The following is a 243159-nucleotide window of genomic DNA, read 5'->3' as shown; positions in this document are numbered from 1 at the left end:
TCAAGTAGTGTAGTGTAGATTTGTATTGTTTCTGGTAGTCTAGTTTAGTTTTGTGTTGCTTCAGGTAGTCTAGAGTAGTTTTGTCTCATTTCACGTAGTCTGGTGTAGTTTTCTGTCATTTGACATAGTGTAGGTTAGTTTTCTGATGTTCAGGTAGTCTAGTGTAGTTTTGTGGTGTTTCACGTAGTCTTCTTTTTTTGTTGTGTCATTTTAGCTGGTCAAGTATAGCTTTGTATTGTTTCACGTGATCTAGTCTACTTTTTGTGGTCATTTCACGTAGTCAAGTGTAGTTTTGTGTCATTTTACGTAGTCTAGTGTACTTTTGTCTCGTTTCAGCTGGTCTACTGTAGTTTTGTATTGTTTCACGTGGTCTAGTGTAGTTTTGTGTTGTTTCAGGTAGTCTGCTGTAGTTTTGTGTTGTTTCAGGTAGTCTGGTGTAGTTTTGTATCGTTTCAGGTAGTCTAGTGTAGTTTTGTGTCATTTAACGTAGCGTAGAGTTGTTTTCTGGTGTTTCAGTTAGTACAGTGTAGTTTTGTCGTGTTTCACCTAGTCTAGTGTACTTTTGTGTTGTTTCAGCTGGTCTAGTATAGTTTTGTATTGTTTCAGATGATCTAGTGTAGTTTTGTGTTGATTCTGGTAGTCTCATTTTGTTTTGTGTTGTTTCAGGTAGTCTAGTGTAGTTTTGTGTTGTTTCAGGTAGTCTAGTGTAGTTTTGTGTTTTTTCAGGTAGTCTAGTATACTTTTGTGTTGTTTCAGGTAGTCTTGTGTAGTTTTGTGTTGTTTCAGGTAGTCTAGTGCAGTTTTGTGTCATTTCACGTAGTCTGGTGTAGTTTTGTGTCATTTGACATAGTGTAGAGTAGTTTTCTGTTGTTCAGGTAGTCTAGTGTAGTTTTGTGTTGTTTCACATAGTCTAGTGTAGTTTTTTGTCGTTTAAGGTAGTCTAGTGTTATTTAATTTCATTTCACGTAGTCTAGTGCAGTTTTGTGTCATTTCACGTAGTCTAGTGTAGTTTTGTGTCATTTGACATAGTGTCGAGTAGTTTTCTGTTGTTCAGGTGGTCTAGTGTAGGTTTGTGTTGTTTTCACGTAGTGTAGTGTAGTTTTGTGTCATTTCACGTAGTCTAGTGTAGTTTTTTGTCGTTTCAGGTAGTCTAGTAGTCTAGTGTTATTTTGTGTCATTTCATGTAGTCTTGTGTAGTTTTGTGTTATTTCTGGTAGTCCTAAAGTACATTTGTGTCATTTCACGTAGTCTTGAGTAGTTTTGTGTCATTTTACGTAGTCTAATGTAGTTTTGTGTTGTTTCTGGTAGTCTAGTGTAGTTTTGTGTTGTTTCAGGTAGTCCAGTGTAGTTTTGCGTCATTTCACGTACTCTCGTGTTGTTATGTGTTGTTTCGGTTAGTCTAGTGTTGTTTTGTGTCCTTTCACGTAGTCTAGTGTACTTTTGTCTCATTTCAGCTGGTCTAGTTTAGTTTTGTATTGTTTCACGTGGTCTACTGTAGTTTTGTGTTGTTTCTGATAGTCTGCTGTAGTTTTGTGTTGTTTCAGTAGTCTGGTGTAGTTTTGTATCGTTTCAGGTAGTCTAGTGTAGTTTTGTGTCATTTCAAGTAGTGTAGTGTAGATTTGTATTGTTTCTGGTAGTCTAGTTTAGTTTTGTGTTGCTTCAGGTAGTCTAGAGTAGTTTTGTGTCATTTCACGTAGTCTGGTGTAGTTTTCTGTCATTTGACATAGTGTAGGTTAGTTTTCTGATGTTCAGGTAGTCTAGTGTAGTTTTGTGGTGTTTCACGTAGTCTTCTTTTTTTGTTGTGTCATTTTAGCTGGACAAGTATAGTTTTGTATTGTTTCACGTGATCTAGTCTACTTTTGTGTCATTTCACGTAGTCAAGTGTAGTTTTGTGTCATTTTACGTAGTCTAGTGTACTTTTGTCTCGTTTCAGCTGGTCTACTGTAGTTTTGTATTGTTTCACGTGGTCTAGTGTAGTTTTGTGTTGTTTCAGGTAGTCTGCTGTAGTTTTGTGTTGTTTCAGGTAGTCTGGTGTAGTTTTGTATCGTTTCAGGTAGTCTAGTGTAGTTTTGTGTCATTTCACATAGTCTGGTGTAGTTTTGTGTCATTTGACAAAGTGTAGAGTAGTTTTCTGTCGTTTAGGTAGTCTAGTGTTATTTAATGTCATTTCACGTAGTCTAGTGCAGTTTTGTGTCATTTCACGTAGTCTAGTGTAGTTTTGTGTCATTTGACATAGTGTCGAGTAGTTTTCTGTTGTTCAGGTAGTCTAGTGTAGTTTTGTGTTGTTTCACGTAGTGTAGTGTAGTTTTGTGTCATTTCACGTAGTGTAGTGTAGTTTTTTGTCGTTTCAGGTAGTCTAGTAGTCTAGTGTTATTTTGTGTCATTTCACGTAGTCTTGTGTAGTTTTGTGTTGTTTCTGGTAGTCTAATGTACATTTGTGTCATTTCAGGTAGTCTAGTGTAGTTTTGTGTCGTTTCACTTAGTCTAGTGCATTTTTGTGTCATTTCACGTAGTCCTTGAGTAGATTTGTGTCATTTCACATAGTCTAATTTACTTTTGTGTTGTTTCTGGTAGTCTAGAGTAGTTTTGTGGTTTTTCACGTTATCTAGTGTAGTTTTGTGTCTTTCCAGGTTCTCTAATGTAGTTTTCTGTTGTTCAGGTAGTCTAGTGTAGTTTTGTGTCATTTCACGTTGTCTTGTGTAGTTTTTTGTCATTTCAGGTAGTCTAGTGTTATTTTGTGTCATTTCATGTAGTCTTGTGTAGTTTTGTGATGCTTCTGGTAGTCTAATGTACATTTGTGTCATTTCAGGTAGTCCAGAGTAGTTTTGTGTCATTTCACGTAGTCTGGTGTAGTTTTGCGTCATTTGACATAGTGTCGAGTAGTTTTCTGTTGTTCAGGTAGTCTAGTGTAGTTTTGTGTTGTTTTCACGTAGTGTAGTGTAGTTTTCTATCATTTCACGTAGTCTTGTGTAGCTTTGTGTTGTTTCTGGTAGTCTAATGTACATTTGTGTCATTTCAGGTAGTCTAGTGTAGTTTTGTGTTGTTTCACGTGATCTAGTCTACTTTTGTGTCATTTCACGTAGTCAAGTGTAGTTTTGTGTCATTTTACGTAGTCTAGTGTACTTTTGTCTCGTTTCAGCTGGGTCTACTGTAGTTTTGTATTGTTTCACGTGGTCTAGTGTAGTTTTGTGTTGTTTCAGGTAGTCTGCTGTAGTTTTGTGTTGTTTCAGGTAGTCTGGTGTAGTTTTGTATCGTTTCAGGTAGTCTAGTGTAGTTTTGTGTCATTTAACGTAGCGTAGAGTTGTTTTCTGGTGTTTCAGTTAGTACAGTGTAGTTTTGTCGTGTTTCACCTAGTCTAGTGTACTTTTGTGTTGTTTCAGCTGGTCTAGTATAGTTTTGTATTGTTTCAGATGATCTAGTGTAGTTTTGTGTTGATTCTGGTAGTCTAGTGTGGTATTGTGTTGTTTCACGTAGTCTAGTGTAGTTTTGTGTCGTTTGCAGGTAATCTAGTGTAGTTTTGTGTCATTTCACGTAGTCTAGTGTACTTATGTGTCGTTTCACCTGGTCTAGTGTAGTTTTGTGTTGTTTCAGGTAGTCTCATTTTGTTTTGTGTTGTTTCAGGTAGTCTAGTGTAGTTTTGTGTTGTTTCAGGTAGTCTAGTGTAGTTTTGTGTTTTTTCAGGTAGTCTAGTATACTTTTGTGTTGTTTCAGGTAGTCTTGTGTAGTTTTGTGTTGTTTCAGGTAGTCTAGTGCAGTTTTGTGTCATTTCACGTAGTCTGGTGTAGTTTTGTGTCATTTGACATAGTGTAGAGTAGTTTTCTGTTGTTCAGGTAGTCTAGTGTAGTTTTGTGTTGTTTCACATAGTCTAGTGTAGTTTTTTGTCGTTTAAGGTAGTCTAGTGTTATTTAATTTCATTTCACGTAGTCTAGTGCAGTTTTGTGTCATTTCACGTAGTCTAGTGTAGTTTTGTGTCATTTGACATAGTGTCGAGTAGTTTTCTGTTGTTCAGGTAGTCTAGTGTAGTTTTGTGTTGTTTCACGTAGTGTAGTGTAGTTTTGTGTCATTTCACGTAGTCTAGTGTAGTTTTTTGTTATTTCTGGTAGTCTAAAGTACATTTGTGTCATTTCACGTAGTCTTGAGTAGTTTTGTGTCATTTTACGTAGTCTAATGTAGTTTTGTGTTGTTTCTGGTAGTCTAGAGTAGTTTTGTGGTTTTTCACGTTATCTAGTGTAGTTTTGTGTCTTTCCAGGTTCTCTAATGTAGTTTTCTGTTGTTCAGGTAGTCTAGTGTAGTTTTGTGTCATTTCACGTTGTCTTGTGTAGTTTTTTGTCATTTCAGGTAGTCTAGTGTTATTTTGTGTCATTTCATGTAGTCTTGTGTAGTTTTGTGATGCTTCTGGTAGTCTAATGTACATTTGTGTCATTTCAGGTAGTCCAGAGTAGTTTTGTGTCATTTCACGTAGTCTGGTGTAGTTTTGCGTCATTTGACATAGTGTCGAGTAGTTTTCTGTTGTTCAGGTAGTCTAGTGTAGTTTTGTGTTGTTTCACGTAGTGTAGTGTAGTTTTTCTATCATTTCACGTAGTCTTGTGTAGCTTTGTGTTGTTTCTGGTAGTCTAATGTACATTTGTGTCATTTCAGGTAGTCTAGTGTAGTTTTGTGTTGTTTCACGTGATCTAGTCTACTTTTGTGTCATTTCACGTAGTCAAGTGTAGTTTTGTGTCATTTTACGTAGTCTAGTGTACTTTTGTCTCGTTTCAGCTGGTCTACTGTAGTTTTGTATTGTTTCACGTGGTCTAGTGTAGTTTTGTGTTGTTTCAGGTAGTCTGCTGTAGTTTTGTGTTGTTTCAGGTAGTCTGGTGTAGTTTTGTATCGTTTCAGGTAGTCTAGTGTAGTTTTGCTGTCATTTAACGTAGCGTAGAGTTGTTTTCTGGTGTTTCAGTTAGTACAGTGTAGTTTTGTCGTGTTTCACCTAGTCTAGTGTACTTTTGTGTTGTTTCAGCTGGTCTAGTATAGTTTTGTATTGTTTCAGATGATCTAGTGTAGTTTTGTGTTGATTCTGGTAGTCTAGTGTGGTATTGTGTTGTTTCACGTAGTCTAGTGTAGTTTTGTGTCGTTGCAGGTAATCTAGTGTAGTTTTGTGTCATTTCACGTAGTCTAGTGTACTTATGTGTCGTTTCACCTGGTCTAGTGTAGTTTTGTGTTGTTTCAGGTAGTCTCATTTTGTTTTGTGTTGTTTCAGGTAGTCTAGTGTAGTTTTGTGTTGTTTCAGGTAGTCTAGTGTAGTTTTGTGTTTTTTTCAGGTAGTCTAGTATACTTTTGTGTTGTTTCAGGTAGTCTTGTGTAGTTTTGTGTTGTTTCAGGTAGTCTAGTGCAGTTTTGTGTCATTTCACGTAGTCTGGTGTAGTTTTTGTGTCATTTGACATAGTGTAGAGTAGTTTTCTGTTGTTCAGGTAGTCTAGTGTAGTTTTGTGTTGTTTCACATAGTCTAGTGTAGTTTTTTGTCGTTTAAGGTAGTCTAGTGTTATTTAATTTCATTTCACGTAGTCTAGTGCAGTTTTGTGTCATTTCACGTAGTCTAGTGTAGTTTTGTGTCATTTGACATAGTGTCGAGTAGTTTTCTGTTGTTCAGGTAGTCTAGTGTAGTTTTGTGTTGTTTCACGTAGTGTAGTGTAGTTTTGTGTCATTTCACGTAGTCTAGTGTAGTTTTTTGTTATTTCTGGTAGTCTAAAGTACATTTGTGTCATTTCACGTAGTCTTGAGTAGTTTTGTGTCATTTTACGTAGTCTAATGTAGTTTTGTGTTGTTCTGGTAGTCTAGTGTAGTTTTGTGTTGTTTCAGGTAGTCCAGTGTAGTTTTGCGTCATTTCACGTACTCTCGTGTTGTTATGTGTTGTTTCGGTTAGTCTAGTGTTGTTTTGTGTCCTTTCACGTAGTCTAGTGTACTTTTGTCTCATTTCAGCTGGTCTAGTTTAGTTTTGTATTGTTTCACGTGGTCTAGTGTAGTTTTGTGTTGTTTCTGATAGTCTGCTGTAGTTTTGAGTTGTTTCAGTAGTCTTCTGTAGTTTTGTATCGTTTCAGGTAGTCTAGTGTAGTTTTGTGTCATTTCAAGTAGTGTAGTGTAGATTTGTATTGTTTCTGGTAGTCTAGTTTAGTTTTGTGTTGCTTCAGGTAGTCTAGAGTAGTTTTGTCTCATTTCACGTAGTCTGGTGTAGTTTTCTGTCATTTGACATAGTGTAGGTTAGTTTTCTGATGTTCAGGTAGTCTAGTGTAGTTTTGTGGTGTTTCACGTAGTCTTCTTTTTTTTGTTGTGTCATTTTAGCTGGACAAGTATAGTTTTGTATTGTTTCACGTGATCTAGTCTACTTTTGTGTCATTTCACGTAGTCAAGTGTAGTTTTGTGTCATTTTACGTAGTCTAGTGTACTTTTGTCTCGTTTCAGCTGGTCTACTGTAGTTTGTATTGTTTCACGTGGTCTAGTGTAGTTTTGTGTTGTTTCAGGTAGTCTGCTGTAGTTTTGTGTTGTTTCAGTAGTCTGGTGTAGTTTTGTATCGTTTCAGGTAGTCTAGTGTAGTTTGTGTCATTTCACATAGTCTGGTGTAGTTTTGTGTCATTTGACATAGTGTAGAGTAGTTTTCTGTTGTTCAGGTAGTCTAGTGTAGTTTTGTGTTGTTTCACATAGTCTAGTGTAGTTTTTTGTCGTTTAAGGTAGTCTAGTGTTATTTAATGTCATTTCACGTAGTCTAGTGCAGTTTTGTGTCATTTCACGTAGTCTAGTGTAGTTTTGTGTCATTTGACATAGTGTCGAGTAGTTTTCTGTTGTTCAGGGAGTCTAGTGTAGTTTTGTGTTGTTTCACGTAGTGTAGTGTAGTTTTGTGTCATTTCACGTAGTGTAGTGTAGTTTTTTGTCGTTTCAAGGTAGTCTAGTAGTCTAGTGTTATTTTGTGTCATTTCACGTAGTCTTGTGTAGTTTTGTGTTGTTTCTGGTAGTCTAATGTACATTTGTGTCATTTCAGGTAGTCTAGTGTAGTTTTGTGTCGTTTCACTTAGTCTAGTGCATTTTTGTGTCATTTCACGTAGTCTTGAGTAGATTTGTGTCATTTCACATAGTCTAATTTACTTTTGTGTTGTTTCTGGTAGTCTAGAGTAGTTTTGTGGTTTTCACGTTATCTAGTGTAGTTTTGTGTCTTTCCAGGTTCTCTAATGTAGTTTTCTGTTGTTCAGGTAGTCTAGTGTAGTTTTGTGTCATTTCACGTTGTCTTGTGTAGTTTTTTGTCATTTCAGGTAGTCTAGTGTTATTTTGTGTCATTTCATGTAGTCTTGTGTAGTTTTGTGATGCTTCTGGTAGTCTAATGTACATTTGTGTCATTTCAGGTAGTCCAGAGTAGTTTTGTGTCATTTCACGTAGTCTGGTGTAGTTTTGCGTCATTTGACATAGTGTCGAGTAGTTTTCTGTTGTTCAGGTAGTCTAGTGTAGTTTTGTGTTGTTTCACGTAGTGTAGTGTAGTTTTCTGTCATTTCACGTAGTCTTGTGTAGCTTTGTGTTGTTTCTGGTAGTCTAATGTACATTTGTGTCATTTCAGGTAGTCTAGTGTAGTTTTGTGTTGTTTCACGTAGTCTAGTGTAGTTTTGTGTCATTTCACGTAGTCTAGTGTAGTTTTGTGTTGTTTCTGGTAGTCTAAAGTACATTTGTGTCATTTCAACGTAGTCTTGAGTAGTTTTGTGTCATTTTACGTAGTCTAATGTAGTTTTGTGTTGTTTCTGGTAGTCTAGTGTAGTTTTTGTGTTGTTTCAGGTAGTCCAGTGTAGTCTTGCGTCATTTCACGTACTCTCGTGTTGTTATGTGTTGTTTCGGTTAGTCAAGTGTTGTTTTGTGTCCTTTCACGTAGTCTAGTGTACTTTTGTCTCGTTTCAGCTGGTCTAGTGTAGTTTTGTATTGTTTCACGTGGTCTCCTGTAGTTTTGTGTTGTTTCTGAAATTCTGCTGTAGTTTTGTGTTGTTTCAGTAGTCTGGTGTAGTTTTTGTATCGTTTCAGGTAGTCTAGTGTAGTTTTGTGTCATTTCAAGTAGTGTAGTGTAGATTTGTATTGTTTCTGGTAGTCTAGTATAGTTTTGTGTTGCTTCAGGTAGTCTAGAGTAGTTTTGTGTCATTTCACGTAGTCTGGTGTAGTTTTCTGTCATTTGACATAGTGTAGGTTACTTTTCTGATGTTCAGGTAGTCTAGTGTAGTTTTGTGTTGTTTCACATAGTCTAGTGTAGTTTTTGTGTCATTTGACATAGTGTAGAGTAGTTTTCTGTTGTTCAGGTAGTCTAGTGTAGTTTTCTATTGTTTCACATAGTCTAGTGTAGTTTTGTGTCATTTCACGTAGTCTATTGTAGTTTTTTGTCATTTCAAGGCAAGTCTAGTGTTATTTTGCGTCATTTCACGTAGTCTTGTGTAGTTTTGTGATGTTTCTGGTAGTCTAATGTACATTTGTGTCATTTCAGGTAGTCTAGAGTAGTTTTGTGTCATTTCACGTAGTATGGTGTAGTTTTGTGTCATTTGACATAGTGTAGAGTAGTTTTCTGTTGTTCAGGTAGTCTAGTGTAGTTTTGTGTTGTTTCACATAGTCTAGTGTAGTTTTTTGTCGTTTAAGGTAGTCTAGTGTTATTTAATTTCATTTCACGTAGTCTAGTGCAGTTTTGTGTCATTTCACGTAGTCTAGTGTAGTTTTGTGTCATTTGACATAGTGTCGAGTAGTTTTCTGTTGTTCAGGTAGTCTAGTGTAGTTTTGTGTTGTTTTCACGTAGTGTAGTGTAGTTTTGTGTCATTTCACGTAGTCTAGTGTAGTTTTTTGTCGTTTCAGGTAGTCTAGTAGTCTAGTGTTATTTTGTGTCATTTCATGTAGTCTTGTGTAGTTTTGTGTTATTTCTGGTAGTCTAAAGTAGATTTGTGTCATTTCACGTATTCTTGAGTAGTTTTGTGTCATTTTACGTAGTCTAATGTAGTTTTGTGTTGTTTCTGGTAGTCTAGTGTAGTTTTGTGTTGTTTCAGGTAGTCCAGTGTAGTTTTTCGTCATTTCACGTACTCTCGTGTTGTTATGTGTTGTTTCGGTTAGTCTAGTGTTGTTTTGTGTCCTTTCACGTAGTCTAGTGTACTTTTGTCTCGTTTCAGCTGGTCTAGTGTAGTTTTTGTATTGTTTCACATGGTCTACTGTAGTTTTGTGTTGTTTCTGATAGTCTGCTGTAGTTTTGTGTTGTTTCAGTAGTCTGGTGTAGTTTTGTATCGTTTCAGGTAGTCTAGTGTAGTTTTGTGTCATTTCAAGTAGTGTAGTGTAGATTTGTATTGTTTCTGGTAGTCTAGTTTAGTTTTGTGTTGCTTCAGGTAGTCTAGAGTAGTTTTGTCTCATTTCACGTACTCTGGTGTAGTTTTCTGTCATTTGACATAGTGTAGGTTAGTTTTCTGATGTTCAGGTAGTCTAGTGTAGTTTTGTGGTGTTTCACGTAGTCTTCTTTTTTTGTTGTGTCATTTTAGCTGGACAAGTATAGTTTTGTATTGTTTCACGTGATCTAGTCTACTTTTGTGTCATTTCACGTAGTCAAGTGTAGTTTTGTGTCATTTTACGTAGTCTAGTGTACTTTTGTCTCGTTTCAGCTGGTCTACTGTAGTTTTGTATTGTTTCACGTGGTCTAGTGTAGTTTTGTGTTGTTTCAGGTAGTCTGCTGTAGTTTTGTGTTGTTTCAGGTAGTCTGGTGTAGTTTTGTATCGTTTCAGGTAGTCTAGTGTAGTTTTGTGTCATTTAACGTAGCGTAGAGTTGTTTTCTGGTGTTTCAGTTAGTACAGTGTAGTTTTGTCGTGTTTCACCTAGTCTAGTGTACTTTTGTGTTGTTTCAGCTGGTCTAGTATAGTTTTGTATTGTTTCAGATGATCTAGTGTAGTTTTGTGTTGATTCTGGTAGTCTAGTGTGGTATTGTGTTGTTTCACGTAGTCTAGTGTAGTTTTGTGTCGTTGCAGGTAATCTAGTGTAGTTTTGTGTCATTTCACGTAGTCTAGTGTACTTATGTGTCGTTTCACCTGGTCTAGTGTAGTTTTGTGTTGTTTCAGGTAGTCTCATTTTGTTTTGTGTTGTTTCAGGTAGTCTAGTGTAGTTTTGTGTTGTTTCAGGTAGTCTAGTGTAGTTTTGTGTTTTTTCAGGTAGTCTAGTATACTTTTGTGTTGTTTCAGGTAGTCTTGTGTAGTTTTGTGTTGTTTCAGGTAGTCTAGTGCAGTTTTGGTGTCATTTCACGTAGTCTGGTGTAGTTTTGTGTCATTTGACATAGTGTAGAGTAGTTTTCTGTTGTTCAGGTAGTCTAGTGTAGTTTTGTGTTGTTTCACATAGTCTAGTGTAGTTTTGTGTCATTTGACATAGTGTCGAGTAGTTTTCTGTTGTTCAGGGAGTCTAGTGTAGTTTTGTGTTGTTTCACGTAGTGTAGTGTAGTTTTGTGTCATTTCACGTAGTGTAGTGTAGTTTTTTTGTCGTTTCAGGTAGTCTAGTAGTCTAGTGTTATTTTGTGTCATTTCACGTAGTCTTGTGTAGTTTTGTGTTGTTTCTGGTAGTCTAATGTACATTTGTGTCATTTCAGGTATTCTAGTGTAGTTTTGTGTCGTTTCACTTAGTCTAGTGCATTTTTTGTGTCATTTCACGTAGTCTTGAGTAGATTTGTGTCATTTCACATAGTCTAAATTACTTTTGTGTTGTTTCTGGTAGTCTAGAGTAGTTTTGTGGTTTTTCACGTTATCTAGTGTAGTTTTGTGTCTTTCCAGGTTCTCTAATGTAGTTTTTCTGTTGTTCAGGTAGTCTAGTGTAGTTTTGTGTCATTTCACGTTGTCTTGTGTAGTTTTTTGTCATTTCAGGTAGTCTAGTGTTATTTTGTGTCATTTCATGTAGTCTTGTGTAGTTTTGTGATGCTTCTGGTAGTCTAATGTACATTTGTGTCATTTCAGGTAGTCCAGAGTAGTTTTGTGTCATTTCACGTAGTCTGGTGTAGTTTTGCGTCATTTGACATAGTGTCGAGTAGTTTTCTGTTGTTCAGGTAGTCTAGTGTAGTTTTGTGTTGTTTCACGTAGTGTAGTGTAGTTTTCTGTCATTTCACGTAGTCTTGTGTAGCTTTGTGTTGTTTCTGGTAGTCTAATGTACATTTGTGTCATTTCAGGTAGTCTAGTGTAGTTTTGTGTTGTTTCACGTAGTCTAGTGTAGTTTTGTGTCATTTCACGTAGTCTAGTGTAGTTTTGTGTTGTTTCTGGTAGTCTAAAGTACATTTGTGTCATTTCACGTAGTCTTGAGTAGTTTTGTGTCATTTTACGTAGTCTAATGTAGTTTTGTGTTGTTTCTGGTAGTCTAGTGTAGTTTTGTGTTGTTTCAGGTAGTCCAGTGTAGTCTTGCGTCATTTCACGTACTCTCGTGTTGTTATGTGTTGTTTCGGTTAGTCAAGTGTTGTTTTGTGTCCTTTCACGTAGTCTAGTGTACTTTTGTCTCGTTTCAGCTGGTCTAGTGTAGTTTTGTATTGTTTCACGTGGTCTCCTGTAGTTTTGTGTTGTTTCTGAAATTCTGCTGTAGTTTTGTGTTGTTTCAGTAGTCTGGTGTAGTTTTGTATCGTTTCAGGTAGTCTAGTGTAGTTTTGTGTCATTTCAAGTAGTGTAGTGTAGATTTGTATTGTTTCTGGTAGTCTAGTATAGTTTTGTGTTGCTTCAGGTAGTCTAGAGTAGTTTTGTGTCATTTCACGTAGTCTGGTGTAGTTTTCTGTCATTTGACATAGTGTAGGTTACTTTTCTGATGTTCAGGTAGTCTAGTGTAGTTTTGTGTTGTTTCACATAGTCTAGTGTAGTTTTGTGTCATTTGACATAGTGTAGAGTAGTTTTCTGTTGTTCAGGTAGTCTAGTGTAGTTTTTCTATTGTTTCACATAGTCTAGTGTAGTTTTGTGTCATTTCACGTAGTCTATTGTAGTTTTTGTCATTTCAAGGCAGTCTAGTGTTATTTTGCGTCATTTCACGTAGTCTTGTGTAGTTTTGTGATGTTTCTGGTAGTCTAATGTACATTTGTGTCATTTCAGGTAGTCTAGAGTAGTTTTGTGTCATTTCACGTAGTATGGTGTAGTTTTGTGTCATTTGACATAGTGTTAGAGTAGTTTTCTGTTGTTCAGGTAGTCTAGTGTAGTTTTGTGTTGTTTCACATAGTCTAGTGTAGTTTTTTGTCGTTTAAGGTAGTCTAGTGTTATTTAATTTCATTTCACGTAGTCTAGTGCAGTTTTGTGTCATTTCACGTAGTCTAGTGTAGTTTTGTGTCATTTGACATAGTGTCGAGTAGTTTTCTGTTGTTCAGGTAGTCTAGTGTAGTTTTGTGTTGTTTCACGTAGTGTAGTGTAGTTTTGTGTCATTTCACGTAGTCTAGTGTAGTTTTTTGTCGTTTCAGGTAGTCTAGTAGTCTAGTGTTATTTTGTGTCATTTCATGTAGTCTTGTGTAGTTTTGTGTTATTTCTGGTAGTCTAAAGTAGATTTGTGTCATTTCACGTATTCTTGAGTAGTTTTGTGTCATTTTACGTAGTCTAATGTAGTTTTGTGTTGTTTCTGGTAGTCTAGTGTAGTTTTGTGTTGTTTCAGGTAGTCCAGTGTAGTTTTTCGTCATTTCACGTACTCTCGTGTTGTTATGTGTTGTTTCGGTTAGTCTAGTGTTGTTTTGTGTCCTTTCACGTAGTCTAGTGTACTTTTGTCTCGTTTCAGCTGGTCTAGTGTAGTTTTGTATTGTTTTCACATGGTCTACTGTAGTTTTGTGTTGTTTCTGATAGTCTGCTGTAGTTTTGTGTTGTTTCAGTAGTCTGGTGTAGTTTTGTATCGTTTCAGGTAGTCTAGTGTAGTTTTGTGTCATTTCAAGTAGTGTAGTGTAGATTTGTATTGTTTCTGGTAGTCTAGTTTAGTTTTGTGTTGCTTCAGGTAGTCTAGAGTAGTTTTGTCTCATTTCACGTACTCTGGTGTAGTTTTCTGTCATTTGACATAGTGTAGGTTAGTTTTCTGATGTTCAGGTAGTCTAGTGTAGTTTTGTGGTGTTTCACGTAGTCTTCTTTTTTTGTTGTGTCATTTTAGCTGGACAAGTATAGTTTTGTATTGTTTCACGTGATCTAGTCTACTTTTGTGTCATTTCACGTAGTCAAGTGTAGTTTTGTGTCATTTTACGTAGTCTAGTGTACTTTTGTCTCGTTTCAGCTGGTCTACTGTAGTTTTGTATTGTTTCACGTGGTCTAGTGTAGTTTTGTGTTGTTTCAGGTAGTCTGCTGTAGTTTTGTGTTGTTTCAGGTAGTCTGGTGTAGTTTTGTATCGTTTCAGGTAGTCTAGTGTAGTTTTGTGTCATTTAACGTAGCGTAGAGTTGTTTTCTGGTGTTTCAGTTAGTACAGTGTAGTTTTGTCGTGTTTCACCTAGTCTAGTGTACTTTTGTGTTGTTTCAGCTGGTCTAGTATAGTTTTGTATTGTTTCAGATGATCTAGTGTAGTTTTGTGTTGATTCTGTAGTCTAGTGTGGTATTGTGTTGTTTCACGTAGTCTAGTGTAGTTTTGTGTCGTTGCAGGTAATCTAGTGTAGTTTTGTGTCATTTCACGTAGTCTAGTGTACTTATGTGTCGTTTCACCTGGGTCTAGTGTAGTTTTGTGTTGTTTCAGGTAGTCTCATTTTGTTTTGTGTTGTTTCAGGTAGTCTAGTGTAGTTTTGTGTTGTTTCAGGTAGTCTAGTGTAGTTTTGTGTTTTTTCAGGTAGTCTAGTATACTTTTGTGTTGTTTCAGGTAGTCTTGTGTAGTTTTGTGTTGTTTCAGGTAGTCTAGTGCAGTTTTGTGTCATTTCACGTAGTCTGGTGTAGTTTTGTGTCATTTGACATAGTGTAGAGTAGTTTTCTGTTGTTCAGGTAGTCTAGTGTAGTTTTGTGTTGTTTCACATAGTCTAGTGTAGTTTTTTGTCGTTTAAGGTAGTCTAGTGTTATTTAATTTCATTTCACGTAGTCTAGTGCAGTTTTGTGTCATTTCACGTAGTCTAGTGTAGTTTTGTGTCATTTGACATAGTGTCGAGTAGGTTTTCTGTTGTTCAGGTAGTCTAGTGTAGTTTTGTGTTGTTTCACGTAGTGTAGTGTAGTTTTGTGTCATTTCACGTAGTCTAGTGTAGTTTTTTTGTCGTTTCAGGTAGTCTAGTAGTCTAGTGTTATTTTGTGTCATTTCATGTAGTCTTGTGTAGTTTTGTGTTATTTCTGGTAGTCTAAAGTACATTTGTGTCATTTCACGTAGTCTTGAGTAGTTTTGTGTCATTTTACGTAGTCTAATGTAGTTTTGTGTTGTTTCTGGTAGTCTAGTGTAGTTTTGTGTTGTTTCAGGTAGTCCAGTGTAGTTTTTGCGTCATTTCACGTACTCTCGTGTTGTTATGTGTTGTTTCGGTTAGTCTAGTGTTGTTTTGTGTCCTTTCACGTAGTCTAGTGTACTTTTGTCTCATTTCAGCTGGTCTAGTTTAGTTTTGAATTGTTTCACGTGGTCTAGTGTAGTTTTGTGTTGTTTCTGATAGTCTGCTGTAGTTTTGAGTTGTTTCAGTAGTCTTCTGTAGTTTTGTATCGTTTCAGGTAGTCTAGTGTAGTTTTGTGTCATTTCAAGTAGTGTAGTGTAGATTTGTATTGTTTCTGGTAGTCTAGTTTAGTTTTGTGTTGCTTCAGGTAGTCTAGAGTAGTTTTGTCTCATTTCACGTAGTCTGGTGTAGTTTTCTGTCATTTGACATAGTGTAGGTTAGTTTTCTGATGTTCAGGTAGTCTTGTGTAGTTTTTGTGGTGTTTCACGTAGTCTTTTTTTGTTGTGTCATTTTAGCTGGACAAGTATAGTTTTGTATTGTTTCACGTGATCTAGTCTACTTTTGTGTCATTTCACGTAGTCAAGTGTAGTTTTGTGTCATTTTACGTAGTCTAGTGTACTTTTGTCTCGTTTCAGCTGGTCTACTGTAGTTTTGTATTGGTTCACGTGGTCTAGTGTAGTTTTGTGTTGTTTCAGGTAGTCTGCTGTAGTTTTGTGTTGTTTCAGGTAGTCTGGTGTAGTTTTGTATCGTTTCAGGTAGTCTAGTGTAGTTTTGTGTCATTTCACATAGTCTGGTGTAGTTTTGTGTCATTTGACATAGTGTAGAGTAGTTTTCTGTTGTTCAGGTAGTCTAGTGTAGTTTTGTGTTGTTTCACATAGTCTAGTGTAGTTTTTTGTCGTTTAAGGTAGTCTACTGTTATTTAATGTCATTTCACGTAGTCTAGTGCAGTTTTGTGTCATTTCACGTAGTCTAGTGTAGTTTTGTGTCATTTGACATAGTGTCGAGTAGTTTTCTGTTGTTCAGGTAGTCTAGTGTAGTTTTGTGTTGTTTCACGTAGTGTAGTGTAGTTTTGTGTCATTTCACGTAGTGTAGTGTAGTTTTTTGTCGTTTCAGGTAGTCTAGTAGTCTAGTGTTATTTTGTGTCATTTCACGTAGTCTTGTGTAGTTTTGTGTTGTTTCTGGTAGTCTAATGTACATTTGTGTCATTTCAGGTAGTCTAGTGTAGTTTTGTGTCGTTTCACTTAGTCTAGTGCATTTTTGTGTCATTTCACGTAGTCTTGAGTAGATTTGTGTCATTTCACATAGTCTAATTTACTTTTGTGTTGTTTCTGGTAGTCTAGAGTAGTTTTGTGGTTTTTCACGTTATCTAGTGTAGTTTTGTGTCTTTTCCAGGTTCTCTAATGTAGTTTTCTGTTGTTCAGGTAGTCTAGTGTAGTTTTGTGTCATTTCACGTTGTCTTGTGTAGTTTTTTGTCATTTCAGGTAGTCTAGTGTTATTTTGTGTCATTTCATGTAGTCTTGTGTAGTTTTGTGATGCTTCTGGTAGTCTAATGTACATTTGTGTCATTTCAGGTAGTCCAGAGTAGTTTTGTGTCATTTCACGTAGTCTGGTGTAGTTTTGCGTCATTTGACATAGTGTCGAGTAGTTTTCTGTTGTTCAGGTAGTCTAGTGTAGTTTTGTGTTGTTTCACGTAGTGTAGTGTAGTTTTCTGTCATTTCACGTAGTCTTGTGTAGCTTTGTGTTGTTTCTGGTAGTCTAATGTACATTTGTGTCATTTCAGGTAGTCTAGTGTAGTTTTGTGTTGTTTCACGTGATCTAGTCTACTTTTGTGTCATTTCACGTAGTCAAGTGTAGTTTTGTGTCATTTTACGTAGTCTAGTGTACTTTTGTCTCGTTTCAGCTGGTCTACTGTAGTTTTGTATTGTTTCACGTGGTCTAGTGTAGTTTTGTGTTGTTTCAGGTAGTCTGCTGTAGTTTTGTGTTGTTTCAGGTAGTCTGGTGTAGTTTTGTATCGTTTCAGGTAGTCTAGTGTAGTTTTGTGTCATTTAACGTAGCGTAGAGTTGTTTTTCTGGTGTTTCAGTTAGTACAGTGTAGTTTTGGTCGTGTTTCACCTAGTCTAGTGTACTTTTATGTTGTTTCAGCTGGTCTAGTATAGTTTTGTATTGTTTCAGATGATCTAGTGTAGTTTGTGTTGATTCTGGTAGTCTAGTGTGGTATTGTGTTGTTTCACGTAGTCTAGTGTAGTTTTGTGTCGTTGCAGGTAATCTAGTGTAGTTTTGTGTCATTTCACGTAGTCTAGTGTACTTATGTGTCGTTTCACCTGGTCTAGTGTAGTTTTGTGTTGTTTCAGGTAGTCTCATTTTGTTTTGTGTTGTTTCAGGTAGTCTAGTGTAGTTTTGTGTTGTTTCAGGTAGTCTAGTGTAGTTTTGTGTTTTTTCAGGTAGTCTAGTATACTTTTGTGTTGTTTCAGGTAGTCTTGTGTAGTTTTGTGTTGTTTCAGGTAGTCTAGTGCAGTTTTTGTGTCATTTCACGTAGTCTGGTGTAGTTTTGTGTCATTTGACATAGTGTAGAGTAGTTTTCTGTTGTTCAGGTAGTCTAGTGTAGTTTTGTGTTGTTTCACATAGTCTAGTGTAGTTTTTTGTCGTTTAAGGTAGTCTAGTGTTATTTAATTTCATTTCACGTAGTCTAGTGCAGTTTTGTGTCATTTCACGTAGTCTAGTGTAGTTTTGTGTCATTTGACATAGTGTCGAGTAGTTTTCTGTTGTTCAGGTAGTCTAGTGTAGTTTTGTGTTGTTTCACGTAGTGTAGTGTAGTTTTGTGTCATTTCACGTAGTCTAGTGTAGTTTTTTGTTATTTCTGGTAGTCTAAAGTACATTTGTGTCATTTCACGTAGTCTTGAGTAGTTTTGTGTCATTTTACGTAGTCTAATGTAGTTTTGTGTTGTTTCTGGTAGTCTAGTGTAGTTTTGTGTTGTTTTCAGGGTAAGTCCAGTGTAGTTTTGCGTCATTTCACGTACTCTCGTGTTGTTATGTGTTGTTTCGGTTAGTCTAGTGTTGTTTTGTGTCCTTTCACGTAGTCTAGTGTACTTTTGTCTCATTTCAGCTGGTCTAGTTTAGTTTTGTATTGTTTTCACGTGGTCTAGTGTAGTTTTGTGTTGTTTCTGATAGTCTGCTGTAAGTTTGAGTTGTTTCAGTAGTCTTCTGTAGTTTTGTATCGTTTCAGGTAGTCTAGTGTAGTTTTGTGTCATTTCAAGTAGTGTAGTGTAGATTTGTATTGTTTCTGGTAGTCTAGTTTAGTTTGTGTTGCTTCAGGTAGGTCTAGAGTAGTTTTGTCTCATTTCACGTAGTCTGGTGTAGTTTTCTGTCATTTGACATAGTGTAGGTTAGTTTTTCTGATGTTCAGGTAGTCTAGTGTAGTTTTGTGGTGTTTCACGTAGTCTTCTTTTTTTGTTGTGTCATTTTAGCTGGACAAGTATAGTTTTGTATTGTTTCACGTGATCTAGTCTACTTTTGTGTCATTTCACGTAGTCAAGTGTAGTTTTGTGTCATTTTACGTAGTCTAGTGTACTTTTGTCTCGTTTCAGCTGGTCTACTGTAGTTTTGTATTGTTTCACGTGGTCTAGTGTAGTTTTGTGTTGTTTCAGGTAGTCTGCTGTAGTTTTGTGTTGTTTCAGGTAGTCTGGTGTAGTTTTGTATCGTTTCAGGTAGTCTAGTGTAGTTTTGTGTCATTTCACATAGTCTGGTGTAGTTTTGTGTCATTTGACATAGTGTAGAGTAGTTTTCTGTTGTTCAGGTAGTCTAGTGTAGTTTTGTGTTGTTTCACATAGTCTAGTGTAGTTTTTTGTCGTTTAAGGTAGTCTACTGTTATTTAATGTCATTTCACGTAGTCTAGTGCAGTTTTGTGTCATTTCACGTAGTCTAGTGTAGTTTTGTGTCATTTGACATAGTGTCGAGTAGTTTTCTGTTGTTCAGGTAGTCTAGTGTAGTTTTGTGTTGTTTCACGTAGTGTAGTGTAGTTTTGTGTCATTTCACGTAGTGTAGTGTAGTTTTTTGTCGTTTCAGGTAGTCTAGTAGTCTAGTGTTATTTTGTGTCATTTCACGTAGTCTTGTGTAGTTTTGTGTTGTTTCTGTAGTCTAATGTACATTTGTGTCATTTCAGGTAGTCTAGTGTAGTTTTGTGTCGTTTCACTTAGTCTAGTGCATTTTTGTGTCATTTCACGTAGTCTTGAGTAGATTTGTGTCATTTCACATAGTCTAATTTACTTTTGTGTTGTTTCTGGTAGTCTAGAGTAGTTTTGTGTTTTTTCACGTTATCTAGTGTAGTTTTGTGTCTTTCCAGGTTCTCTAATGTAGTTTTCTGTTGTTCAGGTAGTCTAGTGTAGTTTGTGTCATTTCACGTTGTCTTGTGTAGTTTTTTGTCATTTCAGGTAGTCTAGTGTTATTTTGTGTCATTTCATGTAGTCTTGTGTAGTTTTGTGATGCTTCTGGTAGTCTAATGTACATTTGTGTCATTTCAGGTAGTCCAGAGTAGTTTTGTGTCATTTCACGTAGTCTGGTGTAGTTTTGCGTCATTTGACATAGTGTCGAGTAGTTTTCTGTTGTTCAGGTAGTCTAGTGTAGTTTTGTGTTGTTTCACGTAGTGTAGTGTAGTTTTCTGTCATTTCACGTAGTCTTGTGTAGCTTTGTGTTGTTTCTGGTAGTCTAATGTACATTTGTGTCATTTCAGGTAGTCTAGTGTAGTTTTGTGTTGTTTCACGTAGTCTAGTGTAGTTTTGTGTCATTTCACGTAGTCTAGTGTGTTTTGTGTTGTTTCTGGTAGTCTAAAGTACATTTGTGTCATTTCACGTAGTCTTGAGTAGTTTTGTGTCATTTTACGTAGTCTAATGTAGTTTTGTGTTGTTTCTGGTAGTCTAGTGTAGTTTTGTGTTGTTTCAGGTAGTCCAGTGTAGTCTTGCGTCATTTCACCGTACTCTCGTGTTGTTATGTGTTGTTTCGGTTAGTCAAGTGTTGTTTTGTGTCCTTTCACGTAGTCTAGTGTACTTTTGTCTCGTTTCAGCTGGTCTAGTGTAGTTTTGTATTGTTTCACGTGGTCTCCTGTAGTTTTGTGTTGTTTCTGAAATTCTGCTGTAGTTTTGTGTTGTTTCAGTAGTCTGGTGTAGTTTTGTATCGTTTCAGGTAGTCTAGTGTAGTTTTGTGTCATTTCAAGTAGTGTAGTGTAGATTTGTATTGTTTCTGGTAGTCTAGTATAGTTGTTGTGTTGCTTCAGGTAGTCTAGAGTAGTTTTGTGTCATTTCACGTAGTCTGGTGTAGTTTTCTGTCATTTGACATAGTGTAGGTTAGTTTTTCTGATGTTCAGGTAGTCTAGTGTAGTTTTGTGGTGTTTCACGTAGTCTTCTTTTTTTGTTGTGTCATTTTAGCTGGACAAGTATAGTTTTGTATTGTTTCACGTGATCTAGTCTACTTTGTGTCATTTCACGTAGTCTAGTGTAGTTTTGTGGTGTTTCACGTAGTCTTTCTTTTTTTGTTGTGTCATTTTAGCTGGACAAGTATAGTTTTGTATTGTTTCACGTGATCTAGTCTACTTTTGTGTCATTTCACGTAGTCAAGTGTAGTTTTGTGTCATTTCAGGTAGTCTAGTGTAGTTTTGTGGTGTTTCACGTAGTCTTCTTTTTTTGTTGTGTCATTTTAGCTGGACAAGTATAGTTTTGTATTGTTTCACGTGATCTAGTCTACTTTTGTGTCATTTCACGTAGTCAAGTGTAGTTTTGTGTCGTTCCAGGTTCTCTAATGTAGTTTTCTGTTGTTCAGGTAGTCTAGTGTAGTTTGTGTCATTTCACGTTGTCTAGTGTAGTTTTTTGTCATTTCAGGTAGTCTAGTGTTATTCTGTGTCATTTCATGTAGTCTTGTGTAGTTTTGTGATGCTTCTGGTAGTCTAATGTACATTTGTGTCATTTCAGGTAGTCCAGAGTAGTTTTGTGTCATTTCACGTAGTCTGGTGTAGTTTTGTGTCATTTGACATAGTGTAGAGTATTTTTCTGTTGTTCAGGTAGTCTAGTGTAGTTTTGTGTTGTTTCACATAGTCTAGTGTAGTTTTGTGTCATTTGACATAGTGTAGAGTAGTTTTCTGTTGTTCAGGTAGTCTAGTGTAGTTTTCTATTGTTTCACATAGTCTAGTGTAGTTTTGTGTCATTTCACGTAGTCTATTGTAGTTTTTTGTCATTTCAAGGCAAGTCTAGTGTTATTTTGCGTCATTTCACGTAGTCTTGTGTAGTTTTGTGATGTTTCTGGTAGTCTAATGTACATTTGTGTCATTTCAGGTAGTCTAGAGTAGTTTTGTGTCATTTCACGTAGTATGGTGTAGTTTTGTGTCATTTGACATAGTGTAGAGTAGTTTTCTGTTGTTCAGGTAGTCTAATGTAGTTTTGTGTTGTTTCATGTAGTCTAGTGTAGTTTGTGTTGTTTCAGATAGTCTAGTGTAGTTTTGTGTCATTTCCCATAGCGTAGAGTAGTTTTGTCTTGTTTCAGTTAGTCTAGTGTAGTTTTGTGTTGTTTCTAGTATTCTAATGTAGATTTGTGTTATTTCAGGTAGTCTAGTGTAGTTTTGTGCTGTTTCTGGTAGTGTACTCTAGTTTTATGTTGTTTCAGATATTCTACTGTTGTGTTTTTTCACATAGTCTAGTGTAGTTTTGTGTTGTTTCACGTAGCCTTGTGTAGTTTTATGTCGCTTCAGGTAGTCTAGTGTGTAGTTTTGTGTCATTTCAGTTGGTCTAGTGTAGTTTTGTATTGTTTCACGTGATCTAGTCTAGTTTTGTCTCGTTTCAGCTGGCCTAGTTTAATTTTGTGTCGTTTCACGTCGTCTAGTGTAGTTTTGTGCTGTTTCTGGTTGTGTACTCTAGTTTTATGTTGTTTCAGATATTCTACTGTTGTGTTTTTTCACATAGTCTAGTGTAGTTTTGTGTTGTTTCACGTAGCCTTGTGTAGTTTTATGTCGCTTCAGGTAGTCTAGTGTGTAGTTTTGTGTCATTTCAGTTGGTCTAGTGTAGTTTTGTATTGTTTCACGTGATCTAGTCTAGTTTTGTCTCGTTTCAGCTGGCCTAGTTTAATTTTGTGTCGTTTCACGTCGTCTAGTGTAGTTTTGTGCTGTTTCTGGTTGTGTACTCTAGTTTTATGTTGTTTCAGATATTCTATTGTTGTGTTGTTTCACATTGTCTAGTGTAGATTTGTGTTGTTTCTGGTAGTCTAGTGTAGTTTTGTGTTGTTTCACATAGTCTAGTGTAGTTTTGTGTCATTTGACATAGTGTAGAGTAGTTTTCTGTTGTTCAGGTAGTCTAGTGTAGTTTTCTATTGTTTCACATAGTCTAGTGTAGTTTTGTGTCATTTCACGTAGTCTATTGTAGTTTTTTGTCGTTTCAAGGCAGTCTAGTGTTATTTTGCGTCATTTCACGTAGTCTTGTGTAGTTTTGTGATGTTTCTGGTAGTCTAATGTACATTTGTGTCATTTCAGGTAGTCTAGAGTAGTTTTGTGTCATTTCACGTAGTATGGTGTAGTTTTGTGTCATTTGACATAGTGTAGAGTAGTTTTCTGTTGTTCAGGTAGTCTAATGTAGTTTTGTGTTGTTTCATGTAGTCTAGTGTAGTTTGTGTTGTTTCAGATAGTCTAGTGTAGTTTTGTGTCATTTCCCATAGCGTAGAGTAGTTTTGTCTTGTTTCAGTTAGTCTAGTGTAGTTTTGTGTTGTTTCTAGTAGTCTAATGTAGATTTGTGTTATTTCAGGTAGTCTAGTGTAGTTTTGTGCTGTTTCTGGTAGTGTACTCTAGTTTTATGTTGTTTCAGATATTCTACTGTTGTGTTTTTTTCACATAGTCTAGTGTAGTTTTGTGTTGTTTCAGGTAGTCTAGTGTAGTTTTGTGTTGTTTCAGGTAATCTAGTGTAGTTTTGTGTTGTTTCACGTAGCCTTGTGTAGTTTTATGTCGCTTCAGGTAGTCTAGTGTGTAGTTTTGTGTCATTTCAGCTGGTCTAGTGTAGTTTTGTATTGTTTCACGTGATCTAGTCTAGTTTTGTCTCGTTTCAGCTGGCCTAGTTTAATTTTGTGTCGTTTCACGTCGTCTAGTGTAGTTTTGTGCTGTTTCTGGTTGTGTACTCTAGTTTTATGTTGTTTCAGATATTCTATTGTTGTGTTGTTTCACATTGTCTAGTGTAGATTTGTGTTGTTTCAGGTAGTCTAGTGTAGTTTTGTGTTGTTTCAGGTAATCTAGAGTAGTTTTGTGTCATTTCACGTAGTCTAGTGTAGTATTGTGTTGTTTCTGGTAGTCTAGAGTAGTTTTGTGTTGTTTCACATAGTCTACTGCAGTTTTGTGTCATTTCACATAGTCTCGTGTAGTTTTGTGTTGTTTCAGGTAATCTAGAGTAGTTTTGTGTCATTTCACGTAGTCTAATGTAGTTTTGTGCTGTTTCTGGTAGTCTAGAGTAGTTTTGTGTTGTTTCACATAGTCTACTGCAGTTTTGTGTCATTTCACATAGTCTAGTGTAGTTTTGTGTCGTTTTAGGTAGTGTAGTGTTATTTTGTGTCATTTCACGTAGTCTTGTGTAGTTTTGTGTTGTTTCTGATAGTCTAATGTAGTTTTGTGTCATTTCAGGTAGTCTAGTGTACTTTTCTGTAGTTTCTGCTGGTCTAGTGTATTTTTGTATTGTTTTACATGATCTAGTGTAAATTTGTGTTATTTCAGGTAGTCTAATTTTGTGTTGATTCACGCAGTCTGAGGTAGTTTTGTGTCGTTTCAGTTAGTCTAATGTAGTATTGTGTTGTTTCAGGTATTCTAGTGTAGTTTTGTGTTTTTTCAGGTAGTCTAATGTACTTTTGTATCACTTCTGGTAGTCTAGTGTTGTTTTGTGTCGTTTCATGTAGTGTAATGTAGTTTTGTGTTGTTTCAGATTGTCTGGTGTAGTTTTGTGTCGTTCCAGGTTCTCTAATTTAGTTTTGTGTCGTTTCAGGTAGTCTTGTGCAGTTTTGTATCATTTCACATAATCTTGTGTAGTTTTATGTTCTTTCTCGTAGTCTAATGTCATTTTGTGTTCTTTCAGGTAGTCTAATGTAGTTTTGTATCGTTTCTGGTAGTCTAATGTAGTTTTGTGTCATTTCACGTAGTCTAGTGTACTTTTGTGTCATTTCAGCTGGTCTAGTGTAGTTTTGTATTGTTTCACGTCATCTACTGTAGTTTTGTGTTGTTTCACCTAGTCTTATGTAGTTTTGTGTTGTTTCACCTAGTCTTGTGTAGTTTTGTGTTGTTTCACGTACTCTAGTGTACTTTTCTGTCGATTCCTGATGTTCCTGTACCTCCTTCCTGATGGTTGAGGGGTAATAACTGTTCCTGAACCTGGTGGTGTGGGGCCTGAGGCTCCTGTACCACATTCCTGATGGTTGAGTGGTAATAACTGTTCCTGAACCTAGTGGTGTGGGACCTGAGGCTCCTGTACCTCCTTCCTGAATGTTGAGGGGTAATAACTGTTCCTGAACCTGGGTTTGTGGGTCTGGGGGCTCCTGTACCTCCTTCCTGATGGTTGAGGGTTGATAACTGTTCCTGAACCTGGTGGTGTGGGTCCTGAGGCTCCTGTAATTCCTTCCTGATGGTTGAGGGGTGATAACTGTTCCTGAACCTGGGGGTGTTGGACCTGAGGCTCCTGTACCTTCTTCCTGATGGTTGAGGGGTGATAACTGTTCCTGTACCTGGTGGTGTGGGTCCTGAGGCTGCTGTACCTCCTTCCTGATGGTTGAGGGGTGATAACTGTTCCTGAACCTGGTGGTGTGGGACCTGAGGCTCCTGTACCTCCTTCCTGATGGTTGAGGGGTAATAACTGTTCCTGAACCTGGTGGTGTGGGTCCTGAGGCTGCTGTACCTCCTTCCTGATGGTTGAGGGGTGATAACTGTTCCTGAACCTGGTGGTGTGGGACCTGAGGTTCCTGTACTTCCTTCCTGATGGTTGAGGGGTAATATCTGTTCCTGAACCTGGTGGTGTGGGACCTGAGGCTCCTGTACCTCCTTCCTGATGGTTGAGGGGTAATAACTGTTCCTGAACCTGGTGGTGTGGGTCCTGAGGCTCCTGTACCTCCTTCCTGATGGTTGAGGGGTAATATCTGTTCCTGAACCTGGTGGTGTGGGACCTGAGGCTCCTGTGCCTCCTTCCTGATGGTTGTGGTGTAATAACTGTTCCTGAACCTGGTGGTGTGGGACCTGAGGCTCCTGTACCTGCTTCCCGATGGAAACTCTGCTGTCTTGGCCTTCATCGGCTCCTGGTCCTGCTGTACCGCCTCTGGGACGCAGACGATGCAACCCTCACTCTAAGTACACCCAGTCACCATGAGGTAACGTCTGCCGAGAAAAGCTGGTAGATGCGGCTCCTCGGGAGAAGGGAGGGGCGGGAAGGACAAACCTGCCAGAGTGATGAAACAAAACGGGTGAAGAGGATTCGACAGGGGTTGGGGGGGGGGGGTGTGTGGTGGGGGGAACGTAGTGAAGAAGCTTCTGCCGGTGAGGAGTTAAAAGCCGGGCTGATGAAACGAGCCTGTCAAGAAGCTGAACCTGAGGGGAGTGTGTGGTGACGTGGAACAGAGATCAAAGAACAGAAACAGGCCCTTCGGCCCACACTGCTGTGCTGGAAAAATTAACGCAGTGATTAAATGGACATTTTATCGAATCCCCACTGCCTGCAATGTCCACATCCAATTTTCCTCACGCTCATGTAACTATCTAAATATCTCCTTAAAGTCTCTGACGTTCCTGCCTTACCACTACCCCAGGCAACCATGTGTAAAAAGACCACCTCTCTTGCCCCCTTCAAAATCATCTGAAATGCATGCCCTCAAGTATTAGACAGTTCAACTGTGGGAACGGGGAATAAAACAGACTTTGTCTGTCTACTATGCCTCTCATAATCTTATAAACCCTGTCAGATGCCCCCACTCCAGGTTTTTATAAGAGCCCATACAGTTCTTGACCACGTTCCATGCAAGGGATTTTCGGACGATAAGATCTCTGCACTCAAAAAAAAACTTTTCTCATGTTCTTGAACTTTCTGATAATGCCCCCACTTCACTATTCCCCTTTTCCCTCTCACCTTATCTCCTTGCCCGCCCATCGCCTCCCTCTGGTGCTCCTCCCCCACCCCCTTTTATCTTTCTTACATTACTCCTGTCGGACTCCCCCTTCTCCAGCCCCGTGTCTCTTTCACCGATCAAGTTCCTGTCTCTTTACTTCATCCCTCCCCCTGCCTGGTTTCATCTCTCACCTTCTGTTTCTCTCCCCGCCTCCACCTTTCAAATCCACTCCTCCTCTTTTTTCCCCCAGTCCTGCCAAAGGTGATTTTTTTGCCGGTGATATTAAAGCCAATTCTGATCCATTTCCATAGATACTGTCGGGGCCTGCTGATTTCCTGTGTGTGTGCGCGCGTGTGTGTGTGTGTGTGTGCATGCGTGCGTGTGTGTGTGTGTGCGTGTGTGTGTGCGTGTGTTTGTGCGTGTGTGTGTGTGTGTGTGTGTGTGTGTGTGTGTGTGTGTGTGTGTGTGTGTGTGTGTGTGTGTGTGTGTGTGTGTTTTCAAGATTTCCAGCATCTGCAGAATCTCTTGCTGTTAACATCCAGGCCTCATTACTGTGTCTGTCCCGTTGGTCTCAGCAGCTGCCATCGGTGTCTCGGCCCCCACCCCCAGCTCCCAAAACCTCCCCCCCCTCCAGCACTGCACCACTGTCCTGAGCCAGTGTTACCATCGGTCCTTAGTCCTGTCACCTGGTATAAATTGCTTAAGAAATCTTTTCTTTCTCAATCTCTTTATTATTGTTATTAATATCAACAAAATAAAATTGATACATAGATAATGGGATTACAAACATACACAATTCAACTGAACATGAAAGAATTCATAAGCAATGATTACAGTATAAATGAGTATTTCCAATTCATGGACGATACAATATACAAATAAACAAGGCAAACCTAGGTATATTATAATATATAATTAAAAAAAACAGAAAAAAGAAAAAATAATAATTATGCAAAAAAACTAATCTAATAATCTAATAACTAATAAGAAAAAAACAAAGAGAAAAAGAAAAAATGGAAAAAGAAAAAAAAAGGGCTGTTTATAATATCTCACAAAAATACAAAATCATCAGTGTCGTCAACTCCGATCCTCTCAACATATATAAAATCGAAACTGGAAAATCAAATAGGCTTGGAACAGGGTCATGTTACATCATATGAAAATATTGAATAAATAGTCTCCATATCTTTTCAAATTTAATAGAGGTATCAAATACACCACTTCTAATTTTTTCTAAACTTAGACATAACATAGTTTGAGAAAACCAATGAAATACAGTAGGAGGATTAATTTCTTTCCAATTCAACAAAATAGATCTTCTAGCCATTAGTGTAAGAAATGCAATCATTCGACAAGCGGAAGAGGATAAATGGAGTGAGTCCATCATTGGTAAACCAAAAATTGCAGTAATAGGATGTGGTTGTAAATCAATGTTCAATACCGCAGAAATAATATCAAAAATATCTTTCCAATATTTTTTCAAAAGCGGACACGACCAGAACATATGAGTTAAAGACGCTATCTCAGAATGACATCTGTCACAAATAGGATTTATATAGGAATAAAAATGAGCCAATTTATCCTTGGACATATGAGCCCTGTGCACAACTTTAAACTGTATTAATGAATGTTTAGCACATATAGATGATGTATTAACTAATTGAAGAATTTTATCCCAATTCTCAATAGGGATAATAAGGTTAAGTTCTCTTTCCCAATCATTTTTAGTCTTATAAAAGGGCTCTGAATGTATCTTCATAATTATATTGTAAAGTTTTGATATTAGCCCTTTCTGAAAAGGGTTTAGATCAAACAAATTCTCCAAAATACCTGAAGACACAAAATTTGGAAAAGTAGGAAGTACAGTATTTAAGAAATTCCTAATCTGTAAATATCTAAAAAAATGAAATCTAGGCAAATTATATTTATTAGATAATTGCTCAAAAGACATAAAACAATTATCCAAAAATAAATCGGAAAATCGTAGTAATCCTTTAGTCTTCCAAGCTAAATAAGCTTGGTCTATAATAGAAGGATAAAAAAAGCAATTGGATACAATAGGAATATTTAAAACAAACTGAGTCAACCCAAAAAATTTCCGAAATTGAAACCATATACGTAAAGTATGTTTAACTATCGGGTTGTCAATTCGTTTCGGCAATTTAGAAAGAGCAAAGGGAAGAGAAGTCCCTAAAATAGAACCCAATGCAAATCCTTGTACAGATTTAATTTCCGGTTCACCCAATGAGGGCTAAAAGATATATCCCAATCCTTTAACCAACATATCAAATATCGGATATTAACTGCCCAATAATAAAATCTAAAATTAGGCAATGCCAATCCACCTTCCTTCCTTGCCTTCTGTAAATATATTTTACCTAACCTAGGATTTTTATTCTGCCATATATATGAGGAAATTTTTGAATCAACATTAGCAAAAAAAGATTTCGGAATAAAAATTGGTACCGCTTGAAATATATATAAAAACTTGGGTAAAATAACCATTTTAATAGCATTAATCCGACCTATCAGAGATAAAGATAGTGGTGACCACTTAGTAAACAAACATTTAATCTGATCGATTAAGGGTAAAAAATTAACCTTAAATAAGTCTTTATAGTTTTTTGTGATTTTAATCCCTAAGTAAGTAAAAGAGTCATTAACTAATTTAAAAGGTAAATTTCCATAAATTGGAACCTGTCTATTTAAGGGAAACAATTCACTCTTATTAAGATTTAATTTATACCCAGAAAAATCACTAAATTGAGCCAACAATGATAAAACTGCAGGAATGGATTTCTCAGGATCAGAAATAAATAATAATAAATCATCTGCATATAATGATAACTTATGTATATCTGTCCCACGATTAATGCCAAAAATATTCTGTGATTCTCTGATAGCAATTGCTAAGGGTTCTAAAGCAATATCAAATAATAATGGACTAAGAGGACAGCCTTGTCTAGTGCCCCGAAATAAATGAAAAAAGGGAGATCTTTGATTGTTAGTAAGCACCGAGGCTACTGGAGTATGATATATCAGTTTAATCCAGGAAATGAATGTTGAACTAAAATTAAACTTCTCCAGCACATTAAATAAGTATGGCCATTCAACTCTATCAAATGCTTTCTCCACATCTAATGAAATCACACATTCTGAAGTGCTATGTGAAGGAGTATAAACAATATTCAATAATCTCCTAACATTGAAAAAAGAATAGCGATTTTTAATAAAACCAGTTTGATCTTCCGAAATAATTTGGGGTAATACCTTCTCCAACCTAGATGCCAGTAACTTGGAAAAGATCTTGGAATCTACATTCAATAAAGATATTGGTCTATAGGATGCACAGTCAGTAGGGTCTTTATCTTTCTTCAGTATTAAAGAAATGGAAGCTCTATAAAAAGATTGTGACAAATTGCCCAATCTAATTGCTTCTTCAAAAACCCTACATAACCAAGGAGAAAGAGTAGCAGAAAAACATTTAAAAAATTCTACTGTATACCCATCTGGACCTGGTGCTTTCCTAGAATTCATGGAGGAAATAACCCCTTTAATTTCTGCATCCGTAATAGGAGTTTCTAATATTGAAAGATCATCTGATGATAATTTTGGAAAATTCAATTTCCCCAAGAAAATCACACATGGTATTACGATCATGAGGGAATTCAGAATGATACAGGGAGATATAAAAATCTTGAAATGATTTATTTATCTCATCATGGTTAACTGTCAAATCCCCATTCTGCTGACGGATCTTAGTAACTTGACGTTTAACCAAAGCATTCTTCAATTGACTAGCTAAACAGTTTACCCGATTTATCACTATGTATATAAAAATCAGATCTGGTTTTCATTAATTGATTTTCAATCGAAGATGTAAGTAATAAACTATGTTCCGTTTGAAGTTCAACCCTTTGTTTGTAAAGCTCCTTACTAGGAGTGATCGAATATTTCTTGTCAATCGTTTTAATTTTATCAACCAATAAAAGAGTTTCCTTCTTAATGCGTTTTCTCAGACCAACAGAGTAAGAGATAATCTGTCCACGTATATATGCTTTAAAAGTGTCCCAAAGTGTTCCACAAGAAATATCATCCGTGGAATTAGTTGAAAAGAAGAAATCGATCTGTTCCTTCATAAATTTAATAAAATCCGGATCTTGCAGTAAGGTAGAATCAAATCGCCATTGTCTTGCATTAGAAGCTGTATCCGTAAATTAATAGAAAGTTTTAATGGAGCATGGTCAGAGATGGCTATAATATCATAATTACAACCAATTACTGATGGAATAAAACAAGAGTCAATAAAAAAATAATCAATTCTCGAGTAGGAATGATGAACATGTGAGAAAAAAGAAAACTCTTTGTCCTTAGAATGCCGAAATCTCCAAATATCAAAAATTCCATTATCAGTCAAAAAAGAGTTAATACAAGTGGCCGACTTATTGGGTAGAGTCTGAGTAGATATAGATTTGTCCATCAAAGGATAAATTGCTTAAGAAATCATGAATATTAAGTGAAATAAAGACCACACGATAGAGGAGCTGAGTTAGGCTAATCGCCCCGTGGAATTTGCACCACTATTCCATCATGGCTGATCAGCTTTTGCCCATTCTCCTGCCTGCTCCCCGTAAACCTCTGCCGCCCTGGCTAATCAGGAACCGATCTACCTCCACTTTAGGTACAGCCAGCGACTCGCCTGTGACAATGAGTTCCACAGATTCACCACCCTCTGGGAAAATAAATTCCTCCACGTTTCTGTCCGAAAGGGGGCGTCCTTCTATTCTGAGGCGTTGGACTCACCCACACTTCGTCTGCAGAGGAGGAAGTGGCCCAGGGACTTACTACGTAGGCATGGGGGGCATCTGGGTGGATTCCGAGGTCTCCATTGAGGTCAGTGACCTTACTGGTGAATACAGGTATCTGTCGCTTAACCTCCGCAATACATTCTGTGAAATCGGACGTTATCTGATTTGGGCATTGTACAAACACCGTATCATATACTTAGCAAACCTATATGGAGTACTGTAGTGCACCTGTATTGACTAAATAGCCAAGAACTTTACTATATGCAACACTACACTTTTTTATTTCATTTTGAACTTTTTAATCTTTTTCATTTTTTAAACTTTTATGTAAACACATGCCTAAATCCCGAGCAATAGCATTGACTGGTTTTCCCCCTTCATATTGATTAATAACCTTTTGTTTCACTTCCAAATCAATATTTATCCTTTGTATCTTGCTGCTACTACCACGAGGTATGCTTTTGCTGTGTTTGGAAGCCATGATGCACTGTATGGTCATATTTTCGGAAGAAAGTTACACAGAGAGGTAACGCTACGACACTCAAGAGACGCGCGATACAGGAGATTGGTTACGTCCGCCCGTGGTGGGTCTCATCAGCAAGAATGACGAGTCAGCTTACAGAGAGGAGGTGCAGCGGCTAACAGACTGGTGCAGAGCCAACTACCTGTCTCTGAATGTGAACAAAACAAAAGAGATCGTGTTGACTTCAGGAGGTCACGGAGCGACCACTCCCCGCTGAACATCGACGGCTCCTCGGTAGAGATCGTTAAGAGCACCAAATTTCTTGGTGTTCACCTGGCGGAGAATCTCACCTGGTCCCTCAACACCAGCTCCGTAGCAAAGAAAGCCCAGCAGCGTCTCTACTTTCTGCGAAGGCTGAGGAAAGTCCGTCTCCCCCTCCCCCCCATCCTGTTGTATTGAGAGCATCCTGAGCAGCTGCATCACTGCCTGGTTCGGAAATTGCACCATCTCGGATCGCAAGACCCTGCAGCGGATAGTGAGGTCAGCTGAGAAGATCATCGGGGTCTCTCTTCCCACCATCACAGACATTTACACTACACGCTGCATCCGCAAAGCAGACAGCATTATGAAGGACCCCACGCACCCTTCACACAAACTCTTCTCCCTCCTGCTGTCTGGGAAAAGGCTCCGAAGCATTCGGGCTCTCACGGCCAGACTATATAACAGTTTCTTCCCCCAAGCTATCAGACTCCTCAATACCCAGAGTCTGGACTGACACCTTACTGCCCTATTGTCCTGTTTCTTATTTATTGTAATGCCTGCACTGTCTTGTACACCTTATGAAGTCCTAGGTAGGTGTGTAGTCTAGTGTAGTTTTTTTCTGTGTTGTTTTAACATAGTTCAGTGTAGTTTTTGTACTGTTTCATGTAACACTATGGTCCTGAAAAACATTGTCTCATTTTTACTGTGTACTGTACCAGCAGTTATGGTCGAAATGACAATAAAAGTGACTTGACTTGACTTGATTGTGTGTCCATAAAGTGACGCTGGGCACAGGAGTGTCCGTACAGAAGGTGAATCTGTCAGGAAATTATAAAGTAGTGGTGGTTGGGGGGTGTGGAGAGGTGGGTCAGTGGGTGATTGGGGATGTGTGGAGTGGTGGGTCAGTGGGTGATTGGGGGTGTGTGGAGGGGTGGGTCAGTGGGTGATTGGGGGTGTGGAGGGGTGGGTCAGTGGGTGATTGGGGGTGTGGAGGGGTGGGTCAGTGGGTGGTTGGGGGTGTGGAGGGGTGGGTCAGTGGGTGATTGGGGGTGTGGAGGGGTGGGTCAGTGGGTGATTGGGTGTGTGTGGAGGGGTGGGTCAGTGGGTGACTGGGTGTGTGTGGAGGGGTGGGTCAGTGGGTGGTTGGGGGTGTGGAGGGGTGGGTCAGTGGGTGGTTGGGGGATGTGGAGGGGTGGGTCAGTGGGTGATTGGGGGTGTGGAGGGGTGGGTCAGTGGGTGATTGTGAGTGTGTGGAGGGGTGGGTCAGTGGGTGATTGGGGATGTGTGGAGTGGTGGATCAGTGGGTGGTTGGGGGATGTGGAGGGGTGGGTCAGTGGGTGATTGGGGGTGTGGAGGGGTGAGTCAGTGGGTGGTTGGGGGTGTGTGGAGAGGTGGGTCAGTGGGTGATTGGGTGTGTGGAGGGGTGTCAGTGGGTGATTCGGTGTGCGGAGGGGTGGGTCGGTGGGTGGTTGGGGGTGTGGAGAGGTGGGTCAGTGGGTGATTGGGGGTGTGGAGGGGTGGGTCAGTGGGTGAATGGGGGTGTGGAGGGGTGGGTCAGTGGGTGATTGGGGGAGTGTGGAGGGGTGGGTCAGTGGGTGATTGGGGGTGTGGAGGGGCGGGTCAGTGTATTGATTGGGGGTGTGGAGCGGGTGGGTCAGTGGGTGATTGGGGGTGTGTGGAGGGGTGGGTCAGTGGGTGATTGGGGGTGTGGAGGGGTGGGTCAGTGGGTGATTGGGTGTGTGGAGGGGTGGAACAGTGGGTGATTGGGTGTGTGGAGAGGTGGGTCAGTGGGTGGTTGGGGGTGTGCGGAGGGGTGGGTCAGTGGGTGATTGGGTGTGTGTGGAGGGGTGGGTCAGTGGGTGATTGGGGGTGTGGAGGGGTGGGTCAGTGGGTGGTTGGGGGTGTGGAGGGGTGGGTCAGTGTGTGATTGGGGGTGTGGAGGGGTGGGTCAGTGGGTGGTTGGGTGGGTCAGTGGGTGATTGGGGGTGTGGAGGGTGTGGGTCAGTGGGTGATTGGGGGTGTGGATGGTGTGGGTCAGTGGGTGGTTGGGTGGGTCAGTGGGTGATTGGGTGTGTGGAGGGGGTGGGTGGAGGTGTTGATCAGCCTCACTGCTTACTGTTACTGTTAAAGTTACTGTTTTTGAGTCTGATGGTCGAAATGACAGTAAAAAGTGACTTGACTTGACGTCATGCTCTCTGATCGTACATGCGATCGGGCGTTCTCCGAAAGGGCGTTAGGCGGCCCTCACCTGTGGAGGCAACGCTGAGCGTGTAACGTTGAGAGGTCAAAATACAGCCAAACATTTCAGATCGGGTTCTTCGACCCTGAGCAGTCTGGATGGTCATTCCCAGCAGCTGCCCTGCCCCTGGCTGTTACAGGGGGACACCCACCCGGACAGGCGTCAAGTGATACTGAAAGGTTATCATCTCGGTGAAGGACGCCCTTTGGTTTGCCCCCCCCCGAAACCTATTGGTCTTCCGACGCCCGCAGTGAGATGCCCATAAAGGACCACTGCTGACCGACACAAGTGCTTGTCACAACCTGGGGGTCGTTTTCAAAACAAAGAGAGAAAAAGAACAGACATTCCCCCCCCCCCCCCCAGTTAGTAGGTGGATTGCGTTTTGTCGTTGTAACCTCGTGGCTATGCTCTGTTCCTGGGATTAGGAACACCACACCCCTCCACACACCCCCAACCACCCACTGACCCACCCCTCCACACACCCAATCACCCACTGACCCACCTCTCCACACACCCCCAATCACCCACTGACTCACCCCTCCACATCCCTAACCACCCACTGACCCACCCCTCCACACCCCGAATCACCTACTGACCCACCCCTCCACACACCCAATCACCCACTGACCCACCCCTCCACACCCCCCCACACACTGACCCACCCCTCCACACCCCCAATCACCCACTGACCCACCCCTCCACACCCCCAACCACCCACTGACCCACCCTCCACACACCCAATCACCCACTGACCCACCCCTCCACACCCCCAACCACCCACTGACCCACCGCTCCACACCCCCAATCACCCACTGACCCACCCCTCCACACACCCAATCACCCACTGACCCACCCCTCCACACACCCCCAATCACCCACTGACCCACCCCTCCACACCCCCCCAATCACCCACTGACTCACCGCTCCACACACCCCCAATCACCCACTGACTCACCCCTCCACACACCCCCAACCACCCACTGACTCACCCCTCCACACACCCAATCTCCCACTGACCCACCCCTCCACACACCTCCAACCACCCACTGACCCACCCCTCCACACCCCCAATCACCCACTGACCCACCCCTCCTCACTCCCAATCACCCACTGACCCACCCCTCCTCACCCCCAATCACCCACTGACCCACCCCCCCACACCCCCAATCACCCACTGACCCACCCCTCCACATCCCCCAACCACCCACTGACCCACTCCTCCACACCCCCAATCACCCACTGACCCACCCCTCCATACACCTCCAACCACCCACTGACCCACCCCTCCACACACCTCCAACCACCCACTGACCCACCCCTCCACACCCCCAATCACCCACTGACCCACCCCTCCATACACCTCCAACCACCCACTGACCCACCCCTCCACACACCCCCAACCACCCACTGACCCACCCCTCCACACACCCCCAATCACCCACTGACCCACCCCTCCACACCCCCCAATCACCCACTGACCCACCCCTCCACACACCCAATCACCCACTGACCCAGCCTTTCACTCCCCCAATCACCCACTGACCCACCCCTCCACACACCCCCAATCACCCACTGACCCACCCCTCCACACCCCCCAATCACCCACTGACCCACCCTTCCACTCCCCCAATCACCCACTGACCCACACCGTCTGATCGTATTGCCTTCGGACGAGCTCTGCTGTTACATTTGGTGTTGCAGATTGTGGGGACTGCTAAGCTCTCTGTGCTTCCGCCACTTGTATTCAATCCGGGGAAACTGAATGAGCCCAGGATTTCCAGTGTCTTGTGCTAGCTTCGGAAGTTATCGCTTCGACTGGACACCGGGGCTGTCTGACTGGCCCCGAATTCCTACGTTGTCTGGGGGTGTACCTCAAACCAGCACGCCAACTCCGCTTCGCTCGGATCCTCGTCTGGTAAGAGGCTGACCGATTTCTTCACAAGAACATAAGAAATAGGAGCAGGAGTAGGCCACCCGGCCAATCGAGACTGCCCCGCCATTCGATAAGATCATGGCTGATCTGTCAGCTCCATCTACCTGCCCTTTCCCCATAACCCTTAATTCCCCTACTATGTAAAAATCTATCTAACTGAATCTTAAATATATTTAGTGAAGAAGCCTCGACTGCTTCCCTGGGCAGAGAATTCCACAGATCCACCACTCTCTGGGAAAAACAGTTTCTCCTCATCTCCCTCCTAAATCTTCTCCCCTGAATCTTGACGCAATGTCCCCTAGTTCTAGTCTCACCTACCAATGGAAACAACTTTCCTACTGCTATCTTATCTATCCCTTTCAAAATTTTGTATGTTTCTATAAGATCCCCTCTCATTCTTCTGAATCCCACAGAGTATAGTCCCAGGTGACTCAATCTCTCTGTCTGGTGAACCTCCTCTGCACTGCCTCCAAAACCAGTATATTCTTCCTCAAGTGTGGAGACCAGAACTGCACACAGTACTCCAGGTGTGGCCTCACCGGTACCCTGTATAATTGCATCATGACCTCCCTGCTCTTGAATTCAATTCCTCTGGCAATGAAGGCCAACATTCCGTTTGCCTTCTTAATAACCTGCTGTACCTGCAAGCCAGCCTTTTGCTATTCATGCACAAGCACTCCTGTGGTGAACTACATATACCTGTCTGGACAGCTCCTGTGGCTCCTCCCACAGACCCCTGTATAAAGGCGACTGAGGCCTGTGCCCGGCTTCATTCTCCAGGATGTAGTGTTGTTCATTCTTCCAGTCAATAAAAGCCGATATCTCGCTTCTTACGTCTCAGAGTGAGTTATTGATGGTGCATCAGCTCCCAAGTCCCTCTGCACAACAGCATGCTGCAAAGTGTACCCCGAAGCTGTTCAGGACCCTGTCTGAGTTCTTGCTGGACAATTTCCGTAACAAATCTTTTCCTCTTTTTGCTTTGGGCTGCTGAAGTTGCTGTGATCCCTGCACTGGGGTTTGCGGGAGACCCTGGCCGCGCGGAGGGCGGACCGAAGCTCAGCGTGGTCCCGTGCGGAGGCTCTGTGGGGGAGGACCGGTCCACTACACCACACGGAGGGCCCGAGCTGGGTGCAGAAGCCCACTGGACAGTGAGGTGTGTCACTTCTGTAGGCCGCCTGTGTGCCAGTGGTGCTACCCCTGTTTAACTGTCTCTTTAAGTTTATGTCGTCATGGGTAGATGGGATCGTAGAGGGAGCTCTTGGCACATTGGCCTTCATGGATCCAAGGATTGGGATGTGATGTTGGAGTTGGTGAGGCCTCACTTGGAGTTTGTGTGCAGTTTCGGTCACCTACCTACAGGAAAGACGTACTGTAAGATTGAAAGAGTACAGAGAAACTTTGCAAGGATATTACCGGGACTGAAGGACCTGAGTTATAAGAAAAGGGTTGATAGGTGAGAACTTCATTCCCTAGAAGAATGAGCGGAGAATTGATAGAGGTATACAAAGTTATGAGGGGTATATTCATCATCATTATGTGCCATGTTGTTATGACATCATCATTGTGCGCCATGGCATTTGATGCATGGTGATCATAATTGTTCTTGGCAAATTTTATCTACAGAAGTGGTTTGCCATCGTCTTCTTCTGGGCAGTGTCTTTACCAGACGGGTGACCCCCAGCCATTATCAATACTCTTCAGAGATTGTCTGCCTGGCGTCAGTGGTCGCATCACCAGGACTTGTGATCTGCACCGGCTGCTCATACGACCATCCACCATCTGCCCTCATGGTTTCACCTGACCCTGATCGGGGGCTGAGCAGGTGCTACACCTCGCCCAAGGGTGACCTGTTCTTTACTGTTACCTATTGCACTGTACTGTTGCTGCAAAGTCAACAAATTTCATGACGTATGCCCAAAGACGAGAAAATCTGCAGACGCCAGGAGTCCGAGCAATACGGACAAAATGGTGAAAGGACTCAGCAGGTCAAGGCAGCGTCTGTGGAAAAGAGCGAACAGTCGACGTTTCGGGGCCGAAACCCTTCAGCAGGACCTTTCCTGAGTCCTGATGAAGGGCCTCAGTCCGAAACTTCGACTGTCAACTCTTTTCCATAGACGCTGCCGGACCTGCTGAGTTCCTCCACCATCTTGTATGTGTTGCTCGACATGTGCCGGTGATATTAAACCCGATTCTGATCCTCATTTCGTTGCTTTCCGGCAAAAGCCTGCAAGAAAACAAATTTCTAGGTCGTATATCGTAACCTTTATGCACCTTGATAATAAATCTCCTTGGAACTTCAAAACTTTGATGTAATAGAGATAGGAAAGTGGTCCCAAGCCTCATTGACCACAACCAACATGGTTCAAAGTTCAAAGTATCCTTACAGGCAGCCACAGAACAGAGGAAACTTCCCATTGAAAAGGAAGATCATCAAATACTCAAAGAGCAGGGAAAAACAAATCGTGCAAACAATAAAAGTAAGCAAATAGATTTCAGAAGGGAAGTTCACAAAAGTGAATCCAGGGCCACGAAGCCAGTCACAGGCCATCCAGGAGCTTGTTAGTCCTAGACCGCAGCCTCAGTTCAGCGCAGAGACAAGAAAACCTCGCTGAGCGGCGAGCTGACCACCAGCCTGTCCCTCTCCTCCGGCCCCACACACCCTGACCTCTCTCAATCTGGCCCAAGTGTTTAAGTCGGCCGAACCGCGGATCACTCCTCACTCTCGGGTCCGGGCCTCGCTGCTACGATACGCTCTCGGTCCTGGGCACCGCCACCTCGATTCGGCCCGAATCTGACCTTTCCTGTCGGGCCTGGCGATTCGGACGGCCAAACCTCCGGTTGCTCCCTGGGTACGGGCCCTGCCGCTTAGATACGCTCCCAGGCCAGGGCCCTGTAGGCCTCTCGGTCTCCAACACTGATATCCCCTTTCAAGTCTCTGAATCCGGAGATGAATTCCAAACCTGCTGAGCTCTATCGACAGGAGCACAGCTGGGTGGAGGATGGTAAGGGGGGGGGGGGGGAAATAAATTACCTTCAGGTAACTGGATATTCGAGCTGTGCATGTTATGTAGCATACGGGGCCTCGTGTTATATCTAATCCAGCTCTGACGTTAAACTACGAAATAAATTTTAAAGAACCGTTTGAAATCAAGAGTCTCGCGGTTTCCTAAATTCCCCGATCCCAAAGCCCATTCGCATGGCACACCTGCATCTAATTAAAGTGATTTACCAGCAGTGTAGGTTTAAAAAAAAAGGAAATGATGTCGTTATATATCATAGTTAGCGTCAGTCTTTATTTTACCGTATTTCCTTTGTATGAGAACACAAGAGGGTCTGTTAATCAGCAGTGTGTGCAGCAATAGGTTAGGAATGAACGGCGGGGGGGTGGGGGGGAGGTGGCAGGTATTTGCGATCTGGAAATTGCGTTCAGTGTTCGGACCACAGGGGTGAGTGCAGGCACATTGCGGCTGATAATCTTTCGACGGAGCTGTGTTTCCAGCATCTGCTCACCAGCCGCACGTCGACACCACAGTTCCATGATTTAGGGTAACGTTAGGCCTACGTTCCGGCTCTTGTTTTTTAAAAAATACACATATACTCCCTGCCTTCCGCAAAACACGCTCAGAGCTGGGGGAGCTCAGCAGGCCAGACAACGTCTATTGGGGTGGAAGCAACGGCCTCGACATTTCTTTCACCCCACCCCCCAGCTTCCCCCCTCAAGCCTCACCCTATCACCTTGTCCTCCTTCCCCTTCCCCCTCACATCCTTAACCTCCCCTCCCCTTCCCAGACCCGGTGAAGGGTCTCGGCTCAAAACATTGACTCGTTTATTTCCCTCGATAAGGTGGCGCCTGATTGGCTGAGTTCTGCCAGCATGTTGTCTGGGTTGTTTCACGTATCTTTAAACAAATTAGATTTGTAGATATAGAAAATAAATGCAAGGATAAACCGTGTAATGCTTTTCCATTCTCTAGGGCTCCTTAAGGTTGCGATAGCTGGGAGGTGGTCCTGGGATAAGCTCTTCAAAGCTCCCAATGACATTCGCCTCAGATAGCCTCTCACAACCGAGTCCAGCTCTCGGCCTTCACGTGAGGCTTAGCTACGAGGCCCAGTGGAGCCATTTCTACTGACAGGAGAAGGGGCAAAGGTGGGTTACCGGCACCTTAAAACCAGTCGCTCCCCCGGGAAGATGGGGCTCATCAGCCGGGCTTGGCAGCTCATCTGGGAGGAGGAGAACCCTGATCTCAAACCTCCGCTGCCTTGTGGGCATACCCGCTCATGGGGAAGGCTTCGGGAGTGAACCCCGAGGGAAAATTCTGGTGCTGGAGTCCCTGAGGCGGTCCCTACGTTGAGTTCAACGCTGACCGGCAACTCCCGGTGCCAAACTGTATCGGTCTCTGCCGTTCCTTTGGGTTCGTCAGCTGCGTGGAGAGGGGGAGCCCGCTACACGGGCAACAGCTTTGCTCTCCGTATCGTTCTGCCCTGGCTTGCGTATCGTGTAGACAGCTGGGTTGCAACCCCAACCAACGGAGAGCCTCAATGATCATAAATCGAAGCCTTCCCTCCTACAAAGCCAGTGTCCTCCATTTTTCTTTCATCCGTCTGCCTATCTTGATCCAAGATGGCGGCGCGACGCAGCTTGCAGCGGCCACTCCTGAGCTGATTATCTGTTATTTGTGAAGTGGGGTGCCGTGCGCAATCATAATCGATTGAAAACGGATGTGGAAGCACGGAGAAACATCGGGAAATCTCCAGGAAGACCTTCTTCATTGCTGCTGCTGCTGTGCGGTCCGGGTCTCTGCTGGGAAGAACAGGGCCCCAGTCCTCGGGGTTGTGTTGCCGATGGCCGTTGGCAGGGGCATCGTAGTGCTCTCGGCAGAGGATGGTGCTCGGAGAAGCTGTGCCGGAGGGGATTGTCATCGGCTCGGAGGTTCGACGGACTCGGAGTCCGCTGCGGTCAGGTCGCTTTCAGTGTGTGCTGTGTCTGCGAGGCTGAGTCAGGCGGCGCCGTGGAAGTCCATAGCGGGGGTATTCCCTTCTGCCGCCGGCGTGGGATGGCGAGTCTGTCGGGACCCTGGGGACTTGTGGAAACTGGTGATTTTTTTTGAATATCTTGGACTATTTTTACTGTGCCCATAGTCTGCTTTTTATCAATTATGCCATTGTTTGCACTGTTGTAACTATATGTTGTATCTATGTGGTGTTGTGCAGGTCTTGTAGCTTTAGTTTTTGGTCTTGTTTTTGTCTGGTGGATTTGGAGCTCCTTTCTGGGAGAATGCGCTAAGACGGTAGCGCGATATTAATACGCAGCAGCCTCTCCGGACTCTGGATTGGGGATTGCCAAACATTACGTGGATTTTCTGGTGTAGTCTGTTTTGTCATATGCTTTTGTGATATCATTCTGGGGGAATGTTCTCTCATTTTTTAACTGCATTGCATTTGTGGTTTCTAAATGACAATAAACTGAATCTGAATCTTGAAGTTGTGTAAGATGCTGCTGAATTTGGAGTATTGTGTCCAGTTTGGGTCACCTACCTGGAGAAGAGATGTAAGTAAGATTGAAGGAGCGCAGATAAACTCCACAGGGACACAAGGACCAGAGTTACAGGGAAAAGTTGAATTAATACTTTATTCCCTGGAAAGTAGGAGAATTGGGGGAGATTTGATAGGGGTATATTTGGAGTATTGTGTGCAGTTCTGGTCACCGAATTATAGGAAAGATGTCAACAAAATAGAGAGAGTACAGAGAAGATTTACTAGAATGTAACCTGGGTTTCAGCACCTAAATTACAGAGAAAGGTTGAACAAGTTAGGTCTTTATTCTTTGGAGCGTAGAAGGTTGAGGGGGGACTTGATAGAGGTATTTAAAATTATGAGGGGGATAGATAGAGTTGACGTGGATAGGCTATTTCTACTGAGAGTAGGGGAGATTCAAACAAGAGGACGTGAGTTGAGAGGGGGCTAAAATTTAGGGGTAACACGAGGGGAAACTTCTTTACTCAGAGAGTGGTAGCTGTGTGGAATGAGCTTCCAGTAGAAGTGGTAAAGGCAGGTTCGATGTTGTCATTTAAAGTAAAATTGGATAGGTATATGGACAGGAAAGGAATGGAGGGTTATGGGCTGAGTGCAGGTCGGTGGGACTAGGTGAGAGTAAGTGTTCGGCACAGACTAGAAGGGCCGAGATGGCCTGTTTCCGTGCTGTAATTGTTATATGGTATACAAAATCATGAGGGGTATAGATTGGATAAATGCAAGCAGGCCTTATTCCACTGAGGTTGGGTGAGACTAGAACTAGAGGGCATAGGTTAAAGGTGAAAGGTGAAATGTTTGAGGGGAGCCTGAGGGGGGGGGGGGTTTCGACACCTAGAGGGTTGTGTGCATGTGGAACAAACTGCCTTGCTCTGAGTACAGAAAGCTCTTTGAGCTGTGCTGCCCAGCGACCCACCAGTTTAATAATAACCACTTTATTGATCCTGAGTGGGAAGTTATTCTGTTACAACAGCAACATTTAAAAACACACTTAGCAATAATAATAAGTGTATTTTAGTAAAAAGAACAATAGTGTGGACTATTATCTAAACGGGGAGACGGTTCAAACATCAGAGGTGAAGAGGGACTTTGGAGTCCTCGTGCAAGACTCCCAAAAGGTTAATTTACAGGTTGAGTCTGTGGTAAAGAAGGCAAATGCCCTTGTTGGCATTTATCTCAAGGAGAATGGAATATAAAAAAGGAGATAATGCTGAACCTTTATAAGACACTAGTCAGGCTGCACTTGGGGCATTGTCAACAGTTTTGGGCCCCATATCTCAGAAAGGATGTGTCGTCATTGGAGAGAGTCCAGAGGGGGTTCACGAAGATTACTCTGGGAATGAAGGAGTTAACATATGAGGCGCGTTTGGCAGTTTTGGGCCTGTACTCACTGGAACCTAGAAGAGCGGGGAGGGGGAGGGATCTCACTGAATCCTACGGAATGTTGAAAGGACGAGATCGGGTGGATGTGGAGAGGATGTATGTACAGACATGACTGGGATCAGCCACGATGGAGTGGCAGAGCAGACTCGATGGGCTGAATGGCCTAATTCTGCTATGTCTTATGGTCTAAATGTAATAATATAATGAAGTACAGAATAATTAAATACACAATAATTTACCAGTGTGCAATAGTAATGTACGAAGTAATGAAGCAGAGACTATTGTACTATGATGTGTGTTCTGTCAACACAGAGATGAACTGTTGTATATGCTCATTGCATTTAGTAGGAAAGATTTCCTGTAACAATCCTAATCTCAAATAATAACAAGGCAGCCTACAGGGAAGTCATCACCCTGACACAGTGGTGTCGAGAAAACAATCTCTCCCTCAATGTCACAACAACAAAGGAGCTGGTTGTGGATTACAGGAGGAATGGAGACAGGCTAACCCCAATTGACATCAATGGATCTGGGGTTGAGAGGGTGAACAGTTTTAAGTTCTTCGGCATAAACATCACTGAGGATCTCACGTGGTCTGTACTGTGTGGTGAAAAAGGCACATCTCGGACGGTTGAGGAAGTTTGGTATGGGCCCCCCCACTAAATCCTAAGAACTTTCTACAGGGGCACAATTGAGAGCATCCTGACTGGCTGCATCACTGCCTGGTACGGGAACTGAACCTCCCTCAACCGCAGGACTCTGCAGAGAGTGGTGCGGACAGCCCAGCGCATCTGTAGATGTGAACTTCCCACTATTCAGGACATTTACAGAGACAGGTATGTAAAAAGGGCCCGAAGGATCACCATAACCACAAACTGTTCCTGCGGCTACCGTCCAGGAAACGGTCCCCACAGCATAAATTTCTATTTCTGTGCTATATTGACTGTCCTGTTGTACATACTATTTATTATAAATTGCACATTTAGACGGAGACGTAACGTAAAGATTTTTACTCACGTACGTGGGGGATGTAAATAACAAAGTCAATTCAATCCTTGCGACAGCAGGACTGAATGAGCCTGCTCGATAGGGAGTTATTCAGCTGGTCACAGAGAGCATGTTTTTGATTGCCCATAATGGATACCATTTAACCCATAGTGGGTTGTGTCAGGAATGGACAGGAGGAGGAGTATAGGAAACTGATACAGGACTTTGTGATATGGTGCAACTCAAACTACCTGCGTCTCAATATCACCAAGACCAAGGAGATGGTGGTGGACTTTAGGAGATCTAGGCCTCATATGGAGCCAGTGATCATTAATGGAGAATGTGTGGAGCAGGTTAAGACCTACAAGTATCTGGGAGTACAGTTAGACGAGAAGCTAGACTGGACTGCCAACACAGATGCCTTGTGCAGGAAGGCACAGAGTCGACTGTACTTCCTTAGAAGGTTGGCGTCATTCAATGTCTGTAGTGAGATGCTGAAGATGTTCTATAGGTCAGTTGTGGAGAGCGCCCTCTTCTTTGTGGTGGCGTGTTGGGGAGGCAGCATTAAGAAGAGGGACGCCTCACGTCTTAATAAGCTGGTAAGGAAGGCGGGCTCTGTCGTGGGCAAAGTACTGGAGAGTATAACATCGGTAGCTGAGCGAAGGGCGCTGAGTAGGCTACGGTCAATTATGGAAAACCCTGAACATCCTCTACATAGCACCATCCAGAGACAGAGAAGCAGTTTCAGCGACAGGTTGCTATCGATGCAATGCTCCTCAGACAGGATGAAGAGGTCAATACTCCCCAATGCCATTAGGCTTTACAATTCAACCGCCAGGAGTAAGATATGTTAAAGTGCCGGGGCTGATTGTATTTAATGTATTTAAGTAAACTACTTAAGAACTTTTTAAAAGCTATTATTAATGCTTTTTGAGAGAGTGATTTAGATGCATATCATATTTTTACTGAGTTAAGTATTGTATGTAATTAGTTTTGCTACAAGTGTATGGGACATTGGAAAAAATGTTGAATTTCCCCATGGGGATGAATAAAGTATCTATCTATCTATCTATCTAACCCACGGGACAATTTGCAATGACCAATTAACCTATCGGCTAGTGCGTCTTCAGGCTGTGGGGATGAAACCGGAGCACCCGGAGGAAACCCACGCGGTCACGGGGAGATCGTGCAAACTCCTTCCTGACATCTTGAGGGGGCGGTGGGGGAAGGTGCTGGCTATCTACTCCGGCCAGCCTCTGGTCACTCAGAAAAGCCTCAGATCGCTCCAATCTGGAGCACTGTTTTGTGCACTTTAGGTGGTCTGTAGTCTAGTGTAGTTGTTGTGTTGTTTTATGTAGCACCGTGGTCCTGGAGGGACGCTGTTTCGTTGTTACTGTGTACTGTACCAGCAGTTTATGGCCGAAATGACAATTAAAAAGCGACTTGGCATTATCTTGTGCTTTTTCCCCCTCCCCCCCCTCTCTCTTTCAAGGAAATCTTTCCAGCAGAGCCTGCTTGCTTATTTTAGAGTCCGGTGTCCGCCAAGGGTTCCTCTTCAACAGATTTACAAATGAACGCGCCGAGCAGCCCCCCCGACTCCCGCGGCCGGACGCCTCCCGGCTTTGCCCCCGAGAGGAGGGCGGGGGAGAGCGCGGGGCCCGCCGGGAGTTGTAGTCCGCCCGACCTGCGACTGCGCGCCCCGGGGGGGGAGGGGGGCGGGCAACTACAACTCCCGGCGTGCTCTGCGAGGCGACACGGCTTCCTCAGCCCGGCAGGTGGGTTTGTGACGCAGTCTGCGTTGGACAGGGGGGGGGAGGGGGAGGGGGAGGGGCTTGTGTCTTGATGCTTTTAAAAAAACATCCTGGGCCCTCGCAGAAAAGTTTGTCTCTTAATGTTCCCCCCCCCCCTTATCTCCCTGTGGAATTTCAGCTCCGTTACTGTCGTGCGCAATTGCGTATTAAAACCAATGTGTGTTTTCACTTTCAGTTCTGATCCCGGTGCCGCTCCAGTCCTCGCTCACAGCTGAATTCGGTAAGGTTCAAGATCCATTCAGTGCTTCTTCTCTCTCTCTCTCTCTCTCTCTCACTACTGTTGTGAAGTGACGTGGCTGCTGATTTTAGGGGTGTTGGAGGAAGGGGGGGGTACATGGGAGTGGGGGTAATCAGGTCGAAGTTTATTTTGCCACTGACTTGCAGTCAGCGGCCACTTTTGTTGGGGGGGGGAACGTGCCTGCGCCGAAGTGAAGTGGGTTCGCCCGGGCTCCTCTGCTTGCTGTGTAAGCCCGTCCACTTCGAGCTGTTGTCAATCCGGTTTACTGTCGCCTCCCTGTCAGCTGGAACCGGCCCTGGCCACTCTCCTCTGACCCACAGAACTGCCCGCTGGCTGGGTTTTGTTTATTGTTGATTCGCCCAAAGAACTCTGCGTAAACTCTAGAGACTGGTGTGTGTGTGTGTGTGAGTGTGTGTGAGTGAGTGTGTGTGTGTGTGTCTGTGTGTGAGTGTGTGTGTGTGTGTGTGTGTGTGTGTGTGTGTGAGTGTGTGTGTGTGAGTGTGTGTGTGAGAGTGTGTGAGTGAGTGTGTCTGTGTGTGAGTGTGTGTGTGTGTGAGTGTGTGTGTGTGTGTGTGAGTGTGTGTGTGTGTGTGTGAGAGTGTGTGAGAGTGTGTGAGAGTGTGTGAGTGAGTGTGTGTGTGAGTGAGAGTGTGTTTGTGTGTGTGAGAGTGTGTGTGTGTGTGTGTGAGTGAGTGTGTGTGTGTGTGTGTGTGTGTGTGAGAGTGTGTGAGTGAGTGTGTGTGTGTGTGAGTGTGTGAGTGTGTGTGTGAGTGTGTGTGTGAAAATCCCAGCAGTTTCTGAGATACTCAAACCACCCTACCTGGCACCAGCAATCATTCCACCGTCAACGTGACTTAGATGCCCTTCTCACCCCATTCTGATGTTTGGTCTGACCAACAACCGAACCCAACCCCCCCCCCCCCCCCCCAAACACACCACTGGGAAACCTTCCTCTGAGGATATTAGTGTGTGTCTCCCCCCCCCCCCCCACTCCTCTGTCCCACCTTCCCTGGAAGAGAGCCCAATGATCCAGAACTCTGAAGCCCTCCCACCTACGCCAGCGCTCCTTAGCCACGCGTTAAAACTCTTGACCTGGTCCGCGCGCTTCGCTGCCACGTGATTGGCTGATCGGACGCTTGCCGTAAGCGGCAGGCACACCTCGCAAAGTTGCTTTAGTGCAGTACGGATATGTCTCTACCAAAGGAGGTGTGAGGTGCTCCTTCCCTCCGCTAGCCTGCAGATCACCATTGGGCAAGGTGTAGCCCCTGCTTAACCTCCCGATCAGGGTCACATGAAGCCATAGGAGCAGGTGGTGGACGGTCGTATGAGCAGCCGGTGCAGATCACAAGTCCTGGTGATGCGACCACTAACGCCAGGCAGACAATCTCTGAAGAGTGTTGATAATGGCTGGGGGTCACCCGTCTTGTAAAGACACTGCCCAGAAGAAGGCGATGGCAAACCACTTCTGTAGTTAAAATTTGCCAAGAACAATCATGGTCATGAGATTGGCCATGTCGTACGACTCGTCACATGATGATGATGTCATAAGTCACGGCGCATAGTGATGATGAATGAAACGCGTATGAAATATTCTTCCAGTCACTTAAAAATCATAAGCATTTCTTCTAATCTTAGGTTTAAAAATAACTTACAGCTCTTTCCAGGTCTTATCGTTACTCACTTCTGCGAACCCCAAACCTTTGCTGTTGTTTATTTTGGTGCTATTTTTACAGACTTCCCTTTTTCTCTGCCCCTGCACTGCAATGAACTTTTTCCAGTTGAAAGTAATTATTTTTTTTTTAGCAAAGTACGTGCACGTCACCCTTCTCCAACCCTGAGATTTGTTTTCCTGCGGGCGTTCACAGTCGGGGCAAAGAGACACTCGGATCAGTGAAACCACACGCAAGGGCGGGCAAACAATCAAAAGAGGGCAGTCTGTACAGATACTAATAATGACAACCAAATGCGGAGTAAGATAACACTGAGAACCTGAGATGTTGAGACCTTGAAAGTGGGTCCATAAATTGTGGGGTCCCTTCAGAGTTCAGGTGATGACCGTGCTGGCTCGGTACCTTGAGAGCTGAAGTTTGGAAGGAAGCTGATGGTGAGGATGATAGGGTCATAACACACTACAGCACCAGTCCGTGCCAAACCATTAACCTGCCTCGTCCCAATGACCTGTAGCCGGACTCCAGACCCCTCCCACCCATGTACCTATTCCAAGCCTCTCTTAAGTGTTGAAGTGGACCCCTATCCACCTCGTTCCGCACTCTCACTGCCGGATGAGTGAAGAAGTTCCTCCACCCCCCCCCCCCCCCATGTTACTCTTAAACATTTCACCTTTCACCCATCACTTCTAAGTTCTAGTCTCACCCAGCCTCGGTGGAAAAAGCCAGCTTTGCACTCACCCTGTCACTACGCCTCGTGATTCTGTACACCTCTGTAATCTCCCTCTCAGTCTTCTACATCGTAGGCAATAAAGTCCCAAGACCGCTCCCTGAACACGTTTGACAAACTCTGTCCCACCCAGCCTCTGTGCTCCCAGTTTACCCCCGTTCACCTAGGGTGAACCGCCATCGTCCCACCAATAGTGCAATACTTCAGTGTAAATACGGAGTAATCCCCCCCCCCGTACACGCTCGCATTACAAATACCAGACAATACACCAAAGGGGAGTCAATAATTGCAACTTTATAGTCATCTCTTAGAAATAAGGGTTAGTAAAAACAGATCATCTAAAGGCACCAAGTCAGTAAGCTCATCAGTTTGTGCACGTAATATTTTAATACGTTGGAGCTCACGCCTCCAGTTCCATCCACGACGACCTTCCGAGCCTTCGGCCACCGTCCGAGCCGCCCACGTCCAGTATCCATCGCTTTGGAGCCACTGTCCGCCCCTCACACGTCCGTCCTCCTCGCTCTCCTCCCCAAAAAGACCGCAAACTCCCGCTCAGCTCGCACATACAAGATAGCATAACAATTCTCCATTGGCTAGTTCTCCCCCCCCCACCCCCCCCATCTGCAGTTATAATCCAGACATTCCAGATACAGAAACCCATTACAGCATTACAGAGCAAACACGAGGAAATCTACAGATGCTGGAAATTCAAACAACAACACACACAAAGTGCTGGTGCAACACAACATTACAGAGAAGCCATTTCATTATAACAATACAGAGAAACCATTTTGTTAGCCTGAGCAGTTAACACCACTGTAACTGGTACTGAGAGTCCTACACGGCATAGGATTCCCAATCAATATTTGGAAGAGTTAAAATCACCTACTATCACGACCTTGTGTTTCTGGCAAGAGTCAGCCATACAACTACAAATTTGCTGCTCTTAAATCCCGCGGACAGTCGGGTGGTCTGTAACATAATCCCATTACCTTTCTAATTCCTCAGTTCCGCCCATAGCGTTCTCCAGCCTGCCCTGATTGAGTACTACTGTGACATCTTCCTTGACTCATAATGCCACCCTCCCCCCTTTAACCCCTCCTGTTCCATCACACCTGAAGCAACGGAACCCTGGAACACTGAGCTGCCAGTCTTGCCCTCACCAGTGGCCCCAGTGCCCTAATTCCATGGGCTGATCCGTGTCTTAAGCTCATCCGTCTTTCCAGTCATTCCTAATGCATTGAGGGTTATGTGGCTCAGAGCTGTAGACGCGCCGTGCTCGACCTTTTGATTGGCAGAGCAGAGTTTGTGCGGCTTCAGAGCTGTGTATCAGATGTGGCTTTAAGCAGCACTGGGGCCTCGCTTCCTGTATACTTTGGACTTCACAACACTGAGTCATGTCATCTGCAGAAATTCTCTGATGACTCAACAGTAGCTGGGTGTGTGACGGGAGGGTGAATACAGGGCCCTGGTGGAGAACTTTGTCAAACGGTGCGAGCTGAGTCATCCGCAGCTCAACATCAGTAAGACAGAGGAGATGGCGATGGACTTTAGCAAGACTGCTCCCTGTTACTATTGATGGTGAGGTCGTGGATGTGGTGAGGACCTACAGGTACCTGGGGGGGGGGGCACCTGGATGACAGACTTGAGTGGAGCCCCAACACAGAGGCCGTGTACAAGAAGGGCCAGAGTCGCCTCGACTCCCCGAGGAGACGGAGGTCCTTTGGAGTGTGCAGGCCTCTCCCTCACATGTTCTACCGGTCTGTTGTCACCAGGACAATCTCCTATGCGGTGATGAGCTGGGGCAATGGCATCAACACGGGTGATGCCAACAGGCTCAATAAACTGATTAGAGAGGCCGGCTCTGTTACGGGAGTCAAACTGGACACACTGGGGGCTGTGGTAGAACAAAGGACCCTCCGGAAAACCCTGGCAATTCCGGACAATGTTTCTCACCCTCTGCGTGCCACCTTGGCTGAACGGAGGAGCACTTTCAGTAACAGACTGAGACAACGGCGCTGCTCCAAAGAGCGTGAAATGAGGTCATTCTTACCCTCTGGTCACCGAATTATAGGAAAGATGTCAACAAAATAGAGAGAGTACAGACGAGATTTACTAGAATGTTACCTGGGTTACAGGGAAAGGTTGAACAAATTAGGTCTTTATTCTTTGGAGAGTAGAAGGTTGAGTGGGGATAGATAGAGTTGACATGGATAGGCTTTTTCCATTGAGAGTAGGGGAGATTCAAACAAAAGGACATGAGTTGAGAGTTGGGGGGAGCTAAAGTTTAAGGGTAACACGAGGGGGAATTTCTTTACTCGGAGAGTGGTAGCTGTGTGGAACGAGCTTCTAGTAGAAGTGGTAGAGGCAGGTTCGGTAGTGCCATTTAAAGTAAAATTGGATAGGTATGTGGACAGGACGGGAATGGAGGGTTAAGGGGTGAGTGCAGGTCGGTGGGACTAGGTGAGAGTAAGTGTTTGGCACGGACTAGAAGGGCCGAGATGACCTGTTTCTGTGCTGTAATTGTTATATGGTTATATAAGAAGGTCCCTCTTCACCCTGGTACTTTTCCGTGCACTCGGTACCTGCCTCTGCTGGATGACCTTGCCCTCCCTTGAATCAGTTCCCACAGGCGGAATCACATTTAACTCTTTCCTTACAGCTGCTTTTAAACTCCCTCCAAGCAATACCGTGTCGCACAAAATACGGCGTGGTCCGAACCTCCTTCGGCCACTTTGAGGTACACGCTCAAGGCGGTGAGGTCTTCAGCTGCTGTAGCCCGTCCACACCGAGTCTCGGCGTGTTGTGCATTCAGAGACGGTCTTCTGCGCGCCGCTGTTGTGACGCCTGGTTTTCTGAGTTGCTGTCACCTTCCTCATATCTTGAACCAGTCTGGCCATTCTCCTCTGATCTTTCCTTGCAAGCGGAACAAGTGCTACACCTGCCCTTACACTTCCTCCCTCACCACCATTCAGAGCCCCAGACAGTCCTTCCAGGTGAGGCGACACTTCACCTGTGAGTCGGCTGGTGTGGTATACTGCGTCCAGTGCTCCCGGTGTGGCCTTTTATATATTGGTGAGACCCGACGCAGACTGGGAGACCGTTTCGCTGAACACCTACGCTCGGTCCGCCAGAGAAAGCAGGATCTCCCAGTGGCCACACATTTTAATTCCACGTCCCATTCCCATTCTGATATGTCTATCCATGGCCTCCTCTACTGTCAAGATGAAGCCACACTCAGGTTGGAGGAACAACACCTTATATACCGACCGGCTGGGTAGCCTCAAACCTGATGGCATGAAAATTGACTTCTCTAACTTCTGTTAATGCCCCTCCTCCCCTTCTTACCCCATCTCTGATATATTTAATTTTTCCCCCCTCCTTTTTTTTTCTCTCTGCCCATCACTCTGCCTATTCTCCATCTCCCTCTGGTGCTCCCCTCCCCCTTTCTTTCTCCCGAGGCCTCCCGTCCCATGATCCTTTCCCTTCTCCAGCTCTGTATCACTTTCGCCAATCACCTTTCCAGCTCTTAGCTTCATCCCACCCCCTCCTGTCTTCTCCTATCATTTCACATTTCCCCCTCCCCCTCCTACTTTCAAATCTCTTACTATCTTTCCTTTCAGTTAGTCCTGACGAAGGGTTCTGGCCCGAAACGTCAACACTGCTTCTCCCTACAGATACTGCCTAGCCTGCTGTGTTCCACCGGGAATTTTGTGTGTGTTGTTTGAATTTCCAGCATCTGCAGATTTCCTCATGTTTGCTCCTCTGTCCTCCCTCATCAATGAGGTGTTTCTGCCCACGGAACTGCAGCTCACTGAATGTATTTCTTGTTTGTTTCCCACACCATTATCTGTAAACTCTGGAGTGGGGGGGAGTTCCCACACCTTCTTTATACCATGGGGCAATTTTTTTTAACTTTTTTTATTTTTTATTGAACACAAACAAAAACAGAAACACTAAACATTTGCTAACGAAGCCGGGGAATCACACATAAGCAGCAACAAACATATAACTATCAACTTTAAATATACAAATAAACAAGAAAATCCACTCTAAATACTGTTGGACAGTAGGAACTACAGTCGGCTCTCCTTATCCGCGAATTCCGCATCCGCCAATTTAACCAACCGCGAATCACGAAAACCCGGAAGTGCTCTTCCGGCACTTGTTGTTCGAGCATGTACAGACTTTTTTCCTTGTCGTTATTCCCTAAACAATGCAGTATAACAACCATTTTACACAGCATTTACATTGTATTAGGTATTATAAGTAACCTAGAGATGATTTAAAGTGTACAAGAGGATGTGCGTGGGTTGTCATGTATCGGAATCGAAAGAAATGGGAAGTTCTCTGACTCGAGTCAGTCGGAACAAGTACATCTGGTATTATTTAGCGTCAGTTAGTCAAACGTTTGTCTTAGTATATAGTATATATTTTACCTTTCTATGCATATAAAACACTTAAGAACGTATGTTTCAGCGCCGGGCTCGGGAACGGAAGTTCTCAGGACAGATCGCTCCCTAGTGCACTCTCCACCGTGCCGGGTTGATGTGGAGGATCTAAAACCCAAAACCCAATAATTAAACCACTGCGTTGCTTAGTAATAATTGTAGCTTTCATCAAGGCAGGGCCTTTTTCACTTTATCCTTTAAAATTGTTCCGATCATTGACCGACTGTAGTCTAACGCTTTTCCAATGACCGATGGCGTTTCACCTCTTTCCAATCGCTTTATTATTTCCACTTTATTTTCTATCGTGATCATTTTCGTGAACAGAAACACTGCGCATTCAGAGCTCTGACGCCGGGTCCTAAGATCCACCGCACTGTGACAGGTTAAATAAGGTCTGGGGTTCCGCTGGGTCCTAATGTCCACCACACTGAGACAGGTTAAATAAGGTCTGGGGTTCCGCTAGGTTCTAATGGCCACCGGATTGAGACAGGTTGAATAAGGGAGCATCTGCGAATTTTGGTATCCGCGAGGGGTCCCGGAACCAATCCCCCGCGGATAAGGAGGGCCGACTGAATATCTAAAAGGAGTCACAAAACAGAAACATTTACAGAGATAACCGGAGACGTTGACAGATTTGTACAACGCTTTCTGATTATGGGAAGTTTTCAGAGTATTAGCATACAGTTTGAAGTCTGACACAAAAAATATAAACGAAGGTTTCTCATTGCTGTATTTGCATTGATGGATATAAAATTTGCTGTAAATTACAAAAGATTGATGATAAAGAAATGATCCCTATGAGATTTGGTATTATTAGTAAACCTTTAGTCTATTAGTAAATGTTTGTTTTATAAAGATTGGTTTGATGATTATATTTTGTTAGTTAAACAGTGATTTAATTCGAGCGGTACTTTATTGAGTTTTTATCCACCTTTAATTTCCTGTCACTCCAAAAGAATTTGCTTTTGTTATGGATGCAGTTCCCTCTGGTGTAATTATGTTGTTTAGAAATACATCATCTTCGTTAGTTGAATTACCCAACTTGGATCCATCCAGTACAGCTGTAGGAAAGATTTGTTTTCCTCCGTCTTTTAAAAAAACATAATAAAGGTATTAGAAGTTTGTTTCAAAAAGACATTACTTCTATTCCTACGGCTGTTAGTTTTTGGAATAACCGTGGAGCAATATCATCGATCAAGGTGCCGATGGACCCCAGACTGGAGAATGTGAAAATCTTTTATGCACCAAGATACTGCCATCTAATCAATTGCTGAATAGTTATTAGCATTAATGTATAGGTGTACTGCATGTAACAGAGTCTCGAGCTACTGGTAATTCTTCTCACTATTTCCCATTCTGCCTCCCACCTCTTCTCCTCAGTTGGCCATCACCTCCCCCGGTGCCTTCCCTTCCTCCCACGGGCCACACTCCTCTCCCAACAGATTCCTCCTTCTTCAGCCTTCTACCTTTTCCACCTATCGCCACCCAGCTTCTCACCTCATTCCCCTCCCACACCCACCCGATCATCTTCGAGTGTGTACTGCCTCCACTCCCTCTAACTTGTCCAGGAAATACAGAAAAACGATGAAGTTGTTGAAAGACACAATATCAACCCCCGCCCCACCACCCACCCAACCTCCCTGCACAAACAGGAAAAGGCAAAAAAAAACTCCCCCTCCACCCCTCAATCCCCTCCCTCACACAAAAACTAACGGATCGTCCAAAGAAAAAACAACAGATTAAACATCGTAACCCCCCCAATCCCCTCCCTCACACAAAAACTAACAGATCATCCACACAGACACATCAGATTAAACATCAAATCCCAAACCCCCCCCAATCCCCACCCACACACAAAAACTAACAGATCGTTCACGCGGAAACGTCAGATTAAACGTCAAACCCCAATCCCCACCCACACACAAAAGCTAACAGATTGTCCAAAGAAAAAACAACAGATTAAACATCATAACCACCCCAAACCCCTCCCTCACGCAAAAACTAACAGATCGTCCACACGGAAACGTCAGATTAAACATCCAAGCCCCAAACGCCCCCCAATCCCCTCCCTCATGCAAAAACTAACAGATTGTCCACACGGAAACGTCAGATTAAACATCAAGCCCCAAACGCCCCCCAATCCCCTCCCTCATGCAAAAACTAACAGATTGTCCACACGGAAACGTCAGATTAAACATCAAGCCCCAAACGCCCCCCAATCCCCTCCCTCATGCAAAAACTAACAGATTGTCCACACGGAAATGTCAGATTAAACATCAAGCCCCAAACGCCCCCCAATCCCCTCCCTCACACAACAGCTAACAGATCGTCCACACGGAAACGTCAGATTAAACATCAAGCCCCAAACGCCCCCCAATCCCCTCCCTCACGCAAAAACTAACAGATTGTCCACACGGAAACGTCAGATTAAACATCAAGCCCCAAACGCCCCCCAATCCCCTCCCTCACACAACAGTTAACCGATCGTCCACACGGAAACGTCAGATTAAACATCAAGCCCCAAACGCCCCCCAATCCCCTCCCTCACACAAAAACTAACAGATCGTCCACACAGAAACGTCAGATTAAACATCAAGCCCCAAACGCCCCCCAATCCCCTCCCTCACACAACAGCTAACAGATTGTCCACACGGAAACGTCAGATTAAACATCAAGCCCCAAACGCCCCCCAATCCCCTCCCTCACACAAAAACTAACAGATTGTCCACACGGAAACGTCAGATTAAACATCAAGCCCCAAACGCCCCCCAATCCCCTCCCTCACACAAAAACTAACAGATCGTCCACACGGAAACGTCAGATTAAACATCAAGCCCCAAATGCCCTCCAATCCCCTCCCTCACACAAAAACCGTAGTAGAAGTGATTTGACATTTAATTTATTCTCTTTTGTTAATGTGTTGTTAAAGGTTGCTAGGATATAACTTTGCTGCTAACAGATTTTACTGCCCCACCCTGGTGGATTTTCCGTTCATGGGAGTTATATGATTTTTCCATCTGTGTTCCAGAAAGTTGGGCACACTGTCAAATGTCCACCCTTTTGTTGTATCACAGCATGAACACTGACCATGTCCCTGCTCAACTGTACCCCTGTTCTCTCTCCTCTTCTGGAGCAGACTAGATGGGCTGAATGGCCTAATTCTGCTGTTTGCAGTCTATGCAAAGGTCTCGGGCACCTGCATGTAGCTGGGGTGCCTAGGACTTCTGCACGCAGTACTGTGTTTGTCAACGTGGAGCGGAGAGCATGCTTTTAAATCCGGTGGGAGCAAAGGGATGTTGGGAATTTTGCGTGTGGAATACCGCTGTAGAGGTGTGGGGACAGGTGGCAGAGAAGGTCTGTCGGGCAAGGTCATTTGATTCCAAACAATTGGTTTATCGATCATTACAGAATGTCCCTCTGGTCTTCTCTCTCCCTTCCCCTTTTCCCAAGCATGATTCCCCTCTCCCTGTACCCCTCTTCCCACTCTCAGTCCACAATAGAGACCCAGATCAGAATCAGGTTTATCATCACTCACATATGCCATGAGATTTGTTTTATTTCATGTGGCTACAGTGCTATGCAAAAGTTTTAAGCTCCCCTAGCTTTATTTATATTTAGATGTACACACACTACACACCTTGTGTGTTGTAAGATCTGTTGTTCTCAATGTTAGAAACTGTGTCTGACTCCTAGTCCAAACTTTTTGACTGAATAGATGCCGAATGGTTTATGTCAGGAGAAGGTCAGGTTTTTATGAGATCCTGTCTGTCACCATTGTCCATCGTAAATACCGGTCTGCTACAGTATTTCTGGCTGTTTTTAAACAGTTTGATCCCTGCAATTTTTCTTTTTCATTCCCTTTCATGTCCCTTGTGTGTAAATTTCTTTCTTTGCACAGACTGATCCAAGTTGGTCTCATTTTCTTAACGTGATAAATGAGGGTCAGGTTTGATAGATACTTTTTTTTTTAAAGCAATCCCTCCCTCACCTCCCCAGCTCTCATCCCCGGATGACGGAATTGCTGGCTTTGTGGACGATACGAAGGCAGGTGGTGGGGGCCTGTGGTGTTGAGGAAGCAAGAAGTCTGCGGGAGGACTTGGACGGACTAGGAGAAGTGGCAGATGGAATGCAGTGTCGGGAAGTGTACAGACGTGCAATTTGTACAAGGAGTAAAGGCATGGGCTGTTTTCGAAACAGGGAGAAAATTTAAAAAGCCCGAGGTAAACAGAGGGACTTGGGAGTCCTCGTGCAGGATTCCCTAAAGATTAAGCTGCTGGATAAGTCAGCGGGGAGGAAGGCAAATGCGATGTTGGCATTCATCTCGAGAGGACGAGAATACAAGAGCAGGGATGTGATGCTGAGGCTTTATAGGGCACTGGTGAGGCCTCACTTGGAGTATTGTGAGCAGTTTTGGGAGTCCTTACCTGAGCAAGGATGTGCTGACATTGCAGAGGAGGTTCTCGAGGATGATCCCAGGGATGAAAGGGTTAATGTGTGAGGAGTGTTGGAATTGCTCCGGGCCTGTGGAGGTGAGACGGGAGGATCTCACTGAAACACGTCAGATTTTGAAAGGCCGAGATAGAGTGAACATGGTGGCCACAGCCTCAGAATAGAAGGGCTTCCCTTTAGAACAGAGATAAGAAGGAATTCCTTTAGGCAGAGATTGATGAATCTGTGGAATTCGTTTCACACAGAATCACGGTCTTTGACCGTGATTGTTCTTGGCGTATTTTTCCACAGAAGTAATTTGCCACTGCTGCCTTCTGGGTGTCAGGGTGGAGATATATCTCTACCAAAGGAGGTGTGAGGTGCTCCTTCCCTCCGCTAGCCTGCAGGTCACCCTTGGGCAAGGTGTAGCACCTGCTCAGCCCCCCGATCAGGGTCACGTGAAGCCACGGGAGCAGGTGGTGGACGGTCGTATGAGCAGCCGGTGCAGATCACAAGTCCTGGTTATGCGACCACTGACGCTAGGCAGACAATGGCTGGGGTCACCCATCTTGTAAATAGCAAGGGTATCAAAAGATACAAGGAGGAGGCAGGGGAAAGGGGTTGATGGGGGTATTACGTTTTGAGGAGAGATTGAGTCGACTGGGACGGGAATTCAGAAGAATGAGAGGAGATCTTACAGAAACATATACAATTATGAAAGGGGTAGATAAGATAGAGGCAGGAAAGTTGTTTCCACGGGTAAGTGAGACTAGAACTAGGGGACGCAGCCTCAAGATTCGGGGGAGTAGATTTAGGAGGGAGATGAGGAGGAACTGCTTTTCCCAGAGAGTGGTGAATCTGTGGAATTCTCTGCCCAGTGAAGCAGTGGAGGCTACCCCAGTAAATATATTAAAGACAAGGTTGATAGATTTTTGCAGAGTTGGGGAATTAAGGGTTCTGGGGGAAAGGCAGGTAGGTGGAGATGAGTCCATGACCAGATCAGCCATGATCGTATTGAATGGCGGAGCAGGCTCGACGGGCCGAATGGTCTACTCCTGCTCCTGTTTCTTATGTTCTTATCAGCTTGGATGGCATGTTGGAGGAGACTTGAATTTGAATTTAATTTGTGTTTATTTAAATCTTGCATCCATCCCACAACGTGAGGGAGTAACAATCTTTGTGTTGACTCTGTCGCAGTGTACAGACATGTGAATTTATGTCTAATAGCTCGTAGAGAGAAGCTGTCCCGTAGCCCGTTGGTCCTGGCTTTAATGCTGCGGTACTGTTTGCCAGACGGAAGCAGCTGAAACAGTTTATGGTTGGGGGGTGGGGGGTGACTGGTGTCCCCGATGATCTCCCAGGCCTTCTTCCTGCCCCTGCTGCTGTAAATGTCCTCAATGGAGGGAAGTTCACATCCACAAATGCGCTGGGCTGTCCGTGCCACTCTCTGCAGTGCCCAGCGATCAGGGTCGGTGCAGTTCCTGTACCAGGCGGTGATACAGCCAGTCAGGATGCTGTCAGTGGGGCCCCTGTAGAAAGTCTGGAGGATTTGGGGGGCCCGTGTCGAACCCCTTCAGTCGCCTGAGGGGGAGGAGACGCTGTTGTGCTTTGTTTTTGCCACCCAGCCGGTGTGTACGGTCCAGGTGAGATCTCCGGTGATGTGAATACCGAGGAGCTTGAAATTACTCACCCCCCCGACTGCTCTCCCAAAAGGCCCGATCCTGTTCCTACGTCCTGTCGTCTTGCATCTTAAAGGTTTTTTTTCCCCCTCTTTTTTTTTAAATGAAGGAGATCTCAGACTCTGTGGCTGAATACATTTTGTTTCTCTCTTTGATGCTCAGTCTGGACACCATGAACGAAGAGTCACTGGCCGGCACCTCTTCGCTGTATTCCAGCACCTTTGCCCAAGTCATCTTTGTCAACATAGAAAAGCAGTACACGACAGACGTTGCTGTGAAATGCAATTACATCCTGACCCCCAGGATCACGCCCCATAAGAACGACTGGATTGGAATTTTCAAGGTAAGAATCCCCCCCACCACCATACAAAAACAGTAATCGGTTTATCAATTTAGAGATACAGCACGGGATAGGCCCTTCGAGCTGCCCCCACCGATTTTAAACCCAGCCTAAACACAGGACAATTTACAATGACCAATTAACCTCTCAACGCAAGCAACCTGCTGGAGGCACGGCAGCAGGTTAGGCAGCATCAACAGAAAGGAGTAAAACTGGCGATGCTTTGGGCCGAGAGTCATCTTCAGGACTGAGAAGGAAGGGGGACGATGCCTGAATAAAGTGGTGGGGGGAGGGTGGGATGGGGTTAGGAGGGAGAGGGGAGAGGCTAACTGGGAGGTGCTGGGTGAAGCCAGGTGGGTGGGAGAAGGTCAGAGGGGTTGGAGAAGGATGAGTCTGACTGGAGTTGGAGAGTGGACCATTGGAGAAAGGGAAGGCAGGTGAGAAGAGGTGAAAGGTCAGAGCTGGGGGTGGGGGGGGGATTTTGTTCACCGGAAGAAGAATTCCATATTCATACCATCAGGTTGGAGGCTATCCAGACAGAGAATATGTGAGTTGGGGCTCCTGCACTCTGAGGGTGGCCTCATCTTGGCAGGAGAGGAGGCTGTGGATCGATATGCAGGAATGAGAGTTAACTTATTAACCTACCTGTCTTTGTTCTGTGTGAGGGATCTGGAGCACCACGTGCACACAGGAAGACAGTACAAACTTGATGACTGAGGAGACCGGATTTTAACACCAAACCCCGATGCCCCAAGCTGTAATAGCCTCACGCTAACCACTAGGGTACCGTGGAGTCCCACCCCTTACTATTGTCACATGTACTGAGGTACATGTGGGTGGTGGGGTGGAGATATGTCTCTACCAAAGGAGGTGTAAAGTGCTCCTTCTCTCCACTAGCCTGCAGGTCACCCTTGGGCAGGGTGTAGCACCTGCTTAGCCCCCGATCAGGGTCAGGTGAACCCATGGGAGCAGGTGGTGGACAGTCGTACGAGCAGCCGGTGCAGATCACAAGTCCCGGTGATGCGACCACTGACGCCAGACAGACGATCTCTGAAGAGTATTGACAATGGCTGGGGTCACCCGTCTGGTAAAGACACTGCCCAGAAGAAGACGATGGCAAACCACTTCTGTAGTTAAAATTTGCCAAGAACAATCATGGTCGTGGAAAGACTGTGATCGCCCACATCGTACGATACAGCACATAATGATGATGTCATATGACATGGCGCATAATGATGTCATGTGACGCGGCACATGATGAATGAACTAAGAGACGGTGAAAAGCTTTGCTCCCGTGTGCCCTCCGTAGAGATGATTTCATTTCAACACGACATTGAAGGAAGACAAAAATGGAATGCAGAGAATATTACAGTTACAATGAGAATATTACAGTTACTACAGTTATCTTGTGAGTTTAAGAGTCTACGTTATCCTGTTAAGGGATTGTTCAGTAGTCCCATAACAGCACATTAGAAACTGTCCTGGAACCTGGTGGCATTTTTTCCATCTGTCTGATGGGAAGGGAGACGATGAAATAATCTAGATTTACTTGAGTTTCTTTTTACAAATGCTGCTTACCTACAGTACAGTTCAAAAGTCTTGAGCACATATATGGAACTAGGGTGTCTTAAGACTTTTGCACACACTACTGTATTTGTCAACGTGGAGCGGAGAGCGAGTTTGTAAACTGACGGGAGCAAAGGATGTTGGGAATGGTGAGGGTGGAGCGCCGCGGGAGGGGTGTGGGACAGGGGGCAGAGAAGGAGTGCCAGGGTGGGGGTGCAGGAACAGCCAGTCCTGAGACACCAGGCAAGGTCATCTGATTCCAATCAATCGGTTTATTGATCATTACAGAATGTCTCTCTGGTGCTTCCCGCTCCCTCCCCTCTCCCTTCCCCTTTTCCCCAACCGTGATTCCCCTCTCCCTGTCTCCCCCCCCCCCCTTCCCACTCTCAGTCCACAATAGAGACCCAGATCAGAATCAGGTTTATCATTACTCACATCTGTCGTGAAATTTTATTTTCATGGCAGCAGTACAGAATTGAGAGCTACGGAGCGGGAGTTTGAAGAGATTTGGTATGTTAACAAATACTCTCAAAAACATCCGTGGAGAGCATTCTGACAGGCTGTATCACTGTCTGGTATGCGGGGAGGGGGGCTACTGCACACGACCGAAAGAAGCTGCAGAGGGTTGTAAATCTAGTCGGCTCCATCTTGGGTACTAGCCTAGAAAGCACCCAAGGCATTTTTAAGGAGCGGTGTCTCAGAAAGGCGGCATCTGTTACTAAGGACCTCCAGCACCCAGGGCATGCCCTTTTCTCACTGTTACCACCAGGGAGGAGGTACAGGAGCCTGAAGACACACACTCAGTGATTCAGGAACAGCTTCTTCCCCTCTGCCATCAGGGAGGAGGTACAGGAGCCTGAAGACACACACTCAGCGATTCAGGAACAGCTTCTTCCCCTCTGCCATCAGGGAGGAGGTACAGGAGCCTGAAGACACACACTCAACGATTCAGGAACAGCTTCTTCCCCTCTGCCATCAGGGAGGAGGTACAGGAGCCTAAAGACACACACTCAACGATTCAGGAACAGCTTCTTCCCCTCTGCCATCAGGGAGGAGGTACAGGAGCCTGAAGACACACACTCAATGATTCAGGAACAGCTTCTTCCCCTCTGCCACCAGGGAGGAGGTACAGGAGCCTAAAGACACACACTCAATGATTCAGGAACAGCTTCTTCCCCTCTGCCATCAGGGAGGAGGTACAGGAGCCTGAAGACACACAGTCAACGATTCAGGAACAGCTTCTTCCCCTCTGCCATCAGGGAGGAGGTACAGGAGCCTGAAGACACACACTCAGCGATTCAGGAACAGCTTCTTCCCCTCTACCATCAGGGAGGAGGTACAGGAGCCTGAAGACACACACTCAACGATTCAGGAACAGCTTCTTCCCCTCCGCCATCTGATTCCTAAATGGTCATTGATTCTGTGAACACTACCTCGTTTTTTTAATATATATATTTCTGTTTCTGCTCAATTTTTAATCTATTCAACATGCATATACTGTAATTGATTTACTTATTTTTTTACTTTTTTCCTTCTACATTATGTGTTGCATTGAACCGGCATTGCCAAGTTGACAAATTTCACGACACATGCCGGTGATGATAAACCTGATTCTGAGTAATACATTAGATTACTTCAGTACTGCATAAAAGTATTGGGCACCCCATTATATACCTGAGACTTCTGCACCGTGCTCTTTATGTCTCGTATTTTTGTGAGCTGACCGCACAGCTCTTTGGCTTACGGCTGTTGTCCCGTTGCGCCACAGGTTGGATGGAGTACTGCTCGAGATTACCATACGTTTGTCTGGGCCCCTCTCCCGAAGGAGGCCGGTCAGGTGGAACGTCAGCAGCAAGTAACGTTCGAAGGTAAGGGGAGTTTGAGAGTTTCCTTTCTTTTTCAATCATTATTATTATTATTATTATTATTATTATTATTATTATTATTATTATTATTATCATAAGATTAATACATAGTGGGATAGTGGGATTACAAACTTACAAATTTAAACTGAACATGAAAGGATACACAAGCAATAAGTACAATATAGTTAAGTCTTCCCAAATCATGAATGATACAAATATCATATAAACAAAGCAAAACTTGGTATATCATATTATATGTTTAAAAAAAACAGAAAAGAGAAAAAGAAAAAAAAATTAACCCTAAGGAAAACTAATCTAACAACCTAATAACTAATAAAGAGAAAAAAAAAGAAGAAAAAAAAGAAAAGAAAATGAATAATGGGCTGTTTATAGTATCTATATAAAAAAAAAACAAAATCATCAGTGTCACCAACTCCGATCCTCTCAACATATGTATAATCAAAACCGGAAAAACGAATAGGTTTGGAACAGGGTCAAATTACATCATGTGAAAATATTGAATAAATGGTCTCCATGTCTTTTCAAATTTAATAGAAGGGTCAAATACAACACTTCTAATTTTCTCCAAATTTAGAAATAACATAGTTTGAGAAAGCCAATGAAATACGGTAGGGGGATTAATTTCTTTCCAATTCAACAAAATAGATCTTCTAGCCATTAATGTAAGAAATGCAATCATTCGACAAACAGAAGAAGATAAATGGATTGAGAGCTTCCGATGGACCCAGCTTGCTCGTAGAGAGTTGCCCAAAAGAGGGACCTGGGATGCTGCAAGTTGACTCAGTTCCTCGGTGAAGTTACTGATTGGTTCTCAGAACGCAGGAGAAGCCCACGATTGATTGATGTCATTTCCAGTACACAAGTGTAAAGGAGGACAAAGTAATTGTCACTCCAGATCCGATACAAGGCAAAAAAAAACACAAGATAAAGAACGCAATAATAAAAACACAATAAGATAAAGAATACTATAATTTAAAAAAGAGCACAATGAATATAAGTACATAAGATTAGCTTATATACACAGATTGATTGTACAATCGGAGCACAGGAGTGTCTGTTACTCTGACAGGAAATGATAAGGTAGTGGTGGTGGTGGTGGGTTAGTGGGTGGAGGTGTTGATCAGCCTCACTGCTCGGGGAACGTAACTATTTTTGAGTCCGGTGGTCCTGGCGTGGATGCTACACAGCCTCCTCCCCTGACTGGATGGGACAGACAGTCCATGAGCAGGGTGGGTGGGATCCTTCATGATGATACTGGCCCTTGCCCGGCACCTTTCTGTGTACATGTCCTTGATGTCGGGCAGGCTGGTGCCGGTGATGAGTTGGTCAGTTTTGACCGCCCGTTGTCCGCCTCAGTGCAGTTTCGCTACCGGGCAGTGATGCAGCTGGTCAGGATGCCCCCTGCTGGGCATCTGTAGCATGATGTGAATATGGATGTGCCTAGTCCAGCTCTCTTCAGCTTCCTCAGAAAGCAGAGTCGTTGGTGAGCATCCTCAAATGTGTAGGATGTGTTCTGTGTCCATGAGAGGTTGTGTAGGATGAGTTCTGGGACCATGAGAGGTCCTGTAGGATGTGTTCTGGGACCGAGAGGTCGTGTAGGATGCGTTCTGTGTCCATGAGAGGTCGTGTAGGATGTGTTCTGGGACCATGAGAGGTCGTGTAGGATGGGTTCTGGGACCATGAGAGGTCGTGTAGGATGGGTTCTGTGACCATGAGAGGTCGTGTAGGATGGGTTCTGTGACCATGAGAGGTCGTGTAGGATGAGTTCTGGGACCATGAGAGGTCGTGTAGGATGTGTTCTGTGTCCATGAGAGGTCGTGTAGGATGTGTTCTGTGTCCATGAGAGGTCGTGTAGGATGTGTTCTGTGTCCATGAGAGGTCGTGTAGGATGTGTTCTGTGTCCATGAGAGGTCGTGTAGGATGTGTTCTGTGTCCATGAGAGGTCGTGTAGGATGTGTTCTGTGTCCATGAGAGGTCGTGTAGGATGTGTTCTGTGTCCATGAGAGGTCGTGTAGGATGTGTTCTGTGTCCATGAGAGGTCCTGTAGGATGTGTTCTGGGACCGAGAGGTCGTGTAGGATGCGTTCTGTGTCCATGAGAGGTCATGTAGGATGTGTTCTGGGACCATGAGAGGTCGTGTAGGATGGGTTCTGGGACCATGAGAGGTCGTGTAGGATGGGTTCTGTGACCATGAGAGGTCGTGTAGGATGGGTTCTGTGACCATGAGAGGTCGTGTAGGATGAGTTCTGGGACCATGAGAGGTCGTGTAGGATGAGTTCTGGGACCATGAGAGGTCGTGTAGGATGTGTTCTGTGTCCATGAGAGGTCGTGTAGGATGTGTTCTGTGTCCATGAGAGGTCGTGTAGGATGTGTTCTGTGTCCATGAGAGGTCGTGTAGGATGTGTTCTGTGTCCATGAGAGGTCGTGTAGGATGTGTTCTGTGTCCATGAGAGGTCGTGTAGGATGTGTTCTGTGTCCATGAGAGGTCGTGTAGGATGTGTTCTGTGTCCATGAGAGGTCGTGTAGGATGTGTTCTGTGTCCATGAGAGGTCCTGTAGGATGTGTTCTGGGACCGAGAGGTCGTGTAGGATGCGTTCTGTGTCCATGAGAGGTCGTGTAGGATGTGTTCTGGGACCATGAGAGGTCGTGTAGGATGGGTTCTGGGACCATGAGAGGTCGTGTAGGATGGGTTCTGGGACCATGAGAGGTCGTGTAGGATGGGTTCTGGGACCATGAGAGGTCGTGTAGGATGGGTTCTGTGACCATGAGAGGTCGTGTAGGATGGGTCCTGTGACCATGAGAGGTCGTGTAGGATGAGTTCTGGGACCATGAGAGGTCGTGTAGGATGTGTTCTGTGTCCATGAGAGGTCGTGTAGGATGTGTTCTGTGTCCATGAGAGGTCGTGTAGGATGTGTTCTGTGTCCATGAGAGGTTGTGTAGGATTTGTTCTGTGTCCATGAGAGGTTGTGTAGGATGTGTTCTGTGTCCATGAGAGGTCGTGTAGGATGTGTTCTGTGTCCATGAGAGGTCGTGTAGGATGTGTTCTGTGTCCATGAGAGGTCGTGTAGGATGTGTTCTGTGTCCATGAGAGGTTGTGTAGGATGAGTTCTGGGACCATGAGAGGTTGTATAGGATGTGTTCTGGGACCATGAGAGGTTGTGTAGGATGTGTTCTGGGACCATGAGAGGTTGTGTAGGATGAGTTCTGGGACCATGAGAGGTCGTGTAGGATGTGTTCTGTGTCCATGAGAGGCTGTGTAGGATGTGTTCTGTGTCCATGAGAGGTTGTGTAGGATGTGTTCTGTGTCCATGAGAGGTTGTGTAGGATGTGTTCTGTGTCCATGAGAAGTTGTGTAGGATGTGTTCTGTGTCCATGAGAAGTTGTGTAGGATGTGTTCTGGGACCATGAGAGGTTGTGTATGATGTTTTATGGGATCATGAGAGGTTGTGTAGGATGTGTTCTGGGACCACGAGAGGTCGTGAAGGATGTGTTCTGGGACCATGAGAGGTTGTGTAGGATGTGTTCTGGGACCATGAGAGGTCGTGTAGGATGAGTTCTGGGACCATGAGAGGTTGTGTAGGATGTGTTCTGTGTCCATGAGAGGTCGTGTAGGATGTGTTCTGTGTCCATGAGAGGTCGTGTAGGATGAGTTCTGGGACTATGAGAGGTTGTGTAGGATGTGTTCTGGGACCATGAGAGGTTGTGTAGGATGAGTTCTGGGACCATGAGAGGTCGTGTAGGATGTGTTCTGAGACTATATTGGAATATATTTTAATATATTAGAGTACAATACAAGGTTTGTATTACAGTAAGAAATATTTATATAACGGAAGGACAAAAGAGAGTTGTAAAATTAGTCAGCTCCATCATGGCTACTGGCCTCCGTAGTAGCCGAGACATCTTCAACGAGCGGTGCCTCCCAAAGGTGTCGTCCATTATTATTAAGGACCACCCCCCCCCCCCATACCAGACCAGTGATGCAGCCTGTTAGAATGCTTTCCATGGTAGATCTGCAGAAATCTGTGTAATATTGATCTCCATATTTACATCATGATGCAACGTTCAGACCAGAAGATATCGGAGCGGAGTTAAGTGAAGTCTGTCCACCATTCCGTCATGGCTGACTTGTCACCCCTCTCAACCCCATTCCCCTGTCTTCGCCCCGTAACCTGTGACAGGATTATTACAATGCTTGAATTGTAAAGTTAATGGAGAAATTTATTAACATAGAAACATAGGAAGTCTACAGCACAATACAGGCCCTTCAGCCCACAAAGTTGTGCTGAATGTGTCCGTACCGTAGAAGTTACTAGGCTTACCTATAGCCTTCTATTTTACATTAGTGATAAAGATGAAGGTTAAAGATCAGCTTTGCTTTGTCACACGTACATCGGAATGTCAAAGCAGTGACGTGCATCATTAGTGAGGGCTGGGCCAGGGTCACCACGCTTCTAATGCCAACTTAGCGCGCCCACAAAGGTAAACCCACGCATAGCTGCGGAGACAGACAACCTACCTGGTCAGGAGCTGAGGGATTGAGACCCAAAATATTGTTTTGAAACACTCCACTGCCCCTGTAGGACCTCAAGACAGCTGTCGTCATTTCAGGGCCCAAGTGAGCCTACAGCCTGCCTGGCCTAAACCATTATACTTCAGTGACGCTGACACTAACAATCACCAGGTGCTTTGAGTGGCTGGTAAACCCATCTTCCAGCTATATTGGCCCCTCTCTCGTTCCTCTATCGCTTAGACCAGTCCACCGAGCCCTCCACTCCTTCCTGTCCCATCTAGAAAATGGTGCCTCATAGGCCAGAATGTTCATTGACTTCAGCTCCGCATTTAGCATGATCGTCCCTCAGAGGCTGGTGTGTAAACTGCCCTTTTTGAGTCTGTCTGTCTCTATCGCGTGTGTGTGTCTCTCTCTCTCTCTCATGTCTCTCTCTCCCTCGTGTGTGTCTTGTATATGTGTGTCTCACTTGTGTACGTGTGTGTGTCTCTCGTGTGTCTGTCTCGTATATGTGTGTCTCACTTGTGTACATGTGTGTCTCGTGTCTCTCGTGTGTCTGTCTCGTATATGTGTGTCTCACTTGTGTACGTGTCTCTCGTGTGTGTGTGTGTGTGTCTCTCGTGTGTTTGTCTCGTGTGTGTCTCTCTCCCCCTCGTGTGTCTCGTGTGTGTGTCTCTCGTATGTGTGTGTCTGTGGTATGTGTGTGTCTCTTTCTCTCTTGTGTCTCCCTCACTCGTGTGTGTCTGTCTCTCTCGCGTGTATGTGTCTCTCTGTCATGTGTCTCTCTTGTGTGTGTGTGTGTGTGTCTCGGTCTCTCACTGTCTGTGTGTGTGTGTGTATCTCTGAGTCTCTCTCTCTGTCTCACTGTGTGTGTGTGTCTCTGTCTCTCATTGTGTGTGTGTGTGTATCTCTGAGTCTCTCTGTCTCTCACTGTGTGTGTGTGTATCTCTGAGTCTCTCTCTCTGTCTCTCACTGTGTGTGTGTCTCTGTCTCTCACTGTGTGTGTGTCTCTGTCTCTCACTGTGTGTGTGTATCTCTGAGTCTCTCTGTCTCTCACTGTGTGTGTGTGTCTCTGTCTCACTGTCTGTGTGTGTGTGTATCTCTGAGTCTCTCTCTCTGACTCTCTCGTGTGTGTGTGTCTCTGTCTCTCATTGTGTGTGTGTGTGTATCTCTGAGTCTCTCTCTCTCTCTCACTGTGTGTGTGTGTATCTCTGAGTCTCTCTCTCTGTCTCTCACTGTGTGTGTGTATCTCTGAGTCTCTCTGTCTCTCACTGTGTGTGTGTGTCTCTGTCTCACTGTCTGTGTGTGTGTGTATCTCTGAGTCTCTCTCTCTGTCTCACTGTGTGTGTGTGTCTCTGTCTCTCATTGTGTGTGTGTGTGTATCTCTGAGTCTCTCTCTCTCTCTCACTGTGTGTGTGTGTATCTCTGAGTCTCTCTCTCTGTCTCTCACTGTGTGTGTGTTTCTGTCTCTCACTGTGTGTGTGTATCTCTGAGTCTCTCTGTCTCTCACTGTGTGTGTGTGTCTCTGTCTCACTGTCTGTGTGTGTGTGTATCTCTGAGTCTCTCTCTCTGACTCTCTCGTGTGTGTGTGTCTCTGTCTCTCACTGTGTGTGTATCTCTGTGTCTCACTGTCTCTCTCACTGGAAAGACCCCAGTCAGCTGAGTTGGCAGCAACATCTCAAGCTCCTTCACGCTGAGCGCTGGTGCCCCCCCCCCCCCCCCCCAGCCGGTCGCTGTTCACGCTGCTGACTCACGACTGCACTGCCAGATCCATCTCAAACCACATTCATCAAGTTCGCCGATGCCAAGTTGTCCTCGTCGGGGACAGTGGTGAGTCGCCAGACAGACAGGGGGGAGAGAGGCTCGTCAGATGGTGCCAAGCGTCTCAACGCGGACGAGACAAAAGTGGTGACTGTGGGCTGCAGGAAGGCTCAAGTCGCCCACACCTTATTGCGCACCAGTGGATCTGCCGTGGAGAGAGCGGAGAGCACGAGGTCCCTCGATGTCACGTCACAGACGATCTCCTCGCTAGCCGAGAATGCACAGCGGCGTCTACCCTTCCTGAGGAGTTCAGGCTCTCCAACCCCGTTCGCCAAACTTTCTACAGGAGCACCCTGCTGCGTCAGTGTGTGGTAGGGAGGCTGCAGTGCCACGAGACCCTGCAGAGGACAGTCAAAACTGCCCAGAGGATCAGCAGGGTCTCCCCCCTTCTCCCACGTTTACCGGGAGCTTCGTTGGGGATCCCTGACCCCTTGCTTAATGGTATTGGTCCGTTTCAGCGAATCCAGGAACTGGATCCCTGGAAACTGGATGAGGAAGACGGACCGCTAAGCTAGACAAGGCAGGCAAGAGTCATGGGAAAGAGGCAGGGATTCGGGATTAGCCAAGATCCCATCAGGAGGTGATGTAGCAAACTCTGGCGACCATCTGACCCATTCCTGTTTCTGGGAATCGGGTTCGATTTCACTGGCATGCGTCGTGAACCGGCTGGTGGCGCAGTGACGTCAGCGCTGGACTCGGGAGCGAAGGTTCCCGAGTTCGAATCCAGTCGGGCCGACCAGGCTTCCCATCCGTGCCGGGTCGAGCTTGTTTTTAAAAAAAAACACACAACTGTGCTGTGAGAAGGATGTGAGGTCCACTCACAGAATCTTTCCTCCAAGACAACCACTTTGGGAAAATAAAAGTGGTCGCCGAGGCAGACGATACCTAGTGAAATTTGTTGCCTTGCAGCAGGAGAACATTGCAATACATAGTAATGATATAAAACTATAAATTACAATAAGCACCTGTTTAAAAGAAACTTAACCTTAAGTAGAGCAAAAAAAAATGGAGGAACTGTTCATGGGTTCAATTGTTCATTCAGAAATCTGATGGCAAAGCAGAAGAAGTTATTCCTACAGCACTGAGTGTGTGCCTTCAGGCTCCTGTCCCACCTTCTAGATGCTAGCAATGAGGAGAGGGCATGTCCCGAGTGATGGGGTTCCCAAATGATGGATGCCGCCTTTCTGAAGCATTGTCTTTTGAAGATGTCCTTGATGCTGGGGAGAATAGTGCCCGCCATGGAGCTGGCCGAGTTTGCAACTCTCTGCTTCGTTTCTGTTGCGACTCAACTTTCCAAATTTCCAATGTGATGCTTTGAGGATGGTGGGTGCATATTTTCCACCAGATGATATTCAAGTTGTGTCACTGACATCGCTTGTCCAACTTCCATTTAAACCAAGTGTTCTCAACCTTTCTTTTAATGCCTTAGACCAATACCATTAAGCAAGGGGGTTCCTTGGACCCCAGGTTGGAGAACCCTCTGTATCATCTTTGATGACACAAAGGTCGGGGGTGTTGTGGATAGTGTGGAGGGCTGTCAGAGGTTACAGCGGGACATCGATAGGACGCAAAATTGGGCTGAGAAGTGGCAGATGCAGATCAACCCAGATAAGTGTGAGGTGGTTCATTTTGGTAGGTCAAATATGATGGCAGAATATTGAATTAATGGTAAGGCTCTTGGCAGTGTGGAGGATCAGAGGGATCTTGGGGTCGGAGTCCATAGGACACTCAAAGCAGCTGCGCAGGTTGACTCAATGGTTAAGAAGGCGTACGGTGTATTGGCCTTCATCAATCATGAAATCGAATTTAGGAGCCGAGAGGTAATGTTACAGCTCTATAGGACCCTGGTCAGACCCCACTTGGAGTACTGTGCTCAGTTCTGGGCGCCTCACCACAGGAAGGGTGTGGAAACCATAGAAAGGGTGATGAGGAGATTTACAAGGATGTTGCCTGGATTGGGGAGCATGCCTTATGAGAGTAGTTTGAGTGAACTTGGCCTTTTCTCCTCGGAGCGACGGAGGATGAGAGGTGACCTGATAGAGGTGTACAAGATGATGAGAGGCATTGATCGTGTGGATAGTCAGAGGCTTTTTCCCAGGGTTGAAATGGCTAGCATGAGAGAACACAGGTTTAAGGTGCTTGGAAGTAGGTACAGAGGAGATGTCGGGTAAGTTTCTTACACAGAGAGTGGTGAGAGCGTGGAATGGGCTGCCGGCGATGGTGGTGGAGGCAGATTCGATAGGGTCTTTTAAGAGACTCCTGGATAGGTACATGGAGCTTAGAAAAATAGAGGGCTATGGGTAACCCTGGGTAATTTCTAAAGTAAGTACATGTTCGGCACAGCTTTGTGAGATGAAGGGCCTGTATCGTGCTGTAGGTTTTCTATGTTTGGAACTTTAATGAAAGGTATAACCATTGAAGACTTTGTCATGCAAAGGTGTGTGTGTGTTTTGTTTTTATCTTGGCAGCTTATTATCTTCCTAAGGACGACAATGACTTTTACCAGTTCTGCTACGTCACTCAGAAGGGAGAGATTCGAGGAGCCAGCACGCCCTTCGGGTTCCGGCTTGCAAATGGCGGAACGCCTGACCGTCTGGACAGCGATTCCAGTCAAGAGATGCTCGTCATCACCACGCAGGTGAGTTGTCTCTTTTCGCAGGTCCCCCCCCGCCCCCTGTTGTCGTGCAGTGCACTCTGAGTCGTCGTCAGAGTGCACTGCAGCGCACCAGCAGGCCTTTCGGCCCGTCTAGTCCTTGCCCGACCAGTCCTTGCCCGACCATTAATCTGCCTGGTCCCATCGACCCGCACCCAGACCGTTCCCCTCCCGGTTCAGGTGCTGACCCAAACTCCTCTTAAATCAGGGGGCTCCCAACCTCGCGGTGGGGTGGGGTCTGCTACGTTTGCGGCAGCAAGAATGGCAATGGAGGGGGTGCAGCTGAACGTTGTTCATTGATGGTGGCATCAGCGCTGGACTTCGGGGCGAGAGGTCCCGAGTTCGAATCCGGCCGGCTCCCTTGCACGCTCTCCATCCGTGCTGGGCGTCGCGACCTCGTTTAAAAAAAACAACAACAACCAACCTGGAGAGGGAGGGGCTCCGCCAGGTTTCAGATGCCCAAGACATACCCGTACGACGAGCGATCACCAGAAAGATCGGTGCAAAAACATGACGGCGCCCTGATGACTCCGCCAGGGGTTAAGGGCGCGCGCGCACACACTGGGCAACCTGTCAGTGTGGGTGCCAGTTCAGTTGCCATGAATACTCATGGAAGCGAGACAGCGATACTCCGGGGCCAAGGTGCAGAGACACCGTACCAGCCGTCACAACAAAACAACCCCCCCCCCCCCCCCCACACACACACACTCCCGCAGGCTCGAGGCGCGCTGCTCCCACCTCCAGGACAACAAGCCCGCGTGGACTATCAGTAAAATACAAAATGTAATGTGCATATTATATTACGGTGGGGGGAGAGAAATTATGGACTCCTCCCAGACAGCAGCTGATGGCTGGCCTGGTAAAGTGATTACGCTGACCGCGCCCAGTCGGTAGACGTAAACAAGATACCAACAGCACACCTTCATCGCCCATTGCGGCTCGTGGTGAGATTTGGTCCTGTCGGATTTGGTCGGAACGCCAGTGTCTCGCACTTTCCAGGGCGGGTGGTGATCCAGCAAATAATTGTTCGATTAATTCGGGGGACAGAGGGAACTGATTCCATATAGTGCTTTTGTGTACAAGGCCATCACGTAGGGGCAGAAACAAGAGAAACCCTGCAGATGCAGGAAATCCAGAGCAATGCAGACAAATTGCTGGAGGAACTCGGCAGGCCAGACAGCGTCTATGGGAAAGAGTAAACGGTCGAGGTTTCAGGCCGAGACCCCTCATCAGAATTGAGGTACAGGAGCAGAGTTGGGTTATTCAGCCCAACTAATCTGCTCTGCCTTTCCATTCCCCTCTCAACCCCAGTCTCCTGCCTTCTCACCCCCCCCCCCCCATCCCCATTGCCCTCCATGCCGGTACCGACCAGTCAGGAACCTCTGCCTTAAATATATCCGATGAATCGGCCTCCACAGCCGCCTGTGGCAACGATTTCCACAGATTCACCCACCCTCTGGCTGAAGAAATGCCCCCTCATCTCCCTTCTGAGTGCGTGTCCCTCTGTTCTGAGGTTGTGCCATCCTCTCCACATCCACTCTACCGAGGCCTTCCAACATTTGACAGGTTTCAGTGATTTCCCCGCCCCGCGTGCTTGTGAATTCCAGTGAGTACGGGCCCAGAGCCATCGAATGCTCCTCGTATACAAGGCTTTCGATCCGGGAATCATTTCCCTGAATCTCGTTTGACCCTCTCCGTTGTCAGCACATCCTCTCTTCCGTGAGGGGCCCAAAACTCCCAGTGAGGCCTCACCAGTGCCTTGTAAGGCCCCAGCATTACTTTTATATTTTAGTCCTCTCAAACTGACTGCTAACGTCACACTTGCCTTCCTCGCCACTGACTCGAGCTGCAAGTTAACCCTCAGGGAATCCCTCACGAGGGCTCCCAAGTCCCTTTGCACCTCCGATTATTTTTTTTTTAATTCTCTCTCCGTTTAAAAAACAGTCTGTGCTTTTATTCCTTCTACCAATGTGTATGGCGATACACTTCCCGACACCATATTCCATTTGCCACTTCTTTGCCCGTTCTCCTAATCTGTCCAAGTCCTTCTGCAACCTCAACACCACCTGCCTCTTCCCCTCCCCTCACCTTCCTGTCGTCGGCAAGCTCAGCCACAACGCACTGCCGTTTTAAAGTGTATTCCCTCGCCTTGTCCTGTGGCAAGGGGGCGCAGCACTGTCAGCGGTGCGATCTGAGCCCTCGCGCGGATGTTAAAGAAGGACTAGTTCGAAGGAAAGCCAGGGGTCGTGCCTATTGCCCCACTGCCGTGTGTAAATCCTCAGGAGAGATCCTGGAGGACAAAGGGGCGACGAGGTGGCACGGCACGAAAGTGCGGCGCTCTACCGCGACCTGCGGTGATTAATCGGGCCTTCCGTTCCAGCCGCTGAGTTTGTACGATCTCCCCGAGAGCGCGTGGGTTTCCTCTGGGTGCTCCGGGTTCCTCCCACGTCCCAAAGGCGAACGGGTTGGGGTCGGCGCCGGAGGTGCAGCAGACTCCCGCGCATCCTCGCTGATCAGATTTGACGCAGGTGACGCGTTCCGCTGCCCTTCGGTGTACGTGTGGCGGGTAAATACAGCGCAGGGGCTGGATTTCGCAAGCATTTCCGTGTCTGTAATGATCTAAGAAATGGACACAAAAGGTGCTTGCTAAAAGGCTTCTTATTGTTCCCGTCCTGGAGTCACTTTGTGGACCACGCGGGATAAAGATGGCACAGCCTTTTCAATCCATCCTAGGGTGCCGAATAGCCCCTTCTGGTAATCTGAGCCACCCCTCGATTTAACCCTCGCCTAATCACAGCCCAACCGGTGTGTCTTTGGACTGTGGGAGGGGACCGGAGGAAACCCATGTGGTCACAGAGAGAACGTACAGACTCCTCACAGACAGTAATACCATTGGATCTTGTTTAGCAGCCTTGTGAAAAGCCGTCTGAAAATTCAAGTGACGACATCCGCCCACTTTCCTTTGGCTATCTCGCCGGCTATTTAACCATATAACAATTACAGCACGGAAACAGGCCACCTCGGCCCTTCTAGTCCGTACTGAACTCTTACTCTCACCTAGTCCCACTGGCCCACACTCAGCCCATAACCCTCCATTCCTTTCCTGTCCATATACCTATCCAATTTTCCTTTAAATGACACTATTGAACCTGCCTCTACCACTTCTACTGGAAGCTCATTCCACACAGCTACCACTCTCTGAGTAAAGAAATTCCCCTCGTGTTACCCTTAAACTTTTGCCCCCTGACTCTCAACTCACGTCCTCTTGTTTGAATCTCCCCTACTCTCAATGGAAAAAGGCTATCCACGTCAACTCTGTCTATCCCCCTCATAATTTTAAATACCTCTATCAAGTCCCCCCTCAACCTTCTACGCTCCAAAGAATTAAGACCTAACTTGTTCAACCTTTCCCTGTAACTCAGGTGCTGAAACCCAAGTAACATTCTAGTAAATCTTCTCTGTACTCTCTCTATTTTGTTGACATCTTTCCTATAATTCAGTGACCAGAACTGTACACAATACTCCAAATTCAGCCTTACCAATGCCTTGTACAATTTTAACATTACATCCCAACTCCTATACTCAGTGCTCTGATTTATAAAGGCCAGCATACCAAAAGCTTTCTTCATCACCCTATCCACATGAGATTGCACCTTCAGGGAACTCTGCACCATTATTCCTAGACCACTCTATTTCCTGGAAGAATTCCTCAGGGAAGACTTCCCCTTAAGGAAGCTGTGCTAACTTCAGCTTACTTTTATCATGTGCCTCCAAGTCCCTCAAAATCTCATTCTGAACAGTGGACTCCTAACATCTTGCCAAATGGCCCATAATTTCCTTTCTTCTGCCTCCCCCCTTGTGAGTGACGTCGGCAGTTTTCAGCCCTCCGGAACCGTTCCAGAATCTAGCGATGCTCGAGAGATCGTTACTAATGCCTCCGCCATCTCTTCAGCCACCCCTTTCAGCACCCTGGGGGTGTAGTCCAGCTGCTCCCAGCTCACTCTCCAATCCCCCCCGCCCTGCGGTAGGTCCGGCGTAGTTAGGGGGACCACTTTACGGAGCACGTCTGCCCCGTCCGCGAGAGCGGAACCTCCTGGTGCCCGACGCTGTGATTCCCGATCCGCGCGGAAATCCTCTGCCACGGTGAAGTCATTCTGAGGTAGAGGAGCAGCGCCTTGTATTCCATCCAGGTAGCCTCCAACCTGATTCCTCCAATTAATGTCCCCCTCCCCGTTCTTTAATTTCCTACTCCTGCCCTGCCTCCTTCCCTTTCTCCCACGGTCCACTCTCCTCTCCTCTAAGATTTGTTCTCCAGCCCTTTGCCTTTTCCACCTGTCATCTCCCAGCTTCCTACTTAATCCCACTCCCCCCCCCCCCACCTGATTTCACCTATCACCTTCTGGCTTGGCCTCCTTCCCCTCCCTCCCCCCCCAACTTCTTATTCCGGCCTTTTTCCCCTTCCTTTCCAGTCCTGAAGAAGGGTCTCAGCCCGAAACGTCGGCTGTTTGTTTATCTGCATTGACACTGCCTGACCGACTGAGTTCCTCCAACATTTTGTGTGCGTCTATGCAGACTGTAGGCTTCCAGTGTCTGCAGAATCTCTGGTGGCCCCTTTATTAGGCACACCTGTACACCTGCTCGTACGTGCAAATATCTAATCAGCCAGTCATGTGGCAGCAACTCAGGTGCACCTGTACACCTGCTCGTTCATGCAAATGTCTCATCAGCCAATCATGTGGCAGCAACTGAGGTGCACCTGTTCACCTGCTCGTTCATGCAAATATCTCGTCAGCCAACCATGTGCCTGCAACGCAGTGCATAAGAGCACGTGGACACGGTCAAGAGGTTCGGTTGTTGTTCAGACCGCCCATCAGAATGGGGAGGAAATGTGATGTAAAAAGTGACTTTGACTGTGGAATGATCGTTGGTGCCAGACGGGGTGGTCCGAGTATCTCAGAAACTGCTGATCTCCTGGGATTTTCTCACGCGCAACAATTTCTAGGGTTTACGGAGAATGGTGTGGAAAAACCAATTTTTATTGGGAGCATTTTACTGCTTCCCTCTGTGTGGTCACTTTTCCCCCGGTTGTTTTGCGATCACGTTTAGTGCTTGTATCTCTCAGGGATGAGAGCAGCAGTTCACTGGGTGTTGCGGGTACAAAGGGCTTGTTCACTCGTAACCTTGGTGTTCCAGTTGTGTTCAACGTTCACTCCTTGCCTTCAGCCAGACCGGCCGTTCTCACCTCTGCAAACCCTCTATGCACCCGGCGGCCACTTCATGAGGTGACCCCTTGTACAACAGTCTCCAGAGCTTGCAGAGAATGGTGCACGGATGGTTCCAGTCGGTGCCAGATGTGTGGGCAAAAACGCCTTGTTAATGAGAGAGGTTAGGGGAGGATGGGTCAAGCTGACAGGAATGCGACAGCAACTCGAGTAGAAACAGCAGTGTGCAGAGAGGCGTCTCTGAACGGACGACACGTCGAACCTTGAAGTGGACGGGCTGCAGCAGCAGGAGACGACAGGCGTGCAGGAGTACACCCAGTGGCCACTTTGTTAGGTACAGGAGTGGAGCCTGGCCTGGTCTTCTGTTGCCGCTCCCAATCCTCTTCAGGGTTCGATGTGCTGTGTGTAATTGGAGCTACTGTCACCTTCCTATCAACTTGAACTGACCTCACTCGTTAACTGGGTTGCTTTTTTTTGTTTTTCGCACCATTCCCTGTAAATTCCAGAGATTGTGGTACGTGAAAATCCCCAGGAGATCAGCAGTTTCTGAGATACTCAAACCTCCCCATCTGGCACCAGCAACCATTCCACGGTCAAAGTCACGTTCCTTCCCCATTCTGATGTCTGGTCTGAACAACAACCGAACCTCTTGACCGTGCCTGCATGCTCTTATGCATTGAGTTGCTGCCACATAATTGGCTGATTAGATATTTTCATTCATAAGTAGTGTACCTAATAAAATAGTCACAGAGTGTACATATTTTTTAAAAAAGTATTGCAAAAGAGAGCAAAAATAGTGAGGTACTCATGTGATATTGAGAAAGGAGCCGGTCAGGATATCAGGAGCCTGCGGGGATGTCGGAGGAACCGGTTTAAGTTCTGAGGAGCTGATCTGGCTGCAGACAAGTGTGGCTGCCGCTACTGGGAAGCGTGGAAGTTAGTGCAGTATTACTGTAGGAGATTGTCTCGGACATCCCTTTCGCGATTGCAAGGCTCTGTTCAACAGAGATAATGTAAGTTGCCGCAGGCTTATTATCCTTGTCTGGTGGTGGGACCGGCGACGTGGGAGCTGTGTAGCGAGAACTAGGCCTCAAGCCTGGGGCTTGCCTGCTGCTGCAGACCCGTCAGTGCTGCCCTCCTGTGTTCGAGTGCTGGAATGAGTGTGCCAGTGTGGACTCGTACCTCTGCCAGGAGACAGTACCGTCGATTGCCAGGCATTGTTGCTGAGAATCGCGGACGATATATGTTGTTCTTTTTTGAGTGAATGTTTCTTTGCTTGCTATTTTGAATGTTGGCTCCTCTGCCCCAGAGGAATGCTGACTCACCCAGCTGGATCTGTGTACAGTTTGAATGATTTTAAACGATTTGACTTTCTGATTTGATGGTTTGGCAGTGGCAGCATCAAATAATCCCATTATCAACAGAGCGCAAACTGCCAACGTGTAGGCTGTAACCAGACTCTTGCAGTGAGTCAATTTGGTCTTCATCGTGAGATTGTTTATAAGCCCATAAGACACAGGAGCAGAATTAGGCCATTCGGCCCATCAAGTCTGCTCCGCCATTCCATCATGGCTGATTTGTTATCCCTCTCAACCCCACTCTCCTGCCTTCTGCCCGTTATCTTTGATGCCTTGACCAATAAAGAGAGTATCGAGCTCCGCTTTAAATACACCCCATGACTTGGCCTCCACAGCCGTCTGTGGCAATGAATTCCACAGATTCACCTCCCTCCTGCTAAAGACATTCCTCTTCGTGTGTGTTCTAAACGGGAGTCCCTCTAGTTTGAGTCTGTTCCCTTTGGTCCTAGACTCGCCGGCTTTTCACAATCATTACGTCTCCCCCCCCCCCCCCCCCCCCACAAACACTGCTGAAGCTTGGCGGGTGGACTTTAAGAGCCGGTTGGAGGGGGGGTCTGGTTTATACTTTGATGTCTTCCAAGAGTTAGGTTAGAGTGCGGGGGTGCTGTTCTACCTGTACCTGGGAATGAATCAACGTTTGAAGTGGTTTAAATCAGTAATGCTGGTAACAGGAAGAGCTGTGGCCTGCTTTTCCTCTATCTGTGACCCTGCGTACACTTTCTGTTGCTGCGTGTTAACGGGCCTCCATTCAACGTGCAGCTCTCTCTGCAGTTCATCGCTGTTGCTTTTTTCCTCCACCCCACGTCGTGGTTTCTCGTGCCCCACAAACGACCAGGAGACGCAGAAGATTCTTCAAGAAGTGTTAAACTTTAATTTGCAAATCAAAGCTGAGACAGTCATTGAGCTAGTCACTGATTGCCCACCGATCCTTGTACATAGCATTTTTTATAGCAATCTCCTGGTTTAGTTGCATTAGCATATCCAATCGGTCTACAGTTGCATATCTCCAGTACATCAGCTCCTGACTTCCCACTATTGTTTCTACCCATTGACTTAATCATGTTCTAATCTACATCTCTTAGTTAGCCTCTCATTAACACACCATTATCTTCTTATTTGGCTACATTCTTAAGTTACTGATGTGTTCAATAGTACAGAGACAAAACAGAGATTTCAGTCTCCTACTAAATTGGATACATGCATAGCAAATAGCAAACACAAAGCTGACTACATAGTTTTGGTTACACAGCAAACAATGCAACTTTATACTCCAATACCCACCCCCTCTATTCCAATAGAAAAAGACCTGGCAGTGTCGGAATGTCATTGGGAGGCATTCCCTCCCTCCAATTCCCATGCCGCAAACAAAAAAAACGGCCCCTTTCAGATGGTGTGACGTTGAGCGGTGAGGGGAGGCAGCTGGACATTCCCTGTGCACCCGGGCCCAGCTGTCCATCATCAATATCGGGGTGCAGATAGGGAGGTAAAGGGGCAGGGGTGGGTGGTCTTCGGCCCGGCCCACTGCTCAGCGTAACCATGGCTCGTCTGCCCCACGTCTCATCAGCTTTGCTCTCTGAGTCCCCCAAAACTCCCGGTTTCCTCTCTCTCAGTTCCCCAAAACTCCCGGTTTCCCCTCTCTCTCTCTCAGTTCCCCAAAACTCCCGGTTTCCCCTCTCTCTCTCTCAGTTCCCCAAAACTCCCGGTTTCCCCTCTCTCTCTCTCTCTCTCTCTCTCTCAGTTCCCCAAAACTCCCGGTTTCCCCTCTCTCTCTCTCTCTCTCAGTTCCCCAAAACTCCCGGTTTCCCCTCTCTCTCTCTCTCTCTCAGTTCCCCAAAACTCCCGGTTTCCCCTCTCTTTCAGTTCCCCGGAGTTTCCCCTCTCTCTCAGTTCCCCAAAACTCCCGGTTTCCCCTCTCTCAGTTCCCCAAAACTCCCGGTTTCCCCTCTCTCTCTCAGTTCCCCAAAACTCCCGGTTTCCCCTCTCTCTCTCAGTTCCCCAGAACTCCCGGTTTCCCCTCTCTCTCTCAGTTCCCCAAAACTCCCGATTTCCCCTCTCTCTCTCAGTTCCCCAAAACTCCCGGTTTCCCCTCTCTCTCTCAGTTCCCCAAAACTCCCGGTTTCCCTTCTCTCAGTTCCCCAAAATTCCCGGTTTCCCCCCTCTCTCTCTCTCGCAGTTCCCCAAACCTCCCGGTTTCATCTCTCTCTCAGTTCTCCAGAACTTTTAAGAGAGGCTTTTAAAAGACCCTATTGTATCCACCTCTACCAACTTCGCTGGCGGTGCATTCCATGTACCCATCACTGTCTGTGTGGAAAAACTTACCCCTGACATCCCCCTTGTACCTACTTCCAAGCACCTTAAAACTATGCCCCCTTGTGTTAGCCGTTTCAGCCCTAGGAAAAAGTCTCTGACTATCCACACGATCAATGCTTCTCATCTCTATCAGGTCACCTCTCATCCTCCGTCGCTCCAAGGAGAAAAGGCAGAGTTCACTCAACCTATTCTCATATTCTCCCCAATCCAGGCAACGTCCTTGTAAATCTCCTCTGCACTCTCTCTATAGCATCCACATCCTTCCTGTAGGGAGGTGACCAAAACTGAACACAGTACTCCAAGTGGGGGTTGACTGAGGTCTGGTATAGCTGTAACATTACCTCACGGCACTTGATCTCAATCCCACGGCTGATGAAGGCCAACACACCATACACCTTCTTAACAACACTGTCAACCTGTGCAGCAGCTTTGAGTGTCCTGTGGACACGGACCCCAAGATCCCTCTGATCCTCCACACTGCCGAGACTGAGGACCTAAGTTATGGGGAAAGATTAAATGGGTTAAGACTTTATTCCCTGTGATAGGAGAGTGAGAGGAGATGTGATAGCGGTATAACCATATAACAATTACAGCACGGAAACAGGCCATCACGGCCCTTGTAGTCTGTGCCAAATGCTTACACTCACCTAGTCCCACTGACTTGCACACAGCCCATAACCCTCCATTCCTTTCCTGTCCTTATACCTATCCAATTTTACTTTAAATGACAATACCGAACCTGCCTCTACCACTTCTACTGGAAGCTCGTTCCACACAGCTACCACTCTCTGAGTAAAGAAATTACCCCTCGTGTTACCCTTAAACTTTTGCCTCCTAACTCTCAACTTATGTCCTCTTGTCTGAGTCTCCCCTACTCTCAATGGAAAAAGCCTATCCACGTCAACTCTATCTAGCCCCCTCATAATTTTAAATTCTTCTATCAAGTCCCCCCTCAACCTTCTACTCTCCAAAGAATAAAGAGCTAACTTGTTCAACCTTTCTCTGTAACAGGTGCTGAAACCCAGGTAACATTCTAGTAAATCTCCTCTGTACTCTCTCTATTTCGTTGACATCTTTCCTATAATTCGGTGACCAGAACTGTACACAATACTCCAAGTTCAGCCTTACCAATGCCTTGTACAATTTTAACATTACATCCCAACTCCTATACTCGATGCTCTGATTTATAAAGGCCAGCATACCAAAAGCTTTCTTCACCACCCTATCCACATGAGATTCCACCTTCAGGGAACTATGCACCATTATTCCTAGATCACTCTGTTCTACTGCATTCCTCAGTGCCCTACCATTTACCATGCATGTCCTATTTGGATTATTCCTACCAAAATGTAGCACCTCACACTTATCAGCATTAAACTCCCATCTGCCATCTTTCAGCTAACTTGCAACTTGCAAAATTACGAGGGGTAAATGCAACCACTGAGGTTGGGAGGGACTACAACCGCAGGCCATGGGTTAAGGGTGAAAGGTGAAATGTTTAAGGGGAACATGAGGGGAAGAGTCTTCACTCGGAGGGTGATGAGGACGTTTTCATATAGGGTCAGGAATACTCCAGATCAGAGGGCACAGACTCCGAATAGAAGGACTTCCATTTAGAAGAGGGATGAGGAGGAATTCCTTCGGCCAGAAGGTGGTGAATCTGTGATGGCCTTGGAGGCCGAGTCATTGGGTATTCTTCACAGAAGCAAGATCAGCTGGTTGATTGGTGTCTTGGCAAAAACCAGGACGATATGGCTTGCCTTCTGCCCGGTGAACACTGGGTGGAGGGAAGGGCAGCACCGATTCCAGCTCGATGCCACGCCACACTGCCTCAGACGCTGCACACGGACTCTGACGGTCTCTCTCCTGGTCGGCTGCAAACAGGCTTGAGGCCTGGTCCTTGCTACGACCAAGGCCACGCAGCTCCCCCCCCCCCCAGCTGTTCAACCCTGTCGTCCACCTTTAAATCAGTGAATAGGGCCTGCAGCGTTCCACACTAACGGGGTCTCGCCATCACAAGAAAAGCGACTAAGGCGATCACTCGCTGTCGGACCGTGCACTGCCTCCGCGCACCTCCGACGCAGGCATCATCACGACCCGAAGCAAGCCCAGCTCCTTCGGCTTCTCCGCCAGCGAGCAGCTCGCTGACGGGGTGGGTACTTTTAAGTTCTTAACGACCTGCAGGGTCTTGCGGTCGTAAAAAAAAATGCGCTCAAAAATGACAATAACACCTCCAGTTGACCTCGTAGAAGCTGCTGCGATCAAGCGTGCCGTCATCTTGCCAGAAGATGGCGTGCAAAACACAGTTTTTCACTGTAACTTCGCAATAAAACGATAAAAATGGACGGTGAGAACAGCTGAGGGATCATAGGGGTCTCCCGACCATCCATCAGGGACATTTATCATGAGCCGTTAGTCTTATGGAGGATCTGTCCAGCATCCTCTTTGACTTTCTACCATCAGGCAGGAGACTGCGGTGTATAAAAACAGGAATGGTCAGGATGAGAAACAGGTTCTTCCCTCAGGGCACCGGGCTTCTGAACGCCCGGCTGCGTCATATTTGAAGTGTCACTGGTTAATCTGTTTGGTAGCTGGCGATATTTAATATTAATGCACTTTAGTTTGTTATGTATGTGTGATTCATCTGCAGATTTTTATTCTTGCCTTCATGTGTTACGTGTACTACTGTGCTTTACACCCCAGTCCGGAGAAATGGTGTTTATGTTGTTTAACTATGTATATAGTTAAATGGCAGTAGACTTGGCTTGCACACACAAAATACTGGAGGAACTCAGCAGGCCAGGCAGCATCTATGGAAAAGAGTACAGTCGACATTTCGGGCCGAGATCCTTCAGCAGGACTGGGGAGGGGAAAAAAGCGGAGGAGTAGATTCGAAAGGTGTGCGGAGGGAAGGGAGAGTCACCAGGTGATGGGTGAAACTTGGAGGAGGAGGAGGGATGAGGTAAAGAGCTGGGAGGTCGATTGGTGAAAGAGGCAGAAGGCCACGGGGGTGGGGAGGGGAAGAAAAGGGTTTCAGCCCAAACTGTGCTTTTTTCCCCTAGATGCTGCCTGTCCTGCTGAGCTCCTCCAGCATTTTGTGTGTGTTGCTCGGATTTCCAGCAGCTGCAGATTTTCTCTTGTTTGCAGACTTGACTTGAACGTCAGTTTTCACAGAGGGTGGCGGCCGTTACATGCTGGTTACATAGAAAGAAAACCTGCAGCACAATACAGGCCCTTCGGCCCACAAAGTTGTGCCGAACACGTCCCTACCTCAGAAATTACTAGGCTTACCCATAGCCCTCTATTTTACTAAGCTCCATGTACCTATCCAAATGTCTTCTAAAAGACCCTATCGTATCCACCTCCACCACTGTTGCCGGCAGCCCATTCCATGCACCCACCACTCTCTGAATAAAAAAACTTACCCCTGACATCTCCTCTGTACCTACTCCCCAGCACCTTGAACCTGTGTCCTCTTGTGGCAGCCATTTCAGCCTCTGACTATCCCCGCGATCGAGGCAGGCACGGTAGGGATGTTTAAGAAACTCTTGGATAGGCACAGGGGCGATAGGAAAATGGAGGGCAATGAGGGAGGGAAGGGTTAGATCGAGCTCAGACCAGATATTAAGGTCAGCACAGCATCGTGGGCCGAAGGGCCTGTGCTGTGGTTTTCTGCGAGCTGAGATGACATGGCTGACAATGCGACAAGGCAAGGTGAGGGAATCGACTCTAGATGGGAGGATATTGCCTGCCGGCGAGGGACCAGGGAACCTTGGTGTGCATCCACTGATTATTAAATGTGGCCGGGCAGGAGATGAGGGAGTTTACCCGGCAGATGGACACTTCACCGTGCTCCTGGAGGGTGTGGCTTACTCTATTTGAACACCGCCCCCCCCCCCCCGGTGCGTTTAACGTCTGCCGTGCTCTTTTCCCGTCGGCTGGCTTGTGCGCCACGGCGCCCATTTCCAGTGACAGGCACCCTGCTGGTGGTGGTGGGGGGTGATGGCACATGGGAAGGGTTTGCTCCCTTTCTTCCCTGCCACCCACAGAGCCCGACTTCAGGCCGAATCGGTGACCGGTCCTGCAGGACCGCTGGGAGAGAGCACTGCAGACGGTTTGTTTAGTTAAGCATCCCTTCATAGCGTACTTACTTGAGTTTTGAATTATATTGACTTTATTACTTACATCCTTCACGTACATGTGGAGTAAAAATCTTCACGTTACATCTCTGTTCAAATGTGTAATTTATAGTAATTTGTAATAAATATTATGTACAACAGGATGGTCAGTATAACATAGAAGTACAGTTGTATCAGCATGAATTAATCAGTCTGACGGCCTGGTGGAAGAAGCTGTCCCAGAGCCTGTTGGTCCTGGCTTTTATGCTGTGGTACTGTTTCCCGGATGGTATCAGCTGGAACAGTTTGTGGTTGGGGTGACTCGGGTCCCCAATGATCCTTTTTACACACCTGTCTCTGTAAATGTCCTGAATAGTGGGAAGTTCACATCTACAGATGCGCTGGGCTGTCCGCACCACTCTCTGCAGAGTCCTGCGACTGAGGGAGGTACAGTTCCCATACCAGGCATTGATACAGCCAGTCAGGATGCTCTCAATTGTGCCCCTGTAGAAAGTCCTTAGGATTTGGGTGGGGTGGGTGGGGGGGGGGGCATACCAAACTTTTTCAATCGTCTGAGGTGAAAGAGGCGCTGTTGTGCCTTTTTCACCACGCAGCTGATGTGTACAGACCACGTGAGATCCTCGGGGATGTTTATGCCGAGGAACTTAAAGGTGTTCACCCCCCTCAACCCCAGATCCACTAGGGGTTAGCCCATCTCCATTCCTGCTCTAGTCCACAACCAGCTCCTTTGTTTTTGCAATATTGAGGGAGAGGTTGTTTTCTTGACACCACTGTGTCAGGGTGATGACCTCCTCTCTGTAAGATGCCTCATTATTTATGGATTGGGGGGGGGATAGAGGTAGTTAGCAGAGCATCTGTTCATTTAAAGGGTAACTGCTTGTACAGTCTAGTGGTTTTGGGTAGTTTAGAGGAACACTTGTTTAGCTAGACGCCTGATTCAGTGCATCACTGTTCACTTCTCAAATCAATACCTCACGTACCCATTTTTTTAAAAACCTGTGCCTCCTGTTTCACTCGTTGGATCCCAGGGTCTTACTCTCCCACGTTATATCCACTTCCCTAAGCTCAGAACACGAGAGCAGTGAAGTTGCTGGGTACTTTAGATGCGGGACACAGCAGCGGGGAAATTCTGTGTTAGGACAGCGAGCTGTGCTATTTAACAAACGCCTGACGCATTGTCTCCTCTTTCCCTGGGAAACCCTCCGACAAACAGGAAAAACTGGAGGAAACGGAGAGGGAGAAAGACGAGCTGAGGGAGAGCAATCAGAGGCTGACCGCGGAAAACGCAGCGTTGAAGGGGAAGATCAATGAGCTCGAAACGCAGGTGGCGAGAGAGGAGGAGGAGCATTCTGCAGCGCTGAGGGTGAATCAGGTGGGTTGAGGCTCCTGGTCGTGTTGTCTGTACCCCCGGCGACTGACTTTGTCTGAATTTCTCTCTCAGGTATCCTTCCTGTTAATCCTGTTCAGTTGACTTCAAGTAACGAAAGTTTCCTGACTCATGTACGCCCGGTGGCCCTTTTATTAGGCACACCGGAACACCTGCTCGTTACTGCAAGTGTCTGATCCGCGATTCAGTGCGTCAAAGCATGCAGGCATGGTCAGGAGGTTCAGTTGTTGTCCACTGGAGCCCCAGCTGCCTTTCCTTTCTCCCACGGTCCACTCTCCTCTCCAGCCCTTCGTCCTTTCCACCTGTCGTCTCCCAGCTTCATCGCCCCCCCCCCCCCCCCCCCCCCACACCTGGATTCATCTATCACCTTCCAGCTTATCCTCCTTCCACCCCCTCCCACCTTATTCTGGCATCTTTCCAGCCCAGATGAAGGGTCTCGACCGGGAACGTTGACTGGTTATTCGTTTCCACAGATGCTACCTGACCTGCCGAGTTCCTCCAGCGTTTTGTGTGTTACTCTGCATTTCCAGCGTCTGCAGAATCTCTTGTGTGTAGGAGGTTCAGTTGTCATTCAGACCAAACATCAGAATGGTGGGGGGAGAGTGAGGCGGGGAAGAGATGTGATCACAGTGACTTTGGAGTGATTGTTGGTGCCAGATGGGGTGGTTTGAGTATCTCAGAAGCTGCTGATCTCCCGGGATTTTTCACACACAACAGTCTCTGGAGTTTACAGGGGGGAAGAAACATCCAGTAGGCAGCAGTTCTGTGGGTGAAAGCAACTTTTTTAATGAGAGAGGTCAGAGGGGAATGGCAAGACTGGTTCAAAGTGACGGGAAGGCAACAGTGACTCAGGTAGCCCCACCCTACAACAGTGGCATGCAGAAGAGCATCTCTGAATGCACAAGGCCTTGGACGTTGAAGTGGGATGGGCTACAACAGCAGAAGACCATGGACATACACTGAGTGAGCACTGTATCAGGTGCAGGAAGTACCTAAGGAAGTGATCACTCTACGGTACAGGTGTAACCAGTCTCCGCCAGGCATGGAGGAGAGGCTAGTTAATGTTGGAATTTGAATTGCCTCAGGAGCCATTCTGACGAGCGATGTGCAAACCCCGGAACACAGAAACAGGTGAATTGATCATAGGGAACAAGGACATGGCAGACCAATTGAATAACTACTTTGGTTCTGTCTTCACTAAGGAGGACATAAATAATCTTCCAGAAATAATAGGGGACCGAGGGTCTAGTGAGATGGAGGAACTGAGGGAAATACATGTTAGTAGGGAAGTGGTGTTAGGTAAATTGAAGGGATTAAAGGCAGATAAATCCCCAGGGCCAGATGGTCTGCATCCCAGAGTGCTTAAGGAAGTAGCCCAAGAAATAGTGGATGCATTAGTGATAATTTTTCAAAACTCCTTAGATTCTGGATTAGTTCCTGAGGATTGGAGGGTGGCTAATGTAACCCCACTTTTTAAAAGAGGAGGGAGAGAGGAACCGGGGAATTATAGACCGGTTAGTCTGACATCGGTGGTGGGGAAAATGCTAGAGTCGGTTATCAAAGATGTGATAACAGCACATTTGGAAAGAGGTGAAATCATCGGACAAAGTCAGCATGGATTTGTGAAAGGAAAATCATATCTGACGAATCTTATAGAATTTTTTGAAGATGTAACTAGTAGAGTGGATAGGGGAGAGCCAGTGGATGTGGTGTATTTAGATTTTCAAAAGGCTTTTGACAAGGCCCCACACAGGAGATTAGTGTGCAAACTTAAAGCACACGGTATTGGGGGTATGGTATTGATGTGGATAGAGAATTGGTTGGCAGACAGGAAGCAAAGAGTGGGAGTAAACGGGACCTTTTCAGAATGGTAGGCAGTGACTAGTGGGGTACCGCAAGGCTCAGTGCTGGGACCCCAGTTGTTTACAATATATATTAATGATTTAGACAAGGGAATTAAATGCAGCATCTCCAAGTTTCCAGATGACACGAAGCTGGGTGGCGGTGTTAGCTGTGAGGAGGATGCTAAGAGGATGCAGGGTGACTTGGATAGGTTAGATGAGTGGGCAAATTCATGTCAGATGCAATTTAATGTGGATAAATGTGAGGTTATCCACTTTGGTTGCAAGAACAGGAAAACAGATTATTATCTGAACGGTGGCCGATTAGGAAAAGGGGAGGTGCAACGAGACCTAGGTGTCATTGTACACCAGTCATTGAAGGTGGGCATGCAGGTACAGCAGGCGGTGAAAAAGGCAAATGGTATGTTGGCATTCATAGCAAAAGGATTTGAATACAGGAGTAGGGAGGTTCTACTGCAGTTGTACAAGGCCTTGGTGAGACCGCACCTAGAATATTGTGTGCAGTTTTGGTCCCCTAATCTGAGGAAAGACATTCTTTCCATACAGGGAGTACAGAGAAGGTTCACCAGATTGATTCCTGGAATGGCAGGACTTTCATATGAAGAAAGACTTGATCAACTAGGCTTATACTCACAGGAATTTAGAAGATTGAGGGGGGATCTTATTGAAACGTATAAATTTCTAAAGGGATTGAACAGGCTAGATGCAGGAAGATTGTTTCCGATGTTGGGGAAGTCCAGAAGGAGGGGTCACAGTTTAAGGATAAAGGGGAAGCCCTTTAGGACCGAGATGAGGAAAAACTTCTTCACACAGAGAGTGGTGAATCTGTGGAATTCTCTGCCACAGGAAACAGTTGAGGCCGGTTCATTGGCTATATTTAGGAGGAAGTTAGATATGGCCCTTGTGGCTAAAGGGATCAGGGGGTATGGAGAGAAAGCAGGTACAGGGTTCTGAGTTGGATGATCAGCCATGATCATACTGAATGGCGGTGCAGGCTCGAAGGGCCAAATGGCCTACTCCTGCACCTATTTTCTATGTTTCTACAAGTCTTCATCCGTTTTGCATCATATTTCAGATATTTAGCTGACTGTCCGATAGAATGCCCAGTGTCAACATCTGGGGGTAGCACAGTAGCGCAGTGGTTAGCACAACGCTTTACAGTACCGGCGACCCGGGTTCACGCCGTCGTCGTCTGTAAAGAGTTTGTACGTTCTCCCCGTGACCTCCGGGTGCTCCGGTTTCCGCCCCACGATCCAAAGACGTACCGGGTTGGTAGGTTAATTGGTCATTGTAAATTGTCCCGTGATTGGGCTCCGGTTAAATCAGGGTGTGCTGGGTGCTGCAGTTCAGAGGGCCTGTTCCATGATGCATCTCAATGAAATATTTTAAAAATAATCGCCCGTTTTTCTGTCTTGCCACCTCCTCCCTGTGCCCTTTGTTACTCATCCACAACAGGAAACGGTGTTGGAACTCGAGAAACAGGTATTGGAGCAGAAGTTGAAGTCTGAGTTGGAACTGAAGGCCCAGAGTGAGAAGGAGGAACAGCTCAGAAAGGTCCTGACCGAGAAGGAGGCGGCTTGTTTGAACCTGCAGGCGGAAAAGCAGGCAAGTTCGGAATGCTCGCCAACCCGCCCCCCCCCCCTCCCCCACCACCACGACTTCTATCAGTTCCCGTTCAGGGTCACCTTCTGTACAGACGCTCCTGTGCCCAGCGTCATTTCATAGACGTAGAACCAATCTGAGTGTATATGTGACGGCGAGCTCTCGGCAAACGCGCGAACACACAAACGTTGCCCTGGCGTTCTGACGCCTCGGTGCCGAGCGTTCCCGGTTCAGTATCATCCCCGGTAAATTCTCGTAATGGGCCCTAAACCGAACTGATGTACTCACGTTGGCTTGATGGTGCCTTTCCCGCCAACAAGGCATTTCCCTGGGGGGGGTGTAATTTACTTATATGTTTGTCTACTTAGTAAATGGAGCTACATCTCTTTACTTTGTAACGCGATTGTAACTGGATTGTGGGGTGTATCGTTTTCTAATTTTTGTGTAGTCTTAAGTTGACTTTGTTAGTAATTAAAGATGGCATGTCACTTTTTTAAAAAAAAGGAACTTCGCCTTCAGTATGAGAGAGAAAGAGACTCTTTCTTTCTCTCTATCTTCTCAACGTTCAAGTAGATATCTTTGTTTTCTTTTCACCGTTTTCCCCAAGTTTCATGTTTGACGCTCCTAATAGACTCCCTTTCACTAAGGGACCATAGCCATTTTCCCCTGTGGTCATAACCCACGCATCCGGCAGTGTGAAGTGAGAAGCCATGAGGTGATTGGTTGGGCCCAAAGAAGGAGGAATCTGATAGGAGAGGGGAGTGGACCAATGGAGAAAGGGAAAGGTGAGGGGAACTGGAGGGAGGTGATGGCTAGGTGAGGGATAACCAGAAAGGGGAATAACAAAATCAAGAAAGGGTTTGGGGGGTGGGAGAAATTACCAGAAAGTAGAGAAATTGATGCTCATGCCATCAGGTTGGAGACTATCACATCCTGATTCCGCCATCTTCCCCCCCTTCCTTTTCCTGTCCTGGTGAAGAGTCTCGGCCTGAAACATCGACTGGCTGGTCCCCTCTATGAGTGCTGACTGACCTGCTGAGTTCCCCCAGCATTCTGTGTGTTATTTTCAGATAGATAGATAGATAATTTATTGATCCCAAAGGAAATTAGTGTCATTACAAGTGCACAGATATTAGAAGTAAGAAAGAATAAAAAAAAAGTGACTTTAAAAATAAGTTGCACAAGATTTACAAATCAAAGATGACAAGATTTACAGATTCACCCTGATAAGATGGTGGAAGAATTACCGTAATATTACGCGGTAATGGTTGCACACTCACTCTCGTTGCACAAAAATCTTGCAAAGTAACCCTGTGGGTTTGCAGCATCGGCAGAATCTCTCGCGCTCACCGGGTCTGCTTCCTTGTCTCCTGCAGGACCTGCTGGCCGAGGTGGAGTCGGCCCAGAGCTCGGTGGAGCAGCTGAAGCAGAAGAACGGGAAGGCCGGGGAGAAGCTGAAACAGCTTCGGCAAGAGAACGAGCGGCTCAGGGCGGAGATCAGCGCCAAGGAGGCCGAGCTGACAAGGTAGAGGGCTGTCTGCGTTTTGTTCTGGCACCAGAGCTCGAGCAGCCGATGAGCTGCTGTTGTAATGTAGGGAAAAGCCTTCAGTGTGACAGGTGGCTTGCTTTCTCATTGGTCGAATGGTAAACTCTGGCTGGGATATTGGAGACTGCTCTGTTGCTGTCTGGTGGCCTGGGAACAGGGAAAACCCAAACAGAGGCTCCCATTCTGCCTGGGGGTGTGTCTCTAAAATCTGTACTCTGGTCCCTTGGGTAAACTCCACTTGAATCCTTTAACTTCTATCTTCCGCTCAAACTTGCAACTCCTTGTGCATCCGCACCCTCGATTTCCTCTCTTGTATTCTCCTGGAGAATAGGTTGAGTGAACTCGGCCTTGGAGCGGCGGAGGATGAGAGGTGACCTGATAGAGGTGTACAAGATGATGAGAGGCATTGATCGTGTGGATAGTCAGAGGCTTTTTCCCAGGGCTGAAATGGCTGACACGAGGGGGTCATAGTTTTAAGGTGCTAGGGAGTCGGTATTGAGGGGATGTCAGGGGTACGTTTTTTTACACAGAGAGTGGTGAGTGCGTAGAACGCACTGCCGGTGGCGGTGGTGGAGACGGATACGATAGGGTCTTCTAAGAGACTCTTAGATAGGAACATGGAGCTTATGAAAATGGAGAGCTATGCGATAGGGAAATTCTAGGCGATTTCTAGAGTAGCTAACATGGTCGGCACAACTTTATGGGCTGAAGGGCCTGTAATGTGCTGTAGATCTCTCTGTTTCTATGTAGACTCCTGTGCCATTAATGTGATGAACTGATAGGCAAGACCCTGGGGCTACTCCAGCCTGCTGCGGGGTCCGGTTTTGGTTTGGAATGTTGTTGTTCGCATGGCGGATGAACTTTGAGCGTGGATCAGTATGTGGAACTGTGACGTTGTGGCCGTTACAGAGACTTGGATGTCTCAGGAGCGGGAATGGCTGCTGAGTGTGTCAGGCGTTAGGTGTTTCCAAAAGGACAGAGAGGGAGGCAAAAGGGGTGGGGGCTTGGCACTGCTAATTAGGGATAGTATCATGGCTGCAGAAAAAGAGGAAGTCGTGGAGCATAGGTGTCAAACTCAAGGCCCTCGGGCCATATCCGGCCCGGCATACAATTATATCCGGCCCGCGAGGTCATTTTAGATAGATCTATTATTTTAATTATTGATGGCCCGGCGATATGAAGCCTATGATTGTAAGTTAATACCAATCATAAAAATAATGCTTGCTCAGCAGTCTTCTTCATAAGAAACGGAATTTGTGAAGTGAAACACTTTGTAGTTATAGCAGAGACTGAGACACATGAGAACAGGCTGAAAAAACGGAGGCAATGAAAGCTGCGTTTGCACGCGTCCGACTGATCCGGCCCGCATGAAGCTGCATTTTGCCCAATCCGGCCCATGACCTAAAGTGAGTTTGACACCCCTGTCGTGGAGGGATTGTCTACTGAGTCAGTGTGGTGGAGGTCAGAAACAGGGAAGGGGCAGTAATTCTGGGCATTTTTAAAAAATCTAGATCTGATCTAGAATTGCAGATTCTAGAACGAAGCAATGATGAGGTTGTTGTGATGGGAGATTTTAACTTTCCTAGTATCGACTGGCATCTCCTTAGTGCACGGGGTTTAGATGGGGTGGAGTTTGTTAGGAGTGTTCAGGGAGGTGTCCTGACACAATATGTAGACAATATGTAGAGGAGAGGCTGTACTTGATCTGGCGTCGGGAAATGAACCTGGTCGGGTGTCAGGTCTCTCAGTGGGAGAGCATTGTGGAGGTGGTGACCACAACTCCATTTCTTTCCCCGTAGCATTGGAGAGGGATAGGAGCAGACAATTTGTAAAAAAAACATTTAATTGGGGCAGGGGGAAATATGATGCTGTTAGGCAGGAACTGGGGAGCAGATGTTCTCAGGGAAACGCACGGCAGAAATGTGGCAAATGTTCAGGGAACATTTGCATGGCGTTCCATTGAGGCGGGGAAAGGATGGTAAGAGTTAAAGAACCATGGTGTACAAATTATGTAGAAAATCTAGTTCAGGAAAGAAAATCTTATGAAAGGTTCTAGATACTGTTAGAGCTCTGGAAAGGTTGCTAGGAACGAGCTTAAGAGTGGAATTAGGAGAGCCAGAAGGGGACATGAGAAGGCCTTGGTGATCAAGACTAAGGTAAACCCCAAGGTATTCTACAAGTATGTGAGGAGCAAGAGGGATGAGCCGTGTGAGAATAGGACCAGTCAGGTGTGATAGTGGAAACGTGCGTGGAGTCAGAGGAGGTAGCGGAGGTACTTAATGAATACTTTGCTTCAGTATTCACCAGGGAAAAAGACCTTGGCAATTGTAGGGATGACTTACAGCAGACTGAAACGCTGGAGCATATAGACATTAAGAAAGAGGGTCTGCTGGAACATTTGAAAAGTATTGTTAGATAAGTCAGCGGGACCGGATGGGATGTACCCCAGGCTACTGTGGGAGACGAGAGAGGAGATCGCTGAGCCTCTGGCGATGATCTTTGCGTCATCAATAGGGATGGGAGAGGTTCCGGAGGATTGCAAATGTTGTTCCCTTGTTCAAGAAAGGGAGCAGAGATAACCCAGGAAATTATAGACTAGTGAGTCTGACTTCAGTGGTGGGCAAAGTTGTTGGAGCAGATCCTGAGAGGGAGGACTTCTGAGCATTTGGAGAGAGATAATCTGATTAGGAATAGTCAGCATGGCTTTGTCAATTGTAGGTTGTGTCTTACGAGCCTGATTGAATTCTTTGAGGATGTAACAAAACACACTGATGAAGGGAGAGCAGTAGATGTAGTGTATGTGGATTTCAGTAAGGCATTTGATAAGGTTCCCCATGCAAGGCTCCTTCAGAAAGTAAGGAGGCATGGGATCAAAGGAGAGCTTGCTTTGTGGATTCAGAATCGGCTTGCCCATGGTTGTAGATGGTTTGTATTCTACATGGAGGTCGGTGACCGGCGATGTTCCGCAGGGTCTATTCTGGGACTACTACTCTTTGTGATTTCTGCATGATGAAGTAGTGGGTGGGTTAATAAGTTTGCTGATGACACAAAGATTGGGGGTGTTCTACACACTGCTCTACATACTATCCTTACACACCTGAAGAAGAAGGATGCTTATGTGAGAATGCTGTTCTTGGACTACAGTTTAGCATTCAGCACCATAATTCCATCCAGGCTCGACAAGAAGCTCAGAGATCTCGGCCTTCACCCTGCCTTGTGCAGCTGGATCCTGGACTTCCTGTCAGATCGCCAGCAGGTGGTAAGAGTGGGCTCCCTCACCTCCACCCCTCGGACTCTCAACACAGGAGCCCCTCTGGGCTGTGTACTGAGTCCCCTCCTATACTCCCTGTATACCCATGACTGTATTGCCACCCACAGCTCCAATCTGCTAATTAAATTTGCCAACGACACTACATTGATTGGCTTTGTCTCAAACAATAATGAGGTGGCCTACAGCAGAGTGGTCTACCACTCTGACACAGTGGTGTCAAGAAAACAATCTTCAATGTTGCAAAAACAAAGGAGCTGGTTGTGGATTACAGGAGGAATGGAGACAGGCTAGCCCCTATTGACATCAATGGTTCTGGGGTTGAGAGGGTAAACAGCTTCAAGTTCTTTGGCATCCACATCACTGAGGACCTCGCGTGGTCTGTACACACCAGCTGTGTGGTGAAAAAGGCACAACAGCGCCTCTTTCACCTCAGACGGTTGAGGAAGTTTGGTATGGGCCCCCAAATCCCAAGAACTTTCTACAAGGATGCAATTGAGAGCATCCTGATGGGCTGCATCACTGCCTGGTATGGGAACTGTACTTCCCTCAATCGCAGGACTCTGCAGAGAGTGGTGTGGACAGCCCAGCGCATCTATAGATGTGAACTTCCCACGATTCAGGACATTTACAGAGACAGGTGTGTAAAAAGGGCCTGTAGGATCATTGGGGACCCGAGTCACCCCAACCACAAACTGTTCCAGCTGCTACCATCCGGGAAACGGTACCACAGCATAAAAGCCAGGACCAACTGGCTCCGGGACAGCTTCTTCCACCAGGCCATCAGACTGATGAACTCACTCTGATTTGAGTGTACTCTATGTTACACTGACTGTTTTATTTTTATAAATTATTGCAAATTAATGTGCTCATTACACATTTTGACGGAGGTGTAATGTAAAGATTTTTACTCGTGTATGAGAAGGATGTAAGAAAATAAATTCAAGTCAGAGGTTACAGCAGGACATCAATAGAATGCAGAACTGGGCTGAGAAGTGGCAAATGTTCAGCCCAGATGTGTGAAGTGATTCATTTTGGTAGGTCAAATTTGAAGACAGAATATAGTATTAATGGTAAGACTCGTGGCAGTGTGGAGGATCAGCGAGATCTTGAGGTCCATGTCCATAGGACACTCAAAGCTGCTGTGCAGGTTGACAGTGTTGTTAGGAAGGCTCATGGTTTATTGGCCTTCATCAACCATGGGACTGAGTTCAAGAGCCTTGAGGTAATGTTAAAGGCTATATGAGACCTTGGTCAGACTCCACTTGGAGTACTGTGTTCAGTTCTGGTCACCTCACTACAGGAAGGATGTGGAAACTATAGAGAGAGTGTAGAGGAAATTTACAGGGATGTTGTCTGGATTGGAGGGTGTACCTTAACGAGAATAGGTTGAGTGAACTTGGCCTTTTCTCCTTGAAGCGACGGAGGATGAGAGGTGACCCGATAGAGGTGTATAAGATGATGAGAGGCATTGACCTTGTGGATAGCCAGAGACTTTTTCCCAGGGCTGAAATGGCTAACACGAGAGGGCATAGTTGCTTGAAAGTAGGTACAAGGGGGATGTCAGGGGTAAGTTTTTTACACAGAGAGTGGAATGGGCTGCCAGCAAAGGTGGTGGAGGCGGGTACAACAGGGTCTTTTAAGAGACTCTTAGATAGGTACATGGAGCTTAGAAAAATAGAGGGCCATGGGGTAGGGAAATTCTAGGCAGTTTCTAGAGTAGGTTACGTGGTCGGCACAACATTGTGGGCCGAAAGGCCTGTTTCTATGGATACTCTGTGGCCACCCCCCTCAGTAATCATTCTCTCATTTTGGATGCGGTTGAGGGGGATGACCTGACAGAGGACGACCACGGCGATCGGCATTGAGCCTGGTTCCGTGGAGCAGAAGGGAAAGAGGAAGATGAGGAATACAGTCGTCATGGGGTATTCCATAGTGAGGGGAACGGACGGGTGGTTCGGTCAGCCTGACGGAGATGGTGTGTTGCCTCCCAGGTGCCAGGGTACGGGTGTCTCAGATCGGGTGCAGAGTATTCTGAAGGGAGAGGGTGAACAGCCAGAAGTCTTAGTACACGTTGGTACCAATGACGTAGGTGGATAAAGGGAGGAGGTCTTGAAGAGAGAATTCAGGGAGTTGGGTAGGAAGCTGGAAAGCAGGAACTCTCAGGTAGTAACCTCGGGCTTGCTGCCTGCGCCACACACTAACAAGAGCAAGAATAGCACGATTGGGCGTATTAATGTGTGGCTGAGAGACTGGTGTAGGGGGCAGGACTTCAGATTCCTGGATCATTGTGGCCTCTTCTGGGGAGGTACAGAAAGGACAGGTTACACCTGAGCCCAAAGGGCTCCAATATCCTAGCAGGCAGGTTTAATAGAGCTGTTCGAAGGGTTTAAACTAATGTGGCAGGGGGATGGGAACTGGGGTGATAGGGTTGAGGAGGGGGGAAAACAGAAAAATAAATCGAAGATAGCGTGCAATAGAGATGATAGAAAGAACAGGCAAGAGATGAGGCTTAATCACAGCCAGTGGCATGAGTTACGGGGCAACAGAGGTGTGGTGCAGTTAGAACAGAAAGCAACAAACACTGGTCTGAGAGTGTTATATTTGAATGCACGCAGCATAAGGAATAAAATGAACAATCCTGAAATCCAGCCACGGATTGGCAAGTATGATGCTGTGACCATCTCTGAAACTTGGCTAAAGGATGGCTGCCATTGGGAGCTGAACGTCCAAGGAAATACGGTGTATCAGAGAGATAGGATAGTAGGTAGAGGGGCTGATGGGCCGCTGTGTATAAGAAATAATATTAAATCATTGGAAAGAGATGACATAGGATCAGAAGGTATAGAGTCTCTATGGGTTGAGTTGAGAAATGACAAAGGTAAAAGGACCCTAATGGCAGTTGTATACAGACCTCCAAACAGCAGCCGGGATGTGGATTACAAATCACAGCAGGAGATAGAAAAGGCATGTCAGAAGGGCAATGTCATGATAATTGTTGGGGATTTTAACATGAAAGTGAATTGGGAAAACCAGGTCAGTACTGGACCTCAGGAGAGAGAATTTGTAGAATGTCTAAGGGATGGCTTTTTAGAACAACCTGTTGTTGAGCCCACTAGGGGATCGGCTGTGCTGGATTGGGTGTTGTGCAATGAGCTTAAGGTTAAGGAACCCTTAGGGAACAGTGACGTGATCGAGTACACATTGAAATTTGAGAGGGAAAAACTAAAATCCAATGTGTCAGTATTTCAGTGGAATAGAGGAGATTACAATGGCACGAGAGGGGAACTGGCCGAAGTTGACTGGAAAGGGACGCGAGCAGCAATGGCTGGAGTTTCTGCGAAAAATGAGGGAAGTACAAGACAGATATACTGCAAATAAGAAGACATTTTCAAAGGGAAGAAGGACACTACCATGGCTGACAAGTGAAGTCAGAGCCAAAGTAAAAGCAAAAGAGAGGACATACAAGGAAGCCAGAACTAGTGGGAAGATAGAGGATTGGGAAGCTTTTAAAAACTTGCAGAAGGAAACTAAGAAGGTCATTAGGAAGGAAAAGATGAATTGTGAAAGGAAGCTTGCGACTAATATCAAAGTAACTAAAAGCTTTTTTAAGTATATAAAGGGTAAAAGGGATGAGGGTAGATACAGGACCAGTACAAAATGATGCTGGAGATATTGTAATGAGAGACGCAGAGATGGCAGAGGAACTGAATGTGTATTTTGCATCAGTCTTCACAGTGGAAGACACCTGTAGTATACCAGACATTCAAGAGTGTCACAGAAGTGAAGTTTGTGCAGTGAAAATTACGACTGAGAAGGTGCTCAGGAAGATTAATGGGCTGAGGGTGGATAAATCTCCTGGACCTGATGGAATGCACCCTCGGGTTCTGAAGGAAGTAGCTGGAGAGATTGCGGAGGCATTAACGATGATCTTTCAAGAATCGATAGATTTTGACATTGTACCGGATGACTGGAAAATTACAAATGTTACTCTGCTATTTAGGAAGGGTGGGAGGCAGCAGAAAGGAAACTATAGACCTGTTAGCCTGACGTCAGTGGTTGGGAAATCGTTGGAGTTGATTGTTAAGGATGAGATTACGGAGTACCTGGAGGCATATGACAAGATAGGCCAAAGGCAGACGTAGAATTACAGGGAAGTTACTAGCATGGGTGGAACATTGGCTGATCGGCAGGAAACAGGGAGTGGTAATAAAGGGATCCTATTCTAGCCTGCCGCTGGTTACCAGTGGAGTTCCATAGGGGTTGGTGTTGGGACTGCTGCTTTTTACGATGTATGTCAATGATTTGGGCTATAGGATTAATGGACTTGTGGCTAACTTTGCCGATGCTATAAAGATAGGTGGAGGAGCGGGTAGTGTTGAGGAAACAGAGCCTGCAGAGAGACTTCGATAGTTATGGGGAATGGGCAAAGAAGTGGCAAATTAAATACAATGTTGGAAAGTGTACGGTCATGCACTTTGGTGGAAGAAATAAACAGGCAGACTATTATTTAGATGGGGAGAGAATTCAAAATGCACAGATGCAAAGGGACTTGGGAGTCCTTGTGCAGGATACCCTAAAGGTTGACCTCCAGGTTGAGTCGGTGGTGAAGAAGGCGAATGCAATGTTGGCATTCATTTCTAGAGGTGTAGAATATAAGAGCAGGGATGTGATGTTGAGGCTCTATAAGGCACTCGTGAGACCACACTTGGAGTACTGTGTGCAGTTTTGGGCTCCTTACTTTAGAAAGGATATACTGACTTTGGAGAGGGTTCAGAGAAGATTCACAAGAATGATTCTAGGAATGAATGGGGTTATGGAAGGGGAGCGTCTGGCAGCTCTTGGGCTGTATTCCCTGGAGTTCAGGAGAATGAGGGGGGGAAATCTCATAGAAACATTCCGAATGCTAAAAGGCCTGGACAGATTAGATATGGCAAAGTTATTTCCCATGGTAGGGGATTATAGGACAAGTGGGCATGACTTCAGTATTGAAGGACGTCCATTTTGGAGCTGAAATGCGGAGAAATGACTTTAGTCAGGGGGTGGTAAATCTGTGGAATTTGTTGCCACAAGTGGCTGTGGAGGCCAAGTCTTTGGGTGTATTTAAGGCAGAGACAGATAGGTTCTTGATCAGCCAGGGCATCAGAGGGTATGGGGAGAAGGCAGGGGAGTGGGGATGACTGGAAGAATTGGATCAGCCCATGATTGAATGGCGGAGCAGACTCGATGGGCTGAATGGCCTACTCCTCTATCTTACCATCTTATGAGACTCCTGTGCACTCACTTTCGAGGAATCTATGATCAACTCTCTCAACATTATTCATTTATCTACCTAACTTTTTCCCACACTCACACAGTTCATCTTCTTCTGCACATTGGTTGTCTGTCTCTGCGTGTAGATTTTTAAAAATTGATTCCATGGTATTTCTTTGTGAATGCCTGCAGGAAGGTGAGTCTCGGGGTAGTACACGGCGATGTGTGTGTACTTTGATGACTTGTTCTGAACTGCGAAGCTCGAGTATCCCGTGAACTTCCGTCGTTCTGCAGCGAAACCCGGGCACGTAGGAGGGTCCCAGGCATGACAGATAGCTTCTTTCTCTTCGGTTCAGTGGTAGACTCTGGCTGGGATGCTGGGGGCTTACACTGTGGCCGTTGAACAGGGAATATCCACGCAGAGACCACCCCCGCCCCCCCCCACTCTGCCTGGGAGGGTTGGCATCTGAAATCTGTACTCGAGTAAACCACACTTGAATCTGACTGGGCCGACCGTGGCCACAGCGGGCGGCTGTGGTCAGGGCCTCGCGGAGGTGCACTGATCTCCATCCTTCGACGTGTGGGCTACGACTCTGGTCATTAGAACGCTCGGGGATTCAGTCCTGTTGACATTTTAGCAGTCAGGTTGAATGCAAGGATGTCCCCATGTTGTGCCTTTCGTTCCTTGCTCTTGAAGGGGATTTAAGAGAGTTTGTCTTTACTTGTCCAAAAAAAAAATCCAGTGAAATTTGCCATCTGTGTCAACCTGAGGATGTGCTGGAGGGCAGCCCGTGAGAGTCGCCATGCCAACGTCGAACATCCACCAGTGACCAACCCTGACACCGACGCCTTGGGAATTTCAAAGTTCAAAGTCAAATTTACTATCAGGGTACGTGCAGGTCACCACATACAACCCTGAGATTCTTTTTCCTGTGGGCATACGTATAGCAAATCTATAGAATAGTAACCGTAAAGGGGATCTGTAAACTCTGCAGATGCAGATATAAATAAATAATGAGCATGAAATAATAATGTAACAGAGGCCTCGAATGAGGCCTTTTCGTTCAAGAGCCTGATGCTTGAGGGGCAGTAGCCGTCCTCGAACCTGTGGGTATTGAGGCTCCTGTACCTTCTCCCCGATGGCAGCATTGAGAAGAGAGCGTGGCCTGGGTGGTGGGAGCCCCCGATGATGGATGCTGCTTTCCTGCAGGAATGGATGGGCTCAGTGTGCTGAATCCACCTGCCTTTTGTAGGATTCTCGGTGCCCCATACCAGGCCGTGCCAGCACGCTTCCCACCGCGCATCTCCAGAAGCTTGCCGAGGTTTTCGACGGACCTCCGCCGACTCCTGAGGAAGTAGAGGCGCTGCCGTGCTTTCTTCGCAGTTGTCTTTGTTGCCCAGGACAGGTCCCCTGAGATTGTGACACCCAGGAACTGGAAGGAATTTTGGGAGGAAACCCACACGGTCACAGGGCGAGAATGTACGAGCTCTTCCCAGGCAGCGACGGGAATTGAACCCGGGGTTGCTGCCACGGTGAAAGCGTCTGGCTGGCCACAACTCTACCGTGCCCCCTCAGTGTCTGGCGGACACTGACGGTGCTTTGCGGTACTGGTGTAGGAAGAGAAGCTCCTTGACTGGCCCCCTGCCCCTTTACCCAGCTGTTGCCCGGTCATTCAGTCAGGTCCGGTCCTGGATCCCCACGTAATCGGGAAGTGACCCTCCCCCCCCTCTTTCCCATTTCCCGTTCTGATCCCCCGCCCCCCTGCTAACCTCTGTTCCCTCTCCACCTTCCCTTTCTTCCACGGTCCACCTATCAGATTCCATATAACAATTACAGCACGGAAACAGGCCATCCCGGCCCTTCTAGTCCGTGCCGGACACTTACTCTCACCTAGTCCCACTGACCTGCACTCAGCCCATAACCCTCCATTCCTTTCCTGTCCATATACCTATCCAATTTTACTTTAAATGACAATATCGAACCTGCCTTTACCACTTCTACTGGAAGCTCGTTCCACACAGTTACCACTCTCTGAAATTCCCCCTCGTGTTACCCCTAAACTTTTGCCCCCTAACTCTCAACTCATGTCCTCTTGTTTGAATCTCCCCTACTCTCAATGGAAAAAGCCTATCCATGTCAACTCTATCTAGCCCCCTCATAATTTTAAATACCTCTACCAAGTCCCCCCTCAACCTTCTACGCTCCAAAGAATAAAGACCTAACTTGTTCAATCTTTCCCTGTAACTTAGGTGCTGAAACCCAGGTAACATTCTAGTAAATCTTCTCTGTACTCTCTCTATTTTGTTGACATCTTTCCTATAATTCGGTGACCAGAACATTCCTCCTTCTTTACCTCTTCCACCTATCGCCTGCCGGCTTCTTACCTCATCTGTGGAAATGAATGGGCAGCCGAGACTCTTCATCAGGACCGGAGAGGGGTTGGGGAAGACGCCAGCACAAAGAGGGAGGAGGAGGATAGCTGGAGGGTGATAGGTGAAGCCAGGTGGGTGGGGAAAAGGTAAAGGGCTGGAGGGGAAGGAATCTGATCGGAGAGGAGAGTGGACCGTGGGAGAAAGGGAAGGAGGAGGGACACCAGGGGGAGGTGATGGGTGGGAAAGATAAAGGGCTGGAGGGGAAGGAATCTGATCGGAGAGGAGAGTGGACTGTGGGAGAAAGGGAAGGAGGAGGGACACCAGGGGGAAGTGATGGGTGGGAAAGATAAAGGGCTAGAGAGAAAGGAATCTGACGGGGGAGGAGAGTGGACCGTGGGAGGAAGGGAAGGAGGAGGGGACCCAGGGGGAGGTGGCAGGCAGGTGAGAAGAGCTGAGAGGCCAGAGTGGAGAGTCGAAGAAGAGGGGAGAGGGAGGGAATTTTTTTTCTCTACCAGATTCTACTAATCCCCACGCCGGCCTTTTACCTCCCTGGGTCCCCTCTCCCTTCCCTTTCTGCCATGGTCCACTCTTCTCTCCTATCAGATTCCTTCCTCTCCAGCCCTTTATCTTTCCCACCTACCTGGCTTCACCTATCACTTTCTCTCCCCCCTGACCTTTTCTATTCTCACTTCCTCCCCCTTCCTTTCCAGTCCTGACAAAGGGTCTCGGCCCGAAAAGGCGACTGGTTCTTCCCATCCACAGGTGCCGACTGACCTGCTGAGTTTCTCCTGTGTGTGTGTGTGTTGCTCTGCATTTCCAGCATCCATAGGGTTTTCCGTGTTCTTCCTTCACCTGTCTACCCCCTCACCTGCCCTCATCTATCACCTGCCAGTTTGTGCTACCCTCCCCTCACCTTATTCCGGCTTCTTCCCTCCCCCCCCCCCCCCCCCCAGTCCCGACGAGGGGTCTTGGCTGGAAATGTTGACTCTTTATTTTCCTCCACGGATGCTGCCTGACCTGCTGAGTTTCTAGGACATAGAGGCTACAGGCGTGGATCCCCAGTATTTTTGGTTCATTTGAGTTTCTCTGAGTGGGGAAGACAGACAGACTTTATTGATCCCGAGGGAAATTGGGTTTCGCTACAGCCACACCAACCAAGAATAGTGAAGAAATATAGCGATATAAAGCCATAAATAATTAAATAATAATAAGTTAATCATGCCAAGTGGAAATAAGTCCAGGACCAGCCTATTGGCTCGGGGTGTCTGACACTCCAAGGGAGGAGTTGGAAAGTTTGATGGCCACAGGCAGGAATGACTTTCTATGACGCTCAGTGTTACATCTCGATGGAATGAGTCTCTGGCTGAATGTACTCCTGTGCCTAACCAGTACATTATGGAGTGGGTGGGAGTCATTGTCCAAGATGGCATGCAACTTGGACAGCATCCTCTTTTCAGACACCACCGTCAGAGAGTCCAGTTCCACCCCCACAACATCACTGGCCTTACGAATCTGTTTGTTGATTCTATTGGTGTCTGCCACCCTCAGCCTGCTGCCCCGGCACACAACAGCAAACATGATAGCACTGGCCACCACAGCCTCGTAGAACATCCTCCGCATCGTCCGGCAGATGGTAAAGGACCTCAGTCTCCTCAGGAAAAATGGAAAAGATAGAAGACCTTCATTTTTACATGGATGTATTCAACATGCCCATCATGTATAGAAATTTTCCCTTTTGTGGAAACAAATCTAATACAGGTTTCCCCCGCTATTCAAAGGTCGAGCGTTCCTAGGAAACCGTTCGTAAGCCAGAATGTCAGAAAGCGAAGAAGCAATTACCATTAATTTATATGGGGAAAATTTTTGAGCGTTCCCAGACCCAAAAATATAACCTACTGAATCATACCAAATAACACATAAAACCTAAAATAACAGTAACATATAGTAAAAGCAGGAATGATATGATAAATATACAGCCTATATAAAGTAGAAATATTGTATGTACGGTGTAGTTTCACTTATCAAACTCGGGAAGACAGCGAGTCAAAGTCAGTTTGGAAAAAAAAAAGATCGGCACTTACATGCATGTGCATGTACACGCCTACGCACATACACACATATGCAAACAACTGCCCGCACAAGGTTTCGTGGTCATTATCGTCTTTCTCGGGGTAAACACACGTATAAAGCGGGCGTCTTTTTTTCAAAAAAGCGAAAATCCTCTTTGGTTAGCGAAAACAGGTACTAACGTAGGTCTTTCGTAATGGCGAGCTGTCGTAAAGCGAACGTTCGCAAAACGGGGGACACCTGTATAGGGCAAGTTATTTTTGACTTGTATATACTGTACACTGGGGCCAGTTTATTAAACTACCTCCTGTACCTGATAAAGTGGCCACTGAGTGTATGTTCATGGTCTTCTGCTGCTGTAGCCCGTCCACTTCAAGGTTCCACGTGTTGTGTGTTCAGAGATGACCTTCTGCACACCGCTGTTGTCACGCGCGGTTATTTGAGTTACTGTCGCCTTCCTGTCAGCTTGAACCAGTCTGGCCGTTCTTCTCTGACCTCTCTCATTAACAAAGTGTTTTCACCCACAGAACATCCAGAAGTTTGTTTTTTAAGCTTTTCGCACCATTCTCTGTGAACTCCGGAGACTGTTGTGTGTGAAAATCTCAGGAAATCAGCAGTTTCTGAGATACTCAAACCACCCCATCTGGCACCAACAATCAATCCACGGTCAGAGTCACTGTGATCACTTTTCTTCCCCCATTCTGACCTTTGGTCAGAAACTCTTGACCATGTTGGCATGCTTTCGTGCGTTGAGTTGCTGCCACGTGATTGGCTGATTAGATATTTGCAACAACGAGCAGGCGTACCTAATAAAGTGGTCACTGAATGTAGATTATAATTCCCTTCTGACCTCTGTCCCCCAGAACTGCCACTGACTGGGTTTTTTGGGGGGGTTTTTTTTTTGGGTTTTGCTCTGTAAAGTCCAGAGACTGTTGTGCGTTGGGTAGTGTAGTGGTCAGCACAGCAGCCTGCAGTATCAGCGGCCCCAGTTCAATTCCTGCCGCTGTCTGTCAGGAGTTTGTACGTTCTCCCTGTAACTGCGTGGGTTTCCATCGGGTGCTCTGGTTTCCTCCCACAGTCCGAAGACGTACCTGTTGGTAGGTTAATTGATCACTGCAAATTGCCTCATGCTTAGGCTAGGGTTAAATTGGGGGATTGTTGGGCAGCGCGGCTCGAAGGGTCTGTTCCGCGCTGTACCTCAGTAAATAAATAATCCCAGGAGATCATTAGTTTCTGAGATACTCGAACCACCCCATCTGGCACCAACAATCATTCCACGGTCAAAGTCACTTGGGTCAGGTTTCTTCCCACCCCCCACCCCCATTCTGGTGTTTGGTCTGAAGAGCAACTGAACCTCTTGACCAAGTCTGCGCGCATTTTTTTTTTTGCATTGAGTTGCTGCCACGTGATTGGCCGGTAAGGTGTTTGCATTCGCGAGCGGGAATACCCAATAAAATGGCCTCCGAGTTCATTTCTGGCATCTTGTCTTGCAGCCTGACGGAAGTGAAGAATAAATCGGCGAGTGAGTTGAAGGCTGCGCAGGAGCGACTCCAGCTCATTCAGGTGAGGCAGCGAACGCCTGGCAGTCAGGTTGTGTGGACTTCCCGGCTGAGGGAAAGGGGAATTTGTGGGAGCCTCGCCTGAGGTTGCTGTTCAGACTTAGACACGATGTGGCGAGGGAACGGAGACTGGTTGTGCTTCTGCCTCTTCCACAGGGCACAACTTAAGTGTTAAGAACGAACTCCATCTGTCACCCCACGACAAAGCATCAAAACGTACGATGGCGACCACCGCAGTCCCAGGATTGTGTATGTGGTAGGGGCAGCCCCGCAATTGCCAGCGTGCTTCCAGTGCCAACGTTGCCTGCCCGTCCTCGTACGCTCACCGACTCATACAGCGAAAGATTACCTTCGTCATGTTACGTTCCCCAGTAACCGGGTGACTTATCAGCAAAGATAGATGGGTCTGCTGAAGCCTGATACTACTATTTTCAAACGTTTTTATTTATAAAGGGGCACAAACGCATGGTTAATACAAAACATTCAGATCATGTACGTCGTCACAACTCAATCTACAGCACAGGTATAGTAATAATCAATCAGAAATAAGCTCTATCGTTGTCTAGGGGTAATGTAGATATATATTGTTTACTGGATATTTCAAAGTCTTTGCGGTCACTGCAGTTCCACCAGCTGCCGTTGTTGTGGTGTCGCGTTGGTGCACTTTTGTTAGAAAGAGAGAGAGAGAATGAAACATTTACTCGACAGGTTTTCCAACCTGTAGGAGGTAGTCGGAAGGCTCGTTGGGGAATGGACTCTCATCTGTGGCTTCCCCTGTAGCTAGGCCGTTCTTCCGTGGTGAGGTCGCCAATCCCAGGCAAGGAAAAGACGCACACGAACCCCACCACCGGCTGTCGCTCTCAAAACGCTGTCGCAGGAATTCTCGCGTATCTTCTGGTGCGTCTGGCGCCCCGCCTCGGCAGCCCACCTTTTATCTGGACTGGCAGGGTTGTAGATGTCCATCAGGGTGGGGGGGGGGGGGGCGAGGCAATCCTTCCCCCATCACCCATCACACATTGCCCTGAGATTTTGCACGTAGGCCAGTTCCTTATCCCACAAAGGTGTCTCCCAAGACAATGGCTATGTCCGAGGCTTTTGTCTTGTTGAGCGACCAGCCCACTTTGCCCGAGGGCTTTACACGTGGTCTTCATGAGACAATAGTCAAAGAGTCGCTTTATTCTGCTTCCCGGGGGAACGTGGTCTTCAGCACGTCTCCCTCTCTCTCTTGGGTCATTTGACCCCCCCCCTTGACTAGGGCTCTTGCGAATCTCACAAAGGAGGGGGCTGGGGTCATAACAGTCACGTGTACCACGGAAAGTAGAGCAAAGTGCACCTTCCGTGTCGGCGACCAACACGGTCCGAGGATGTGCCGGGGGCAGCCCGCAAGTGCCACCGTGCTTCTGGCGCCAACGCGGCAAGCCCGCAACTTAACGCGGATTCTAACCGCGCGCCCTTGGAATGGGGGAGGGAACCGCAGCACAAGGCACAAACTCCTCACAGGAAGCTGGAAGGAAATTTATTAGGAGTATGTGTACGTCACCATTTTCTACCCATTTCCATAGCTTCGTAGGAAAGTGCAGCTCAGAAGCAGGCCCTTTGGCCCATCTAGCCCATGCCAATCTATTTAAACTGCCCCCTCCCATCTACCTGCACCCGGACCATTGCCCTCCATATTCCTACCATCCATGTACCCATCCAAACGTCTCCTCAATGTTGAAATCGATCTCGGGTGGGCCCACTTGTGCTGGCTGCTCATTCCACGCTCTCAAGGCCCCCTTGAGTGAAGAAGTTCCCCTTCAACTTCACACCTTTCACCCTTAACCCATGACCTCTGTAGTCCCACCCAACCTCAGTGGAAAAAGCCTGCCTGCATATACCCTATCTATACTCCTCATAATTTTATACACCTCTATCAGATCTCCTCTCGATCCTCTACGTTCCAAGGAATGAAGTCCTAATCTATTGATTTTTTTCCCCTTACAACCCGGATCCTCCAGACCCGGCAATATCCTAGTAAACTTTCTCTGTTCTCTTTCAACCACCTTTAATTCTTCCCTGTAGGTCGGTGACCAGAAACCGCACACAATACTCCAGATTGGTCCTCACCAACACAACATCCCATCTCCTGTGCTCAATACTTTGATTTATGAAGGCCAGTGTGCCAAAAGCTCTCTTAATGACCCTGCAGGCATTTACAGGAATATAAAGAAATACAGCAGAACTTATGAAAAGCCATAAATAACCAAGACGGGAAAATAACCAATGTGCAGTGGCAGGAATTGAACCTTGATTCACCGGCGCCGTGAAGCATTAGCCTTACTGCTACCGCGCGTCTGTTCTCCTGCAAGGTCTTTCTTCTGCATCCAGTTCCTTCCTGGAGGATCTAAGGAAAGTGGGCACTATGCCCCAGCAGTTCTCTGGAAGACGGGTAAGAGATGAGCATTTGCCCCTTGAGTGGCAAGCCCCTGAGCCCTGAAATATCCTTCTTGCACCTTCAAGGTGCTGTGTGAGACCGACCACTTGCGGTGAATCTGTGGAAGTCCGTCACCAGAGGCGGCAGCTTGTGGAGGCCAAGTCGCTGGGCGTATTTGAGGCAGAGGCCGACAGGCTCTTGATTGGTCAGGGCATGGAAGGGATATGGGGAGAAGGCAGGAGCTTGGGGCTGAGAGGGGAAATGGCTCAGCCGCAGTGAAATAGTGGAGCAGACTCGATGGGCCAAATGGCCGTCGCGGTCGTTTTTTGCCCAGCCGCTCCCTGTGCGGTCCGCCATCGTCAACAATCCTCCAGCAAAGAGGTGTGGGCGGTCCCGAGCCTGGCCGAGAAAGGAGGAGGGACGAGCTCATCCCGTGTTTGAAGACAGACCCGGGCCTCCGGGGGCCCCAGAGACCTCATTCCTGGGAGAGGAGGGATGGTCAGTGGGCGCGGCCTTGAAAGACTGGCCCAGGACAGGGGTCCTCGGGCGAGCTGCTGTCGCTGGCCTTAGCCCCGGATGGGCTGAAGAAGGGGAAGAAAGAGCTGTGGAGCACTTAAAGTCAGAGGAGGTTCACTGCTGTGTCTAGGCTCTCGAGCACGCGCTGCACTGTGCGAGCAGCAAGTGCTCGCTCTGAAAGCAGACCCATGGGCTCCACTCAGACCCGACGGACGCCCAAAGCCGGGGGGGGTAGGGAAGACACGATGGGCCAAATGGCCAGATTCTGCTCCAGTGGGTCTTGTAGCCACGGTGTGACAGCCAGCAGGACTGCCGTCTCTCGACTCCAGCTTGATCCTGACCTCGCTCGCTCGGGTAATGTAGGAGTGGAGTGTGCAGATTCTCCACCTGCATGCTGGGGGGGGTGGAATTCGGAGCTAGTATTCCTAACGTTGTCGTGTGTTGAGTTCAACGCTGACTGCCAACTCCTGCGACGCCGCTGGCGCCAGACTGTGTCGGTCTCTGCCGTTCCTTTGGGTTCATCGGACGCGTGGAGAGGGGGGGAGCCCGCAACACGGGCATCAGCGCGCCCTCCGTATCGTACTGGCCTGGCTTGCGTACCTAGACAACTGGGTCGCAACATCCGTAGTCGACCCTGACCGACGGAGGCCAACAGGTTTCTGTCTGCCACATCCTTGCCCGTTCACAGTGGCCCGTGTATTCATTAATAAAGAGATGTGGAGCACTTGGCTCTGTTCAAGGAAGGTAGATAGGGTTCTTGATCTTTGAGGGTCCATCAAATTGACGTCTCTTTCTGTACACACACCAAGATGTACTGTACTGTGTAAAAGTCTTAGGCGCACATAGAGCTGAGTGCGAGTGTGCAAATCCGACAGGAGCAAAGGATGTTGGGAATGGCGAGGGTGGAGCGCCGCGGGAGGGGTGTGGGACAGGTGGCAGAGAAGGAGTGACAGGGGTTGGGGGGGGTGGGGCAGACACACCCAGCCCTGAGACACCAGGCAAGGTCATCTGATTCCAAACAATCGGTTTATTGATCATTACAGAATCTCTCTGGTGCTTCCCTCTCCCTTCCCCTTTTCCCAACCATGATTCCCTTCTCCCTGTCCCCCCCTTCCCACTCTCAGTCCACAATAGAGACCCAGGTTTATCATCACTCATATATGTCATGAAATTTGGGGGGGGGGGTTTTGTGGCTACAGTAAAGAGCAATACATAAAATTACTAAAATTACTGCAGTACTATGCAAAAGCCTTGGGCTCCCTAGTTATATCTACGTGTGCCTGAGACTTATGCGCAGACTGTATAAACAGCAAGTGTTTTATGTAAAGACTGGCCTATTGTCTGTCCTCAAACCCGGTCTGCGTGCAAAGGTGGCGGAGCAGGTTCGATGGGCCAAATGGCCCGATTTTGCTGCTACACTTATAGACAGTGGTTTAGCCCCCATCTCAGCTCCATCAACCCAAGGTTGGACCCTGAGCTGGCGTACTGTCTGTGTGGAGTTTGCAAGTTCTCCTTGTGACTATGGGGTGCTTCCCCCCCCCCCCCCCCCAGGTTCCTCTGTTCGTCCAGTAGGATTCTTGCTGTCAAATCTTATTGGGACATTGGCTCCCTGAACACCTGAATATTGGCTCCCTCTGATCTACGTACCAGTAATGGTATTTTCCTAAACACCAGTGCCGCTTAGCAGCAAAGAGCTGAGGAACACTTGGCTCTGTTCGAGGAAGGTAAAGCGAGCTACAGTGGCCCCCTCTCCTTCCACGATGAGGCCACTCTCAGGGTGGAGAGGCAACCCCCTCATGTTCCGTCTAGGTAGCCTCCAACCTGATGGCATGAACGTCAATTTCTACTTCCCGGTTATTTTTGTTTTTCACCCCCCCACTCCCATCCTCTCCTCTTCCATTCCCCACTCGGGCCTCTTGCCTTTTCATCTCACCTGCCTAACACCTCCACCTGGTGCCCCTCCTCCTTCCCTTTCTCCCACGGTCCACTCTCCTCTCCAATCAGATCCCTTCCTCTCCAGCCCTTTACCTTTCCCACCCATCACCTCCCCCTGGTGCCCCTCCTCCTTCCCTTTCTCCCACGGTCCACCTCCTCTCCTATCAGATTCCTTCCTCTCCAGCCCTTTACCTTTCCCACCCGTCACCTCCCCCCAGTGCCCCTCCTCCTTCCCTTTCTCCCACGGTCCACCTCCTCTCCTATCAGATCCCTTCCTCTCCAGCCCTTTACCTTTCCCACCCATCACCTCCCCCTGGGTCTCCTCCTCCTTCCCTTTCTCCCATGGTCCACTCTCCTCTCCGATCAGATTCCTTCCTCTCCAGCCCTTTACCTTTCCCACCCATCACCTCCCAGCTACTCACTTCATCCCCCCTCCCACACATGGCTTACCCTGTCTCCCTCCCCTCACCCTCCTCCCCCTCGCCATCCCTCCCTTTTGCCCTCACCTCGCCCTGCTTTTTTAAAAAATATTATGCATTTTCCCCTTCTCCTCTAGTCCTGATGAAGTGTCTCGGCCCAATACATTGACTGTCTATTCACTTCCGTAGATGCTGCCCGACCTGCTGAGTTCCTCCAGCATTTTGTGTGTGTTTCCATTTGTTCCTTTAAAAAGTTCCCATTAACACAGTATGTCCTCTTTAGATAGATAGATAGATAGATAGATACTTTATTCATCCCCATGGGGAAATTCACCTTTTTTTCCAATGTCCCATACACTTGTTGTAGCAAAACTAATTACATACAATACTTAACTCAGTAAAAAAATATGATATGCATCTAAATCACTATCTCAAAAAGCATTAATAATAGCTTTTAAAAAGTTCTTAAGTCCTGGCGGTTGAATTGTAAAGCCTAATGGCATTGGGGAGTATTGACCTCTTCATCCTGTCTGAGGAGCATTGCATCGATAGTAACATGTCGCTGAAACTGCTTCTCTGTCTCTGGATGGTGCTATGTAGAGGATGTTCAGAGTTTTCTATAATTGACCGTAGCCTACTCAGCGCCCTTCGCTCAGCTACCAATGTTAAACTCTCCAGTACTTTGCCCACGACAGAGCCCGCCTTCCTTACCAGCTTATTAAGACGTGAGGCGTCCCTCTTCTTAATGCTTCCTCCCCAACACGGCACCACAAAGAAGAGGGCGCTCTCCACAACTGACCTATAGAACATCTTCAGCATCTCACTACAGACATTGAATGACGCCAACCTTCTAAGGAAGTACAGTCGACTCTGTGCCTTCCTGCACAAGGCATCTGTGTTGGCAGTCCAGTCTAGCTTCTCGTCTAACTGTACTCCCAGATATTTGTAGGTCTTAACCTGCTCCACACATTCTCCATTAATGATCACTGGCTCCATATGAGGCCTAGATCTCCTAAAGTTCACCACCATCTCCTTGGTCTTGGTGATATTGAGACGCAAGTAGTTTGAGTTGCACCATATCACAAAGTCCTGTATCAGTTTCCTATACTCCTCCTCCTGTCCATTCCTGACACACCCCACTATGGCCGTGTCATCAGCAAACTTCTGCACATGGCAGGACTCCGAGTTATATTGGAAGTCTGATGTGTACAGGGTGAACAGGACCTGAGAGAGTACGGTTCCCTGCGGCGCCCCTGTGCTGCTGACCACCGTGTCAGACCTACAGTCTCCCAACCGCACATACTGAGGACATCGTCAGTCTTCGTTTACCACCAGCTCTGCTGTGTATCTTTACTGTGAGTGCCTGCCAGACCCGTACAACTTTGATATTGACGCTGAGCTGTGTTGGGGTACGTCATCTGTGACGTGACCTGGGGTCCTCGGGTGCTTCACCATCAGACGCCCTCGCCCAGGCGACCCAGCCAGGGTTGGTCGGGCCCCGGCTTGTGTCCCAGCGGCATTGGTCCAGGGTCACACCCCTCGATCCACGGCCATCTGGAGGCTCTGTGACAACCCTGACAGCTTCTGTCTCTGCAGCCCCCGTAATGCCAAGGAGAGAGTAGGTTCTGCACAGCGAGCAGCCGGCAAAACCGCCACACCCCACCTCCATAGACTCACGTTGTGCCCTCCACCCCTGTCTCCGGCCCTGCACTAGCATTTGGCTTCTTGCGTTCAGAGCGCCTGAGTCTGATCTTCCCAAGGTACTGCCAGTCATAAGACTATAAGGCGATAAGATACAGGAGCACAAGTAGGCCATTCGGCCCATCGGGTCTGCTCCGCCATTCAATCGTGGGCTGATCCAATTCTTCCAGTCATCCCCGCTCCCCTGCTTTCACCCCAGACCCTTTGATGCCCTGGCTGATCAAGAACCTATCTATCTGTGCCTTAAATACACCCAAAGACTTGGCTCCACACCCGCCCGTGGCAACAAATTCCACAGATTTACCACCCTCTGACTAAAGTAATTTCTTCACGTCTCTGTTCAAAGTGGACGTCCTTCAATCCTGAAGTTGTGCCCTCTTGTCCTAGAATCCCCTACCATGGGAAATAACTTGGCCATATTTAATCTGTTCAGGCCTTTTAACATTCGGAATGTTTCTATGAGATTCCCCCCCCCCTCATTCTCCTGAACTCCAGGGAATAAAGCCCAAGAGCTGCCAGACGTTCCTCACACGGTAACCCTTTCACTCCTGGAATCATTCTCATGAATCTTCTCTGAACCCTCTCCAACGTCAGTATATCCATTCTAAAATAAGGAGCCCAAAACTGCTCACAATACTCCAAGTGTGGTCTCACGAGTGCCTTATAGAGCCTCAACATCACATCCCTGCTCCTATATTCTATATCTCTAGAAATGAATGCCCACATTGCATTTGCCTTCTTCACAACCAACTCAACCTGGAGGTCAACCTTTGCAAAGTCCCTTTGCATCTCTGCATTTTGAATTCTCTCCCCATCTAAATAATAGTCTGCCTGTTTATTTCTTCCACCAAAGTGCATGACCATACGCTTTCCAACATTGTATTTTGTTTCCCACTTCTTTGCCCATTCCCCTAAACTATCTAAGTGTCTCTATTTCCTCAACACTATCCACTCCTCCAGCTATCTTTGTATCATCTGCAAATTTAGCCACCAATCCATTAATCCCATAGTCCAGATCATTGCCACAACCACCTGCTTCGAGGTTTCTGACAGGAAGTCCCTGTCGGGCCTCGGGGATGATGGTGCGGTGAATTCGTACAGTTACTTTGGATGTTGATGGCTTTGTTTTGGTTCTGCGGAACAGCTGTGGCTTATTTCCGTCTCTGTTTACCTTGGCAGTTTGACTTTGAAACCAAAAGGAAGGAAAACGTGGCATTGAAGGAGGACCTGATGAAGTTGGCCGAGGTGCGGAGTGAGCAGCAGAATTGCCTGGCCGAGATTTCCCAACTGCGCCAAGCCCTCAGCAAGTCCGAGGAACTGAAGGCATCCAACGCCAGCGCTGTGAAGAAGGTACCTTCACCTGCACCCCGTCAGTCAACTAAACCAGCTCCCCGTATCCTCCCGTAATTCCTGCTTCCCCATCACCATCTCACTGGCCTGTGGAGAAGGTACCTTCGACTGCACCCCGTCAGTCAACTAAACCAGCTCCCCGTATCCTCCCGTAATTCCTGCTTCCCCATCACCATCTCACTGGCCTGTGGAGAAGGTACCTTCGACTGCACCCTGTCAGTCAACTAAACCAGCTCCCCGTATCCTCCCGTAATTCCTGCTTCCCCATCACCATCTCACTGGCCTGTGGAGAAGGTACCTTCGACTGCACCCCGTCAGTCAACTAAACCAGCTCCCCGTATCCTCCCGTAATTCCTGCTTCCCCATCACCATCTCACTGGCCTGTGGAGAAGGTACCTTCGACTGCACCCCGTCAGTCAACTAAACCAGCTCCCCGTATCCTCCCGTAATTCCTGCTTCCCCATCACCATCTCACTGGCCTGTGGAGAAGGTACCTTCGACTGCACCCCGTCAGTCAACTAAACCAGCTCCCCGTATCCTCCCGTAATTCCTGCTTCCCCATCACCATCTCACTGGCCTGTTGAGTTGCTCCAGCATTTTGTTTGTTTGTTTGTGTGTGTGTGTGTCTGTCTGTCTCACTCTCTCCCCCTCCTCCCCTCTCTCCCCCCTTCCTCCCCCCCCCCCCCCCCGGAAACATTAGCTCAGTTTGTCACACGTGCGTCGAAACGCGTTGTGTGTGTCAACGGCCAGCACGGTCCGAGGTCGCGCTGCGGGCAGCCCGCAAACGCGGCCACGACTCGCCGAACCCCGAAGTCCACGTGCTCGCGGGGATGAAAGTGTGAGCTCCTCACAGACAGCGGCCGGAATTGAACCCCGACCGCCGGGGCTAGGCAGGCGTGCCACCCTCTTAAAGGGAGACACGTGTGTGTGTGTGTGTGTGTGTGTGTACCAGGGGAAGCTAGGTCTCCGCCTGTCAGTAGCTTCCTTCCGATGGCTGGGGTAATTCCTAAATGTTGACAAACGAGGGAAGTTCTGCAGATGCCGGAAATGTGGGCAGTACACACACAAAATGCTGGAGGAAGTCAGCATCCGTGGGGAGAGAAAAGAGAAAAAATCAACAGCCCGAAACGTCTACTGTACTCTTTGCCACGGAGTAAGTTTTGCGTGAGTAAGTGTCGGTCGCCCGTTTTGCCCAGCAAGTCCTGCAGTTGGTCCGGTCCTGTCCTGAAGTAGCTTTCCCTCAGGTAGAGAGATCACTGGGAACTGATGCTGTTTGAATTAACTCCCTTTCTTTATCGAGGTCAGGGGATCTTATGTCCAGTTATGACCGTCTGGTCAAGGAATGTTTCACTCTTCGCTGGGCATAACTAGCTACCCTGCCTTGGCTTCCTCTGCCTTTTACTATGGATCTTTAAAATTCTCTTACTTGTTTTTAAATCTCTTCATGAGCTGGGACTAGAATACAGTACTGTGTAGAAGTCTTAGTCCGGAATAGAGACCCATATCCGAATCAGAATTAACTGTTTCTTGCAACTCTGTATGTGCCTGAGAGTGGGAAGAGGGGCAGGGAGAGGGAAATTGTGGTTGAGAAAAGGGAGAGCGGAGGGAGCGGGAAGCACCAGAGAGATTCTGTAATGATCAATAAACCGATTGTTTGGAATCAAATGACCTTGCCTTGTGTCTCAGGGCTGGGTGTATCTGCACCCCGACCCCTGGCACTCCTCCTCTGCCACCTGTCCCACACCCCTCCCGCGGCGCTCCACCCTCGCCATTCCCAACATACTTTGCTCCCGCCAGATTTACAAGCTCGCTCTCTGCTCCACGTTGACAAATACAGTACTGTGCAAACTTTTTAAACGTATGTTAAAAAGTTAAATAAGTAGGGCAAAAAAAGTAGTGAGGTAGTGTTCACGGATTCAATGTCCATTCAGACATCGGATGGCAGAGGGGAAGAAGCTGTTCCTGAATCGTTGAGTGTGTGTCTTCAGGCTCCTGTACCTCCTCCCTGATGGCAGAGGGGAAGAAGCTGTTCCTGAATCGTTGAGTGTGTGTCTTCAGGCTCCTGTACCTCCTCCCTGATGGCAGAGGGGAAGAAGCTGTTCCTGAATCATTGAGTGTGTGCCTTCAGGCTCCTGTACCTCCTCCCTGATGGCAGAGGGGAAGAAGCTGTTCCTGAATCGTTAAGTGTGTGTCTTCAGGCTCCTGTACCTCCTCCCTGATGGCGGAGGGGAAGAAGCTGTTCCTGAATCGTTAAGTGTTTGTCTTCAGGCTCCTGTACCTCCTCCCTGATGGCGGAGGGGAAGAAGCTGTTCCTGAATCGCTGAGTGTTTGTCTTCAGGCTCCTGTACCTCCTCCCTGATGGCGGAGGGGAAGAAGCTGTTCCTGAATCGCTGAGTGTTTGTCTTCAGGCTCCTGTACCTCCTCCCTGATGGCGGAGGGGAAGAAGCTGTTCCTGAATCGCTGAGTGTGTGTCTTCAGGCTCCTGTACCTCCTCCCTGATGGCGGAGGGGAAGAAGCTGTTCCTGAATCGCTGAGTGTGTGCCTTCAGGCTCCTGTACCTCCTCCCTGATAGCGGAGGGGAAGAAGCTGTTCCTGAATCGCTGAGTGTGTGCCTTCAGGCTCCTGTACCTCCTCCCTGATGGCGGAGGGGAAGAAGCTGTTCCTGAATCGTTGAGTGTTTGTCTTCAGGCTCCTGTACCTCCTCCCTGATGGCGGAGGGGAAGAAGCTGTTCCTGAATCGCTGAGTGTGTGTCTTCAGGCTCCTGTACCTCCTCCCTGATGGCGGAGGGGAAGAAGCTGTTCCTGAATCGTTGAGTGTGTGTCTTCAGGCTCCTGTACCTCCTCCCTGATGGCAGAGGGGAAGAAGCTGTTCCTGAATCGCTGAGTGTGTGTCTTCAGGCTCCTGTACCTCCTTCCCGATGACAGAGGGGAAGAAGCTGTTCCTGAATCGTTGAGTGTGTGCCTTCAGGCTCCTGTACCTCCTCCCTGATGTCAGAGGGGAAGAAGCTGTTCCTGAATCGTTGAGTGTGTGTCTTCAGGCTCCTGTACCCCCTCCCTGATGTCAGACGGGAAGAAGCTGTTTCTGAATCGTTGAGTGTGTGTCTTCAGGCTCCTGTACCCCCTCCCTGATGGTAGCAATGAGAAGAGGTCATGACCTGGGTGACGGTGGTCCGTAATGATGGATGCTACCTCCTTGGAGGCATTGCTCCTTGAAGATGTCCTGGATGCTAAGAGGCTTGTGCCCATGATTTTTACAAATTTGTGCAGCTTCTTTCGATCCTGTGCAGTAGTTTTTCTCCTCCCCCATTCAGGGGGTGACGCAGCCAATGAATAGCCCATCGAGTCCGAGCTGAGCTGGTCTTCTTCCTGGTCTCACCTTGTCTGAAATGTTGCAATTGAACCTGCAACTGGCAACTTGTTCCATGCTCTCACCTGCCTCTCAGTGAAGGCTCCTCTTAAATAATTCACCTTTCACCCTAAACCTATGACCTCCAGTTTACTCCTCAGTCAAGCTGAGGGGGAGAACTATCTTCCTTCACCATATTTATACCCCTCGTAACTTTGTATAGCTCCCCTAATTCTCCTGCGCTCCAGGTAATGACGTTCTAACCTCCCGATAGCTCAGGTCGTCAAGTCCCAGAATTCTCCTTGCAAATCCTCTCTGCAGTCTTTCAAGCCTGCTGAGATCCCTGTGTGCGTGGGTTTCCTCCGGGTGCTCCGGTTTCCTCCCACAGCCCAAAGGGGTACCAGCCGGTGGGTTAGTTGGTGTTTGTAAGTTGTCCCATGGTTAGCTGGGTCCCAGTGGAAATCGCGTCGAGAGACCTCTCTTTGCCTCATTTCTCTTCGCTCCCCGTCGGGGTCATTTGTCGATGAGCTGGTCCGTGATCTGTGTGATCGCGCTGGGGAGTTCTGTGCCGAGGTTTCTTGCTGGAGTTTCTCCTCCTCCGTCCGTGTCCTCAGATTCACCCCGGGGGGGTCGCTGCTTTGCCAAATCTCAAAGCTCTTCGTTATTAAGGCTCTCGTCGTGAGAATGCAGTCACCCTTCAGCACGGCCATCATTAACATCCTCACGCCGTATTACACCCGTGCTAATGATTTTCCCTGACACCTTAGGCACACTCCCCTCACTGGAAGTTGCACGCTGGTTCCCGGACATCGTGGAATAAATTGGTGAGGGAGCAAGAAAGTTTACACACACGGGGTGGGGGGGATGGGGGGGGCGGGGAGGCTGAGCGTGAGCTAATAGCTGATTGGCTGTGAGTGCCTCAGAGCCTATGTAAAGCACTCTCATTGGCTGATTGAAGTTTACCGTAATGGCGGCTGCTCTTGAGAAGTTGTCAGTGCCGTTTAGAATGAATGTTTTTTTAAAAAAAAATCCCAGTGAAGAATCGAATGACCGCGTTGTGACGAATCAGCTCTATGGGGGTTCTGCATAACCCTTGATAATAAACGTTCTTCCATTTTGTTTGCGCCGACAGCTCCAGGAGCAAGTGGGGGATCTCCAGCAGTGCCTGAAGGACATGGAGAAGCAAGTGAGGTTGGCCCAGCAGCAGCAGGCTCAGACCGCGGCCGAGCTGATGGTCACTCAGGCCGGTCAGGAGCAGAGCCAGAGGAGCCTCTGTGACGCCCAACAGGAGATCCAGCACTGGAAGTACAAATTCGAGAAGGTCGACGAAATCTTCTCAAAGAGTGAGGTAATGATTCGGGAAAATGCCCTTCTGTGACAGCTGCACGCACCGGGGAAAGTTTGCATGGATGTTTAGGATCACCTGAGTTGTTGGGAAAGATTGAACAGGTTAGACCTGTGTTCCTTGGAACGTAGAAAGTTGAGAGGAGATTCGATAGAGGTATTCATCATTCTGAGTGGCGTGTATCCACTGAGGTTGGTTGGGGCTACATCCAGAGGTCATGGGTTAAGGGTGAAAGGTGAAAAGATTAAGGGGGAACATGAGGGCTGTGAGAGTGTGGGACACGGGGTGCAAGGGGTGCACGCGAGCTCGATTTCAACGTTCGGGAGAAGTTTGGATGGTAGGGCCGTGGTCCCGGTGCAGGTGGCGGGAGGAGGGAGTTTAAACGGTTCAGCATGGGCTGGATGGGCCGAAGGGCCTGTTTCTGTGACACTCGTGCCTGGAGATGGCAAGAAATCAAGGGTAACCCCGACAGAGGTCCATCTTGCCCTCCGAGCCTCACCGCCCCCACCGGACCCGATTAACCCGAACCCAACCACGGGACCGTTTACCGGGACCCGGAGTGTCTGTGGACTGTGGGAAGGAGGCAGAGAAGACCCACACGTTCCACGAGCACGGAGGCTCCTTGGAGAACCGCACTGGAATTGAACTCCGAGCTGTAACCGTGTCGCAGTAGCCACTACGCCAACGTGACCCACCCTTCCTCGACTCTTTAAGCAGGTGTTTCCAGTCCAAGAATATCCCTTAGACATACATCGGTGGCCGTATGCTGCCTCCTCATAAGGCGGCCACAGAGTGTACACTCATGGCTTTCTGCTGAGGGTTCAGAGGTGACCTCCTGCACACCGCTGTTGTCACGCGTGGTTATTTGAGTTACTTGAAGCAGTCTGGCCGTTCTCCTCTGACCTCTCATTAACAGGACGTTTTTACCCATGAAATCGCCACCCACTCCCTGTAAGCTCTAGAGATTGTCGTGTGTGGAAAATCCCAGGAGATCAGCAGTTTCTGAGATACTCAAACCAACCCCGTCTGGCGCCAACAATCGTTCCAGGGTCAAAGTCGCTCACATCACATTTCTACCCTCCCCCCCCCCCCCCCCCCCATCCTGATGTTTGCTCTGAGCAACAGCTGAACCTCTTGGCCATGCCTGCATGCTCTTAAATATGGAGTTGCTGCCGCGTGATTGGCTGATGAGGTACTTGCATTAACGAGCAGGGGGACCGAATGAAGTGTATTGGTTCTCCTGTGGAGAGCTGGAGGATATGGATCTTTGGGGGACATCAGGAAATCGGACGATCTGAGGACGCGAGGAGGAGGAGGAGGAGGAAGAACGGGTGGGGAGGTTAGAACCCGGGAGGGTTGCTTTGATTCAACGAGCAAGGATGGGCTCAGAAGGAGGAGTCCTCCAGTGGCCAGTATGGGATTTGAGATGGCGTGTCCCCAGCAGGGATGGAGTCTTCTCTCTTTGACACCATAAGGCCACAAGATAGAGGAGCAGAATTAGGCCATTGGGCCCATCGAGACCGTTCCGCCATTTCATCATGGCTGATCCATTTCCCTCTCAGCCCCCAATCCCCTGCCTTCTCCCCATATCCCTTCTTGCCCTGACTGACCAAGAGTCTGTCAACCTCTGCCTTAAATGTACACAGCTGCCTGTGGCAACGAATTGCACAGATTCGCCACGCTCTGACTAAAGAAACCCCTCCACATCTCCGGTCTAAAAGGACGTCCCTGTCATCTGGGTTTAGTCTCACTCAGCACAGGAAACATCCTCTCCACATCCACCTTATCAAGGCCTGTCACCATTCGCTAGGTTTCAATGAGGTACCCCCTCATTCTTCTGAATTCCAGTGAGTACAGGCCCAGAGCCATCAAACGCTCTTCATATGACAAGCCATTCAATCCTAGAATCAATTTTCATTAACCTCCTTTGAACCCTCTCCAGTTACAGCTCAGGGTGGCAGAGATTGTAATTCAAATCCAGCGTCGCTGGTTTAAAAAAAGAGTTTTGACAGTACTGTGCGAATTATATTCAGGCACATATATATAGCTAGGATGCCCAAGACTTTTGCACACAGTACTATATTTGTCAACGTGGAGCAGGCTGCGAGTTTGTAAATCTGGCGGGAGCAAAGCATGTTGGGGATGGTGAGGGTGGGGCGCTGTGGGAGGGGTGTGGGGCAGGTGGTAGAGAAGGAATGCCAGGGGTCGGGGGTGCAGACACACCCAGCCCTGAGACACCAGGCAAGGTCATTTGATTCCAAACAATCGGTTTATTGATCATTACAGAATGTCTCTCTGGTGCTTCCCTCTCCCTTCCCCTCTTCCCAACCATGATCCCCCTCTCCCTGCCCACTCTCAGTCCACAATAGAGACCCGCATCAGAATCGGGTTTATCATCACTCACACGTTATGAAATTTTAAAATTTTTTGGCGGAAAATTACCTCCACTCTGTGCAAAAGACTCAGGCACCCTAGCTAAATATTATGTGCCCAAGTCTTTTGCACAGTCCAGTCCCTTCTTCCCCTGTGACCGCGTGGGTTTCCCCTGCGTGCTCTGGTTTCCTCCCACAGTCCGAAGGCATACGGGTTAGTAGGTTAATTGGTCATTGTAGATAGTCCTGTGAGTAGTCCAGGGTTAAGCCGGTGGGTTGCTTGGTGGTCCAGCCTGTTGGACTGGAAGGTTCCACGTTGCATTTCTAAATAAAAATAGAATTTTTGGGGGTTCAGGTTGGTGACCACTGAAATCAAAACGGCACACAAAATCTTATTTAAAAAAATTTACAGTATAAAATTAATTTTAACTGGTCTGTGGTGTAGGACGTGTGGTCTGTGTCTCTTAAGAAATCCTACTGATTGGTTGAAATGATGATATGATACAGCCCGCAGGATTCAAGATAGCTGAATGTCATTTCCCGTACTCAAGTGTAAAGGGGAATGGAACAATTGTTCCTGCTGAACCGATGCAGTACCCCCGAAAAAAGCTCGGTAACATAAAGAACACAATAATAAAACACAATAAATAGAAATACATTATTAAGTACATAGAGGCGTACAAAATTATGAGGGATGTAGATAGGGTAAATGCAGGCAGCCTTTATCCACAGGGGTAGGGGTGGGACAACAACTTGAAGTTTACTGTCATGAAGTTTGTTAACTTAGCAGCAGCAGTACAATGCAATACGTGAATATATAGATGGGAAGAGAAGTGAGTGAATCAATTATAGTAAGTATATAACAGTGCCTATAAAAAGATTTCCCCCTCCCCCCGAAAGTTTTCATGTTTTATTGTTTTACAACATTGAATCACAGTAGATTTAATGTCTTTTTTTTGACACCGATCAACAGAAAAGATTTTCGTGTCGAAGTGAAAACAAATTTCTACAAAGTGATCTAAATTTATGACAGTTATTAAACACAAAATAATTGATTGCATAATTGCTCATCCCTTTCAAGTCAGTATTTAGTAGATGCACCTTTGGTAGCAATTTCAGCCTCGAGTCTGTGTGGACAGGTCTCTATCAGCTTTGCACATCTGGACACTGCAAGTTTTCCCCATTCTTCTTTACACAACTGCTCAAGCTCTGTCAGATTGCATGGGGATCGTGAGTGAACAGCCCTTTTCAAGTCCAGCCACAAATTCTCAATTGGTTTGAGCTCTGGACTCTGACTTGGCCACTCCAGGACATTAACTTTGTTGTTTTTAACTTTGCTACGTAGCTTTGGCTTTATGCTTGGGGTCATTGTCTTGCTGGAAAACAAATCTTCTCCCAGGTCGCAGTTCTCTTGCAGACTGCATCAGGTTTTCCTCCAGGATTTCCCTGTACTTCACTGCATTCATTTTACCCTCTACCTTCACAAGCCTTCCAGGGCCTGCTGTAGTGAAGCATCCCCACAGCATGATGCAGCCACCACCATGCTTCACGGTAGGGATGGTGTGTTTTTGATGATGTGTGGTGTTTGGCTAATGTCACACATAGTGTTTAGTCAGACCATAGAACCTTCTTCCAGCTGACTTCAGAGTCTCCCACATGCCTTCTGGCAAACTCCAGCCGAGATTTCATGTGAGTTGTTTTTTTCAACAGTGGCTTTCTCGCCCTTAAAGCTGCAATTGGTGAAGCACCCGGGCAACAGTTGTTGTCTGCGCAGTCTCTCCCATCTCAGCCACTGGAGCTTGTAACTCCGCCAGAGTTGTCACAGGTCTCTTGGTGGCCTCCCTCACTCCTCCCCTTCTTGCACGGTCACTCAGTTTTTTTAGGATAGGCTGTTCTAGGCAGATTTACAGCTTTGCCATATTCTTTCCATATCTTGATGATTGACTTAACTGTAAGGGATATTCAGTGACTTGGAAATTTTCTCGTATCTGTAATGCTCACACTATCGGCCGATGTATGTCCAGGGGAAAATCCGTCCACCCGCCAAACCGTGTCTCCTGTATGCTTGAATGCTGTGAAATGCACGCTGGTACAAATTCGCACACACAATATCAGACCGCACACCATGTACGGTTACAAAATACACTTTATAAATCTTACTAGAACTAGGTAATTAATAGTGATACAATATATACAAAAGAAAAGGCGCCAAAACCTATCAGGGTTCAGTCAAATTGTGCACAACCGTTGGAGCTCAACTGTCGAAGTCTTCGGTCCACTATTCGATCTTCTCCGACCTCCTCGACCCAGCGCCTGGGACCAACCTCGGTGGTCGACCAGAGCGCATCCCGCACACCCTCCTTCCTCGCGATCTCCCCTCCAACTCCCCAAAAGTCTGCGCAACGCTAGCATACAGACCCACAAGAAAGAATAACATCTATCCCAATTGGTTAACAAATGAATACAATTCTCGTTATCAGTAATTATAACCCAAACAAGTCACGAGAGAAAGCACTCTCTCACCATAACAAAGAAGCATACTTACCTCTAACATAACAAAAGAAGCCATTTTGATTAACATACGTTTAAACATAAAGAAGAAACCCCTTACATATCCATCTCCTGATTTGTACTTTTCAATAACTTTTTCGCGGAGTTCCTTGGAATGTTTTTCTGTCTTCGTGGTGTAGTCTTTGCAAGGATACTGACTCGCCGGCAGTTGGACCTTCCAGATCCAGGAGTACAATCGATTGAAACACCTTGACTGTACACCGTGATCTCCATTTAACTAATTATGTGGCTTCTAAAACCACTTGGCTGCACCAGTGATGATTCAGTGTGTCATATTAAAGGGAGTGAATAACAATTGATTTGTGCTTTATATTTGTAATACATTTAGATCACTTTGTGGAGATCTGTTTTCACTGGAACACGAAAGAAACTTTTTCTGTCGATCAGTGTCAAAAAAAAGGCAAATTAAATCCACTGATTCAACGTTGTAAAACAATAAAACATGAAAAAATCTTGGGGGAGCGGTGAAAACCTTTTATAGACACTGTGCGGATATTAAATAGTTAGAAATAAAAATAGTGCAAAACAGAAATAATAAATATTTTAAAAGGGGTAATGGTTTAAGGATGAAGGGTGAATGTTTAAGGGGAACATGAGGGGAAACTTCTTCACTCAGAGGGTGATGATAGTGTGGAACGAGCTGCCAGTGCGTGTGGTGGATGTGAACTTGATTTCAACGTTTAAGAGAAGTTTGGATAGGCACATGGATGGTAGGGTTATGGTCCCATTGCAGGTTGATTGGGAGTAGGCACTTCAAATGACTCGTCGTGGACTAGATCGGCTGAAGGGCCTGTGTTTTGTGCTGTACTTTTTCTTATGACTCTAAGATCGTTCACGTACTGTACATTGATGGTCTGTCCATAAAGTGACGCTGGGCACAGGAGTGACTGCACATAAGGTGACTCTGACGGGAAATGGTGAAGTAGTGGCGTTTGGGGGTGTGGAGGGGTGGGTCAGTAGGTGATTGGGGGTGTGGAGGGGTGGGTCAGTGGGTGATTGGGGGTGTGGAGGGGAGGGTCAGTAGGTGATTGGGGGTGTGGAGGGGTGGGTCAGTGGGTGGTTGGGGGTGTGGAGGGGTGGGTTAGTGTTGATCAGCCTTGGGGAAAGTCACTGTTTTTGTAACCAGTTTGCTCCCTTATCAAGTGAATGAATGTTTTGATTCTATGTGGAACTGTTAATCCAAACTCCAGGTGAGTGAAGCAAAGCAGAAGATAAGCTTATGCATGATGGTTTGATCTCCCACCTCACCCAGAACATAATTCCATTACGTACAAGTAATCCCGTTGAATTGAAATTGATTTCCTGTTCCAAATGAGGCGTCCAGAAGAAACGATCATCAGGCGCCCGTGCAGCCACTGTGGGTGGGTCCCTACGCGAATAGATTCCGGTTGACGTCAATGCGCGCCTTTCCGCCAGGAGATGTGCAACTCCTGATTTCCGCGCTGTTTGGCTTCGCCTTGCGTGAGCATGGCCATTTCTGGTCCATTGCGGCGGTCCCTTTTAAAGGGCAGTCCAGTTGATTCTACGGGTCTCTGTCCGTCTGGGTTGACCATGGTACACAAACCAGGTCAGTACGATACGGAGAGCCAGCTGCTGCCCGTGTAGCGGGTTCCCCCTCCCCACGCAGCTGACGAACCCAAAGGAACGGCAGAGACCGATACAGTTTGGCCCCAGGAGTTGCCAGTCAGTGTTGAACGCGACATAGGACTGCCTTAGGGACTCCAGTTCCCGGTTTTTCCCTCAGGATTTACTCCCAAAGCCTTCCCCGTGAGTGTGAGGCAGCGGAGGTTTGAGATCAGAGTTTTCCTTCTCCTAGATGAGCTGCCAACGACAGCTGACGAGTCCCATTTGCCCGGAGCGACTGGTTTTAAGGCGCCAGTAGCTCCCCCCCCCCTCCCCTTTGCCCCTTCTCCTGTCAGTAGAAACGGTTCCACTGGGCTTAATAGCTTGGCCACACCTGAAGGGCAGAAGCTGAACTTGGTTGTCAGAGGCTATTTGAGGCACACGCCATTGGGAGCGTTTAATAGGCAGAGGGAGCTTGTCCCCATTACCACCCCCCAGATATAACAACCTTAAGGAACCAATTGATTCTGCTCACCTCCAGTAACTTCTGTGGAATAAAGTGACTACTTTGACTTTTAAACTGCACCTTATTCAAGCTCTTTAAGCAGGGGGAGGGGTGGGGGTTACAAAGCACTTTATGGAAATACTGTAGGTTGCAAGGTTGAGTCCTCTAGCAGCCTGAAACGTGACTCTGGTCTGCTTCTGGACCCTTGCCCAAGTCAGGGTGGCGCAGTGGCGAATCGCTCACCGTAACCCACGTTCAGTCGTAAGCTATGCTCCCTCTTAAGCTGTGCGCGTGTGTGCATGCACACACGTTTTTCAACCAGCGCACAAAGGAAATTAATGTGCGCACGAAAGGTTAGTTACCTAAAATAACATAGTAATTAATAATTGTACTTAACTGAAAATGATCTTTTAGCTAAATGTTTCTGTTAACTAGTTAGTCAGTTTTTCAAATACCACAACGCACGTCACTAATTTACGTCAGCTCGCATTTCCTGTTCCGGTTTGTACAGCTGCATCACGGCAGTAGCCATCTTTGGCAGACAGTGTTCCTATCGTAAAGTTTACAGAGATCCGTTTCAAATCCTGTAGATAGCTCACTAAGTTTTTATTGAAAAAAATATTGATCCGCTGTGTCGAATTTAAAAGAAGCGAAGGGCGCGAAGCGCGGAAGAACTGCAAATTTGTTTGAAGTTGAATGGCTTAACAAAATAATAGAAACTGCTACACCGAGAGCTCATGAGGTCATGAACGTTCAGCTATGAGAAATATTTATGTATGATTCGGATACTGGAGTTATCTGTGTTGTCGTGACGCGAAAGTTGCTGGAGAATTTGCTAGCGGCAAGAAGTGGGATGATGTTTGGAAAGTTGACTTTTTGAGGCGTCATTTGGCAAGTAAGTCGCATTTGGATGGTGTACAAAAGCTCAGGCAACAAAACCCGTCGTTACCCGTTACAGGAGCGCTGCGCATGTTACGGTTGAGTGCGGATGAGCAAGAGCAAAAAACGATCAAACCCAGAGTAGATCAAAGACAGGAGAGAGAAAGTAACAGAGTGACTTAAATCAGTATGTTATTTTGTTGTTGTTCTGTGCAGTTTTACCTCAAGTATTTTGTAAACCTACATAAACTGTGCCATGCGCACTTTAAGTGCGCACGTACTTCTGTCACAGGAAAAGAATTTGCACAACATAAGATTTTTGCGCACACTGACTGCTAAAAATTAGAGGGAACGTTAGTTGTAAGGAGTCTGCACGTTGGGGTGGTCCGCGCTGGGAGCCTGACTGAGCACAGGGCTGCACCCACCCCCTCCCCTCCCTGGATCACGATGGTTAGCATACCGTGACTTCTTCCCAGCTTGACCGCGCCAGCCATCGCGGGAGAGGTGAACGTAACCCCCAAGGAGTAAAACAGAGGAGTAGAACTGCTCTGGAGGGCACAGATGAAGCCCCCCAGGGATCAAGTGAAGACAAATTCAGGGCTTTCGTAAATGAGAAGAGATGCTTGTGGGGGGGGCGGGGGGGGTGTGTTTGGTCTGTCTTGCCAGCAGAGTCAGGGGTGGTAGGGTAGGGTAGATGTCAGTGCAATGCTTTACAGTACCAGCGACCGGGGTTCGATTCCTGTCGCTGCCTGTAAGGAGTTCGTACGTTCTCCCCCCCATGACCGCGTGGGTTTCCTCCCACAGTCCAAAGACATAACTGGTTGGTGGGTTAATTGGTCTTTGTAAATTGTCCCGGGATTAGGCAGGGGTTAAATCGGGGGTTGCTGTGCAGGATGGCTCAGAGGGCCAGAAGGGTGGGTTCCAGGATGGATCTCAAATAGATAAGTCGATAAAACACACCAGCGATTCTCGGTTTAAGTCACAAGAGCTCCGGTTGTCGCACTCAAAGCATTCTGTTAGTAGAAACCCTGCTAAGACCATAGAAATCTATCCATGTCTGTCTGTTGTGCTTCTAGGCTTGCGCTGAGGTGGCTATCTCGGCCGACCATCCGGTCCAGAAGGAGATTGCAAGCTTAAAGGCTAAGCTACTGACAGGGAAGTCCTGCTATGTGCAGAAGTACAAGGAATGCCAGAAACTGCATAAGCAGATCAACAAGTTGAAAGCCTTGTTGGTAGGTTGGTAGGACCTCCACCTGCGAGTAAGCAGCCCAGCCGAGACCTATAGATCCGGGGCTGTTTAAAGTCATTTCCTGTACGCGAGGGTAAGGGGAACAAAGTAATTGTTACTCCCGATCTGGTGCAGCACAGAGAAAGACACAGTGAGATAAAGAACACAATAATAGTGATTAAAAAGACCAGAAGATATGGGAAGAGAATTAGACCATTTGGCCCATCAAGAGCATTCCATTATTTCAACATGGTTGATCCAATTTTCCCCTCGGCCTCAATCTCCTGCCTTCTCCCTGACTAGTCAAGAATCTAGCCTTAAGTATGCCCAGTGACTCGGCCTCCGTCTGTGGCAACAAATTCCACAGATTCTCCACCCTCTGGCTAAAGAAATTCCTCCTCATCTCAGTTCTAATCAGACATCCCCCCTACCCCCGAGGCTGTGTCCTCTGGCCCTAGACTCACCCCCCCCTCCCACCTCCCTGTAGCCACTCTATTGAAGCCTTTCACCATTCGATAGGTTTCAGTGAGATTTCCCCCTGCCTCCCCGACGTTCTTTTGAATTCCAGTGAGTACAGGCCTAGAGCCTAAATCCGTTTCTCATGTGGTAACCCTTCCAATCCCGGAATCGGTTTAATGAACCTCCTTTGGACCCTCTCCAGTGTCAGCACAACCTTTCTTAGACCAGGGGCCCAAAACTGCTCACCCGCGCCTTCAATCCTCAGCATTACATCCTTGCTTTTTCTATTCTGGTCCCCTCAAAATGAATGCTGGCTTTGCGTTTGCCTTCCTCACCACCCACTCAACCTGCAAATTAACCTTTGGGGGGGGGGGGGGGCGGGGGGAAGAAACACAATAAATATAAATACATAAGATAGCTCATACACACAGATTGATTGTGTGTCCATAAAGTGACGCTGGGCACAGGAGTGTCTGTACGTAAGGTGACTCTGACAGGAGATGATAAAGTAGTGGTGGTTGGGGGTGTGTGGAGGGGTGGGTTGGTGGGTGGAAGGGTTGACCAGCCTCACTGCTTGGGGAAAGGTAACTGTTTTTGGTGGACCTATAGCAGGAAGCCACAGTTCTTCCTCGTTTTAAGCACTCCTGTTTATTGTGGTCACAGCCGTGATTGGACTTGAGATCAGATCGTTTGGATGGCTCTAAATTATTGGGACTTTTAATTACTGGATCTCAGACTCTCGCCATCCTTTACAAAGGTTACCTACGATTTTTTATTACATGCTGACTAACGTTGGGCTATTTCATGTTTTGACACTGGCCCAGAAATTCTACCCACTAATATCCCATATCCGTACGCTAACCTCCTAACTTTTACTTTTTATATAATTCTTCATAATAATTGACTGTCATGCCCCTGACCAACACACCACAGCAAATTCCTAATGCATGTCAACATAGACTGCAAATACAGTTGGTCCTTGACCAGGTCCCACACCACCAGGGACAGTTATTTCCCCGTCAACCATCAGGATGGAGGTACAGGAGCCTCAGGTCCCACACCACCAGGTTCAGGAACAGTTATTACCCCTCAGCCATCAGGAAGGAGGTACAGGAGCCTCAGGACCCACACCACCAGGTTCAAGAGCAGTTATTACCCCTCAGCCATCAGGAAGGAGGTACAGGAGCCTCAGGTCCCACACCACCAGGTTCAGGAACAGTTATTTCCCCTCAACCATCAGGAAGGAGGTACAGGAGCCTCAGGACCCACACCACCAGGTTCAAGAGCAGTTATTACCCCTCAGCCATCAGGAAGGAGGTACAGGAGCCTCAGGACCCACACCACCAGGTTCAGGAGCAGTTATTACCCCTCAACCATCAGGAAGGAGGTACAGGAGCCTCAGGACCCACACCACCAGGTTCAGGAGCAGTTATTACCCCTCAACCATCAGGAAGGAGGTACAGGAGCCTCAGGACCCACACCACCAGGTTCAAGAGCAGTTATTACCCCTCAGCCATCAGGAAGGAGGTACAGGAGCCTCAGGACCCACACCACCAGGTTCAGGAGCAGTTATTACCCCTCAACCATCAGGAAGGAGGTACAGGAGCCCCAGGACCCACACCACCAGGTTCAGGAACAGTTATTAACTGTCAGCCATCAATCTCCTAAACAATTGTAGGTAACGTCACTCACCCCAACACTGAACTGATGCGCAACCTATGGAGTCATTTTCAAGGACTCTACAACTCACATTTCCAGTACTACTTATTTTCTTGTAATTTATCTGTTTCTTTACACATTGGTTGTTTGTCAGTCTTGGTAGCTTTTCATTGGCTCTAATATATTTCTTTGTTCTGCTGTGAATGCCTGCAAGAAAGTGAATCTCCGGGTAGTCTTTGGTGACGTAGACATGTCATAGTGCGATCACTTCAGTCGGGGACGATGTTCTCCTCAGGGATTGTCTGTCAGGTGGCTGTAGAGGCCGATCATTCCGGAGCAGTGTGGGCGAGTGTTGGTGGTGCCTGTGGTCGGTGGTCGGGTCTTTCGGCTGTCCGGCCTCTCCTTTCACAGCTGCCTCCTCAACGGATCTCCTCCCGGAGGATCTGTCGAGTGCAGTGCCTGCACCTCAGTTACACGGTGGAGCGTCCCGGTAGAGTAGCGGGTGAGCGCCACGCCGTTCCAGCTCGGAGATGGTTGTGGAGTTCGGAGGTCCGTTCCGTGAGGGGTCTCAGTGGAATGGGTGAGTTTGCCCCGAGTGCCCCGGTTCCCTCCCACAGCCCAAAGACGTACTGGGTAGCTTAGTAGGTTAATGGGTAAATTGCCCCGTGGTTAGGTTAGGGTTAATTGTGGTCATCAGGAGATGGTAGGGTGGTGCGACTCAAAGAGCCTACTTCGCACTGGCAAGAGTCAGAGGTCTGGGATATTTCATTAAATAAATGCAAACTTTGATGGTAAGTTTCCTTTAAACTTTGAACTTCTGATCTTTGAACATGCGTTGGCCGTGATAGGGGAGCCTTTCCTGTCCAATTTCCCCTACCCGAATGGGAGTGGTTAGGCCACTGGCTCTCCGTGAGACTTGTCCTCAGGCTGTAACTGAGCGATGGGGCCTGCTCCATGCGCCCCTGACAACCTGCGGGTCGTGATGCACGTGGTGCCTGGGTCAGGGATGATGGTGACTCGCTAAACCAGACCGAAAGAATAAAGGAATTAGCTGGCCAGAAAGTGAGACTTGCGACCATCCAGGATGAAGTGGCTTTTTCCAGCAGCAGTGGAGGTGGGAGCAGGCCCCTGCTGATATAGGACGAGTAGACATGCAGGTGTGACGCTGCAGTGCGTTGTCTGATGTAACGTTCGAAGTTCAAAATAAATTTATTATCACCGTACATTCACCTTGAGATCCATTTCCTTGCAGTTACAGGCAAATAAAGAAATATGATAGAATGTGTGAAGAACTATGACAAACGTACACAAACGTAAAAGACCTACAGAAGAGCCTTCTCTTTGTGTGGGTTTAGATAGTGTTCAGGCACCTCAAACACAAATTGAAGGAATATCAACACTCAGCAGAGTTTCTTAAACACGAGAGATTCTGCAGATGCTGGAGAGAGAGAGAGAGAGAGAGAGATATCGACACACATACCCAAAGGCGTGTGTGTGCTCACACACACTGACATACATTCACAATCACACACCCACACATTACACACACTCATGTAGACACACTGTCACACACACACTCTCAGACACACATACATTCACAATCACACACATTACACACACTCACACAGACAGACACATTCACAATCACACACATTACACACACTCACACAGACAGACATACATTCACAATCACACACCCACACATTACACACACTTATTCAGACTCAGCACAGACGTAGACACACTCTCCCTCTCACACACACTGAAATGCATGCACACACATAGACACTTTGTCGCACAGATACACACACACACAGATGTACATTCACAATCACTCACACACACACACAGACACACTCACACTAAGCACACACATGTATTCTCTCTCACGCTCTGTCATACTCTCTCACATGCCCACACATACAGACACTTTGTCGCACGCGCACACACAATGCTGGAGGAACACAGCAGGTCAGGCAGCATCTATGGAGAGGAATAAACAGTTTGAGTTTTCATGCCAAGATCTTTCATCAGGATGGGGGAAAGAAACCGGAAGGTTGGAGGTGGGGGTTGCAGAGGTACATTAAAAGATAATAGGTGAAACCAGGCGAGTGGGTGCAGGAGGGGAGATGAAGCGAGAAGCTGGGCAGTGATAGGCGGAAAAGGTAAAGGGCTGAACCCGATTTGGTCCGAATCGTCGGCTGTTCATTCCTCTCTTTGCTGCCAGGCCTGCTGGAGTTCCTCAGAGCCCCTTCCTTTGCCGCTTCCCAGCTGGTAGTGATGACCTTTTCGATGACTTGAAAGTGCTCTATTGCCAGCGCTCCCTTGCTTTCTGAAATTAAAAATGCAATATCTTGTTTTCTGTGCGACAGGAAGATAAGAGCAAATGTCACTGTCCCATCAAGGAGGGTGCTGAGATCACAGAAATTGCAGAGACAGGTAGAGAAATGGCTGGGGTGGGGAGGGGGGAAGGAAGGATGCCTTAAGTGTAGAGCCTATCTATATAACGAATTTCAAAACATTATCTCCAAAAAAAAAAGGACTTCAGATATTTACCACATGTACATCAAATCCGCCAGCAGTCAACACAGTCTGAGGATGTGGCCACAACTTACTAACCCCAACCCCGTAGAACCCGAATGTGGGAGGAAACCAGAGCACCCGGAGGAAACCCACACAGTCACAGGGAGAGGCTCTCCCGAGAGCGTACGAACTGAACCCAGATCGCCGGTGCTGAAAAGCCTTGTGCTGACCGCTGGGCTACCATGCGGCCCAGTAAAGCTAAGTTGTCCAGGCTGGGATTTTGCAGGACGGGTTTAAAGCCCTGACCGTGTGTGGGGAGACCTCTGTGACACCATCTTGTCAGGGTGCCATTCAGCTCACTGGGAGCCCCTGGTGGAGAGGCCTGGTACTGCAGCCCACTGTCAGTTCTCTGTTCAGGCAAGGGCCTGGCTAATTTCAAACTGGGCCGTTCACAGCCCACGTACAAACTGGGCCGTTCACAGCCCACGTACAAACGCTGCAAAGAATGAAGGTCCCTGTGGCACAGCTGTCTGTGAGTGGAGGCGGGGGAGTTCACCTACCTGCAGAAAGATATCAGTAAACTTCAGAGACTACAGGGAAAATTCACATGGGAATTGCCGAGGCTAGGGGCCCTGAGTGATAGGGAAGGGTTGAATACTTTATTCCCTGGAGCGTAGGAGAATGAGGGGAGATTTGATAGAGACATACAGAATTATGAGTGGGTACAGTTCGGGCAAAGGTGCAAGATGGACTTTTTGAGTGAGATTGGAACCGGAGGGTGAAACATGAAATGTTTAAAGGGAACGTGAAGGTGTACCTCTTCCCAAAGAAGTGCAGAACGAGCTGGCGGACGCGGGTTCAATTCTAACATTTGGGGAAGTACGTGGATTTGTGGTCCAACGATGGGACTACGTGGAATTTATAGATGGGCCAAAAGCCCCAATTCTGTCCTGCAGTCCCCTACCACTCCAGCTATTGTCTCTCAGCTCCCACGACCCAGGTTGGAGCCTGATGTCTGGTGTTGCCTGCATAGGGTTTAAACATTCCCCCTGTGACCACAGTAGACGAGCGTACGTCAGAACAACATTGACAGCCGTAATGCGCCTGCTCCGGTTTCCTCGCACATCCCAAAGGCACGCAGATCGATAGGTTAATTGCAGACATCCCACCTCTCCCACAAATTGATGGTGCTACCTCCCTGAAGTGAGTTTTTGCAGGGTGGGATGTCTGTAATTGTTCACTGTAGATTGCCCCATCGGATGTTGGTGGTGTAGGGGAGGAGGAGGAGGAGGGGGGGGTCGATAGAATCTGAAATAATTTGGGGTAGAATTAGTCTAAATGGTTGGGGCGAACTCGGTGAGCCAAAGGACCGGTCTCCGAGCTCCAAATCTCTCTCAGGCTGAATTTTTTTAAAAAAATTAAATCCGACCCCACCACTTCCCCGCAGTGCAGCTTGATTTCAAAAGCGATAGTTCCAATTTGTCGGCGTCACGCACAACCTCTGGTCTCGTAGACAGTGGACTACCATCCTAAAGGCCTAGAGAGAGTGGGTGAAGAGGATGTTTCCTCTCGTGGGGGAGTCTGGGTCCCGAGGGCACAGCCTCAGAATACTGGGGCGTTCTTTTAGAACGGAGGTGAGGAGGAATTTCAGATTGCCAGAGGGCGGTGAATCTGTGGAATTCATTGCCGCAGACGGCTGTGGAGGCCGAGTCACTGGGTGTATTTAAGGCGGAGGCTGATTAGTCGGGGCGTCAGAGGTTACGAGGATCAGGCAGGAGAGTGGGGTTGAGAGGGTTAATAAATCATGACGGAATGGTGGAGCAGATTCAGTGGGCTGAATGGCCTAATTCTGCCCCTTGAGATGATTTTTTTTGTGGGGCATTTGAGGAATTGAACTTGCAAAGAGCTTTGGCGTTCTGTACAAGAGCCTGCCGGTCGAGCCCGTGGAGTCACCCCCGGAGCGCGTATTTCGGGTCATCGCTTCTTATAACGGGGCAGCAACGTGAAGGGTTAACTCTGGTTCTCTCTCCACAGAGGCTCGCTGACCGACTGGACGTTTTCCGGCAATTGTCTAGTCTTGTATCTAGTCTGGGCACCCGTGGCCAGAAGTCCTTCAGAAAGTCCAGTCGGATCTTTTAATGTCCAACTTCCTTTTCTGTTTAAAAATAAAAGACCATGTAAAAAGACAGCAGTTCCGGTGATACTGAGCTGTGTGAACCTTCCCTGCCTCTCTAACACAGATATGACCGTCAGGCGTCGGTGTAGTGTGGCGAACACTGAGATACACCTGCAGAGCTCCGCCCGCTCTGCGCCGTTCTGCGGATACGCCCGTGGAACTTCCCGTGCTCTGCGCCGTTCTGCGGATACGCCCGTGGAACTTCCCGTGCTCTGCACCGTTCTGCGGATACGCCCGTGGAACTTCCCGTGCTCTGCGCTGTTCTGCGGATGTGCCCGCGGAGCTCCGCCTGCTCTGCGCCGTTCTGCGGATACGCCCGTGGAGCTCCGCCTGCTCTGCACCGTTCTGCGGATACGCCCGTGGAACTTCCCGTGCTCTGCGCTGTTCTGCGGATGTGCCCGCGGAGCTCCGCCTGCTCTGCGCCGTTCTGCGGATACGCCCGTGGAGCTCCGCCTGCTCTGCGCCGTTCTGCGGATACGCCCGCGGAACTCCGCCCGCTCTGCGCCGTTCTGCACCTTCCCTGTAACCTTTGGGTCCGGCGTCTAAGAAGCTCTCATTCGATTTCTCTCTGGATGACTCCACCTCCCTTTCAGGACAGGGTTTCCCAACCTTTTTAATGCCGTGGACCGATGTTGTTTTAGAAGATATCCTTGAGGTGTGTTTGTGAAAGACAGATTTTGAACTTGACCCATTTCAGCGTAGGTGCAGGCCGTAGACTCGTAAGCCTTCCGTTCTCTAGACCGCTCCCCCCTCCCCCATCTTTGTTCCCTCACCTTGTTCCCTGCGCCCCCTTGCGATCAGCGCAGCACGCTCAGCGTTTGGGTTGTCCGTCGAGCAGCCGGGGACTGAATTCGCTGAGGTCCTTTTCTGAATGGCAGGCAGTGACTAGTGGGTAACCGCAAGGCTTGGTGCTGGGACCCCAGTTGTTTACAATATATATTAATGATTTAGACGAGGAAATTAAATGCAGCATCTCCAAGTTTGCGGATGACACGAAGCTGGGCGGCGGTGTTAGCTGTTAGGAGGATGCTAAGAGGATGCAGGGTGACTTGGATAGGTTAGGTGAGTGGGCAAATTCATGGCAGATGCAATTTAATGTGGATAAATGTTATCCACTTTGGTTGGAAGAACAGGAAAACAGATTATTATCTGAATGGTGGCCAATTAGGAAAAGGGGAGGTGCAACGAGACCTAGGTGTCATTGTACACCAGTCATTGAAGGTGGGCATGCAGGTACAGCAGGCGGTGAAAAAGGCAAATGGTATGTTGGCATTCATAGCAAGAGGATTCGAGTACAGGAGCAGGGAGGTTCTACTGCAGTTGTACAAGGCCTTGGTGAGATCGCACCTAGAGTATTGTGTGCAGTTTTGGTCCCCTAATCTGAGGAAAGACATTCTTGCCATAGAGGGAGTACAAAGAAGGTTCACCAGATTGATTCCTGGGATGGCAGGACTTCCATATGAAGAAAGACTGGATCGACTAGGCTTATACTCACTAGAATTTAGAAGATTGAGGGGGGATCTTTTTGAAAAGTATAAAATTCTAAAGGGATTGGACAGGCTAGATGCAGGAAGATTGTTTCTGATGTTGGGGAAGTCCAGAACGAGGGTCACAATTTAAGGATAAAGGGGAAGCCTTTTAGGACCGAGATGAGGAAAAACTTCTTCACACAGAGAGTGGTGAATCTGTGGAATTCTCTGCTACAGGAAACAGTCGAGGCCGGTTCATTGGCTATGTTTAAGATGGAGTTAGATATGGCCCTTGTGGCTGAAGGGATCAGGGGGTATGGAGAGAAAGCAGGTACAGGGTTCTGAGTTGGATGATCAGCCATGATCATACTGAATGGTGGTGCAGGCTCGAAGGGCCGAATGGCCTACTCCTGCACCTATTTTCTACGTTTCTATCTTTTAGGTCAGGGCAGGACTTTGGCTGCCGAGCGGGGCAGGCAGTTCTGAGTGACCTGCATGCTGCTGGGCTTAGGAGCATTTATTTTTACTGACTCATGCACAAAGTTGTGCCTTTTCATTGCACGCTGTTTTTAAGAGCCGATGCTGCGTCGTAGCACAGAAGATGGCTTTTGTTTGGCCCAACATATTCTGCTTCCATCGAAATAATCTAGTAAATTCCACTGTGCCCTCAGCACCAATCCTAATTCTTGGCCAAGAGCCTGACAAATTTGTTATTGTCAGAATCGGGTTTATTATCACCAACGTATGTCGTAAAATTTGTTCCTTTGTAGCAGCAGTACAGCACGATACATTTTTTTTTTTTAAAAACTACTATAAGTTTTGAGAAGTATCAAAAGATTAAGTAAGCAGGGCAAATCCACTTGTTAGTCAATTCCTTCGATAGGTTCTTTCTGTGGCTGCTGAACTACATGCTTAAATATTCCTCTCTTGGAGGGTGGGACGAGCACCAGCACAAGTGGTGCCCGAAGGCTCGATTTTCAGTGCTGAAAGAGAAGCTCGGATAGGCGCACAGACACGAGGACATCTGCGGACAGGGGAGCACCCGCAGAACGCTGGAGGAACTACCCTGCAGGCCAGGCAGCGTCCGCGGAAGGCTCTCGGCCCGAAAGGTCCGACTGTTTAATCTTTTCCCCAGATGCTACCCGGCCTGCCTCCAGCATTGGGTGGGTACGTGGACGGGAGGGCTGTGGTCCAGGTTCAGCTCGATCTCAGCAGCCAGGGAATTTGAGGCTGCTGGCTGTCTTGAGTCCCAGTGCCGTTGGGAAACAGGCTGGGGCTCGAGCTGAGGGTGCGTGGCTCTGCTGTGACGGTTACACGCAGTGGGTTTGTGAGACGGTTTGATTCAGATGCGCCGTTTCTGAGCGGCCCGACCCAGCGAGCCCCGATTTAACCCTAGCCCTAATCACGGGACAACTTGCAGCGACCAGTGAACCCAGCGGCCGGTACGCCTTTGGTCTGCAGGAGGAAACCGGGGCGCCCGACCCACGCGGCCACGGGGAGAGCGGACGAGCTCCTTAAAGAGAGTGGCGGGAATCAAACCCGGGTCGCCGGTACCGTGGAGCGTTGCGAGATGGTGTCGTGGACTGAAGAGGCCGAGGACCACAGATCCTTTGAGCGGAACTCAAAGATGCCAAATCTCCGGAGGCGTTGAGGGGTGGAATGGGGCAGCACACCAGTCCCCCACCCCCGAGAGACGCGGACATCTGAAAACATTTCAGAATCAAAACCGGGTTTAATATCGTGGGGACATGTCGTGAGGTTTGCTCTTTTATGGCAGAGCTCCATTGAGTTGTAATCAGAAATGGTGCAAAACAGAGAGATGGTGTTTATGGGTTCAACGAACTGTTCAGAAATCTGACGGCAGAGGGGAAGAAGCTGTTTCTGAAACATTGAGTGTGTATCTTCAAGCTCCTGTACCTCCTCCCTGATGGCAGAGGGGAAGAAGCTGTTTCTGAAACATTGAGTGTGTATCTTCAAGCTCCTGTGCCTCCTCCCTGATGGCAGAGGGGAAGAAGCTGTTTCTGAAACATTGAGTGTGTATCTTCAAGCTCCTGTACCTCCTCCCTGATGGCAGAGGGGAAGAAGCTGTTTCTGAAACATTGAGTGTGTATCTTCAAGCTCCTGTGCCTCCTCCCTGATGGCAGAGGGGAAGAAGCTGTTTCTGAAACATTGAGTGTGTATCTTCAAGCTCCTGTGCCTCCTCCCTGATGGCAGAGGGGAAGAATCTGTTCCTGAATCGTTGAGTATGTGTCTTCAGGCTCCTGTACCTCCTCCCCGATGGCAGAGGGGAAGAAGCTGTTCTTGAATCGTTGAGTGTGTGTCTTCAGGCTCCTGTACCTCCTCCCTGATGGCAGAGGGGAAGAAGCTGTTCCTGAATCGTTGAGTGTGTGTCTTCAGGCTCCTGTACCTCCTCCCTGATGGCAGAGGGGAAGAAGCTGTTCCTGAATCGTTGAGTGTGCGCCTTCAGGCTCCTGTACCTCCTCCCTGATGGCAGAGGGGAAGAAGCTGTTCCTGAATCGTTGAGTGTGTGTCTTCAGGCTCCTGTACCCCCTCCCTGATGGCAGAGGGGAAGAAGCTGTTCCTGAATCGTTGAGTGTGTGTCTTCAGGTTCCTATACCTCCTCCCTGATGGCAGAGGAGAAGAAGCCGTTCCTGAATCGCTGAGTGTGTGTCTTCAGGCTCCTGTACCTCCTCCCTGATGGCAGAGGGGAAGAAGCCGTTCCTGAATCCCTGAGTGTGTGTCTTCAGGCTCCTGTACCTCCTCCCTGATGGCAGAGGGGAAGAAGCTGTTCCTGAATCGTTGAGTGTGTGTCTTCAGGCTCCTGTACCCCCTCCCTGATGGTAGCAATGAGAAGAGGTCACGAGTGCATTACTGAAGATGTCCTGGATGTCAGGGAGGCTGGTGCCCCCCCCCAGATGGATTTGGGTGAGTTTACAACCCTCTGCGGCTTTTCCCCAGTGCCCCGCATTGTCAACCACCCCCCCCCCCCACCCCAGATGGCGATGCAGCCCGTCAGATTGTCTGTAGAAATTTACTGGAGTCTTTTGTTGACGTACCAAATCTCGGTCAAACTCCCCAACGGAGCCACTGGGGTGTCGTATTTGATGTTGGGCCCAGGACAGATCTTCAAGGCACGCAGGGACTTGAAGCAGGTTGGTCTCACGCCATCCTGACTTGGAAGTATCGCTCCTTTCTTTCGTCGTTAATGGATCTAAATCCTGGAGCCCCTTTCCAACAGCAGGGTCGGCAAGCCTTTCCCAGGACTCTAGTGGGTCCCAAAGGCTGGCGCCGTGACCTAGGTTCACAAGGGCAATGTCAGACCAGCAGCAGATGGCAGGGATAGGCAGAAACTGGCAGTGATTCGATCGTTTAGTCCTGTGGACAAGCCTCAGGCACACCTATATAGCGAGGGGGCTCAAGGCTTCTGCACAGTTCTGTAGTAATTTTACTCTACTGCTGTCTTTAAAAAAAACACCAAATTTCATAATACATGTGAGTGATGATAAACCTGGGTCTCTGTTGTGGACTGAGAGTGGGAAGGAGGGCAGGGAGAGGGGGAGTCATGGGGAAGGGAGAGGGGAGAGGGGAGGGAGCGGGAATCACCAGAGAGACAGTCTGTAATGGATAAATAAACCGATTGTTCGGAATCAGATGACCTTGCCTGGTGGCTCAGGGCCGGGTGTGCCTGCACCCGCCCCCACCCCTGGCGCTCCTCCTCTGCCACCCGTCCCACACCCCTCCCCTCGCGCTCCACCCTCACCATTCCCCACATCCTTTGCTCCCGCCAGATTTACAAACTCGCTCTCCGCTCTACGTTGACAAATACAGTACCGCGTGCAGAAGTCTCAGGCACCTTGGCTGCTTTTATGTGCTGAAGACGTTTGTACAGTGCTGTATTTTCATGTTTTATAAGTTTTTGATATTTATATAAGAGGATGCAGGGTGACTTGGATAGGTTAGGTGAGTGGGCAAATTCATGCCAGATGCAATTTAATGTGGATAAATGTGAGGTTATCCACTTTGGTTGCAAGAACAGGAAAACAGATTATTATCTGAATGGTGGCCGATTAGGAAAAGGGGAGGTGCAACGAGACCTGGGTGTCATTGTACACCAGTCATTGAAGGTGGGCATGCAGGTACAGCAGATGGTGAAAAAGGCAAATGGTATGTTGGCATTCATAGCAAGAGGATTTGAGTACAGGAGCAGGGAGGGTCTACTGCAGTTGTACAAGGCCTTGGTGAGACCGCACCTAGAATATGGTGTGCAGTTTTGGTCCCCTAATCTGAGGAAAGACATTCTTGCCATAGAGGGAGTACAAAGGTTCACCAGATTGATTCCTGGGATGGCAGGACTTTCATATGAAGAAAGACTGGATCGACTGGGCTTATACTTACTGGAATTTAGAAGATTGAGGGGGGATCTTATTGAAACGTATAAAATTCTAAAGGGATTGGACAGATTAGATGCAGGAAGATTGTTCTCGATGTTGGGGAAGTCCAGAATGAGGGGTCACAGTTTAAGGATAAAGGGAAGCCTTTTAGGACCGAGATGAGGAAAAACTTCTTCACACTGAGAGTGGTGAATCTGTGGAATTCTCTGCCACAGGAAACAGTTGAGGCCGGTTCATTGGCTGTATTTAAGAGGAAGTTAGCTATGGCCCTTGTGGCTAGAGGGATCAGGGGGTATGGAGAGAAAGCAGGTACAGGGTTCTGAGTTGGATGATCAGCCATGATCATACTGAATGGCGGTGCAGGCTCGAAGGGCCGAATGGCCTACTCCTGCCCCTATTTTCTATGCTTCTATGTTTCTGTATGATGTTAAAATAATAGTAAATGGCTTGGTTCCGTAATTGTCGTGGGATGTTTCCCATAGTGTGGGAATCTATGACCAGACGGCACAATCAAAGAGTCGAACGGAGATGAGGAGGAATTTCTTTAGCCAGAGGGTGGTGAATCTGTGGAAATCGTTACTACAGACGGCCATGGAGGCCAGGCCACTGGGTGTATTTGAAGCGGAGCTTGATAAGTTCCTGGTTGGTAAGGACATCAAAGGATATGCAGCGAAGGCAGGAGAATGGGGTTGAAAAGGGGAATAGCAGGCGTGATGGGCTGAATGGCTTAACCCTGCTCCTGTATCTTAGGATCTTCTGGTCGTAGTGAAAAATGGAGGGCTGTTTGGGAGGGGTTACGTTGATACTAGGGTGGGTTTAAAGCGGGAGTTCCCCGCCTTTTGTTTTTAATGTCATGGACCCCATGTTGGCAGCCCCCTAGTCGATAGGTTGGCACGCCGTTGTGGGCCGAAGGGCCTGCGCTGTGCTGAACTGTTCTCTGTGCTTCGAGTGGAAACGCGTACGCGGTGCCAACGTTGGAAGACGGAAACTGAGCGGAGTGTCAGTGCAGTACGACTACAGGTTGCAGGACTGTTGGCGTGTTAGGCTATTAGGTATAGGGTGGTAAAGAGAGACCTCTGGTCACATTGGCCTTCGCAGACCATCAGATAGACGAGCAGATGGCCTTTTGGCCCATCGAGTCTGCTCCGTCATTTCATCATTACTGAACCATCTTCCTACTCAGCCCCAATCTCCTGCCTCCTCCCCATATCCCTTCATGCCCTGACCAGTCAAGAATCTATCAACCTCTGCCTTAAATATACATAATAACTTGGCCTCCACAGCTGCCAGTGGCAACACATTCCACAGATTCACCACTCTCTGGCTTAAGAAATCCCTCCTCGTCTCCGTTCCAAATTGACGTTTCTCTATTCTGAGGCTGTATCCTCTGGTCTTAGACTCCCCCACCACCGGAAGCATCCTCTCTATGTCCACTCGCAATATTTGATAGATTTCAATGAGATCTCCGTCTTGGTCTTCTGAACCCCAGCGAGTACAGGCCCGGAGCCATCAAATGCTCCCTATATGACGAGCCTTTCAATCTCCAAATCATTTTCGTGAACCTCCTCTGAACCCTCTCCAATGTCAACACAACCTTTCTCAGATATGGGGCCCAAAACTGCTCACAATTCTCCAAGTGAGGCATCAGCAGAGCCTTGTAAAGCCCCAGCATTGACACCCCTGCTTCGTAAATCAGAGCATTAAATACAGAGGTTGCAAAGTTACGTTTCAGATGTGAGGCCAGGTTTGCAGGATTGCGAGCAGTTCTGTCACCTACCTATAAGAAAGATTTGAAAAGAAGAATTCAGGGAAGATTTACGAGGATGTTGCCAGGACTTAAGACCTAAGTTACAGGGAAGCGGTGAATGGTTTAGGATTTCATTCCCTGGAATGTCAGAAAATGAGAAATTATAATGGGTACAGATAATGTAAATGCAAGAAGGCTTTTTCCACTGAGATTAGGTAAGGCTATACCCTCTGATCCTAGACTCACCCACTATAGGAAACATCCTCTCCACACCCACTCTATCTGTGTCCTCTGGTCCTAGACTCCCCCCACTATAGGAAACATCCTCTCCACATCCACTCCATCTGTGTCCTCTGGTCCTAGACTCCCCCACTATAGGAAACATCTTCTCCACATCCACTCTATCTGTGTCCTCTGGTCCTAGACTCCCACACTACAGGAAACATCCTCTCCACACCCACTCTATCTGTGTCCTCTGGTCCTAGACTCCCCCCACTATAGGAAACATCCTCTCCACATCCACTCCATCTGTGTCCTCTGGTCCTAGACTCCCCCACTATAGGAAACATCTTCTCCACATCCACTCTATCTGTGTCCTCTGGTCCTAGACTCCCACACTACAGGAAACATCCTCTCCACATCCACTCTATCTGTGTCCTCTGGTCCTAGACTCCCCCACTATAGGAAACATCTTCTCCACATCCACTCTATCTGTGTTCTCTGGTCCCAGACCCCCACTATAGGAAACATCCTCTCCACATCCACTCTATCTGTGTCCTCTGGTCCTAGACTCCCCCCACTATAGGAAACACCCTCTTCACATCCACTCTATCTGTGCCCTCTTGTCCTAGACTCCCCCACTGTAGGAAACATCCTCTCCACATCCACTCTATCTGTGTCCTCTGGTCCTAGACTCCCCCACTGTAGGAAACATCCTCTCCACATCCACTCTATCTGTGTCCTCTGGTCCTAGACTCCCCCACTATAGGAAACATCCTCTCCACATCCACACTATCTGTGTCCTCTGGTCCTAGACTCCCCCACTGTAGGAAACATCCTCTCCACATCCACTCTATCTGTGTCCTCTGGTCCTAGACTCCCCCACTATAGGAAACATCCTCTCCACATCCACTCTATCTGTGTCCTCTGGTCCTAGACTCCCCCACTATAGGAAACATCCTCTCCACATCCACTCTATCTGTGTCCTCTGGTCCTAGACTCCCCGACTATAGGAAACATCCTCTCCACAATCACTTTGTACTGGCCTTTCAATATTCGATACGTCTCAATGAGATCCCACCCCCACCTTCATTCTTTTAAACCCCAGTGAGTAAAGGCCCATTTCAACTATATGTTAGCCCTTTCAGTCCAATGAACCTCCTCTGGACCCTCATCATTGCCGGCACGGCCTACCTTCGATCTGGGGGCACAATACTCCAACTGTGGTCTGCCCAGTGCCTTAGAAAGCCTCAGCGTGTCATCCATGCATTTATATTCTAGTCCTCTCGAAACGAGTGACAACATTGCATTTGTCCTTTATCGGGGTATCTATTGGCCTCTTTTCCAAATACAGGCCTGCACGCCATAGCGTCTGGGAAAAGCACGGTACAGAAACCGGCCCTTCGGCCCAGCTAGTGTGCGCGGAACCATTTACAGCTGCCTCTGGGAATGAATCCTATCTCTGCATGTGCCTTCCACACCCTGTTCCTGACCGAGGAGCTAGACCAGAGCTAGAGGTCGTCGGTTAAGGGGGAAAGGTGGAATATTTAAGGAGACCACCTTCACCGGGAGGGTGGAGTGAGTGGGGAACGGGCTGCCGTTGCAAGTGATGGACGTGGGTTTGATTTCAACATTGACAAGAAGTTGGGAGGGGTACGTGGATGGGAGGTGGTATGGAGGGTGCAGGGTCGATGGGAGTTGGCAGATTAACAGAGTGAGGACCTGTTTCAGAGCATTAATGCTCTGTGACTCTGTCAGGTACTTATGTTGGGGGTGGAGGGGGTGGGTTTAGAAAAAAGTTGGACGTGGCTGGGTTCACGACCAGACGCTTGGTCAAAGGGTGTCACGGAGAGGAGGACGTGCCAGCGGTAACCAGCACATTGATGTGACGAAGGTAATCCTCCTCGGGCGTGTCCGAATGAAATTGTTCCCGCTGAACCGCGGCGGCTGACTGAAAGGCGCCTGCTCCTCTTGCAGGTGAAGTGCGCGGAGCTTGCACGTGAGCTGGACGTGAAGACCCGTGCATTGGACGTTCGTGATGCGGAGGTGGCTGAATTACAGGAGGAGATGGAGGTACGAGCTGTCTGTTTGTTTTATTGGGTTACGGTGCGGAATAGCCCTTCCGGACCGCAGGGCAATCCCCCTGATTTAACCGGAGCACGTTGATCAATTAACCTACCTACCCGGTGTGTCTCCGTTCCAAATTGACGTTTCTCTATTCTGAGGCTGTGTCCTCTGGTCTTAGACTCCCCCACCACTGGAAGCATCCTCTCTATGTCCACTCGCAATATTTGATAGATTTCAATGAGATCCCCGTCTTGGTCTTCTGAACCCCAACGAGCACAGGCACGGAGCCATCAAATGCTCCCTATATGACGAGCCTTTCAATCTCCAAATCATTTTCGTTAACCTCCTCTGAACCCTCTCCAATGTCAACACATCCTTTCTCAGGTAAGGGGCCCAAAACTGCTCACAATTCTCCAAGTGAGGCCTCAGCAGAGCCTTGTAAAGCCCCAGCATTGACACCCCTACTTCGTATATCAGAGCATTAAATACAGGAGTTGCAAAGTTACGTTTCAGATGTGAGGCCAGGTTTGCAGGATTGCGAGCAGTTCTGTCACCTACCTTTAAGAAAGATTTGAAAAGAAGAATTCAGGGAAGATTTACGAGGATGTTGCCAGGACTTAAGACCGAAGTTACAGGAAAGCGGTGAATGGTTTAGGATTTCATTCCCTGGAATGTCAGAAAATGAGAAATTATAATGGGTACAGATAATGTAAATGCAAGAAGGCTTTTTCCACTGAGATTAGGTAAGGCTATACCCTCTGGTCCTAGACTCACCCACTATAGGAAACATCCTCTCCACACCCACTCTATCTGTGTCCTCTGGTCCTAGACTCCCCCACTATAGGAAACATCCTCTCCACATCCACTCTATCTGTGTCCTCTGGTCCTAGACTCCCCCACTATAGGAAACATCCTCTCCACATCCACTCTATCTGTGTCCTCTGGTCCTAGACTCCCCGACTATAGGAAACATCCTCTCCACAATCACTTTGTACTGGCCTTTCAATATTCGATACGTCTCAATGAGATCCCACCCCCACCTTCATTCTTTTAAACCCCAGTGAGTAAAGGCCCATTTCAACTATATGTTAGCCCTTTCAGTCCAATGAACCTCCTCTGGACCCTCATCATTGCCGGCACGGCCTACCTTCGATCTGGGGGCACAATACTCCAACTGTGGTCTGCCCAGTGCCTTAGAAAGCCTCAGCGTGTCATCCATGCATTTATATTCTAGTCCTCTCGAAACGAGTGACAACATTGCATTTGTCCTTTATCGGGGTATCTATTGGCCTCTTTTCCAAATACAGGCCTGCACGCCATAGCGTCTGGGAAAAGCACGGTACAGAAACCGGCCCTTCGGCCCAGCTAGTGTGCGCGGAACCATTTACAGCTGCCTCTGGGAATGAATCCTATCTCTGCATGTGCCTTCCACACCCTGTTCCTGACCGAGGAGCTAGACCAGAGCTAGAGGTCGTCGGTTAAGGGGGAAAGGTGGAATATTTAAGGAGACCACCTTCACCGGGAGGGTGGAGTGAGTGGGGAACGGGCTGCCGTTGCAAGTGATGGACGTGGGTTTGATTTCAACATTGACAAGAAGTTGGGAGGGGTACGTGGATGGGAGGTGGTATGGAGGGTGCAGGGTCGATGGGAGTTGGCAGATTAACAGAGTGAGGACCTGTTTCAGAGCATTAATGCTCTGTGACTCTGTCAGGTACTTATGTTGGGGGTGGAGGGGGTGGGTTTAGAAAAAAGTTGGACGTGGCTGGGTTCACGACCAGACGCTTGGTCAAAGGGTGTCACGGAGAGGAGGACGTGCCAGCGGTAACCAGCACATTGATGTGACGAAGGTAATCCTCCTCGGGCGTGTCCGAATGAAATTGTTCCCGCTGAACCGCGGCGGCTGACTGAAAGGCGCCTGCTCCTCTTGCAGGTGAAGTGCGCGGAGCTTGCACGTGAGCTGGACGTGAAGACCCGTGCATTGGACGTTCGTGATGCGGAGGTGGCTGAATTACAGGAGGAGATGGAGGTACGAGCTGTCTGTTTGTTTTATTGGGTTACGGTGCGGAATAGCCCTTCCGGACCGCAGGGCAATCCCCCTGATTTAACCGGAGCACGTTGATCAATTAACCTACCTACCCGGTGTGTCTCCGGACCGCGGGAGGAAACCGGAGCTCCCGGAGGAAATCCTTGCGGTCACGGGGAGAGCGTACAGACCCCTAACAGGCAGCGGTAGGATTGCTACCTGCCTTTTCTCCCCGTAACCTTTCAACGCCCTGACTAATCGTAAACCAGCGAGTTGTTTGTATGTCTCCCCTCTCGCCATGAAACGGAGAGGCCTCGTTTTCCCTCATTAGGGAGAGAGAGAGCCTATGGTATGTCGAAAACCGGGTGAACGAGTAGTCCTAGGGGGGTGGGGGGTACTGCAAGTCTGTGTCTTTGCTGTTGTTTTGCTGCACACCTGAGTAGCTCGTGGGGGGGGGGGGGGCGATGCTTTTTTTCTCGCTGGTGGGGAGGGGGTTCATTGCTTTGCGGCTGCTTAAACGTGCGATGTGGGGAGCTGATGGAGCAGGGGGGCTTTGGAGTTCTAACATTTAACTCATTCATTCTTTGGGGACACTCCTCTGTTTTCTTGGATGTTTGCGAAGAAAAAGCATTTCAGGAATGTGTATTGTATACGTTTCCCTGACGTTAAATTCATCTTTGAAACCTTTGACTTGGCCAGACAGCTGTCTGTGGCAATGGAGTCCACAGATTCACCACCCTCCGGCTAAAGGAACCCCTCCTCTTCTCAGTTCTAAAGGAACCTCCTTCTCTTCTGAGGCTCTTCCCTCTGGACCTGGACTGCCCCACTGTATGAGACCATATAACCATATAACAATTACAGTACGGAAACAGGCCATCTCGGCCCTTCTAGTCCGTGCTGAACGCTTACTCTAATCTAGTCCCACCGACCTGCACTCAGCCCATAACCCTCCATTCCTTTCCTGTCCATATACCTATCCAATTTTACTTTAAGTGACAATACCGAACCTGCCTCTACCACTTCTACTGGAAGCTCGTTCCACACAGCTACCACTCTCTGAGTAAAAATGTTTCCCCTTGTGTTACCCCTAAACTTTTGCCCCCCAACTCTCAACTCACGTCCTCTTGTTTGAATCTCCCCTACTCTCAATGGAAAAAGCCTATCCACATCAACTCTGTCTATCCCCCTCATAATTTTAAATACCTCTATCAAGTCCCCCCTCAACCTCCTACGCTGCAAAGACCAAACTTGGACGTTCCTCTCCATGCCCATGAATAAAGACATACTCTTCATGTCCACTCTGCCTGGGTCTTTCAATATTCAGCAGGTTTCAGTCGAGATCATTGCCAGGATAGTTCTGGTGAACCTCCTCCAGACCCTCTCCAGTGCCAGCACACCCTTTCTTAAATCGTCACCATCATTATGTGCCGTGTCGTATGACGTCGTCACGCTATGGTGCACCCCCCCATACCAGACGGTGATGCAGCCAGTCACAACACTCTCTACGGTACGTCCGTAGAAATTTGCCAGTGTCTTTTGGCGACTCACCAAATCTCCTCAAACTCCTCGTGAAGTATAGTGGCCTCCTTTGCGGCTGCGTCGATACGTTGAGGCCCGGTTTGGAGGTCCTGGGAGTGTTGTAAAGCAGGGCGGGGTGTAAGAGGGTAATCAGAAGCTGAAAGCAGTGGTGTGTTGAAGGTGTGGCTGTCGATGATGGAACCCAGCCGCCCTGGGGATGGCGATTAGGGCAGAAGTGAAGGAGTGCGAGGATTTGGAGGGGGGGACGTGGCTGGGGGGACGAAGCTGATGGTTACCATATCGTATGATCTCGTAGAAACATTCTGAATGTTAAAAGGCCTGAACAGATTAGATATGGCAAAGTTATTCCCCGTGGTGGGGGATTCCAGGACAAGAGGGCACGACTTCAGGATTGAAGGACGTCCTTTTAGAACTGAGATGCGGAGAAATTACTTTAGTCAGAGGTGGTAAATCTGTGGAATTTCCTTCCACGAGTGACTGTGGAGGCTGAGTCACTGGGTGTATTTCAGGCGGAGATAGATAGGTTCTTGATCAGCCAGGGCATCAAAGGGTCTGGGGTGAAAGCAGGGGAGCGGGGATGACTGGAAGAATTGGATCGGCCTGTGATTGAATGGCAGAACAGACTCGATGGGCCGAATGGCCTACTTTTGCCCCTATATTTTATGGTCTCACGGTCTTGTATTGCTGTAGCAGTGCCGGTGACCTGGGTTCAGTTACACCGCTGTGTGTAAGGAACTTGTACGTTCACTCTGCGTGACCGAGTGAGTTTCCTCCCACATTCCAAAGCATGGGCGTAATGGGGCAGCGCCGTTGTCTCAGTCTATTACCGAAAGTGCTCCTCTGTTCAGCCAAGGTGGCATGCAGAGGGTGAGGAACATTGTCCGGAATCGCCAGGATTTTCCAGAGGGTCCTTTGTTCTAGCACGGACTCCAGTGTGTCCAGTTTGACTCCTGTAACAGAGCCGGCCTCTCTAATCAGTTTATTGAGACTGTTGGCATCACCCGTGTTGATGCCGTTGCCCCAGCTCACCACCGCTTGGGAGATTGTCCTGGTGACAACAGACCGGTAGAACGTGTGAAGGAGAGGCCTGCACACTCCAAAGGACCTCAATCTCCTCAGGAAGTAGAGGCGACTCTGGCCCTTCTTGTACACAGCTTCTGTGTTGGGGCTCCACTCAAGTCTGTCATCCAGGTGCCCCCCCAGGTACCTGTAGGTCCTCACCACATCCACGTCCTCACCATCAGTAGTAACAGGGAGCAGTCTTGCTAAAGTCCATCACCATCTCCTCTGTCTTACTGATGCTGAGCTGCGGATGATTCAGCTCGCACCGTTTGACAAAGTCCTCCACCAGGGCCCTGTATTCACCTCCCGTCCTCCCCTTACACACCCAGTCATCAGGGAATTTCTGCAGATGACATGACTCAGTGTTGTATCTGAAGTCCGAGGTATAGGGGGTGAACAGGAAGGGAGCCAATACAGTCCCCTGTGGGGCCCCAGTGCGGCTCATGGCCGTGTCTGACACACAGCTCTGAAGCCAGACAAACTGTGGTCTGCCAGTCAGGTAGGGTACTCAGCATAAGGCTACTGAAAGCTTAAATGCACAATGTGCTTCTGCTCTTCTCTTCAACGTTCTACAATCCCAGTAGCTTCCCAGTCCTTTATTTGAGGGTAGTTTCGTCAGCTCGTTCCCTGCGTGGGACGGTTACAATAACTTGACTTCTGTCCACAGAGACTGACTAAGAGGATTGAGGAGTTGAGGCCCAGCACAGGCCATCAGAGTGGAGCGTTCAGATTGGAACACACCAACCCTTACAGCATGAACGTCCCAACAGCACCTTCTGCCCGTCCAGAGCTCCTGTTTGGCAACCCGTACTTCGAGAGAGGTAAGTGGGATCAAACCTTTTGCCCTGCCTTGCGCCGATTCAGGTTGGAACAGCTACCTGCAGTGGCCACTTTATTCGGTGAGCCTGTAGACCTGCCCGTTAACACAAATATCCAATCAGCCAGTCGTCTGGCAGCAGCTCGGTGCATAAAAGCATGCAGACGTGGTCAAGAGGTTCAGTTTTGTTCAGAATAAAACATCAGAGTGGTGGGGGGGGGGGGAAGAATAAATGTGATTGCAGTGATTTTGACCGTGAAATGATTGATGGTGCCAGATGGGGTGGTTTGAGTATCTCAGAAACTGCTGATCTCCTGGGATTTTCGTGCACGACAGTCTCCGGAGTTTACAGAGAGTGGTGTGAAAAACAAAAATAACACCCAGTGAGAGGCAGTTCCGTGGGTAAAAATGCCTTGTTAATGAGAGTGGTCAGATTTGAATGGCCAGACTGGTTCAAGCTGACAGGAAGGTGACAGTAACTCAAATAACCACACGTTACAACAGTGGTGTGCAGAAGAGCATCTCTGAGTACACAACACGCTGAGCCTTGAGGTGGACGGGCTACAGCAGCAGAAGACCATGAGCTTTTGCTCAGTGGCCACAGGAGCTGCCTAATTTAGTCGCTACTACGTGTATTAAACCTTTCTTGATAAGGGTACACCTGACTGGACTCGCACAAAATGCTGGAGGAACTCAGCAGGTCAAGCAGCGTCGATGGAAATGAATAAACAGTCAACGTTTCAGGCTGAGGCTGGAAAAGAAGGGGGAAGATGTCAGAATAAAAAGGTGGGGCAGGGGAAGGAGGACCAGCTGATAGGTGAAGCCAGGGCTGGAGAGGAAGGAATCGGATACGGGAGGAGAGTGGACCGCAGGGGAAAGGGAAGGAGGAGGGGACCCAGGGGCAGATGAGAAGAGGTAAAAGGCTAGAGTGGGGAATAGAAATAGAGTGAAGAGGGAGGGAATTTTTTACTGGAAGGAGAGATCAGTGCTCATGCCATCAGGTTGGAGGCTACCCAGACGGAATATGAGGTGTTGCTCCTCCACCCTGAGGGTGGCCTCATCTTGGCACAAAAGGAGGCCATGGACCGACATGTCGGAACGGGAACGAGAGTTGAAATGTTTGGCCATCGGTAAGTTCAGCTTTTGGCAGATGCAGGGGAGGTGCCGGACGAAGCGGTCTCCTCCCCCCCCCCCCCCAAAAAAATTACGACGGGTCTCACCGGTGTAGAGGGGGCCGCATCGGGAGCACCCTCCACACCGATGGGTTGCCCCCAGCAGATCTGCAGGTGAAGTGTTGCCTCACCTGGAAGGGCTATTTGAGGCGAGGGAGGAGGTGAATGGGCAGGGGTTGGCACCTTGGACTTGCAGGGAGAAGTGATGGGAGGGAGATTAGTGGGGAGGGACGAATAGAGAAAGCGGAGGGCGGGGGAGGTAAAGACATGTGATAAGGTCCCTTTGGAGCTGCCAGACTCCACAAAGTTTCAAACAAAAACGAGCAACAGTGAAGAAAAAACACACGTCGCACAGCTCGTGAAAGAGCCTGTTGTCCTGCGAGTCCGCTGGAGGCTAGAGACACCGACCCTGGGGTTAGAGGAGACTCTGTGGGTAGTAGGGAGGGACGAGGGGACTTGTTTTGCTGCTGCTGTTTAGTCGCTTGTTCTGTGGTGTTCTGACAAGCACGCTGAGCGTGCTACGTTGGCGCCAGGAATTTGTGGCGGCACTTGTGGGCTGCCCCCAGCGCACCCTTGGGTGCTGTGGTTGCTAACACAGATGACACATTTCACTCGTAAGTTTTTATGTCATCGTCATTATGCGCCGTGCCGTATGATGTCATCATTGTGCGCCGTGTCGTATGACGTGGGCGATCACGGTCTTTCCATGACCCTGACTGTTCTTAGCAAGTTTTCCTACAGAAGTGGTTTGCCATCGCCTTCTTCTGGGCAGTGTCTTTACAAGACGGGTGACCCCAGCCATTATCAATACTCTTCAGAGATTGTCTGCCTGGCGTCAGTGGTCGCATCACCAGGACTTGTGATCTGCACCGGCTGCTCGTACGACCGTCCGCCGCCTGCTCCCATGGTTTCATGTGACCCTGATCGGGGGCTAAGCAGGTGCTACACCTCCCCCAAGGGTGACCTGCAGACTAGTGGAGGGGAGGGGCACTTCACAAATCGTCTGGTAGAGACGTATCTCCACCCCAGCACCAGAGTCCGAATCCGAGTGTGAATCAGATCGAGGAATGTTTAGGGAGGGAATAGGAGAAGATGAAACTTGGGAAACTGAGGAGAGAGCTTCCACTAGCAAAACGGAGGTGAACTTACTTTGACATTACCTTTGACCTGGGCATGCAATGGTCAGGGAAAGCCAGACCTTCCAGATGATGAGTAGCAGAAAGGGAGAATCAGAATCAAATTCAATATCACCAGCATTTGTTGTTTTGTGGCAGCATTACATTGCAATACATCAAAACAAATCTGTGAATTACACTGAATATATATATTTCAATAAATCGTGAGGTTCAACGTCCATTCAGAAATCCAACAGCAGAGGGGAAGAAGCTGTTCCTGAATCGTTGAGTGTGTGTCTTCAGGCTCCTGTACCTCCTCCCTGATGGCAGAGGGGAAGAAGCTGTTCCTGAATCGCTGAGTGTGTGTCTTCAGGCTCCTGTACCTCCTCCCTGATGGCAGAGGGGAAGAAGCTGTTCCTGAATCGTTGAGTGTGTGTCTTCAGGCTCCTGTACCTCCTCCCTGATGGCAGAGGGGAAGAAGCTGTTCCTGAATCGTTGAGTGTGTGTCTTCAGGCTCCTGTACCTCCTCCCTGATGGCAGAGGGGAAGAAGCTGTTCCTGAATCGCTGAGTGTGTGTATCCAGGCTCCTGTACCTCCTCCCTGATGGCGGAGGGGAAGAAGCTGTTCCTGAATCGCTGAGTGTGTGTCTTCAGGCTCCTGTACCTCCTCCCTGATGGCAGAGGGGAAGAAGCTGTTCCTGAATCGTTGAGTGTGTGTCTTCAGGCTCCTGTACCTCTTCCCTGATGGCAGAGGGGAAGAAGCTGTTTCTGAATCGTCGAGTGTGTGTCTTCAGGCTCCTGTACCTCCTCCCTGATGGCAGAGGGGAAGAAGCTGTTCCTGAATCGTTGAGTGTGTGTCTTCAGGCTCCTGTACCTCCTCCCTGATGGCAGAGGGGAAGAAGCTGTTCCTGAATCGTTGAGTGTGTGTCTTCAGGCTCCTGTACCTCCTCCCTGATGGCAGAGGGGAAGAAGCTGTTCCTGAATCGTTGAGTGTGTGTCTTCAGGCTCCTGTACCTCCTCCCTGATGGCAGAGGGGAAGAAGCTGTTCCTGAATCGTTGAGTGTGTGTCTTCAGGCTCCTGTACCTCCTCCCTGATGGCAGAGGGGAAGAGGCTGTTCCTGAATCGTTGAGTGTGTGTCTTCAGGCTCCTGTACCTCAACCTAAACGTTAAGCTGAGAGTTTGATGTTCAGACAAAACAAGGTTGAGGTTGAATCTGGCCTGCTGCTTAAAGGTCAAAATTGAAAACATCTGTCCCTTTCCAAGACATCCTTGGGTTAACCCGGACCGCAGTGAAGTGAGTCGTAGAACTGTCCCTTTCCAAGACATCCTTGGGTTAACCCGGACCGCAGTGAAGTGAGTCGTAGAACTGTCCCTTTCCAAGACATCTTTGGTTTAACCCGGACCGCAGTGAAGTGAGTCGTAGAACTGTCCCTTTCCAAGACATCCTTGGGTTAACCCGGACCGCAGTGAAGTGAGTCGTAGAACTGTCCCTTTCCAAGACATCCTTGGGTTAACCCGGACCGCAGTGAAGTGAGTCGTAGAACTGTCCCTTTCCAAGACATCTTTGGGTTAACCCGGACCGCAGTGAAGTGAGTCGTAGAACTGTCCCTTTCCAAGACATCTTTGGTTTAACCCGGACCGCAGTGAAGTGAGTCGTAGAACTGTCCCTTTCCAAGACATCTTTGGTTTAACCCGGACCGCAGTGAAGTGAGTCGTAGAACTGTCCCTTTCCAAGACATCTTTGGTTTAACCCGGACCGCAGTGAAGTGAGTCGTAGAACTGTCCCTTTCCAAGACATCTTTGGTTTAACCCGGACCGCAGTGAAGTGAGTCGTAGAACTGTCCCTTTCCAAGACATCTTTGGTTTAACCCGGACCGCAGTGAAGTGAGTCATAGAACTGTCCCTTTCCAAGACATCTTTGGTTTAACCCGGACCGCAGTGAAATGAGTCAAAGAACTGTCCCTTTCCAAGACATCTTTGGTTTAACCCGGACCGCAGCGAAGTGATTGCTGACCGAGACAAAAGCCCCAGGTTCGGATCCAGCCAGCTCCTCTCACACTCCATCCAGGAAAGTCGAGCTAGCAACTCGGACTCATGAACAAAAAACTCAAGTGATACGGAAGCGGCAAAAAATGCTGCCCGATGCACCACAGGGATTGAGAAAGCGACCACAACAGTGAAGGAGTTGTCCATTTCCATTCCATCTTTGGGTTAACCCAGGCCTCTGTAAAGTGACTTCTGTCGTCAAACCTGTTGTGTAGAAGACAAGGCGGGCAAGTTTCAATAACCCACATTGAAGAAGACAACCAGAAACAGTCCGTTTCTCAGTTGAGAGATCATCTCATCAGTTAAGACACAGGGTGGACAGCAGGCCGAGGCCATAAGGCATAGGAGAAGAATTGGGCCATTTGGCCCATCGAGTCTGCTCTGCCATTCCTTGACAAAGAGGTCCTTCTGCAGCTGTACAGGGCCCTGGTGAGACCACACCTGGAGTATTGTGTTCAGTTTTGGTCTCCAAATTTGAGGAAGGACATTCTTGCTATTGAGGGAGTGCAGCGTAGGTTCATGAGGTTAATTCCTGGGATGGCAGGACTGTCATATGTTGAAAGATTGGAGCCACTGGGCTTGTATACACTGGAACTTAGGAGGATGAGAGGGGATCTGATTGAAACATATAAGATTATTAAGGGATTGGACACGCTAGAGGCAGGAAACAAGTTCCTGATGTTGGGGGAGTCCAGAACCAGAGGCCACAGTTTAAGAATAAGGGGTAGGCCATTTAGAACAGAGTTGAGGAAAAACTTTGTCACCCAGAGAGTGGTGGATCTGTGGAATGCTCTGCCTCAGAAGGCAGTGGAGGCCAATTCTTTGGATGCTTTCAAGAAAGAGTTAGATAGAGCTCGTAAAGATAGCGGAGTCAAGGGATATGGGGAGAAGGCAGGAACGGGGTACTGATTGTGGATGGTCAGCCATGATCGCATTGAATGGCGGTGCTGGCTCAAAGGGCTAAACGACCTACTCCTGTACCTATTGTCTAAATCTAAATTCCATCCATGGCTGATTTATTATCCCTCTCAACCCCATTCTCCTGCCTTCTCCCCTAATGCTCCAATTCATCAACCTCTGCCTTAAATATACCCCAGGACATGGCACCACGCAGTCCATGGGTCCTCCACCCACCAGCTGAAGAAAGTTTTCCTCAACCCTGTTCTAAATGGACGTCCCTCAACTCTGAGGCTGTGCCCTCTGGTCCTAGACTCGCACCACTGCAGGAAACACCCTCTATCTCAGCCCGTCAGTATTCGATAACTTTCAACTCTCTTTTTGAAAGCGGCCTTGGAGTTGGGTGTGGGACTATTAATTGTGTGTTAAGTGCTGCTTGTCTAAGTTTAGAGCTGTGTTAAGCATAGATGTTGTGAGCCAGAAGTTCCTGTGCTGTATTGGTCTACGTTAAGTAGGCATTTGACCCAATACCCCAAGTTGATTTTAAAAACTCAAAACAAGACTAATCGAATAATAAGATAGCAGAGCAACCTTCGAAAGCACAAACAAGAGAAAATCTGCAGATGCTGGAAAGCCAAGGCAAAACACGCACAAAATGGTGGAGGCGCTCAGCAGGTCAGGCGGCGTCTGTGGACACGAATAAACAGTCCTCATGAGGGGTCTCGGCCCGACGCGTCGACTCTTTATTCATTTCCACAGACGCTGCCTGACCTGCGGTGTTCCTCCAGGATTTGGTGTGTTTTAACTTTCAAAATGCCTGGCCACAGCTGTGTATCTCTCTTTGAATTGTGGAGCAGATGTGGGCCCGTAACTTGGAAGTTGCGTTATGTGTTTTACCTGACTGACGTGTGTGTGTGTGTGTGTGTGTGTGTGTGTGTGTGTGCGTGCACGTGTGTATTCTCATTCCCCCTCACGCAGGGCCAATGAGATGGGCGTCCCCCACACGATAGAAAGGTCAGGGAGAGGAGGTAAAGTCGGAGTCGGCTGGTGCGGCAGCAACAGGACTGAGGAGCCGCTCCGGTATTGACGAGCCCCACTGAGTACGGGGGAGAGTCAGTCCACTTTGCAGTTATTTCAATAAAAGGTCGGAGGTTTCCCGTGTTTGTCTCTGAATTTGAGTTATTCCTGTTCCTCATTCCCCCAATGCCCACACCGAACGCCAACTACTTGAAACTGTTCACAGCCAAATAAATCTGAGTCACTGTGCTCTAACCAAGATGTATTTTAACAGTTCACAATCGATTTGGATATCCAAAATAACTTCAGAAGTCACCCCCACACACCCCCCCCCCCCTTATTTTCTGTATTTCTGAACAGATCAGCTATCACCAACAGCGATAGATACCGGCACTGAATCAAGTCATAGAGCACTGCGGCTCAGAAACAGGCCCTTCAGCCCATCGAATCAATGCTGAACTATTAGTCAAACAACACTACAGCTCAGAAACAGGCCCTTTGGCCTGTCTAATCCATGCCGAACTATTACTCTGCCTAGTCCCGTGCACTGTCTCTGTGACTGCAGCTGCATAATGCTGCATTCTGTTTCGTGTCTCCTCGACCGCGATGTATGGCGTGGTGTGTCCGGGTGGCCCACGGGTCACAGCTTTTCACTGTCTCGCGGTCCACGTAACCCAGTTCAGTCATTGAACAGACTTTTTCTCGGTACCACCGTATATTTCTGCCTTGCCTATCTCCCTCGTTCTACCTGAGACCCACTTCATCGAAGGATATTGTATCAGTAATAACTAATTTGGCGTGGTGTTCAGCATAGACCTTGTGGACCAGACGGCCTGTTCCTGTGGCTGCTTGATCCAATCCTCGGATCGTTAAGGTCGTCGTGGCCAGAGGAGGTATTTGGGTTAAGCTCCCACTACCTATTAAATGCTTCCAAAGACGTGTGTCTCAAATAGCCTCTGACAGCCAAGTCCAGCTCCTGGCCTTAGCCACTAAGCCTGGGGGGACCGTTTCTCCCGATAGGAGAAGGGGCAAAGGCGGGTTACTGGCCCCTTACAACTAGTCACTTCGGGCAGATGGTGCTCGTCAGCCGCAGTTGGCAGCTCGCCTCGGAGAGGGAAAACTTCAGTCACAAGCCCCCACTGACAGGGAAGGCTCCGGGTGAAACCCCATGGGGAAAGTCTGGAGCTGGAGTCCCCGTGGCAGTCCCACGTTGAGCTCCACCCCTGCGACGCCGCTGGTGGCAGGCCGTGTCGCTCTCCGCCGTTCCTTTGGGTTCGTCAGCTGCGTGGAGAGGGGGAGCCCGCTACACGGGCATCAGCTCGCTCTCCGTATCGTACTGCTCAGGCTGGTGTATCCAGACAGCTGGGACGCAGCATCCACGGTCAACCCTGACCGACGGAGGCTTCAGATCCAATCCTCCAAGCTGATACGAACTCAAAGACTGATTGAGCAATGGGATGTAGAAATGTAACTACCCAATAACCGGCTTTCACATCACTCCCCCTACATTCCCGAATCCTAAACGACTTCCGAGTCAGTATCAGGTTTAACATCACTGGCAAACGTTTCAAACTCGTTTTGCAGCGGCAGGGTGTTCCAACACATAACGGTAATAGCAATAAGGAATATATATCGAAATTAAATTTAATTAATTAAATACAATGTATCTCCAGACTGCATATGCTGACAAATGCTGTCTGTACTTGCATTAACCACTATGCCGCTGGTACGGTAGCACAGTGGTCAGCACAACACTCTACAGTACCAGCGACCCGCGTTCAAGTCCGTAAGGAGTTTGTACGTTCTCCCTGTGACCGCGTGGGTTTCCTCCCACAGTTCGAGGACTTACCGGTTGGTAAGTCAATTGGTCATTCTAAATTGTCCCATGATTAAGCTAGGGTTAAATCGGGGGATTTAATCTTTGCAGCTCGAAGGGCCAGAAGGGCCTATTCTGCATTATAAATAATTTTGAAATGTAGTGTGACGGGGTGGAGACACGTCTGTACCAGAGGAGGGGTGAGGCGCTCCTTCCCTCCACTAGCCTGCAGGTCACCCTTGGGCGAGGTGTAGCACCTGCTTAGCCCCCGATCGGGGTCACGTGAAACCGTGGGAGCAGGTGGTGGATGGTCGTACGAGCAGCCGGTTCAGATCACAAGTCCTGGTTATGTGACCACTGACGCCAGGCAGACAATCTCTGAAGAGTATTGATAATGGCTGGGGGTCACCCGTCTTGTAAAGACACTGCCCCAGAAGAAGGCAATGGCAAACCACTTCTGTAGATAAAATTTGCCAAGAACAATCATGTCATACCACACGGCACATTCATTGACCATTGAGAAATCTGATGGCGTAGGGGAAGAAGCTGAGAGACCAACACGGCAATAAGTCAGTAATCTGGTAACAGACTGCCTTCTGTCTGCTCCCCGCTCGCTCTTTGTCGTTCTCATTCAGCCCTTCCTCATATTCCTTTTTCTGTATTCTTAATCTGTGCCTTTTTAATGAAGAGGTTTGGTTTCCAGCACAGAGATCAGAATTGAAAACAGTGCACACAGAATGTTGGAGGAACTCAGCAGGTCAGAGTTTATTTCAAGTATTAGTATGAGAATCAGTTTAATATCACCAGTGTAGTCATGAAATTTGTTGCTATGCGTTCATTGCAATACATAATAATAAAACCTGTAAATTACAGTAAAAAAAGACCTATATATAAAGTTAAAATAATGCAAAAAGTAGTGCCTTAGCATTCATGGGGTCAGTGTCCATTCAGAAATCGGACGGCAGAGGGGAAGAAGCTGTTCCTGAATCGTTGTGTGTGTGTCTTCAGGCTCCTGTACCTCCTCCCCGATGGCAGAGGGGAAGAAGCTGTTCCTGAATCGTTGAGTGTGTCTCTTCAGGCTCCTGTACCTCCTCCCTGATGACAGAGGGGAAGAAGCTGTTCCTGAATCATTGAGTGTGTGTCTTCAGGCTCCTGTACCTCCTCCCTGATGGCAGACGTGAAGAAGCTGTTTCTGAATCGTTGAGTGTGTGTCTTCAGGCTCCTGTACCTCCTCCCTGATGGCAGAGGGGAAGAAGCTGTTCCTGAATCATTGAGCGTGTGTCTTCAGGCTCCTGTATCTCCTCCCTGATGGCAGAGCGGAAGAAGCTGTTCCTGAATCGTTGAGTGTGTGTCTTCAGGCTCCTGTACCTCCTCCCTGATGGCAGAGGGGAAGAAGCTGTTCCTGAATCGTTGAGTGTGTGTCTTCAGGCTCCTGTACCTCCTCCCTGATGGCAGAGGGGAAGAAGCTGTTCCTGAATCGTTGAGTGTGTGCCTTCAGGCTCCTGTACCTCCTCCCTGATGGCAGAGGGGAAGAAGCTGTTCCTGAATCGTTGAGTGGGTGTCTTCAGGCTCCTGTACCCCCTCCCTGATGGCAGAGGGGAAGAAGCTGTTCCTGAATCGTTGAGCGTGTGCCTTCAGGCTCCTGTACCTCCTCCCTGATGGTAGCAATGAGAAAGAGGGCACGTCCTGGGTGACGGGGGCCCTTAACGTCAGATGCCATCTTTTTGAAGCATTGCTCCCTGAAGATGTCCTGGATGCTGGGGCGGACATCTTTCCTCTAATATATTTAACTGGGGCTCCAATCTTGAATACCTTAGCCCGAAACAGGATTTGTGCAGGAATCCCTGGCAGGGCCACTGTGAGGATTTTACACTTTAATTCCTAATGACTGGAAGCCTCCACATGGTGCTAACCCCAAAGAAACGCTCCAGAGGCCTGGGTTCGATATTGACCTTGGGTGCTGTTGCATATGCGCGGAGCAAGGACGACAACATTAAATAGGACTAAATATTTTCACTGTGTCATCTTAGCCACACTCACAGTGCAGGAGCGATGAACCAGGCCCGCTAGAGATTGAAACGCGTGGGGCCGAAAGCCCCGGGTGAAACAAAAGCGATCAGGCCTCCCTGGCCCGATCCCACTCGCCCCATGATCGATCCACTGCGTGCATATCTCGCAATCGATCCAGTACAGTCTGTGAAGAGTCTGCACGTTCTCCACCTGGGTTCCCACGGGTGCTCTCCTGCACCCTGAGGACATGAGGGTTGGCAGGTTAACTGGTCGCTTCAGGTCAATGGGCAGCGTAACCAGGTGGGGCGCCCACACCAAGGCGAAGCTGTGACCTGTCCACGCTCTTCAACGGGTCAGAGTTCTGGCGCGTGTGAGAGAGAGAGGGCGACCTTGCCAAGCTGTCTTCGTCCCATACCGTGAGCCTGCGAAAGATCCTCCGTATCCTTTGGCCAAGAAAGATCTTCAACCGTGCCCTACTCGTTCAGTGTAGGGCGTGTCCACTATCTTGGTGTCGATTATTCCGACTTGAATTAGGAACTGAGGTAACAAATACAGGCGATTTCCAAAAATAAAATAGTGCGTGATAGGGAGGTTTCACGGTGATTTTCATGACCAGCAGCCCAAAATCCATAAGATACCCCCAGGAGTATTCAAAAGTGTCAGTTGTCGCATAAGCAGGACGTGATCTGTACCGGCTGCTCATACGACCATCCACCACCTGCTCCCGTGGCTTCAGTGACCCTGATCGGGGGCTAAGCAGGTGCTACACCTTGCCCAAGGGTGACCCGCAGGCTAGCGGGGGGAAGGAGCCCCTCACACCTCCTTTGGAAGAGATATATCACCATGTTCAGTACTAAATTTAACTTATTTATTATTAATTTCTGTATTGTACAGTATGTCTTTTGCACAGCAGTTGTTTGTCAGTCTTTTGCTTGTGTGTAGTTTTTCATTGACCATTATATTGTTCTACCGTCGGCAAGAAAGTTAACCCCAAGGTAATTTCAAATACAGTGACATGTACATATTTTGGTCATAAATTTACGTTGAACCTCAAGAGTTCCCAGTGGCTTACTGCATGCAGGCCATTTTTTTCGGCCTGATGAAGGGTCTCGGCCCAAAACGTCGCATGTTCATTCCTCTCCATAGATGCTGCCTGACCTGGTGAGTTCCTCCGGCATTTTGTGCGTGTTACTTTTGTCGTTTCCGTAGTTGCCCTTGACTGATCCTTTTCGCTTTCGTTCGGCAGGTGCCACGGAACCAGCAGCGGATCAATATGTTGATCTTCAGCAAGACCTGAATGACATGGTAAATCTTACGTTTAAACCGATTTTTGCATTTACTTCCTTCTCTGGGGAAGCTTCTTGTCCCTGTGGTGATTGGCTAGGAACAGCTGTCTGAAGCTACGATTCCCCTGCTGGAAGCTCACTTACGGTCATACAGATTCCAGCCCATTTGCAATGTTAGCATCCATTTCGAGGGGACTAATACCATAAGAGAGAAATACCATGGGGTCACACTAACTGGCCTATAATTTCCTTCCTTCTGCATCCCTCCCTTCTTCAACAACAGAGTGACATTAGCAAGTTTCCAGTCTTCCAGAACCATTCCAGAATCTATTGATTCTCGAAAGATCATTACTTGTGCCTCCACAAACTCTTCAGCCACCTCTTTCAGAGCCCTGGGGTGTACGCCATCTGGTCCAGGTGCTTTTTTATCTACCTTCAGACTTTTCATTTTCCCAAGCTCCTTCTCCCTAGTAATGGCATCTTCACTCACCTCTGCCCCCTGACACTCTTGAACTTCTAGCCTATTGCTAGTGTCTTCCAAAATGAAGAATGACACACAATACTTATTAACATAGAAACGTAGAAAGCCTACAGCACAATACAGGCCCTTCGGCCCACAAAGTTGTGCTGAACATGTCCCTACCTTAGAAATTACTAGGCTTACCTATAGCCCCCTATTTTGCTAAGCTCCATGAACCTGTCTAGAAGTCTCTTAAAAGACCCTATCGTATCCGCCTCCACCACCGCTGCCGGCAGCCCATTCCACGCACTCACCACTCTCTCAGTAAAAAACTTACCCCTGACATCTCCTCTGTACCATCTCCCCAGCACCTTAAACCTGAGTCCTCTTGTGGCAACTATTTCAGCCCTGGGGAAAAAACCTCTAACTGTCCACACGATCAATGCCTCTCATCATCTTGTACACCTCTATCAGGTCATCTCTCATCCTCTGTCGCTCCAAGGAGAAAAGGCTGAGTTCACTCAATCTATTCTCATAAGGCATGCTCCCAAATCCAGGCAACATCCTTGTAAATCTCCTCTGCACCCTTTCTATGGCTTCCACATCCTTCCTATAGTGAGGCGACCAGAACTGAGCACAGTACTCCAAGTGGGGTCTGACCAGGGTCCTATATAGCTGCAACATTACCTCTCGGCTCCTAAATTCAATTCCATGATTAATGAAGGCCAATACACCGTATGCCTTCTTAACCACAGAGTCAACCTGTGCAGCAGCTTTGAGCGTCCTATGGACTCGGACCCCAAGATCCCTCTGATCCTCCATGCTGCCAAGAGGCTTACCATTAATACTATATTTTGTCATCATATTTGACCCACCAAAATGAACCACTTCAAACTTAACTGGGTTGAACTCTATCTGCCACTTCTCAACCCAGTTTTGCATCCTATCAATGTCCCGCTGTAACCTCTGACAGCCCTCTACACTATCCACAGCACTTCCAACCTTTGTGTCATCAGCATCCCTCTACTTCCTCATCCAGGTCATTTATAAAAATCACAAAGAGTAAGGGTCCCAGAACAGATCCCTGAGGCACTCCACTGGTGACCGACCTCCATGAAGAATATGACCCGTCTACAACCACTCTTTGCCTTCTGTGGACAAGCCAGTTCTGGATCCACAAAGCAATGTCCCCTTGGATCCCATGCCTCCTTACTTTCTCAATAAGCCTTGCATGGGGTACCTTATCAAATGCCTTGCTGAAATCCATATACACTACATCTACTGCTCTTCTTTCATCAATGTGTTTAGTCACATCCTCAACAAATTCAATCAGGCTCGTAAGGCATGATCTGCCTTTGACAAAGCCATGCTGACTACTCCTAATCATATTATACCTCTCCAAATGTTCATAAATCCTGCCTCTCAGGATCTTCTCCATCAACTTACCAACCACTGAGATAAGACTCACTGGTCTATAACTTCCTGGGCTATCTCTACTCCCTTTCTTGAATAAAGGAACAACATCTGCAACCCTCCAATCCTCGGGAACTCCCATCCCCATTGATGGTGCAAAGATCATCGCCAGAGGCTCAGCAATCTTCTCCCTCACCTCCCACAGTAGCCTGGGGTGCATTTCGTCCAGTTCCGGTGACTTATCCAACTTCATGTTTTCCAAAAGCTCCAGCACATCCTCTTCCTTAATATCTACATGTTCAAGCTTTTCAGTCTGCTGCAGGTCATCACTACAATCACCAAGACCCTTTTCCATGGTGAATACTGAAATAAAGTATTCATTAAGTACCTCTGCTATTTCCTCCTGTTCCATACACACTTTCCCACTGTCATACTTGATAGGTCCTATTCTTTCACTTCTTATCCTCTTGCTCTTCACATACTCGTAGAATGCCTTGGGGTTTTCCTTAATTCTGCCCGCCAAGGCCTTCTCATGGCCCCTTCTGGCTCTCCTAATTTCCTTTTTAAGCTCCTTCCTATTAGCCTTATAATTTTCTAGATCTCTAACATTACCTAGCTCTCTGAACCTTTTGTAAGCTTTTCTTTTCTTCTTGACTAGATTTATTACAACCTTGGTACACCATGGTTCCTATACCCTACCATAACTTCCCTGTCTCATTGGAACGTACCTGTACAGAACTCCACACAAATATCCCCTGAATATTTGCACATTTCTTCCGTACTTTTCCCTGTTTCCAATTTAAGCTTCCAGTTTCCTGCCTGATAGCCTCATAATTCCCTGTACTCCAATTAAATGCTTTTCTAACTTGTCTGTTCCTATCTCTCTCCAATGCTATTGTAAAGGAGATAGAATTATGATCACTATCTCCAAAATGCTCTCCCACTGAGAGATCTGACACCTGACCAGGTTCATTTCTCAATACCAAATCAAATACAGCCTCTCCTCTTGTAGGCTTATCTACATACTGTGTCAAGAAACCTTCCTGAACACACCTAACAAACTCCACCCCATCTAAACACCTTGCTCTAGGGAGATAGCCAATCAATATTTGGGAAATTAAAATCTCCCATCATGACAACTCTGTTATTATTACACCTTTCCAGGATCTGCTTCCCTATCTGCTCCTCGATATCCCTGTTACTATTGGGCAGCCTATAAAAAAACACCCAGTAAAGTTATTGACCCCTTCCTGTTCCTAACCTTCACCCAGAGAGACTCCGTAGACAATCCCTCCATGGCTTCCTCCTTTTCTGCAGCCGTGACACTATCTCTGATCAACAGTGCCATGCCCCACCTCTTTTGCCTCCCTCCCTGTCCTTTCTGAAACATCTAAAACCCGGCACTTGAAGTAACCAATCCTGTCCCTGAGCCATCCAAGTCTCTGTAATGGCCACCGCATCATAGCTCCAAGTACTGATCCACACTTTAAGTTCATCCGCTTTGTTCACAACACTCCTTGCATTAAAATAGACACATCTCAGCCTTCAGTCTGAGCGCATCCCTTCTCTATCACCTGCCTATCCTCCCTCTCGCACTGTCTACAAGCTTTCTCTGTTTGTGAGCTAACCTCCTCTTCCCCGGTCTCTTCAGTTCGGTTCCAACCCCCCCAACAATTCTAGTTTAAACTCTCCCCAGTAGCCTTAGCAAACCTCCCCGCCAGGATATTGGTCCTCCTGGGATTCAAGTGAAACCCGTACAGGTCACACCTGCCCCAAAAGAGGTCCCAGTGAGCCGGAAATCTGAATCCCTGTCCCCTGCTCCAATCCCTCAGCCACGCATTTATCGTCCACCTCATCCTTTTCCTATTCTCACTGTCGTGTGGCACAGGCAATAATCCTGAGATTACTACCTTTACGGTCCTGCTTCTCAACTTCCTTCCTAACTCCCTGTAGTCTGTTTTCAGGACCGCTTCCCTTTTCCTACCCATGTCATTGGTACCAATATGTATCACGACCGCTGGCTGTTCTCCATCCCACTGCAGGATATCGTGGATGCGATCCGAAACATCCCAGACCCTGGCACCAGGGAGGCAAACTACCATCTGAGTTTCTTTCCTGCGTCTACAGAATTGCCTGTCTTGACACCCCCCCCCAACTATCGAGTTCCCTATCACTACTTTCTTCCTCTTCCTTTCCCTACCCCTCTGAGCCACAGGGCCAGACTCTGTGCCAGAGGCACGGCCACTGCCGCTTCCCCCAGGTAGGCTGTCCCTCCCCAACAGTACTCAAACAGGAGTACTTCTTGTCAAGGGGTACAGCCACAGGGGTACTCTCGAGTACCTGACTCCTGCCCTTCCCTCTCCTGACTGTGACACACTTATCTGTCTCCCGTGGCCCCAGTGTGACTACCTGCCTATAACTCCTCCCTATCACCTCCTCGCTCTGCCTGACCAGGTGAAGGTCATCGAGCTGCATCTCCAATTCCCTAACTCGGTCCCTCAGGAGCTGCAGCTCGACACACCGGGTGCAAATATGGCCATCCGGGAGGCTGGGAGACTCCACATCTGACAGCGAGCACAGAAAACTGGCCTCACACATATACTACCTCCTTTCCGCAATTAACATACCTACCTCGCCTCGTCCCGTTACCGCCTAAGCCTGTCGACCCAAAGCCCTACCGCTCTGCAGCCTCTCACCCCGCTGCCCACTCCGATGGGCAGACTATTAAGTTCGTCATTTCCTTGTCTCCCAATACTACCTCTCCAGCAGTCCGATATCCACTCTCCTCTCTTTTACACTTCATCTATGTGAAGAAAGCATTGATATCCTTTTTAATATTACTGGCTAGCTTACCATCGTATTCCATCTTTTCCTCCATTGACTTTTTTAGTTGCCTTCTGTTGGTTTTTAAATGCTTCCCAATCCTCTGTCACTTCCTACTAATTCTTGCTCGATTTTCTGCCCTCTGTTTCCCATCTTGCGCGTTGGCTTTGACTTGTTTGCCGCGGTTCAGTCACCTTGTCTTTGAAATGCTTCTTCCGGAACCTTCTGAATTGCTTCCAGACACTCCAGCCGTTGCTGCTCTGCCGTCGTCCCTGCCAGTGTTCTTTTCCGATCAATTCCAGCCTGCTCCTCTCTCACGCCTCTGTAATTCCCTTTACTCCACTGTAATACTGATGCATCGGACTTCGGCTTCGCCTTTTCAGATCCTGAGGGGTGAATTCTATCATGTTATGATCGCTCTCTCCTAAGTGTTCCTTTACCTTAAGCTTTCTAATCAATTCCACTTCATCGCACCACCCCCATTGCAGAATAGCTGATCCTTTCGTGGGCTCAACCACCAGCTGCTCTGAGAAGCCATCTTGTAGGCAATCTAGAAACTTCCCCCTCTTGGGTTCCAGTACCAGCCGAGTATTTCCAACCTATCTGCATATCGTAACGTTGTCCTTTTGACATGCGCTCTCCATCTCCCATTGTAATTTGTAGACCACACACACCTTTGGTACGGTTTGGGGGCCTGTGTATAACTCCCATCAGGTTCCCTTAACCCCTGCAGTTTCTTAACTCTACGCACAAGGGTTCTGCATCTTCCAGTCCTACGTCATCGCTTTCTAATGATTTGATTCCATCTACTGAGCAAAAGAGCCACATTACCCCCCGCTGCCTACGTGCCCGTCCTTTTGGTACAATGTGTGCCCTTGGGTGTTAAGCTCCCGGCTGCCATCTGCTTTCAGCCGCGACTCAGCGATGCCCACAACATCATACCTGCCAGCCGTCCTGCAGTTTCATCTACCGTACTCTGCTTTCAAACACAACACGCTCAGTGCTGCATCCATCACCCTTTGCGATTTTGTCCGCCTCTTACATGGCAACGTTCCGTTCCACCAACTGTAGTTCTGCCCCGTCATCCGCCTGTCCTCCCTGACAGTCTCACTGCACACTGCCTCTGCCTGTATACCAACTGCCCCACCCTCAGCCCTATCACTCAGTTCCCCATCCTCCTGCAAAACTGGTTTAAACCCTTCCCGACAGCCCTAGCAAACCTGCCCGCAAGGGTGTTCGACCACCCCCGGTTCCAAGTGTAGCCCGCCCTTTTTGTTACAGCTCATGCCTTCCCCAGAAGAGATCCCAATGATCCATAATTCCGAAATCCTGCACCAGTTCCTCAGCCAAACGTTCATCTGCCAAATCATCCTACTCTTGTCCTCCCTGGCGTGGGGCACAGGCAGCGATCCAGAGATTGCTACCCTGGAGGTCCTGCTCTTCAGCTTTCTGCCTAGCTTCCTAAAATCTCTCTTCAGCACCTATCACTGAAACCCAATGAATACTGAGCGGCCTCAGTAGAATGAACGTGAAGAGGATGTTTCCTATAGTGGGGGGAGTCTAGGATCAGAGGACACAGATAGAGTGGATGTGGAGAGGATGTTTCCTATAGTGGGGGAGTCTAGGACCAGAGGACACAGATAGAGTGGATGTGGAGAGGATGTTTCCTATAGTGGGGGAGTCTAGGACCAGAGGACACAGATAGAGTGGATGTGGAGAGGATGTTTCCTATAGTGGGGGAGTCTAGGATCAGAGGACACAGATAGAGTGGATGTGGAGAGGATGTTTCCTATAGTGGGGGAGTCTAGGATCAGAGGACACAGATAGAGTGGATGTGGAGAGGATGTTTCCTATAGTGGGGGGAGTCTAGGATCAGAGGACACAGATAGAGTGGATGTGGAGAGGATGTTTCCTATAGTGTGGGAGTCTAGGACCAGAGGACACAGATGGAGTGGATGTGGAGAGGATGTTTCCTATAGTGGGGGAGTCTAGGACCAGAGGACACAGATGGAGTGGATGTGGAGAGGATGTTTCCGACAGTGGGGGAGTCTAGGACCAGAGGACACAGATAGAGTGGATGTGGAGAGGATGTTTCCTACAGTGGGGGCAGTCTAGGACCAGAGGACACAGATAGAGAGGACACAGATAGAGTGGATGTGGAGAGGATGTTTCCTATAGTGGGGGGAGTCTAGGACCAGAGGACACAGATAGAGTGGATGTGGAGAGGATGTTTCCTATAGTGGGGGGAGTCTAGGACCCGGGGACACAGATAGAGTGGATGTGGAGAGGATGTTTCCTATGGTGGAAGAGTCTAGGACCAGAGGACACAGATAGAGTGGATGTGGAGAGGATCTTTCCTATGGTGGAAGAGTCTAGGACCAGGACCAGAGAGCACAGCCTCTGAATAGAGGGACGTCCTTTTAGAACAGAGATGAGGAGGAATTTCTTCAGCCAGAGGGTGGTGAATCTGTGGAATTCATTGCCGTGGACCAGCTGCGGAGGCCAAGTCTCTGGGTATATTGAAAACGGGCTGATAGAGTCTTGATTAATCAGGGCATGAAGGGTTACAGGGAGAAGGCAGGAGACCGGGGCTGAGAGGGATCAGCCATGATAGAATAGCAGAGCAGAGTCAATGGGCCAAATGGCCGAATTTTGCTCCTGCATCTTATGGTCTGAGGATGTAATGCTGACGCTTTGTAAGACCATAGGAGCAGAATTAGGCCATTCAGCCCATCGAGTCTGCTCCACCTTTCCATCATGGCTGATTTATTATCCCTCTCAATCCCATTCTTCTGCCTTCTCCCCGTAACCTCTGATGCCCTAGTTACTCAGGAACCTATCAACCTCCGCTTTAAATATACCCAATGACTTGGCCTCCACATCCCGTCTGTGGCAATGAATTCCACAGATTCTGGCTGAAGAAATTCCGCCTCATCTCAATTCCTTGCTTGCTGCGGGTGAGGACCAGGATACGAGAGCAAGGGTGTATTGCTGGCGTTCTATAAGGCATTGGACAGGCCGTATTTGGAGCAGTGCGAGCGGTTCTGGGCCCCCTGTCGAAGAAGGGGGCTGCTGGCGTTGGAGAGGGTCCAGAGGAGGTTTACAAGAATGAACCCCGTTACGAAAGGGGTCACGTATGCGGATTGTTTGCTGGCCCTGGGGCCTGTATGCTCTGCAGTTTCAGAAATCTCATTGAAGCTACCAAATTTTGAAAAACCTGTGTAGAAAGGATTTGTGGGGGGGCCGGGGCCGGGGCGGGGAAGTAAAAGATGAGCGGGCACAGTCTCAGAATACAAGGACGTCCCTTTCGAAGGGCGATGAGGAGAAATCTCTTTAGCCAGAGAGTGGTCATTGGGTATATTTAAAGCGGAGGTTGATAGGTTCAGAATCAGGTTTAGTATCACTGAAATATGTGGGGAAATTTGTTGTTATGCACGTTGCAGTACATTAAAAAACTAAAAAAAGAGGGAGGGGCTGTTCCTGAATCGCTGAGTGTGTGTCTTCAGGCTCCTGTACCTCCTCCCTGATGGCAGAGGGGAAGAAGCTGTTCCTGAATCGTTGAGTGTGTGTCTTCAGGCTCCTGTACCTCCTCCCTGATGGCAGAAGGGAAGAAGCTGTTCCTGAACCGTTGAGTGTGTGTCTTCAGGCTCCTGTACCTCCTCCCTGATGGCAGAGGGGAAGAAGCTGTTCCTGAATCACTGAGTGTGTGCCTTCAGGCTCCTGTACCTCCTCCCTGATGGCAGAGGGGAAGAAGCTGTTCCTGAATCGTTGAGTGTGTGTCTTCAGGCTCCTGTACCTCCTCCCTGATGGCAGAGGGGAAGAAGCTGTTCCTGAATTGTTGAGTGTGTGCCTTCAGGCTCCTGTACCTCCTCCCTGATGGCAGAGGGGAAGAAGCTGTTCCTGAATCGCTGAGTGTGTGCCTTCAGGCTCCTGTACCTCCTCCCTGATGGCAGAGGGGAAGAAGCTGTCCCTGAATCGTTGAGTGTGTGTCTTCAGGCTCCTGTACCTCCTCCCTGATGGCAGAGGGGAAGAAGCTGTTCCTGAATCGCTGAGTGTGTGCCTTCAGGCTCCTGTACCTCCTCCCTGATGGCAGAGGGGAAGAAGCTGTCCCTGAATCGTTGAGTGTGTGTCTTCAGGCTCCTGTACCTCCTCCCTGATGGCAGAGGGGAAGAAGCTGTTCCTGAATCGTTGAGTGTGTGTCTTCAGGCTCCTGTACCTCCTCCCTGATGGCAGAGGGGAAGAAGCTGTTCCTGAATCGTTGAGTGTGTGTCTTCAGGCTCCTGTACCTCCTCCCTGACGCTAGCAATGAGAAGAGGGCATGTCCTGGGTGGTGAGGGTCGTTAATGGTGGACGCTGCCTTTTTGAGGCTCCTGATTAGTCAGGGCGCCAGAGGTTATGTGGGGGGGGTGGGGGGGGGGGGGTCAGAAGTCTGGAGAATGGGGTTGTGAGGGATAATTAACCATCCATGGTGGAATGTCAGAACAGACTTGATGGGCTGAATGGCCTAATTTCCGTGCCTGTGTCTTGTGGTCAATTTCTCACTTTATAGTTCGCATGCAAGTCCGGTTTGAGATTCAGCAGCTTAAATTGGGAGGGAGTTTCTTGGCCAGTTACCATATAAAAACTGTCTGAGGAATCTGAAAAGAATTAATTATCTCCAACAACAGTGCTGAAGTGGGCGACGGACTCTGGGGTTCAAGTTGGGGTGGGGTAGTCCTTGGGTACATTACCGCACTCAGGCATTTGGCACACACATGACTGAGCTATGTTGTCAGGACTCAACTGGTCTGTCCTTGCCCTGGGAAGGGTCTAATGAAGTTGAGAATCGTGGTTCCGGCTTCATTTCCCTGCTGATTCTCCACGGTCCCACTCTGCTAACAGCCCACTCATTCTAAGGTGAAGGATCAGATGCAGGAATTCTTTAAGGCACGAACATCTCTGTAATTGCAACCACAGGATTTACCCTGGGGCTTTTAAGCTTGCAAACATTTGGTCTAATAAGCTTTTAAATTTTAGTTAAACATTTGTGGTTGTGGTCTCTCTGTCTCTCTATCTCTCTTTCTCTCTCTCTCTATCTCTCTTTCTGGCGCTCTCTCTCTATCTCTCTCTAACTCTGTCACTCTCTCTATCTAATTCTTTCTGTCTATCTCTATCTATCTCTCTATATCTCTCTCCCCCCATCCCTCCCTCTCTCCCTCACCCTCCTGTTGACACTGATCCCGCTGGTCTGAACCCTCTTTACACGCAGGGGCAGTCAGGGGCAGTTTGTGCGTGGAGAGCCGATGGTCAAAACGAATCTGATCCTATTGGTCTTACTGTTGTATCCCTGCACAGGAGAATTTCCAGGACTTTGAAGGGGAGCTGCCCGTTACCAGGTACGAGCTCGTTACTGAAACAGTTCTCTGCTTGTCAAATGGAATAAATTCACGCTCTAGAATTCTCCGAACTTAAATCTAGCCCTGCGGTGCTCTGCACATTCAGAATATTATTGTGCTTCGTGCATATCCGTGAGTGTTCCTTATGAAACACTGGTATCCTCGGCCGCGTAAGTCTCGGGAAGACAATCTGCGGCCCCCCCCCCCCCCAAACGTGTGAGATTGAGGCGCGAGCCCGCCCACGAAACCCCCTGTTGGTGTGGGTGCTGTGGAATTCTCTACCCTGTTGCAAATGAGTGCCACAATTAAAGGAATTACATTTATGAATCTTAAGTAACAGGTTAGTAAAGAATGACAAAAAGAAAATGGCCCGTTCTAATCAGACAGTCACATGTGCACAAGTCGGCGCTCATCATGAACTCCTCCGTCACTCGCGCGCCGGGCCCTCGGTCCGCGTGAACACCCGCACCGCCTTCCGAACCTCGCTCGCAATCCGTCTCGAACTGACGGGTCTCCCCGCCGGATCGTCCGCTCCCCTGCGTCTTCCCACTCCCATCTCCTCTCGAACAAAAGCCCAAGCCCAACCTGGTTGTCCCTCACCGAGAAAAGCCTCCCGCCAATTGGATGGCACACACTCCACATCGTCCCTTATCTTCAGCGATAACCCAGACAGGCTGAAAGCAGACCATATTGCCACTGCAGAGCTGCTAACTGAAATTCCTCCAGCACAACAGGGCAGATGTGTGCCAGGGCATTACACTTACAACACACACAAAATGCCGGTGGAAACGCAGCAGGCCAGGCAGCATCTACAGGGAGAAGCGCTGTCGACGTTTCGGGCCGAGACCATTTGTCAGGACTAACTGAAAGGAAAGATAGTAAAAGATTTGAAAGTAGTGGGGGGAAAGTGATTGGCAAAAGTGATACAGAGCTGGAGATATATACCGGCTGGGTAGCCTCCAACCTGATGGCATGAACATTGACTTCTCTAACTTCCGTTAATGCCCCTCCTCCCCTTCTTACCCCATCCCTGACATATTTAGTTGTTTGCCTGTACTCCATCTCCCACTGGTGCTTCCCCCCTCCCCCTTTCTTTCTCCCGAGGCTTCCCATCCCATGATCCTTTCCCTTCTCCAGCTCTGTATCACTTTCGCCAATCACCTTTCCAGCTCTTAGCTTCATCCCACCCCCTCCGGTCTTCTCCTATCATTTCACATTTCCCCCTCCCCCTGCTACTTTCAAATCTCTTACTATCTTTCCTTTTGGTTAGTCCTGACGAAGGTTCTCGGCCCGAAACGTCGACAGTGCTTCTCCCTATAGATGCTGCCTGGCCTGCTGTGTTTCCACCAGCATTTTCTGTGTGTTGTTTGAATTTCCAGCATCTGCAGATTTCCTCGTGTTTGCGACTCTGGGGTGGTGTAGGCGCAGATGCATCGGTGACATTTATGGGTCTCGTAGGTAGATATTGTCTTCAGCCCACCGACTGGGACGCAGGCCGCCGACAGCAGCTTGCCAGAGTCACCGGGCGTGCCCCCTCCCAGGGATGAAGTCTGTAACGCTTGGCTGTCGGGGGGTGGGTTTGCTCTCCCCCATGCCCCTCCTCTCGCGGCCTGGCTCGGCACCGTCCGCTAGATAAATGGAACGCGGCAGGTCTGGCTGCACCAATGGATTTGGAATAACGAGGCAACGTTTCTGGCTGAGACCCTCCAGCTGATGGTGGGGGGGTGTGGTCCCCAACCTTTATTTATGCCATGGACCCCTACGATTAATAGGGAATCCCAGGTTGGGAACTGTTGGGAACTCCTGCTTCAGTAGGACCCTGATTTGAATCCTCCACCCACCCCACAACGTGAGGGAGTAAAAATCTTTGCGTTTCGACTCTGTCGCAGTGTACAGACATGTGAATTTATGTCTAATGGCTTGTAGAAAGAAGCTGTCCCGTAGCCCGTTGGTCCTGGCTTTAATGCTGCGGGTACCGTTTGCCAGATGGAAGCAGCTGAAACAGTGTATGGTTGGGGGGGGTGGGGGGGGTGACGGTGTCCCCGATGATCTCCCAGGCCTTCTTCCTGCCCCTGCTGCTGTAAATGTCCTCAGTGGAGGGAAGTTCACGTCCACAGATGCGCTGGGCTGTCCGTGCCACTCTCTGCAGTGCCCAGTGAACCAGGTTGGTACAGTTCCCGTACCAGGCGGTGATACAGCCAGTCAGGATGCTCTCAATGGGGCCCCTGTAGAAAGTCTGGAGGATTTGGGGGGCCCCTGTCGAACCCCTTCAGTCGCCTGAGGGGGAAAAAGACCCTATTGTGCTTTGTTTTTTGCCACCCAGCCTGGTGTGTACGGTCCAGGTGAGATCTCCGGTGATGTGAATACCGAGGAGCTTGAAACTATGCACCCTGTCAACTGCAGACCCATTGATGTTAATTGGAGCGAGCCTATCTCCGTTCCTCCTGTAATCCGCCATCTGGTCTTTTGTTTTTGGGACAATGAGGGAGAGGTTGTTATCTTGGCATCGAGGGGGGGGGGGGGGGGGGGGAGGGTCAACCTCTCCTCTGTTATCTCATCACCGCTGGAAATACGGCTGCCGATCATCTGTGAATTTGGTCAGCAGATTGGAGCTGTATGTGGCAGCACAGAGAGGAGGGGACTGAGGACACAACCCTGGGGGGGGTGGGGGGCAGAGGTGAGGTTATCCTTGCCACCTGTCGGCCATCCAATGGGAAGGGTCTCAACCAGAAAAGTCAGCTCTTTATTCCTTTCCCCAGACGCTGCCTGGCTTGCCGAGTTCCTCCTGCATTTTACGTGTGGGCTTCCCAGCGTCTGCAGAACCCCTTTGTGTTTATGGGGGCTATGTGGGAAGAAGGGGGTTAGGTTGATCTCGGTGGGCCGAAGGTCCTCTGCTGTGCCGTGCCACGATTGTAACGAATGCGCAATGTGTTTGCAGCCAGAAGTGCCCCGTCTGCCTCTTCCCGTTCGACCCGGCCATGGACGAATCGTTGATGGAGCAGCACATCTCCACGCACTTCGGTCACGATTGTCCCATTTGTCAGAAGCATTTCCCAGAGGACCAGCAGACCCAGTATGCAAGCCACGTCCAATCTCACTTCGCAGCGGCCAGCTGAGGGGCAGGGCACACGAGTTCTGCTTTACGGACTGACTAACATTTCCGCTATTAATTTTAATTGTGTGTGTGTGTGTGTGTGTGTGTGTGTGTGTGTGTGTTTCATTCTGCCTGGGCAATAAAATGTAGCCTTTTGCCCGCGGGGAATATTGCACTGTCAAAGGGCTGGGCAAGCGTTGGCCCTCTGCCGCTCGCAGAGTCAGTTTGTTGTCAAGCTACGTAGGTGTTGGCCGACACCCACCTTCAAATCCGCTCCCTCGCATTCGCGGGGAAATTAGGAAATGAAGTGGGATTCAATAAAGATTGGAAAACAACCAAGGAGCAAAAAGATGAATTTTGCAAATAGAAAGTGAGTGAAAAGAGTTGTAGAGTTCTTGCAAGTTAGCCTCTGTAGGTTGTGGAATTAGTTTAGGGTTGAGGTGGGCGAAGTGATGGTTGGGGGGGGTAATAACTGTTCCTGAACCTGGTAGTGTGGGAGCTGAGGCTCCTGTACCTCCCTCCCAATGACAGCAGCGAGAAGAGAGCACGGCCTGGGTGGTGGGGGTCCCCGATGATGGACGCTGCCCCTTGTAGACTGCCTGGGTGGTGGTGGGGAGGGCTTCACCTGTGATGGACTAGGAGAGATGAGATTGACATGGGCGGTAGCGGTGGAGATAGGTCTCCACCAAAGGAGGTGTAAGGTGCTCCTTCCCTCCGCTAGCCTGCAGGTCACCCTCTGGCAAGGTGTATGTGGTTTACCCGCGTAGCCCTCCCCCATCCCCCACCCCTGATCAGGGTAACGACGGGAACAGGTGGTGGATGGTGGTATGGGCAGCCGGTGGAGATCGCAAGTCCTCGGGAGGTTAGCTCCAGCTCCGTGATTTCTGCTGTCCTCCAACTCTTAGACTTCCGGCATTCCCTCCACCCTTCCCTCTTCTTCAACTCCCTACTCTTGGCTTCTTACCTCTTCTCCTCACCTGCCTATCACCTCCACACAGTGTGGCTGACCCTCCTCTTTGCCTTTCTCCCGCGGTCCATTCTCCTCTCCTCTCAGATTCCTTCTTCTCCAGCCTTTTGCCTTTTCCCCCAGTCACCTCCCGGCTTCCATTGGCCCCCAGGCTTGTCCTATCGTCTTCCAGCTTATTCTGGCCTCTTCCCCCACGTCCTTCTCAGTCTGGCCCGAAACTTCGACTATTTATTTCCATAGATGCTGCATGACCTGCTGAGTTCCTCCAGCAATTTGTGAGTGTGTGTGTGTGTGTGTGTGTGTGTGTGTGTGTGTGTGTGTGTGTGTGTGTGTGTGTGTGTGTGTGTGTGTGTGTGTGTGTGTGTGTGTGTCTGTGTGTGTGTGAGAGTGTGTGTGAGTGTGTGTGTGTGTGAGAGAGTGTGTGTGAGAGAGAGTGTGTGTGTGTGAGAGAGAGTGTGTGTGTGTGTGAGTGAGAGTGTGTGTGTGTGTGAGTGAGAGTGTGTGAGAGAGAGTGTGTGTGTGTGTGTGTGAGAGTGTGTCTGTGTGTGTGTGTGTGAGAGTGTGTCTGTGAGTGTGTGTGTGAGTGTGTGTTGCTCTGTAAAGCAAAGATGCTTTCAAAAACACAACTGAAAAGTTTCTAAATATCAAAAAAAAAACTATAAAGAGCAATAAGCAATAAGGAACTAAATCAAATCACAATTTGGTGTGACTCCCACACACCTGCCCTTTAGAACTGCACCACTTGCCTTAGGTAGGTACACTGTTGTGCAGTTTTATAAGGAAGTCGGCTGCTAGGCTGTCCCGAGCACCTTGGAGAACTCCTGCAGACTCCTGCCTCCCTGCGGAATGCCAGATCGATGATAATTGACCTCAGGGCTCTGTGCGGGACAGGCCGACTGAAGCCATACAGAGAGTTCCAGGGTGCCTGAGCCCTGTGCACCCCACTGTGCTCTCGACCCGGTGTCTGGCCAAGATCTGTGCGGGGAGCGGAAGGGTGCGGAGATTGCCTAGGCAGGAGGCATCAGTGTAGTGGGCATTTGGACTCCAATTGGTTTGGCATAACATTGCGGGCCCAAGGGCCTGTTCTTGTGCTCTGCTATGCTACTAATCCAGATTAACTGAATATCATACATTTCCTTTTTATCCAAACCATATATTCTGCCTTTGCACATACATATATAACAGCACATTTCCAACAGAACTGCAGTCCAGCTTGCCATGAACAGCACAATGTCTGTACCCTTTGCTGGTGAAGCAAGCCCTGATTTCATACATTTCATAATTGGGTACCTCTGCCGCTGGGGATCCCTGGCCATTTCCTCTCCTGGTCTGGGTGAGTTGCCGCATCAGTGATTTGCTCTTGAGCCTCCTCCGCTGGCGTCCAGAGCAGCACTGGATTGATAACTTGCATCTCATCTGAACAGCTTGGGGTCGCGTCCACGATCGTTTCTGCTGGCACTTTGTTGAATGGTTGAGGAAGAACTCAGTGTGTACCTAAGAGATTTATACGAATCAGAACACGGTGTGCTCATCCCTTGGGGATTTTGATAATGGTGGAAACATGGTTGAATGGTGGATTTAAAGTGTGCTTATTCAAGGAATCTGACTTGCACTTGGTGCAAGCAGATTACTTTCTCGGCTGTTGTAAATTGGACATGAAGATTTGTCAGATACGCCATTAAAACATGATGTTGGGTGCTTTATTTTTCAAAGTCGAAGTTCATTGTCATATGTGCAAGTATATAAACGCAGGGTTGCAATAAATACTCAAGATCTCCTTATGTGGTCAGTGACGTCAGTTCTTCCTTTCTTTTCTGACCCTTAGGATCCTTCCAGAGATCAGAAATGATGAACCGGCTTAATCGAAAGATTAAAGTTAATCTTGAAGTACATACAAATATTACGCAAGCTAAATAACAGGCTGGGGTGTTTAGAAAGGGGAATAAGGAAGATGCCACGATGATGCCTCTGAATAATCCACTTTTACAGATAAAGAAATTCCTTAGCGAGGGATAGGCTAGCTAATAAGCTACATCATTAAAACAATTACATCACTTGAGTAATATCCTAATACTCAGCCAATGAGGAAAGTGATAAACCGTTTGATTGCTATGCCGCTTTCTGCCAGTAGGTGGGGACGGATCACCGCATACCGTGAAAAACATGAGTTTGTTAAAAGGGACAAATCTTGGGGGGGAAAGGGTCTAGTGTTTTCCCTCCGTGTATGACGAATAAACTCTTATTGGGCTTCCAGCTGGGCATGGCTATCAACCCCAACACCTGCCTTCTGGCCATATCCTGAAACTAGCAACCTCTGCCTTAAGTATACCACCTCCACCGCAGTCTGTCGGGAGCACATTCCACAGACTTACCGTCTTTGGTGCGCACAGACCAAATCTGATCAAAGCCCTCACGAAATTTAGCTTTGTAACTGCATCCATAATGTTGTTGGGCCCAGGCTGGATCTTCAGAGGTACTGGGTGAGTAAAATTTTAGATACAACATTCAAGATTGTTCACTGCGCGAGTGTAAAGGAGAATGAAATAATTGTTACTCCGGATTAGATGTAGCACAAAAAATAAACACAATCAGAATCACGTTTAATATCATACATCCTGAAATCTGTTGTTTTAAAACATAAAAAAAAATACAGCACAGTACACACCAGGCAGACAATCTCTGAAGAGTATTGATAATGGCTGGGGTCACCTGTCTTGTAAAGACACTGTCCAGAAGAAGGCGATGGCAAACCACGACTGTAGAAAGATTTACTAAGAGCAAAGACAGGGCACACAGTGATGGTGGTAAATGTCGACTGTAGGCTGGGGATAAAGTGGGGTAGCCTGCAGTCAGCCTGTCCCCTGCTTTGGCTGGGGACACAGCTCCCTCTGCTGTGGCCATGTGCAGCTGCTGGCCGGTGGACGATGGGAGCCAGATGTTTGTTTCTAATTGATCAAAATAAACTTAACTCACCATAAAAAATGTTAGTTACAAGAGTAAGGCAGTTCAATGCCTGTTCTGTTCCCGCTTTCCTAGACAATGGGCTGAGGAGTTTTCTATGACTTTTCTTAATCAGAACCAGGTTTATTATCACCGGCATGTGACGTGAAATTTGTTAACTTAGCAGCAGCAGTTCAATGCAATACATCATGTAGAAGAAAATAAAAATAATAATAGTAATAATTAATAAAATCTTATTCATTAAAAATCATGCAAAAAATGGAAATACTATATATTAAAAAAAAGTGAGGTAGTGACCAAGGGTTCAATGTCTGTTTAAGAATTGGATGGCAGAGGGGAAGAAGCTGTTCCTGAATCGTCGAGTGTGTGTCTTCAGGCTCCTTTACCTCCTCCCTGATGGCAGAGGGGAAGAAGCTGTTCCTGAATCGTCGAGTGTGTGTCTTCAGGCTCCTGTACCTCCTCCCTGATGGTAACAGTGAGAAAAGGGCATGCCCTGGGTGCTGGTGTTTAATAATAGCATTGTTGCCTGTCATGTGGCCCACTCCACTGTTGTCACGCGAACCAAATCACTGGGGTGTCGTAGCTGGTAGATATGGAGTAGACTCTCTATGTGACAAAGGATAGATAGATAGATAGATACTTTATTCATCCCCATGGGGAAATTCAACTTTTTTTCCAATGTCCCATACACTTGTTGTAGCAAAACTAATTACATACAATACTTAACTCAGTAAAAAAAATATGATATGCATCTAAATCACTATCTCAAAAAGCATTAATAATAGCTTTTAAAAAGTTCTTAAGTCCTGGCGGTAGAATTGTAAAGCCTAATGGCATTGGGGAGTATTGACCTCTTCATCCTGTCTGAGGAGCATTGCATCGATAGTAACCTGTAGCTGAAACTGCTTCTCTGTCTCTGGATGGTGCTATGTAGAGGATGTTCAGAGTTATCCATAATTGACTGTAGCCTACTCAGCGCCCTTTCGCTCAGCTACCGATGTTAAACTCTCCAGTACTTTGCCCACGACAGAGCCCGCCTTCCTTACCAGCTTATTAAGACGTGAGGCGTCCCTCTTCTTAATGCTTCCTCCCCAACACGCCACCACAAAGAAGAGGGCGCTCTCCGCAACTGACCTATAGAACATCTTCAGCATCTCACTACAGACATTGAATGACGCCAACCTTCTTAGGAAGTACAGTCGACTCTGTGCCTTCCTGCACAAGGCATCTGTGTTGGCAGTCCAGTCTAGCTTCTCGTCTAACTGTACTCCCAGATACTTGTAGGTCTTAACCTGCTCCACACATTCTCCATTAATGATCACTGGCTCCATATGAGGCCTAGATCTCCTAAAGTCCACCACCATCTCCTTGGTCTTGGTGATATTGAGACGCAGGTAGTTTGAGTTGCACCATATCACAAAGTCCTGTATCAGTTTCCTATACTCCTCCTCCTGTCCATTCCTGACACACCCCACTATGGCCGTGTCATCAGCGAACTTCTGCACATGGCAGGACTCTGAGTTATATTGGAAGTCTGATGTGTACAGGGTGAACAGGACCGGAGAGAGTACGGTTCCCTGCGGCGCCCCTGTGCTGCTGACCAGGAATCACCGCAGACCCTTTCAGAGGAAGAGTCCTGTTGGCCCAACATCACAGGATGTTTCATTTGCTGACGGTGGAAGGACAATTCTACCAAGCTTCCTTTGAATTGCATATAACCATCACACCCACACTACAGACACTCAAATCGATTTTAAACCAGCATTGTCTGCCCTTCCCATCAGCTGTGGCTCGCGGCTCTCAGGAACCCCTTGTCCAGAGCTGCATTTTAAATTTAACCTACAGTCCCTACTCAGATCTGACGATAGGTGGCTGAAGTTATGTGCTCTACGCCCTAACACCAAAAACCGCCCTCACACAGCCATCAGATTTATGAACAGCCCATCAACCCGTGAACACTACCTCACCGGTTCTGCACTCTTTTGTCCACTACAGTCCTGTGCCAAGATCTCAGGCACACACCATATAGATCTGTCAAGGTAGAGCGGAGAGCAGAGAGTTCGTAAACCTGGCGGGAGCCAAGGATGTTGAGAATGGCAAGGGGTGGAGCGCCGCGGGAGGGATGTGGGTGTGTAACGCCACAGCAGCGTAGTGGTTAGCGGAACGGCTCGAGGCGTCGAGAGTTCAGAGTTCAATTCGGACATCCTCTCTGGGCAGGTTTGTACGCTCCTTCCCGTGACCGCGCTGGTTTCCTCCCACAGTCCAAAGCCGTACCAATTAGTAGGTTGTAAATTGTCCTGTGAGTAGTCCGGGGGTAAGTCAGTGGGTCGTTGGGCGGAGTGGCTCGAAGTGTCAGAGGAACTATCCACTCAAAATCAAATAAAATAAACTTATTTTCCACCCCTTCCTTGTTTTATGCGTGTATGGACTATTTATAAAAGATGTGCTGGCATTGGAAAGGGTCCAGAGGAAGTTCATGAGAATGATCGCGGGAATGAAAGGGTTAACATGGAAGGAGCATTTGAAGGCTCTGGGCCTGTACTCACTGGAGTTTAGAAGAATGGAGGGGGGGTGGTCTCCTTGAAGCCTATCGAATATTGAAAGGCCTGGACAGAGTGGATGTGGAGAGGATGTTCTCGTTGAAGCCTATCGAATATTGAAAGGCCTGGACAGAGTGGATGTGGAGAGGATGTTCTCGTTGAAGCCTATCGAATATTGAAAGGCCTAGATGGAGTGGATGTGGAGAGGGTGTTTCTATTAGAGGCGGAGTCATGGGCCAGAGGGCACAGCCTCAGAACACAAGTGCATCCATTCAGGTCAGGAGGAATTTCTTCAGCCAGACAGCAGCGAATCTGTGGAATTCATTGCCTGAGGTGGCCGTGCAGGCCAAGTCGTTGGACATATTTAAGGCACAAGTTGATAGAGACATAGAAAACCTACAGCACAAAACAGGTGCTTCGGCCCACAATGCTGTGCCAAACATGTCCTGACTTTAGAAATTACCCAGGGTTACCTATAGCCCTCTATTTTTCTACGGTCCATGTACCTGTCCAGGAGACTCTTAAAAGACCCTCTTGTATCCACCTCCACCACCGGCAGCCCATTCCACGCACTCACCACTCTCTGAGTAAAAAACTTACCCCTGACATCTCTGTCAGGTAGGTACCTCCAAGCGCCTTAAAACTGTGCCCTCTCATGCTAGCCATTTCAGCCCTGGAAAAAAGCCTCTGACTATCCACACAATCAATGCCTCTCATCATCTTATACACCTCTATCAGGTCATTTCTCATCCTCTGTCGCTCCAAGGAGAAAAGGCCGAGTTCACTCAATCTATTCTCATATAAGGCATGTTCCCCAATCCAGGCAACATCCTTGTAAATCTCCTCTCCACCCTTTCTATGGTTTCCACATCCTTCCTATAGTGAGGCGACCAGAACTGAGCACAGTACTCCAAGTGGGGTCTGACCAGGGTCCTATATAGCTGCAACATTACCTCTCAGCTCCTAAATTCAATCCCACGATTAATGAAGGCCAATACACCGTACGCCTTCTTAACCACAGAGTCAGCCTATGTAGCAGCTTTGAGTGTCCTATGGACTCGGACCCCAAGATCCCTCTGATCCTCCACACTGCCAAGAGTCTTACCATTAATGCCGTATTATGCCATCATATTTGACCTACCAAAATGAACCACTTCACATTTAACACGAGGAAATCTGCGGGTGCTGGAAATCCAAGCAACCCTGATGATACATCGACAGTGCTTCTCCCTATAGATACTGCCTGGCCTGCTGTGTTCCACCAGCATTGTGTGTGTGTCACTTCACACTTATCTGGGTTGAACTCCATCTGCCACTTCTCAGCCCAGTTTTGCATCCTATCAATGTCCTGCTGTAACCTCTGACGGCCCTCCACACTATCCACAGCACCTCCAACCTTTGTGTCATCAGCAAGCTTACTAACCCATCCCTCCACTTCCTCATCCAGGTCACTTACAAAAAAAATCACGAAGAATAAGGGTCCCAGAACAGATCCCTGAGGCACTCCACTGGTCACCGACCCCCATGCAGAATATGGCCCGCCTGCAACGAAGGCTCAGATCGTCAAAGGTCACAGGGAGAGGGCAGGAGGATGTGGTTGAGAGGGATAATAAATTGCCCACGATGGTAAGGTGGAGCAGGTTAGAATCACCTAATCCTGCTCCGATTGTCTTATGGTGGTACGCTATCTATGTATATAAATTCAATCTATTGGCATTGGTTTCGATACGCAAACCAAATCAGGAACACGGGTAAAGACAGGAAATAATAGTGAATAACACACAGAAAATGCTGGAGGAACTCAGCAGGTCAGGCAGCATCTATGGAGAGGAATGAACAGGCAGCTCAAATGTTTTGAGCTGAGTCCCCTCATCGGGACCAGCAGAAACAGTGGGGTATGTTGAGGGGTTCATGATATATACACAATACAGTGTGTATGTGTGTGTGTGTGTATATATACATAAACATGTTTGTGTGTGTGTGTGTACATGTATAGAATTTCAATTGTAATCTATAGTAATCTCATGTTTTGCCACTGTGTAACAAACTTCATGCCATGCAGTACTGTGGAAGATTATTTATATGGTTTCAGACGGTATTGAAGCCAATAGACATAGGAGCAGAATTAGGCTGTTCGGCCCATCCAGCACGCTCTGGCATTCCATCATGGCTGATCCCGAACCACACTCAACCCCATATCACCTGCCCTCCTCACCATATCCCTTGATGCCCAGGCCGATCTATCAACTTCCCCTTTGATTACACCCACGGACCTGGCATTCACCGCAGTCCGTGGCAGAGCTTTCCACAGATTCACCACTCTTTGGCCAAAAGTAATCCCTCATCATCACTGTTCTAAACGGTCGCCCCCCCCCCCCCCAGTTCTGAGGCTGCGCCCCCTCTAGTTCTGGATACCCCCACCAGAGGGAACATCCTCTCCACATCCAGCTTAGCTAGTCCTTTCAACGTTCGGTAGGTTTCAGTGAGATCCCCCCCACATTCTTCTAAATGGCCCCCGCAGACCCCTGAGCTCAACGTCATCAAGGGATTACCCGGCGAGATAGAAGCAAATGAGACAGGCAACATTTGCAGAAGAATTGTTACAGTACCATCAGGGGGAGGTACAGGAGCCTGAAGACACACACTCAACGATTCAGGAACAGCTTCTTCCCCTCTGCCATCAGGGAGGAGGTACAGGAGCCTGAAGACACACACTCAACGATTCAGGAACAGCTTCTTCCCCTCTGCCATCAGGGAGGAGGTACAGGAGCCTGAAGACACACACTCAACGATTCAGGAACAGCTTCTTCCCCTCTGCCATCAGGGAGGAGGTACAGGAGCCTGAAGACACACACTCAACGATTCAGGAACAGCTTCTTCCCCTCCGCCATCAGGGAGGAGGTACAGGAGCCTGAAGACACACACTCAACGATTCAGGAACTGCTTCTTCCCCTCTGCCATCAGGGAGGAGGTACAGGAGCCTGAAGGCACACACTCAGTGATTCAGGAACAGCTTCTTCCCCTCTGCCATCAGGAAGGAGGTACAGGAGCCTGAAGACACACACTCAGCGATTCAGGAACAGCTTCTTCCCCTCTGCTATCAGGGAGGAGGTACAGGAGCCTGAAGGCACACACTCAACGATTCAGGAACAGCTTCTTCCCCTCTGCCATCAGGGAGGAGGTACAGGAGCCTGAAGGCACACACTCAGTGATTCAGGAACAGCTTCTTCCCCTCTGCCATCAGGGAGGGGGTACAGGAGCCTGAAGACACACACTCAACGATTCAGGAACAGCTCCTTCCCCTCTGCCATCAGGGAGGAGGTACAGGAGCCTGAAGACACACACTGGACGATTCAGGAACAGCTCCTTCCCCTCTGCCATCAGGGAGGGGGTACAGGAGCCTGAAGACACACACTCAACGATTCAGGAACAGCTCCTTCCCCTCTGCCATCAGGGAGGAGGTACAGGAGCCTGAAGACACACACTCGACGATTCAGGAACAGCTCCTTCCCCTCTGCCATCAGGGAGGGGGTACAGGAGCCTGAAGACACACACTCGACGATTCAGGAACAGCTTCTTTCCCTCTGCCATCAGGGAGGGGGTACAGGAGCCTGAAGGCACACACTCAGCGATTCAGGAACAGCTTCTTCCCCTCTGCCATCAGGGAGGAGGTACAGGAGCCTGAAGGCACACACTCAACGATTCAGGAACAGCTTCTTCCCCTCTGCCATCAGGGAGGGGGTACAGGAGCCTGAAGACACACACTCAGCGATTCAGGAACAGCTTCTTCCCCTCTGCCATCAGGGAGGAGGTACAGGAGCCTGAAGACACACACTCAACGATTCAGGAACAGCTCCTTCCCCTCTGCCATCAGGGAGGGGGTACAGGAGCCTGAAGACACACACTCAACGATTCAGGAACAGCTTCTTCCCCTCTGCCATCAGGGAGGGGGTACAGGAGCCTGAAGACACACACTCAACGATTCAGGAACAGCTTCTTCCCCTCTGCCATCAGGGAGGGGGTACAGGAGCCTGAAGACACACACTCAACGATTCAGGAACAGCTTCTTCCCCTCTGCCATCAGGGAGGAGGTACAGGAGCCTGAAGACACACACTCAACGATTCAGGAACAGCTTCTTCCCATCTGCCATCAGGGAGGAGGTACAGGAGCCTGAAGGCACACACTCAACGATTCAGGAACTGCTTCTTCCCCTCTGCCATCAGGGAGGAGGTACAGGAGCCTGAAGGCACACACTCAACGATTCAGGAACTGCTTCTTCCCCTCTGCCATCAGGGAGGAGGTACAGGAGCCTGAAGACGCACACTCAGCGATTCAGGAACAGCTTCTTCCCCTCTGCCATCAGGGAGGAGGTACAGGAGCCTGAAGACGCACACTCAGCGATTCAGGAACAGCTTCTTCCCCTCTGCCATCAGGGAGGAGGTACAGGAGCCTGAAGACGCACACTCAGCGATTCAGGAACAGCTTCTTCCCCTCTGCCATTTGATTTCTAAGTGGACGTTGAACCCATGAACACTATCTCACTACTTTTTTATTTCTGTTTTTTGCACATCTTATTTTAACTGAACTATTTGATAGACAGATATACTTACTGTAATTCAGTTTCTTTTTCTCTATACTGTATTTATTTATCATGTATTTCTTATACCGGTGATATTAAATCTGATTCTGATTTTGAGAACTTTGGCAAGTTCTCCAAGATGCTTGGAGCAGCCTACCAGCCAATTTCCTCATAAAACTACACAACAGTGTACCTGAGAGAACTGATGCAGTTTTAAAGGCAAAGGTGCAGGTGGGTCACACCAAAATATTGATTGGATTTAGAATCACTGAAGACACACACTCAGTGATTCAGAAACAGGCTCTTCCCCTCTGCCATCAGGGAGGAGGTACAGGAGCCTGAAGACACACACTCAGCGATTCAGGAACAGCTTCTTCCCCTCTGCCATCAGGGAGGAGGTACAGGAGCCTGAAGACGCACACTCAGCGATTCAGGAACAGCTTCTTCCCCTCTGCCATCAGGGAGGAGGTACAGGAGCCTGAAGACGCACACTCAGCGATTCAGGAACAGCTTCTTCCCCTCTGCCATCCGATTCCGGAATGGACATTGAACCCATGAACGCTACCTCACTTTTTTAATATACAGTATTTCTGGGGGTTTTTTGCATGTTTTATAATCTATTCAATATATGCATACTGTAATTGCCTTATTTATTAATTCATTTTATTATTTTATTTTGTTTTTTTAATTCCAGATTATGTATCACATTGAACTGCTGCTGCTAAGTTAACAAATTTCACGTCACACGCCGGTGATAATAAACCTGATTCTGATTCTGATTTTTATCATCTACCTTTTTAAAAAAAAATTAGAAACTTTTCGTTTCATTACTTTTGTAAGTATTTACGGAATTTTATTTACCTGATTCTGATTCTGAGGTCAAACACAACGGCAATAATTGAGGGGCTTCCTCAGCCAACCAAGGGTCCCCTCCCTGTCCAGTCGAGGAAGAGTCCTCTACTGTGGCCCTTCCGTGCCAAGCTCTCAAAAGCGTTAACTGGTAACTAGAAAAGGCCGTCTTCACTCACCCAGCGAACCTCCTGCGATTCTCACTGTCCCGATCCGGGTCTTATGCATAAAAACAACGATGAGCTACAAGCACGTGACAGCCCCGGAGGAACTCAGCAGGCCAGGCAGCATCGGTGGAGGGGAATAAGCAGCCGATGTTTCAGGCCGAGGCCCTTCACTAGCACTGGAAAGGAACGGGAGAAGAAGCCAGAATAAGGCGCGGGGTGGGGGAGGGAATTAAACGACGGTTTCATTAGTCGTAATTAGCTATTTAACCACCTTCATCGTCTGTGCCATGTCGAGTAACATCATCATTATGGGCCGTGTTGTAATGACATCATCATTCTGTGCCGCGTTGTTTAACACGGGCAATCAAGGTCTTCCCGTGACTATAATTGTTCTTGGTAAATTGCCAAGAGCGCTCCACCCTCACCATTCCCAACGCCCTTTGCTCCCATTTACAAACTGGCGCTCCGCTCCACGTTGACAAATACAGTGCAGCATGCTCTGGCTATAAATATATATGTACCTAAGAACTTTGCACAGTACTGTACGTCGAAACCTACAGTGGACGGCATTGCTTGCGACAACGGCCAATACAGGCCGTGGATTGTGCTGGGGGGGGGCAGCCCGCAAGTATCGCCAGGCTCCCAGCGCCCACAACTTACTGACCCTAACCGGTACGTCTTTGGAGTGTGGGAGGAAACCGGAACGCCCGGGGTCACGGGCAGAACGTACCCACAGCTGACAGGCGGCGGTGGGAATCAATCCACGATCTCCAATGGCTGGCGCTATGAAGTGTTGCGCTACTGTCCCTCTTCTTAGGGAAAAATTATAAGAATAGGGAAATAGAGGGTACCGCCTTGCTCAGTCCCGATGAAGCGTCTGTATCCGAAATATCGACAGTTCATTTCCCTACCACAGAGGCCGCCTGACCTGCAGAATTAGGCCATTCGGCCCGTCAAGTCTGCTCCACCGTACTATCGGGGCTGATTTATCTGTTTTGTTTGGTCGAGACATAGTGTGAAGTAGGACCTTAAGGTCCGTACTACCCAAGTAATCCCCCGATTTAATCCAAGCCTAATCAGAATCAGACTCAGGTATATTATTGCCGGCATGTGACCAGAAACTTGTTAACTTAGCAGCAGCAGTTCAATGCGATGCACAATCTAGCAGAGAAAAAAATAATAATATTAAATAAGTAAATCAATTACATATGTGGAATAGATTTTTAAAATGTGCAAAAACAGAAATACTGCATATTAAAAAAAAGTGAGGTAGTGTCCAAAGATTCAATGTCCATTTAGAAATCGGATGGCAGAGGGGAAGAAGCTGTTCCTGAATCGCTGAGTGTGTGTCTTCAGGCTCCTGTACCTCCTCCCTGATGGCAGAGGGGAAGAAGCTGTTCCTGAATCACTGAGTGTGTGTCTTCAGGCTCCTGTACCTCCTCCCTGATGGCAGAGGGGAAGAAGCTGTTCCTGAATCACTGAGTGTGTGTCTTCAGGCTCCTGTACCCACTCCCTGATGGCAGAGGGGAAGAAGCTGTTCCTGAATCGTTGAGTGTGTGTCTTCAGGCTCCTGTACCTCCTCCCTGATGGCAGAGGGGAAGAAGCTGTTCCTGAATCGCTGAGTGTGTGTTTTCAGGCTCCTGTACCCCCTCCCTGATGGCAGAGGGGAAGAAGCTGTTCCTGAATCGCTGAGTGTGTGTCTTCAGGCTCCTGTACCTCCTCCCTGATGGCAGAGGGGAAGAAGCTGTTCCTGAATCGCTGAGTGTGTGTCTTCAGGCTCCTGTACCTCCTCCCTGAAGGCAGAGGGGAAGAAGCTGTTCCTGAATCGTTGAGTGTGTGTCTTCAGGCTCCTGTACCCCCTCCCTGATGGCAGAGGGGAAGAAGCTGTACCTGAATCGTTGAGTGTGTGTCTTCAGGCTCCTGTATCTCCTCCCTGATGGCAGAGGGGAAGAAGCTGTTCCTGAATCGTTGAGTGTGTGTCTTCAGGCTCCTGTACCTCCTCCCTGATGGCAGAGGGGAAGAAGCTGTTCCTGAATTGTTGAGTGTGTGTCTTCAGGCTCCTGTACCCCCTCCCTGATGGCAGAGGGGAAGAAGCTGTTCCTGAATCATTGAGTGTGTGCCTTCAGGCTCCTGTACCTCCTCCCTGATGGCAGAGGGGAAGAAGCTGTTCCTGAATCATTGAGTGTGTGCCTTCAGGCTCCTGTACCCCCTCCCTGATGGCAGCTTAGAAAAATAGAGTGCTATGGGCAACCTAGGTAATTTCTAAGGTAAGGACATGTTCGGCTCAGCTCTGTGGTCCGAAGGGCCTGTTTTCTATGTTCCTATGTTCCTGTATGGTGCTGTAGGTTTTCTATGTTTCTAAACCTCTGCAGATACAGAGTGGAGAGAATCCTGACAGGTTCCATCATGGCCTGGTTTAGAAACACCAATACCCAGGAATAGAGTGGTGGACACGGCCCAGTCCAGCCCAGGAAAATCCCTCCCCACCACTGGGCACACCTACAAGGAAGGCAGCACCTATCATCAAGGACCCACTCCACACAGGTCACCCCTCTCACTGCTGCCATCAGGAAGGAGGTACAGGAGCCTCAGGTCCCACACCACCAGGTTCAGGAACAGTTATTACCTCTGAACCATCAGGTAGGAAGCACAGGAGCCTCAGGTCCCACACCACCAGGTGCAGGAACAGTTATTACCCCTCAACCATCAGGAAGGAGGTACAGGAGCCTCAGGTCCCACACCATCAGGTTCAGGAACAGTTATTACCCCTCAACCATCAGGAAGGAAGCACAGAAGCCTCAGGTCCCACACCACCAGGTGCAGGAACAGTTATTACCCCTCAACCATCAGGAAGGAGGTACAGGAGCCTCAGGACCCACACCACCAGGTTCAGGAACAGTTATCACCCCTCAACCATCAGGAAGGAGGTACAGGAGTCTCAGGGCACACACCAGCAGGTTCAGGAACAGTTATTACCCCTCAACCAATCTCGCTTTCTCTTCACTACAGCCCGCTAACCCATTCTCCTCCGTAAACCCATCAACTCTCCCTACCCCTTACCCGTACCAGGGTCAGTTTACAAACTCCGTTTCCGTAGAGCTGAGTGGGAACAGAAGGGAGGATGTTTCCTAGTCGTTGGGTTTATTCAAAGCGGGGGTCGATTAATAAGGGATTGAAAGGTTAGGGAGAGGAGACAGAAGAATGGGTTGAGAGGGATAATACGTCAGCCGTGATAAAATGGGCTGAACAGTCTAATTCTGCTCCTTGTCTCATGATCTTGTGGTCAGGCAGCATCAATAAACAGTTGGTGTTTTTTGGCCACAGCCTAGGCTTAACCCTTTAGTCTCCAACAAGCCAGAGCTGTGGATAAAGAGCTGGTTGCTCATGTACACCATCACCAGCATTTAAATAACCAACACTGATCATGCTGAATCCTCCTTTGAGTGACATCCGAAGAGCTTTGCATCCCCTGTTGGTGGCTGTGAGTGAGTCAGCGGAGGCCGGGAGAGGCAAAATTGGAATTGAAATGAATTGAGTTGAGTTGACTTCATTTCTTACATCCTTCGCATACATGAGGAGTGAAAACCTTTAACGTTACACCTCCGACTTAAATGTGCAATCATAGTAATTGATAATAATTTATAATAATTAGGACAGTCAATGTAACATAGAAATACAGTTGTGTCAGCGTGAGTTCATCAGTCTGATGGCCTGGTGGAAGAAGCTGTCCCGGAGCCTGTTGGTCCTGGCTTTTATGCTGCGGTACCGTTTCCCGGATGGTAGCAGCTGGAACAGTTTGTGGTTGGGGTGACTCGGGTCCCCAGTGATCCTTCGGGCCCTTTTTACACACCTGTCTCTGTAAATGTCCTGAATCGTGGGAAGTTCCCATCTACAGATGTGCTGGGCTGTCCGCACCACTCTCTGCAGAGTCTCCGTCCGAATGTGCAATGTGCAAATTATAGTAATTTGTAATAAATAGTATGTACAGCAGGACAGTCAATATAGCATAGAAATACAGTTGTATCACCGTGAATTAATCAGTCTGACGGCCTGGTGGAAGAAGCTGTCCCGGAGCCTGTTGGTTCTGGCTTTTATGCTGCGGTACCGTTTCCCGGATGGTAGCAGCTGGAACAGTTTGTGGTTGGGGTGACTCGGGTCCCCAGTGATCCTTTTTACACACCTGTCTCTGTAAATGTCCTGAATCGTGGGGAGTTCACACCAACAGATGCGCTGGGCTGTCTTTATTCAATGCAAACTGACCCTCTTGAGAATTGACTTCTCCCATCCCAACATTCAGCTGCAGGATGCTTTACAAGGTTTTTTTTTTAAAAGATTAGCTGTATTTGTTCACAGTACTGCACACTGAAACATCACACATACCGTAGAGTGAATTGCATCGCTTTGTGTCAATGACCAACACAGTCCGAGGAGGTGCCGGGGGCAGCCTGCAAGTGCCCCCCCACCCCCGCTTCTGGCACCGAATTATCATCCCCTGCAGATTACTACCCCACGAACCCAAATGGCTTCGGACTGTGGGAGGAAACCGGAGCACCCGGAGGAAACCCAGCGGTCATGGGGAGAGCGTACCAACTCCTTGCGGGCAGCGGCGGGAATCGAGCCCCGATCACTGGGGCACCGAACCCACAGTTTATCACTCTCGGTCACACCTCGAGCTGAGCGTCGAGCAACTTGAAACGAAGAGCTGCCAACGGGACAAGGGTTCCACTTGATAGCAGAGAACGGACACGGCCCACAACCTGAAATTCTTGCTCTGCACAGACAACCGCGGACCGGAAGAGAGAGCCCCAAAAAGTGAATGACAATGAAACGTTGGAACTCCACAGCCCCCTCTCCCCCACCTCCCTCGCACAAGCAGCGGCAAAGCTTCAACCCTCGCCCCGCTTATTTCAGTGGGAAGCATCAGCACCCGGCGCCCACCAAGAGCAAAGCCCCCAAGGAGAGACCAAGATCCGCAGTCCAACAAGAACTATTTGGTTGCCCGGCAACTTGACAGGCCTCAGGCTCTCCCTCTCCCTAACGAACGGACAGAGAGGCATCACCCCTCTTCCACAGCGAGAGAGGAGACCAACAAGAGAAGACAACTCACTGATTACGATATTACACTCTGCCGCAACATTTTAATTCCGAATCTCTGACTCGAGAATCGGCAGCAAACGTGTCGCTGAGAGAAAGAGAGCGCACGATTGTTCGAGTACAGAACCCTCCAACAGCCTTCGAGAGTTTCCCCCCCATTGTGGACAGGGTTAACTTCTCTGGGAGTGTTATACGCAGGCAACACACAACGCGAAATGCTGGAGGAACACAGCAGGTCAGGCAGCACAAACAGATCGTCCAGGTTTCAGGCCGAGACCCTTCTTCAGGACTGAGAAGGAAAGGGGGGAAGATGCCAGAATAAAAAAGGTGTGTGGAACACGAGCTGGACGGTGATGGGTGAAGCCAGGTGGGGTGGGAAGGGTCAAGGGAGGAACCTGATAGGAGAGGAGAGTGGACCGTTGGAGAAAGGTCAGGAGGGGACACAGGGGGAGGTGATGGGCAGCTGAGAAGAGGTAAAAGGTCAGAGTGGGGAACAGAGGAAGGAGGGGGTGGGAAATTACACACAAGCAGCATTTCGGCCAGGAGAATGTGAGTGGATTTTAGAATTCAATTAATTCCTTTACACTTGATATGAGTTTTAGAGACTCATACTATGTTAAAAATTGGATAGAAAATCAGAAACTAAAATTTATGTAATTGAAAGCAAAGGTGCTCTTTAGGGAAAATAATATTTGAGTTCACGTCCCTTTCCTCAAGTGCCAATCCTAAATTCACCATTGACAGTTTTCAACATGTGGGAATCTCATCTACGGATTCAGAGATTCTTGCGCGACTTGCATTATTAAAATAGAATTATGCCTGGCCGTTGTACGATTCAGGCCTTTATTCACTCCAGTATTAAATCATCTCATTTATTGATGAAACACAACACGGCAGAGAGACACAGAGAGGCAGAGAGCGCGTACTTGTGAACACAAAATAGTATTTTACGCTAGTACGCTGCTCTTTCTCCCGTTGCATTCGGGTTTTCTTCCGGGATCTGAAAAACAAACCGAAAAAGAATGAGAGATGCAGTGCCAAAACATTCACATTCTCGTTACGACAGAGATTTAATTTTTTAAAAAAGCTTACCGACGCTATGCAGACTGGAAGAATTTAGCTGATGTGTTTTGCAAATAGAAAGGGAATATTTCAGCTGTGGTGTTAGAAAGAACCCAATTACTTCTCCCGAGTGTCAGGAATTTGCTCTGGGTTGTTGGCCACGCAACAAAGAACAGCCTTCAACAGTTATAAAGAGCAAAGAGTTTGATAAAAAAAATAAGTTAGATGTCAAGATACACAATTCAAAGTACACTTGTGGTCAGAGGATGCACGCAGTATACAGCCCTGAGATTAGTCTTCCCACACAGACGGCCAGGGAGCAAAGAAAACCTGTTCAAAGCAAAATACCAGCGCGCAAGAAAAACACAAGTCGCACAAACAGCAAAAACAAAAATTTGGGCGGAAAACACAGAGCACAAAACACCAAGAGTCCGGGCGCATTCAACTCGGTTCACTCTAGCGCGGTGTCGTTCGTTACCTGTAGCACAGGAAAGGCAGCGACTCTCCAAAGTACGGAGCTGGAATAAAATGTGTATGAATTATCTGTAAATGCCGACATATACCCATCTGCAGCATTATTCAAAGTGGTTTAAAGTGTTTCACATCAGTACTAAATTCATTCTACAGGGGTGCATCCTTACAGGTTACGGGCAGTGGGGCTGAGGAGGGGAAAGAAGCATCAGCCATGATTGAATGGGGGAGCAGACTCGATGGGCCAAATGGCCTAATTCTGCTCCTCTGTGCTATGGTGTAACTACGCGGTATGGAAACTGCCTGGTGGGGCGGGGGGTATGGACAGAGTCTGTACGACAAGTGGTGAGTCAAAGCTGCCCACTGACTCCAGTCTGCCTACCATCAAGGTCAGAAATACGCAGGAAGGGGCCAGTAACATCATGAAGGATCCCACCCACCCTGCTCACGGACTGTCTGTCCCACTCCCATCGGGGAGGAGGCTACGTAACATCATGAAGGATCCCACCCACCCTGCTCACGGACTGTCTGTCCCACTCCCATCGGGGAGGAGGCTACGTAACATCATGAAGGATCCCACCCACCCTGCTCACGGACTGTCTGTCCCACTCCCCATCGGGGAGGAGGCTACGTAGCACCCACACCAGGACCGTGAAGGATCCCACCCACCCTGCTCACGGACTGTCTGTCCCACTCCCGTCGGGGAGGAGGCTACGTAGCACCCACACCAGGACCGTGAAGGATCCCACCCACCCTGCTCACGGACTGTCTGTCCCACTCCCGTTGGGGAGGAGGCTATGTAGCACCCACACCAGGACCACCGGACTCAAAAACAGTGACTTTCCCCAAACAGTGAGGCTGATCAACACCTCCACCCACTGACCCTCCCCTCCACACCTCCAATCACCCACTGACCCACCCCTCCACACCCCCAATCACCCACTGACCCACCCCTCCACACACCCCCAATCACCCACTGACCCTCCCCTCCACACCCCCAATCACCCACTGACCCACCCCTCTACACCCCCAACCACCCACTGACCCACCCCTCCACACCTCCAATCACCCACTGACCCACCCCTCCACACCCCCAATCACCCACTGACCCACCCCTCCACACTCCCCAACCACCCACTGACCCACCCCTCTACACCCCCAACCACCCACTGACCCACCCTTCCACACCCCCAATCACCCACTGACCCACCCCTCCACACTCCCCAACCACCCACTGACCCACCCCTCTACACCCCCAACCACCCACTGACCCACCCCTCCACACCCCCAATCACCCACTGACCCACCCCTCCACACCCCCAACCACCCACTGACCCACCCTTCCACACCCCCAATCACCCACTGACCCACCCCTCCACACCTCCAATCACCCACTGACCCACACCTCTACACACCCCCAATCACCCACTGACCCACCCCTCCACACCTCCAATCACCCACTGACCCACCCCTCTACACCCCCAACCACCCACTGACCCACCCCTCCACACACCCCCAATCACCCACTGACCCACCCCTCCACACCCCCAACCACCCACTGACCCACCCCTCCACACCCCCAACCACCCACTGACCCACCCCTCCACACACCCCCAATCACCCACTGACCCACCCCTCCACACCTCCAATCACCCACTGACCCACACCTCTACACACCCCCAATCACCCACTGACCCACCTCTCCACACCCCAATCACCCACTGACCCACCCCTCCGCACACCCAACCACCCACTGACCCACCTCTCCACACCCCCAATCACCCACTGACCCACCCCTCCACACCCCCAATCACCCACTGATCCACCCCTCCACACCCCCAACCACCCACTAACCCACCCCTTCACACCCCCAATCACCCACTGACCCACCCCTCCACACCCCCCAATCACCCACTGACCCACCCCTCCACACCACCAATCACCCACCGACCCACCCCTCCACACACCCCCAATCACCCAGTGACCCACCCCTCCACACCCCCAATCACCCACTGATCCAGCCCTCCACACCCCCAACCACCCACTAACCCACCCCTCCACACCCCCAACCACCCACTGACCCACCCCTCCACACCCCCAATCACCCACTGACTCACCCCTCCACACCCCCAATCACCCACTGACCCACCCCTCCACACACCCCCAATCACCCACTGACCCTCCCCTCTACACCCCCAACCACCCACTGACCCACCCCTCCACACCTCCAATCACCCACTGACCCACCCCTCCACACCCCCAATCACCCACTGACCCACCCCTCCACACTCCCCAACCACCCACTGACCCACCCCTCTACACCCCCAACCACCCACTGACCCACCCTTCCACACCCCCAATCACCCACTGACCCACCCCTCCACACTCCCCAACCACCCACTGACCCACCCCTCTACACCCCCAACCACCCACTGACCCACCCCTCCACACCCCCAATCACCCACTGACCCACCCCTCCACACTCCCCAACCACCCACTGACCCACCCCTCTACACCCCCAACCACCCACTGACCCACCCCTCCACACCCCCAATCACCCACTGACCCACCCCTCCACACTCCCCAACCACCCACTGACCCACCCCTCTACACCCCCAATCACCCACTGACCCACCCCTCCACACTCCCCAACCACCCACTGACCCACCCCTCTACACCCCCAACCACCCACTGACCCACCCCTCCACACCCCCAATCACCCACTGACCCACCCCTCCACACCCCCAATCACCCACTGACCCACCCCTCCACACCTCCAATCACCCACTGACCCACACCTCTACACACCCCCAATCACCCACTGACCCACCCCTCCACACCTCCAATCACCCACTGACCCACCCCTCTACACCCCCAACCACCCACTGACCCACCCCTCCACACACCCCCAATCACCCACTGACCCACCCCTCCACACCTCCAATCACCCACTGACCCACACCTCTACACACCCCCAATCACCCACTGACCCACCTCTCCACACCCCAATCACCCACTGACCCACCCCTCCGCACACCCAACCACCCACTGACCCACCTCTCCACACCCCCAATCACCAACTGACCCACCCCTCCACACCCCCAACCACCCACTGACCCACCCCTCCACACACCCCCAATCACCCACTGACCCACCCCTCCACACCCCCAATCACCCACTGATCCACCCCTCCACACCCCCAACCACCCACTAACCCACCCCTTCACACCCCCAATCACCCACTGACCCACCCCTCCACACCCCCCAATCACCCACTGACCCACCCCTCCACACCACCAATCACCCACCGACCCACCCCTCCACACACCCCCAATCACCCAGTGACCCACCCCTCCACACCCCCAATCACCCACTGATCCACCCCTCCACACCCCCAACCACCCACTAACCCACCCCTCCACACCCCCAACCACCCACTGACCCACCCCTCCACACCCCCAATCACCCACTGACTCACCCCTCCACACCCCAATCACCCACTGACCCACCCCTCCACACCCCCAATCACCCACTGACCCACCCCTCCACACCCCCAACCACCCACTGACCCACCCCTCCACACCCCCAACCACCCACTAACCCACCCCTCCACACCCCCAACCACCCACTGACCCACCCCTCCACACCCCCAATCACCCACTGACTCACCCCCTCCACACCCCCAACCACCCACTGACCCACCCCTCCACACCCCCAACCACCCACTGACCAACCCCTCCACACCCCCAATCACCCACTGACCCACCCCTCCACACCCCCAACCACCCACTGACCCATCCCTCCACACCCCCAACCACCCACTAACCCACCCCTCCACACCCCCAACCACCCACTGACCCACCCCTCCACACCCCCAATCACCCACTGACTCACCCCCTCCACACCCCCAACCACCCACTGACCCACCCCTCCACACCCCCAACCACCCACTGACCAACCCCTCCACACCCCCAATCACCCACTGACCCACCCCTCCACACCCCCAACCACCCACTGACCCACTCCTCCACACCCCCAATCACCCACTGATCCACCCCTCCACACCCCCAATCGCCCACTGACCCACCCCTCCACACACCCCCAACCACCCACTGACCCACCCCTCCACACACACCCAACCACCAACTGACCCACCCCTCCACACCCCCAACCACCCACTGACCCACCCCTCCACACACCCCCAATCACCCACTGACCCACCCCTCCACACCCCCAATCACCCACTGATCCACCCCTCCACACCCCCAATCACCCAGTGACCCACCCCTCCACACCCCCAATCACCCACTGATCCAGCCCTCCACACCCCCAACCACCCACTAACCCACCCCTCCACACCCCCAACCACCCACTGACCCACCCCTCCACACACCCCCAATCACCCACTGACCCTCCCCTCTACACCCCCAACCACCCACTGACCCACCCCTCCACACCTCCAATCACCCACTGACCCACCCCTCCACACCCCCAATCACCCACTGACCCACCCCTCCACACTCCCCAACCACCCACTGACCCACCCCTCTACACCCCCAACCACCCACTGACCCACCCTTCCACACCCCCAATCACCCACTGACCCACCCCTCCACACTCCCCAACCACCCACTGACCCACCCCTCTACACCCCCAACCACCCACTGACCCACCCCTCCACACCCCCAATCACCCACTGACCCACCCCTCCACACTCCCCAACCACCCACTGACCCACCCCTCTACACCCCCAACCACCCACTGACCCACCCCTCCACACCCCCAATCACCCACTGACCCACCCCTCCACACTCCCCAACCACCCACTGACCCACCCCTCTACACCCCCAATCACCCACTGACCCACCCCTCCACACTCCCCAACCACCCACTGACCCACCCCTCTACACCCCCAACCACCCACTGACCCACCCCTCCACACCCCCAATCACCCACTGACCCACCCCTCCACACCCCCAATCACCCACTGACCCACCCCTCCACACCTCCAATCACCCACTGACCCACACCTCTACACACCCCCAATCACCCACTGACCCACCCCTCCACACCTCCAATCACCCACTGACCCACCCCTCTACACCCCCAACCACCCACTGACCCACCCCTCCACACACCCCCAATCACCCACTGACCCACCCCTCCACACCTCCAATCACCCACTGACCCACACCTCTACACACCCCCAATCACCCACTGACCCACCTCTCCACACCCCAATCACCCACTGACCCACCCCTCCGCACACCCAACCACCCACTGACCCACCTCTCCACACCCCCAATCACCAACTGACCCACCCCTCCACACCCCCAACCACCCACTGACCCACCCCTCCACACACCCCCAATCACCCACTGACCCACCCCTCCACACCCCCAATCACCCACTGATCCACCCCTCCACACCCCCAACCACCCACTAACCCACCCCTTCACACCCCCAATCACCCACTGACCCACCCCTCCACACCCCCCAATCACCCACTGACCCACCCCTCCACACCACCAATCACCCACCGACCCACCCCTCCACACACCCCCAATCACCCAGTGACCCACCCCTCCACACCCCCAATCACCCACTGATCCACCCCTCCACACCCCCAACCACCCACTAACCCACCCCTCCACACCCCCAACCACCCACTGACCCACCCCTCCACACCCCCAATCACCCACTGACCCACCCCTCCACACCCCCAACCACCCACTGACCCACCCCTCCACACCCCCAACCACCCACTAACCCACCCCTCCACACCCCCAACCACCCACTGACCCACCCCTCCACACCCCCAATCACCCACTGACTCACCCCCTCCACACCCCCAACCACCCACTGACCCACCCCTCCACACCCCCAACCACCCACTGACCAACCCCCTCCACACCCCCAATCACCCACTGACCCACCCCTCCACACCCCCAACCACCCACTGACCCATCCCTCCACACCCCCAACCACCCACTAACCCACCCCTCCACACCCCCAACCACCCACTGACCCACCCCTCCACACCCCCAATCACCCACTGACTCACCCCCTCCACACCCCCAACCACCCACTGACCCACCCCTCCACACCCCCAACCACCCACTGACCAACCCCTCCACACCCCCAATCACCCACTGACCCACCCCTCCACACCCCCAACCACCCACTGACCCACTCCTCCACACCCCCAATCACCCACTGATCCACCCCTCCACACCCCCAATCGCCCACTGACCCACCCCTCCACACACCCCCAACCACCCACTGACCCACCCCTCCACACACACCCAACCACCCACTGACCCACCCCTCCACACCCCCAATTACCACGCTAAAGTGCAACCCGTAACTGAGTTGGGGTAGAGGGGAGCGGGGAGACACTGACTGACCAGATTAACGGCCTGGGGGAAGAAACTTTAAAATGGTTTGGCTTTTTTTAAATTTCTTTAGTAGCCCCTCCCCCTGTCATTTTTGGACGGGAGCCTTTGGAAGAGGCAGTTTGCTGGATGTGTAGTGTGTCCGAAACGATCGTGCTCCGCCTGCCTCCTTGCCCCGCACTGATGGTAGACCGGCCTTTCCTGCTGAGCTGACAGCACACTGCAGTGTGGGGGAATGCTTCACCAAGCCAGACGGTAACGGCCGATGTGAGGATGCTGTATATGATGTCAGAGTAGAATTGCTCTGTCTCATATCGCTATCTCATCAGTCTGTGACACAGACCTGATACACTTCTGCTCCATATAAGTTTATGATTCTTTTTCCCCCGACGAAAACCTGGGCAGAGGCACAAGAGATTCTGCAGGTGCTGGAGATCTGGGAAGAAAAGACGCATTAGGGTGAGCTCTGCAGGGTAGGTAGCATCTGTGTTACCAGAGCAGGTTGTAGTAGCAGATAGTAATTGCAATGTCTAAGTTCAAGCTTAATTGTCATTCAACCTTACACAAGAATACAGCCAAAAGAAACAACGTTCCTGCAGGGGCAGACACAGCACCATCAGTCACACGCATCACACAGCATTTATAATTATGATTGCTGAAAACCGGACTGTTACAAAAATTATTAAAGGTCGTAATTATATAGCCCAAGTCCCTGAGTGTCATTGGCCTGTAGACTTACGGTGCGCGGGATGTTGTCCTGTAGCCACGTCTCTGCAGGACCAAGAACGCAGCAGTTCCCATCTCACACGAGCACCACAGACGCAATCCAGCCTGTATTCCACCGAGTGACCACCGGCCCAATAGGGAATCCAGCGTCCGCTTCTCTGGCGGCTGAAACGGGGTGCAGCAACCAGGGGAAAGGCAGCTCTCTCACTGCCAGTCTCGCCCGTGAATCGGACCTGCAGTATTTAGAAGTACTTGGATAGCAGCGGGGTCGCGTGAATCCATGGAGGCAGGTGAGGGACGGTGGTTTGAACAGCCGGTGCAGATCACAAGTCCTGGAGATGCGACCGCTGACGCCAGTCAGACGATCGCTGAAGAGTATTGATAATGGCTGGGGGGGGGTCACCCGTCTTGTAAAGACACTGTCCAGAAACAACCACGGTCAAAGACCTTGACCGCCCACGTCATACGACTCGGCGCATTATGATGATGTCATAGGGCACGGCTCATAATGTTAATGATGATAAAAAGTTTGTAGACAACACGAAGTTGCCTATAGAATGACGTTGTGGACAGCAGAGAGGCCCTCCACTGGTCAGGGTTAACCGTGTTCCAGCTGTCAATATGCAAGACAGGAGAGCAGGCTTCTCCCTCTCTACGCATCTGATGAGCCCAAGGACTGCAATACAGTTTGGCAACAGCGGCGTCACAGGAGTCAGCGTTGAACTCGACGTCGGACTGCCTCAGGGACTCCAGCTCCGGATTTCTCCCTCGGGGTTCACTCCCGAAGCCTCCCCCGCGAGTGGGTACAGCCATAGGGCAGCGGAGGTTTGAGATCAGAGTTTGCCTCCCCCTAGATGAGCTGCCAAACCACGGCCGACCAGCCCCGTCAACCTGAAACGACTGGCTTTAAGGCGCCAGTCACCTGCCTTGGCCTTTTCTCCTGTCGGTGGAAACGGTTCCGCCGGGCTTAGCGGCTAAGCCCCACGTCAGGGGCAGGAGCTGGACTTAGTTTGTCAGAGGCTGTTTGTGGCGTACGTTTAATGGGTCCAATAGGTTACCCCCAGTACCAACCACTGGCTGCAACAGCCTTAAGGAAAAGCAAGCAAGATTAGTTAAGGCTACAGCAGGATATAAATCAGATGGAAAGAATTAAAATTAGAATTTTATCTCTTAAATCCATCTCGCAACATGAGGGAGTGAAATTCTTCATGTTGTGTCTCCAGCGCAATGTACAGGCAATAGGGAAGGGAGCTGTGGGAGGATATTGCCCAAGCACTCAGATTGTGTTTGGAATTGCTCTGTGTACATGTATTACAGTCAGATCAATGTGTATTGATAAACTGGAGGGCCTGGAGGAAGAAGCTGTCACGTAGCCCGTGGGTCCTGGCTTTTATGCTGCGGTACCGTTTGCTGGACGGAAGCAGCTGGAACAGTTTGTGGCCGGGGTGTCAGGAGTCCACGCTGATCCTCCGGGCCTCTTATTCTACGCACCTCCTGCAGCTGCGCTGGACAGTGTCGGAACGTAACCTGAACAAGTGATAGGGGGAAGCCAGGCAGGGAAGAACATTCTGGGTCCAGGGTAAGGAACAGTGCAGGTCCGGGCGTGGAAGATAAAGGTTGGAATGTTACGTTGCAGCTTTACAACACTCTGGGCTCGATGGCACTTGGAATGCTGTGTGCAATGCAGACTAGAACATCTACATCAGGATGCTGTTCATCGACTATAGCTCAGCATTTAATGCCATCATTCCCACAATCCTGATTGAGAAGTTGCAGAACCTGGGCCTCTGTACCTCCCTCTGCAATTGGATTCTCAACTTCCTAACCAGAAGACCACGATCTGTGCGGATTGGTGATAGCATCTCCTCCTCGCTGACGATCAACACTGGTGCACCTCAGGGGTGTGTGCTTAGCCCACTGCTCTACTCTCTCTATACCCATGACTGTGTGGCTAGGCATAACTCAAATGCCATCAATAAATTTGCTGATGATACAACCATTGTTGGCTGAATTCTCAGGTGGTGACGAGAGGGCGTACAGACGTGAGATACACCAACTAGTGGAGTGGTGTCACAGCAACAACCTGGCACTCAGCGAAAGAGCTGATTGTGGACTTCAGGAAGGGTAAGACGAAGGAACACACACCGATCCTCATAGAGGGATCAGAAGTGGAGAGAGTGGGCAGCTTCAAGTTCCTGGGTGTCAAGATCTCTGAGGATCTAACCTGGTCCCAACACATCGATGCAACTATAAAGAAGGCAAGACAGTGACAATACTTCATTAAGAGTTTGAAGAGCTTTGGTATGTCAACAAAAACACTCAAAAACTTCTATAGATGTACCATGGAGAGCATTCTGACAGGCTGCATCACTGTCTGGTATGGGTGGGAGGGTTACTGAACAGGACTGAAAGAAGCTGCAGAGGGTTGTAAATCTAGTCAGCTCCATCTTGGCTACTAGCCTACAAAGTACCCAGGACATCTACAGAGAGCGGTGTTTCAGAAAGGCAGTGTCCATAATTAAGGACCCCCAACACCCAGGGCATGCCCTTTTCTCACTGTTACCATCTGGTAGGAGGTACAGGAGCCTGAAGACACACACTCAACGATTCAGGAACAGCTTCTTCCCCTCTGCCATCAGGGAGGAGGTACAGGAGCCTGGAGACACACACTCAACGATTCAGGAACAGCTTCTTCCCCTCTGCCATCAGGGAGGGGGTACAGGAGCCTGAAGACACACACTCAACGATTCAGGAACAGCTTCTTCCCCTCTGCCATCAGGGAGGGGGTACAGGAGCCTGGAGACACACACTCAACGATTCAGGAACAGCTTCTTCCCCTCTGCCATCAGGGAGGGGGTACAGGAGCCTGAAGACACACACTCAGCGATTCAGAAACAGGCTCTTCCCCTCTGCCATCAGGGAGGAGGTACAGGAGCCTGAAGACACACACTCAGCGATTCAGGAACAGCTTCTTCCCCTCTGCCATCAGGGAGGAGGTACAGGAGCCTGAAGACACACACTCAACGATTCAGGAACAGCTTCTTCCCCTCTGCCATCAGGGAGGAGGTACAGGAGCCTGAAGACACACACTCAACGATTCAGGAACAGCTTCTTCCCCTCTGCCATCAGGGAGGAGGTACAGGAGCCTGAAGACACACACTCAGCGATTCAGGAACAGCTTCTTCCCCTCTGCCATCAGGGAGGAGGTACAGGAGCCTGAAGACACACACTCAACGATTCAGGAACAGCTTCTTCACCTCTGCCATCCAATTCCTAAATGGACGTTGAACCCCTGAACACTATCTCACTTTTAAATATATATTATTTCTGTTTCTACATGATTTTTTAATCTATTCAATATGCATACATTGTTATTTACTTTTTCTTTTCTATCATGCATTGCATTGAACTGCTGCTGCTAAGTTAACAAATTTCACAACACATGCTGGTGATAATAAACCTGATCCTGTTTCTGAATAAAAATTAGCTGTTTGTCACATATACATGTGACATTGAAACATTCGTGGTTCAGTATGAACACACACGAAATGCTGGAGGAGCTCAGCAGGTCTGGGAGCATCCATGGAAACGAATAGACAGTCTACAGAATAAAAAGGAGGGGGGAGGGGGAGGAGGCTAGCTGGAAGGCGATGGGTGAAGCCAGGTGGGTGGGAGGGGTAAAGGGCTGGAGAGGAAGGAATCTGACAGGAGAGGAGAGTGGACCGTGGGAGAAAGGGAAGGAGGAGGGACACCAGGGGGAGGTGATGGGTGGGAAAGGTAAAGGGCTGGAGAGGAAGGAATCTGACAGGAGAGGAGAGTGGACCGTGGGAGAAAGGGAAGGAGGAGGGACACCAGGGGGAGGTGATGGGAGGGAGGGGTAAAGGGCTGGAGAGGAAGGAATCTGACAGGAGAGGAGAGTGGACTGTGGGAGAAAGGGAAGGAGGAGGGACACCGGGGGGAGGTGATGGGTGGGAAAGGTAAAGGGCTGGAGAGGAAGGAATCTGACAGGAGAGAAGAGTGGACCGTGGGAGAAAGGGAAGGAGGAGGGACACCAGGGGGAGGTGATGGGTGGGAGAGGAAGGAATCTGATAGGAGAGGAGAGTGGACGGTGGGAGAAAGGGAAGGAGGAGGGACACCAGGGGGAGGTGATGGGTGGGAAAGGTAAAGGGCTGGAGAGGGAGGAATCTGATTGGAGAGGAGAGTGGACGGTGGGAGAAAGGGAAGGAGGAGGGACACCAGGGGGAGGTGATGGGTGGGGAAAGGTAAAGGGCTGGAGAGGAAGGAATCTGATTGGAGAGGAGAGTGGACCGTGGGAGAAAGGGAAGGAGGAGGGACACCAGGGGGAGGTGATGGGAGGGAGGGGTAAAGGGCTGGAGAGGAAGGAATCTGACAGGAGAGGAGAGTGGACTGTGGGAGAAAGGGAAGGAGGAGGGACACCGGGGGGAGGTGATGGGTGGGAAAGGTAAAGGGCTGGAGAGGAAGGAATCTGACAGGAGAGAAGAGTGGACCGTGGGAGAAAGGGAAGGAGGAGGGACACCAGGGGGAGGTGATGGGTGGGAGAGGAAGGAATCTGACAGGAGAGGAGAGTGGACGGTGGGAGAAAGGGAAGGAGGAGGGACACCAGGGGGAGGTGATGGGTGGGAAAGGTAAAGGGCTGGAGAGGAAGGAATCTGATAGGAGAGGAGAGTGGACCGTGGGAGAAAGGGAAGGAGGAGGGACACCAGGGGGAGGTGATGGGTGGGAGAGGAAGGAATCTGATAGGAGAGGAGAGTGGACGGTGGGAGAAAGGGAAGGAGGAGGGACACCAGGGGGAGGTGATGGGTGGGAAAGGTAAAGGGCTGGAGAGGGAGGAATCTGATTGGAGAGGAGAGTGGACGGTGGGAGAAAGGGAAGGAGGAGGGACACCAGGGGGAGGTGATGGGTGGGGAAAGGTAAAGGGCTGGAGAGGAAGGAATCTGATTGGAGAGGAGAGTGGACCGTGGGAGAAAGGGAAGGAGGAGGGACACCAGGGGGAGGTGATGGGTGGGAAAGGTGAAGTGCTGGAGAGGGAGGAATCTGACAGGAGAGGAGAGTGGACCGTGGGAGAAAGGGAAGGAGGAGGGACACCAGGGGGAGGTGATGGGTGGGAAAGGTAAAGGGCTGGAGAGGAAGGAATCTGATTGGAGAGGAGAGTGGACGGTGGGAGAAAGGGAAGGAGGAGGGACACCAGGGGGAGGTGATGGGTGGGAAAGGTCAAGGGCTGGAGAGGAAGGAATCTGATTGGAGAGGAGAGTGGACGGTGGGAGAAAGGGAAGGAGGAGGGACACCAGGGGGAGGTGATGGGTGGGAAAGGTGAAGTGCTGGAGAGGGAGGAATCTGACAGGAGAGGAGAGTGGACCGTGGGAGAAAGGGAAGGAGGAGGGACACCAGGGGGAGGTGATGGGTGGGAAAGGTGAAGTGCTGGAGAGGGAGGAATCTGACAGGAGAGGAGAGTGGACCGTGGGAGAAAGGGAAGGAGGAGGGACACCAGGGGGAGGTGATGGGTGGGAAAGGTGAAGGGCTGGAGAGGGAGGAATCTGACAGGAGAGGAGAGTGGACCGTGGGAGAAAGGGAAGGAGGAGGGACACCGGGGGAGGTGATGGGTGGGAAAGGTAAAAGGCTGGAGAGGAAGGAATCTGATAGGAGAGGAGAGTGGACGGTGGGAGAAAGGGAAGGAGGAGGGACACCAGGGGGAGGTGATGGGTGGGAAAGGTGAAGGGCTGGAGAGGGAGGAATCTGACAGGAGAGGAGAGTGGACCATGGGAGAAAGGGAAGGAGGAGGGACACCAGGGGGAGGTGATGGGTGGGAAAGGTGAAGGGCCGGCGAGGAAGGAGTCTGACAGGAGAGGAGAGTGGACCGTGGGAGAAAGGGAAGGAGGAGGGACACCGGGGGAGGTGATGGGTGGGAAAGGTAAAAGGCTGGAGAGGAAGGAATCTGATAGGAGAGGAGAGTGGACGGTGGGAGAAAGGGAAGGAGGAGGGACACCAGGGGGAGGTGATGGGTGGGAAAGGTGAAGTGCTGGAGAGGGAGGAATCTGACAGGAGAGGAGAGTGGACCGTGGGAGAAAGGGAAGGAGGAGGGACACCAGGGGGAGGTGATGGGTGGGAAAGGTGAAGGGCTGGAGAGGGAGGAATCTGACAGGAGAGGAGAGTGGACCGTGGGAGAAAGGGAAGGAGGAGGGACACCAGGGGGAGGTGATGGGTGGGAAAGGTGAAGGGCCGGCGAGGAAGGAGTCTGACAGGAGAGGAGAGTGGACCGTGGGAGAAAGGGAAGGAGGAGGGACACCGGGGGAGGTGATGGGTGGGAAAGGTAAAGGGCTGGAGAGGAAGGAATCTGATAGGAGAGGAGAGTGGACCGTGGGAGAAAGGGAAGGAGGAGGGGACCCAGGGGGAGGTGATGGGTAGGAAGGGTAAAAGGCTGGAGAGGAAGGGATCTGATAGGAGAGGAGAGTGGACCATGGGAGAAAGGGAAGGAGGAGGGACACCAGGGGGAGGTGATGGGTGGGAAAGGTGAAGTGCTGGAGAGGAAGGAATCTGACGGGAGAGGAGAGTGGACCGTGGGAGAAAGGGAAGGAGGAGGGACACCAGGGGGAGGTGATGGGTGGGAAAGGTAAAGGGCTGGAGAGGGAGGAATCTGATTGGAGAGGAGAGTGGACGGTGGGAGAAAGGGAAGGAGGAGGGACACCAGGGGGAGGTGATGGGTGGGGAAAGGTAAAGGGCTGGGGAGGAAGGAATCTGATTGGAGAGGAGAGTGGACGGTGGGAGAAAGGGAAGGAGGAGGGACACCAGGGGGAGGTGATGGGTGGGAAAGGTGAAGTGCTGGAGAGGGAGGAATCTGACAGGAGAGGAGAGTTGACCGTGGGAGAAAGGGAAGGAGGAGGGACACCAGGGGGAGGTGATGGGTGGGAAAGGTAAAGGGCTGGAGAGGAAGGAATCTGATTGGAGAGGAGAGTGGACGGTGGGAGAAAGGGAAGGAGGAGGGACACCAGGGGGAGGTGATGGGTGGGAAAGGTCAAGGGCTGGAGAGGAAGGAATCTGATTGGAGAGGAGAGTGGACGGTGGGAGAAAGGGAAGGAGGAGGGACACCAGGGGGAGGTGATGGGTGGGAAAGGTGAAGTGCTGGAGAGGGAGGAATCTGACAGGAGAGGAGAGTGGACCGTGGGAGAAAGGGAAGGAGGAGGGACACCAGGGGGAGGTGATGGGTGGGAAAGGTGAAGTGCTGGAGAGGGAGGAATCTGACAGGAGAGGAGAGTGGACCGTGGGAGAAAGGGAAGGAGGAGGGACACCAGGGGGAGGTGATGGGTGGGAAAGGTGAAGGGCTGGAGAGGGAGGAATCTGACAGGAGAGGAGAGTGGACCGTGGGAGAAAGGGAAGGAGGAGGGACACCGGGGGAGGTGATGGGTGGGAAAGGTAAAAGGCTGGAGAGGAAGGAATCTGATAGGAGAGGAGAGTGGACGGTGGGAGAAAGGGAAGGAGGAGGGACACCAGGGGGAGGTGATGGGTGGGAAAGGTGAAGGGCTGGAGAGGGAGGAATCTGACAGGAGAGGAGAGTGGACCATGGGAGAAAGGGAAGGAGGAGGGACACCAGGGGGAGGTGATGGGTGGGAAAGGTGAAGGGCCGGCGAGGAAGGAGTCTGACAGGAGAGGAGAGTGGACCGTGGGAGAAAGGGAAGGAGGAGGGACACCGGGGGAGGTGATGGGTGGGAAAGGTAAAAGGCTGGAGAGGAAGGAATCTGATAGGAGAGGAGAGTGGACGGTGGGAGAAAGGGAAGGAGGAGGGACACCAGGGGGAGGTGATGGGTGGGAAAGGTGAAGTGCTGGAGAGGGAGGAATCTGACAGGAGAGGAGAGTGGACCGTGGGAGAAAGGGAAGGAGGAGGGACACCGGGGGAGGTGATGGGTGGGAAAGGTAAAAGGCTGGAGAGGAAGGAATCTGATAGGAGAGGAGAGTGGACGGTGGGAGAAAGGGAAGGAGGAGGGACACCAGGGGGAGGTGATGGGTGGGAAAGGTGAAGGGCTGGAGAGGGAGGAATCTGACAGGAGAGGAGAGTGGACCATGGGAGAAAGGGAAGGAGGAGGGACACCAGGGGGAGGTGATGGGTGGGAAAGGTGAAGGGCCGGCGAGGAAGGAGTCTGACAGGAGAGGAGAGTGGACCGTGGGAGAAAGGGAAGGAGGAGGGACACCGGGGGAGGTGATGGGTGGGAAAGGTAAAAGGCTGGAGAGGAAGGAATCTGATAGGAGAGGAGAGTGGACGGTGGGAGAAAGGGAAGGAGGAGGGACACCAGGGGGAGGTGATGGGTGGGAAAGGTGAAGTGCTGGAGAGGGAGGAATCTGACAGGAGAGGAGAGTGGACCGTGGGAGAAAGGGAAGGAGGAGGGACACCAGGGGGAGGTGATGGGTGGGAAAGGTGAAGGGCCGGCGAGGAAGGAGTCTGACAGGAGAGGAGAGTGGACCGTGGGAGAAAGGGAAGGAGGAGGGACACCGGGGGAGGTGATGGGTGGGAAAGGTAAAGGGCTGGAGAGGAAGGAATCTGATAGGAGAGGAGAGTGGACCGTGGGAGAAAGGGAAGGAGGAGGGGACCCAGGGGGAGGTGATGGGTAGGAAGGGTAAAAGGCTGGAGAGGAAGGGATCTGATAGGAGAGGAGAGTGGACCGTGGGAGAAAGGGAAGGAGGAGGGGACCCAGGGGGAGGTGATGGGTAGGAAGGGTAAAAGGCTGGAGAGGAAGGGATCTGATAGGAGAGGAGAGTGGACCGTGGGAGAAAGGGAAGGAGGAAGGGACCCAGGGGGAGGTGATGGGTAGGAAGGGTAAAAGGCTGGAGAGGAAGGGATCTGATAGGAGAGGAGAGTGGACCGTGGGAGAAAGGTGAGGAGGGGACCCAGGGGTGGGTGATAGGCAGGTGACAAGAGGTAAGAGTGGCGAACAGGGTGGTGGGGGGGGAATTTGTTCACCAGATGGAGAAATTGATATTCATACCATCAGGCTGGAGGCTACGCTGAGGGAATATAGGGTGTTTCCCCTCTACCCTGAGGGGGGGGGTCTCATCTTGGCACAGGAGGAAGCCATGGACTTCGGAACAGGAATGGGAATTGGAATTAAGATGTTCGGCCATCTGGAAGCCCCACTTACATAGAAACATAGAAATCTGCAGCACAATACAGGCCCTTCGGCCCACAATATTGTGCTTACTCTAGAGGGTGCCTAGAATTTCCCTACAACATAGCCCTCTATTTTTCTAAGGTCCATGTAACTATCTCTCTTAAAAGACCCTCTCGTATCCGCCTCCACCACCGTCGCTGGCGGTGCACTCCATGCACCCACCACCCTCTGAGTGAAAAACTTACCCCTGACATCTCCTCTGTACCTACTTCCAAGCACCCTAAAACATCTTGTGCTAGCTATTTCAGCCCTGGGAAAAAGCCCCTGGCTTTCCACAGGATCAACGCCTCTCATCATCTTATATACCTCTATCTGGTCACCCCCTCATCCTCCGTCGCTCCATGAGAAAAGGCCGAGTTCACTCAACCTATTCTCATAAGGCATGCTCCCCAATCCAGGCAACATCCTTGTAAATCTCCTCTGCACCCTTTCTATGGTTTCCACATCCTTCCTGTAGTGAGGCGACCAGAACTGAGCACAGTACTCCAAGTGGGGTCTGACCAGGGTCCTATATAGCTGCAACATTATCTCCCGGCTCCTAAACTCAATCCCACGATTGATGAAGGCCAATGCACCGTATGCCTTCTTAACCACAGAGTCAAACTGCGCAGCTTTGCGTGTCCTATGGCTTCGGACCCCAAGATCCCTCTGATCCTGCACATTGTCAAGAGTCTTAATATTATATTCTGTCTTCAAATTGGACCTACCGAAATGAACCACCTCACATTTATCTGGGTTGTGGTGGACAGTGCAATGGCGCTCGATGAAGTGGTCCCCCAGTTTACAATGGGCCTCACTGAAGTAGAGGAGTCCGCATCGGGAGTACCGGATCCGAAAGACAACCCCAGTAGGTTTGCAGGTGAGGTGTCCTCTCACTGAGCAGGGCTGTTTGGGACCCTGAATGGAGGTGAGGGAGGAGGTACATGGACAGGTGTAACACTTGCAGGGATCAATGTTCAAAGTTCGAAAGTTCAAAGTAAAGTTCAGAGTTCAAAGCAAAATTTATTATCAGAGCACATACATGTCACCATGTACAACCCTGAGATCATTTCTCCGTGGGTGTACTTAGCAAATCTATAGAACGGTAACCGTAAACAGGATCTGTAAGCTGTAAACATCAGGAACTGTAAACAGACTGTGCAAATTCAGGTAATGAATAAGTAATTAGCAATAAATAATGAGCGTGAAATGACGATTATAAGAGGCCTTAAATCAGGCCTTATCCCCTTCTGCTCAAGAGCCTGATGGTTGAGGGGGAGTAACTGCTGATGTGAGTGAGCCCTGAGGCTCCGGTACCTTCCACCTGATGGCAGCAGTGAGAAGAGAGCGTGGCCTGGGTGGTGGGGGTCCCTGATGATGGATGCTGCTTTCCTATGTATATGCGCTCAATGATTGGGAGGGCTTTACCCGTGAGGTACTGGGCTGAATCCACTACCTTCTGCAGGATTCTCCGCTCAAAGGCATTGGTGTTCCCATACCAGTCAGCGCACTTTCCACCACACGGCTGTAGAAATTTGCCAAGGGTTTTGAAGTCATATTGAATCTCCACAGACTCCCAAGGAAGTAGCAATGCTGTCTTGATGTCTTCTCAATTATATTTATATGATGGGTCCTGGGCAGGTCCTCTGAGATAGTGACGCACAGGAATTTAAAGTTACTGACCCTCTCCACCTCTGATCCTCCGCAGATTACTGGTTCCCTCTCCCGAAGTTTACAATCAGTTCCTCGGCCTTAATGACGTTGAGTGAGAGGTTGTTGTTACGACACCGCTCAGACAAGTTCTCAATCTCCCTCCTGTAGGCTGATTCATCTCCCCCTGTGATACGGCCCACAACCGTGGCGTTGTCTGAAAACTTGTATATGGTGATGGATCTGTACACAGTCATAGTGTAAAGCGGGTCGAGCAGGGGTCCAAGTACACATCCCTGTGGTGCTCCTGCGCTGATGGAGATCGTGGAGGAGATGTTTTCGCCAATCGGAACTGACTGGTGTCTCCAAGAGAGGAAATCCAGGATTCAATGCAAATGGGGGTATTGAGGCCCAGGTCTTGGAGTTTACCGATTAGTTTAGAGGGGGTGATGGCGTTAAATGCTGAGCTGTATTCGATAAAGAGCATGCTCAACCATCAGGATGGAGGTACAGGAGCCTCAGGTCCCACACCACCAGGTTCAGGAACAGTTATTACCCCTCAACCATCAGGAAGGAGGTACAGGAGCCTCAGGACCCACACCACCAGGTTCAGGAACAGTTATTACCCCTCAACCATCGGGATGGAGGTACAGGAGCCTCAGGTCCCACACCACCAGGTTCAGGAACAGTTATCACCCCTCAACCATCAGGATGGAGGTACAGGAGCCTCAGGTCCCACACCACCAGGTTCAGGAACAGTTATTACACCTCAACCATCAGGATGGAGGTACAGGAGCCTCAGGACCCACACCACCAGGTTCAGCAACAGTTATCACCCCTCAACCATCAGGATGGAGGTACAGGAGCCTCAGGTCCCACACCACCAGGTTCAGGAACAGTTATTACACCTCAACCATCAGGATGGAGGTACAGCAGCCTCAGGACCCACACCACCAGGTTCAGCAACAGTTATCACCCCTCAACCATCAGGAAGGAGGTACAGGAGCCTCAGGACCCACACCACCAGGTTCAGGAACAATAATTACCCCTCAATCTTCATGAAGGAGGTACAGGAGCCTCAGTTCCCACACCACCAGGTTCAGGAACAGTTATTACCCCTCAACCATTCGGAAGGAGGTACAGGAGCCTCAGGACCCACACCACCAGTTTCGGAAACAGTTATTACCCCTCAACCATCAGGAAGGAGGTACAGGAGCCTCAGGACCCACACCACCAGTTTCGGAAACAGTTATTACCCCTCAACCATCAGGAAGGAGGTACAGGAGCCTCAGGACCCACACCACCAGGTTCAGGAACAATAATTACCCCTCAATCTTCATGAAGGAGGTACAGGAGCCTCAGGACCCACACCACCAGGTTCAGGAACAGTTATTACCCCTCAACCATTCGGAAGGAGATACAGGAGCCTCAGGACCCACACCACCAGGTTCAGGAACAGTTATTACCCCTCAACCATCAGGAAGGAGGTACAGGAGCCTCAGGACCCACACCACCAGGTTCAGGAACAGTTATTACCCCTCAACCATTCGGAAGGATATACAGGAGCCTCAGGACCCACACCACCAGGTTCAGGAACAGTTATTACCCCTCAACCATCAGGAAGGAGGTACAGGAGCCTCAGGACCCACACCACCAGGTTCAGGAACAGTTATTACCCCTCAACCATCAGGAAGGAGGTACAGGAGCCTCAGGACCCACACCACCAGGTTCAGGAACAGTCATTACCCCTCAACCATCAGGAAGGAGGTACAGGAGCCTCAGGACCCACACCACCAGGTTCAGGAACAGTTATTACCCCTCAACCATTCGGAAGGATATACAGGAGCCTCAGGACCCACACCACCAGGTTCAGGAACAGTTATTACCCCTCAACCATCAGGAAGGAGGTACAGGAGCCTCAGGACCCACACCACCAGGTTCAGGAACAGTTATTACCCCTCAACCATCAGGAAGGAGGTACAGGAGCCTCAGGACCCACACCACCAGGTTCAGGAACAGTCATTACCCCTCAACCATCAGGAAGGAGGTACAGGAGCCTCAGAACCCACACCACCAGGTTCAGGAACAGTTATTACCCCTCAACCATCAGGAAGGAGGTACAGAAGCCTCAGGCCCCACACTACCAGGTTCAGGAACAGTTATTACCCCTCAACCATCAGGTTCTTGAGTAAAGTTACTATTACAGTTACTATTCTAAAGATTTGCTAAGTATGCCCACAGGAAAAAGAATCTCAGGGTTGTATGTGGTGACCAGTAGGTACTCTGATAATAAAATTTACCTTGTACGCTATAAGAAGGATATTGTTGACACAAGAGAAGGTGCAGAGGAGATTCACCAGGACGTTTTCTAGATTGGAGGACCTTAACTAAAGAGAGAGACTGGAAAGTCCGGGCTTATGTTCCATGGAGTGAGGGTGATGGGTGGGTGACCTGATCAAGATACATAAAATTATAATCGGCATGGACAGGATAGCCCAGAATTTGTTTCTCCCCTGGTACGGGATTCAAAAGCAGGTTAAAGAAAAGGGAAAGGGGATTTCAGAGGAAGTACCGTATTTTTCAGCGATGGCACAGTAACATATCAATTAGTGTAAGACCATAAGACACAGGAGCAGAATTAGAGGCCCATCGAGTCTGCTCCACCATTCCATCATGGCTGATCCTTTCCTCCCCTCCTCAACCCCACTGCCCAGCCTTCTCCCCATAACCTTCGATACTGTGTCCAGTCAAGAAGCTATCCAGCTCTGCCTTAAGTACACCCAACCACAGCTGCCACAAACTCACCACCCTCTGGCTAAAGAAATTCCTCCACATCTCTGTTTTAAATGGATGCCCCTCTAACCTGAGGCTGTGCCCTCTTGTCCTAGACTCCCCCACCATGGGAAACATCCTTTCCACATCTACTCTGTCTGGGCCTTCGAAAGGTTTCAATGAGATCCCCCCTCATCCTTCTGAATTCCAACGAGTACAGACCCAGAGCCATCAAACGTTCCTCGTACGATAACCCTTTCATTTCCAGAATCATCCTTGTGAACCTCCTCTGGACTCTCTCCAATGCCAGCACATCTTTTCTTAGATGAGGAGCCCAAAACTGTTCACAATACTCAAGGTCAGGCCTCACCAGTGCCTTATAAAGCCTCAGTATCACATCCCTGCTCTTGTATTCTGGACCTCTTGAAATGAATGCTAACATGGCATTTGCCTTCCTCACCACCGACTCAACCTGCAAGTTAAGCTTTATGGCGTTCTCCCAAGTCCCTTTGTATCCTAGATTTTTGGATTTTCTCTGCATTTTGAAAACAGTCTGCACATTTATTTCTACTACCAGTCTATAGCATTTGCCACTTTCTTGCCCATTCTCCTAATCTGTCCAAGTCATTCTGCATCCTACCTGTTTCCTCAACACTACCTGCCCCTCCACCACTCTTCATATCATCTGCAAACTTACCGTCAATTCCTTCATCTAAATCATTGATATCCAGCATAAAAAGAAGTGGTTCCAACACCGACCCCTGCGGAACACCACTAGTCACTGACAACCGACCAGAAAAGGATCCTTTCATTCCCACTCGCTGCCTCCTACCCATCAGTCAATGCTCTCACCATGCCATTAACTTTCCTGTGATACCACGGGCTCTTAACTTGGTAAGCAGCCTCATGTGTGGCTTCTGAAAGTCCAGATATACAACATCCACTACATCCCCTCTCTCTATCCTAGGTGTAATCTCCTCAAAAAATCCCAACAGGTTCGGCAGGCTGGATTTTCCCTCAAGGAAACCATGCTGGCTTTGTCCCATCTTGTCCTGTGTCACCAAGTACTCCATCACCTCATCCTTAACAATTGACTCTAACATCTTCCCAGCCGCTGAGGTCACTGTAACACATCACGGTGCCAGCTGAAAGATTGGGGACCAATTTCTGCCGTTGTCAGCCAGGAGCTTCGAGATTCTCCCCACGGCCGCGTGGGTGTCCTCCGACTGCTCTGGTTTCCTCCCACAGACCAAAGACCTACGGGTTAGGGTAGGTGAGTTGTGTTGGCACGGGGAGGGTGGTGACACTTGCCCCCAGCATTCCTCTGTATGTGTCAGAGAACCAGAGACAGATAAAACCAAGTTTTATAGTTATTTACGTCATCTGGAACTCCTAGCCAGAGGTACAATCACCATGTTAAATAGACGTTTAGACGTGCCCTTGAGTTGGCACAGTTTAAGATGGCGCTGGTGAGCCTCTGGCCAGTGGCCAACGAAACAAAGACAACGGCTGAATGCGTTGTCAGTCACACCTTTTAAGGCAAACGATCATCGCAAATAATAGTCTGTAACTCCCCGTTGGAGCCGAAGTAGCAGAACTGAGGCGGGGGACGACGACCGGTCACCGACAGCGAGGGAGACCCCGAGCTTCGATCGTTTTAAGCGCCGCGCCGGATCGAGGCGACGGAACCCGGGCACCCGTTGGGCTGGACCTGATGCTTGGACGGAGACTGAAGCGCCGGGCCGGACCGGAGGGGTCGGGTTACAGGCGGTGGATCCCTGGCCTCAGGGCGCTAAGACATCGGAGGTTAACTCCGGCGCCGGGCCATTTCGAAAGGGTGTCGGGGCCCGAGGTGAGGGACGGACCGGTTCCGATCGCTTGGCACCGTGCTGATCTATGGGCCTCTTTTGTGGAACCGTTCAGAACGCTGTTTGCTTGCGGTCATCGTTCGCGTGATTCTTTTTTTCTCTCTGCACATTGGGCGTTTGACAGAATTCTTTATACGGGTTCCTGTTAGTTTCCTTGCTTTGTGGCTGCCTGTTAGAAGGCAGATCTCAAGGTTGTATAATGTATACAGGGAGTTCCTACAAAAAGCATTCAGCAACCCCCCCCCCCGCCCCTTACCTTTGGAAGTTTTCACTTTTTATTGTTTTGCAACATTGAATCACAGTGGATTCAATTAGGTTTTTTTGCCATTGAACAACAGAAAAAGACTCCTGTGTCAAAGTGAAAACTGATCTGTACTAAGTGATCTAAATTAATTACAAATATAAAACACAAAATAATTAATTGCATAAGTACTCACCCCCTTTAATATGGCACACCAGATCATCACTGGTGCAGCCAATGTCATGGTCCGACCCGAGGTCCGCATTCCGGTTCACAGTCCGGTCCGCAGACTCCGGACTCCGGGTCCTCTGCCTGTCCCTTGTTTCGGTTGGATTTAACCAGAAGCTCCCGATGCTCATCCTGGGGCTGGGAATATAAGTGGTCCTGGGATTGAGTGTGGGTGGGGGGGTTGTCTTGTCAAGATTCCCTGGGAGCAAATGGCTGGTGGAAGGCTGGAACGGCCACTTGCCATCTTTAGGCCGCACTGGAGAACCATGGCTTCTGGGAGCTTTGCTGTCAGTAGTCGGAGCTGTCGTTGCGGTATGGATTTGGCCATTTCCCGGGCCAGCTGGGTGGCCGTCAGCCGCTCCGAGCTAGCCAGGGATCTGGTTGCTTCCGTAGCCAGCCAAGGCTGCCGGCCGTAACGACTACTCAGAACAGCCCCGATGCAGAGGTGGAACTGTCTGTCGTTCCTTGGTGTTTGTCTCTTCCTGTCCTCTCCCCCATGGGGTAAGTCAGACCGTTCTGCCATTGCCCTGTGGGGGGAATCAGTCGTCCTGTCCTCGCCCCCATGGGGTAAGTCAGACCGTTCTGCTGTTGCCCTGTGGGGGGAATCAGTCTTGTCCTGTCCTCGCCCCCATGGGGTAAGTCAGGCTGTTCTGCCATTGCCCTGTGGGGGGAATCAGTCGTCCTGTCCTCGCCCCCATGGGGTAAGTCAGGCTGTTCTGCCATTGCCCTGTGGGGGGAATCAGTCGTCCTGTCCTCGCCCCCATGGGGTAAGTCAGACTGTTCTGCCGTTGCCCTGTGGGGGGAATCAGTCGTCCTGTCCTCGCCCCCATGGGGTAAGTCAGACTGTTCTGCCGTTGCCCTGTGGGGGGAATCAGTCTTGTCCTGTCCTCGCCCCCATGGGGTAAGTCAGACTGTTCTGCCGTTGCCCTGTGGGGGGAATCAGTCGTCCTGTCCTCGCCCCCATGGGGTAAGTCAGACTGTTCTGCCGTTGCCCTGTGGGGGGAATCAGTCTCGTCCTGTCCTCGCCCCCATGGGGTAAGTCAGACTGTTCTGCCGTTGCCCTGTGGGGGGAATCAGTCGTCCTGTCCTCGCCTCCATGGGGTAAGTCAGACTGTTCTGCCGTTGCCCTGTGGGGGGAATCAGTCGTCCTGTCCTCGCCTCCATGGGGTAAGTCAGACTGTTCTGCCGTTGCCCTGTGGGGGGAATCAGTCGTCCTGTCCTCGCCCCCATGGGGTAAGTCAGACCGTTCTGCCGTTGCCCTGTGAGGGGAATCAGTCTTGTCCTGTCCTTGCCCCCATGGGGTAAGTCAGACTGTTCTGCCGTTGCCCTGTGAGGGGAATCTGTCTTGTCCTGTCCTCGCCCCCATGGGGTAAGTCAGACCGTTCTGCTGTTGCCCTGTGGGGGGAATCAGTCGTCCTGTCCTCGCCCCCATGGGGTAAGTCAGACCGTTCTGCCGTTGCCCTGTGGGGGGAATCAGTCGTCCTGTCCTTGCCTCCGTGGGGTAAGTCAGACTGTTCTGCCATTGCCCTGTGGGGGGAATCAGTCGTCCTGTCCTTGCCTCCGTGGGGTAAGTCAGACTGTTCTGCCGTTGCCCTGTGGGGGGAATCAGTCGTCCTGTCCTTGCCTCCGTGGGGTAAGTCAGACTGTTCTGCCGTTGCCCTGTGGGGGGAATCAGTCGTCCTGTCCTTGCCTCCGTGGGGTAAGTCAGACTGTTCTGCCATTACCCGATGGATGGACCTGCCCCACTTTGGTGTGGAGTGAAAGTTGAGTCCCAGCTTGTCGAAGGAGAGGTCCCTGCTCTATGTCTATGTTCTGTCCAGTCTCATGTTAGTGTTTTGTGAAAGAGGAGTCCCGGCTTGTCGAAGGAGAGGTCCCTGCTCTATGTTGATGTACAGTTCCTAGTCTGCCTCCAAGCTCCAGCCTCCGAGTTATGCAAGCATCAAGACCTGATGCACCATCAATAACTCACTCTGAGACGTAGGAAACGAGGTATCGGCTTTTATTGACTGGAAGAATGAACAACACTACACCCTGGGGAATGAGGCTGGGCATCAGGCCTCAGTCGCCTTTATACAGGGGTTTATACCTTTATACCGACCGCAATGTCTATTTTCTCAGTATTATTGACGAGTACTCACGATTCCCTTTGACCCCAGCCTCGAGCTCCAAGAACCCAGGCCTCGTCATGTCTTCGTCTGGTTTGGGTTCCGAGCCCAAGTCAAGACCCAGGTTCTGGGTCCTTGTCCAGTCTCAGGCTCGGAATCCACACCCAGGCTCGTTGTTCCCAGCCCCTCGTCCTGGTCCTGCTTCCCTAGCCTAGTCTGAAACCTGTCCCGTCCTGTTCCTAGTGCTTCAGTGTCTGAGTCCTGCACTTGGGTCCATTCCCTTATGACAGCCAATTGCTTTTAGAAGTCACATAATTAGTTAAATGGCGATCTCCTATGTGCAGTCACGGTGTTTCAATTGATTGTAGTAAAACTACACCGGGATCTGGAAGCTCTGACTGCTGGGGAGTCAGTATCCTGGCAAAAACTACACCATGAAGACAAAAGAAAACTCCAAGCATTAGGGTTATTGAACAGTGCAAATCGGGAGATGGATACAGGAACATTTAAGTTAAGTCAATCATCAAGAAATGGAAACAATATGGCACAGCTGTAAATCTGCCTGGAGCAGGCCATCCTCAAAGACAGAGTGACCGTGCAAGAAGGGGAGGAGTGAGGGAGGCCACCAAGAGACCTGTGACAACTCTGGAGGGGTTACAAGCTCCAGTGGCTGAGATGGGAGAGACTGCGCAGACAACAACTGTTGCCCGGGTGCTTCACCAGTCACAGCTTTATGGGAGAGTGGCAAAGAGAAAAACTCTGTTGGAAAAAATTCACATGAAATCTCAGCTGGAGTTTGCCAGAAGGCATGTGGGAGACTCTGAAGTCAGCTGGAAGAAGGTTCTATGGTCTGAAGAAAACAAAATTTGATTGTTTTGGTCATCAGACTAAACACAATGTTTGGCATAAGCAAAACACTGCACACATAATCAGAAACACAACATCCCTGCCGTGAAGCATGGTGGTGGCTGCATCATGCTGTGGGGATGCTTCACTGCAGCAGGCCCTGGAAGGCTTGTGAAGGTAGCGGGTAAAATGAATGCAGCAAAATACAGGGAAATCCTGAAGGAAAACCTGATGCAGTCTGCAAGAGAACTGTGACTTGGGAGAAGGATCGTTTTCCAGCAAGACAATGACCCCAAGCATAAAGCCAAAGCTACACAGGAATGGCTTAAAAACAACAAAGTTAATGTCCTGGAGTGGCCAAGTCAGAGTCCAGACCTCAATCCAATTGAGAATTTGTGGCTGGACCTGAGAATGGCTGTTCACTCACGATCCCCATGCAATCTGACAGAGCTCAAGCAGTTGTGTAAAGAAGAATGGGGAAAAATTGTAGTGTCCAGATGTGCAAAGCTGATAGAGACCGATCCACACAGACTCCAGGCCGAAATTGCTGCCAAAGGTGCATCTACTAAATACTGACTTGAAGGGGGTGAGTAATTATGCAATCAATTATTTTGTGTTTAATAATTGTCATAAATTTAAACCAATTTGTAGAAATTTGTTTTCACTGTGACATGAAAGTCGTTTTCTGTTGATTAGTGTGTAAATAAATAAACAAACAAATCAATCCAGTGTGATTCAATGTTGTAAAACAATAAAACATGAAACCTTTCAAGAGAAGGGATGAATACTTTTAATAGGCACTAGACTTTGATAATAAATGTGCTTTTAACTTTGAAGGATACAGCCTGAATATGGCATGTAGGCAAAAAGGTCATTAAAAGACACAGGAGCAGAATTAGGCCATTTGGCCCATTGAATGTATTCTGCCATTTCATTACAGCTGATTCCTTTTCCCTCCCAGCTCCAATCTCCTTCCTTCTCCCTGTATCCCTTCGTGCAAGAATCTATCAACCTCTGCCTCAAATACACCCAATGACTTGGCTCGTGGCAACGAATTCCACAGATTCAGCTAAAGAAGTTTCTCCTTGACTTTGTTCTAAACGGACATGTTCTATTCTGAGGCTCTGTCCTCTGGTCCTAGACTCCCCCACTATAGGAAACATCCTCTCCACATCCACTCTATCTGTGCCCTCTGGTCCTAGACTCCCCCACTATAGGAAACATCCTCTCCACATCCACTCTATCTGTGTCCTCTGGTCCTAGACTCCCCCACTATAGGAAACATCCTCTCCACATCCACTCTATCTGTGTCCTCTGGTCCTAGACTCCCCCACTATAGGAAACATCCTCTCCACATCCACTCTATCTGTGTCCTCTGGTCCTAGACGCCCCCACTATAGGAAACGTACTCTCCACATCCACTCTATCTGTGCCCTCTGGTCCTAGACTCCCCCACTATAGGAAACATCCTCTCCACATCCACTCTATCTGTGTCCTCTGGTCCTAGACTCCCCCACTATAGGAAACATCCTCTCCACATCCACTCTATCTGTGTCCTCTGGTCCTAGACTCCCCCACTATAGGAAACATCCTCTCCACATCCACTCTATCTGTGTCCTCTGGTCCTAGACGCCCCCACTATAGGAAACGTACTCTCCACATCCACTCTATCTGTGTCCTCTGGTCCTAGACTCCCCCAATATAGGAAACATCCTCTCCACATCCACTCTATCTGTGTCCTCTGGTCCTAGACTCCCCCACTATAGGAAACATCCTCTCCACATCCACTCTATCTGTGTCCTCTGGTCCTAGACTCCCCCACTATAGGAAACATCCTCTCCACATCCACTCTATCTGTGTCCTCTGGTCCTAGACACCCCCACTATAGGAAACATCCTCTCCACATCCACTCTATCTGTGTCCTCTGGTCCTAGACTCCCCCACTATAGGAAACATCCTCTCCACATCCACTCTATCTGTGCCCTCTGGTCCTAGACTCCCCCACTATAGGAAACATCCTCTCCACATCCACTCTATCTGTGTCCTCTGGTCCTAGACTCCCCCACTATAGGAAACATCCTCTCCACATGCACTCTATCTGTGTCCTCTGGTCCTAGACTCCCCCACTATAGGAAACATCCTCTCCACATCCACTCTATCTGTGTCCTCTGGTCCTAGACTCCCCCACTATAGGAAACATCCTCTCCACATGCACTCTATCTGTGTCCTCTGGTCCTAGACTCCCCCACTATAGGAAACATCCTCTCCACATCCACTCTATCTGTGCCCTCTGGTCCTAGACTCCCCCACTATAGGAAACATCCTCTCCACATGCACTCTATCTGTGTCCTCTGGTCCTAGACTCCCCCACTATAGGAAACATCCTCTCCACATCCACTCTATCTGTGTCCTCTGGTCCTAGACTCCCCCACTATAGGAAACATCCTCTCCACATCCACTCTATCTGTGTCCTCTGGTCCTAGACTCCCCCACTATAGGAAACATCCTCTCCACATCCACTCTATCGGTGTCCTCTGGTCCTAGACTCCCACACTATAGGAAACATCCTCTCCACATCCACTCTATCTGTGTCCTCTGGTCCTAGACTCCCCCACTACAGGAAACATCCTCTCCACATCCAATCTGTGTCCTCTGGTCCTAGACTCCCCCAATACAGGAAACATCCTCTCCACATCCACTCTATCTGTGTCCTCTGGTCCTAGACTCCCCCACTATAGGAAACATCCTCTCCACATCCACTCTATCTGTGTCCTCTGGTCCTAGACTCCCCCACTATAGGAAACATCCTCTCCACATCCACTCTATCTGTGTCCTCTGGTCCTAGACACCCCCACTATAGGAAACATCCTCTCCACATCCACTCTATCTGTGTCCTCTGGTCCTAGACTCCCCCACTATAGGAAACATCCTCTCCACATCCACTCTATCGGTGTCCTCTGGTCCTAGACTCCCCCACTATAGGAAACATCCTCTCCACATCCACTCTATCTGTGTCCTCTGGTCCTAGACACCCCCACTATAGGAAACATCCTCTCCACATCCACTCTATCTGTGTCCTCTGGTCCTAGACTCCCCCACTATAGGAAACATCCTCTCCACATCCACTCTATCTGTGTCCTCTGGTCCTAGACTCCCCCCACTATAGGAAACATCCTCTCCACATCCACTCTATCGAGGACTTTCAACATTCAATATGTTTCAATGAGATCCCCCCCCCCCCCCCCATTCTTCTCAATTCCAGTGAGTACAGGCCCAGAACCATCAAATGTTCTTCATATGATAAGCCTATCAATTCTGGAATCATTTTTGTGAACCTCCTTTGAACCCTCTCCAATGTCAGCATATCCCTTCTTAGATAAGGGGCCCAAAACTGCTCCCAATACTCCACGTGAGGCCTCTCCGGCGCTTTATAAACCCTCAGCATCACATCCTTGCTTTTATATTCCAGTCCTCTGGAAATGGATGGGAACATCACATTTGCTTTCCTTGCCACTGAGTCAAACTGCAAACTAACCCCTAGGGAATCCTGCATGTGGACTCCCAAGTCCCTTTGCACCTCGGATTTTTAAATACTCTCTCCACCTATAAAATAGTCTACATTTTTATTTTTGCTAGCAAAGCGTATGACCATACACTTGCCGACACTGCATTCCATCTCTCCATTCTCCCATTCTAATTAAGTCATTCTGTAGCCTCTCTGCTTCTTCAACCGTACCTCCCCCCCCTCCCCCCCACCCCCCGACCGATCTGGAGGAAGTCAGCTTCTATGGAAATGAATAAGCAGAGGTTCCGCTGACGTCATCATCGAGAATGGCAGCTTAAGTCACTAGCTCCTCTGGAAAAACGCGTATTAAGCCCCGTTAACCCATCAAATATAATATTTTTCAAAAGTACTTGAATTGATAAGAGGAGCAAGAATGGGGAGAAAGAACAGAAATTAAAAAAGCGACACTGCAGAGCCTGCGGCCGAGAGGAGTGCAGCGAGCGGCTCTCCTACCCGACCGCGTGCTAGCGAGGCGGACGCTGGGCCTCGTTCAGGTGAAGCAGCAAGTATGATCGAAATTTTGAAAGAGATAAGGGAGTTCCAGAAAGAAATAAAGCAGCAGCTCAGTGATATCAAGTCAGAGCTCGCCAGCGTCAATCAAAAAATAGCCATGGCAGAGACTCGAACTGAGAAGGTGGAAGATCACGTTCAAAACTTGGAATGGATACTAAGTAAGACGATAAAAATATTAAATCAACAAGAAGGTAAACTGCTTGACCAGGAGGGAAGATCACGGCGGAAAAATATCAGAATTTACAACGTTCCCGAAGAAGCGGAGGGCTTGTCTATGACGGAGTTTGTCGGAAAGTTGCTGTGGGACGCACTAGAGCTTCCCTCGACTATGGAGCTGGAAATTGAGAGAGCGCATCGTGCGCTCATCCCAAAGCCTACCCAAGATAGAGCAGATAAGCCACGCTCAATAATAATTAAATTCCTTTGGTACAGTATCAATGCGGAGATTCTACGAAGGGCCTGGAGTAAGAAGAGGGTGTTTTTAGATGATAAATTAATATATTTTGACCAAGATTACCCCTCCCCCGCGGGCCTGCAGAAACGTAAAGAATACTCTGAGGTAAAGCGAATACTAAAGCAAGAAAGGATTAGATTTCAAACTCCGCACCCTGTTAAACTTCGAGTGTTTTATCGAGATGGGATCCAACTGTATCAGACAGTGGCAGAGGCGACTACAGACATGAAGGCCAGAGGGTTGCCCGTCAGCGTGATCAAACCGAGGGAAAGCCAGGCAGAGGAATTATCTCACTCCGCTTGGGAAATAGTGCGAGAAACGAGAAGGCAGGAGACGGGAGGAGGCCAAGAGAAATATATCAGGAAGAGACCAGGAGTTTCCCAAAGACAGTCCTCACCCCTTTCAGAAGAGCCATAAGGTTTGGCTAACTTTAAAAATGTTGAGAAGCTAAACGGAAGCAAAAGTAGACGGTGATATACCTATCTCCAGAAATACTTATTATAATGTGGATTTTATATTACTCAATTATTCTTTATTCACTCACCTACTCCTTTTCCCCCACCAAAATGAGAATATATATTTGTGTGCATATATGTAATATATATGTGTGTGTGTGTGTGTGTGTATATATATATGTGTGTGTGTGTGTGTGTGTGTGTGTGTGTGTGTGTGTGTGAGTGTGTGTGTGTGTGTGTGTGTCTGTGTGTGTGTGTGTGTGTGAGTGTGTGTGTGTGTGTGTGTGTGTGTGTGTGTGAGTGTGTGTGTGTGTGTGTGTGTGTGTGTGTGTGTGTGTGTGTGTCTGTGTGTGTGTGTATATATATATATATATATATATATATATAGGAAGAGTACACAGGGAAATCTTTTCTGTGTAATGGATTTGTTCACTGACTTTTATGAATACTGCAATGGGGGCCCTCAACTCACAAGTAGGAGGGGTTATCCCCCACAGCTAGACATTTCCTCTAGCTCAACACAGGGTCATCTACTAGAAACCTCAGCCTTGGAATCACACGTTCGTTGCCATTCGTGTTATTATTTGCATTTCTTGGTTCTTATTTGTTCAGGGAGTAGATCGATTAAGTTTTATTCTGCTAATTTCAATAATACATTGACAGATAAATACAGATGGCTAAGGACAAAGTAAAATTCATTTCTTTTAATGTCAATGGGCTATTAAATCCAATCAAATGTAATAGAATTTTATCCAAAATAAAAAAAGAACAAGCCCATGTAGTATATTTATAGGAAATTCATTTAAGTGATAATGAGCATAGAAAACTAAAGAGAAGGGGCTTCACTAATTTGTTTTTCTCCTCATATAAATCAGGACATAGGAGAGGAGTTACTATTCTTATCTCAAGTAGGCTAAATTTTGAAAAAGTATTCAAAATGGGAGATAAAGAGGGCAGATATATTCTGGTAAGGGGGAATATAGACGGCAATTCAGTTACTCTATTGAATATATACGCACCCCTGGGAAGTGATATTGGTTTCTTTCAGAAAATTACTGATATTATGGTAGTGGAAACAGAAGGTCTCCTGGTATGTGGGGGAGACTTAAATTTACAATTACAACCAAACTTAGACTCTTCCAATAGAAAAACCTATGAAACAAAATCTTTACATAAGAAAGTTAATACACTTTTTCAGAATGTTGGTTTAATTGATATATGGAGGGACCTTTTCCCCGACAGAAGGGATTACACTCATTATTCTGCTCCCCATTCTGTATATACAAGAATAGACTATTTCATAACATTTGGAAAAGACAAAGACAAAATAAACACCTGTGGAATTGGAACAATAGATGTAAGTGACCATGCACCTATATACTTATCTGTTGATTTTGACCTACAACCAAAGAATACTATTTGGAAATTAAATTCAAGCCTACTTAGTGATCTGTATTTTAAGGAACAAATTTAAAAAGAAATTGGTCTCTACTTAGTCTCTACTCTAATGATAATGGAGAGGTTTCACCTCCCATTTTATGGGATACTCTGAAGGCTGTCTTAAGAGGGAAAATTATAGCGATATCTTCATATAAGAAAAAAGTAAGGAATAAAACATTCGAGGAATTACAAAATAGGCTGAAGGAACTAGAGAAAAAACACAAATTGAATTTGGCACAGGATACATTGGGGAAATTTTAAAAATTAGGAATGAAATTAATAGTTTGGCTAAGCAAGAGATCAGGAAAAATTTAATGTTTCTGAAACAGAGACATTATGAAAGAGGATCAAAGTCTATGAAAATACTGGCGTGGAAACTGAAAAAAAAATAGCAGAAAATACAATTCATAGAATTAGGGACCCAAGAATGAAAATGATAAAAAATAAGCTGAGTGAAATTCAAGAAGCTTTTGAAGTGTTTTACAAAACTCTATATTCCAAAGTTCCAGGGGGAAGCATAACCCAGATTGACACCTTCTTGAATTCTCTAGAGTTACCCACTTTAATAGACAATAGACAATAGGTGCAGAAGTAGACCATTCGGCCCTTCGAGCCTGCATCGCCATTTTGAGATCATGGCTGATCAACTACTATCAATACCCGGTTCCTGCCTTGTCCCCATATCCCTTGATTCCCCTATCCATAAGGTACCTATCTAGCTCCTTCTTGAAAGCATCCAGAGAATTGGCCTCCACTACCTTCCGAGGCAGTGCATTCCAGACCCCCACAACTCTCTGGGAGTTCTTAAGCGAAGAACAAAATAGAACGATGACTGCTGACATAACTGAAATTGAATTAAAAGCTGCAATTAGTAGGCTTAAATTAAGCAAGTCACCAGGATCAGATGGGTATACGGCAGAGTGGTACAAAGAATTTAAAAATGAGTTAATTCCTGTTTTACTCCCCACATTGAACTGGGCTCTAAAAAGGCACAAATGCCACCCAGTTGGAAGGAGGCGATAATCTCAGCTATACCGAAAGAAGGCAAGGATAAAATGGAATGCGAGTCATTTAGACCAATTTCCGCTCTTAATGTAGATTATAGGTTATTTACCTCCATCATGGCCAAACAATTAGAGGAGTTTCTACCCATACTGATACGTAACGATCAGACAGGTTTTATACGACAATGCCAAACACAAGACAATATATGAAGGACACTTCACGTTATGGATCATATACAAAAAAATAAAATCGAAGCAACAGTGATAAGCATGGACGCTGAAAAAGCATTTGATTTGGTTAATTGGAATTTTCTTTACAGAGTTTTACATAGATTTGGTTGCCAAGACACAATTATTAAAACTATACAGACACTATATGACAACCCTACTGCTAGGATTAAAATCAATGGATATTTATCAAATAGTCTTACCCTAGAAAGGGGCACGAGACAGGGTTGTGCATGGTCACCACTACTCTTTGCATTATATCTGGAACCAGTAGCTCAATACATCAGACAAAATGAAGATATCAGGGGAATTACTATTAAAGGGACAGAGCATAAATTGGCTTGTTATGCGGATGACATTTTGATCTATCTCGGGCAACCAACATACTCTTTACCTAAATTGATGCAATCCTTTGAACAATATGGTCAATTATCAGGATACAAGATCAACATAGATAAAACCCAAATACTTTCATATTATTATAGCCCACCAAGAGAAATTGAAAGTAGATACCCCTGGGCACGGCACACAGAGGCTTTCAAATATTTGGGCATCATTATGCCAAAAGATTTGGCAAAATTATCAGAATGTAATTATCAGCCTTTATATAAAAAAATTAAGGAAGATATGGCAAGATGGAACCTGATTCCTTTTTTCAGTCTCAGTTCAAGGATTGAGTCTATTAAAATGAATATACTGCCCAGACTGTTATATGGCTTTCAGACCCTACCAATAGCGATTAATCAAAATCAATTCAATGAATGGAACAAGATGTTATCAAGGTATATTTGGCAGGGTAAAAGGCCTAGAGTTCATCTCAAAACTTTGCAATTAGCAAAGGAAAAGGGGGGATGGGGCCTACCTTCTCTTAGAGATTATTATTTTGCAGCACAGTTGAGAGCTGTGATATGTTGGTGCAACCCATCATATGACGCTCAATGGAAAAACATTGAGGAGCGGGTACTTCCCATCCCCATACAAGCAATTTTGGCTGATAACAACCTGCAAAGGTACATAAATACTATTGATAACCCATGGGTGAAATTGACTCTTGAAATATGGAAAACTACTATAAAAGAATATAATCTAGAGGGAGATATTACAATTCTTAAATGTTGTGCATATGACTCAGATTTTACACCAAATAAATTGGATACTAGATTTAAGGACTGGACAGCTAAAGGAATAACAGTTCTTTGCAACATAATGAAAGAAGGAACACTGTTCAGTTTTGAAATGCTTAAAGAGAAACACTTATTAGAAAAACAAGATTTTATCGGTATTTACAGATGCGACAATATGTTAATAAGACGCTTAAAAATGTAACCAAGGCAAATACATGTTTGATAGAGCTCTTTAGAAAAGCATATAATTCAGATAATGATAGTAGAATCAATTCAAGCATGTATAAAGGGTTGTCAAATCTTAAAACACATTCGAAATGGGAGAAAATGGGAGAAGGAAGGAGGGATAATTATATCTGAGGAAGAATGGACAACAATATGGAGGTATCAATGGAAGTGTACCAGTTCACAGAAATGGAGGGAGTTTTGATGGAAAAACTTGATAAGATATTTTATTACACCCTCTCAGAAATCACATTATGGTAGTAACCTCCTTGTTTGCTGGAGAAATTGTGGAAATCAAAATGCAAATCATTATCATATTTTTTCGGACTGCCCTGTTATCAAAGACTATTGGAGGGGGATACACAATGCCCTACAAGACATCTTTAAATGTGAAATACCCTTGGAGAGTAAGACCATATATTTTGGATATATACCTCAAGAATGGTTGAAAAGAGATAAATATTTAATGAATATACTGTTGGTGGCTGGTAAAAAGATTCCTACTAGGGAATGGTTATCACAGGAGAGCCCAACTTTAAATGCATGGATGGAAATTACAATGGACATTTACAAAATGGAGAAGATAACAGCATCTGTTAATCATAAACTGGAACAATTTGATTCATACTGGGAAAAATGGTTTAACTACATAACACCTCATAGGCCTGATTTTATTCTCACAAATCAATGAATCTGTTGTAAAAAAAAATCACTCCCTACTTGTACATAGTTCTTTCCTTTTGCTTGTTTTTTCTCTCCACTCTTTTCTATAAGTGTATACCTCAGATAAATAATTTGTGGAGATTTGTGATATATATGATTATATGATATATATGTACAATGTCTGAAATACACCTTATGGAAATGTTTGTTTGATGATGAACTTCAATAAAAAAATAAATTACAAAGCTGCTGCACAGATTGACAGTGTTGTTAAGAAGGCATACGGTGTGTTGGCCTTCATCAGCCGTGGGATCGAGTTCAAGAGCCATGAGGTAATGTTACAGCTATACCAGATCTTGGACTGACCCCACTTGGAGTACTGTGTTCAGTTCTGGTCACCTCGCTACAGGAAAGATGTAGATACTATAGAGAGAGTGCAGAGGAGATTTACCTGCCTGGATTTGGGAGCATGCCTTATGAGAATAGATTGAGTGAACTCGGCCTTTTCTCCTTGGAGTGACGGAGGATGAGAGATGACCTGATAGAGGTGTATAAGATGATGAGAGGCATTGATCATGTGGATAGTCAGAGGCTTTTTCCCGGGGCTGAAATGGCTAACACGAGGGGACATAGTTTTAAGGTGCTTGGAATTAGGTACAAGGGGGATGTCAGGGGTAAGTTTTTCACACAGAGAGTGGTGGGTGCGTGGAATGCACTGCTGGCATCATGGGTAGAAGTGGATTCAAGAGGGTCTTTTAAGAAACTCTTGGATAGGTAACATTAGGGAAACGTTTAATTGGAGTAAGGGGAAATATGAGGCTATCAGGCAGGAACTTGGAAGCATAAATTGGGAACAGATGTTCTCAGGGAAACGTACGGAAGAAATGTGGCAAATGTTCAGGGGATATTTGCATGGGGTTCTGAGTAGGTATGTTCCAATGAGACATAGAAAGGATGGTGGGTACAAGATCCGTGGTGTACAAAGGCTGTTGAAAATCTAGTCAAGAAGAAAAGAAGAGCTTTTAAAAGGTTCAAAAAAGCTAGGTAATGATAGGAATCTAGAAGGTTATAAATCTAGCAGGAAGGAGCTTAAGAAGGAAATTAGGAGAGCCAGAAGGGGCCATGAGAAGGCCTTGGCGGGCAGGATTAAGGAAAACCCCAAAGCATTCTACAAATATGTAAAGAGCAAGAGGATAAGACATGAGAAAATAGGACCAATCAAGTGTGACAGTGGAAAAGTGTGTATGGAACCAGAGGAAATAGCGGAGGTACTTAATGAATACTTTGCTTCAGTATTCACTACGGAAAAGGATCTTGACGATTGTAGGGATGACTTGCAGCAGACTGAAAAGTGTGAGCATGTAGATATTAAGGAAGAGGATGTGCTGGAGCTTTTGGAAAGCATCAAGTTGGATAAGTCCCTAGGAACAGATGAGATGTACCTCAGGCTACTGTGGGAAGCGAGGGAGGAGATTTCTGAGCCTCTGGCGATGATCTTTGCATCATCAATGGGGACAGGAGAGGTTCCGGAGGATTGGAGGGTTGTGGATGTTGTTCTCTTATTCAAGAAAGGGAGTAGAGATAGCCCAGGAAATTATAGACCAGTGAGTCTTACCTCAGTGGTTGGTAAGTTGATGGAGAAGATCCTGAGAGGCAGGATTTATGAACATTTGGAGAGGTATAATATGATTAGGAGTAGTCAGCATGGTTTTGTCAAAGGCAGATCGTGCCTTACGAGCCTGATTGAATTTTTTGAGGATGTGACGAAACATATTGATGAAGGAAGAGCAGTAGATGTAGTGTATATGGATTTCAGCAAGGCATTTGATAAGGTACCCCATGCAAGGTTTATTGAGAAAGTAAGGAGGCATGGGATCCAAGGGGACATTGCTTTGTGGATCCAGAACTGGCTTGCCCACAGAAGGCAAAGAGTGGTTGTAGATGGGTCATATTCTGCATGGAGTCCAGTGACCAGGGGCATGCCTCAGGGATGTGTTCTGGGCCCCCTACTCTTTGTGATTTTTATAAATGACCTGGATGAGGAAGTGGAGGGATGGGTTAGTAAGTTTGCTGATGACACAGGAGGTGTTGTGGATAGTGTGAAGGGCTGTCAGAGGTTACAGCGGGACATTGATAGGATGCAAAACTGGGCTGAGAAGTGGCAGATGGAGTTCAACCCAAATGAGTGTGATGTGGTTCATTTTGGTAGATCAAATATGATGGCAGAATATAGTATTAATGCTAAGACTCTTGGCAGTGTGGAGGATCAGAGGGGTCTTGGGGTCCGAGTCCATAGGACGCTCAAAGCTGCTGCGCAGGTTGACTCTGTGGTTAAGAAGGCAGACAGAGCATTGGCCTTCATCAACTGTGGGATTCAGTTCAGGAGCTGAGAGGTAATGTTGCAGCTATATAGGACCCTGGTGAGACCCCACTTGGAGTACTGTGCTCAGTTCTGGGCGCCTCACTACAGGAAGGATGTGGAAGCCATAGAAAGGGTGCAGAGGAGATTTACAAGGATGTTGCCTGGATTGGGGAGCATGCCTTATGAGAATAGGTTGAGTGAACTCGGCCTTTTCTCCTTGGAGCGACGGAGGATGAGAGGTGACCTGATAGAGTTATACAAGATGATGAGAGGCATTGATCGTGTGGATAGTCAGAGGCTTTTTCCCAGGGCTGAAATGACTAGCACGAGAGGGCACAGTTTTAAGGTGCTTGGAAGTAGGTACAAAGGGGATGTCAGGGGTAAGTGTTTCACACAGAGAGTGGTGAGTGCGTGGAATGCTCTGCTGTCAGCAGTGGTGGAGGCGGATACAATATGGTGTTTTAAGAGACTCTTAGATAGGCACATGGAGCTTAGAAAAATAGAGGCTATGCGGTAGGGTAAGTTTCTATGTCCTGGGAGATGGTGGAAGCTGCCTTTTTGAGGCAATACTGGGGAGGGGGAGCTGGCTGAGTTTACAGCTCTCTGCAGCCTTTTCCTGATGCCGTGCAGTGGCCTCTCCGCAGCCAGTCAGAAGCCCCTCCACGGTACCTTGAGCCTCGACACCTGAGGGAGGTGCTGGTGAACGAAACCACTCGGCAGAAACGCCCGCCTCCTTGCACGTCCTGGCAGTGGAAGAAAGCTTTCCCCGCCCCAGCCCCCCACTCCGTGGCTAATTAGCAGGGCTCCGCACCGAACGGCAAGGTCAGTCGCCCTGGTACACCACTGGAGATGCAGACGGACATGGGAGGAATTAATAGCCCACGGTTCTGCATGTGGACAAGGAAGGGCCGCAGGCTAATTGATAGTGAGCCGTGGATCCACTCCCTTGTTTACCAAGGGGTGAGTCATTGCCTCTGGTTCTGCTTTTCGTTTAGCTCCAGGCTGAGGCTCTGACGCACAGCATCGGCAGGGTTTAACCTATTAGATGCCACATGGCAGCCCTCAACACTCTCTGGCAGTTCCATGAACAATGTCAGTGCAATCTGTTCTCTTTCGGCCCCCTGCGGCACCGTGGCCTTGAGTTGTACAGCTCAGGGTGAGGACACACCAGGTTCTGCAGGCGCTGGAAGTCCAGAGAAACACACGCTGTATGCTGGAGGAGCCCAGCAGAGTCAGGCAGCCTCTGTGGAAATGAATAAACAGTCGGGCCTTTCACCTATTGGGCTGAGACCTTTCATCAGGACTGGAAAGGAAGCAGGAAGTTGGCGGGGGTGGTGGGAGGTCAAGCTGGAAAGTGACAGGTGAAGCCAGGTGGGTGGGGAAAGGTGGGGGGTGGAGGATGAAGTAGGAAGCTGGAAAGTGACAGGTGGGAAAGGTAAAGGGCTGGAGGGGAAGGAATCTGATAGGAGAGGAGAGCGGAGTATGGGAGGAAGGGAAGGAGGAGGGGCACCGGGGGGAGGTGATAGGCAGGTAAGAAAAGGCAAGGGACCAGAGATGGGAATAGGAGAAGAGGGAAGGGGAGGAAAGCAGCAGGAGAAATTAATGTTCGTGCCATCAGGTTGGAGGTTACCTAGACGGAAGACAAGAGATCACTCTTCCAAGCTGAGGGTGGCCTCAGCGAGGCAGAAGAGGGAACGGCGACAGAATCAGAGTAAATTCAGAATCAGAATCTGGTTTACCATTGCTGACATACTGCACGTTGTTGTCATAATGGGGGTGTTGGGAACGGACTCAAGTGCAAGACACAGACACTGAACTACCAGGAATAGGACGAGGCACGAGAAGGAAGCAAGGAAAGTGGGGACGGAAGGACACTGGACATGACACAGGCCCTGGACGAGACAAGGATTCCGGGCCTGGGCTAGGACTTGACGATGATAGCGGAACCAGGACATGGAACTGGGAACTGGGAGCCTGGGCTTGGACTCTGAGCCAGAGAATGGACAAGGACCCAGAACCTGGGTCTTGACTCGGGCTCGGACTCCAGAACCAGGCGAGGACAAGACGTGGCTACAGGACGAGGAGAGGCACAGGGCTGGACGTGAGACTCCTGGGCAGGACAAGGGAACCCCAGCACCGGACTGAGCAAGGTACTCCTGGGCTGGGCGAGGCACATGGACAAGACGAGAACACAAAGCCGTGGCTTGGACAGGTTCTTGGACGTGGCTAGGACTGGACAAGATCCCGAAGCCTTGACTTGGTTGAGGAAGAGACAGGAACGCAGAGCCTTGGTTGAGGGAGAGACAGGAACATGGAACACAGAGCCGGGACCCCTCCTTGGGTACAGGACGTAGGGCCAGGACTCATTACACAGAATGCAGAATACGACAAGACGGTTCCCAACACTAGGTAGCGGCAAACAGCCAGACCTACCTAGCGAAGGTGAGGACACAGACAGTTCAAAACAATGAAAGATAGTTCCTTATCTTGCTCCGGTGGTGCAAGATGAACTTGACAGCGGTGAGGGCAAGGGTTATAGGCGAGGCGAGTCGAGGCTCCAGGAGGAAGGTGAAGGGAAGGGATACAGACAGGGGGTTTGGACAGGAACAATCCAGAGGCTGAATCCTGAAGCTATTTATGAGACCAGCCCAAATGAGAATCAGCTGCCTCACCAGAAGCTGGGGAAAACGGGAAAGCCTCGACTAAGGAGCATGGACCGGACCGTGAACCGGAATGTGGATTTCACAGACCAGACCATGACAGTTGTGAAATTTGTCGTTTTGCAGCAACAGTACAACGCAATGCATAAAAATTATTACAAATCGGAACCGGGTATATTGTCACGAACATGTGCTTACTGGCTACTTTATAAGGTACAGCTGTACACCTCGTTAATGCAGACATTTAGGCATCCAATCTCGTGGCAGCAACTCTATGCAAAAAAGCACGTGGACGGGGCCACGAGGTTCGGCGGTTGTGCAGAACAAACATCAGAATGGGGAAGATATGTGATCTAAGTGACATTGACCGTGGAATGGTTGTTGGTGCCAGATGGGGTGCCCTGAGTATCGCAGAAACTGCTGATCTCCTGGGACATTCATGCACAACGTTCTCTAGAGCTTACAGAGAGTTGTGCGTAGAAAGCAAAAAGTTCTGTGGGCGGAAATGCCTTGTTAGTGAGAGAGGTCAGAGGGGAGAACGGCCAGACTGGTTCAAGCTGACAGGAAGGCCACAGCAACTCAAATAACCAAGCATGCCAACGGTGGGTCCTTGCCGGCCCGGTGGTGTAGCGGCATCCGCACCGGACTTTGAGGCGAGTGGTCACAGGATCGAATCCGGCCCGGCTCCTTGCGCAATTTCCATCCGCGCTGGGTTGAGTGTCGAGCTAGCGACTCAGCCTCGTAATAAAAAAAACAGACAAAAGTGCTAAAGAAACGGTAAAAAATGCCACCCCATGCACCACAATGCGGAAAGAGGAACAACGACTACGGCGGCGTGCGGAGGAGCACGTCTGAACACACAACACATCAAAGTGGACGTCCACCGGGTGAGTGTGTATCCTGAAATTTGTTCTTTTGCAGCACAGTTCAATTCATGGAAATATCATAAGCAGCAATGCAAAATACGTGGAAAAATATTAAATTAAAAGGGAGAAAAAATAATGAAGTGGTGTTCACGGGTTCAATGTCCATTCTGAAATTAGATGGCAGAGGGGAAGAAGCTGTTACTGAATCGCTGAGTGTGTGTCTTCAGGCTCCTGTACATCCTCCCTGATGGCAGAAGGGAAGAAGCTGTTCCTGAATCGTTGAGTGTGTGTCTTCAGGCTCCTGTACCTCCTCCCTGATGGCAGAGGGGAAGAAGCAGTTCCTGAATCGCTGAGTGTGTGTCTTCAGGCTCCTGTACCCCCTCCCTGATGGCAGAGGGGAAGAAGCTGTTCCTGAATCGCTGAGTGTGTGTCTTCAGGCTCCTGTACCTCCTCCCTGATGGCAGAGGGGAAGAAGCTGTTCCTGAATCGCTGAGTGTGTGTCTTCAGGCTCCTGTACATCCTCCCTGATGGCAGAAGGGAAGAAGCTGTTCCTGAATCGTTGAGTGTGTGTCTTCAGGCTCCTGTACCTCCTCCCTGATGGCAGAGGGGAAGAAGCAGTTCCTGAATCGCTGAGTGTGTGTCTTCAGGCTCCTGTACCCCCTCCCTGATGGCAGAGGGGAAGAAGCTGTTCCTGAATCGCTGAGTGTGTGTCTTCAGGCTCCTGTACCTCCTCCCTGATGGCAGAGGGGAAGAAGCTGTTCCTGAATCGCTGAGTGTGTGTCTTCAGGCTCCTGTACCTCCTCCCTGATGGCAGAGGGGAAGAAGCTGTTCCTGAATCATTGAGTGTGTGTCTTCAGGCTCCTGTACCCCCTCCCTGATGGCAGAGGGGAAGAAGCTGTTCCTGAATCACTGAGTGTGTGTCTTCAGGCTCCTGTACCCCCTCCCTGATGGCAGAGGGGAAGAAGCTGTTCCTGAATCGTTGAGTGTGTGTCTTCAGGCTCCTGTACCTCCTCCCTGATGGCAGAGGGGAAGAAGCTGTTCCTGAATCGTTGAGTGTGTGTCTTCAGGCTCCTGTACCTCCTCCCTGATGGCAGAGGAGAAGAAGCTGTTCCTGAATCGTTGAGTGTGTGTCTTCAGGCTCCTGTACCTCCTCCCTGATGGCAGAGGGGAAGAAGCTGTTCCTGAATCGTTGAGTGTGTGTCTTCAGGCTCCTGTACCTCCTCCCTGATGGCAGAGGGGAAGAAGCTGTTCCTGAATCGTTGAGTGTGTGCCTTCAGGCTCCTGTACCTCCTCCCTGATGGCAGAGGGGAAGAAGCTGTTCCTGAATCGTCGAGTGTGTGTCTTCAGGCTCCTGTACCTCCTCCCTGATGGCAGAGGGGAAGAAGCTGTTCCTGAATCGCTGAGTGTGTGTCTTCAGGCTCCTTAGTGATGGATGCTTGATCCAATGTCGTCTATCCCTTTCCTCAAAGACCCCTTGGCAATACCTGAACATACATTTCCAGTGGTCATGGCTGTAAAGCTACTGGGAAAACACGATATTACTCAAAATCTACCTGAGGGACAAAATGGGCATATTTGCCGCATCATTCAGGACCCCCACCAACCAAGACGTGTTCTCACTGTTAGGAACAGCTTCTTCCCCTCTGCCATCAGGGAGGGGGTACAGGAGCCTGAAGACACACACTCAGCGATTCAGGAACAGCTTCTTCCCCTCTGCCATCAGGGAGGAGGTACAGGAGCCTGAAGACACACACTCAACGATTCAGGAACAGCTTCTTCCCCTCTGCCATCAGGGAGGAGGTACAGGAGTCTGAAGACGCACACTCAACAATTCAGGAACAGCTTCTTCCCCTCTGCCATCAGGGAGGAGGTACAGGAGTCTGAAGACGCACACTCAACGATTCAGGAACAGCTTCTTCCCCTCTGCCATCAGGGAGGAGGTACAGGAGTCTGAAGACGCACACTCAACGATTCAGGAACAGCTTCTTCCCCTCTGCCATCAGGGAGGAGGTACAGGAGTCTGAAGACGCACACTCAACGATTCAGGAACAGCTTCTTCCCCTCTGCCATCAGGGAGGAGGTACAGGAGCCTGAAGACGCACACTCAACGATTCAGGAACAGCTTCTTCCCCTCTGCCATCAGGGAGGAGGTACAGGAGCCTGAAGACGCACACTCAACGATTCAGGAACAGCTTCTTCCCCTCTGCCATCAGGGAGGAGGTACAGGAGCCTGAAGGCACACACTCAGTGATTCAGGAACAGCTTCTTCCCCTCTGCCATCAGGGAGGAGGTACAGGAGCCTGAAGACGCACACTCAACGATTCAGGAACAGCTTCTTCCCCTCTGCCATCAGGGAGGAGGTACAGGAGCCTGAAGACGCACACTCAACGATTCATGAACAGCTTCTTCCCCTCTGCCATCAGGGAGGAGGTACAGGAGCCTGAAGACACACACTCAACGATTCAGGAACAGCTTCTTCCCCTCTGCCATCAGGGAGGAGGTACAGGAGCCTGAAGACACACACTCAACGATTCAGGAACAGCTTCTTCCCCTCTGCCATCAGGGAGGAGGTACAGGAGCCTGAAGACACACACTCAGTGATTCAGGATCAGCTTCTTCCCCTCTGCCATCAGGGAGGAGGTACAGGAGCCTGAAGACACACACTCAACGATTCAGGAACAGCTTCTTCCCCTCTGCCATCAGGGAGGAGGTACAGGAGCCTGAAGACACACACTCAACGATTCAGGAACAGCTTCTTCCCCTCTGCCATCAGGGAGGAGGTACAGGAGCCTGAAGACACACACTCAACGATTCAGGAACAGCTTCTTCCCCTCTGCCATCAGGGAGGAGGTACAGGAGCCTGAAGACACACACTCAACGATTCAGGAACAGCTTCTTCCCCTCTGCCATCAGGGAGGAGGTACAGGAGCCTGAAGACACACACTCAACGATTCAGGAACAGCTTCTTCCCCTCTGCCATCAGGGAGGAGGTACAGGAGCCTGAAGACACACAGTCAGCGATTCAGGAACAGCTTCTTCCCCTCTGCCATCCGATTTCTGAATGGACATTGAACCCATGAACAACACCTCACTATTTTTTCCCTTTTTTGCCCTCTCTTTGCACTATCTGAATTTTGTTTTTGAAATATGGTAGTGTGCAGAAGTCTTGGGCACCTCAGGCTTTTGTGCAGTATTGTACGTTGTGTCTTTCCAGTCACCAAATAACACTTAATACTGCTGAGCTGCTACAAAGCTAAATACTTTTACCCAACCACCTTCCTAAGTTACCCAATATACTGTACTGTGCAGGTGGTGGACGGTCGTATGAGCAGCCGGGGCAGATCAGAAGTGCTGGTGAGGCAACCAGTTAACTAAACTGCGACAACGTGTGAACGCGAGTACCCAGCACAGTAACCCTTCCCACTGCACCATCTGCTTTCACTTTCCTATTTCTGAAAAATGAAATATAATTTCTGTCTTTTAACCGGCAGCTGGATAAGTCTCTCTATCTCTCTCTCTCTCTCTCCCTCATTGTCTCCCTCTCTTTCTCCCCCTTTCTCTCTGTCTCTCTCTCTCTCTCTCTCTCTCTCTCTCTCGCTGTCTCCCTCTCTTTCTCCCTCTTTCTCTCTCCCCCTCTCTCCTCCTCTCTCTCTGACTTTCACCCTCTCTCTCTCTATCTCTCCACCTCTCTTTCTGCCTATTTCTCTGTCTCTCTCTGCCTCACTCTCTTTCTGCTTCTCTCTCTCTGTCTCTCTCTGCCTGTTTCTCCTCCTCCCTCTCTCTCTCCCTCTTCCTCTCGCTCTCTCTTTCTCTCCCCCACTCTTTCTCTCTCTCTCCTCCTCTCTGTCTCCCTCTCTCTCGCTCTCTCTATCTCTCTCTTCCTCTCTCCCCCCTCTCCCCTTCTCTCTCTGTCCCCCTCTCCCTCTCTCTCACTCTCTCTCTCCCCCTCTCTGTCCCCCTCTCTCTCCCTCTATCTTGCTCTCTCTCTCCCCCTCTCTCTGTCCCCCTATCCCCCTCTCACTCCCTCTCTGCACCTCTCTCTCTCTCCCTCTATCCCCCCCTCTCTCTCCCTCTATCCCTTCTCTCTCTCTCCCCCTCTCTCGCTTTCTCTGTGCAATATGCAGTCAGCATATTTTAACCGAGTCACAGTCATGCTGAAACACAGCTGCTGTCAGAACAGGCCCTGCCTTCGACACTCCACAACCTTCCCAGAGAGGGGCTCAGGTTAATTGACACACATGGGGTGGGGGGGGAAGGTTTGGGTTTTTTTGAACAGCCTCTTTTTTCTCCCCCTCTGGAGCTCAACAAACAAATCCTGACGTTATTACCTCACTTTTTCCCACTCACCCAATTAAAGAACGAGACAGAGAGCTGCCGGCTTATCTGAGGAAGAACCATCTGCTGATGAGCTTAAAGGTCTAAAAAGCTGGGGAGGGGCTTAGCTCCAGATTGCCAGGCTGCATTTGAAGCTAATCAGGCTGAGTGGCGATCAAAAGCTCTGGGAAAAGGAGGCTTTCACCACAATCTTTTCACTTGACATTGAGACTCTGTCAGGGGGAGTCAGAGACAATAGACAATAGGTGCAGAAGTAGACCATTCGGCCCTTCGAGCCTGCACTGCCATTTTGAGATCATGGCTGATCAACTACTATCAATACCCGGTTCCTGCCTTGTCCCCATATCCCTTGATTCCCCTATCCATAAGATACCTATCTAGCTCCTTCTTGAAAGCATCCAGAGAATTGGCCTCCACTACCTTCCGAGGCAGTGCATTCCAGACCCCCACAACTCTCTGGGAGAAGAAGTTTTTCCTTAGCTCTGTCCTAAATGACCTACCCCTTATTCTTAAACCATGCCCTCTGGTACTAGACTCTCCCAGCATCTGGAACATATTTCCTGCCTCTATCTTGTCCAATCCCTTAATAATCTTATATGTTTCAATCAGATCCCCTCTCAATCTCCTTAATTCCAGCGTGTACAAGCCCAGTCTCTCTAACCTCTCTGCGTAAGACAGTCCAGACATCCCAGAAATTAACCTCGTGAATCTACGCTGCACTTCCTCTACAGCCAGGACGTCCTTCCTTAACCCTGGAGACCAAAACTGTACACAATACTCCAGGTGTGGTCTCACCAGGGCTTTGTACAAATGCAAGAGGATTTCCTTGCTCTTGTACTCAATTCCCTTTGTAATAAAGGCCAACATTCCATTAGCCTTCTTCACTGCCTGCTGCACTTGCTCATTCACCTTCAGTGACTGATGAACAAGGACTCCTAGATCTCTTTGTATTTCTCCCTTACCCAACTCTACACTGTTCAGATAATAATCTGCCTTCCTGTTCTTACTCCCAAAGTGGATAACCTCACACTTATTCACATTAAACGTCATCTGCCAAGTATCTGCCCAATCACCCAGCCTATCCAAGTCACCCTGAATTCTCCTAACATCCTCATCACGTCACACTGCCACCCAGCTTAGTATCATCAGCAAATTTGCTGATGTTATTTTCAATGCCTTCATCCAAATTGTTGACGTAAATTGTAAACAGCTGTGGTCCCAATACCGAGCCCTGTGGCACCCCACTAGTCACCACTAGAGGGTGGTGAATCATCGAGTTTAACCCCCCCCCCCCCACCCCCACACACCTCGGCTCTTAAAACCCAACCACCAAACTTCAGCAGTGTTTGTGTGGGGGTGGGGGGGGAAACTTGTGAAAAGTGGGCAGGTCTGTGACCCGAGGGCAACAGCTTCAGAGCAGGAGGGTTCATCGAAGAGGGCCCAAAGGGCTGGTTCCGGGATTGAAAGGTTTCCTATCTTACGAGGAGTGTTTGTTGGCTCCGGGCCTATACTCACTGGTATTCAGAAGGACGAGGGGTGGGGAGGGGAGGAACCTCACTGAAACCTATCGGAGGCTGAATGGCTGAGTGGATGTGGAGAAGATGCTTCCTCTGGTGGGGCAGTTTAAGGTCAGAGGAATTTCTTTAGCTGGAGGGTGGGTGAATCTGTGGAATTGATTGCCACGGGCAGCTGTGGAGGTCAAGTCACTGGGTATATTTCAGGCAGAGGTTGCTAGGTTCTTGACTAGCTGGGGCGTGATGGGATACGGGGAGAAGGCAGGAGGTTGGGGCTGAGAGGGAAATGGATCCAATGATGAAATGGTGGACCAGACTCGATGGGTCAAATGGCCTAGTTCTGCTCCTCTATCTTATGGTCTAAAAGAACAGGTGTTCCCAACCTTTTCTCCCAAGGGTCCATGAAACCCCAGGTTGGGAACCATTGGAATTGAGGGATGTCCATTTAGACCGGAGATGAGGAGGAATTTCTTCAGCCGGAGGTTGGTGAATTTGTGGAATTCATTGCCACAGGCAGCTGTGGAGGCCGAGTCATTGGGTGTATTTAAAGCAGGTGCATTTAAAACAAAGGAGAAGGAATATGTTGTTCAACCCAGATAAGTGTGAGGTGGTTCATTTTGGTAGGTCAAATATGATGACAGAATATAGTATTAATGGTAAGACTCTTGACAGTGTGGAGGATCAGAGGGATCTTGGGTTCCGAGTCCATAGGACACTCAAAGCTGCTGCGCAGGTTGACTCTGTGGTTAAGAAGGCGTACGGTGTATTGGCCTTCATTAATCGTGGGATTGAGTTTAAGAGCTGAGAGGTAATGTTGCAGCTATATAGGACCCTGGTGAGACCCCACTTGGAGTACTGTGCTCAGTTCTGGGCGCCTCACTACAGGAAGGATGTGGAAGCCATAGAAAGGGTGCAGAGGAGATTTACAAGGATGTTGCCTGGATTGGGGAGCATGCCTTGTGAGAATAGGTTGAGTGAACTCGGCCTTTTCTCCTTGGAGTGAAGGAGGACGGGAGGTGACCTGATAGAGGTGTATAAGATGGTGAGAGGCATTGATCGTGTGGATAGTCAGAGGCTCTTTCCCAGGGCTGTAATGGCTAGCATGAGGGGACATAGTTTTAAAGTGCTTGGAAATAGACACTGGGGATGTCAGGGGTAAGTTTTACACAGAGACTGGTGAGTGTGTGGAATGCACTGCCGGCAACAGTGGTGGAAGCGGATACAATAAAATCTTTTAAGATCCTCTCAGAGAGGTACATGGAGCTTAGAAAAATGGAGGCCAATGCAGTAGGCAGACTCCAGAGTAGGTTACATGGATGGCACAACATTGTGGGCCGAATGGCCTGTAATGTGCTGTAGATTTCTATGTATCATTATGTCCACCCCATTTGCCATCTTTATTTGCTGGCATCCTTCACCTCACTGGCCAAGGCCTGGCACAGGGAATCCCACTCGTTTATAGAACAGACAACAGGCTCTTCAACCTCAAGCAGTTCGAGGCCCCCCCCCCACCACGGAGCTTCAGTTTGCAGATGACAACGCCACGCAGCACTCTGAAGGAGTCCTCCAATGTACCCCAAATGCCTTTGCCAGAGTCCTGGGGCTTGTTTTGAATATAAAAAGACACAGGTCGCCTAACAGCCTCTGCCCGACCAGCCGTTTATCCTGCTCTTCGTGAGAGATAACTGACGATATTAGCCTTGAAAACAGAGGCTGCCTTCCCTGCCCTGGCAGCACTCTCTCCTCAAAGGTAGGCGCTGGCTCAGAGACGCAGCGTTCTACAACCGTACGACTCTATCATATAACCGTATAACAATTACAGCACGGAAACAGGCCATCTCGGCCCTTCTAGTCCATGCCGAACACTTACTCTCACCTAGTCCCACCGACCTGCACTCAGCCCATAACCCTCCATTCCTTTCCTGTCCATATACCTGTCCAATTTTACTTTAAATGACAATATCGAACCTGCCTCTACCACTTCTACTGGAAGCTCGTTCCACACAGCTACCACTCTGAGTTAGGAAGTTCCCCCTCGTGTTACCCCTAAACTTTTGCCCCCTAACTCTCAACTCATGTCCTCTTGTTTGAATCTCCCCTACTCTCAATGGAAAAAGCCTATCCACGTCAACTCTATCTATCCCCCTCATAATTTTAAATACCTCTATCAAGTCCCCCCTCAACCTTCTACATTCCAAAGAATAAAGACCTCACTTGTTCAACCTTTCTCTGTAACTTAGGTGCTGAAACCCAGGTAACATTCTAGTAAATCTCCTCTACTCTATTTTGTTGACATCTTTCCTATAATTCGGTGACCAGAACTGTACACAATACTCCAAATTCGGCCTTACCAATGCCTTGTACAATTTTAACATTACATCCCAACTCCTATACTCAATGCTCTGATTTATAAAGGCCAGCATACCAAAAGCTTTCTTCACCACCCTATCCACATGAGATTCCACCTTCAGGGAACTATGCACCATTATTCCTAGATCACTCTGTTCTACTGCATTCCTCAATGCCCTACCATTTACCATGTATGTCCTATTTGGATTATTCCTACCAAAATGTAGCACCTCACACTTATCAGCATTAAACTCCATCTGCCATCTTTCAGCCCTCTCTTCTAACTGGCCTAAATCTCTCTGCAAGCTTTGAAAATCTACTTCATTATCCACAACGCCACCTGTCTTAGTATCATCTGCATACTTACTAATCCAATTTACCACCCCATCATCCGGATCATTAATGTATATGACAAACAACATTGGACCCAGTACAGATCCCTGAGGCACACCACTAGTCACTGGCCTCCAACCTGACAAACAGTTATCCACCACTACTCTCTGGCATCTCCCATCCAGCCACTGTGGAATCCATTTTACCACTTCAATATTAATACCTAACGATTAACTAACTAACTAACCTTCCTAACTAACCTTCCGTGTGGAACCTTGTAAAAGGCCTGACTGAAGTCCATATCAACAACATCCACTGCTTTACCGCAGTGTCCGAGAAGCGCCTCTGGAGCCGATTTAAGTGCAAGGGGAAAGGATCTTTGCAGACGGTGACCTGCAGGTCCAGACAAAAATTGTGTTCTACAGAGCAGTCGTCCTTCCTGCGTTACTGTACGGAGCCGAATCATAGACCACCTCCAGCTGGCACCTGAAAGCCCTGGGTCAATCCTGCCCAAGAGCCTCATGAAAGGTTTTGAGGGTCAGCTGGACAGACCGACGCCAGCGTACAGGAGGAGGTCAAGGTGAACACCATCTCCACCACGATAAAGCAACATGGATTGGTCATGTCATTTGGATGCCTAACTCGAGTCTACCCAAACAGACCCTTTCCTCCCAGTCGAAGGAAGGTCAGCAAAGCCCCTGGTGGGCAAAGGAAACACTTCGAAGATAACATTAGCATCATCCTGAAGAAATTACTTTACTTTATTGTCGGCAAACAATTGATACTAGAGCGTACAATCATCACAGCGATATTTGATTCTGCGCTTCGCGCTACCT

General features: G+C 48.5%; 1 protein-coding gene across 2 annotated transcripts; it reads left to right on the top strand.

Moving 5' to 3' along the window:
- The first annotated feature begins 44827 nt into the window (after positions 1 to 44827).
- LOC140741517 (uncharacterized) lies at positions 44828 to 176304 on the top strand. 2 transcript variants are annotated; one of them, XM_073071807.1, is made up of 17 exons: positions 44828 to 44895; positions 45003 to 45047; positions 58183 to 58363; positions 61695 to 61794; positions 70608 to 70777; positions 85035 to 85193; positions 88526 to 88675; positions 90049 to 90197; positions 104673 to 104742; positions 112902 to 113072; positions 117551 to 117766; positions 143502 to 143597; positions 145522 to 145617; positions 148883 to 149036; positions 160352 to 160410; positions 170422 to 170462; positions 173401 to 176304. In XM_073071807.1, the coding sequence occupies exons 3-17, from the start codon at positions 58193 to 58195 to the stop codon at positions 173576 to 173578; spliced, it is 1980 nt and encodes a 659-aa protein (XP_072927908.1). In that variant the 5' UTR covers positions 44828 to 44895; positions 45003 to 45047; positions 58183 to 58192; the 3' UTR covers positions 173579 to 176304. The 2 variants fall into 2 exon arrangements, with proteins under 2 accessions (XP_072927908.1, XP_072927909.1); XM_073071808.1 differs by lacking the exons at positions 44828 to 44895; positions 45003 to 45047 and adding an exon at positions 48906 to 49043.
- The last annotated feature ends 66855 nt before the right edge of the window (positions 176305 to 243159 follow it).

This window comes from Hemitrygon akajei, chromosome 18, assembly GCF_048418815.1.
Source record: "Hemitrygon akajei chromosome 18, sHemAka1.3, whole genome shotgun sequence".
Lineage (NCBI taxonomy): Eukaryota > Metazoa > Chordata > Chondrichthyes > Myliobatiformes > Dasyatidae > Hemitrygon > Hemitrygon akajei.
This window is presented reverse-complemented; position numbering and strand designations above follow the sequence as displayed.

Coding starts and splice junctions, on each gene's coding strand:
- LOC140741517 (XM_073071807.1), top strand. CDS start 58,193: ATGAACGAAGAGTCACTGGCCGGCACCTCTTCGCTGTATTCCAGCACC. Junction 61,795..70,607: donor GCAGCAAGTAACGTTCGAAG/GTAAGGGGAGTT, acceptor TTATCTTGGCAG/CTTATTATCTTCCTAAGGAC. Junction 160,411..170,421: donor AGCAAGACCTGAATGACATG/GTAAATCTTACG, acceptor ATCCCTGCACAG/GAGAATTTCCAGGACTTTGA.